The following is a 288,358-nucleotide window of genomic DNA, read 5'->3' on the forward strand; positions in this document are numbered from 1 at the left end:
CTAACGACGAATATGACATCGGAAGTGATCTACAGAGTACCTGGTGCCCAGGGTACCTACTGTTTACCTCGCCTTGTGGAGTTTCGGCAAAAAATCAATTAAAAAATTAGTCAAAAATCATTACTTGGGGGTTTTTGGGGTCCCTAACGACGAATATGAAATTGGAAGTGATCTCCGGAATATATGGTGCCCAGGGTAACTACTGTTTACCTCGTCTTCGGGAGTTTTCGGCAAATTCATTAAAAAATTAGTCAAAATTCATTACTCGGGGGGATTTTTGGGGTCTCGGACGCCGACTATGACATCGGAAGTGATCTCCGGAGTACCTGATGCCCAGGGTACCTACTTTTTATCCCGTCTTCAGGAGTTTTCGGCAAATTTATTAAAAAATTATTCAAAAATCATTAGTTACGAGATAAACAGTAGGTACCCTGGGCACCAGGTGCTCCGAAGATAACTTCCTATGTCATATTCGTCTTCAGCGACCTAAAAAACCCCCTAGTAATAATTATTGACTAATTGTTTAATAAATTTTTTGCCGAAAACTCCAAAAGACGAGGTAAACAGTAGGTACCCTGGGCACCAGTACTCCGTAGATCACTTCCGATGTCATATTCGTCGTTAGTGACCCTAAAAACCCCATAAGTAATCATTTTTGACCAATTTTTTAATGAATTTTAATGACGGGGAAAACAGTAGGTACCCTGGGCACCAGGTACTCTGGAGATCACTTACGACGTCATATTCGTTTTCCGCGACCCCAAAAACCCCAGGGTATCAAAATTGAACTTATTTCCGCCGGTAATTGACGAGTACTGAATTTTTTTTATTGTCTGTTTGAGATGCACTTTAAGAATGCATTTTTTGTATGCAGTTTTTCAATATTTTATCATGGCTCGGGGTCACAAAGTTTCCTGGTGCATTTACGAATCGAATGCACAAAGAATTATTAAGATCCGTCTTGTCGTTTTTTTTTTTGAAGTTCAGTGCTTATTGCTTCGACTATTATATGATATAATGTATATTTTAAAATGTATAAGGCATTGTTAAATTGTCAATATGAATGAGATAGAATTACTAAACTACTTTACGTACTTCACCTACTTAACCTATAAGAAAAAATTTTTTATCAAGCAACAACAACAAAATTTGTTTAATTTATTAATGTTTTTTATTTTGATAACGTTTCCAGAAGAGAACCAAAATAATCATATTTCTAATTTAAATTGTGGGTTATATCCCAGATAAAATATTAAAAACAGTCATATCAGTTTAAATACAAAAAAGTTATTTACGGCACAAAAAATCATAATTTCATCATTTCGGGGAGTAAAATCCCGATTTTACTAAACAAAATGTCTACATCCTTTACGTCGTAAAGATCTCATGCAGATAATATAATGGTATAAAAAAAGAACAATTTGCCTATTTTCCTTAGTGTATATACTCTATTTACTTTGAAGTTTACGAAGATTATTTCAAGATGAGGGGTTTGTCTGCAATAGTGGTGAGTTTGTTAGTGTAATTTTTGATAAATATAAAAATAATAACATTTATTCGATGCTATATCCTTTTTTTCTATTAAATGTATCTCTTTAGTCAAATGCCGTCTGCGTCTCCTAATCGGAGGTTCGATAATAATACCTTCACCAATATTATTCTTACTCTATCTACCGCTGCCGCTGCTCCGAAGACTTCTATTGCCAACCTTCGTCGCGGAGATGCCACTTAAAGAAAAAGAAGTAATTTTTGATTTTTAAATGCTTCGTTTGTATTAGTAGCATGCAAGCAGAGCCGCTGAGAGGGCGGCACAGCTGGTACATTTTACCGGGGCCCGTCGATGTAAGGGGCCCGGCGTCGACCAGACCAAAGACGTAATTGTTCCTGTTATTTTGCTCTCTTCACTCTATGTCCATAATACGTTTAATTAATCCTCGGCTATATTTTACATGGCCTTTAGTTGATTTGGAGATTTGGTGTAAAATTAATTTTAACAGCAATAAATCACAGAAGTCGAATGCTGCAGTGCAGTCAGATAACTATGGATATGGAGATTAAAAATATATCAGGGCTTCTAGAAGATTTACAAAAAATGAGAAATTGATTGAAGAACATAAAGGGTCAGAATCTAAAGGGATCAGGTCTTCCATTGTTGAAGAATCTAAATTAGTTACCAGTAATTATGGAATAACTCCAGAATTTACATTAAATAAAGAAAAACGACGCAAGCAGCCTGTGAGAGTTTTTGATGATTGCCTGGGGCTAGTTAGTAGTGATACGACTGATAATTATAATTTTGAGCCCGACGCAATATTTCGCTGTGAACTACATATTTAATATTGTCAAATAATAAGCAATTTAACCAGAATATTCAATGCGGCAAATGAAATTCATTCACTATTTAAAATTTTGTGGAACTTCCGAGATGACCATGACGAGAATATTAAGAAAAAAATTGATATATTGCGCGAGTTTTGTAAAGAAGACATCAGTGAAGAATTGGTAGATGAAATTGTTCATTTGAGAGCGATAACAAGGATAATATTGGTAAATCTCAACTTTCTCCAATCTTCTTCTTTACGTGCCATCTCTGCGACGAAGGTTGGCAATCATCATTGCTATTCCAACTTTTGACACTATAGCCCGAAAGAATTCAGTTGAGCTGGATCCAAACCATTCTCTGAGATTTCTCTGCCAGGACATTTTTTTCTACCTATGCTGCGCCTTCCTTGAATCTTTCCCTGCAATTTCTCCAATAGATTTACTTAATAAAATTAAACATCTCAAACTAGATTCATTATTTTCTAACGTCGTTATTGCGTTAAGAATATTTTGCACATTGCCGGTGATAGTCGCAGAAGCAAAAAGATACTTTAGTTTTCTTTCCCGCATAAATAATGCTGTGATATCTTCTATTGGTTAACTCGCCTATCAAATGTGCATTAAGAATGATTTAGTAAAATCATGCGATTTTTCGAAAGTTATAGACATCTTTTCCAATCACAAAACTCGAAAAGCACCTGTATTATAAATATTTTCACTATTATAAATATAATCAAAATTTAATAAAATTTATATTTGAAATGTTTCTTATTACATATTTTTACTATTGATAATTTTATTTCTCTAAAAGTTAAACAATTTTTTTCGCTCTTCACTTCTTGCCGGGGCCCGCTCATCCCTCTCGGCGACCCTGCATGCAAGCATGTATTTAGAAAAGCAAGCAAGCAATTTGATTTAACCCGACCTGTGGGAATGTCCACCCTCTCGAAAGAGTACATTCGGGTGTAACAATTTATTGGGGCGAGGTGTTTTGACCCGAGTGTAAACAGGGATCACCCCACCTCGCTCCAATGCCCCAGGCCATCCCTTTCCCCCCCATAGCACGCTGATGCGCGATGAGGGCATAACTATCGTAGCCAAATGCTCTTCACAATGGAATCCTGGGTAATAAGATTCCATGTGGTACCCTAATCGAATGCAAAAATCTTAGGCTCAGCGTGATGCGCTCTATGCCTTTATCGTCTTACTTACTTAACCGCGGTACTAAAAATTGCTTGCTTGGGCCCCAAGTCATCGTGCTGAGCCCTATTGGGCTCCGCCCAATGACTTGTTGCTCGAGTTTTTATGTGTTTTTTATGGTTTTTTATATTTTTTTTTGGGGGCTTACGCCTTTTTATTTTTTTTATATATATTTTTTTGGGGGCCTGCGCCCTTCTATAATTTTCTAAAATTGTCTTACCTTGAAGGTGATCGTGGTGTTGGATCTCCGTATCTTCGGCACTTGTTTTTGAGCTACGAACTGACTACTATCACTTTTCACTTTTGATCACTTTATTCCACTATTTGCTGTTTCGGTCTTCTGTGCTTCCATCGGTGGAACTCATCATACCTTAGCATCTCTCGCGGTATATGACTTGGGTGGTGCTCCAGTTCCGCGAATTTGACCCTTGCTTTGTCTGTCATGATTTCGGTGACTCTCACCTGTTGGAGTTCTCTGAACATGAATCTTTCTGCTACGTATCTTGGGACTCTGGCGGCTTCTCTCAAGCTGCTGTTGTGGACCGCTTGGATCTTCTTTTTGTGGGTGTTACATGCTTGTCCCCATGCGAGAGATGCGTATGTTAATACCGGTAGTATAATGCTGTTTATCAATCTTGACCTTGTTTTTAGTCTTAGTTTGCTTTTTCTGCCTGTAAGTCCTCTTAGTGTTGCTTTCGCTATGTTGGCCTTATGGACTGTGGCTTCTACATGTTTTTGGAAGGTTAATCCTTTGTCCATGATGACTCCTAGGTATTTAGCTTCGTTTTTCCACTCGATGGGGGTGTTCTGTACCGTCAGCTGTTCCTCTGGTTGTTGTCTTCCTTTCTTGTATAGAACCGCTTGTGTCTTTTCCGAGTTGATGGCTATCTTCCATTTTATACTCTATTCCTCTATTTCTTGTAGTGCTGTTTGCAGGTTGGCCACTGCTATATCTACATTTCTGTGTTTGGCCGCTATCGCTGTGTCGTCGGCGTATAGGCTCATAAGGGTACCTGGTGTTCTAGGTACGTCAGCGGTGTATATCGTGTACAGCAGGGGTGACAGGACCGCTCCCTGGGGTACTCCAGCCTCTGGGTTCCCGAGTTCGGACAGGACTTGTCCTATCCGAACCCTGAAACTCCGGCCGCCCAAGTACGACGAGATTAGCCTCGTCATAGCCCCGCTGTACCCGTAGCCCCTCATTTTGTATAGAAGCCCCTTATGCCATACTCTGTCGAACGCTTTGCTTACGTCCAGGAACGCTGCTCCAGTGTACTGCCTGTCGTTGAATCCAGCTGCTATGTACTCGGTTAGTCTGAGTACTTGTAGCTCGCTGGAGTGCTCTGCTCTGAATCCGAATTGAGCTTCTGGGATAATGTTTAATCTATTTGTTTCCGCTTGCAGTCTGCTAAGAATGATTTTTTCCACTATCTTGCTGATCGCTGGAAGTAAGCTGATTGGCCTGTAGTTCTGCGGGAATGTGTGGTTCTTACCAGGTTTTGGGATCATAATGACGTGGGCCATTTTCCACCTGTTCGGGAATATCTTAAATCTTAGTATCGCGTTCACTATGTTTGTGAAGTACACTATAGCTTTTCTGGGCAAATACTTTAGGGCTCTGTTTGTTATTTCGTCTGGACCAGGTGCTTTTCTCGGTGAACTGTTTCGGATGTGTTCGTTGATTTCTTCCGGTGATGTTGGGGGAATGACGTCCTCTGGGTATGTATTTAGAAATGCATGTCTGGTAAGATTTTATACTGCGAATTTACATAGAGTAGGTATATCATCTATTTGCTACTTCCGGTTATAGCGGAAGTTGCTTGTAACTCCTCGATGTTTGGATTCTCCTTGATGTCTTCTTTCTTAAAATATGAGGTTTTGTAATGTTATACAGGGTAGTTTAAAAGATAATTAATTTTTTTTAATTTCGTAGCAATATTCACACATTATAGAATTGTAGTAGTTTGACATCAAAAACTGTATTTATGTTCAAATGATTTTTAATATAGTCCACTATTGTTAGGAATTGTTAGTATAGCTAAATTTTTAATTTTAGTATACAGGGTTGGTCGAAACTCGGATTGAGTATTTTCAGAGTTTTCTTAAATGGAACATCCTGTATTTTAGTATTGTAATGAAATGATATGTTATACTACTTTTTTATTTCCTAAGCATTTCCCCCACACCTAACTGCTTCAATTTGTGAGTTATTGGTGATTCAAGCCAAACATTAATTGCAACAAAAAATATGTGAAATTTTAGAAGATTGGCCGTGAAAATATTCAATCACAAATAATTTTTCGGAAATAAATACATATTAGTCTAGACTGATTCTTAAAATTATAAATAATGGTTGAACTATCAAAACACCTAAATAGTTAAAATTATTGTTGCGATTAACAATTGAGCACAAGTTAAAACGGTCAGGTGTAAGGAATGCTTAAGAAATAAAAAAAAGTACCATAAAATATCATTGCATTACATACAATACTAAAATACAGTGTATTTTATTTAAGAAACCTCATTCCGAGTTTCGACCAACCCTGTATACTAAAATTCAAGATTTAGCTAGACTAATAATTTTTAACAATAGTAGACTATATTAAAAATCATTTGAACATAAATAGAGTTTTTGAGGAAATCTTGATTGTATAGGGCCAGCAGATCGAAAGAGTAAAAAAGTACACTTACCTAGGAACACATAATAGAAAATAATGACTACACTGCAGAAATCAAAGTCATAATCGAAAAAGCACGTTCTAATTTTATGAAAATGAAAAATATCCTATGTAGCAAAGACTTAACATTAGCTCTTAAAGTACGTCTAACAAAATGTTACCTATACAGTGTACTATACTATGGAGTGGAATCATGGACGTTAAATGTAGAGACAATGAGACGACTTATCGCCTTTGAAATGTGGACCTATAGAAGAATTATGAGGGTTTTCTGGGTAGATAGAGTTACGAACAACGAAGTACCTACTAAGAAGAATAGGTAAAGAGAAGGAAGTTGAACTTACAATTGAAGGGCTCGGGCAATAAGGGACCTAAGCCATATTTTTTGAAATTTAAAGATTTCAGTAAAACGGGCCCTGTAACAATGGTCTCAAGCCACCAGCGAAGTTTTACGGCTATTGGGGAATAAATGTGGCCACCAGGCTATAATGACCTTGTTAGCGACTTGGAAAGTCATGGAAAATTTTTAAGCAAAAACGTCATAAGCCACAGTAAATTCAACATGTCGACACATGATCGGAGAGTGTTGAAAGAAAAGCAATTATTTTAAAAGGAAAAATACAGTAGTTCTGGTTCGGATTTTGACTCTGGCGATTCTGTAAAGGATCGAGAATATTCTTCGCATACGAGTTCCAGCGAAAGTTAGGAATCTTCTCCGAAAAAGGTAAGTAAACATTTTAGTGGCTTGAGACCTTCTTGCTTTAGGATATGTGGCTTGTGTCCTAATAAGTTATAATAACCTTAAATTTACTTTTTTAGTAAAACGTAGCCCCCAATAACCAGTTTTAAATTTTTTTATTGATAAAGAGCCATTAACACTAATATTCTATTTAAATTTGTTTGTCAATAACACGTTTTAAGACCAAAAAAGTATATTATTTAGTAGGTGGCTTGGTCCCTTCTTGGTTCGATAGCGAACACCCAAATTCCATATTCATTAAACGCACCCTAAATGGAACGTTTGATGAAGTAAATATTGGTAAGAGGGTTGTAAAGTTTGGTGACAACAAAAAGCTTAAAAAATGTACATATGGAGGACCAATAATACTGAACATCAAAAAAATTCAGGATATAAAGAAACTTTTACAATATATTCCTCTCACAAACCAGCAGTTTTATCTCAGTATTATTGGAATCAGTACAAGTAACATTGAACAAGACTATAACCAAGTTGATGAAACAGAGGACGTAGACAGGGATGATGAAACCGATTTTTTTAATAAAAAATAATATTGTAGGTATATTCTTGATTTTAGAATGGTTCGTTTTGTTATTTGTTTGATAAATTTTTTCTTAAAAGATGCAGTGTCATTTTGTATCTGCCTTTAAAAAAATATATTTAAGAATTTATTATGCATGTAAGAATTAAGGTAAACATTATAAAATATAAAAATGTGATTTTAGGATTTTTTCAAAAGCTTTAAACGTGATTTACTCAAACCTTTTAAAATGAGGCTTATCCCTTATTGCTCCGACCCCTTCAATTAAAGAAAGAAAACTACAGTATCTCAGTACGGCATCCTGCGACTCATAATACAAGGAAAGATAAATGGCAGAAGGAGCATCGGAAGAAGACGAATTTCATGACTGAAGAACCTGCGAGAATGGTTTGGATGCAGCTCAAAACAACTATTTAGAGCTACTGTTTCAAAAATTAAAATATCAATGATGATTGCCAACCTCCATAGCGAAGATGGCACCTGAAGAAGAAGAAGAGTTTTTGATCTCAAACTGCTATAATTCTACAGGGTGTCGTGAAAGTTGCTACGAAATTAATAAAAGAAACGTAATTATCTTTTAAACTACTCTGTATAATATTACCAAACCTCATATTTTAGGAAAGAAGAAATCGAGGAGAATCCAAAAATGTAATTATATACAGGGTGTTTATAATATATGTTTATAATATATAATGTATTTAAAAAAGCGAATTAATAAGCAACTTCCACTATAGCCGGAAGTAGCAAATAGATGAAAATATTTTCATTAAATAGATCACTCTTCAAAACCTCTTCATTCCAATTTTCATAATTCAGTTGCCTTTAGTTCTAGAAATATTTCTAATAGGCCATTTATCTGCCTCACCCTATATAGTAATGTCTGCATAAAGGCAAGCGTCCACAGGCCCGCATCGTACGTATCGGACGCATTGTACGCAACGGATTTTAGTTTACCTTGTATAAAAACATATGTCGTAACTACGTCCACTGATCAGCATCGTACGGATCGCATCATCGGCAATGCCGAAGCGAGGCCTCCATAGGCAACTTTTGCGATGCGTGCCGATGAGTCATACGGAATGCCGATCAGTTCGTGGACGCACCCCGAGCGTTTAGTATTTTTAATATTACGTACAAAAAGTTATATATTATTTGTAATATATAACTTTTTGTACGTAATCAAGCAAGTAAACTCAGTTTTAACTTTTATTTTATATTATATTATAGATATATTCAGAAAAATATCACAGGCCATGATAAGTTGTTTATGGGGATTAAAATGTAAATAATATTACCAATTTTTCATGTTTATTAGTCTTTCTTAAGATATCTTGAGTATCTAACTATGAAAATTATTCTTATTAAAAAAACAACAAATATTTCTAACTAATTACACATTTGAATATAAAGGAGGACACAACGCTGTTACACATTTATGTAAATGGAAAATAGTAGGCTGAAACTTCAGTGCAAACATAGGAGGAGAACGAAGACTATATTTGAACAATGAATTTTTTAAAAAACATTAGGGTTGTTAATGATGTTATTGAGAGAGGTATAAAATTAATGTAAGACATTTCATTAACCCTCACAAATGATAAAAAAGCAAGCAAAGTGTGTTACAAGTAGTTGAAAACAACAGAAAGTATTTTACCGATTTCAGAACGGCAACTTTGATTAATCTTTAAACAAACTTTCACTGATCTAGTTACTATTTTTCATTTAAATCAAATTGTAATAGCTTTGTGTATTCCTTTATATTCTTCTTCTTCTTTTTGTATAGACTGTCTGTTTTTTCAATGTGCTTCTAGCAAGTTTTCTTTCCATCGTTTTCGTGGTCTTCCCACTGATCGTCGTCCTATTGGGGAACCGTCTATCGCTGTCCTGAGTACCCTATTTGTTGTCATTCTGCTTATGTGGTCATTCCATTCTATTTTTCTGTTTCATTCTTACCCAGTTATTAATGTTATCCACCTTGCATCTCCGTCGTATATCTGTACTTCTAGCTCTGTCCCATAGAGTCTTACCATCGATTTTTCGAAGGGTTTTCATCTCCGCTGTTTCGAGCAATATTTTTGTTCTCTCTGTGTCCTTTATATTTAAATGTATAATTATTAGTTAGAAAACTGGCTATGTGGTCTACTATCGCATTTCTACTACAGCTTGCAGGCTACCGAGAGAATCCGTGTATAAGCTGTAATATTACAATGCCAACTAAAAAATGTTTACAAATTGAGTAAAAGTGGGATAGTGTGTGATATTCTCCATGTTCCGATCTCTTCTTGAATTGTGTATCCAAAAATTATGCTTCCTTTTTCTAGATTTTTTTCTTCTTCTTCCTTTTCTGCTAACAAATAAGCAAATAAGCAATTAAGCTTTTGTTCTTCATCGCTTTCCTCAATTTTCACAAACACTTCTGCGTGTACCTACAATCACTACAAAAATCCGAATGAAGTGGCATCGGCAATCCGATTGCTGATACTGGCGTCGGCAAATCCGATTGCTGCCGATACAGTGGACGCAATATGAAAAACTATTAATCCTTTTGATTCGATCCGTCCGATGCGTACGATGCGGACCTGTGGACGCTTACCTTAAATTGGAAGTTATATAGATTTATATTTTGTTCCAGGCATCCCTTTGCGTCGTCCTTTTGATAATTCAAATTATATCCTCAGCACCTGCGCCGAACCATCAATGGGGAGGGGGAGGAGGACAAGTAATAACCGTAAATAAACCAGTAATCATCCGTGGATGTAATGGCGAACCTATCAGAGACAACGGAGACGGCCTAGGCGGTGTTTATGGTGGAGACGTTTTGGGTAACATTGGTAGTGATTACCATTGCTTGTGATAAAAAATGTTCTTAATAATATGTTCATACATAATTTAAATGTGGACTCTATAAAATTGTTGTTTATATTTTATCTATCTTTATTGTATAATTTAAAATGTTTTTTTAATTAGAGTATAATTCATTTATTATATTAATTTGTTTTATATTGTGGGTAATACACCAAGTATTACAGTATGTAATAAATTTAAAAAAATATTTTACTAAATAAAGAGTTTTGCGTTGTAGATTTCAAACACATGGCGAATCTCAATGCCCCTACTTTTCCCATTGCTACATACGCAGGTAAAATATGGGCTCTCAAAAAATCGGTAGAACTAATATCGAATCCTTGAAAATGTGGATTAATAGAGTAATTCTATGCATGTCCTGGACAGAACATAGAATCAGCCTGTCAATTCTGAAAGAGCTTAATACAAAAGACAGGCTTTTAAAGACGTCAACCTATCATACCTAAATTACTTCTTCTACATAGCCAGCAGCGCCGGATTAACCATTAGGCGGACTAGGCGGCCGCCTAGTCCGCATTAAATGTATTAATTGCATGAATTGATATTGAATTATTTAAGCAGTAATATAGGAAAAAATATAAAATGCTAAATAAATCAAATACGGCTAACGGAGACAAAGAAAAAAGAGAATGGTTAATTTATGATTCCCAATCAAACTAAGTTTTTTGTTTGTCTTCTGTCAAATATGTCAGGAAAATACAACCGACTTCAAGCCAAAATTAAGCACTTATCTCCAACGGCATTTTATAGTCCACGTTCTAATCATTCTCTCAATTTGGTAATCAGTTTTGCAAGAAAAGTTTTGGTTAGAAGCTGTTAATTATTTTGGTATGGTTCAAGAGCTATTCGATTTTTTTTATACTCCATCGATGGGCCTTATACTCCATTCATTCACGGTAAAATATTGCAAAACCCCCGGATTTTAAAGAACCTTTGGTGTTGAAAGAAGAGCTTGGATTAACATGTAATCTGGCATACACATAGCTAACATGTCAAAGAAAAAAAAGTGATATTATGCCGATGTGTGCTTTTTCTCATAGGTTGAGTCCACCTCTTCTCGGGCGTAAAAAATATACGGTCAAAATACGTACGGCAGTGTATAAACCGACTAATTCTAAGCAACTTTTGTTCTATAGAGTTTTTTCACTAAGTCAATACGTTTCGAGATATTTGCTAAATGTTCATTTTTCAACAAAAAAAAAACACGCTTTTAGACGTGTTTCCGCAAATAACTCAAAGAGTAAGTATTTTATCAAAAAAATATTCTTAGCAAAAATATAGCCTATAAAAAAGTGAAAAAATGGTATATGTGTGAAGTCTGCAGACCCAGTAGAAGCAGAGTTGTAGCTAATGAAAAGTAGGTTCTTATTCGTCAAATTCCAAATCGAATATTTCAAAGTAAATAATCAAAAAATGAAGCACTTTTCAGGGAAACCTCATCAGAAATTTTTTTTAATAAAGTGTTTAAAACAAGCTTTATTTTTGTTTTTTTTTAAGTTTCTAGAAAAAAGTAAGCAATATACGCTCAAAATAAAGTTGATCCCTTTTTTGGGTAACAAAGAACTCGTGGAAATCACCCAGTAATTAGCATCTGAAATGAAATTAATCGTTACCGCTTCACAAGTTACTTTACATTTGTATTGTTTATATGCTCTGTAAGTTTTATCTGTATAAAGTGCTCATTTATGAAAGGGCTGCAGTAGACAGGACTTGAACAAGTCACTAATCACGAGCGTATGTAAATTTTAAACAGCTATATTTTAACCAACTTTTATCTTGCAAAAAAACGCAAACCTAAAATATTCAGAAAAGGAAAACCTACATTTTTTACTCTAAGATTTTTGGTACCACTAATAATTTTTAAGTTATTTTGAAAAAAAAAAACACTTTTTTTTTCAAAATTAAAAAAAAATTGTTTTACTTTAAATCCCAATGTTATGGTAAATACGTAAAGTAACTTGTAAAGCGGTAATAATTAATTACATATGGGATGCACACTAGGGGGTGATTTTCAAGACTTTTTGTCAAAAAAAGAGACCAACATTCTTTTGAGCTTAACTTGCTTTAGTTTTAATAAAAACTAAAAAAAGCTTTTTTAAAAATTTAAAAAAGTTGTGATGAGTTTTCGTCGAAAATTATTTCATTTTTTGGTTATTTCGCGTTGAAATATTCGATTTGTAATTTGACGAATAAGAATCTACTTTTCATTGGCTCCAGCTCTGCTTATACTGGGTCTATATAGGGTGAGGCAGATAAAGGGCCTATTAGAAATATCTCGAGAACTAAAGGCAACAGAAACATGAAAATTGGAATGAAGGGGTTTTGAAGACTGATCTATTTAATGAAAATATTTTCATCTATTTGGTACTTCCGGTTATACCGGAAGTTGCTTATAACTTTGTTTTTTTAAATGGGACACCCTGTATATTTTTACATTTTTGGATTCTCCTTGATTTCTTCTTTCTTAAAATATGAGGTTTTCTAATATTATACAGGGTAGTTTAAAAGATAATTACGTTTTTTTATTCATTTCGTAGTAACTTTCACACCCTGTAGAATTGTAGTAGTTTGAGATCAAAATCTCTATTTATGTTCAAAGGATTTTTAATATAGTCTGCTATTGTTGAAAATTACTAGTATAGCTCAATTTTTAATTTTAGTATATAGGGTGGGTCGATACTCGGAATGAGCATTTTCTGAGTTTTCTTAAATGGAACACCCTATATTTTAGTATTGTAATGAAATGATATTTTATGGTACTTTCTTACTTCTTAAGTATTCTCTCTACCTAATTGCTTTAATTTGTGCTTAATTGTTAATCGCACCAACAATCTTAACTACGTAGGTATTTTGATAGCTCAACCATTATTGGCAATTTTAAGTATCAGTCTAGATTAATATGTATTTATTTCCAAAAATGTATTAGCGATTGAATATTTTCACGGCCAACCTAATTAAATTTCATGTATTTTGTGTTGCAATTAATGTTTGGCTTTAATCACCAATAACTCACAAACTAAAGCAGTTAGGTATAGGGAATGCTTAAGAAATTAAAAAGTACCATAAAATAACATTTCATTACAATACTAAAATACAGGGTGTTTCATTTAAGAAAACTCAGAAAATACTAATTCCGAGTTTCGACCAACCCTGTTTACTAAAATGAAAAATTTAACTATAATAATAATTTTTAACAATAGTAGACTATATTGAAAATCATTTGAACATAAATAAAGTTTATTACTTCAAACTATTACAATTCTACCGGGTGTGAATATTGCTACGAAATTAATAAGAAAACGTAATTATCTTTTAAACCACCCTCTAAAATATTATAAAACTTTATATTTTAAGAAAAAAGAAATCAAGAAGAATCCAAAAAAGTAAAAATATATGGGGTGTCCTATTTAAAAAAAAAACGAAGTTACAATCAACTTCCGGTATAACCGGAAGTAGCATAGAGTCCAAAATATTTTCATTAAATAGTTCACACCTCAAAACCTCTGTATTCCAATTTTCATGATTCTCTGACCTTTAGTTTTAGAGATATTTCTAATAGGCCCTTTATCTGCCTCACCCTGTATACTTCATACACGCACCATTTTTTTTACTTTTGTATATAATATATTTCTCCTACGAATATTTTTCCGATAAAATATTTCATTTTTGAGTTATTTGCTAAAAACCCTCCAAAAATATGTTTTTTTTTTGTTGAAAAATGAACATATTCACTCGCGAATAACTCGAAAAGTATAAGTTTAGTAAAGTTACTTAGAATTAATCAGGTTATCCATTTCCGGACTTATTTTAAATGCATATTTTTTACCCCGACATGGGGTGAAACTCACCCCTTCTCGTGCAGTATCACTTTTCGAAACACAAATAGGCACAATATCACTTTTCCTCTTTGACATGTTACCTATGTGTACTTATGCCAAATTTCATGTCAGGCCAAGCGGTTCTTCGATTTGGAGCAAAAACCGTGAGAAAATGGACTATTAAGAACAAGTTGTTGCGAAAGGTCGGTTAAAATACTAACGTTTATTTTTTAACCAGGAGGAGTAAACTAAAAGGACAGATTCACACCCATGAAAGTCATTAGAATAATAACATACCTATCTTCTTTTTTGGTTGATATAGTCGGCCTTAACGGTAATCCATAAATATTATATTAAATTAATACGTCGCTAAAGAGTTCCAAAAACAACTGCTTTTTATATAAAAGCAGACTAATAATCTAAAAATTAAAGGAATAACACAGAAACACACAAAAATAGCCGATATAACTTAATTAACCTATGAAATGTCACTAGTGTCAAAATTTGATAAATGTCATTAGTGTCAAAATTTTATAACAGTGGAGTAAACTTGCCTGCGGTTGGACCAATTACAAATAAGCAATACAGCGCGGTAAATTTGATTCACTCCTCTTGGTTAAAAAACAAACATTAGATGGTTAGCTATATTTGATGCTGCTAGGGCAGTACAAATTTTATATAGGAAAATGAATTCGTATCAAATAGCTCTTTTAACCATTAGGTATGTGGTCCAAAGTTTTAGAACGTATTAGTGCTGCTATTGTTTGTTTTTTAACCAAGAGGAGTGATTCAAATTTACCGCGCCGTAATGCTTGTTTCTAATTGGTCCAACCGCAGGCAAGTTTACTCCACTGTTACTAAATTTTGACACTAACGACATTTATCAAATTTTGACACTTCTGTCATTTTATAGGTTAATTAAGTATATCTGCGATTTTTTGTGTTTTCTGCATTATTCCTCTAATTTTTAGATTTTTAGTCTACTTTTATATAAAAACATTTGTTTTTAGAACTCTTTATCGATGTGTTAGTATAATATAATATGTATGGATTATCATCGAAAGCTGATATGATCAACAAAAAAAGAAGATGAATTTGGTGACATTTCTAGTAACTTTCTTGGGTATGAATCTGTCTTTTTAGTTTACTCCTCTTGAAACGTTAGAAGATACAACTATGAATTTATCAGATGCAGTTATTTTACAAAAGTAATAGAAGTAAAATAAGAAAAATATCTTTTTTACATTCTCGTAATTTATTTTTTGTAGTAACTACTTCCCAAAACAACATGAATATCTGTAAATTTGTTTTAAGTAAATGGTCTCTATAAAGGGGCCTACTTCTTACGGCCGCCTAGGGCCCCATGATGCCTTAAACCATCACTGATAGCCAGAAGAATGAAGACTATGGAACTATTGGTATAAGATGCAAAGTTAGAAGGCCGAAGACTATGAGGATCCAATACCATGAGCAGACCAAATGAAGACTCTGGTGGGAAAATCCGTACATGGAGCCTGACACAGGATCGCATGCAATGGCGACAGCAAGCTAATAATTAAAATTAACATTAAGTAAAACTCCCTAGTGTAGTTGGTATATTTAATAAAAATTCTAAAAATTTTTAAAAATCCAAACGGATTACGTTCAAAACGTTTTCGAAATTATCAGTCCATCATCAGTGAACCTAAAAGTAAGTAATCTCACTTAGTAAAATTGAAAAGGGTGAAATTTTGAATGTTAAAAATTGAAAAGTGTGGTTACGATTACTTACTCTCTGTCCTAGCTAAATAGCCACAATGCCAAACACTGGTCAAGATGTATGTTCTAACTACATGGTAAAATTTGTTAAACAATTTGGCTTACATTGGATGCCAACGGATTAGTACTAGGTACATGATGCTCTACTCCATTAATTAAGAGATTTTTTATTATGAATAGGTCTACATTGAACTACGTTTAGTCTGTCAATGATTTAGAAGGAAGTTGAAATACTTCAAATGTCAGTAAAATTGACATCCAGGAAAGGGAATTTTTAAGGTATTAACCAAGGTCAAGATCCAATGTGATTACGGAAATTTAATCACACATTTAACATCAACACAACTAATTCACCCTTTGCCATTTTCTCACCCTACTTTTCCCTTCAGAAATCATTGACCTTATCTATTTGTCTATTTGCCGCTTCGGTCTTTCCTTCGTTCGTTGGTCTTTTCCAAAATGTTTTACTTCGCTATTCATTTAATTCTACTTTTTCATACAGGTCCTCTTTCCTTTTTATTTTTCTTTTTCTTTTTATTTTCATTTTATTTTTTCTTACAAATTCAAAAGTTTAATCTGCTACATTTAACTTTCTAGCCACTCTAATATTTAACTTTACAACTTTATTCTCATTTTACTATGTTTAACTTTTAATTTTTTCCAAACACAGTTTGTGTCTTGTGCATCCTGCTGACACACTTCTTTTGAATCTTTTTTCATTTACATATTTATCAACTTCGGTTTAATTTAACAATTCAAATAATTCCATTTTCTTTTCTATGCATAATGTTATAATATTTCCTATATTTTTGACTATAACTAACACATTTTCACATTCCGTCAATTATTTATATTTTCACCTAACAATCTATATCAGTTACCTCAATTCTCACCAATTTTTTAAATAGTTAATTTCATACAGTATTAATACCATACTAGACTTATACAACCAACATTACAGTAACAAATTTACATTTCTATACACACTAAACAACTTCTGTATCTCTTCAACGTTTTAACTTTCACCCCCAAGGCTATATACAAAAAAATTTTTAACTCTCATTAACCAATAATTCAATCTTACATTTTGTTTTCATTGCCATATTTTATTATGACAATAATTTCGATAAAATTTAATTTTATAGTCAAGTTTATAGTAATGGTTGTAATATTTTTTAAAAAATAGTAAATTTAAATTCTAATATTAAAAATTAAAATTCCAACACAATCTTAAACTTAAATTTCCGTAACCACATTGGATCTTGACCTTGGTTAATACCTTAAAAATTCCCTTTCCTGGATGTCAATTTTACTGACATTTGAAGTATTTCAACTTCCTTCTAAATCATTGACAGACTAAACGTAGTTCAATGTAGACCTATTCATAATAAAAAATCTCTTAATTAATGGAGTAGAGCATCATGTACCTAGTACTAATCCATTGGCATCCAATGTAAGCCAAATTGTTTAACAAATTTTACCATGTAGTTAGAACATACATCTTGACCAGTGTTTGGCATTGTGGCTATTTAGCAAGGACAGAGAGTAAGTAATCGTAACCACACTTTTCAATTTTTAACATTCAAAATTTCACCCTTTTCAATTTTACTAAGTGAGATTACTTACTTTTAGGTTCACTGATGATGGACTGATAAGTCCGAAAACGTTTTGAACGTAATCCGTTTGGATTTTTAAAAATTTTTAGAATTTTTATTAAATATACCAACTACACTAGGGAGTTTTACTTCATGTTAATTTTATTTAACTAGATGGTATACAGCCAACCTTCGGGTATTATCCCGTTTTATTCAAGCTAATAATATTTAGAGTTTCATTAGTATAATAGATAAAAGTGTTTCTATTATATGCTCATTATGACCTAAGTACATCCAGGGCTGGCGATAACGAGCCTGCAAGGGATGCACAGCAGGCGGACGCCCCTGTTTGGGGGCGCCAAAATGAGCTTTTTTCCTTTTGGTGTTATACAAAATACTAATTTTAAAAAATCGAAGGGCGCCTATGCTAGTTTTGCAGGCGAGCACCTTTTACTCTAGCACCGTAACTGAGTACATCCTAGTCCACAGAAATTTAATATACTGAAAAGAAAAATAAAACTCAAAAAATTGGACTAGATTATGTATTATTTTTACAGTGGTCATGCATTTTGTAAAAGGTATTAACACTGTAAAAAACTACTTTGATTGGAATGGATTGTAGATTTGTTGGTTAAGAACTTTCCTTGAACTGAAATGAAAATTAAGGAGACTGATTGTCGAAATTTATTCTACAACTCTGCCTGAAAAAATTGAGGCAGACTATTATTAATGGTGACTAATTACAATTGCACATGGCAGCTTATGTGAAGAAAAGTGCTGAAAAATAAATGATATTATGAACAGACACTACTATTCAAAAAGTTTGGTCAAAAGTACAAACAAATTTAACCTTCCACAGTCATGGGAAAAAATCACAACAGTATCATTTGATGGGGATCGAATTCACTTGAGCTTTTGACAGTCTAATTATCCATATTCCCAGTCACAGGATTCTATTTCTTCCTGAATCTATAATGTCGATAATCGTTTTAAACAAAAAAAAGACAACAACTTTTAGATAAATAAAACTATAATGCAGAAAGCATTCCAGAAATATATCTTACAAAATCTTTACACGTTTCTAAGAAAAAACATAAACCTAAGTTACAAGCCTCTTGATCTACAATACACGAAGAAAAACAAGATAATTATTACTTGAAAAAACAGATATACAAAATTTTACAAGGACACACCTCAACCTTAAATTTTTAGAACGAACACGAAAACAAATAAGCAAAAATACTGAAGCTGAAACTGGTTCAATGGAAAATTCTCGCCCTGAGCCATTAACTCAAGATTTAGAAATCTTAGAATAACGGCCACTACGCTGGAGAGATAGGAAAATCAAAGGAAATCTCCCATTATCATACACACTTCCCTTAATTTCCTTAGACAAACTATCGAATAATAGTAATGAACCAAGCCGATCAATTCTAATCTCATTTTAAGAAAACATCTCTCCCACTTTTTTATTGCCTTATTTGCATAAGATAACTCTCAAACAAAAATGGACCCTTTAACTTCCTTAGCAACTATTAAAATAGTTGTTATTCTATTAAAAACACATATTATTGCAATAGAAAATAAACTGAAACAATATAGCCCAATAAATGACCGTTTTGGAGTGTAATTTCCAGGGGCAACTCCGAATTGTATGAAAATTTGGATTTAGGTTCTACTTACCCTCCACTTCAAAGTTGAATTTGTGCCGTTGGTTGCTTTTACTTGGGGGTGACATTTACCCCTTCTCGGGGGGTGAAAACCGCGTGTTTTAAATAAGGCCGAAAATGGATAAATTGACTTATTTTAAGCACTTTTTGTTCTATAAAGTTTTTTACGTAAGTGAATACTTTTCGAGTTATTCGCGATTTAAAATGTTGATTTTTCGACAAAAAAACTACGTTTTTAGACGGTTTTTCCCAAGTAACTCAAAAAGTAAATATTTTATCGAAGAAAATGTTTTTAGCAAAAGTGTAGCCTATAAACAAACGAAAAAATGGTGTACCAGTAAAGTCTACAAATTTAGTAGAAGCAAAGTTGTAGCTCATGAAAAATACGTTCTTATTCGTTTAATTAAAAATCGAATAATTCAACGCGACATCACCGAAGAAAGAAGCGTTTTTCGGGAAAACCTAATTAATATTTTTAAGGTATTGAAAAAAATCTTATTATTTGTTTTTTACAAAAGTTTACAGCATCAAAAATAAACGAGTTACACTGAAAAAAAAGTTGGCCCCTTTTTTTTGGTAAAGAAACTCGTGAAAACCTCCCTCTATTTAGCACCCTAAATGAAATTAATCGTTTGGCTTTACCATCTATTTTAACTGTATGTGTATTTTGTTTATATGATCTGTAAGTTTGATTGGTTTGAAGTGCTTATTTTTGAAAACATTTGGTTTTATAGTAAAAAGAATTTTTCTAAAAATTTTTGAAAAATTTCATTTTTTCAAAATAACCTAAAATGTGTTAGTGATAAGAAAAATTTTAAAGAGTAAAAAAATGTAGGTTTTGCTATTATAAATATGCTAGTTTCGTTTTGTTTCTCCGTAAGACAAAAATTGGTTAAGATATGGCTGTTCAAAATTTGCGTACACTCGTGATTAGTGACCCATTCAAGCTTTCTCAATTATAACCCTTTCAAAAATAAACACTTTAAACTGTTGAGACTGACAGATCATATTTTTTTTAACTCCTTTATTCTGAAATCTATCAGTAATGACAATAAGCGTCTTTGTTGATAAATGATTATGACATGTACAGGATGCTCCATTAAGCACCCTGTTTTATAATGTAGCTATTGCTAACTTTGTGGCATTACCTCTAATATTTACAATATGTTATTATTTACAAAGATATGTACATTACTAATTACTTAAACCTATTATTAAGTCTCTTGGTTTGAATTTTTTTAATCTTCTTTCTTCATGTTCATGTAAGTCTTCAAACAACCGCTTGGCTAACTCGTTAGGATGTTCAGACACTCTTTCGCGATATGTTGCACTATATTCACTTATCACCTCTTGCACTGTTGGAACTGCTAAGTCTCGTTGGATCACGTAGTTGGGTACGTTGTATGGAGCATCAAGAATCAGCCTTATCGTCTTGTTTTGGAACCTCTGTATTATATTTAGGTTGCTATTAGAAGCTGCTCCCCAGAGCTGCATACCGTAGGTCCAAATGGGCTTTATAATGGCTTTGTAGACCAGTAGTTTGTTTTCTAGAGACAACTTCGAGTTTCTGCCGATAATCCAATATAGACGGCTTAGTTTTAGTCCTAACTGTTTGCGTTTAGTGAAAATATGTTTTCGCCATGTTAGTCTTCTGTCTATGTGGATTCCCAAGTATTTTACATCTTCGGCTTGAGGTAAATTGTTGTTGTTAAGTTGTACTGGTGGGCAAGTTTCTTTACGGAGTGTAAATGTTACATGTGTAGATTTTAGTTCGTTAGCTTTCATGCGCCATTTCGACAGCCATTTTTGTATCTTGTTAAGGCAGATTTGAAGTTGTCTTGATGCCATCTTTGGGTCTTCGTGTGAAGAAAGAGCTGCTGTATCGTCCGCAAATGTGGCTATTGTAACCATCGGTGTAGTAGGAAGATCACTTGTGTACAACAAATACAGGATAGGTCCGAGTACACTGTCCTGTGTTACCCCTGATTTTATGGCGTTCAGAGAAGAGTATTTTTGGTTTTGTCTGACAAAGAAGTGTCTATTGGTTAGGTATGATTTTAGTAACAGGAAGTGGGGATATGGAAGTAGCTTCTTAATTTTGTAGAAGAGTCCAATATGCCAAACTTTATCGAATGCTTGTGTCATATTAATAAATGCAGCAGAACAATAACGTTTTTGTTGGAAGTCATCGTTAATCTTGTTAACTATTCTATGTACTTGTTCGATAGTGCCATGTTTGTTTCGGAAAAACAGATCATATAAAAAATAGATAGGTAAGTAAATTGTTTGTAAAGCGGTAGCGATTAATTTCATTTGGGGAGCTAAACACGGCGAGATTTTCATGATTTTTTACAAAAAAAAAGAGGGCCAACTTTATTTTGAGCGTAACTCGCTTATTTTTAATGCTAAAACTTTTGTTAACAATTAAAACAAAGCTTTTTATAAACACTTTAAAAAAGTTTAAATGGGTTTTTCCCGAAAAGTGCTTAATTTTTCGGTGATTTTACCTTGAAATATTCGATTTGGAATTAGACGAATAAGAACGTATTTTTCATGAGCTACAACTTTGTTTTTATTTAATTGATAGACTTTACTAATACACAATTTTTTGGGTTTTTATAAGCTACACTTTTGCTAAGGATATTTTTTTCGATAAAATATTTACTTTTTGAGTTATTTGCGAAAAACCGTCTGAAAACGTATTTTTTTTTGTCGAAAAATCAACATTTTCAATGGCAAATAACTCGAAAAGTATTGACTTACGTAAAAAAACTCTATAGAACAAAAGTTGCTTAAAATCAGTCAATTTATCGATTTCCGGTCTTATCTTGAACGTATGTTTTTTCACCCCCGAGAAGGGGTGACTGTCACCCCCCAAGTAAAAGCAACCAACGGCACAATTTCAACTTTGAAGTGGAGGGTAAGTAGAACCTATATCCAAATTATCATGCAATTTGGAGTTGCCCCTGAAAATTACACGGTATCGCCGAATTTCCCGTTCATTTACTGGGCTAATAAGAAAATTTAATAATCAAGTATCATAATAATATGGACAATCAAGTAACACAAGATTCGATAAATAAAAGACCTCGTAGCTGAAGTTATTAAGTTTTCTGTAGATTTTGACAGTTTGATTTGACATTTTGAAATTTGATTTTGCATAATGAAATAGTATAACTAGAGCCAGACCCATACATGCAAAGTGAAAGTTATCCTCCAACACCAAATTTTTCTATATGGTCTACATAATGTTCAGAAAAAAGTCACACCATTTTGAGCACCTGGTTTGGGGAGGAGAGGGGGGAGAAATCGGTAAATTCGTAGTTTTTTATGTTTTTCTTCCATATTTCTAAAACTATGCGGTTTAGCATGAACAACCTTCTATATAAAAATGTTCTACATTAAATTTGAAATAAAAAAGGTCCTATGCACAATCCTTTGAAAATAAACGGTTCCAAAGTTACGGAGGTAGTATGGTATAATTGGTCCAAAGAAAGGCCTAACCCAAATATCCAAAGTAAAAGTTTTCCTCCAACACCAAGTAGTTCGATATGGTCCAAATATTGTTCAGTAAAAAGTTACACCATTTTGAGCGTCCGGTTTGGCGGGGAGATGGGGGAGAAATCGGTAAATTAATAGTTTTTTTTTTTAATTGTTCGTCAATATTTCTCAAAATGTGCTTTAGCGTAAACAATGTTCTCTACAAAAATGTTGTACATAAAATTTAAAACAAAAAAGGTCTTATACATAATTGTTATAAAATCAATGGTTCTAGAGTATCGGAGGGTAAAATTGGAGGTTTTCGATATTTTTTATATTTTCTGGGCAATTTATAATATTATTATTGATAAAAGAAATTTTTTGTAACCGGATTGTGATTTGTAAATATTTCAGTGGCCGATGGTATGTTAATGATAAGTTATTGAAGAAACGTCAACCTCGCCATCCAAAATTATCATCAATTGTCAAAAAAATACAAAAGTATCGAAAGCCTCCACTTTTCACACTCCGTTACTCTGGAACTGTTGATTTTGTAACAATTATATATAGGACCTTTTTGTTTTAAATTTTATGTAGAACATTTTTGTAGAGAACATTGTATACTCTAAAGCATAGTTTGAGAAAAATTGACAAATATTTAAATAAAACTACTAATTTACCGACTTCTCCCCCATCTATGTATAACTTTTTACTGAACAATATGTGGACCATATAGAACAATTTGGTGTTGGAGGAAAACTTTTACTTTGGATGTCTGGGTTATGCCATTTTTTGGACCAATTATACTATACTACCTCCGTAACTTTGGAACTGTTCATTTTAGAAGGATTATGGAAAGACCTTTTTTATTCCAAATATAATGTAGTACATTTTTGTATAGAAGGTTGTTCGTGCTAAGCCGCATAGTTTTAGAAATATTGACGAAAAACGTAAAAAACTACGAATTTACCGATTTCTCCCACCTCCCCCCCCCCCCCCAAACCCGACGCTCAAAATGGTGTAACTTTTTTTTGAACATGATGTGGACCATATAGAACAATTTGGTGTTGGAGGGTAACTTTCACTCTGGATGTCTGGGTTATGGCATCTTTTGGATCAATTGTATTATACTAATAGTAAACATTCAATACATTCAAGTAATGAAATTAATTAGAACCATTACTTGAGTCCAGGGTTCTTTACCCGTGCGTCATTAATATCTGGCGAGATAAAACATACTTTTTATATAGCGTCATTGTCTTCCAGGCATGAAACTAAAGACTGCCGTCTGTTAAAACGCATGCTATTTTTTTGAACGCTCTAGTCTCAGTATACTGAAAAGAGATAGGTATGTGCGACAGACCGCATTTTTTAACCTTCCGCTACCGGAGGGGGGTACAGATTGTACCCCAAATTCGATTTTTCATGAATAATTTTTAAAAATGTTGGAATTTTGTTTAACTGTTCTAGTTACTTCTTCATTGGGATGTGTAAAAGCATATTCAACCATTTGTTTTCAATTTGACATATTTTTACCTATGAAAAGTGCAGCACTGTGCTTGGGGTACCAGTTGTACTCCCTCCGTCAACCGCGGTACAGTTCATTGCGGTCGACGCCACTGAATAAACCAGACGTTTTGCGCACGGCACCAAACCTGTTGTTTGCAGTAACACACAAATCTGTTCTGTGGATGACTTAGTGCTAACATACCGTTTTAGTTTATCCATTTGTGATTACACGATTTACCGATATGTCGAAAAAAATAAAGTTAGACCTTCGGAAAGAACAGGATCGTGAAACTGCAGTGCAGTGGTTAGAGGAAAGTGATGATGATTACCTTTCTGAAAGAGATAGTTTATCGGATGATTCAGAATTAGATGATAATTTAGAAGTAGCGGAATATGAGCCTGAAATTCTGCAGGTAATTTTTATTTTTGTTTTATGTACGATATTTCAATCTTGAGTTTATTATATCTTAGCCATCTGAGAGCGACAGTAATGATTTTGATAAACCAGTTTTGGGGGCAGTAGATTCCACATTTATTTCCAAGAATGGTACAGTTTGGAAAAATCGTCCTTTACGAAAAACTAGATGTCGCACAAAAAACTTGCTCGAAAAACCAGCGCTTACAGAAAAATCTAAAAATGTCGCTAAAATTAGTGATTGCTTCAAATTATTTGTAGATGAGAAAATTGTAGAGATCATCGTCAAATGTACAAACCAGAAAGCGGAGAAATACATTCAGGATTGGAATGGGAAAAATCATAATAAAACAAGAACCTGGTTGCCCACTGATTCAGTGGAAATTTATGCGGTCTTGGGACTCTTGATTACGGCGGGTGCGCTAAAAGCCAATAGGGAACCAGTGCACTTTTTGTGGTGTCGAAACCCTTTGTACAGTCGATCTATTTTTCCGGCTGCCATGTCACGCGACCGATTTCTAGATATAATTTTACTTATGCGATTCGATGATTTGAACACTAGAGAAGAACGTAGAAGTTCTGACAAACTAGTAGCTTTTAGGGAAGTGTTTACAAAGTTTGTAGAACACTGCAAAGAAAGTTTTAAGTGCCACTCTCATCTAACTGTTGATGAACAACTTGTAAGTTTTAGAGGTAAGTGTCCAATTAGAGTCTACATGAAATCAAAACCAGCCAAGTATGGCATCAAAATATGGGCTCTAGTTGATGCAACAATCACCTATGCTGCTAACCTTCAGATTTATACTGGAAAAGATGGTAATAAACCAGAAAAAGACCAGGGCAAAAGAGTAGTACTTGATTTGGTCTCATTTCTAAAAACTGGTTATGGCATCACTACTGATAATTTCTTTACCAGTGTTCCCTTGGCAAAACAACTCCTAGATCGACAAATAACATTATGTGGAACACTTCGAAAAAACAAGCAGGATATCCCTCCAGCCCTACTACCCAATATTTCTAGACAAGAAAAGTCCTCAGTTTTTGCCTTCACTGAGGAAATAACACTGGCGTCTGACGTTCCTAAAAAGAATAAGGCAGTAATTTTATTGAGTACAGAACATAACGACGATAAAATTAGCGGAGAAGAGACGGACTATAAGCCAGACATAATCTTGCATTACAATTCTACAAAAGGTGCCGTAGATACTATGGATAATATGGTAAATAAATATTCTTGTAAAAGAGCCTCTAAGAGATGGCCATTTGGTTTGTTTCAAAATCTTCTAGACATTGCAGGTCTGAATGCATACGTACTGTGGACGACAAAGTATTCAATTCGTGCGTATGAAGCTTCTCACAGACGCAGAGAATTTTTACTAAACCTGGGTCAAGAACTTATAAAGCCCCACGTCGATAGGCGACTACAAAGTCCACAAAAATTCCATAAGCGAATTATAAACGCGATGTACGAATTATGCCCACCGCCACCAAGGGAGAATCGCGAAAACGACGCCACCATCTTGAAATCCTCAGGGCGATGTTTACTTTGTCCACGCAAGAAGGACCGCAAAAGCAGAAAAACGTGCAATTCCTGTAAATTCCTTGTTTGTGCTGCACATCAAACAACCACAACAATTCAAACAATAATATGTACAAAATGTAAAGCTAATAAAAAAAACGATAATTAATTTTTTCAAGACACCATATATTTTTTTATTGTTACTTATATTCAATAAAAAATACTTGCATTTGTTTTAATTATGTTTTAACTAAAATTATTGCATGATGTTAATATTTAATCTATAAAAATGCATGGGGTACATCATGTACCCCCTCCGTCAACTACAAAACAACTTGACTCTTCGGTAGCGAAAGGTTAATATACTAAAAACTAAAACAATTGTAATTTTCCGTCATCTCAATTAAGTATCCATACATTGATTCGTGTTTTATTATAATTTATGAAAATATTTCAATTCAAAAATTTTGATAGATAATAAATCTTGACATGACTTTAAATTATGTTTAACGTCAAATCGAGAGGTGTGATTGGTTTCTCGTAAATTATAGGACAAAACTGCATTAAGTTGTGTAGAATAAATAAAACACACTGGAAAAATTAAAAATTTAATTTGAAATTAATACAAAATGAATAACTTTTACAGTGAACAAGTGTATTGTCCTTTTCATGAGCATTTTTCAGTGCGTAACAAATGATAGGAAAAAGGGTAAGTCCGTGATAATATACATTTATGACATTTATTCTAACATGACATTTTAGTTAAATCTGACAGTTGTCACATTTTATTTTCAATTTGGAATAAAAACAAATCAAATGTGTTTCTTGCATTTATAAAATGGTATTTTCTTTGATTTGTATAGTCTTATAAATTATACAGATTATATTTGTAATATTATTATCTAATTAAAAAAAAATATTTTTTTACTATGGCGTCATCTATCGACAACTAGAATAACTAACTTACTGTCTGTAATCTCGGACGTGCCTTTTTTCTGTCACATACAATTTAATGCGTTAGAAAGAAATCGAAAAGCTGTGACGCACTGAAAGATGATCATGAGAAAAAGAATAGAATTTAAATATAAATATATGTATTACAATTCGAAATATACATTTTAAACGATATTTTTTTGTATTTAGATTTAGTGCAATTCCATTATCTGTGATGGCAACAACGACGTGATTCACGAACAATAATTGTCAGTCTGAACACAGGTTTACATTGGGAAAAAAAGTGTACCAGTTTTATATGACGCGAAGTGTACAAAAAAGTACAGTCTGTTGAATTTTTTGCTGTTTTTTGTCGAATTTTTGCATTTTGAAGTTTTTTATATGCCACAAATATTTTCACAATTAATTTTATGTTGGAGTTTGAAATTTTATGGTAAGTGTATTTTATTTTGTTAAGGAAGTTTTGTTAAGTGAGAGTTAAGGAATAAGAATATAAGGTTGTGTTAGGTTTCCGCCAAAATGAATGAAATGATGAGAAAATATGTTGAATTTTTTTATAAATTATTTATTTATTTATTTATTACCAATGATATTAAAATAATTTAATCAAGCTACTTCAAATGTAGCTGTAAATCTGCACCAAAATTTTAAAGCAAAACTTACATTTCACATTTTATTTAGTTGATTATTTCATCCATAGGAGATTCTGACCAATAGAAAGCTACAGAAATCTAAATTAAATTGATAATTTTTGATAATTTCCCGTCGTCAAGTATATTACGTCAGATGCTACGAAAAAATACATTCAGTGACATTAATGACAATTAATGTTTTAAAAATTATAAAAGTGATGACTTTCAACTGTATAATATTTATAACCACTGTGTGTTTAATTGTACTAATTTGTACTTACATAAATGAATTACAATAAAATTTTGGTTTTGAACAGTTTTATTCGTGAAATAATCGCAACAAATTGCACTCGATCTCTAAAATTAATATAGAATTTTTGCCCTCGTGACACTTTTAACATAATTTCACTCACCTTCGGCTCGTGAAATTAAAACTGTTAAAGTGTCACTCGGGAAAAATTCAATAATTTTAGAGCTCTTTAGTCCAGGTCGCATCTGTTTTGAGATGGACGTTGAGAGGTGACTCAAATTTTTTTGCAGAAATTTCTTGAAAATAAATCAAATAATAATATTTGAGTTATCCTCCCTCTCAAAAAGGTCCGGAACATTGTTTAAATAATCAAAATGTAAAAAAATTAAGGAAAAATTCGATGTTTTTCTTCGTTTTTTGATTATAACTTTAAAAGTATTCATTTCCGAGAAAAGTTGTACTGACATAAAAGTTGCGTAATTACATTTCCTACAATATAGAATTAGTTATAAATTTAAAAAATTGTCATCCTAGTTGCAAAATAGCAATAATTGAGAAAAAAACATACAAAAACAAGTATTCGCATTTTACGTTTTTCAACCATTTATGCTATACTTAGGAACTTCATATTTCACCCAGAAAAACTTTATGATACAGTAAAATAATACTGTAAGCTTCATTAAGATCGGTTCAATAGATTTTGCAAAATAAATTTTGCAATCCAGCTTTCGCAAAAAAAATCATTTTTTCAAAATGTTACAGGACTGAAAATAAAGCAGATAGCAAGTTGAATTTTTTTTTACTTATAGAAGTGTACTGTACCTATCATTAGCAATTTGCAAAATTAAAATCGATTAATTACCACGGCGTCAGGAAATTTTTTAAATAAACATTAATTTTTGGTGCTACGCGCAGGACAGCGGTGTTTGATTCACACAAGTTGATTTCCACCAAAATTTCTTCCAATCTTTATCTAATATATTATTTTCTTACTCTATATTTTGTTGTATTTTAATATATTAATTCCACAAAAATCAAACTAATTTTATTATTGTTTGTGAAATATTGTTTAAACAATTGCATATATTTAAAAATAATAAACTTTTATTCTCTCAGTTAAAATATATGAACAAGAAAGTTTTTGCTAATAAATGTGTTATTTCAAATGACAAAGTATATGTTTTTATTTTGCAATAAACAAATTTATTTATTTATATCGAAATGTAATAAAAATTAAAATGTATCAATCATTATCAAAGGTCATTGGAATGCCCAATCAGAGCAAACTATCCGCTGTCCTGCGAGTAGCACCAATAATTAATGTTTATTTAAAAAAATTCCTGACGCCTTGGTGTTAATTGACTTTAATTTTGAAAAATTGCAGATGAAAGGTACAGTACACTTCTATACGCAAAAAAAATTTCAACTTGCTATGTGCTTTATTTTCAGTCCTGTAACATTTTTAAAAAATGAATTTTTTTAGCTGGATTGCAAAATTATTTTGCAAAATCTATTGAACCGACCTTAATGAAATTTACGGTGTTGTTTTACTGTATCATATAGTTTTTCTAGATGAAACATGAAGGTCCTAAGTGTAGCATAAATGGTTGAAAAACGTAAAATGCGAATACTTGTTTTTGTATGATTTTTTCGCAATTATTGGTATTTTGCAACAATGGTGACTATTTTTTAAATTTTTAACCAATTCAATATTGTAGGAAATTTAATTACGCAACTTTTATGTCAGTACAACTTTTCTCGGAAATGAATACTTTTAAAGTTATAATGAAAAAACGAAGAAAGAAATCGAATTTTTCCTTAATTTTTTGACATTTTGATTATTTAAACAATGTTCCGGACCTTTTTGAGAGGGAGGATAACTCAAATATTATTATCTGATTTATTTCCAAGCAATTTCTGCAAAAAAATTTTAGTCACCTCTCAACGTCCAAATGTACTAATATTTTTACAGATGCGCCCTGGTCTACTTGTGCAATTACTACTGATAACGTCAAATTTTAACCCGTGATCGGAGCAGTAGCTAGTTAGTGTCACTTGCTGTTATGTTTAGTAAATTTCCGACTTATTTCGTATGCTTTAAATCAGCGTTTCCCAATTGGTGGGTCGCGACCCACTAGTGGGTCGCGGGCAGATTTCAGGTGGGTTGCGGCGTGGCTCTTACAGTAGCTGAGTAGCGTACATTATATATCATCATGGGCGAAGGATGGGTCGCGAATTTGCAAAAACCTCACAAGGTGGGTCGCCAGACATAAAAGGTTGGGAACCACTGCTTTAAATGATGACGCATCGGTAAAAAACCCTTGACGCAAGACACTATAATTAAATAAATATACCAAATATCGAATAAAGAATTAGATAATTTAAAAGAAAACCTTCTCAAACTTTGTGTTAGACATTCATTCAGTTTCCTTGTGGCACAAATTTATTTACGAACTAAGCCACAATTCAAGTTTAAAATTATAATTATTAAAATATCAAGAGTATTATAAGGATAGTTAGGCTTGAGGTCAATGATGTGTATCTCGAGGGCCCCTGGACCGAGGGATATACGTTGACCGAAAGAGTTATTATCTGTATGATCCGTGATGCTTTTAAAGTTTAGTGTCCTACTAAACACCGATCTCCTGTCAGTTTCAAAATCTATTCAAATTTTTCAGCACGATTTATTTTAAATAGTTATTTTCTAACTAGTGCGGAAAGTGATACTTTCCCGCACGCGACTGCAGTTCAGTCTCTCCGCGATTCAAAAGTATATTAAGGTGTGCATCACTTTACCGTTTGACAGTCAAAAAATAAATTGAAAATAAAACTTGACAATAATTAAAACCCGTTTTCCTTAAAACTGCTTTTTTCAAAGGAAGTATAGAGTGTAACTCAAAAACTGTAGATAGATCCACCTGCAATTTTATATACATATATTTTCTTTTTGATGTAACGCTGTGGAGATGTTTGTTTTATGTTTATTTTTGTTTAACAATAATAAAATGTCGATTTTCACCATTTTTGCCAAAGAAATCGTTGTTTTGATTTCTGAGTGATACCAAAAAGTAAAAATTCGATAATACTAAAAAACTTAATAGCGTTACCACGGGAATCTCATAAGCTAATATTTTTTTTTACTTTTTTTGTTTAACATGATCCAATGATGAGTTCTAATGTCCACCGCAAAATCCATCGTTTTTTGAAGTGTCTGTAAAAATTTAACACCGTTTTCTTATTTTTCAATATATTCCTTGTTTTTTTTAATATTCTATAATTTCTACCTAATATATTTATTTATTTAATTTTAAAATAAAATAATTCTACCAAACTTTAAAAGATATCACAAAATTGTGCTTGAAATGATTTCAAACCCTACGCCCTCCCCCCTTAAGGATAGCTATGACAAGGTTTTTATAGGCGACCCATGCAAATAATATTTGTCTTATATGAAATTTAATAAAAAAATGTTTTTTTCTGGAAACCCGATAGCGAAGGTTGACCTAGATTAGGATCTTAGACTATGAATGAGTCAGACAAAATTAATTTATTAGAAGAATTTTTTCACCTAGCAACAAAAACAAAATTTGTTTAAATTATTAATGTTTTTTTATTTTGATCTCTTTCCAAAGAGGGTCAAAATAACAATATTCCAAATTTAAATTGTGGGTTATTTCCCAAATACAATATTAAAACAATCATATCAGTTTAAATACAAAAAAGATATTTACAGCACAAAAAAATCATAATTTCATCATTTCGGGGCGTAAAATCCCGGATTTACTAAAAAAAGTGTCAACATCCTCTACGTCATAAAAATCTCATGTAGATAATATTATAATGCTATATAAAGAGAATAATTTGCCTATTTGCTCAGTGTACATTGTACATATTTTGTTAATTTTGAAGATTATTTCAAGATGAGGGGTGTGTCTGCAATAGTGGTGAGTTTGCTCGTTTAATTTTTGATAGATATACAAATAATTACTAAATGCTATATTCTTTCTTTCAAATAAATTTATCTGTTTAGCCTTATAGTCTAGGCGCCAGAGGGGTCACCGTGTCCCTTTCAATTCTGTTGGACAAACTCAACGGTTTCTTATGGATTTTTGGCTGCTGATTACGAATTTCGAGGGTGGATTTAGATCCGAGTGGTCAAAAAATTGTTATAAACAATTTAATTGTTTATAAGGCTCTAGCTCATAAACTAAAAGAGATAAAAAATGTTTCAAATAAAAGGACCCCGCAGAAACCTTATGGGGAATGGCTCTCTGTCAAATGCTCTGAAACGTTGGGTTCTGGTAGTCCTTGATGTGTAGAACAAAAGAGTCAATGGGCGCGTAGCTACAAAAAATCATGGTTTTAAGATATAAGCCTCTGAAATTATAGGTACAGTGAGGACGTTTGAGTTGGAATAAATTCATTTTCTCGAGAAATGGCGACTCTGGAGATGAATTACAAATCAAGTCGATTTTTATTTTTAAATTATAATTTTTTTGATTATATGTCATACTAGTGACGTCATCCATCTGGGCCTGATGACACAATCGATGATTTTTTTAAATAAGAATAGGGGTCGTGTGATAACTCATTTGAAAAGTTATTCAATTCTCTATACAACAGTATAAACATTAACAATATTATTTATATAGGGTGCCCAAAAATTTTTTTAACTAAATTAATTGAGACAAAAAGAAGAATGTATATAATTTATTTAATTCGAAATACATTTTACTGTTGTCCGAAAACAGGAAAAAATATTTATTTGATAAATAAATATTGATTTTCGCTTAAATTCAATATTAAAAATGCCACCCACCTGCCTCTTAGCAATTTGAACATTTAATTTAAGCGAAAGGTGTCTTGTGATAGCTTATTTGAAAGGTTATTCAATCAACTACTCACTAACATAAACATTAACATAATTATTTATAGAGGCTGCCCAATTTTTTTTGAATTAAAATAATTGAGACAAAAAGAAGAATGTATATAATTTATTTAATTCGAAATACATTTTACTGCTGTCAGAAAACAGGAAAAATATTAATTTGAGAAATAAACATTGCTTTTAGCTTAAATTAAATGTTCAAACTGCTATTTTTCCGCAAATCGTTTAAAATTCGACAGATATTGATTGATTTAAAAAAAACGCGATAATTTTATTCCCAAATAAATGGTGCTTTTAAATTCCTAATAAAATTACTTGGGTTACTATGGAAACGTATTGAGGTTGAATTGTCAAACTTGACGCTTATAAATTTAATTGCTGGTGTTCTCGAAAGTAAAATGATAAGTGATGATGAAATTTCCATTCCTGGGACTCCTCCAGAGCTGGTTGAGGCAGTGAATACTGCTTCATTAGAATTATTGCCAAAGAAATCAAGAGAAAAGTACGAAAATGCATACAGACGTTGTATGGATTATCGCATGAGTAAAAATACGAGTTCTTTCTCAGAAAATGTTGTAATGGCATACTTCCTAGACCTTTGTTTAAAGATGAAATCTTCAACATTATGGGCCAATTATTTAATGCTGAAGTCAACCCTTGCACTTAAACACAATGTAGATATATCTACATACTCAAAACTTATATATATATATATATATATATATATATATATATATATATATATATATATATATATATATATATATATATATATAGATGTAGAACACTAACAACTGTACGGAAATATCAGTTCCTTACAGTAAGGAAATGACATTTCCTTACAGTAAGGAAGTCCTGACTTTTTCTTCAAGAAATTTTGACAGGAATGTCAAAATTTCCTGGCGATTTGCGGAAAACGTTTTTTTCTTCGGTTTTTATTAAAGAATAAATTTTATTTGAAACATTTTTTTATGTCTTTTAGTTTATGAGCCAGAGCCTTATAAGCAATTAAATTGTTTATATCAATTTTTTGACCACTCGGATCGAAATCCTCCCTCGAAATTCGTAATCAGCAGCCAAAAATCAATAAGAAACCGTTGAGTTTGTCCATCAGAATTGAAAAGGACACGGTGACCTCTATTTGGCGCCTAGACCATGGGTTCCCAACCTTCTAGCAACTGCGTACCACCTGAAATATTTTGAATATTTTGGCGTACCACCAAACATCCCCACTCCGATCTTATTTTTTTAGAAATATATCTACTAATTATTTCTAATTCTAATTCTTCTCGATGTATAACAAAATGTCTACTTAGGCATTCAGGAGCAATATTCTTTATTTTTGCTGCTAACCCTGTCAATTTACCTGACATATGAGTTCCGACGTAGTGTTTGATTCAAGTGGTTTGCAGAACAAAAACACTTCTATAAACTCCTTCTTAAAAATTAAATCGTACAAATACGAGTAGCTGTGCTGTTTGTTACATCGGTGCTTTCACCTACTTAAAGTGCAAAATATGTGCATTCTTAAAGTTTTAAACAAAGTTGTTCTTTAATATTGGAAGACATATTACTAGTTAGCCTTTTCACTGTGTTGTTTGACAATGTTTTTTTTTTTAATTTCTTTGATTGCCTTTTCTCCTAACACGGTTTGGGCCACTTCCACAGTGGCCGGTAGTAAAAGGGTCTCACCTATTGTGTGAGGGTTTCCATCCTTTGCAATTATACATCTAGCAAGGTAGAATTCCTTTATTAAGTTAGTATCATATTTACAAAGCTAGTCATGCATTTATTTTCTTTCGTAAAAAAAGTAGATTCTCTTCTAAGAAAATTCGATCAGGTTACCAACCACATCAGAGTGCTTTGTGTGTTTGTGACGTATCAGCATATAGAAGGCTTCATGCTTTGTTTCGAAAGCGTTTCGAAACAAACAACACGTTAAAGAATAGGATTGTTACTAGTTTCTATGCCAGAATTCACTATAAAACCACACTGTAAGTAGCTTTCGTGGTATTTCCGATTGGCTGGTGGTTTAGGTTTTTAACACTATCCTTTGAAGTCCCAGAGGTCATCAAAACTGCTTTACAGTTCAATATGGAAGCACAACAAGTGCACTGGCACTTTCGCAGACAGGGGCCCATCCTAATCGCTTGTTTCACTCACATGACGCGTACCACTTGAAATCTTCCCACGTTCCACCAGTGGTACGCGTACCACCGCGTACCCCTGGCCTAGACTATTATGCCGTCTCCCAATCGGAGGTTCGATATTAATATCATCACCATTATTTATTTTACTCTGTCTACCGCTGCTCTGAAGAGCTCAATTGAACTGCATTTATACCAGTTGCTTAAAATTTTCAACCTGACATTCTCCTTTTTTCACTCCTTCCTCCTCTTATCTTTCACTGTATTATCAATTTCAGCATTTCATAATATGACTGTGCCCTCATTGCATTTTCAAGATATTTGGTACTTTCTTATTTTTATTGTGATTATCATTTCTTATCCTTTGCCCATTTCTCGCAATACTTTTTTACGTTCTCTGCAGTAAATCTCTGCATTATCGATAAAAATATCTACTTACGTTTGAACTTAAAAAAGTTACAAATAGTGCAGTCTCTGAAGGTGGATTTGAACTATTACCTCCGATTTCGTTGAACCTCCATCGATTCGCATGTTTATTGGTGAGTGGGTATAGGATATCTCAAGTAACAAAGGTGACATGGTGCCAACTTGCGCTTTTACCCTGGGGGTGGAGGCCACTCCTTCTAGGGGGTGAAAATTATTTTATTAAAAATAACCCATAATTCGATAGAGGGATAAATTCTAAGCAAAATTTGTTATATAAAGTTATTAAAATAAATTAAAATTTTTGAGTTATTGAAGATCAAAAATTTTAATTTTTCGTGATAAAAATGCATGTTTTTGCAAAAGCTATAAAGCCAGGTTAAACTTAATCTTTTAAACTCCTTACTTTTTTAAAAATAAAAGGTTAAATGGCCCCGGTTACGTGGTTCCCGTAGCAAAATTTAAGTTTTAAACGGTTCTATCTCGGTTATTTAGGATTCTATCTCGTTTATTTTTTACCCTACAGAAATAGTAAAAAAGGTAAAATATTTGACACAGAAAAAACTAAAATTTGGTTTTATATAATTTTTTACGTACATTGAGTATTTTTGGAGTTATTATCAAAAGAAAATTAAAATTACGATAATTTTAAAAATTCTGATTTTTTTAAACTATATCTTTTTTCAAAAATATGCATTCTAAACAGGTCAAAATTGTTGAAATCATTACTTAGGCTAATATAAAGAAATTATTGTAAGGATTATTATAAATGTTAATTTTTGTGGAAATGGCGTACCTATGCTTAATTTTTCACTTTTTCCTAAAAAACTCGAAAGGGCTATATTATTTTCATTATAAATTGGTTAATTTTGATGCTATTGACTTCTCCTGGAGCTCATTTGATAGATATTTCGCAGTACTTTGATAAGTGTTAAGCAGGTATATTTTATAAAATGCATCGTTTTCCCGTTATTTAAGCTTGAATACCTAGATTTGACTGCTCGTCGAAAAAAATATTCATTAAATTACCCATAACTCACTTTGAATTAACATAAGTTTAGTTCTTTAAGTGAGCAGTGTATTCAATCAGTTATTGTCTTTACTTTTGATAATAATAACTTTTTGGCAAAAGCTTATCATTTTTGAGGTATGCGTGAAAGACAGCTTTAAAACATGCATTTTTTACGAAAGAAATCAATTCTTTGATCTTTAATAACTAACTTTATAGTAATGATTTATATTAATAACTTTATATAACAAATTTTGCTTAGAATTTAACCCTCTATCGATTTATGGTATTATTTTTAATAAAATAATTTTCACCCACGAGAAGGGGTGGCATCCACCCCCAGGGTAAAAGCGCAAGTTGGCATCATATCACCTTTATTCCTTGAGGTATCCTCTAACTACTGACCAATTTTCATATAAATTGATTGAGGTGCAACGGAATCGGAGGGGAAAATCTTCAGTGACTGCACTAAAATGTATTCATTAATTTTTACCTATAAACTGAATCTTGTTTTAGTCTAAAGAATATGATGCTACAACAATAGAGTAAAAAGTTTACAACGAGAATGTGCTTATTTATAAAAAAAATTCCAACAAATAAAAAATTTTTTTATTTGAAACCAATTTATTTCTTCGTTAATATTGATTAATAAGATAAAATCCAAAAATTGTTTATTTTGAAAATATTTTAAGTTTTCATCTCATATTTTTGTTTTAATTCGAGTTCCAACCTTTTGAAAAATGACCACGAAACGCTAAAATTGGCCATTACAAAATTTTTAGTGAAATTATTTATATTAGTTATTTATTAAGTTATTTATAAAATAGTACCTACACACTTTTTTTAAGATGTTTTTTGTGATGTCCGTTCACGCAGCGTACTTATACCTATTTGGATTTTATCCTTTACAGATATGATTCAATAAAATTGTGTTTTGACTAGGAAAGTTTTGGGGTAGTTTAGATTTCTTTCATTATATATAGATTTTGGGCTGCTGAATCCGAACATGAGGTTTGCGGACAAAATTTCTTGCCGGAACATTGAAAAAATCGCGAAAAAACGAAAAATTTCAGCTTTTTTTCCGTTTTTTAACGCAGAAAATCGAAAAATTTCAGCTTTTTTCCGCTTTTTTGCTCAAATCTCGAAAACTATTAACTTTTAGTAAATGTTCTGTTAAGAGAAATTAAAGTACTTAAAATTATCTACGAATACACTATTTACCTTTTTTTCAGACGAACCGTTCGGTCTAAAGTATAAGTTGAAAATTGCAAATTTTTAACGGTCTCGGCAAAACCCACTTTTTACATTCCAAAACTTTATTTTTTATTAGAATGCTGTCATTTGATACATTTCTCCTAGTTTTCTGTACAAATAATAAATGTTAGTTCATAGGTATGGTATGTCTCTTGTGACAGCTTCCATGAGTCCATTCCGTCCTAAGAGGCCGGGAATGTCTCTGCTTTTCTCTTAGAAGATCAGGCACAGATGGAGTCACAGTTTCAGTTGGTGTGAACATTTTCTTCGGATCTGTTATCTTGATTTCTGATAAACATTGAGGTTTTGTCCTTTTAAAATGAATTAGTTGAACAGCTCCCTGACTTCCATAAACCTCAGGCGCGGGTTTCTTTTTTATCCGAGGAATGGATTGCTTAGGAGCTACTGCATTTTTTGGTGCAATACAAGAAATGCCACATATGACGTGAAAAGTGTGGTATTCGTCGATTTTATGTACGTTAACATCAGCGTTATCGTACACCTGCTGTGTAAAGCACGGCAGGTCAATTTTCTGCGTATCGCCTGCGAATGCTGACACCTCCAGGCGAACAGCTTCTGTATAGGATGAACAAAACCCCAAATGGGAAACTACATCAACCTATTTTCTTGAGCCGTACTTTTTGTAGAGAAAACGACCAACCCTGCAAGGAATGGTGAGACCAACTATCTAGGCCTTACTGCCGCTACAAGACTTGGAGCAAGTGCGTTGCTTATCTGAACAGCCGTGCTTTATATAACAGGTGTACGAAAACGTTGATTTTAACCCTTTCTATGCCAGGTCTTAATTTGCCTGTTGGTCCCTCAATCCCAAAAGTTTTTTGCCTTTGCCATTGCCTTATATATACGTCGCATATAAATAAACAAATAAATGACCAAAACATGTTTTTTATTGAGTTTTTTTAACCAACTTAAACGTTTTCTTTTTAAAAGTACTCATCAGAGAGCAAGACCAACTTAAAAAAATGTAACTAACTTAAAAAAAATAATGTAATGTAAATTGACATTAAAAGTTTTCTTTTGTGTGGTACTCCTCAAAACATGACACTACGCAAAGGCCGACTCCGCATCGTGCACACATGTATCTCGATTGGCTTCTGTTTTTTTCTGGTCTTTTCTGTGGCTACAAACGCTTCATCTTCTAATAGCTACCTATAAGTGTTGCCACTAGTGCTACAATATAGCATATATCTAAAATATGTGAACAAATATATACGGCAATGGGTCCGCATGACCTGTCTTAGGTGCCAACATTTTGAGACTTTGGGAACAATAATCTAACATTTTCGGACATTTTTCTATGGCATTGGGACACCAATGAGTCTAAAATTTTATAAGCCACGCATATTTTCGGCTTTGGTAAATTGAGACCATAGCAGCTTGAACGTATATATACGGCGGCTGGGAATACAGACCCACTATTTCAAAAACGTATATATGCAGCGTTGGGACAGAAAGGGTTAACGTACATAAAATCGACGGATACCACACTTTTTACGTCATGGGTGGCATTTCTTATACTGCACCAAAACATGCAATAGCTCCTAACCAATCCATTTCTCGGCTAAAAACTAAACCCGCACCTGAGGTTTATGAAAGTCCGAGAGCTGTTCAACTAATACATTTTGAAAGAACAAAACCTCAAGGTTTATCAAAAATCAAGATCCGAAGGGAATGTTCACAACAACTGAAACTGTGACTCCATCTGTGCCTGATCTTCTGTGGCAATAAGGGAAAAGCAGAGACATTCTCCGTATTTTAGGATGGAATGGATTCATGGAAGCTGTAAGAAGAGACATACCATATTCATATTATGAACTAACATTTATTAAAATGAATAACCATTTTCAATTTCGTTGCAAAACGAAAATACAGCCGAACCATATTCTAGTCCAATCAGAGAGTGCAACAAGCACCTCTACCGATTTCGAAACTTATTAGTCTCTCATCAGGAGGCACATATGCTGCTCTCCCTGATCCAACCAAAACAAACCCCACCGTGCAGTCCCCGATTGCAACGAACGAAATTGCATAGATGCCCTAGCGGCAACTGCTACAAGACGAAGTTTTCACTCTAATGGCATATAAAATAACATAATGCTATTCTACACCCCACCAGAATGAAAACAATGGGAACCTTCTCTGGTTTAACAGGGTCTAACCTTTATTATTTGTACAGAAAACTAGGAGAAATTTATCAAATGACAGCATTCTAATAAAAACTAAAGTTTTGGAATGTAAAAAGTGGGTTTGCCGAGACCGTTAAAAATTGGCAATTTTCAACTTGCACTTTAGACCGAACGGTTCGTCTGAAAAAAAAGTAAATAGTAATATTTATAGATAATTTTAAGTACTTTAATTTCAGTTTAGAGACCATTTACTAAAAGTTAATAGTTTTCGAGATTAGAGCAAAAAAGCGGAAAAAAGCTGAAATTTTTCGATTTTTTCGCGATTTTTTCAATGTTTCGGCAAGAAATTTTGTCCGCAAACCTCATATTCGGATTCAGCAGCCCAAAATCCTTATATTATGAAAAAAATCAGAACTCCCCCAAAACTTTCCCCACTAGGGATCTCGTAGAGTACAAATTGACTGAATTAATATAATTGTTTAAAAACTACTCGACCAATTGAGCCCACCTTCTCTACGTATCTCTAGTAACTACATAAAACCTCTTATCGTGATATGTGTTTTAAAATTTACTGTTTATTTAAATAATTATAAACAATTGAAAATTTTTCATAGACGTTTTGTTTATAATTTGGTATAATTTGCAATAACTTTTTTGTTTATAAACATTTTATTTCTCTACAACCGTGTTAAAAATGCAATTTTTAGCACTCCATACGAGCGTTAAAAATGCTACTTTAAGGCACTAGCGCTTTAAAAAATTTATGGCACTGCAATTTGTATTGCCCGTGTAGGCAATTTTGATGTAATATCAAAAAAATATAAAAATGGAATGTCAGTCCAGTTCAAGTAAAACTTTTTGTAGATATTGTCCTGTAATTACGTTTGTAGAAAAAATATTGTATGATATGCGTGTTAAAAAGTACATTTTTAAGGCACTCATGTGAATTGCAGAACTCGCTATCGCTCATTCTGCAACCTTTCACATGCGTGCCTTAAACGTGTACTTTTAACACTTATATATCATAAATAACTATTAATTTAGAAAATCTCACAATAAAGTAATTTCACGAAAGTCGTCTGTTGAACAATGCGTGGTTTTTTCACAATATTGAAATGAAGAAAGAAAAAGTCCTCTTTTTTACTTAAATGTTAATAAAAAACAATGACGCTGTAAAAATTTCGATACCCACGAGATGTTATTTCTTTTCTATTGACTTCTCCCACATGTTTCAGTTAAAAAATAATAAACATAATAGTTTCCCGTTTTATGCCGCTAACGCGGCACTGGTATTATAGCATGCGGCCCACTAGCGTTTTTCATACGGCCCGAAGGCTCACTAAAAGGGCCTGTAAATGATCAAATTATTTGTCAAATTTCACGTGTTTGTCAAATTATTTGATTGTGTGCCGCTGTGTTTGTGTGTGAGGCAGACAATTTAATGACTTTAATTGTGAAATTATATTGAAATATTTAAGAACTCTGGGATTAAAAAGCAGTTATTATTAACTTTTAATAATAAATTATTAAAGTTATTGAACAAATACCCATTTTAAAAATAATCAACACTTATTTGCTACATTGGAACAACCCATTTAGTAATCACAGGAAAAATCCAAGTCCGGATTAACAAAAAAATATAGAGTTATTGTTACCTTGAAACAACAATCTGTACATTTAAATTTTCGAGGTCCATTTGCACATTTGAAAAGAGCACAAAAAACAACTGAGATTACAAGTTTCTCTTTAATTTAGGGCACAGAAAATTTAATGACTTTAATTTTGACATTAAATATACCGAAATTTTTAAGAACTCTAAGATTAAAAAGCAGGGTTTTAAATCACTTTGAATAATAAATTATTAAAATTAATGAATAAATGCTCATCTTAAAAATAATCTATAATTATATACTACATTGGAATGACACTTACCTACTTATCACAAGAAAAACCCAGGTTTGAATTAACAAAAAAAAATATAAAATAATTGTGACCTCCAAACAACACCCTGTATGTTAAAATTGTCAAAATCCGTTTGCACATTTGAAAAGAGTACAAAAACCAAGTTCAATTGACTGCTTCAATTTTTTATGCCGACAATTTAATGACATTAATTTCTAAATTAAATCGAAATTTTTGTTATGATTTCTCAGAGTTCTTAAAAATTTCGACATAATTTCAAAATTAATTGAACACTAATAAACTTAGTTCTTTGTAGTCTTTTCAAATGTTCAAAAGGGTTTTGAAATTTTCAATATACAGGGTGTTGTTTCAAGGTCACAATCACTTTATATTTTTTTGTTAATCTGGACCTGTATTTTTGTTGCAGTAGTAAGTGGGTTGTTCCAATGTAGTAACTAAGTATTGATTAGTGTTAAAATGAGAATTTATTCATTAAATTCAATTTATTTATTTATTTAGCGTATGGCTTAAGTATATCACAGAATATATTTAGATTTATGCATTATACAATGCATCACAAACAGATGTCCATTTTTTTTTATATATTCGATTGACCCTTCGGTTGCCATTACAAAGTCTATAGGGTCGCCTGTGTATGCTCTGCGTGGGCAGTCCTGAACAATTTGACTGATCGTCTGTCTTGCAGCGCCGCAGTCACAAGAAGGCGAGGGGAGTTTACCCCATCTGTGGAGGGAGTCGGCGCATCTTCCACAGTTTGTTCGAATTCGATTAAGGGCTGCCCAAATCTTACGGGGACGTTCAAATTCGCCAGGTTTCCCTATGATGTCCGGTAGACTATGGTAATGCGGATCTGTCCTACTTTCCCAATCTTCTCTCCATCGGGTATTTAAGTCAAAGTTGGATTGCTGCAGCGCTTGAGCAGATTGTAGAGGGGGTAACCTGGATCGGAGACGGTTTCCAAGAATATCGGGGATGTCGCTGTGGACTAGAAGCTGGCGACTGTCCATTATTTTGTTATATTCTTTAACCAATGCATGTTCGCGGCGTAGGTTGGGTGGTGCTCTATTACTAAGGGTAGGTAGCCACATTGTAGGGGTGGGCTTAATTGTGCCTGTTATCATACGCATAGTACGGTTTAGTTGGGTGTCGACCAGGTGGGTATGCCTGCTATTTAGCCACACTGGAGCACAGTATTCTGCCACCGGATATATCAGGCCAAGAGCAGAGGATCTTAATGTTGATGCTGTGGACCCCCATGTAGTGCCGCAGAGTTTCTGTATTATATTGTTGCGTGTTTTCAATTTTGCTGCTGTTTTCGTCAGGTGTTCTCTGAATGTGAGCGTTCTGTCTAGAGTAACCCCAAGGTATTTCGGGTATTTATTGTGTTTTAACAGCTTGTTATTAAAATACACTCGCAATTCTCTGTTTGCCAACTTGTTGTTTAGATGAAAAGCTGATACTTCAGTTTTTGCAGTACTTTGCTGTAGTCTCCATTTCTTAAGGTATTCGCTGAGGACGGATAAGTCATTCGTGAGAGTGATTTCTGTAGTTTCTAAAGATTGGTGGCTTGTTGCAAGGGTCCAGTCGTCAGCATATCCAAACTTCCGAGATTCGGTTTCAGGCATGTCAGCAATATAGAGGCTGAAAAGTAAAGGGGCAAGGACAGAACCCTGTGGAAGACCATTGTTAAGTTTCATCTGTCTACTCGTCTCCTTTCCCATTATAACCTGGAAGGCTCTGTTGGTCAGCATGTTGTCAATGAGGTTAATTATCTTTCTGCAGGGGATAATGCGGGCCAGTTTATATATTAATCCCTGTCTCCAAACAGTATCATATGCTGCTGTTAGATCTATAAATACTGTTGCTGTCTTTTGTTTCTTTTGAAAACTAGCTTCTATAAAAGTTGTTAATGACAGCACTTGGTCCGTACAGCTTCGATGAGGGCGGAAGCCAGCTTGTTCAATGGGGACATTTTCTAGTATCCTGTGACTAATTCTGTTGAGTAGAAGCTTTTCTAATAGTTTATATACCATGCTGAGTAGAGCTATGGGGCGGTAGTTTTCTGGCTTATCGTTTGATTTGCCCGGTTTCGGAATTGCAATTATCTTTGTTCGCTTAAGTGAGAAAGGAATGTTACCTGACTGAAGTATATCATTAAAGAACATTGCAAGCCACTGTTTCGTGTATGCACCACTGTGTATCAAGAACTCTGGATGGATACCATCAAAGCCAGGTGCTTTACCTGATTTCATTTCTTTCAGCGTATGTGTGATTTCAGAAATAAGTATTTTTGCTGAATATTCGGAGTTCGTTCTGTTCATTTGTTTTAATGCCCTTAAGTCTCTTTTCACGTTGGTAGTATGTGTTCGATCTCGTGGAGCTCTGGATAGAGATACTATATGGGAGGCAACCTTGTTAGGAGACATTTTAGACTCTCTGGATTCCAGCCGGTTAGCTCCTCCAATTTTCCGCAACAAGGACCATGCCTGCCGGCTTGATTTTTTGAAGTCAAGGGTTTCGACAGTCTTTATCCATTTTTGGCGTCTAGCTGTATCGATGTTTTGTAAAAGCTCATCGGCTATTTATCGGTCACCACTTTCGAGAAACTTCGTGTATAAGTCTTCACATGTTTCAGTCCATCCAGGCACATATTCTTTGCGATACCCCCTAGGGATGGTTTTCTTGGCAGTGCTTATTACTGCGCCCACAAACCTCTCATAATGTTTGCTGGTTGGAGGGACCCAGCTCAAGGGCCGGTCTAGTTGTTCAGAGAACTTCTTCCAGTTTGCTTTTCTAAGATTCCACCTGGGTCGAGGATATGATCTAATTATTGGAATTGATATTCCGATGGTGATAAGCACCGGACGATGTTGAGTATGTGGGAAGTCTGCAAGGACACTTCTCGCAGTTGTTAGTGGTCTGTCATTGGTATCTTTTGAGACAAAAGATAGGTCTGGGTTATATTCTTTTCTCCATGCAGCTGATTTAAATGTTCCTCTGTCTTTGGCATCAAAAACTAGATATGTGTTTTGCTCTTCGGACCATTCTACTAGTGCCTCCCCATTTTCATCATTCGTGGTGTACTTCTACATTTCGTGGTGGCTGTTGAAGTCGCCAAATTCAGTAATTTATTATTAAAAGTGTTTTAAAAACCTGCTTTGTAATCTCGGAGTTCTTAAGAATTTCAATATACATATTTAATTTCAAAATTAAAGTTATTAAAATTTCTGCGGAAAACATTAAAGCGAACCTATAAACTCAGTTTTTGTGCTCTTTTCAAATGTGCAAACGGGGTTTTGAAAATTTCAATATACCTACAGGATATTTTTTCAAGGTCACAATGAATTTAAGTATAATTTTTTAATCCGGACCTGAATTTTTCTTCTGATTAGTACTACTATGGTTTGGGTTCTAAATAAGACATACTTGTATCAAATGTTAAAAAATATACAAGGTGGTTATAAAGTTATGGATCCAGACAAAAATGAGCAAAATCGATAAAACCACCCTGTAACTCGGTTATAAAAATCGGTAGGTCAATAAATGTAGAATATCTAGAACCGCCTCAGTAACCTTATTTACTATTTAAGTATTTCAGTTTCTTAATGAAACACCCTGTATACTACTCCACCTATGCGGCCCGCAAGCTGTGGCAATAGCTAGTATGTGACCCACGAAAAAAAAAAGGTTGAGTATCGCTGCTCTAGGGCCTTAGGACGTTATACAAGGAAGGTAGCAGGACCAATGCTACTGTTCACCAGCCAATTATTACCCCTGGTTTTACCCAAGGTACTCATTTCATTCTGGCTGAGTCGACCTATAGCCTACAAACATTTTTAAAAATGTCAAGATGTTTTCACCGGCGTTGGGATTCGATCCCCGCCCTACTTGCATGAAATTCTAACATCCTACCGACTGAGCTGTCCGGCCCGCCAGTTAAAAATAGCGGCCAGTAATTTTTAGAGTTTTAAATGCTTCGTTTGTAGTAGCATTCAAGAATGCATTTAGAAATGCATGTCTAGCAAGATTTTATACTGCGAATTCAAAGTACATAATATAGAGTATAATATAAAATAATACAAAATAGTAAAATATAGGTTATACCTATATTATACAGAGTGGGCCAAACAAAAGAGTCCACCTCGATATTTGGCAGTATTTATTAGATTTTAAAGAAATGAAAAAACATGTCAATTTTTTATCTAAAGGGGACATATTTTTACGGTACAAACATCTGTCATTTTGTCAACCCCTTCCCTTCCACTTCCCCGACCCCTTATTTTTAAATAGGGAATAGGGGTTGTGTGCTAGCTCATTTGAAAAGTTATTCAATTCTCTATTCAGTAATATCAACATTAACATAATTATTTATATAGGCTGTCCAAGAAAATATATTTTAATTAAATTGATTGACACAAAAAGAAGAATGTATAAAGTTTATTTAATTTAAAAACAAAAACTGCGGTCACAGAACTGTTTATACTGCTGTCACAAAACAGAAAAAAATGTTTTTTGATAAATAGACATTGCTTTTTGCTTAATTTCAATGTTCAAGCTGCCACCCATCTGCCTCTTGGTAGGTTGAATATTGAATTTAAGCAACAAACAATGTTTATTTATGGAATAAACATTTTTTTCTGCTTTCTGTCCGCTGTAGAATGTACTCTGAATTAAATAAATTACATACATTCTTCTTTTTTTGTCAATTAATTTAATTCAAAATAATTTTTCTTGGACGCTCTGTGTAAATGATTATGTCAATATTAATATTAGTGAATAGAGAATTGAATAACCTTCCAAATGAGCTAGCACACGACCCCTATTCCCTATCTAAAAATAAGGGATGGGGGAATCCCTTAGATAAAAAATTGACCTGTTTTTTATTTCCTTAAAATCTGATAAATACTGCCAAATATCGAGGTGGACACTTTTCTTTGGATTGGATCTTTTCTTTGGCCCATTCTGTTTAGTAACGTCTTCCTTAGGGGATCGGTACAAATTTTCAGCTTCAATGCTATTTAAATGGGATTCATTTTTTTTTCTAATACTGAGAAAACTAATTATTAGTTTCAAATACTAAGTATTCTTGAAAAATTTAAACACAGAATGAAAGATTACGTTATTACCGAGGACCGAAAGTCCCTGAAAACTTCTATATTGTTTATTTTTTAATGTTGTTCTGAAGCTATTTCCTTGTGGCATTTGTATGATTAACTATTTTTATGGGAAATAAGCCGCAATTAAATTGAAAAAATAATTTTATTAACGTTTCGACGCCCAAATCGGGTGTCGTTGTCAAAATACAAAATACTACTAAAATAAACAAAAATGTTGTTGCTAAGTAAAATATTCTTCTAATAATTTATTTAATCTGACTGATTTATATTGGCAATTCAGACATACATATTGTTATGATCTGCTTCTTATTAATTATATATTAATTATTATTTATTTGATTAATTATTTAATTGTCGCAAATCACACATAAAAATTGAATAAAAAATCTCAGGGTGCCTTTTTATACTATTAAAAAAAATCTAAATTATCTCACGTTATACTTATCTTCTCTCGTGGGTTCAGTATCTCTTAGTTGATCCTAATCGGGATAAAATAGGGAAAAGAAATAAAGCAAAATATTAAAATAAAAATACAGAATTGTCTTTTATTTATCAAAATTAATACTCTAAAATCTATCGAATCTAAAAACCTATGGACACAGATGTCCGAATGAAATTTTTACCAATTAAATTTATTATAGTTAAAAAAAAACAATTTATCGGTTTGTTCCCGATGACTTTGGTAAAACAAACTAAACAAAACAAATTTATGTATTCGCAAGATTAGCTATACTTCCTATTTACTTTTAGAAATATTGGACTTTTAATTCATATGCTTTTTACTCAAAATTTTAGTTTCCGAACATAAAAATATCTTTCACATAAGTTGGCTGACCTTTTGCTTCAATCACTCTGATGTCTTCTCGTGACCCAAAAACAGCTCTCCCTCGTTGACTATGTCAAAGGCTACTCATCAAAGCCCTCTCCGTTCTCCAGCTTCAAGACTATCAGCATACCAGCACTAATTCTCCAACAAGCCGGGCCTCTTTTGACACGTACTCGATTCAAACAAAACTCCAAAAATTCTCTGCTCTCCTTCTCAAAATAATACAGAATCAAAGAGGTATTTCGTCTCAATTTGATCTGTCTCTCGTTCCACTTTCCAACACTATTCTCCACTATCAAACAGCCACTGGTACTTGCTAACTATCTATCCACGAAAACGTCGAACTGCTCTTCAGCGATGCCAAAAACATAATGACCTCTTTTTCAAACTCTCTCAATCATTCAAACTACCTTTCCCCTTCCAACTTGCCAAGAATCAGAAACAATTTTTTCCATTCGACAAACAACATTCATTTTCAAAATTATTCCGACCATCCTAATTACTTTCGGGGAAACTCTACAACATTTACTCGTGTTGAACAAAGATATTAAAATTTCAAACTTTCTTTTTAAACCACTTTCCCAGAAAGTGATAATTACATCTACCTGTGGATTCTATAGTTCTCGTAATAAACAATCTATTTTCATTTTAAATCTAAATACATCGTCCTTTTCACTTTAATTATTCACAAAAGTCTTTAATGGTTCATCGGAAAGCTCATTAAAAGGAGAAACCCACTTACATCCAAACTAAATTCTAATAAATATTTACAGCTCAATATACAGGGTGTATCAAATTTATGTGCCCGCGTTATTTAAAAAAAAAATTAATTTAATTTTTATTTTGCCTTTGATTGATAAAAGTGAAAACACAATAATATATTATACATTTTAAAGTAGAAGACTTTAAAATGGTATTGCCAATATTTATGAGTTGCGTTCCTGGGACGACGTCACTGAAAGATAGTTCATTCGATTACATGAAATCAACCCCAACTTAAGAATATCCGTCACACAAAATCATAGCATGCGATCTGTCTTTAAAAATACAACCAAATGCAACGATGACAGTAAAATTCTCGCGTTAGAGATTCCATAGTAAATCACGAGGGAAAACCAGGAAAAAAACCTCGTGATACTATCCCGTCATCGTAAGTATTTGGTCTTACATTTAATTTACTCTCAAGAAACTAATACCAAATTCTAACTTTAATATGTTTTTCTACAACCGTGTTAAAAATGCCATTTTTAGCACTCCATACGAATAAAGTAAATGAACGGGAAATTCGGCGATACCGTGTAATTTTCAGGGGCAACTCCGAATTGCATGAAAATTTGGATTTAGGTTCTACTTACCCTCCACTTCAAAGTTGAAATTGTGCCGTTGGTTGCTTTTACTTTGGGGGTGACAGTCACCCCTTCTTGGGGGTGCAAAAATATACGTTCAAAATAAGAACCGGAAATGGATAAATTGACTGATTTTAAGCAACTTATGTTCTATAGAGTTTTTTACGTAAGTCAATACTTTTCGAGTTATTTGCCATTGAAAATGTTGATTTTTCGACAAAAAAACTACGTTTTCAGACGGTTTCTCGCAAATAACTCAAAAAGTAAATATTTTATCGAAAAAAATATCCTAAGCAAAAGTGTAGCCTATAAAAAACCTAAAAAGATGATGTATCAGTTAAGTTTACCAATCAAATAAAAACAAAGTTGTAGCTCATGAAAAATACGTTCTTTTTCGTCTAATTCCAAATCGAATATTTCAAGGTGAAATCACCGAAAAATTAAGCACCTTTCGGGAAAAACCCATTTAAACTTTTTTAAAATGTTTATAAAAAGCTTTGTTTTAATTGTTAACAAAGCTTTTAGCATTAAAAATAAGCGAGTTACGCTCAAAATAAAGTTGGCCCTCTTTTTTTTGTAAAAAATTATGAATATCTCGCCGTGTTTAACTCCCCAAATGAAATTAATCGCTACCGCTTTACAAACAATTTACTTACTTATCTGTTTTTTATATGATCTGTCAGTCTCACCGGTTTAAAGTGTTTATTTTTGAAAGGATAATAATTGAGAAAGCTTGAATGGGTCACTAATCACGAGCGTATGCAAATTTTGAACAGCCATATCTTAACCAATTTTTGTCTTACGGAGAAACAAAATAAACTAGCATATTTATAATAGAAAAATCTACATTTTTTTTACACTTTAATATTTTTCTTATCACTAATACTTTTTAAGTTACTTTGAAAAAATGAAATTTTTCAAAAATTTTTAGAATTTTTTTTTTTTAAAATAAAACCAAATGTTTTCAAAAATAAGCACTTCAAACCAATCAAACTTACAGATCATATAAACAATACACATACAGTTAAAATATATGGTAAAGCCAAACAATTAATTTCATTTAGGGTGCTAAATAGAGGGAGGCTTTCACGATTTTTTTTTACCAAAAAAGGGGTTAACATTTTTTTCAGTGTAACTCGTTTATTTTTGATGCTGTAAACTTTTGTGAAAAACAAATAATAAGCTTTTTCCGATACTTTAAAAATGTTAATAAAGTTTTCCCAAAAAACGCTTTTTTCTTCGGTGATTTCGCGTTGAATTATTCGATTTGGAATTAGATGAATAAGAACGTATTTTTCATGAGCTACAACTTTGCTTCTACTCAATTTGTAGACTTTACTCGTACACCATTTTTTTAATTTTTTTATAGGCTACACTTTTGCTAAAAATATTTTTTTCGATAAAATATTTACTTTTTGAGTTATTTGGGAAAAACGGTCTGAAAACGTAGTTTTTTTGTCGAAAAATCAACATTTTAAATCGCGAATAACTCAAAAAGTATTGACTTACGTGAAAAACTTTATAGAACAAAAGGTGCTTAAAATAAGTCAATTTATCCATTTCCGGCCTTATTTTAAACACGCGTTTTTCACCCCCCCCCCCCCAAAGGGGTAAATGTCACCCCCCAAGTAAAAGCAACCAACGGCACAAATTCAACATTGAAGTGGAGGGTAAGTAGAACCTAAATCCAAATTTTCATGCAATTCGAAGTTGCCCCTGGAAATGACACTTCAAAACGGTCATTTATTGGGCTATACTGCATTCTACCGAGGAATTTGCGACACAATTCGTTTCATTTAGCATAATTAGAGCCGCTTCTTTATTTTTCTCTTTTTACTATCTGATTCTTTCAGGACTATACTTGAATCTATCCACTGAACTCTATGTTGATTATCCCATGTGTGTTGACATATTTGAGATCTATCAAATTCTCTATTTTTAATATAAGTTCACTTATTCTAACGTTTAATGGTCTTTTAATTATTAAAATAACCAAATACTTACGATGACGGGATAGTATCACGAGGTTTTTTCCTGGTTTTCCCCTCGTGATTTACTATGGAATCTCTAACGCAAGAATTTTACTGTCATCGTTGCATTTGGTTGTCTTTTTAAAGACAGATCATTTGCTATGATTTTTTGTGACGGATATTCTTAATTTGGGGTTGATTTCATGTAATCGAATGAACTATTCAATAAAGTCGTCCCAGGAACGCAACTCATAAATATTGGTAATATCATTTTAAAGTCTTCTACTTTAAAATGTATAATATATGTATGTCTGAATTGCCAATATAAATGAGTCAGATTAAATAAATTATTAGAAGAATATTTTACTTAGCAACAACATTTTTGTTTACTTTAGTAGTATTTTGTATTTTGACAACGACACACGATTTGGGCGTCGAAACGTTAATAAAATTATTTTTTCAATTTAGTTGTGGCTTATTTCCCATAAAAATAGTTAATGTTTATTTTAATAAGTTACAGGGGTGAAAAACTAAGAGAAAATTTAGTGTGATATTTAATTTCAAATAAATCATTCAAAAGAAACTTTTTATCTATTCTAAGGGACTTTCGGCTCTTGGTAATAAAGGAATCTTTCATTCTGGGTTTAAATTTTTCAAAAATATTTTATTTATTTGCTTAGGATTCGAAAAAGATGAATACATTTAAAATTGGGACAGGCGTCAAAATTTGGCATTTTGCTTCTTTCCCCTTAAAGTGGAAGTTAAGCATTTATGTTTTGTTCTAGGCATCCCTCTGTGTCGTCCTTTTGATAGTTCAAATTATTTCCGCAGCACCTGCGCCGGGTATTGATTTGGTGAACAAGCCAGTAATCCGTGGATGTAATTTCCGTCCTCTCGGAGACAACGGAGACCGTCTAGCCGGTGCATATGGTGGTGACGTTGGGGGTGACATTGGGCACGGTGTAGGTGTGGGCCACGGATACCAAACAAGTTATTACCATTGCTTGTGATAAAAACTGTTCTTATACCTAAAAAATACCTAATTTTACATGTGGGCTCTATAAAATTGTTGTCTGTATTTTATCTGTCTTTATTGTATATTGTAGAATATTTTTGTAATTAGATTATTATTTGTTCTATTTGTTTGTTATTATGGGTAATACTCTAAGTATAACAGTATGTAATAAATTAAAAAACGTAGTGTACTAATAAAGAATTTTGAGTTTTAGATGTTTCTAACTGTAGTTTTCTTACAAACATGGTAATATGCGTAAAATATTTGGAAAAGGACCCAGTCAACTACATAGGTAGGTTGCAAAATTCATACAAAATTGCAATAAATAGCACATGCTAGAGGAATACCAAAGAAATGAGTTCCCACGTTCATAAAATCAAAACATTTATCATTGCTAGTTGCAGAGAAATACATCCGATAACTTTAAAATAATACAGCCCATGGAGGAACTGTAATTATAATACGTAATTCTATGAGACATTATAAACTCTAAGGTTACAAGGAAGGACATTATGAACTGGAAGGAAACATATACAAGCTATCTTAGCAGCATTAGAAAGTAATACACATACACCGATAATATCCGTAGTAGATATTCTTTTTCGTCTTCTTTTGGAATCATAACTCTAATGAGTTTTCGCCTGTCCCCTAACAACACACAACATTCCAGGAATGTACTACCAAAGTTCTATCAATATTTGAATGTCCTGGACATTTAGGGAACATTCGGTGAACATCTGTTTAAATTATTCCTGGAATGTTACCATAAGACATTCTGTGAACATACTACCAATGTTCCTATATTTTAAGTTGCCAAATAATAAATACGTGTAACAGATATAACATTACTTATAACATACCAAACAAACTAAGTGACATTTTTGGCCTACAGTGCAATATGTCAAATTTAAAGAGTTTCCCAAGTTCAATTAACATTTTATACAATATATAAACATACAAAAGTAATAAAAATAATTGTTAGCTAATAGCCAATTTGGCTGATGCGATTTTGTTAATAAAAAATTACTTATAACAGAAACTTGTGCAAAACGGAGAGATTTTTATTTCTTTTGCGTTCATTTTCAAATTCGCCGTGCATGGCGCTTAGAGAGGGCATCACGTGACTAAAAACGATCAACCACGAACCACCTCACTTCGGCCATCTTGGCATCTTGGCCACCTTCTTCGGTCTTGTTTTCGTTTTGGTAATGTTTGGTAAACGAAACGTGTATGTTTTTTGTTGTTTGTTTTGTTTTGTATTTGTGCTGTGCTTGTATAGTGCATAATGGTGTCCTTTTCTCAACGAAGCAATGTATTCTACAGGAATAATGTTTGATCCTAGGTTAGTATGCAAATATGTAAACAAAGGAATAACCCCTATTTCAGAAAATACTAATACCCTAATACTATTAATAAAAATCTTTTAAGTATAGTGTTTCCATCGGGAATTTGCCAACTGTCTTCTCTTTAGTCTCTTTGATGACAGTGCCGACCATTGGCGTGGAAATGAAGAAAAAGGGTCGGTCAGTTCATCAAACGCATATTTCGAGAAAACTCATATTTAATTTCTGTTTTAACTTTAAAAAGAAACACACACGGTTTTTGTATCTGTATATTTTTTTATATCAATTTTTAAATAATTTTTTAAACAAATTCAAAAGATTATCTTTTGTGTTCCAGAAAATATGTTTTAGGTTTTTTGGGTCATTCTAAATAAGAAAGTTATTTTGTCATTTTTCTCAAAAGTTGATAGTTTTTGAGTTAAAGGCTATTTAAAATCGGAAAAATGCGAAAATCGCTGTTTTAGAAGGTTAGAAACTCATATTTAAATTATTATATTTAAGGTTGCCAAGTGCTTAAATTAAAGTTTTAACATTCATTTTCAAGACTCTGAAGAGTAGTCTGGTCTAACTTCAATTTAGACCTTTGTTTTTTAATTTCTAATAATGCACGTCCATCCGATTTTTACGCCGGTGCGGTGGCACTCTATTTCAACAATCTCCTATGTTGCCCCTGAAAACATTTTTTTAGTTTTTTTGGGTGATTCTAGACAAAAAAGGTATCTTGTCATTTTTCAGCTATATATTATCCACCAAAACATTCAATTAAACAACCAGAATTTAAAACCTTTTTTGATACACTTGGACTTAGGTTTATTTGTGGCGGAGACTACAATTCAAAACATCTAATGTGGGGATCTAGACTTATTAATACCAAAGGCCGTGAACTACAAAAAGAAATACTAATAGATAATCTGAACATAGTAACCACAAGGGGGCCAACATACTGGCCTACAGACCCTGCGAAAATTCCAGATCTCCTCGATTTTGTTATAGTGAGAGGAATAAATGAAAAATACTTTAAACCAAAGTCTTGTTACGATTTATCCTCTGACCATTCACCTGTTATCATAACTGTAAGCAAAAACATAACAAAAATAGAAAGGAGCTGTATATTACACAACAACAAAACAAATTGGAGTTATTTTAGATATCAAGTAAATAATCAAATCAATTTAGACATCCCACTAAAGACCGATAAACAAATCGAACAAGCAGTAGAACATTTTAACACAGTTTTACAGGAAGCAGCATGGAACTCAACACCATTACCTACAAATCGACATATGAACAAACACTGTTCCAATACAATACATGAAAAAATAATTGAGAAAAGAAGACTCAGAAAACAATGGCAATTATCAAGATCACCTCAAAGTAAAACAAACCTCAATAAAGCACAAAAAGACCTAAAAAAATTGATAATAGCAGAAAAAAATGCAAGCTTTCAGGAATACCTACAAAAACTAGATGCAACTCAAGCTACTGACTACTCGTTATGGAAGGCTACAAGGACTCTACGAAGGCAGAACTATACAGTCCCACCACTAAGAACACAAACAGGACAATGGGCGAGAAGTCCTCTAGAAAAGGCCGAAACATTTGCGACACACCTTAAAAAAGTCTTTACATCAAATGAGGGAAGTTACTCACTACAAACTGAAGAAGAAATTATTTCGATACTCACAAAACCTTATCAACTAGAACTTCCTGAAAAAAGATTCACAAAAAATGAGGTAAAAAATATTATACAACACAACATCGATCCAAAAAAGGCTCCAGGATATGACCTGATTACAGGAAAAACTCTTCAGCAACTCCCAGAGAAAGGCTTCCAATTTCTGACACAGTTATTTAACTCTATAATGAGACTAGGTCATTTCCCATCACAGTGGAAACTAGCACAAATAACAATGATACCAAAGCCAGGAAAAGAACCAGAAAATGTACAGTCCTACCGTCCTATTAGTCTTCTTCCCGTGGTATCCAAAGTTTTTGAAAAGCTGACACTTACTAAGCTAATGCCTATACTAGAAAACAAAAAACTAATACCACCACACCAATTTGGGTTTATAAAACAACATTCAACAATACAACAGGTACATAGAATTGTAGAGAGAATCAACGAGGACTTTGAAAATAATAGGTACTGCTCGGCGGTATTTCTGGACGTAAGTCAGGCATTTGATAAAGTCTGGCATAAAGGCCTATTATGTAAACTAAAACAGAATTTACCTACAAATTACTATATACTCTTAAAGTCATATATCACCAACAGAAACTTCCAGGTAAAGTATGAGAATGAATACACAAACATACAACAAATTCTCGCTGGGGTGCCCCAAGGAAGTGTACTAGGACCTATATTATACCTTATATTCACTGCTGACTTACCGACAGATACACATATCACTACAGCCACATTTGCGGATGATACGGCAATACTATCATCGAACAAAAATCCCAAAATAGCCTCAGAAATCTTACAAAATAATCTAAATAAAATTCAACAATGGATGACAAAATGGAGAGTCAAAATTAATGAAAACAAATCGCTACACCTAACATTTACCACGCGTAGGGAAACATGTCCGGCTGTATACTTAAACGATAAAGGAATCCCACAAGGGGATGAAGTCAAATATCTAGGTATGTACTTGGACAGAAGATTAAACTGGAGGAAGCATATATTTACTAAGCGAAAACAACTGGGTCATAAGTTAAGAACCATATATTGGCTGTTGGGCAAAAATCAAAACTATCAACTGAAAATAAAATATTAATCTACAAATCCATCCTAAAACCAGTGTGGACTTATGGGATAGAATTATGGGGAACCGCCGCACATTCCAACATTGAAATCATACAAAGATTTCAGTCCAAAATATTGAGATCAATACTAGGAGTTCCATGGTTCATAACCAATGAAGCCATCCATCGGGACGCCGGACTACCATACGTCAAAGATGACATCAAAAAGTGCGCGAAAAAACATACAGAAAAACTTAAAGTGCATCCAAACGTGTTAGCAAAAAATTTAGTGAATAAACCGCGTACTGTTCGTAGGTTAAAACGAAAAGTTCCGTTAGAGTTAAGTGAACAATAGGTACTAAATTAATGTGTATAAGTTTATGTCAGAAATAGTCAGTGTTGTAGGCTAAGTTTTAAAAAAGGGGTGCATCACTGGATGCCTCCCTACATGTCATTCCTAATTATTGTCAGTCCTATTACTTATTGTCTGTTATCTACCTAAACATTTAGGTTTAGATTGTATAGATAGATTGTAATAAATGTGGGGTTAAAATAAAAAAAAAAATTTTCTGAAAAAATAACAGTTTTTGAGTTATAAGCGATTTAAAATATGAAAAATGCAAAAATTACGCATTTTTGGGACTTAAAAACTTATATTTAAATTATTATTTTTGAGCTTTCCATGAGCTTAAATTGAAGCTTAAGCATTCATTTTTAGGATTCTGAAGAGTAATCGGGTCTAACTTCCATTTAGTCTGTAATTCTTTAATAGGGCTTTTCATTCACAGTCATTTGTTTCGAGCTTCTGTCATGTGTCACATAATATTAATATATCTACGTCATACGTTATTGGTATATACCAATGATATAAACCAAAGACGTATGACGTAGATATATTAATATTATGTGACACATGACAGAAGCTCGGAAACAAATGACAATCGATGAAAAGCCTTATTGTTAATTACATGAGTCCATCCGATTTTTATGCCGTATGTATCCAATTTAAAAAAAATCTTCTTTTGCTCCGAAAAACATTTTTTTAGATTTTCTTGCTCATTCTAAACAAAAACGGTTTCTTGTCATTTTTCTGAGAGGGTAATAGTTTTCGAATTAAATATGAAAAATGTGAAAATACGTTATTTTCGCATTTTTCAGATTTTAAATCGTTATAACTCGAAAACTATTATCTTCTTAGAAAAATGATTAAAAAACATTTTAGTTTATAATTGCCCAAAAAACCTAAAAAAATGTTTTTCGGGGCAAAATCGGAGATTTTGAAATAGCCTACGGCATAAAAATCAGATGGACGCGCATAATTAACAATTAAAAAAAAAGAATGTGTGTGTACTCTGTACGCACGTAAGAAGATATTCTTCTATTATGTAGGTAATTTAAACGAAGTAAATATACTTAACAGGTTATTTGTATTTTATTTAAAAATTAAACTAACTTTCTTATCTACCACTTTCAAAAAATTTTTATTAAATTAACGAAAAATAAAAAAAAAGTATGAATCGTCCAGGATTAGAAACCGCGACCTTCCGTGTGCTTCCGTTCTCTGCCCCACCGCTCTGCCAACTACGCCATCGAGCCACTTGAATTGACACGTAAGTTTCGGATATAATTACACAACACGGCGACAAACTGTAAAAATGTTATGCCTACATATTTTATTATTTTACTACAGGGAAACACAAATCCAAAAACACAAGAATTATAACAAATAATACATTTCCTAAAACCACTAATATATTCTTTTAATGACTTATTTGCACGGTTACAGATACATACATACCTATCTTGAAAGATTATCAATGAACTACATACTGTCAGAACTACATACTGTCAGTGTGCGCAGGCGCGTGGTTCATGTACAATTTTACCCTCAATCGATTCGCCGCTAAAGAAGAATATCTTCAACAAGGGTATAAATTGAAGTTAGACCCGATTACTCTTCAGAATCCTAAAGATGAATGGTTAGTAGGCTTCAATTTAAGCTCTTGGAAACCTCAAAAATAGCAATTTAAATATGAGTTTTTAAGCCTCGAAAATGCGTATTTTCACATTTTTCAGATATTTTTGAATAGGAATCTGCAAAGAAAGTGAATCATAAATTTTTTCAGACTGGAGCGTCCTCACAATATGGACTATCTATTTTCTTTGTAATAAACTAATAAGATATAAACTGTTTATTGATAAACGTCCTTTGTAACAGTGTCAATCCTCCTACCCAATTTTTTATTTCTTCGCTTCCGTTTTAAGGAATGATTATGTAACAACAGTACCTAATTAAACAATAATTGTACCTATATTATATCGTCTTATACCCGATTTTTGTTAATTCATGAATTCTCGAAACAATTGCATTATCAGTCATTCAAGTATATTCATTTTTGAAACAACGCGTTCACATTGAACATGCAAATTTTTGCTATTTAATTCGATTAATTATTAGGTAGCAAAAATATATATAACTCTCCAGTAACTCCGCCACTGTTCAAATAAACGAATCAGAAAGAATTTTGTTTGGTGACAGGCAGGTGTACAATTATGAACGCGGTGTTGCCGCGTTCATGAAATACGATGCCAATTTAACGTTAGGCAGAGAGGGAAGAACTAACTTATAGTGTTCTTTTGTGGTTGAATTGAAACGGACTAGAAGTACTGGATGTGACCATCACAATTTGGTTTTTTATTACTTAAAGTTTGACTCTTTAAATGTTTAAACTTGTTTGAACATTAAAACAAAATTCTTAATATCGTGTTAAAATCATCAATATGGCAACGTCAATTTAAAACCAGCTACTTAATTCTGCCCAGACTACAGTGTTGCCGATACTCCAAAATTTCCTTTAAGTATAATATATACAAAGTTGCTTCAATTTATTAGTGAAGGCCCATTGAAATTTTAAGTACGTAGTTAATTAATTTATATATTTTTTTAAGAATATTTTCATATTATCTTTCTAACCATCAACGCTTCAACCATCTAAGGTACGCCGATGACATCCTATTGATAACCGATAAAAAAGAAGAATTGTTTGAAATGATGAAAGAACTGGACATAGAAGCCGGAAAGATAGGCCTTAATATGAATTACAGCAAGACCAAAATCATAACAAATACAGATGAGGACATCACAATGAGGATCGGACAAGATGAAATAGAACAAGTTCACGATTATATATATCTGGGTCAAATTATAAAACTTAACAAGGAAAACCAAACAGCAGAGATCAAAAGACGAGTTAGACTGGCATGGGCGGCATTTGGAAAACTAAGCTACATCCTTAAAAACAAAAGATATCCACAACATCTTAAGACCAAGGTATACAATCAATGCGTACTCCCTGTTCTCACTTACGGTTCCCAAACTTGGACGTTTACAAAAGCAAACATGGACAAGATCATAAAGACGCAAAGAGCAATGGAAAGGCAAATGTTGCACATAAAACTATTGGATAAAAAGAGAAACGAGTGGATAAGAGAGAAAACCAAAGTTAGGGATGTTAGACAAGAAGTTGCAAAGTTGAAATGGAGATTTGCCGGACACACTATAAGACAAAAGGAAGACCGATGGAACAAAATTCTCATAAATTGGAGACCGTGGCAATATAAACGAAGCAGAGGAAGACCACAAATGAGATGGGCAGATGATGTCAAGAAGCACGTGGGCTCTAGGTGGATAACTGTAGCGACAGACAGAGAAGAATGGAAAAGGATTGGGGAGGCCTATGTCCAAAGATGGACCGAAGAAGGCTAATTAGATAGATAGATCTTTCTAACAGTGTCATTGACTAAAAATTGAATACTAAAATAGAGAAAACATTTTCAGAATATATAAACTTGGGAATTTTAGGAAATATATCTGACAACCTTGATTCGAAAGCCGGTCTCTTTGATATCAATATGAGTGCCGATTATGTTGGAAAATTATTGGTGGATAAACTATAACGTAGATATAACAAAGTGAATAAAACGTATAAATCAGAAAAATTATTATTTTGTAAGTTAATAATTGGTCATATCCATTTATTATTTTAATTGCGAATAAGCCACAAACTTCGCTTATTCCTAACTAAAATAGTAAATAGAGATAATATAATAACAAAATAGTAAATAGAGATAATAACAAAAGGATTATTTTTGTTAAATTAAAATAATAATTCTTCTTTTTGCGTTTTTGCTAATGTATGTGTTTATAAACGAAGGTAGACCACACACTATAATAGTACCAACTACATATTATAATGAATACACAGAATATAAAGATATTGTCGGTCTGCTAAACTCATAGTCCCAGTACAACTGAGTCTCAGACACAACTGGCTAGTGATTTTAGTAAACAATTTTGCAAATTTTACCAAATAAAGAAAATAATTACTAAATAGTTAATAATTAATTACTAATTAGTTAGTAATAGGGCTTTTCATTCAGTCATTGGTTTCGAGCATCTATCATATGTCGCATAATCCGTGTATATTAATATTATACACAGATTATACAACATATGACAGAAGCTGGAAACAAATGACAATCGATGAAAAGCCCTATTTTGCCAATTTTGGCAAAATTGGCCAAAAACAAAAAAATTACCTACTAAAATCACTAGCCAGTTGTGTTTGAGTTTAGCGAACCGACTATATTATTCTGTTTCTAACAATTTCTAAGCTGTTTTATAATATTTTTGAGTTCATTAATCATATTTTTTATTTAAAACATAAATTCGTTAATAATGCTTAGTAATGCATATATTTGTATTTTTAGCTTTCCAGAAGATCCTGAGAAGAAGGCGTAAGGTATAGAATAGATTTGTTAGTAGAGGAGTATGTTCAAAACATTTTTTAGAAAAAGATATTGACAGAACTTCACTTTCATCTGTTCATTGAGAGGCTGTGCTGTTCCAATAGCTTATGTCACACAGGTAATATGCTTAAACTAATTAATAATACAGTCCGTACAATATACATAGATACCGTTGCACTTCATTATCTACATCAGAGACTAAGTTGACATTGTTTAATTATTTGATTAATATTCAATGTAAATAAATAAAAACATCAGAAATAGAAAACAATAATTAAGTTGTAATCTTACGTTAAAATATATAATAAAAACAATAAATATAATAAAATAAATACTTATTTGTTTGTGAAAAAGCTATTTCTTTGTGGCATTTTTGTAATAAACTAGTCTAACTGGGAAATAAGCCACAATTTACTTGAAAAAATAATTTTATTAAGGTTCTACTTTCACATCGGACGTCATTGTCAAAATGCAAAATATTATTTATTATTTATTTAAATATTATCTAATATTTATTTTATTATTATCCAGATTTAGCCATACGGCTCACACTCCCTCTAGGGGGAAAATTGACACATCCCAGATACCTACGGTATCAAAAGGATTGAGCTCTGGTGGGACTCTTTCTGTGTTATCGAGCCCCAGGTGACTTGATATGCTGGAGTATCTCCCAGAAATTTTCGTACACATCTAGCCGTCGCAAGTAGTACAGCATTCTGCATGGTATTATAAAGGTGTTCATTTAGACCCAGCTTTTTTATGTTTTCGAGGTTCTTCGGAATGATTCCAGTAGTAGACATAATAATAGGTATCGTCTGGGTACTTTGCATTTTCCATTGTCTTCGTATTTGAATTTCCAGATCTCTGTACTTGGCTATCTTTTCAGTAAATTTACTGCGCAGATTATTGTTGTTAGGTATCGCCACATCAATTAGTGTTGTTTGTCTTGTTAATTTATTAACTAGTATGAGATCTGGTCTATTATGTGCCACTGTTTGGTCTGTGAGCACAGTGCGGTCCCATTATAGCTTGTAGTTGCCATCCTCAAGCATACTCTCAGGAACGTATTGATAATATGAGAGATGGTTCGTTTGGAGAAGTCCCAGCTTGATAGCTCTCTCTTGATGAAGGAAATATTATTATTATTTTTTATCTATATTATTACGTGTAAATAATATTTCTTCTGATTGTTAATTAAAAAGGATAGAAAAATTACCATTTATTTTAATTTTTTTTAGAATCAGCTGAGAGAAGTGGTCTACAAAAAACCAGGAAGGAAACGGAATATGTGGCCACGAAAAGCAAAAGAAAGGTTTACAAAGCAAATGTGACACATTTTTTATAGGAATATCAGTAAATTACATTAAAAAAATATATGAAAAGATTTTGTGCAATAAAAATGTTTATATTTATCAAGGATGCATTATTTGGTATGGCCACATATCGTCAGTGATGTGACAATACCTCCTATCTGTTTTTTCATGAGATTTGTAAGAGAGACTAAACACTTGTTTGGGCCACCTCCTGTTTTCATATATTTTTTGACTTGTTTTGTAGTAAATTCAACTATCTATTATTACTACAAAACAAGTAAAAACTTACGTATGAAAACAGGAGGTGGTCTTAAAAAATGTTTTTCGTCTCCTGCAAAACTCATGAAAAAACATATAGGAGGTATTGTCACATCACTGACGATATATTTCAGAGAATGTCTAAAAAATATACTGTGAATGTCCTAGGAACATTCGTGGACAGTCATGGAATGCTCTTGGACATTCGTGGAATGTTCCAACAAGACATTCAGTCTAAAAAAATGTACTGTGAATGTCCAAAGAACATTCGTAGACATTCATGGAATGTTCCAACAAGACATTCAAGGAATGTTTAAAATGCTGACACAGCACTTTCCTGGGACTTTCCAGGGACATTCGTGTGCTTTTGGGGACATTCCAGGAATGTTTTCAATGTCCTGTGTGTACTTTCTAGGAACATTCCTGGAATGTTTTGTGTTATTAGGGTCTGGATATGTCCTTTCATTCAGATCGCTCTTGTGTCCTTCTTCATTGTCATATTTCTATAGTGCGTGCGGTGACTTTTTCGAAAGAGGAAGCGATTCAATAAGGATATAAAAATATTTTCTTAAGGGTCGAGGGTCGAGCAACTTTCCACCTGATAACACTCTGATGCGCAGGGGCTCTCTATCAGCAAAGTACTTAATTATGTGAGACGTCCTGGGTACAAGGACTCACACACTAAATCCGTGACGCGTGAATGCGTGAGGCACTCTATTCCCGCTATTTCTAGTGACTAGTGACCTATCATTAATCTGTATTGCTAGCTCGGGCCTTGAGTCCTCGCGCCGGGCTTGGTTTTCTAAAGAAGAATCATATTTAAAAAAAAATATATACTCCGAGGCATTTTTCACAACACACAACTTTCACTAAAATTACACTTATTTGTACTCGAGGTCTATTCTCCTATCAACTTCTGATAATTGTTGAATGCAGTGTTTTTAATGGATAACAGACTTTCAAAGTCTGTCTTCGCTTTTTGACTTTCTTTTAAACTCTTAATTTGAAACTTTTAATGCATCTTAATACTGCAAAACTTCGTTCAACTGATGCACTTGTGGCTGGGATAGTTAGTAGTACTAATTCACACGACTTGACCACTTCACACAGCGACTTGTTTAAACCAGTAGTTATAAAGAAATCCCAGATTTCTGGGTATTTCTTTATCATTCATGTCAGTTGTTTCCTAAATGATACTTAACTGAGAATGCAAAGCTGGGATATCAAAAAAATTTCATTATTTAATCGTAATGACATAAATTCCTCTGTGGGAAATTTTGATGAATTATAATTAGAAATATTAAGATTATATATAATTCTGCAAATTTTAAATCGTTACAATTTTGAAAGCTAGAATTCATTTGTTGTCATGCTTTCATGTTCAAACCCCATATGTTCAGTTTTATCCCAAATATTTTTAAACTGCTCTCGTTTTTTTAATTATCGTATTAAGAAAGTCATCAATTTGTCTTATACAAAATGCAGTACCATTTGATTTCTGTAAAATGTCAAATAAAAGATCAGTAAAAGGAAATATCTCTGCAAAAAATTTAAATCGAAATATTCTTTAAGCGAATGTATGTATTTAATACCTAAGCACCCCTTAGCAACAGTAACAGTCGGAGCATCTCACTTTCGGGAAGGCGATACGACGAGCGCTTCCATGCCATACCAAAATTCGCGCGACTAGTGGCTGCGGTCATTGAACCCTGACCAATTTTAAAAGGGACACCTGCATGACAAGCGGCGATTTTGAGATGCGCTTCTGCCAGGAGTGGACCAAATAGTTGAAATGTGTGCATGTTGAGTTCGTTCGTACGCGATTAATTTTTAATATTTTTCAATGCCTATTGGCTAGGTAATATGTAGATTATTTGGATTAGGGAAAAAATTTTATTATTAAATATTAATTAATAATATATTTTCTTATATCGACGAATAAATAAGGAAGCGGCGCTTCCCCCGCTTCCATGGACCGCACGCCTCTGGTTTTCAAGTCGTCTTCCACGTCATCTAACCATCTCGTTCTGGGTCTTCCCTTTTTTTCGCCTTTCTATCGGCTTCCATAGTAATATTTCCTTTGTTGTTTTTGCATCGTCTGGTCTCTGGATATTTTCCAGTCACGATAGTCTTTGGCATTTCACAACTCTTAAAATATCATAAAATTCATTGAATTCATTAACATTGTCGTTTGTCCCAATTCTCCTTGTACCGCCTTCCTCTTGCAGCGGGCTTGATACTTTTCTCAGTATCCGTAAATTAGCCTACGTAAATTCAACATGAAAAAAATGAATAGCAAAGCTATATCGAAACGCTCAGAAAAAAATTCATAACCAGCGGAGACTTTTGAACCAAGAATTCACTGTGAAGTTCCCGATTGACAATCATACAAGCCAGATAACTGATAACAAAAACGGACGCTAACAAAAAGAGAAGTAAATAAATTGCTGGTGTGGTGTACAATCTTTCGAATAATATATGGCCCTTGCAGAGACAGCGTGACAAATAAATGGAGGCGCAGATACAATGTGTCGGGCCTGATTCATGGCCCGACGACATTCGTGATACATGGCCTGATTCCGTCAGGCCATGATGTCGGGAATGTGTGGGCTCCAAAATTATATGGGAGTGCATGCATTTGGTTGCATCATGCTATGGTACGCTGGACAAGCCATACAGTCTGTAGTCAACACCCCGATGTATGAAATTATAAACAATTTTTTGGCTTATAAACAAATAAAATATCTCGGGAAATATTAAACTAAATTAAATTATGAAAATGGTATTCAAAAAAAGCGGCAGGGCCCTTCTTCTAAAAGAAAAAACGTTTAATTATGACGAGTGGTTCCTGAGACACAATCGGTCAAAGTTGACCGGAATTTACGGCAAAGAAATAAAAAAAAGGATCATAATTTTTAAACCATCACCTTTTTATTTTTGTCCTCTTTCTCCACACCAATTTTCATATCTTTAAAATACTCATAACATATATTATTATAATAAAAACTATCGATAATACGTGTGAAAATTGCCAAAAATAGCAAAATTCCAATCAAAAATTAGATTGGAGAAAATGTAACCCTCAAAATTCAAAATCGGTATACGTTAAAAAAATGCATTTTCTCGGCTTCCCATGGAGCAATTTCCTTCATTCTTTTTTTGTTCCCGAGTAACTCGAGTAGAGCCATCGAACTAACTCATTATTAAATGTCAAACTTGCTTTTGTTTTGCTATAATAAATTAATTTATTTATTATAACACAAAATTTTAATTTGTTTAAATAAAAATTGGTTAAATAACTATACAGCTCCCCTCTGTGGCGCAGTGGTAAGAGCGCCTACCTTTGAAACGAAAGGTCGGGAGTTCGAATCCTACCAAGGGCAGAAATTTTTCGTTTATTATAAATTAATAAATGAAAAATAATTTCTGTCCTTGTGGGATCGGTACTCTCCGGAGGGACCGCAGACGTTCGAAAACAATTAGCGTCTCTTTGCAAAGACAATGACGTCGACTTTGTAAAGTAACAAGACACTTACTCAACACACACACACTACACATTACTCCCCTGACTTAGTGATAAGTTATACAATTACGTGGCTAAAGGTTCTAATTCTAAACCAAAGCCAGAATCAGAGAAAAAAAAACTATACAGCTTTCAAATGAGAATATTTATGTTTTTAACTTTAAAGGGTACACTTGTAGTAAGTTTATCTCAAAAAAGCCTACAACTGGAGAAAATATGTAGTTTTCTGTTCTTGTAAATAAATTAATCTATTATAACCAAACAAAAGCAAGTTTGACATTTAATAATACGTTAGTTTGATGGCTCTACTCGAGTTATTAGGGAACAAAAAAAGAATGAAGGAAATTGCTCCATTGGAAGCCGAGAAAATACATTTTTTTAACGTATACCGATTTTGAACTTTGAGGGTTACATTGTCTCCAACCTAATTTTTGATTGGAATTTGGCTATTTTTGGCAATTTTCACACGTATTATCGATAGTTCTTATTATAATAATATATGTTATGAGTATTTTGAAGATATGAAAATTGGTGTGGAGAAAGAAGACAAAAATAAAAAGGTGATGGTTTAAAAATTATGATCCTATTGTTCATATATTTGCCGTAAATTCCGGTCAACTTTAACCGCTTGTATCTCAAGAACCACTCGTCATAATGAAACGTTTTTTTCTTTTAAAAGAAGCGTCCTTCTGCTGCTTTTCGAATACCGTTTTCATAATTTAATTTAGTTTAATATTTCCCGAGATATTTTATTTGTTTATAAGCCAAAAAATTGTTTATAATTTTAAAATATTCCTGAGGCCGCTTAAATGGTCCCATTTCAATTGTGTAAAGTACATTAGATAGGTATAGTATCTTTTTATGAAAAAATTATAGTTATTCTTATGAATCATAATTATTGTCGTTATTATAGTGACCGTAACTTTTAAATTAACAATTCAATTGTTGCTAAACTGTTCATTCAATTTCCATTGGCTTCTGTAATTATAATCTTTACGAAAAGGGCTTTTACATTACCAAGTTATTTAATTATTGACTAAAAATTACTTATCTAAAATTTTAGTTGAAAATTAAAGATTTTGTTGAAAAAACCCGCTTTTTTCGGGGAAAGTTTTCATCGAAGTGAATCGAGAAAAACACGTCTCTATGTAGAATTTAATTGCGGTGAATTTTTATTTGAGTATTTTTGGTGTAAAGTTAAAATCTTTGGAGCTATAGAGCAAAAATTGAAAAAAAACACGATTTTCTGGCGCCATTTTGTTTATAAAAAAAGTAGCACACTATCTGCGGACTTTGCATACCTATATTATTAATACATACAATAATAAGATTCGATTCCAGCAATAAAATTGCTGGTAAATAACTTTTCCTTGTATTTTGCTAATTAGCCCAGAGTAAATCTATTTATTTTACATTCTCTTAATTCTAAAATTTTTTCATTTAGAAAATTTATTTTTGCTGACTTTCCGCAACAATTTTTTTTTGGTGTCGAAACAGAATTCATTTTAATGTAGGTATGTATCCGAAATTGTAAAATTATGTATATCAATAAAATTATTAATGTTAGGATGAGGGCAGTACAAAGAAGAATTATACTTGGAATGAAAACTTTCGCATGGGTTTCTGGTTCTTTGGAAGGATGAAGAGTGTTCAGCCCAAAGATGTGGAGGAAATGTCAAATTTTCAGATATGTAATTATCTTTTTTTAACTATTTATAATGGGAAATAAGCCACAATATTATTAAAAAATGATTTTTATCAACGTTTCGACGCAGGGCCGGCGGGTCTAGGACGTTTCATAGCCGCCGTTTCGATGCCGCCAGTTCGATGCCGATGCCGGCCGATTCATCGCCAGTCAATTAATCGATATCTGATATATTTCCGAATTTTCGACAGTTACAATTATTAGTTATTTTTAGTATTAATTAGGAATTCTAGGAAATGCGAGATATGACGGCGATGAAATGGACTGGCGATGAACCGGCGGCATCGAAACGTCCCATCCCGGGGCCGGCGATAACGGGCCTGCAAGGGATGCATTGCAGGCGGGCGCCCCTGTTTGGGGGGCGCCAGAATGAGCTTTTTTTCTGGTGGTATTATGTAAAATACTAAAATAGAAAAATTATGTTTTTAAATAATTCGTCATAATAAATAATACCCTAATCGTTTTTAATAACAAATCGGTTTTCGTTTTAAATAATAACCTAATCTGTGTTTGTTTGTTAGTTTTGAATATCATATAATATACAAAAATATGCAATGCCGCGTAGAATTCTTACCATGTAGTAATATAATTTATTGGTCAAAGATATCATATTTCAACTAAACAACTTTGCTCTTAAATGAGAATGCTTTGTTTATGTTCTTCAAATTCCTTGCAAGTTGTTAGTTTTGTATCAGCAGTTATGAGAGGAAATGAATGATTTGTAGTAGAATAAACAAGATTGTGATACTGTTTTCTTGCCGCCTGCGCCTGTCTAATTTAAGTATTATGTTACCTATTAATAGGTATCAAGTTATGTATTAATCCCATAAAATCCCACATACCGGGTGTCCACTTATATTTTCTCCCATTTTAACTGCCTATAACTTCTAAACGACTCAAGATAGAAATTTTATTTTAGCAAAAGTTTTGTTTGAATGGATTGATTTTTTATATCACTTTTAAATAAAGAATGGCGGATTTTTGAAAAAAAAACGTTGTTGACTTTTTTTATTGAAACACCCAGTATATTCTTTTGTAAATTGAAAGAACAGTCGTTTACCTATCCAGCGATATAACGTTTTTTAAAATCGGTTGTGAATGACTGAGCATTTAATTTTTAAAATGAGAGATGCAATGTGGAACTCACATAACATATTATAATATCAATTTGTTTAGTTATGTTATTTAGTTAGGTGATATCCACGTTGCACCTCTCATTTTAAAAATTAATTACAGTGTCATTTGACAACCGATTTTAACAAACTTTATACCGCTGGATAAGCGAATGACCGTTCTTTAAATTTACAAAAAAAGATACTGGGTGTTCCAATAAAAAAGGTAAACAAATTTTTTTGCAAAAATCCGCCATATTTTTTCGTAATTGAAAGCGACATAAAATACTGAATCCATTCTGACAAAACTTTTACTAAAATAAAACATTTCAACGAAAACCGCATATTTCTATCTTGAGCCGTTTAGAAGTTATGAGCAGTTAAAATGGGGGAAAATATAAGAGGACACCCGGTATTTAAAATAAACATTTTACATAAAATTTAGTTTAGAGCTCTTTTATTATGTATTTCATGTGATTATAATACAGAATAGTTTGTCAGTTTTACACTGCAGTTGACGAAATTAACGTTGAATTAATATAAAATTATATATATTAAGTACTCAACATTATTATTAATTTAAAAGCCGAAAAAGAAGAAATGACATAAAAAACAATCTTAGTTCTCTTAGCCAATTTCTTAAAAAAGTTAAAGTGAAGTTCTTTTGTCAGATGATGGGTCCAATAAAACTGTAACCGAACTTTATTTAGCAGGGACATTTGCGGATAGCGGGACACCGAATTAGTTGGTGCCTCGCTGCCCGGAACATATATTTTTAGGACACAAGGCCATAATCAAGTCATTAATAGGGAGAAAAGCTCTTCTAGCTGCCCCTAAACTCAGGTGGTTTAACCACAAAAAGTAATACAGAGGATCTTCCATTACCCAGGGCATCCAAGGTAACGTTCAGTACAAAGCCTCCTTATTCGTTATGTACTTCGATGGGGAGGGGTGGTGGTATAGCTTGGGGGTCAGATAGATACGGGGTCAGGTTACGAAGTGTGACCGGTTTGATCTTCGGACATGTGGGTCTCATTGTTCCATTTGAACACACATAATGTTCCCGAGACTGGATTTGTATCTGTATGTGTATCTGTGTGTGTATGTGTGTGGGGTGGGGGGGCGCCTGTGCTAGTTTTGCAGGCGGGCACCTTATACCCTAGCGCCGGCACTGTTTCGACGCCCAAATCGGGTGCCGTTGTCAAAATAAAAAATATTACTTTTATTTTGACAACGGCACCCGATTTGGGCGTCGAAACGTTAATTAAAATCATTTTTTAATAATATTGTGGCTTATTTCCCATTATAAATAGTTAAAATTGTAAAAATGCCACAAGAAAATAGCTTCAGAACAACATGTAATTATCAACAAGATAATCACAAAACTGGGTGACTCTTTCATCGACTGGTTTAATTTCTGCCAAATCTATAGCAAAAAAATCGCTAACATCTTTTGGATGTAATAATGAAAGACCAAAAATATAAATAAGAAAATGCGTAATTTCGGTTGAGCCAACACCTTTTTTCTGGTATTCTGGAGCCAATCTCAGTGCTTGAGCCTTTCTATACCATGCCTGACCCAAATGAAAACGACATCCATGAAGATCTGCTTCAGGAAATGCCATACGAATACCATTATGAATGGAAATTTCAAAGTCTGAAGTTATTACTTTAGGGGATACATGACAATTAATTTTAAAACATTCTTGTATGATATATATTTAAAAGCGAGATAATATGAAGATGACTTTTTATCTTGAAGTAAACAAAAGATAAGAGGAATATAATGTCCATTTTTCAAGCCATGTATACCAAAACAATTTAGTGAAAACACGAGGACAGTATTCAAAAGTTCCGTCAACAACATACCAATTGGAAACAGTCGAAAGAAAACGAAGATTTGAAAAACATGTTAATATAACAATATGATTATCTTTGTCATTTTTTAATTATAAAATTTTCATTTCTATTTGTAATAATAGAAGATGAATCACGAGCTTTATGAAATTCAGATATATTTTTGGGAAGTTTAATTAAAGAATTTGTGGTTCTAGCATGATATATATTTTGTCTCACCCTATTGATATCATTGATAGTAAATGTCTCTATATTTGTCTTCTTAAGTTCTTTACAGATGAGCTTCACTGGTTTTTCGCTGAGATCTTCCACGGCTGCGCTTTTTATTGAATTGCTTACGGCATTTCTATTGTAAAATTCGGCAGACAACTTCTCGTAGATTTTTTTTTCTCTTTTTTCTTTTATCGTCTTTGGGAACTGCGCCCATTTAGCCGGCAACACTTCTTGAAATCGACGCCTCACCATACACCAAGACCATTACGAATCCATCTCCGAATCCATTACAAAAACAATCCAGGGTAGATAAGGGAAAAAAAACTTTTTGCACCCAGATCGTTCAGGGTGACTAACCACATACTAAGTAGGGATACGGGATATTATTAATTTACACTACAAATTTTATAATCTAAATTTCAATTTACATGACTTAACATAATTTAGAAGAATCCTAAAGATTGACGGTTTGTTCAAAGCTAGTAAGTTTATCAGATTATATGGGGGATAAACGTTTTCTTGCAAAAGCTGCATATTCAACAAATGTCTTTTTGTCACATATTTGTCACATGCAAAAAATATATGATCCAAGTCACTTATTGTATTGCAATTTTCGCACAAATCCGACTGAATTATATTGATTTAATATAGATGTGCGGGATAACAGGCATGTCCAAATTTTAGTCGAGAGATAGTAACAATATCGTGTCTTGAAAAATCTAAATTTTTATGCCAATAATCTGTCGGGATTTTCGGATGTAAAAGAGTATACCTTGCCGGACAATTTATACAGTATTGATTCCATTGAAGTTTCCAGTTATCATGTAATCTGGTTTTACTTATGGTTATACATTCTTGAAGTCCAATATCATTCAATGTTTCCTCGCCACTGAAAATGCTGTCTTTTGCCAACTGATCTACTTTTTCATTATTTTCGAGTCCAATATGAGCTTTAATCCACGTAAATACTATATTACACTGCATAGTTGTTAGATTAGATAATAGTATCTTTAATTCTTTGATGTAGGGATTTACGTTATCAGAATTTTCGTCTAGTTGACTAGAGAAACTTTTTAAAACTGATAATGAGTCGGATAATATGTTTATTTGTTGTAGATTTTTATTTTAGGCGTATTGGCATGCTTTTATGATAGCTATGGTTTCTGCTGAAAATATTGATGTATTGGAATTGAGTTTAAATTTTTCTTTGACATCTAGTGATGGTATATAAAAATCACAGCCCACACCATCACTTTGTTTTGAAGCATTCTCGTGGTTATGATCTAATATTGATTCAATTATCGTATTTTCACACCCTTGTGTTTTCACAAATGATTTGCATGTTTTTAGTACATGTCCACCGTTTTACTGTATCTTTGGCCCACATTTTTTGAAAACCGAATATAAAACCATCAATTCTTGATAGTAAAGGTTTGTCCTTTTGACTGACATTTATCGTTGATTCCATTCAGAGGCGTAGCTACCGCCGTATCAGCCGTATCAATTATACGGGGCCCTCGACATTCAGGGGCCCTAACGCGGCAGGTCGAAACAAAATTTCATTTAAATAACTGAACAAAATATTCTGCAATAATTTTAGTATTAAAACGCTTTGAAACAGTGTACATATGTTGTTGGGATATCGACATTTTTGTGTAATGGATTCTTTATTATAAACTATGTATATTTATCTACTGTACAGGTAACCTATCTATTTTCTGCCTCTAGCCGTTCTATAACAACAGAGTTTTTTTGTTTTCAAGCTACTTCTTATTGTCTATTCACCGTTGGCTGTGTGAGACATTGTATAATGTATAATGCGAAATTGAAATATTTGTAATCGCTTTACCTTTGATAATTTAAAACATTAGGTTTGTTCTAGCATCAGTTTCAAACGGTTTGAAACCATCAGCGAATAGTGGACCAGCGCAAGTAGAGGGGATAGAGTGGCACTGGTGACTGTATTATGTTCTCTCACTGACCAACTGTTTGCTGACGGTTTCTGACTAGTTTGACTGTTTGCTAGAACAAACCTATTGAAACACTGTGTATTGTTTGTGTTTATTTTCGTGTAATCTGTTCTTTATCTAGAAATTTTATTTAGGTATATCTATTTGCCGGTCGCTCGCCGTTAAAGAACAAAGCTTCTTTGTTTACTTTTCAATGTCTATTCATCCTTGGCTTGAAAAAACTGAATCTGTTTTAAAACTATCTCAATCTCAATTCAAATATGTTTTTGGACTTTGGATTATTAGAGTTTATTAGATTTATTATTATTATCTATATTTGAGTGTTATACGCTGAACTTATTAGTTCCTAAGGTTGTATTATGCAATTGGTAATTTTTAAATTTTGCAATATACAGGGTGTTTCATTATTAATTGGAAATAATTTATCTGTAGATTCTTGGGCTTAAAATATGTATTAAGATTTAACCCAAATCATCTAGTCTGAAAATGCTTCTTACAGAAGCTAGATCTCTTTGAAAAAGGCGTCTTGTAATTAGTTTTTTTAAATACCTCCAGAACGCTTCTATTTAAAGAAACCAAAACTGGTACGCCTATTTATCTTCCTTTTTTATCTTTAACTTTTAAGCCTTTTTCACACTGGATTATTAAATTGTAAGGCATTCTAGTAATAAAAGGTACTCTTGCTTTGAGTCGGTAGGATACACCGTTTTCTAGAAATGTCAATTTGAAAATTTTGTGTTTTTTAATGTGAGAAAAATTAAAAAAAAACTATGGAAACAAAAAAATAAAGCTGGTACGTTTATTCCAGAGATGAATCGATTTCATCAATATTGCGAATTTCTAGTACTGGTCATATGCATTCGTTTTGAGTAGGTCCACGGTTATTTTATCGCATTATTTTTTGTGTGTGTACTTTTGAAACATTTTTGACACTAGATTATTAAATTATGAGGTATATTAAATTTTTTTAAATTTTGATCAAATTCAAAAAACGAAAAAATTTCAAATCGATTTTTCTAGAAAACGGTGTATCCTACCGACTTAAAGTAAAAGTAACTTTTAGTACTAGTATACCATACAATTTAATAATCCAGTGACAAAAATGCTTAAAAGTTAAAGACAAAAAAGTTACGCGATAAAATAACCGTTGCCCTACCCAAAGAGGACGCATATGACCGGTACTAGAAATTCACAATTAAGAAAAAGATTTATCTCTGGAAGATAATAGCCGTACCAGTTTTAGTTTTTCTAAATAGATGTGTTCTAGAGGTATTTAAAAAAAAAACTAATTAAAAGGCACCATCTTCAAAGAGCTCCAGCTCCCTTAGGAAGCCTTCCCAGGAACCTACAGTTACAATATTTCCAATTATTTATGAAACACCCTGTATTGTTTTGCTTTATTTCATTATCTTTTATTTTGTAATAATATTGACGATTTGTGTAATTTCAGTAAACTGTATTTGCTGTTGTTTTTTCCTACTCTTTGTACATACCTACGCTTTGTCTATAAAATTGTAAAATTTTCAGTGACAATAAAGTATATTTCTATTCTATTCTATACACACGTTTTTGCTGCGTTTGTTGAATATTTTTTTAGCACTATCCCATATCAGTCGTGGAAAAGGGCCCCGCGACAAACTTTGATAGGGGGCCCCTGTGGGGCTAGCTACGCCACTGATTCCATTATTTCGGATGTTATGACTTAAACACAATTTAAACACACTGACAAGCTTGAAATAGACAAACTGACTGATGCAGAAACTAATAAACTTTCAAGTATTTATACAACATTTAGCCCATTAGCTTAATTTACAAAAGAGAAAATAAACAAACAAAAAGATTAAGGTAAAAGTACCTATTCATGGAATTATAAAATGGAACTATAAATATGGGAGAGATACAGGGGCGGCCCGTCGGGGTAGGCAAGGTAGGCGCTGCCTAACCTCTTCAAATGTACAATACAATAATAAATTATTTATTAATATAAATTACTTATTTCAAAACTGTAATTTATAAATTTTGAAACAATGCGTAAGTATCTAAAATAAAAAAGCTACTTTTTAATTTCTCTTCAAAGTTGTAATTATTGTACGCTCCTCGTAGTAGTACTACTGACTTATAAATTATGGCACTACCCTATGGTCAGGCACTTTAAAATCCGCCTAACTTAAAGAACAGAACAGAATGATATGCGTCTCTCATTCTTACGCTAAGCACAGCGCTGTTGTAACTGTGGCTGTGGCTTGTCTAGCCCTAATGAACGACAATTTCCGGGAACTTTTTTGGGGTAGGTTAGGCTACATTTTTTGTTTGCGCCTTCGGCAATGGTTGTCTCGAGCTGCATCTCGGGATAGCCAATTGTATGTTTTAGGATCCTGACTACAAATACTAAAAAAACTAAAAGAGCGAATTTTGTCATGAAATTTGGTACGTGGAGTTACAATAATATTTGGAACAACTTTTCCAAATAGCTTTTTCCGATATATCTAATGCGAAGCAAAATATCGAAAATTCGCCCGGTTTGTAAATTCGCAGTAGATAGCAAAATTTTAAATCTGTATTTATTTTGTTAGCCGCAATATAGGGGTGTCTTCATCTTAAATGCGACACGATGTGTATATAGGTATACGAGTATATAATATGTAGAGTATAGTAGAGTATAGAGTATATATAAAGGTATGTGTCGCCTACCCGCATATTGAGGTCACGAGCCGCCACTGGAGAGATTAAAATCGGAATTGGAATTACTCAGAAAAGCTGGATATTAGATTTTCGGGTAACAACTTTCTTTTCTAAAAAGAACTACGTCGTACTGTGAAATATGTATGTAAAACAAATTTTATGTACACTGCATTAAGAATTAGAAAAATCAAAATAGATAGATACTACCTATTTAAATTATGATTTGGCAACATTGTCTCATTATACAGAGATTAAATAGAAAAAATATCAGCCTAAATGATTAACGAAACGGAGGCATTTCGATTGTACCTGGGAGGCATTTCATGTATGAAAATATTTACCTGAAAAAGTGGGAGGCATTTCGATAACGCCGATAAATCAAGCTTTCGATAAAGTGTGGCACAACTTACCTACATCTATATATGAACTAAAGAAAAATCTTCCGCACCATTAATATTTTAATATTGAAATCTTACTTGCCCGACCGCTATTTTATAGTTTAAGCGCACGAAATCTGGTCCGAGCTATTCGAAATTAAGTCAGGTGTGATCAAGGAGATCAAATTTAAAGATTATTAAAAATAAAATTATCTTTTTCAATTTAATTGTGGCTTATTTTCCATTTAAATAGTTAATCAAAAAAATGCCACAAGTAAATAGCTTCAGAAGAACATTAAGATTTTTTATACATCTACTACTATATAGACTTACTATCTACCAGATTAACCGCAGCTGTCACATATACTGATGAGATGACATGACTATTCAGTCGGCTCAGATACGAGGCTCTGAGGCCAGATCCCAATACAAAGACAGACTGTTAAAGACGTCAACATATTATACATAAATTCGACACCCCCATCGAACAAGGTTGTAACTCAGTTTTAGCGATTTTACGGGAGAGGCAAAAAACGAAAACATGACTTTTTAAAAATTTGTAGCGAAATGATTAGACTCTTTTACACTAATGTGATATGATTTTATATCATAAAAAGGGATTACTGTGAGATGTATGTTTTCCAATTTTAATAATTATTGAAAATCTTGAGTTTGATGGAGATACAACCTTGAGATTAAAGATGAGTATTCGTAGAAAAAGGTTGTAAGTCGCCTAACAACCATTTTACGCTCTCTGTGTTAATTATTTTTCCCGGTTCACTATTAAAAGGTTGTATGTTTTGAGTTATTTGCAATATAGCTAGGAGAAAATGAATTTTTATGGGATATTTAAACAAAATATCAACTAATAGTTTTCACAATTTTAATTGGAAATTATAAATTTTACAATAACAATAATATTCTATCACTATGAAAAAATCATGGTATAAAATATCTCAAATTTTTCGCATTTTTATTGCATATCCTTAAATATTTAATTCTAGACCATTTTACTTGATTACTTTAGTCTTTTACTATTAATATCTACTTCAAAATTAACATGTGTGTCCTTAAATAGGTTAAAATTAAGAATTTGGTTCTGATTTAATTCAGTTACGGATTTAGGCTTGCCTGATGCTTTGGCATATCGTATCATGGTTATCCATTGGTCTGGAGCATATACGACTTAATGTTTTTCCGTTTTTCTATAAGGGCATGCATTGAATCACCCTCGTTTTGTGAATGTGCTATTTCGAAAAATACATCTGTAATGTTAATATTACCACCGTATAAAGAGGGACAGTAGAACCACTCTCCGAAAAATTGGAAGTAAAATCTGTAGTCGCGCATGGCGACCGCGCAATGTTCTTAGTCGCTTTTGCCCCACTCTCGCATTGCTAGTCGCATAGAAACGTACACCGAGAGAAAAAAATTCTTGACATAAAGAAACTTTATTAATATTTAAGAAAGATCGACTTGGCATATTGCCTAAGAAATATATCTTTGTATGTAAGATATAATTTTCTAAAATATTTCAAATAAATTTTACTATAGCCAAAGAAATATATCTTACACATGATTGAACTATCACTTTCTGGCAAACTTCAAACCCATTTATCAGAAAGAAATTACACTTGATGTTAATTAATTTTATTAGTCATAAAAATATATTTTCTACACATTACAAAACTATTCTTTCTGAGCAATAATATTTCTTAGTAAGGAATATTATTATTTTACTATTAATAATTAATGTATTTAATATTAAGAAATATATTTCTCAGAGATAAACGTATATTTAGAGTTAAGTTAATATTTCTCGAACATAAAGTGATATTACATACGGCGAAATAAATCATTGTGTTAAAGTAAAATCATTATTTATTAATAAAACAATATATAAAACTTTATTATTACATACAAATATTTTCTCCTCTTAAACCACTGGCTTCTACACAACAATAAAAGCATGGAGAGGCAAATCCAACTTCCTCAAATTTTCCTTCTTTTGTTAATAGCACTTTGTATATCAGCAATTCACTAAAACAAAATCGTTATGTAGAAAGAGTAAACTTACTTTAATAAAAATTTTTTATAAAGATATAGATATTTATTTTGACAAATTTAGGATATACAAAAAAACAAATACACGGCCCCACATAAGCACTATTAATACTAATAATAATAATCAATCATATTTAGTTCAAATATGGCATTATTTAACCTACACATCTTTATTTATTTTTTTCTTTTTGTTAATGAAATATTAATTATTTATCTGTATAATATTAAGTCACACAATAAACATTGTTTAGCTAAAACAAGAGGGAAAATACAACCAATGAAAACATTGAAGCAGATATAATAATATGTAGTTTTCTTAATTTTTATAATCTAAAAGAGACAGCATACCTAATCATTAAGAAATTTTATTACGGGAAAGTATTATTAGTTTACATCTAAGTCATTTAATATATATTAACTAATTCACGGTTCTCGACAATAACATTTCTTAACCATAAACATATATTTCTTTTAAACTAACTGATTTTTTTATCTCAAATAAATTAACAGAAAACATCCTCAGCGTTGCACCCGCCATGATTGATATAGCGTTGTATTGTATATTTTTATAGAAGACGATACATTCAAGAAACCTATTATAGTTGATACATAAGTATACACATTTTTAAAAAGGTACTTACATGTATAAAGTTCTACCATTTCTGGAAGGCCCCTCAGTTGGTTAATAACTCCTTTCTTAATATTGTTCTGAAGCTATATATTAATATCATTCCGTCCCAGCTTTAAATTGTGGCATATTTCCCAGTTAGAATAATAAGCTCCTTTATTTCAGAGTCGTCCATCATTATACCTAAAAAGCATATAAAGATACTATTATGTTTCTTTTTAACCATTCGGATACGCAACAATATTATTATTATATCTTAAATTACTCAATTTACAAATTATTTAATACCTATATATGTACGTACCTTCAAAATATCCGTTAATTTTTAAGGAACACCAATAAATCCAACATCCATCTATATGAACATGAACATATCACGCCATCTTGACAAACACTGACGACTAAATCATAAATAGTTAATCTGCGCAATTCTTTTGTGGAAGAAAATCTCTTTGCAAGTAACATTTCGGCATTAATGACAAAGTTTTTGTTTTATAACCACAGTTACTACAGAGGGTATTTCTGAAGAATTATTTCTTGTGGTTTAAAATATTTATTTGATTGCAAGAAAGTTTCTTGTTCACAAATATAAATATGGATTAACTTAACATTATATTTCTTATATTGCAAAATATTTGTAGTTTTCAATTTAAGAAATAAAAACTTTAGGATAAGAAAATTAAATGTAACCATTAATGCATTTCTTAGTATTGAAAAAATTATCTGTAAGAAATTATTGAGTTGTGTTTAAAAAACTCGTTTCTTTATATGTGAACCGGTATGTTTAAGTTAATAGGATATGTTAACTTTTAAGAAATATTGCTCAAAGAAATCCGTGTTTTAGGAGAAAAGAAATTGTTCTCTCGGTGTACGGATTTTAACAGGGAAAACCCGCATCCACCACTGGTGAATTAGCACTTGCGTACTGCCGGTATTACTTCTTGAGATCAAAGCGCCGACAGAGGAGTGGTTTTACTGTGGAACCTCTATATATTGTGATATTACACTGTTTCACTATATAGAAGTATTTAGCAAAAACTATTATATATTTATTTTGTCCACCGCAACTATCAAAATGGAACAAAGTCCTTAAATCCTTTTTTATTTTCATTTCGATAAATTGACTTATAAGATACACCATATGTTAAAATACTTTATAAATTAAACATACGTGCAACAAAGTTTTAACTCATTTAACAACCTTGTTAATCGTCAAGTATAAAGAAACTAAATATTTAACATAGAGAGTATCCAGTGTTACTGCCTTTGGGACCGTTCAAGTATTACAGGTTGTGGGGGGGGGGGGGTCAAAAATCTTCAAAAATTGCGTTACGCAATAGTTAAACTCCCATAAGAGTGCGTTACGTGGGGGGGGCCGGGCTAAAAATCTTCAAAAATCGCGTTACGTAATACTTGAACGCTCCCTTTTTCACGCTAAAATAACACACGTAAGTTAAAATAAAACTTTTTTCAATGGAGTATTAGCCAAACTATTGAGAATTAAACTATGTCATTTATATTGACGTGTGCTGAATTCGCCTGTGTTGAAATCTGAAAATAGATGTAACTTGAGTTTCAGCCTTTTTCGATGGGGGTGTCGAATTACTTTTTCTACATAGCCAGAAGAATGAATACTGTGGAACTATTTGCAGTAGAATGACAAATAGAAGACCGGAGACCAAGAAGACGATCTCCAACACCATGGGCAGACCAAATGAAGACTCTGGTGGTAAAATCTTTACATGAAACCGTCCATCTGACAGGATCGCAGGCAATGATCCCAATAAAATTTTATCATATAATTCTTACAATAAAATCATCATACAGTACTTCATCTCACCTTTCATTCTATTTGCTTTTTGTTCGGTTTTTTGTACTAAATGAGAAAAAACATGAAAAACTAAGATTTAAGAAATATATTCTAAAAGTTGCAAACTCTCCTTCGTGCATCTGCATTGGGGTATACAGGAAATCTTAGCATTTTTACATCTACACTAAGCAAGTTAGACAAGATGAAAACTGCGGGTTCGTTGGAAAATATATTCCCATGAGATTTTTTTGCATAAATACATTCATGAGACACCCCAGAATAAGGTTCAAGAAGTCGCCCACGCGAAAAGTGGTCCAAATTTTTTTTAACAATTTTTTTATCAAATTGAAAAAATAAGCTGTTTAGATCCAAAATATTTTTTTAAGTTTATTGGATCATTCTGGACAAAAAAGGTATCTTCTAATTTTTCTCTAAAGTTAATAGTTTTCGAGTTATAAGCAATTTAAAATTTGAAAAATGCGAAAATGGCCATTTTTAAGACTTAATAACTAAGGCGCGGATCCAAGGATGGGGCAATGGAGTCAATTGCCCCCCTCCCCCTTGAGACCTCGCCTGGTCTCTACTCACATGACACTTTTTTTAAGAAAGAGATTATTACGATTGAAAATAACTGAATAACTGAAACATAAATACGTCAGAATTCCTTGGAATCGCAAATTATTAGAATGTAAATATTTTGGAACATTATATGAAAAATTCCCACAATAAATGTCTTTCTTACTATACCATCTAATGCCAGAGACCAGATAATAATAGTAATTGCCGCTGCTATGTTATCGTAATTTGTTTTCTACAAAGGTTTGTATTGTTCATTGTTCTATTGTAATTCTATGCAATAAAGTAACCGATTTAAAAATTGGTCGGTCGACAGAATCCTAATAGACCGGACAGTATCGTCGCCCCCGCTAGCGAAATTATTCCGATTAGATTTTTTTGCACAAACTTACTCAAAAAGAGGTCCTTATAACATATCCACAGGGTGCCGGGCGGTGCCGTGGTCGAAAAATTATTTAAACCATTTTTTTTAAAACAAATTCACGAAAATAATTTTTTCATTTCGAACAGTTTTTTTAGATAATTTGGGTCAGTCTGAGCAAAAAAGGGCTCTTGTTACTTTTCTCTAAAAGTGATTGTTGTCGAGTTATATGCGACTAAAAATTTGAAAAATGTAGAGATGTATCAAGTCAAACTAGTTTGATTTTATTCAACAAACTTGACTTGACTTGAAAACCAAACTTTTTTTGTAAAAAAGTTTGACTTGACTTGATTTCGATATCTTTAGGTTTGACTTGAAATCAAACTTTTTCAAACAGTTTGATGTTTGAATATCATATTGCGCAACGTGTTTATTTCCAATTACCGACTTTTGTTTTGACTTATTTGGATAGGTCTGAATCTGTACTCTGCTAATCTGTACTCTGTAAGATAGGGTGACCAAACGTCTCGTAAAAACGGGATTGTTCCGTCTATAACGATTTGTCCCGGAGTCCCGAAAAAGTATCTCGGGACGCCTAAATGTCCCGTATTTGGGTTGGGTTGAGTTTCTGCATTTGTTTTCATTCTTATTTTTCCCTCTTTTGTTACATTGTGACTCAGTATTGTTCTCATTATTTTTCTTTCAAATTTCAGAAGGCTATCTTCCTCTTTCTTGTTAATCGTCGTTATTTCCATCCCATATGTAACACCAAGTCTTATTAAGGTCTTATATAGATTCATATTATACTTAGAGTCTTGCTTCTCAGCAGATTTCTACCGTGTAGATGTTTTTCTGTCCTTCAAAATTCTTTCCCCTGTTCTCTTTTTTTCCGGTTTTCCCTATTTTTACTCCTAAGTAGCTAAAGATGGATACAGTTTCAAATTTATGGTTGTATGTTATTAGATATTTCTGAGTTGGCTCATCTTTCCCTATCGCTATGTATTTTGCTGTGAGCTGGTTTATCTCTAGTCCTATTATTCTCTTCGCTATGTAATTTTCCAACTGCAAGTGTTATCTTCGTCTTCGCTGTGATGACTGAATCATCTGCATATGTTACTATTTGAAGTTGATCTGTAATAATGTTTTTGTTTGCAAGTTTGTCATCCTCATGATTATATATTATGTCAATATCTGATATTGTCAATATCAGATTAAATACTGTCGGAGAGATAGAGTCATCTTGTTTCACGCCTTTGTGTACATTAATCTTCTTAGGAAGTTGTTCCGTTGTAACTGATCCTTGCTCTGGTGTTCTTTAGGCTCACTGTTAGCATATGTCTTAATTTTTCTAGGATTCCAACATACTCTAGCTGCTCCATCATTTTTGTCCTATTGGTTGTATCAAACGCGCTTTTGAAATCCATGAATGTTAGGTGCATTTCTCTGTTGTATTCTCTCGATTTTTGAATTATTTGCTCCACTGTATGTATGGAATTAATCGTCGACCTCCGCCGGTCTGAACCTGTTCTGGCATTTTCCCAATATTCGTTCAGTGCATGATTTAAGTCTTATGTTTAGTATATTTTCTAGAATGTTATAATATGTGTTGTTTAATAAAGTTATTGCTCTGTAATTCTCGCACTCCTCTAGATCTCCTTTTTTATATATAGGTAGGTACCTACTATAATACCTGCGTTAAAATCGGCTGGTAGTCTGTTTTGTTTGTTCGTATTTGTTGTATTAGCTGGTTTATTCCTTTACGTAATTCTCTTCCTCCGTATTTTATTCCACAGTTATTTCATCTTCTGTGAAAATTTTTCCTTCGTAGTTATCTTGTACGGCCTTACTTCTTCATCGCAGTGTATTTCCTTCACAGTGAATACCATTTTTTCGTAATATTCTTCCCATATTTTGCTGATCTGTCTGTCCTCAAACAAGGTTTTTCTTTTTTTGCTTTTTTAGTCCTCTTGTTTTAATGCTGGGCTTATTTTTTTGCTGTTTTGACTTTTTTGTAAAATTATTGTTGTATTTGATCATTTTCTGTGTTTTTCAATATCCTCCAGCGAAACCAGTCATTTTCCTTCTTTTTATTTGTTGAGTTGGCTTTGTTTCTCGATATTTTGTATTCTTCCCTGTTTTGTTCTGACGGGTTGTTGATCCACGCCATTCTGGCAGAGCTTTATAGTTTTCTGTTTCGCAGTCTTGATCGTACGTTAATTACACATTCAAAAGTAAATTGAAAAGGATTTATATTTCCCAAATTAGCTAAAAGACCATGTTTTAATTTCCCCTACCTGTTAGGTTATCGCTCCAAACCCTCCTTGGCAGTGGCGCACCCAGGGGGGTTTTGGGGGTTAAACCCCCAGGGCATATGAAAAATATACAAAAAATCGTAGGAAAATATAACATGTCTTTCACAAACAATACAAAAAAATTCGACGCCCAACCAACCCTCTCCCCCCAGAGAAAAATTCTAGGTGCGCCACTGCTCCTTGGATGTGTCCCGTTTTTTCAAGTGTATGATTTGGTCACCCTGTGTTACTGTAAGAGAAAAAAGTCTGTAGTCGAAGCAGAATTAATTAATAAATATACTGATTTCTAATGTGAACTAATTCTTTAAAACGACATTGCAAAGTCGCAAAAAATTTATTAAACCTTATTTTAAGGTTTAAACCTTATTATTAAAATTTATTAAATATAATATATTGTTGTTCCTTCATAAATTTTCGTTAAAGTAGATTAAATTTTGTATGATAAAAAAACCATCCAACGAATTCTTTGTTAATCTAGTAACCTCCAACAATTTTTAGTTGGAATATTATTTTGTTTGTGTCGTTTAGCAGAAATTCTCGTGTACAAAAAATAGAACTCTTTACCTACCTACATACTTTTCTTTTATTTCGTAAAAAGAGGATATCTTTGAGTGCGATGACATCCGGACAACATCTGTTTATTTTTTGACCTGGGCTATCCCTTCCGAGACTTGCGTCTGTTACTGAAATACATGCACTGACACCAAATTTAATATTTTTGAAATAGCCCTTGCTTGGCAGAGTTTTTTATGCATTATGTAGAGGTAATGTATACAAGGAAATGAATCACTTTCGTCATAATTTATTATCAATAATATTAATCAAGTCAATAATTAAGTCAAATCAAGACTATTATATACCTAATAGCTAATATGCAACAATTACAAAGCAATAACAATTACCTGTTATTATTCTTAGGAAATCTAAATAAACTTATTCCTCTTCCTGTCGCAGATGAACATCTGCGAAATACACACGAGTAACCAGGCATTTTAACCATAACCATAATGATGTATGTATGTATCGGTTTTAGAACGTCTTTCGACGTTGTCCGATGCCTAACTTCCACGTCCTTCTATCATCCCATTGGCCATCTCTAAGATCCCTTGTACTCATTGCTTTGGTTACCCCTTCTTTCTATGTCTTTTTGGGTCTTCCTCGTTTTTTGCGGTTTGGTGGTACCCACTCCAAGATCTTTTTGGGCAATCTTGTGTCTTCGATTCTTTGAACATGACCATACCAAATCAACTGTTTCCTCTCAATGTCTGTTGTTAAGTAACCATCTATTCCAATTCGTCGTCTTACGTCCTCATTTCGAATTCTTTCCCTACGGGATATACCTAACGATCTTCTAAACACATCCATTTCTACAGCTTCTAATTTTTTCCTGTTGTTCTCGGTTATTCTCCAAGTTTCTGCTCCGTAAAGTAGGCTGCTTTTAATAAGTGTTTCATATATGTTGTATTTTCGCTGTATTCCTATTTCGGAGCTCCAAAGTATTCCATTTAGGCATCCAATTGTTCTTCTAGCTTGTGTTACCCTTTTCTTTATTTCCTCATCGTCTTTTCCCGTTCTATCGAAGATTACTCCCAGGTACGTGTATTCACTACAGGATGTGATTTGTTCATTATCCTCTAGTTCGATATTGGATAACTCAGCTCCTATGGGTAGGTATTTAGTTTTTTCCACATTAATTTCCAAGCCCCACTGTTAATATTCCTCCTTCAGTTTTCTTGCGATATACTGTAAGTCGTCTTTATCATTAGCTATGATGACTTGGTCATCAGAAAATTGTAAGGTATACAAACAAACCTCTCCGAGGTCTATACCATAATGATACTATATAATTATATAAATGCTCAAATAAACTTGTTAAGTCGAGTATACAGGGTGTCCCAGACTAATTTAGCCACGCTATATCTCTTAAACGAATATAGATTTTCGAATGGGACAAAAAGTGATATATTCTACTTGTAATACACTTTAATATGGCGTAGAAAACAATCCTCCCCTAAATATTCATCCCTTAGTTACAACCCCTAACTTTAATTTTTTTAATAACACCCTGTATATTTTTTTATAGTTTTGGATGTGGTCTTCTATCGTCTATTCAACTCATTTTTTTAAAATAAAATAGGTTAGTAAATAACCAAGAAAATATCAGCTTAGTTTTGTTAATTATGTGTCCCAGACTAATTTATCCTGGCTATATTTCTTAAACGAATAGAGATTTTCGAATGAGACAAAAATTGATCTATTCCATTTGTAATACACTTTCATATGGCGTAGAAAAAAGTCATCCCCTAAATATTCATCCCTAACTTACAGGGTGCTATTTACAAAAATAAAGTTAGGGGTTGTAACTAATTGATGAATATTTAGGGGATAATTTTTTTTTCTACGCCATATTAAAGTGTATTACAAATGTATTAGAACAGTTTTTATCCCATTCGAAAATCTCTATTCGTTTAAAAAATATAGCCTGGATAAATTAGTCTGGGACACATAATTAACAAAACTAAGCTGATATTTTCTTGGTTATTTACGAACTGATTTTATTTTCAAAAAATGTGTTGAATAGACGATAGAAGACCACATCCAAAACTATAAAAAAATATACAGGGTGCTATTAAAAAAAATAAAGTTAGGGGTTGTAACTAAGGGATGAATATTTAGGGGATGATTTTTTTCTACGCCGTATTAAAGTGTATTACAAGTAGAATAGACTACTTTTTGTCCCATTCGAAAATCTCTATTCGTTTAAGAGATATAGCGTGGCTAAATTAGTCTGGGACACCCTGTATACCATATCCCTATGTATACCATATATTACAAAAAACGACTAAAATCCTTTACAAAAGGTATATTTGTTAAACTCCCTATGATAAAGGGCTACATTACAGAACTAGTTTTCGATAATTCGATAAACTATAATCACTTCTTGTATCAAGTTACTTTTATATGGCACTCATTGTATTATTAATTTTCTTATCTTAATTGGCAACTAACATAATATGTATCTCGACAAAAAAGTATATCTACTAAATAAATTATTTTTCAAACCCTCTCAAACTAGTTTGACAAACAGTTTGAATTTTCAAACCTGTACGATTGACCAGTTTGACTTGACTTGAATTATTTGTTAGAAGGATTGACTTGAGTTTGACTTGAAATTAAGTCAAACTCAAGTCAAGTTCAAACATTCAAGTCAAACTTGTGCAACTCTAGAAAAATGCGAAAATGGCCATTTTCATGGCTTAAAAACTCGATTAAAAATTATTATTATAAAATTCAAAAAGTAACCAAATCAAGTTTCAAACCCCTTCTTTATGGTGCTGAAGAGATTTTTGTCATTACTTTATTACAAAGCTGTTATTTTTAATTATTAACAATTAGCGCTATAGTCCAGGATTTATCGCCGCCCCCGTTATATTAGTGAAATTATTCCGATTCGATTTTTTTGTACAAACTTACTCAAAAAGAGGTTCTTATAACATATCCACAGAGTGCCGGGCGGTGCCGTGGTCGAAAAATTGTTTAAACAATTTTTTTAAACCAATTCACAAAAATATTTTTTTCACTTTTAACAAATTTTTTTTCAGATTATTTGGCACATTCTGAGCAAAAAAGGTTTCTTGCGATTTTTCTCTAAAATTGATTGTTGTCGAATTACAAACCTTAAAATCTGTGCCTACATGTCCTGCATGCCATAACGTATAAACATCTTTTTTATTTTTCTTGTTCATTTCATCTAATATCTTAAATTCATTCCATCTAATATCTTGAATTCCTGCAATTTTTGCATCTTTCTTATCTAGTACCTTAGCTAGTTTTAAAATTTTTGCTGTTTCCAGTATACCTAATTTAGTCAACGAGGGTCTTTGGCTCCGAATTCCATCCTACTGCATCAATTTACTTGATATTTTCACAGTAAGTAGGTAATGGCTCAACAAACAAAGTCTAACCTATATCCTATGCCGCTTTTATCTTGGGGGAAGTTTCCACCCCCTCTCGGGAGAGGAAAATTGTTGGTCAAAATAACCACGGAAGTGGAAGCTAGAGAATCTAATTCTAAGCAACAATTGTTTTTTTGATAACTCAATCATTTTTGAGTTATTCGTGGTTGAAAATTAGCCAGTTTTATTGAAAAATGGCACACTTTCGGATAGTTTCTTGCGAATACCTTAAAAGTTATTCACCTAACATAAAATGATCTGCAGGGTGGACCAAAGAAAAGAGTCCACTTGAATACTCTTTCAGATGACCACACGACCCCTATTTCCTTTTTAAAAATAAAGTGTTGGAGACGTGAAAGGGAGGGGTTTGACATATGACAGATCTATGTATCGTAAAAATGTGTACCCCTTAGAACAAAAATCGACCTGCTTCGGCATTTCCTTAAAATGTTATTTCCTATATTATTGATGTCTGTTTACTATTAATAATATTGGCCATGAACAGATATGTTTGGTTGTGTAGTAATTTCCAGTCGCGTCTAGCAACCTAACTTCCCAAAAAATAAATTATTTATTTATGTGTCGCTGTTAGCGACAGTTTGTCTAATATGTAGTCATTAAATAACGAATATAGTTGGTTTTTATGGTACTACTGATAAACTTTACCAAACTATAAGTTTGTTATCTTTTAGAAAATTATTATTAAATGTTAAGGTAATTTACATTTTATAGACTTTGAATATATGTCCATTTTAATTAAATATATTTAACAAAGCAGTTATTTAAATCTGATATTTTAATAAAACTTCCCGAATAACAGCCTATCCCGAAAAAGAATCCTGCGTAGTGACGAGAAAATGGTTGCTAGATCAGCCATTGTAATAACTCGGTTAAAAATTATTATTATGAAATTCAGAAAGTGACTAAATCAAAGTTTAAAGCCCCCTACATGATCCTGAACAAATTTGTGTCATTAATTTATTACTAAGTTGTTATTTTTAATTATTAACAATGAGCGGTAGGATCGTATTGACGTGGCTGTAAATGTGAGTGCGAGTAAGAAGCACCATTGACTGCCGGAATGGTATCTCTCTCCCACTCACCATTGACGGCAGCCAAATACGTACATGGCGTTCGTTATTTTTACTTATAAATAACACCATAGAAATAAAATAATGACAAAAATTTCTTCAGGATCTAGTAGGGGTGATTTTAATCTTTGATTTAGTCACTTTCTGACTTTCATAATCATAACTTTTTACCGAGTTATTAAGCCTTTAAAATCGCCATTTTTCGTTTTTTTTTTTTTTCAATGTTAAATTGCTTATAACTCGAAAACGATCAAATTTAGAGAAAAATTATAAGAAAGCTTCTTTGTTCAGAATGGTCCAAAAACCTAAAACAAGTTTGTCCGGGCCGATGGCCGAAAATATTGATTTTTGCAATTTGATTAAAAAAACTTGGTAAAGAAATTCGACCACTTTTCAAGTGGGCGACTTCTTGAACCTTATTTTGGGATGTCTCACGAATGTGATTATGCAAAAAAATCTCATGGGAATATCTTTTCCAACGAACCCGCCGTTTCCGCCTTGTCTAAGTTGTTCGAAATAGCCATTTGTATAACAAGGGAGGAAAGTGCTACTTTTCCTCCAGAGAATCGAAGAAAAAGTAAACAGAATTAAAGGTGATACGAGCCACTTTATGATGATTTAATTATAAGAATTGTATGGCAATGAAAACGGAAAAAGAAATGGAACTGAAAGTTATAGATAAGAAAGGAAAGGTATGGAGAACAGCGACATGGAATGTTAGAGGAATAAGTGAAAAAGAATTAGAATTAGTAGAAACCCTTAGCAACACAAACTATGCTGCTATAGCCATCACTGAGACAAAAAAAAGGGAGCTGGGACACAAATAATAGGAGATGGAAATCTATTAATATACAGTGGTGCAAAGGAAACTGAATGGGCCAGAGCAGGAGTAGCCTGTTTGATACCCAAAGATAAAGTAAAAGGTATAAGAAATTGGGAGTTCATCAATGAGAGACTATTGAAAGTATCAATGAATTGTAGTAAAAGCGATATTATAACTTTGATTGTAATATACGCACCTGGAGAGAGTGACAAAGCAAACGACAAAAATCAATTTTGAGAACAACTACAGCAGACAGTAGAAGATTATGAGGGAACACTCATAATGTTGGGAGACTTCAATGCTAGAGTGGGAAACGAAATCATGAAATGGCAAGGAGCTATAGGTAGGCACGGAGAACACACAATTAATAAAAACGGGAAAAGATTGCTAGAGTTTTGTATAGATAATGATTTAGTTATAGCCAACACTTTCTTTGAACTCAAAGAAATACACAAGATAACAAGAGCAATGCCCCAGCGAAATGAAAAATCAATAATAGACTTCATAATTGTTCCTCGAGAAAAAAGGAGTAAAGTTAAAGATGTCAGAGTGAAAAGAAGCTATGATATAGGTAGTGACCATTATCTAATAGAAGGAGTATTCAAGAATAACAACAAAGTCGAGGACCGAAAACAGATACAAAACAAAAACTATAGCGGAAGAATAAGAACCTATAAGCTGAGAAACTTGCAAACAAGAAATGAGTATATAGAGAAAACAGAAAAACAGTTTGCAAGGATTGAAAAGAGAAGACAAAGTAGAAATGTGGAAGAAAAGTGGATCAGATTTAAGGCAATACTATTAGAAACAGCAGGGCAAGTTTGCGGGTATACCAGAAGAAATAATCATAAAAAGCAGACAAGCTGGTGGAACAACGATATTAAAAAAGAAGTCAGAGAAAAGAAAAGGCTATGGAAAATGTACATACAAAAAAGAAATTAAGAGGCATACGATAAATACAAGGAACAGCGCAACAAAGTTAAAGTAAGGATAAAAACGCTGGACGGAAGGGCCGCCCGAGAACTTTATCGTACCGATCTATTATCGTTATCGTACTAGATACTGGCATTCTATAAAAATAACAAAGTTACTCGTTATTTTGATATTTTAGAAACACCTTCTGTACTTGAAAGTATTTTACGGTTCTACGCATCATTAATTCCTGCATTTGAGAAAATGTTCGATGCCATATTTCGGGGACACACTAAAGATGTATAAATTATTGCATAATTCAATAGAACATTAGTCATACTTTCATTTTAAATTAGTTCATTTTTCTGAGAAATTAATAGTTTACAATATTTGCATTTCATTCTATTTCGATTACGCCAGTCAATGCACGAGATTAAGAACAAAATATTATCTCCGAATTCTATCCTACTGCATGGATTTTAATGAAATTTTGGGAGTAGCCCAATCTCCTAATTCAAAGTCTATCCTATATACTATGGCGCTTTTATCATGGGGGCGGTTCCCAATTATAGAATGAATTTGATCACATTTTTTACAAAAACCATTCATTTTAAACCCGTTCAACTTTTTGAAAGTAGAAATAACACTATATTAAAAGGTATCGCATTTAAATTATGGTGGACGGGGAGTTAAATGTATATACTTTTAATTTTTCCTTAAAGTACATTAGTCATATATTTTTTGCACCATATCTCGCTTAATTTGTATGTAACCGACATTTAACGGTGCTCGTTTTAAAGGCCTTTTCAAACACTACAAAAGGTGTTGGTAGCATTATACACCTAAAACCTACCGTTCCTCTGTTATTTTAAGTTGAATACACCAATTTGAGCATGCACCAAAAAACAAACTATTTTCACCTACCATATCTCTTTTTGTATTATAAATAGAACATTGACGAAGGAACGAATATCTTTATTATTTATAATTTAAATAATGTTTTATATAGTGTTTTTAGTTCGATGCATAGTTTTTAAGGTATTCACAAAAAATCCGTCCGAAAAGGTGTCATTTTCCAATGAAAATAGCTAATTTTCAACTACGCATAACTCAAAAAGTATTGAGTTGTCAAAAAAAAAGTATAGACCAGTTTTTGCTTAGACATAAATTCTTTAGCCACTTCCGTGCTTATTTTGACCAACAAATTTTCCACCCCCTTGAAGAAGTGGGAACCGCCCCAAGATAAAAGCGCCATAGTATATAGGGTAGATTTTGTTTCTTGAGCTATTCCCTACTTACTGTGAAAATATCAAGTACATCAATGTAGTAGGATGGAATTCGGAGCCAAATACCCTCATTGACTGCCCTACAATAATGCTCTGCTATGATCGCGTGAGAGAGGACACACAAAAGATTATAGCAAAATTTCTATTTACCGTAACTATTCGAGTTTTTGAGATACAGCAATTAATTTTATGTCATTGAAAAGGTAATTTTGCATTCTTTCAAAATGTGTAAAAATATACAGAGCATACCTAAAAAAATTAAGATTTTTTATTTATTTCCGGTTCAACCGGAAGCCATATTTTTGGTAAAATTTATTGTGATAATAGATAATAAAGTACCATATATGTCTGCAAAATTTCAAATTTAAGTTTCTATTATGAAGGAAGTTACGGGCACTCGAATATTTTTTTATAAAAAATTCATAACTCCCCTCCTATGGGGAGTTAAAAAATCTTACTAATGTCACTCAATTTACCGATAGGATATCAAAAACATATCAAAAAATAAAAAAATTCCTTGGAGCCGTTTTTGAGAAAGTCGAGTTCAAATTTATGTCAAATTTTGACCCCTTAAATATAGGTAACCCCTAACTTTTTCTGAAAAACGATAACATCCTTCTTATAGTCCCATCTTTAGGCTATATAACGACGTTTTCAAATTAAACTTATCTTAAACAAGTTTTTAGATAGGTAGGGAAATGTGTCGGGGGGGCGGTCGGCCATGTTTGCCGCCATTTTGAATTTGGAAATGTCAAATTCCGTACTTTTATTTACCTATTGATGAGCTTACTTTGAGTTGAATTTCATCCATTTCGGTAAAAGTTTGCAAAAATGGGCCCTAAATAACCCCCCTATTTCGGCCCCCCTTTGAGAGGTTTTTTTTTAAGTTTAGTTTCTCGACAAAATTCTCTTAAACTTACTCATACCGAATTTCATCAAAATCGGTCCGGTAGTTTTTGCTGGGCGGTGGCGACATACGTACGTACGTACATAATTCCGACATGTTTTTTTTATTTGCTTTTTAGACTCAGGGGGACTCAAAACGTCGAAAAAAATTGAAATCTGAAAAAATTTTTTTTGCACGATCCTATAACTTTATCTATTATACTATACTACGTATATATTACGATAAATTAACAAGAAAAGCAGAACGCCTGGGAAGAATTTGGAAGAACTATGGAAGAAAATAGTACCCAAAATACAAAATTATTTTATAGAGTATTAAAGAATACGAGAAGTAAAACGGAAATTAAACTACAGTAGATAAAAGATAGAAACGGAAATATAATAACTGAGGATGAGCCCATTATAGATAGTTGGAGAGAATATTTCAAGGAACTTTTAAACAATGAAAATACAACAGCAGAGAATCGCACACAGATAACAGATGAAACACCTGGAAGAGGGCAAGAAGACGTTTATGAAACTAAAATAAAGATGGAAGAAGTTGAAGATGCACTAGAAAAACTAAAAGTTGGTAAAGCAGCAGGGATCGACGGAATAGATGCTGAATTATTGAAATATCTCGGACAACAGGGTTAACAAGAATTACATGACCTACTAAATTTAGCGTGGACAAACAAAAAAATCCCAGAGGATTGGAACATTTCAATAATACTGCCTATACACAAAAAGGGAGACACGAAAGAGTGCAGTAATTATAGGGGTATATCACTTCTCTGCTCAGCGTTGAAAATCTACGAAATTATCCTAGAAAAGAAACTACGAGAAATAGTTGAGCCTCGACTGGCGGATATACAAAGTGGATTTAGACCATCACACAGCGTACAAGATCATATATTCACACTACAACAAATTACTGAAAAAACACTATTAAAAAACGATACACTGTACCTGGCGTTTTTAGATATGAAAAAGGCGTTTGACATGGTCAATAGAGAAGGAATATAGTAAAGCCTGATAAACAAGGAAGTAGATGAAGAACTTGTAAGTGTAATAAAGAGTTTGTATGCCAACACAAAAACCAGGTCAGGACAAGTAACTTAATCTCCTGCAAATTTTCTAATAACGACGGGGTTAGACAAGGTGGAGTGTTGAGCCCACTGTTATTTATTTCCGTTATGGATGAAGTTATTAAAAAGTGTTGGAAAAAAACTAAAAAATGCGCTATAGGGTATAGAAATTTGCAACAAATAAAAATTGAAGCCTGTGCATTTGCTGATGACATTGTATTAGTTGCAAGAACTGAAAAGGCTCTCGCAGATAACATTAGAATCTGGGCTGAAGAACTAAAAAACTACAACTTAATAATAAATATAGAGAAAACTAAAGTAATGACAATAGCCAACAAAGAAGCAACTGTAAATATTGAAATCGAAGGGCAAAAAATCGAGCAAGTAGACCTCTTTAAGTATTTGGGAATAATGTTAAACAACAAAGGAACACAAGAATATGAAATTGGAAGCAGAATAAAATTGGCAACGAGAACTTATTATTCACTGTATAAAAATTTCCTAAACAAAAAAGAAATATCGAGGAAAACCAAAATGACAGTATATAAAACTGTATATATGCCAATTACAATATATGGGGCAGAAAACTGGGTACTTAATGACAGACAAAGAAAAAGAGTACAAGCTACAGAAATGAGATAGATACTTAAGAAAAGTGGTGGGAGCAAGAAGATTAGACAAAAGAAGAAACGAAGATATAAGACATGAATTACAGGTAAAATCGCTCAACGAAAAAGTTGAAGAAAAGAAGTTAAAATGGGCTGGACACATGATAAGAATGAGTGGTGAGAGACAAGTGAAAATGACATGCGAGGCCAAAGCAGTGGGTAAAAGCACGAGGGGCAGACCAAGGAAAAGCTGGAACACTAGTGTAAACGAAATACTCAAGAAAAGAGAAACATCGTGGCAAGAAGCAAAAGTTTTAGCAGCAGATAGGAAGAAGTGGCGTAAATTTGCAGAGAGTATTATATAAAGGAGGAATCCTCGACACCTAATGGTAAAAGAGGCAACCGATTATGTAATCCCTATTCCACGAACATACGCCTGTTTTGGATTACTTCGACAACGAATATTTTACTGTGCAAAATAAGAAGAACGACAGTAAATTGCAAATTACATTGGTGTTTATTGGAATAATTATTAGCGCCATTTACTTTCGTACTTCTTATGTTGTACAGTAAAATATTCGTTGTCGAAGTAATCCAAAACAGGCGTTTGTTCGTGGAATGGCCCATATATATGTATGTATGTTATGTGTCGCTGTTAGCGACAGTTTGTCTAATATGTAGTCATTAAATAACGAATACAGTTGGTTTTTATGGTACTACTGATAAACTTTACCAAACTATAAGTTTGTTATCTTTTAGAAAATTATTATTAAATGTTAAAGTAATTTACATTTTATAGACTTTGAATGTATGTCCATTTTAATTAAATATATTTAACAAAGCAGTTATTTAAATCTGATCTTTTAATAAAACTTCCCGAATAACAGTCTATCCCGAATAAGAATCCTGCGTAGTGACGAGAAAAAGGTTGCTAGATCCGCCATTGTAATAACTCGGTTAAAAATTATTATTATGAAATTCAGAAAGTGACTAAATCAAAGTTTAAAGCCCCCCTACATGATCCTGAACAAATTTGTGTCATTAATTTATTACTAAGTTGTTATTTTTAATTATTAACAATGAGCGGTAAGATCGTATTGACGTGGCTGTAAATGTGAGTGCGAGTAAGAAGCACCATTGACTGCCGGAATGGTATCTCTCTCGCACTCACCATTGACGGCAGCCAAATACGTACATGGCGTTCATTATTATTACTTATAAATGACACCATAGAAATAAAATAATGACAAAAATTTCTTCAGGATCTAGTAGGGGTGATTTTAATCTTTGATTTAGTCACTTTCTGACTTTCATAATCATAACTTTTTACCGAGTTATTAAGCCTTGAAAATCGCCATTTTTCGTTTTTTTGTTTCAATGTTAAATTGCTTATAACTCGAAAACGATCAAATTTAGAGAAAAATTATAAGAAAGCTTCTTTGTTCAGAATGGCCCAAAAACCTAAAACAAATTTGTCCGGGCCGATGGCCGAAAATATTGATTTTTGCAATTTGATTAAAAAAACTTGGTAAAAAAATTAGACCACTTTTCAAGTGGGCGACTTCTTGAACCTTATTTTGGGATGTCTCACGAATGTGATTATGCAAAAAAATCTCATGGGAATATCTTTTCCAACGAACCCGCCGTTTCCGCCTTGTCTAAGTTGTTCGAAATAGCCATTTGTATAACAAGGGAGGAAAGTGCTACTTTTCCTCCAGAGAATCGAAGAAAAAGTAAACAGAATTAAAGGTGATACGAGCCACTTTATGATGATTTAATTATAAGAATTGTATGATAAAATTTTACTAGGTTCTTCAAAAATGAAAAATGAAGATAACGTATACATACAGAGAGGGGCTAAATTATGGAATAAATTATTTTCTCTAAAATGGACGACTTTGGTGAAAAATTCCGAAACAGGTAGATTTTGATTTTTAAATTATAATTTTTTTGCATATATTTCATACTAGTGACGTCATCAATCTGAGCGTGATGACGTAATCGATAATTTTTTTAAATAGGAATAGAGGTCGTGTGGTAGCTCATTTGAAAGGGTATTCAATTCTATATTCAGTAATATAAACAATAATATCATCATTTATACAGGGTGAGCAAAAAATAATTTTTAAATTAAATTTATTGAATCAAAAAGAAGAATGTATGTAATTTTTTTAACTAAAAATACATTGTACTGCTGTCAGTAAATAGAAAAAAATGTTTATTTCATAAATAAACATTTCTTTTCGCTTAAATTAAATCACAATCAGCCCCCCACCTACCTCTTGGCAGTTTGAGCATTTAATTTAAGCAAAAAGCAATGTTTACGTGCCAAGTAAACATTTTTCTCCTATTCTGCGACAACAATAGAATGTATTTTGAGTTAAATAAATTGCATACATTCTTCTTTTTGCGTCAATTAATTTAATTCAAAAATTATTTTTTTTGGCCACCCTGTATAAATAATGATATTAATGTTTATATTACTGAATAACGAATTGAACACACTTTCAAATGAGCTACCACACGACCGCTATTCTTATTTAAAAAAATCATCGATTACGTCATCACGCGCAGGTGGATGACGTCACTAGTACGAAATATATGCCAAAAAATTGTAATTTTTACAAATTTACAATTTACGTCAATAAAGTCATACATTTTAGAGAAAATGAATTTATTCCATAATTTAACCCCTCTCTGTATTGTATGTAGGTACATACAGTATCGTGCAAATAAAAGGAATAAATTCGTTATTTCGTAAACCAGCGACTTTACGAAAAAATCCCGAAACAGGTCGATTTTTATTTTTATATGATATTTTGGCATATATATCACACGAGTGACGTCATCCATCTCGGCGTGATGACGTAATCAATGATTTCTTTAAATGAGAATAGGGGTCGGGTGCTAGCTCATTTGATAGGTACCTGTATATACAGTGATTAGCGTGCTAATAACCGGCAAAATAGCACAGAAGATGGAAAACATATTATATTGTGGGATAAAAAGAAATAAAACTAGTAGAGTTGTTAAATTTAGCGATAGTAACACATGAATTTACATTATATTGATTGTTTCCCACCTTTACTCGTATCAGAGGAGTATGTCAACTAAAACTGTCACTGTGACAGTTGCCTTTCTCAAATTCGTCCAATACGTCTTAAGGTGGGAAACAATCAATATAATGTCAATCTATAAGTTACTATCGCTAAATTTAACACCTCCACTAGGTTCATCTCTTTTTATCTCACAACTTAATATGTTTTCCATCTTTTGCGTTATTTTGCCGGTTATTAGTGCGCTCATCACTGTATACTGGCATCAAGGTAAAACGAACTGAGAATGTTAAAATGTTGACTGATAACCGTTTTCGTTGTTGTTCGATTGATAGCAGCACTAGTTGGGTCCCTAGGCTAGGTATCCCGTTTTATCCGACTATCCCGTTTTATCCAACTCTCCCCTAATATAAGCATTAACATCATTATTTACACAAGGTGATCAAAAAAATAATTTTGAAATTAAATTAATTGACACAAAAAGAAGGGTGTATGTAATTTATTTAACTCAAAGTAAAGAAAAACACTTCTTTTCGCTTAAATTAAATCTCAAACAGCCTCCCACCTGCTTCTTGGCAGTTTTACAAAATTGACTTTTCTATGATCTTTAAGGCACTAATGTTTGGTTTTAGTTGACTTTATTTATTTTTAATAACTTACGTCTAAACAAATGAAAACACTGAATTTATATCCTTTATTTTACAAACTACGATATCTAATTTATTTATTACATTAAATCTAATAATTTATCTAATTACAAATTCAAAAATATACCGCGCCCGTTACATATCAAAGTACACCGACGTTTTCAAATTCACAACTGCCCCACTAATTCCAAAAACCCCTATTTATACATGATTACAATATTCTAGAAATAAACAACAACATTAAAAGGTTAAATAATATTTACGAATTTAAAAGAATTTACGTCAGAAGTCTAGAGCAATCGAACATTATAAATCATAATAAAAGAAGGGTCTTGTTTACATTAAAATTATAATAAATAGGCCAGGTCGTGAGCAGCCTGCAGCGTCACCTTGCCTCCTCCTTAAAAGATGCCTTGCCTAAAACCTTGCCGGCACTCGAACTGGATGCTGGTATCTGCAACTGGACCCTCTTTTACAACTCCCAGTTGTATAAAAGTGGCAAGAGACGGTCTTCGCTCCGCACCAGTAACTATGCGGATTGCAACAGACTAACACCTGGACCTCGGTGTCTTTAAAGATTTCTTTCACCATATAGCGGACAACTCTCCAGTCTAGTTTGCGGCATTCTAACTTTGGCATGACTAACTTTTGCACGTCGGTTAAAAGTACTTTTTAATGCTAGAATATGTCTGAATTTAATAATCCAGCATCAAAAATGCTTAAAAGGTAAAGTGAAAAAGTTATGCGATAAAATGACCGTTGCGCTACCCAAAACGAACGCCTATGCCCGTTACTAGAAATTCGCAATCGATGGAATCGATTTATCTCTGGAAGATAATTACTCGCACTATTTTTTAAAAGCTGGAGCTATTTTAAAAAAACTAATTTAAATTAGAAAGAATGCGTGATTGGATGCCTAAACCTGTTGATATGGTCAAAAGAATTATGAAAAATGACCAAATCAGAAATATAATGGGAGTCAAGTCAACCATCATAGACAAAATTCAAAGGAGATATGGTCTGGTATGGTCATTTAGAAATAATGGACGACGACAGGCTGCCAAAACAATTTTGAATATTGACGTCAAGGGAAAGAATGAAGAGAGGAAGGCCGAAACAATCCTGGCTAGGCGGCATTCAGAAGGCAATGTCGGAAAGGAATCTTCACCCTGGCCAATGGAACGACCGACGAAGCTGGAAACTGGGAACCGGAAGGCGAAGAACGCTATAAATAACCGGGATAATAATAGAAATATTTCAAGTGCTCTAGCTCCCTTAGAAGCACTTTTTGACTAGGTAATTGGTGAATTGCACTAGGTGAATTGGGTTCAATTATGTATAAGATTATCTGAGGAATCTCCAGTCTTCTTTTGTCAGTAGAATTTCTGGACAACCTGTATAGTATAGTAATGCATCCGTGAAATGGTAGTTAACATTTATTTTTTGTAATAGGCATTCCTCTGCGTCGTCCTTTTGATAATCCAAACTTGACATGCAGCACCTGTACCAGATCTTTATTGGGAATGGGGAGGAGCGGGTGGCGGTGGCGGTGATGGTGGCGGCGGATGGGCAGGTGGAATTTAATTCAGTAATGGTAGAGGTTCAGTGTTGGTAGGCGGTGGATTTGGAGGCGATGGCATAGGCGGTGGATGGGGAGCAGGCGGTGGATATGGAGACTGTTATAGCAAAGGCGGCGGATAGGGAGCAGGCGGTGGATATGGAGATGGATATGGTGGTGGTAGTGGCGGTGTTGGTGGCGATAGCGGTGGCGGTGGCAGTGGCTTTTGATTCGGTGCAGGTGGGAGCCACGGAGTTAAGTTTAGCTATAGAGTTAAATAGTAAAATAAGACCAAACCAGTGATTTCAACTGAGTGATGAAAACTGTTTTTTAATAGCTAATTTTATAATGCTAGAATAGCATTATAGCAAGTTACGCTCAAAATAAAGTTAGTTTTTTTTTGTACAAAAAAACTCGGGAAAGTCACCCCCTAATTACCATCTTAAATCAAATTAATCGTTACCGGTTCACAAGTCACTTTAGTTATTGTAGCTACTATTTATATGATCTGTAAGTACCCCCGGTTCAAAGGGCATATTTAAAAAAATGGTCTAAAAGTAAATTTTTAATTTTTTATTTAAAAAAATGCTTTTTTCAAAATAACTTACAATTTATTAGTGATAACAAAAATCACAAAGAGTAAAAAATGTAGGTTTTGCTTATCTGAATATTCTGAATTTCGTGTTTTTTTGTAAGGCAAAAATTGGTTAAGAAGTGCCCCTTCAAAACTAAGCAATTTAAACCCATGAAACTTAGAGATCATATAAGTAATAGATCCACGAGTAAAACAACTTGTGAAATGGTAACGATTAATTTGATTTGGGATGCTAATTATAGGGTGATTTTCATGATTTTTTACCAAAAAAAAAATGGACCAACTTTATTTTGTGCGTAACTTCCTTACTTTTAACGCTAGAAACTTAAAAAACAACAATAAAGCTCTCTTAGTAACTTTAAAAAAGTTGTAATGAGGTTTCCCCAAAGAGTGCTTCAATTTTTGGTTATTTCACGTTGAATTATTCGATTTGGAATTTGGCGAGTATGAACCTATATTTTATTGCTTATAACTCTTCTTTAACTACGTCTAGGGATCTCATACATACAACATTTTTTTTTCAATTTTTATGTGTTATAGTTTTTCTTCTTCTTCTTCTACGGCACTACAGCTTAAATTGAGCCTTGGCCTCCTTTATTTTTTGCCTCCACCCTTGCCTGTCTGTGGCTGCTCTTCTCCATACACGGATTCCTAAAAGGGCTTGTGCGTCGCTGTTTACTGTGTCTTCCCAGCGCTTTCGTGGCTTCCCAACCGGTCTCTTTCCTTGCATTCTAGCATTCAGTGCTCGTTTTGGTAGCCTATCCTCTCCCATTCTTATCACATGTCCGGCCCATTGCAATCTTTGTAATCTAATGAAGTTTGAGGGGCGTTTCCTCATAAAGTTGATAAAGCTCGTTGTTGTATCGACTTCTGAAGATTCCGTTTTCCCTCACAGGTCCTAGTATTCTCCTAAGTACTTTCCTTTCGAATGTGTCGAGTTTGTTTTTGGATGTTTCTTTCAGCACCCAGGCTTCACTGCCATAGCATGTTATTGGTCGAATTAAGGTTTTATAGATTCTCATCTTTGTATTTCGGTGGACACTTTTAGACCGAAATATATGGGAGAGGGCAAAATAAGCTCTGTTTGCCTGCGTTATTCTCTTCCGTATTTCTCCATCTTCTGATCCGTCGGCATATATTTCTACTCCCAGGTATGTAAACTTTTCAACCGTTTCAATGTCATCTTTTCATGTATAATGTTTTCTGGGACTATATTTCTTCTCGTCTGAGTCATTATTTTTGTTTTTTCTGTGTTAATTTCAAGACCTAGTATTTTTGTTTGTGTTTTTAACTCTGCATATGTTTCCTGTGCTCCTGTTGATGTTCTACTCATAATATTAATATTATCAGCATAAGCGGCCAGTTGAACCGTTCGGTTGGTCAGTAGATTTCCTCGTCCAGTTTGCATTTGCCTAACCGCATACTCCAGTGCCAGGTTAAACAATGTTGGGGCCAGCCCATCTCCCTGTTTTAGTCCCTGCGAAATGTTAAAAAAGTCTGTCCGGTGGTTTTGTATTCGTACACATGCCTGAGTTTCATCCATTGTGGCTTTAATGAGTCTTATTAACTTGTGTGGTATTGCCAATTCAGCCAATATATAGTATAGTTTGTTCCTTTTGACTGAGTCGTATGCCTGTTTGAAGTCTACAAACACGTTGTGAACATCAACATCGTGTTCCCATGCTTTGCTCAAGATCTGTTTCACTGTGAATATTTGATCCAGTGTCGATCTTCCCCGTCGGAAGCCCGTCTGATACTCTCCAATAATATTTTCTGCTAGTGGTTGGAGCCGCTGGTTTATAATATACGTGAGGACTTTATATGCTGTACATAGTAGAGAGATTCCACGGTAGTTTTTGCACTGGAGTTTGTCTCCTTTTTTATAGATCGGGCATACTATACTTTTCTTCCAGTCGTCGGGTATTTTCTCTTCTTGTCATACGTCTTTGATGAGCGCGTGGATGTGACTTGCTAGGTGGTCGCCACCTACCTTATATAGTTCTGCTGGTATTTCATCAACTCCCGGAGCTTTATTGTTTTTCTGGGCCTTAATGGCTTCGAAAACTTCCTCTATGGTTGGAGCTTGTACTCCATTCTCTTCTACGTAGATCATACCCATTTCATCTTCCATGTCTACTTGAGTTCCAAGTAGTGTCTGAAAATAATGCTTCCAGGTTTCTGTGACTTTCTGTTGGTCACTGATTATTTTCCCACTTTCATCTTTACATAGACTTGTTTGAGGTTTATACCCACTTTTTATCTTTTTTACTTTCTGTACTTTCTTTTACTTAAAACTTTCTGTTTCGTCAAAGTAACTAGGTTTACTTTTTGGTTGGAGGCTGTCTGGAATGGTCTATGGTTAGACGTCTCCGAAAATCAAATGGTTTATTTCTATCGGACGTGAATTTATGGGTCACGTTTCATTGAACTTCGTTTCTCCCACGGTGTGCTGATCGCTGATGTGATTATCAGCCAACTAAAGTCTTCAGGGAGACGTTATCCAGAATTCTCTACCGCTACTGGTGAAAAAGCGGTAAAATATACATATACATATCTCAAAAATTCTGGTTTTTTATTTTTTGGGTTTATTTAAATTTCAATGAACAGTACAACCTTAAAAAAAACTAATTGGTTATTCTATTTTTAAACCATAAAATCTCGCTACTTAGAGCTTTTTATTTTCAACTTTTTTACGAACTATAATGTATGACATTGTAACATTGTATATTTTCTTTTGTAAATTGTGCTTTAATTTTTTTAAATTGTAATAAATAATTTGGTAGAATTCGTTTTTTGCTTAATACGTTATCTCTTTCCCGTTTCACTTCCAGTCACACTGTCTCTTTTTATTTATTTAATTTCTGTTTTATTCTTCCAGCTCTCCGTATTTCACGTTCAAATTATTTCAGAAAGAAATCTGTTTTAATTTTATTCCTTTTTCTGGCCCTCAAATCCCATCTTCTTTTAGTCTCTTGTGTCTCGAGCTACTTAGCCGGTGCTCTATCCTATTCTTCTTCCTTCCTACTTCTATATTCTATACTTTCTTTCCTATATTTCAAATTGCGTGCTAATTTCGACTATCTTTCTTTTCCAAAGCCGAGTTTAGCGTAGCATTTTCAATTTTTTTATGTTTGGAATTGAAAGATCTTCATTTTAAATCCTTAAAAAATATTTTTACAATAAATACTGCAATTTCAAAACCCGGCCATTTTGGACCTTTCGTAGGCTGGTTTGCAACAACAAATTAACGAAATTAAACTTGCTATATAATTGTAGGTTATTTAATTTACTACAAGTTTATATTAATAGTTTTTTTCTAAAATAATGAATACAGTTGCAAAATTAAAAATCTTTAAAAATTGCAAATTTAACAAATGAAAAACGTGATAAATAAAAAAGATCCTGAAATTTTTGGTTACATTTTAGTAGAAGTGATTCCTGGCATCGTCCTTTATAACACCTGAAAGGTTTCAAAAATTCCTGAGTTATATTCTGAGATCAACCTTTTTTTCACCCAAAGTGTGTATTATATTGTATATTGTAAAATGTTTTTGTAATTAGAGTATTCATTTATATTTGTTAGTAATACTTGCCATACCTACTTGCTATAAGTATTACAGTCTGTGATAAATTTAAAAAAATATTGTACTAATAAAGATTTTTGAGTTGTAGATCTGATGTGTCTAACTGTAGTTTTCTTTATTGTTTATTAAACGTTGAAGGCACCACGGGTATTACGGATAACACCCTAGGTACCTTAATAAATATATTGTTCATATTTTATTTTGAAATATATTAAATATAAAAAAACATAGAAGTATATTTCTATTCCTTATAATTTTGGTTAGTCATTTTACCACCGAAATTAGTAAGTATGTATTAATGTACGCAGTGAGTTGTATTTTCAACCACATTTCATCTGAACTATACAAGACGGAAAATTTTATTTATTTTTATCGTTCTAGTAGTATTATTAATGTTTACTTTGATCACTGCAATGTATGTGGGTATATGATGAAGCGTATGTACATATATCTATTATGTTTTTGTCAGGACAGGACTCACAGTCAAGTGTTATCATTTGAGGAAACATTTCATCATGTTTGAATGATGAAATCATTCCTTGAGTTGGGCAGTCATTAAAAGTTATTGTAATACAATAAATTTTTATTGCAAAATAGACAGTGCGTCCATAAAGTAACGCATAAATTCATTATTAGCTAAATAAACAGCATTATTAGAAATTCCCGAAACCGGTCGATTTTTATTTATAAATTAAGGTTTTTTGGTATATATATCATACCAGTGACGTCCTCCATCTGGCCATGATGACGTAACCTATGATTTTTTTAAATGTGACTAGAGGTCATGTGATAGCTCATTTGAAAGGGTATTCAATGCTATATTCAGTAATATAAACATTAATATAATTATTAATACCGGGTGCCAAAAATTTTTTTTGATAAATTAATTGAAACAATTACTGTTGTCAGAAAGCAGAACTTTTTTTTTTAATAAACGTTGAATTTCGCTTTAATGAAACGTTCAAATTGCAAAGAGGCAGGTGGGTGGCAGTTTTAACATTGAATTTTAGCGAAAAACAATATTTATTTGTCAAATAAACATTTTTTCCTGTTTTCTGATAACAGTAAAACGTATTTTGAATTAAATAAATTCCATACATTCTTCTTTTTGTTTCAATTAATTTAATTAAAAAACATTTTTTGGACACACTGTATAAATAATTATGTTAATGTTTATATTCAGGCGCGGATACAGAGGAAGGTCAACGTGTCCATGGACCCCCCTATTGTATTTAGTCTATAAGTATTTTTTTATTATTTATTTTTTTTTCTGTGAACCAGAGCTCAATTCTTTTGATACCATATCTGGGTATGAATGATACAGGTATCTGAGATGAATGAATTTTATCCTTAGAGTAAGCGTGAGTCGTATGGCTAAATCTGGACAATAAAATATTTGCGGTACGTCTGACCCCCCTATTATAAATTTCTAGATCCGCGCCTGGATATATTGGTTTAGTCTATTTGAGTAAAATTATTCTTTGCTTGTTTTTGGAAAGTGGAACTTCATAATAAATTTAGAATTTGCTTGTTGTTTAAGTTGTCTATTAATAAAGCAAAGCAATCAAATCTTGTATTTAACAAATACAGTGATCACCACAATAACTAGATAAACAAATGACCTAATTTCGGTAAAATTTTCAAATAAATATGAACAAACTCTTTACATTATATTGGAATTCTGATGTAGGTACAATAATTTACAACTAAAAAGTAGGTATACGCTCTGAGCTTCGCTGGTGTCGCTCCTGGCGGATTACTAATTCAACTTTCACCGGTAATTTTTAAATTTATTTTTTAATTGTTATCGCTTCATATTTACAACGCTAAAAAGTAATTAAATTATAACAGATTTTTTTAAGATTTTGCTAATCATTTTGACGTTCTATTGATGAAATATTAATTTCTTACTTCGGATGCTTTCACAATTATCGTGTAGATGGCGCTAAGATTAATGGCTTAATTTATAATTACATATTATGTAACATTAAAAAAACTTAAATTCAGTATTTAAAACGTAAGTATATTTAAGGTAAAAATATATACCACAGCTTTGACCAACTAATATTTTTTATAATTAATGTTTTTATTTCTAATTTTAAATTATTCACTTTGACATTTATGTCAAATTTCCAGTAAACGTTTACAGATTTGTCACTACTGGCGCTTGCGATTTCTTAAATATCCCCTCTACGTACGAGCTCACAGCGTATAAACAAAAATAAAAAATTTAAAACCAAGAAAAAATAAAAATTTTATATTTAAATAGAAGCAATTAAAACCATACAATTTCATCATCCACATTTGTCTTTTTTTACATTTGTATATAAATTGTATATTGTGTGAACATTGTTTTATTTTTTTTCTACAATCAGTTGATAAAGAAGACTTTTTCGCTTGTCAATGGCAACGAAAATTTGACGTTTACTGAGTACTGACACTTTATCGCTCTAGCGCGTAAAGTTTAATTTTACGCTCGTAGTCCGTAGCAACCGTACAACCATACGATACAAACACATTGAACATTCAAACTGAAAGATATAAAAGTTAATGTTATGATACTATAATGACAGATATAAAATAGTTACAATAAAGTTAAGGATTTAAAAATAGTTTAATTTTATTAAGTGATTGTAGAATCCGGTAGAACCGGAAGTAGTAACAGCTTGTGGTGAACAATTAGAGAGAACTAACAGTATCTAGAACCTACCTTGGTTGTAATCTAAATGAGAACTGGGACATGAGCAAAGAAATTAGAATACGTATAGAGAAGGCCAGAGCTGCATTCTTTAAGATAAAGAAACTTTTATGTGGAAACAACATTACTTTGGATCTTAAAATTAGATTAGTGAGATGTTATGTGTTCTCTACTCTTTTGTACGGTGTCGAAGTTTGGACTTTAACAGATACTCTTCTCAAGAAATTCGAAGCCTTTGAAATTTGGGTATACCGAACAATCCTACGAATAAGTTGGGTGGATAGAGTTCGTAACGAAGTTGTTTTGCACCGGATGGGAAAAGTCACAGAAGTCGTCAGAACAGTTAAAAATCGAAAACTTGAATATTTTGGCCATGTTATGCGACACCCAGAGAGATATAATATACTCCATTTAATAATACAAGGCAAGGTAGACGGAAGAAGAGGGCCAGGTCGAAGAAGAACGTCAGGTCGAAGAAGAACGTCATGGCTTAAAAACCTGAGAGAATGGTATAACAGATCCTCTGCATCCCTTTTCCGAGCTGCCGTTAACAAAATTGCTATAGCCAATTTGATAGCCAACGTTCGATAATCGAGCACGGCACATGAAGAAGAAGATTGTAGAAAAAATGTTGTACCTATTACAAGCGCAAAGGTAACTCTTACTCTCAAGCAATAATGTATCACCTTTCGCTCTTAATACATAAATAACTATTAATGTCAACAGAATATAAAAATGACTTTACGTTACGTTATGCAGTTACAAAAACTCCCTATTAACGTTCATCATTCTTACGATACGTAAGTGCTTTACGGTTTACGTAAGTGGTTTACGGGAGATACGTTACGTTAGGCAGTTACAAAAACTCACTATATCTCGGGCTTTACGTAACGTAATGACTTCTTTTTCTGATTAGGGGTAGCTCGTTTAAATAATAAGTTCCATATTTTCACTCCTATAAAACCACTACCAACTCCTAAAAATGAAGTGATTTATACTTATGTTTAAACTTTTTTGCATGTTTTTGATCTGTTAATTTTTTACTATTTTTATTATTCGATTAAATTTTGTTTATATATTTTGAAAGAATAAAAATCATTATTTTTTTCTTTGAGCTCCAATTCTTTTCAGAATCACTATTTACTTGATCTAAAGAAAGGTGTTTTTATTTAAATCGAAACATAGTTATTTTCTTAGGTTATTTCATCCTTCACGATTTTAATATGCTTCAGAACTTTTGAAAATAATTAAAATGGACCACACGAAGTCACAATGAGCTTTAATTTTGAATGACTCATTTTTAAAGAATCAAAATTATTTACCCGTAAATATTTTAGTAGCATGTACGGCATGGAAGCTTGGACACTAAAAATGATAAACATCAAAAACATTGAGTCATTCGAGATGTGGTGCTACAGGAGAATGTGGAAAATACCATGGACAGAGAGAGTAACAAATCAAGATGTTTTGCTGAAGATGGGGAACGAATGGGGAAAAACCATACAAACGAAAAAGCTCGAATATCTAGACTACATAATGAGAGGAGAAAAGTACTCTCTGCTAAGACTCATAATCCAAGGAAAAATCTAGGGAAAGAGAAATGTGGGACGTAGGAGGATTTCCTGTTTGTGAATTTGCGAAATTTAAGGGAGTGTTATGGGTGCAGTTAAATACAGTTGCTCAGAGCTGCAGCCACCAAAGTTAAGATTGCTGTGATGGTAGCCAACCTCCGATAGGAGACGGTACTGCAAGAAGAGAAGATTTTAGATTATCTTATATTCTTAATTTAAATTGGTATTCTCAAGAAAGTAGAAAAGTGTTGAAGTGACTATTCTTCCAACCGACTAATCCCTATTGAACAATTTGCCATAATTACGATTTTTCCGGTGACTCGATAATTAACGCAATCTAAATGTACATAAAAAGACTTCTATATACAGTGCGTCCATAAAGTAACGCATAAATTCATTATTAGCTAAATAAACAACATTATTAGAAATTCCCGAGACACGTCGATTTTTATTTTTAAATTACGATTTTTTGGCATATATAAATCATACTAGTGACGTCATCCATCTGGACGTGATGATGCAATCTATGACTTTTTTAAATGACAATATGTGATGGGGTAATGTGATGCTCGTTTGTAAGGGTATTCAATTATCTATTTAGTAATATAATATCCATATAAATGTTTATACACGCCATACACGAGTGATCCGCTGATGACATGTCGATTTGGTAATCGGGCAGGATCCTCTTGTGCATTCAGTAACTTTCGTCTCGATAGGGATGCGTTTGAACGTACGTATCACACAGTTTTAACAAGCCACGAAGTTGAAACTTGGCAACATCTAATGGTAGACCGGTTAAGCCAGTCAGTTCTCATTTGTTTACAAACAATATTCATCTTCACCTTCACCTTCACCATAACCATATTCACAGAGAAACTGAAACATTCTACAATATTTCGTGCTCCAAATTATAAAGGGTATTAAAAGGTATGTTACTAAAATGATTCTAGTTCAATGTAATATATAATAATATTAAATTCATGAAAAACTATTTCTAGACAACTGAAATATCTATTAAAAACAACTATTAGATTTTTTCTACCAATTAAATATATTCCAAATATTAGTCAGATCGTGAAGAGATTTGACCTCTAAAAATCTTACAAATAAAGTTAATTTCGCTGGGAATATCAATTTTGGGGCCCCAAAAATTTTTTTTACGGATTATTTTTTTTTACATTTTTTTCTACGGAAAGCAGATTATTGCTAAATTCAGATTATTTGTAGGTTTTTCGTTTTAAGTTACATTTTTTTCGCTTCCCTTCCTTGGAGAACGGTTTTAGTAGACGAGCGGCACATCCCCAAAAAAACGCTTATTTCTCGAGATACTGACCACGGAGAGGTGAATGGCCAATTTTAGTCATATACTGAAAAAATGAAATCACGTTTTTTTGCGTTTCTAACTCTGTTCCATTTTAATATTTTCTGATATTTTTACAGTATATAGTACTAGCATTTCTGAAGACATCGGTACGTGTTTCAAACTCTCAATCTTATTGTGATAAAGGTTATGAATTTTTTAAAGTAAAAGATGCAGATTTGGACATTGCAAATTTTAATCGCAAACTTTGAGTAACGAAATTTAAAATTTAGCTTTTTAATCACGTTTACGTTAAAATATTGAGTCCAAAGAAGTTTTCTGGAAAGTTTTAGATCAAAATGCTTTATAGAAAAAAATAGTGCATCTTTTAATATCGCCATAAGCAATCCCCAAAATAACGCTTATTTTTCAAGATACTGACCATGGGTGCTGAATGGCTAATTTTGGTCTTACATTATGTTTTTGACGGTGTTTAAAACGAAAATAAAATTTATTTTAAATTTTATGTGGGAAAATATTGTCAAAATCGAAATTTTACCCTAAGTATAAAAATATGAAAACACGTTTTTTGCGTTTAGCTCTCTACAGCGCTGTTCCATTTTAATATTTTTTCTAAACATTATACAGTATATGTTGCTTACCTTTCTAAAGACAATCGTATCTATTTCAAGCTTTTGGTCTTATTATAATAAAAGTTAAGAATTTTTTAAAGTAAAACGTGCATATTCGTGAATTGCAAAGTTTAATCGCAAAAGTTGACCGACAAAATTTCAAAATTTGGTTTTTAGTTACATTTTTGTTAAAATGTAGCGTACAAAGAAGTTTTCTGGAAATATATAGATCAAACTGTTTTATACAACACAAATGGCGCAACTTTTCAACATCGACGTTGTAAGTCCCCAAAATAACGCTAATTTTTCGAGATACTGACCATGGGTGGTGAATGGCAACTTTAGTCAAACTTTATGTTCTTGATAGTGCTAAAAACGAAAATGAAGTTTATTTTTAATTTTAGGTGGGGGAACATTGTCAAAATCACAATTTTACCATAAAAAAATTAAATCACTTTTTTCTTTAAAATTAAAAGTTGCGCCATTTTTTTTTCTATAACTCATATTAGTCCTGTCGCCAGGGGGGTACAACGGCCTCCTTTATTCAGATGGACTTACCCAAGTTTTTTTCATGTATTTTGACCCGTAGAATACGAATTTTTTGGGTAACAGTTGATCCGGATGTCGATAAGATTGTTATTGACCAAGAACTTGAGGAATTACATAACAGAGATTTCTCGCAAAACAAAACATTTTTTTTTGTATTTTTTGGGTCATTCTAAGTAAAAAAGGTTCTAACAAGTTTTCCCGTAGGATGCTCAGTTTTCGAGATAAACGCGGTTGAACTTTCAAAAAATCGAAAAACTGCAATTTTTAAACCCGAATAACTTTTGATTAAAAATAAAATAGCAATTCTACTTAGCGCCTTTGAAAGTTCAAGTCAAATTATATCGGTTTTGATTATTTGCATTGCTAAAAATTTATTGTGTTATTGTTAAACAAAGCTACAAACACCTAGTGCGTGAGTGATGTTTTCTATGATTTCTCATTTAAAATCGAACGAGTAGGTAGAATAGGTACTAGTGCAATCGAGGCTATTTCTACGTAGCATGCGTTAAAACGCATGTAAAGGCACGGGAAACACTATGTGTTTATAGCTTTGTTAAACAATAAAAAAATAAATTTTTAGCAATGCAAATAATTAAAACCGATATAATTTGACTTAAACTTTCAAATGCGGTAAGCAGACTGGCTATTTTATTTTTTAATCAAAAGTTATTCGGGTTCAAAAATTGCAATTTTTCGATTTTTTGAAAGTTCAACCGCGGTTATCTCGAAAACTAGCCATCCTACGAAAAAAATTGTAGAAACATGTTTTGCTTAGAATGACCCAAAAAATACCAAAAAATGTTTTGTTTTGCGAGAAATCTCTGTTATGTAATTCCTCAAGTTCTTGGTCAATAACAATCTTATCGACATCCGGATCAACTGTTACCCAAAAAATTCGTATTCTACGGGTCAAAATACATGAAAAAAACTTGGGTAAGTCCATCTGAATAAAGGAGGCCGTTGTACCCCCCCTGGCGACAGGACTATATAGATCTAAAGCTCCCCATAAAACTTCTTCGGGCTCTATAGTTTAACATAAAAGTGATCAAATAGATAAATTTTAAAATCTGTCACTTAATTTTTGTGATTTAACTTTGGAATTCACAAATCTGCACATTTAATTTTAAAAAATTCATAACTTTTATGAGAAAAAGACTGAAAGTCAACAATAGTTTTCATAGTCTTCACAAATGTGAGAAATATATGCTGCAAGAATTTCAGAAAAAAAAAACGAGTTGTAGCGAGTTAAACGCAAAAAACGTGATTTCATTTTTTTTATTTTTAGGGTAAAATTGCGATTTTGACACTGTTCCCCCACTTAAAATTTAAAATAAACCTCATTTTTATTTTCAGCATCATCAAAAACATACAGTATGACTAAAATTTGACATTCACCTCTCCGTGGTCAGTACCTGGTGATTTTGGGGGGTGCCTGCCGCTCGCATCTAGGGGGAAGCCCGGGGTTGGTGTGCCAAACTTTTTTACACCTTTTTTAGGATCCCAAAATTAACATTTTTAGCAAAGTTCAGCTTGTTTGTGTGATTTTTGGAGGTCAAATGTCAAACGATTGGACCAAATGGCTCTTGCAAATGTATTATATTTTTGCAAAAAAGACTTTTGATGTCAAATAATTAGGGAAACATGAATTTATTAGTTTTGTCAGGATTCGAAAAAAAATGGCATCATATCAGGCGTGATATTTTAAAAATCGAACATTCGATCAGTGGCGGCTGGTCCTATGAGCCAGGTGAGGCAGTGCCTCACCGGTATATCAATCGACTCTTTACATTATTTCATCATCAATTCTTTAAATACAATTTTAACTTTTTGAAATTTGCTAAATAAATTAATTTTTATTATAAAACTTAATAACTTTATTTTTATGATAAAAAATAAAAATAAGTACGGCCCTGACCCCTTATCTTTGTAGTAAAGTGTTTTTCATACACTGGTACCTACTCTACGGGGGAGTATATATGCGTCTCATTCTCACTTTCTCAAATTATATAGCAGAGACACCGTAGAAGCGTGCCTCAGATGGGTCCTTGTCTAGCATATTACAAAGCCGACGGAGATCGACCGGCATCAATAAAATTTAAACTGAGAATAATTTTTGGATCCGGGATTAAGTATCCTTTCAGAGGCAGGCAAAAATGTGCCTCTAGCGTGGTTTTGCAGTTTTAGGTAGTTTGTTCTAGTAACGTGTACTTGGCCTTCTTACACTCTGGTTGCTTACTATTAGTATAATTAGATGTTTAGAATATGTTATCATGCTGTGACTAGCTGTATGATTAAGAATTAGTAGTAAAAAGAAGTAAAAATTAGAAATTATGATCTCTTTCATAATAATTCATTTACTTTTAAGCACGCTCTTTATAAGAAAAGTAAAAACCCAAAAAATAAAATTTAACCCTTAGTTTATTTCAACATAAAACATAACATAACATAAAAAATCAATCTTATAATAAATATAACAGTAATTTGCTTACTTGCTTGTTTGTATTTCCCTATATTCAATACATTTACAATATAAGATTGGTTATAAAATAAAATTATCACGTGTTTGAAGGTATACCTATTGGGTCCATTGAATAAAAATAAGTATTTGCTTTTACTTACAAATATTTAAGTATTTACTTAAAAGTAATTAAATACTTAAATACTTGTAAGTAAAAGCAAATACTTTTTTTTATTCAATAGACTCATTGGGTCTATTGAATAAAAAAAGTATTTGCTTTTACGTCCTCGTAAATAAATAAAGCATTAAAGAAATGGGTATATTGAATAAAAAGAAGTATTTGCTTTTACACAAGTATTTACTTAATAGTAATTGAATAAAGTCATTTCTTTAATGCTTTATTTAATTACTATTAAGTAAATACTTAAATACGAGGAAGTAAAAGCAAATACTTCTTTTTATTCAATAGACCCAATGACTTTATTCAATTACTTTTAAGTAAATACTTAAATATTTGTAAGTAAAAGCAAATACTTCTTTTTATTCAATAGACCCATTGTTTGCGTACAATAATTTGATTTTGGCAAGTGATTAATAATTAGAAAATCAGTCAACGGCGTAACCAGGATGATCCTAAGGGGGGGGGGGCTACAACTGGTGGGTCTCTGGGGGTATAAAATTAAGGAGGATGTTAAGCGTATGGGGCGCTTATAACCCCCAAAAATCCCTGGTTACGCCACTGGTATCAGTTGTCCGTTGTTGTCATGTAGTATATAATGTAAATTTTGCTTAATAGGTATGACTGTACAAGGAAGAACAGAACATCTGATTCATACTGTTTTGATATGTGGTATCATATTAATTATTTTTAGCTAAAACACCAGCTATAATACTAAGAGTATGAACCATGTTAGAGACTTAGAACTTTCGTGGCTATTCTTTTGCGAATAAAATTATTGTTATTTAATATCGTTTGCAAGCCTTAAAGTAAATACGGTGCCGTTTTGTGACGTTATGACGTCACAAAATCGATCTTCCGGCTATTAAAGAAAATCTAACCATAATAATGCAGTAAACTCCCTCTATAAGGAGAACTGAAATGGCGTACTAATTACCTCCTTATAAGCAGATATTGTTATATAAGACAACAATATTGTGCATACCACCAATACTGAAATATTTTGATGCCTCCTACATAGTTTATTAGGTGCCGATGATCGACTTCAACAATGAAACTAAGTTTTGGCCATCACAAATTGTAAATTTCCTACGATATTCAATATCGGTCGACAGATAAATAGGAAGGAAGTTACAGGCGGTGGAATGTATTACAGCACTGGCCTCGGTAAGCACACATATGTTGGGCATACCTCGTTATAAGCGAAACCTCGTAATACCCGTGTTCGTTATAGAGAGAGTCTACTGTAATATTCCTCAAGTGTAGTGTGCCTCACCATCTTGTACTATCACGTGACGCCCCTGCATTCGATATCTTTTTCATACAATGCACTCAGTCCTATGAGTATATAAGTACTCCATATTATTCATATGGAGGATAAGCTTATACTTTATATTATTCTTACTCATGAGAATATACTCCAGAGTTTATACTCCGATTTTATTCATACCACTAGGTATATATCCATGGCTTAGTGTGAAAACCTCGTATCTCAATTTTTTTCGAAAATGACTATTTTGTGGTTTTAGTTTGAAAACTTTATCTCTCACGGTTTACAGTTGTTAGAAAAAATCCAAATCCGACATGCTATTTTCTAGAGCCATAAAAATAAAACACGTATATCAGGTGATTTCTTGATTTAGTGTGAATACCACGTATATAATCAAGATTGTGGTACTTAATTTGGAGTGTTTTTTTGAGAGTTTTGACTTGGAGAAGTATTTTTTGTGAACAATGATAAGTTTTCATGCAAGTAGAAACATTTTATTAATCTTAATTCAAAAAATTTGTACTGTATTATTGTAACTAAATATTAACCGACCAGAAAGAATTCAAACACAACCAGAAACTCAATATAATACAGTGATATAAAAACCATAACCAATTCGATATAATTCAATACCAAGAATTAAAGGAGGAACAGCAATAATTGATCGATACAAGAAAAAGTGCAGCAAATAAGGCTAAAAAAGATTTATTAAAATCCTTTTTTGTAACTTTGCCTAAGCTTGAGTCTCATTACTGCAGAAAAGATACCAAAAAGATGTATTTAGAACCAAAGTGCCAATCAAAGGCACGTTTGTATCGGTTGTACCAAGAATACTGTGAGTCTCAAAATAAAGCTAACTTTTTATCGTCGATATGTTTATTTTATGAAATATTTGATGAGTGCAATCTGAGCCAATTTCAACCAAAAAAAGATCAATGCGACATTTGTTGCACATTCACAGCGGGAAATTTAAGCGAAGATAAGTATAACGCTCACATTGAACAGAAGAAAAAAGCTAGGCAAGAAAAAGACAAAGACAAAGATTATGCGAACTCTACCAACAGCAAAACGGCTGTGTTTACAATGGACCTACAATCAGTTTTGCTAAGTCCATACTTAAACGCTTCTGCGTTGTACTGTCGCACAAAGCTTAAGGTCCACAATTTTACGATCTTCAATCTCACCAATCAGGATGGACACTGCTATTTGTGGGATGAGTGTGAAGGCGGTCTAAACGCAGATGATTTTGCAACCATTATCTACAATTTCATAACAACTGAAATCCATAGAAATACCTTCGAACATGTAATCTTATACAGTGATGGCTGTACATACCAAAACCGAAACTGTATACTAGCTAATGCCCTCCTGCTCGCTTCTCATAAAACCGGTATAACTATTACACAAAAATTCTTGGTCAAGGGACACACTCAAATGGAGTGTGATTCCATGCACGCAACTATCGAACGGAAGCTTAAAAATAGGGAAATTTACTCTCCTTCAAGCTACGAAGCAGCTATAAGATCAGCCAGACTACATCCTAAGCCATAAAAAGTACGATATATCTACCATGACTTTTTTAAAAAGTACAGCAGCCTCAAATTCATTGAATCGATCAGACCAGGAACAAAAAAAGGAGACCCCGGTGTTACAGATCTCCGTTGCATCGAATATAAATCAGACTGGTCGTTGCAGGTAAATTAGAATTTGAAGATAACTTTACTGATCTTCCGAGAAGAGTACGGAAACCCGATGATGAAGTAGTTGTTCCCTCTCTCTACAAAGCCCGAATTCCTTTGGAAGCAAATAAGTTCAAGCATCTTCAAGAAATGAAGTCGGTAATACCCAGAGATGTTCATCTTTTCAATGACACACTACCTCATAAGTCCGGAGGAAAACTATGTAGGGCTAAAAAAAGTAATGAGTGCTCCTGTATTCTTCAGGTAAGAGTGGACTCTAAACAAAGTACAGACTGACATAATTAAGAGATAATTAAAAGACTGAGATAATTAAGACATTTTATTACAGCATTGAGTTTGTTATTTAGATTAAAAGTCAATGATTCTATTGTTTCAAAAATCAATATAATATAATAATTTCGTCATTTAATGTTAATTTTGTAAAATATGTCAATAAACTAAATAAATAACTTATTTTTATTTTTTTTATATAACCCTTTTAGTATTCAAAATTATGTTAGACAGATATACATGAATCAATAATTAATATGAAAATATCGTATATTTTAAATATCTAATATGAAAACTACGTATATATAGAACTTAAGAATGAATACTTCGCAGGTCAGGTAAAAAATTAAATATTAATAATATATGTGCAAGATTTATGTGTAACTATCGAAATGTGTCCAAATTAAAAATACGTAAAGATAGTTTTTGTTTTTATGTTATAATATGCAGTAAATCAGTTTTTTGTCTCTCCCGTAAAATTGTATTTTATTGAGATACGAGGTTTTCACACTAAGCCATCGATATGACAGATTCAATTTCCCAACCAACGAATTTCATTAAAACTCAGCAACGATAAAACAAAACTTATATTTAATTTAACACGAGTCCGGTACTGTCCAGTGATTAAGTGTTTACATTAATGATTGTGAAATTTACTTCAAATCTTATGCACTTTGCAGGTTAGTGTATTGGAAAGCCGCCTGAATGAATAACTAAAATGTAAGTTTTTTTTTACTTTTACTATTTTCAAACAATACTTTAAATGCGTGATTTGTGTAAATTTGAGACTTACAGAACAAGATAGCAACATTACGTAAGTGTTTAATTCACTTTTAATAATATCCAGAAAACATTTTTAGTTTATTTTAAACCAAAAGCAGGTGTGACAGTGGCGGATCAAGGGGGGCGATGGGGGCGATCGGCCCCCCCTCTCAACCCAAATGATTTATTTTTTTTTAATTATAATATCAAGGTTACAAAAACATTCATTTATTTTTTCAAATGGATAATTATACATGTTTTAAAATTACAATATTATATGAATTATGAATTACATATAAATACAGGGTATATTAAGTACCCATACTAATAAAATATAAAGGTGTTAGTAAATAAGTATGAAAAATTTTAAGGGCTAATTCTACATGAAAAATTAATGCCAGTTTGCTCTATAAACATATGTCCGCAAATGCTTAGTTTCGAAGATACGGGGTTTTGAAATTTTTATTTCAAACTGCCAATTTATTTATTACTCTAAGACCAGTTGAGCTATGAAAATAAAATTTGGTGAGTTTTAGGAGGTAGTTATTACGTATTTTATGACATACAATTAAGAATTTTGTATTCATCATTGGCGCGCCTACGGGCAATGGTTTGAATTATTTTAAAGAAAAAAATAGTACGCCACGGAGATATTTCGAATTAGAAATTATTTTTAAATTCCACGTCTAATTTATAATAAAAAACCTTTCTTGCCTTTTTTTCATATGATGCACCGTTTTTATGCAGAAAAATAAAACATCTTGGCGCATATTTTTCATTTCTTAATACATCATCAAGAACTATCCAATATAATAATACTAAACTAGAACAATAACAGAAAATATTACTAATACCATTTCAACTAGGTGCAAAGCTGCAAGAAATGTTTAAAATGATCTCCTTTACAGGTAACAGAAGAATTTTATATTCATCATTGGCGCGCGTACGGGTAATGGTCTGAAATTTTTGAAAAAAAAAATAGTACGCCACTGAGATATGTCAAACTAAAAATCATTTTTGAATTCCTCGTTCAATTGACGACAAAAAATCTTTCTTGCCTTTTTTCATATGCGGCGCCGTTTTTATGCAAAAAAATTAAACATTTTAACGTTTACAAAGTATTTGAACTAAGTTTCTATGCATATGGAAACTACCTCAAATACTTGCTAAGCGTTAAGATGTTTTATTTTTTTGTATAAAAACGGCGCCTCGTATGAAAAAAAGGAAAGAAAGATTTTTTGTCGTAAATTGAACGAGGAATTCAAAAATGATTTTTAGTTTGACATATCTCAGTGGCGTACTATTTTTTTCTTCAAAAAATTCAAACCATTACCCGTACGCGCGCCAATGATGAATATAAAATTCTTCTGTTATCTGTAAAAGAGATCATTTTAAACATTTCTTGCAGCTTTGCACCTAGTTGAAATGGTATTAGTAATATTTTCTGTTATTGTTCTAGTTTAGTATTATTATATTGGATAGTTCTTGATGATGTATTAAGAAATGAAAAATACGCGCCAAGATGTTTTATTTTTCTGTATAAAAAGGTGCATCATATGAAAAAAAGGCAAGAAAGGTTTATCATAAATTAGACGTGGAATTTAAAAATAATTTTTAATTCGAAATATCTCAGTGGCGTACTATTTTTTTCTTTAAAATAATTCAGACCATTGCCCGTAGGCCCGCCAATGATGAATACAAAATTCTTAATTGTATGTCATAAAATACGTAATAACTACCTCCTAAAACACACCAAATTTCATTTTCATAGCTCAACTGGTCTTAGAGCAATAAATAAATTGGCAGTTTGAAATAAAAATTTCAACACCCCGTATCTCCGAAACTAAGCATTTGCGGACATATGTTTATAGAGCAAACTGGCATTAATTTTTCATGTAGAATTAGCCCTTCAAATTTTTCATACTTATTTACTAACACCTTTATATTTTATTAGTATGGGACTAAAACGGGCCAGTGACGCCAGTGTATTTGGAAATGAGTAATTTATAATCTTTATAAATTAAGAATTAAAAATGATCACAATAAGCATATCTAAAAAATATTAATCCTATAAACTGTCAACGCATACTTAAGCATCTCCACGTATAATTATTATAAAATCGTTTGCAGATAACAGATTCGCCGAAAATCTCTCGAGAATTGCGCGCCAAGCAAAAACTATAAAATTGCGCACCGAATATATATATATATATATATATGTATGTTCACACGCCGATAGCTGACCACGAAAAAAGAACACCCTTATTAATAATTAATAATTATTAGTAATTAGTGTATTTTGGGTATCGATGCAAGTAACATCTCTACTGATTCGTACAGATCTTAGTTTGTAAATTGTTAGCGTGATTAATAGTATTTTAAGTTTATTCTTCTTTTTTTTGTATTAATACAGTTTGTGATTTACGAAGAGTTATAAGATGTCAAATAAACGAAAGGAACCAGAAGCTTCTACCGAGAACTTAAAAAGTAAAAAATTCAAATGTCGCAATATAACTGATTATTTTTAAAAAAATCAACGTAATTTGGATGATAGGTAATATTAATAGTAATGATGATAATAAATATGCACAAGGTGCACGGTACACAGAGAACCGGTATGTTCGCACGCATGGAAGGCGAACGCGTGACGTCATATGGGAACCTTAATTTTCATCCGGCAATGCTAAATGAAGCGCTAATTTTGTTCGAATTTTAAAATTATGTACCTATCATTGCTTTTTAAATAAGAAATTGTATTTTATATTTTTTTTACTGTCATTTTCCAATATGCATTTATAGCCTAATAAAATAAAAAAAAGTCAAAATGTAAATTCGTACAGGTTAAAACAAATTTTATATCAAAGTTTAGGTGGATACAAAAGATATTTTCAAGAAAGTATCCAAATCATACAAGGGGATCATTGTTTAAATAATTAAAAAGGGGTCATTTTTGCAAAAAAATTACTTTTTTAACTGCTGAGGTAATTCACTTATTAATGAAGGTCTATGGGATTTTTTTCTGCAAAGTTGGAGGGTAAATCTTTCACATAAGATTTACTGATTTAAATTTGACTCCCTATTTATTTAAATAATTGTATATAAAACTTTAAAAACAAATTTGCAAAAAATTATTTTTAGCGTTTTAAATAAGCACTATAAAATATTTTATTTTACAGACTAAGTTGCGCTATATTACCAGTATTAAGAAAAAAAAATTGGTCAAAAAATATTTAATATTTTTTGAAATATTGAATTTGTTTATTAAATGTTACTATATTTTCAATTGAACAAACGCGGTTGTTGCCAAAGAAATATTCACCTGCTTAAGATCTCATTATTTTTATTTTTATGTATATTTTCGATAAATGTATTGATAAATTCAAATTTCAATTAAACTCCCCCCTAAAATGGCATTTGAAAATTATTCCAATTTGTTTATAATTTGTTTTTTTAATAACGTCGCGGGGACTAAGTATTTTGAAATGCCGTTTCGATAATTGGGTTCCTGGGAATTTTTTACTAATTAACAAAATTTTTTTTTGTCGTTTTTCGTTCTTCTTTTTTTCTTGGAGTTATATAACCTCGGGCCCTTTTAGGGTTAATTTTATTAAGAATGTCGAATCTCTGAGTTGTAGATTCTAGACCTGAAAATATTAAGATTTAACTAAAATCTCATGAATAAAATGTGGCTACTTACTGAGTTACAGGGTGTTTTATTTAAAAATTTAAAAATTATTGTTGCCAAGTACTTTAAAACTATTTGACGTATCCTTATCGTACTTGGCAGAAAGTGTGGCTATTATACACACTACTAAATTGTGATTAATAAACGTTTCTTGCTAGTGCCAGCGGCGTACGACAGGGGATAGTGAATGATTGACACTTCCCAAATTATACGCCACTGAGTGAATTACTATTTTAGCGAAATTTTTCGATTCTCCAATACTTTATATGTAAATAACTTTATTGGTATCGATAAAGTCATCAGTTTGAGAGATATTGGAAGTTTAAAATGAATGAAGAATAAATCAAAATAAATATGCCATTTCATTTTTAACGTCCAATATCTCGAAAACTAATGACTTAATCGTTACCAGTAAAGCGTATATTATTTACATAGAAAGTAAATGGAGAATCGAAAAATTTCGCTAAAATAGTAATTCCCTCAGTGGCGTAGAATTTGGGAAGGGCCAACCATTAACTATCCCTGTCGTACGCCTCTGGTAGTAGCTAGAAACTTTTGTTTATCGCAGTTTAGTAGACTGTATAGTACCCATACTTTCTGCCAAGTATGATAAGGATACGTCAAATAGTTTGAAAGTACTTGGTAAAAATAATTTTTAAATTTTTAAATAAAACACCCTATAACTCAGTAAGTAGCCACATTTTATTTAAGTGATTTTAGTTAAATCTTAATATTTTTAGGTCTAGAATCTACAACTTAGAGATTCGACATTCTTAATGAAACTTAACTCTAAAAGGGCCAGTAGTAATATAACTCCAAGAAAAAAAAGAAGAGGAAAAAAGACAAAAAAAATTGTTAATTAGTCAAAAATTCCCAGGAACGCAATTATTGAAACGGCATTTCAAAATATTTAATCTCCGCGACGTTATTAAAGAAACAAATTATAAACAAATTTGAATAATATTCAAATGCCATTTTAGGGGGAAGTTTAATTGAAATTTGAATTTATCAATACATTTATCGAAAACATACATAAAAATAAAAATAATAAGATTTAATACAGGTGAATATTTCTTTAGCAACAACCGCGTTTTTGCAATTGAAAATAGAGTAACATTTAATAAACAAATTCAATATCTCAAAAAATATTCAATATTTTTGGACCAATTTTTTTTAATTAATACCGATAACATAGCGCAACTTGTCCTGTGAAACAAGATATTTTATAGTGCTTATTTAAAACGCTAAAAATAATTTTTTGCAAATTTATTTTTAAAGTTTTATGTATAATTATTTAAATAAATAGGGGGTCAAATTTAATTTGGTAAGTCTTATGTGAAAGATTTATCCTTCAACTTTGCAGGAAACAATCCTATAGACCTTCATTAGTAATTGAATGACCTCAGCCATTAAAAAAGTAATTTTTTTGTAAAATAACCACTTTTTAATTATTTAAACAATGATCCCCTTGTATGATTTGGATACTTTCTTGAAAATACCTTTTGTACTCACCTGAACTTTGATATAAAATTTGTTTCAACCTGTACGAATTTACATTTTGATTTACATGTAGTGTAATTTTATTTTACTAGACTATTAATTTAAACATGAATTTCCATTGAAAAATAAAGATTTTAGGTATCTGTTGTCCAATATACATTTACCATAGTATATTAAAAAAATAAAACAGAAATAATATAAACATTCACTTTACTGTAAAAATGTTTCAAAATTGTGTCTACTTACTCTTATTCTAAATTGTTGAAAAATATTTGACTAAAAATAAAAACTTAACTACAAATCAATTAAGAAATTTTAAGTTTTAGATGAAGTACTTAGAACCAATTACTTGATGACTTTCAAATTTTATTTACAAAATAGAAAAAGGTTGATTTTAAGTTAAACCAGGTTCTCTCTCTCTCTCTCTCTCTCTCTCGTTCCATCCCTCCTTGTGGAGTATTGGGCGCTTATGCGTTTCTTGGCCAAAAGTGTAAGATTGCTGTCTGGCCGGGACAGCGCAAAACCAGGTTAGGAATCTAAAAATTTCAAGTACGAACATTTTATTAGACACATACATATTATACAGAGTGGGTCAAAGAAAACAGTCCAGCTCGATATTTGGCAGTATTTATTAGATTTTAAGGAAATGACGAAACAAGTCAATTTTTCATCTAAGTGGGACACATTTTTACGGTACATACATTTGTCATTTGTCAACCCCCTCCCTTAAACTTCCCCCACCCCTTATTCTTAAATAGGGAATAGAGGTCGTGTGCTAGCTCATTTAAAAGGTTACCCGATTCTCTATTCAGTAATATAAACATTTTTATAATAATTTTTATACAGGGCGTTCAAGAAAAATATTTTAATTAAATTAATTGACACAAAAAGAAGAATGTATGTAATTTATTTAATTCAAAATACATTCTACTGCTGTCACAAAACAGAAAAAATATTTTTTGATAAATAAACATTGCTCTTCGCTTAATTTCAATATTCAAGCTGCCACCCATCTGCCTCTTGGTAGGTTGAATATTGAATTTACGCGGAAAACAATATTTATTTGTCAAACAAACATTTTTCTCTGTTTTCTGTCAGTATTAGAATGTATTTTGATTTAAATAAATTGCATGCATTATTCTTTTTGTGTCAATTAATTTAATTCAAAATAAATTTTCTTGGACACCCTGTATAAATAATTGTGTCAATGTTAATATTACTGAATAAAGAATTGAATAACCTTTCAAATAAGGTAGCACACGATTAAAAATAAAGGGTGGGGGAAATGGAAGGGAAGGGGTTGACAAATGACCGATGTACGTACCGTAAAAATGTGTCCCCCTTAGATCAAAAATCGACCTGTTTCTTCATTTCCTTAAAATCTAATAAATACTGCCAAATATCGAGGTGGGCTGTTTTCTTTGGCCCACTCTGTATATTTATGTATAAAATGTTCGCACTTTAAAATTTTTATATTCATAACCTGGTTTAACTTTAAATCAATTATGCATATACATATTTTGTATAATATTATGTATACTATACATAATACATATTATATGTATATTAATAAAAAAACCAATTTGGGGGAAAAGTTTTATTAATAATATTAGAATTAGTGTCTATAATTAAAATCATTTTTTAAATTAGAAAATTTAGATATCTTTTTGTCAAGTGCTCTCTGGCAGTTTTTAAAACTTATTTTTCTGTTAATATCCCTCATTCTAATATATGTTCGTGTTCCGCACATGCATAATACCACCTCAAATGGCATTATAGTCTCGGTTTTAATAAATTACTATAAAACTAATAGTTATATTATAATAGTTTTAAAAATGCACAGTTATGGTAATAAACAACAATTTGTAACTAAAATAATATAGAATTACTTAAATCGTTAACAGCTTAATATTTTAAAACCGCCTCAATCTATTCACTTTTAACGCCACCACATACGAAATAATGCATCCAAACAATAAGCAAATATCTGTTGGGTTCCCACGTGACGTGCTGCGCGGCCGAACCAAATTTAGCGACGACAATCGGCATACCGGTTCTCTGTATACCGTGCACAAGGTACATCTTATCCGATAGATCATACTATACTATGAGACCTACTGATCTTGGATCAAATTTAAGTTCTGAGAGCATTCAAAAGTCATGCGATTTTTCAGTGTGTCCGATACAAATCAACGATGATGCAGTAAATACCAATTCTACTTTCGAGAGTTTTATGGAAAAGTTATGTCTTATATGCATGAAACGTATGTCTTATTATTAAACGCTTTTATTTAGTTCAATAGTTTACATCAAATATTTAGACGTTAATTTGAGTGCCTTTTCTCCAATGCAAATGAATGAAAATTTCCAGACATATGCATTCGCGGGAACAATACACGAATAATCAATAAATTTTTTTATGTTTATTAATTGTTTAAATAAAAAAAAAACGATTTTCATGGAAAATGCTTAAATTCTCTTGTTTTTTACAATGTAAAAACTTGAAACTTTTACGGATTGTAGCTAATGATATGAACTATACATAATTTCACTTTTTACGTTAATTATTTACGTTATGCCTCATAAATAAACAATAAAGTTTCAAATTTTTTGACGATTCCGACTACTTTTCATGTTAGTACATCATATGTTATATACATATTTTAAAAAACGTGACGATATATTTTAATGTTTGAAAAGTGTAAGACTAAAAAGTAAAAAATAAAAAAATATAAAAAAAAATTAAGAAACGCTTTTCTTTAGTTACGAGTGACTAAAATTAAAAAATCAACTAAAAAGCAAAAAATAAAATATTGAAAAAATCCAACACATTCGTTAAAGAAAAGCGTGGGGCGAAAACCGTTTATTGGATGAAGACGCTTTCTTTGACGAATGTATTAGATTTTTTCAATTTTTTTTATTTTGTGCTTTTTAGATGATTTTTTTTATAATATTTTTAATTTTAGTCACTCGTAACTAAAGAAAAGCGTTTCTTAATTTTTTTTTTTTTCATATTTTTTTATATATTATATAAGTTTATTTTATATCACATCTGACAGAAGTGAGTATTTCTCCACGGGTACGATAGATAGTAATTTATGTCGCGGGATGCAATCATCCACATAAAAAATTATGGTAATAAATTAAATTTTAATCTTCATATGGGAAAGTACATCATGTGAGACCTCATTTAAAAGCTTTTGAGATACTGATTACAAAAATGTATAGGCAATACTTTAGTCCAAGTAATGAAGCTTAAAATAGGACAAAACCTCGCAATTTATACAGAATGGATCGATTTGCTTGAAAAATTGAGAATAAGTAGTGGATATTCCAAGGATCAAAATCTACGGGGGTGGTTGCCACCCCATCTGAGGAGTGAAAATTTTTTATTATATTTCTATCACAAAAGTTGGTAAAAACGTTCATTCTTAGCAAAAAACGTTCTATACATTTTTTTAATAAAATGATAGTTTTCGATTTATTCGCTATCGAAAGTGTTGGTTTTTGTATCGAAAAAATCAATGTTTTTAATAAGTTTCCTGCTAATAACTCCAAAAGTTTTCGTTTAATCAAAACAATGTTCCTTGACAAAAATGTACCTTTTGAAAAAATAAACAAAAACGTGGTTTTAGATTTTCTTTAAGACCAATAGTAATCGAGTTATACTTTATTATAGGTATGTTGGCTCTTCTTCGTCAAATGCTAAATATTGTAGTTTCAAAGTCAAAAGACGAAAAAACTATGCATTTTTCGAGGACAACTTGTTCAAACCAATTTAAAGTATTAAAAATATCTATCTCCAGAAATAAAAAAAGTATCTAGCTCAAAAATTAAGTAACTTATAATGAAAAGAATGTCAGTCCCTATTTTTCTCAGCGAAAAAGTGATTGGAAGCAACCCCCTAATCACCACCCTAATTAAAATTATTAATTGACCTTATTTGGTCTTTTTTATTTATGTATTATTAATAGGTTCTAGAAGTTTGACCGGCTTAGAATGAATAGTTTTTAAAAAAATGAAGCTAAAAAGCAAATAACGAATTTTTGTAGTTTAGAAAAAATTGCCTTTTCTTTCAGACTATTAGCAAGATTAGCATCAGAGATACAAAAAAATGCTTAAATATCAACTTGTAGCCGATTTAATTTCCAAAAACTTTGTTTGCAAAAACTTTTTCTACGGCAAAACTTGAGTGAGCTATCGACAATTAATACTTGTAATAACATGCAAAAACCACCTTTACCAACCCTTTCAAAGTCACCTCTTTTTACGACTGAGGATTTTACCAAGAATTAATATTAATAGCCTTATAGACCTTATAAAAACCTACAAAATTATTTTTTAGCAAACTTCTAGGATCAAAATTAAAAATGTTAGGGTTAAAAAATCAATATATTTTTTTGAAAAAAAAAAGGAGAAATCCAATTGTAAGCATAATAATGTAAGTTAACGGTGTTTTTAGTCATTGGCCCTATTCATTCTTATTTATTTATGTATTATTAATAGATTCTAGATGTTTGACTGGCTTAGAATGATTAGTTTTTAAAAATAGGAGTTAAAAGCGATAACTAATTTTTGTAGCTTGGTAAAAAATGCCATTTTCTTCAGAATATAAAGATTAGCATCAGAGATACGAAAGAATGTTTCAATATACAATTGTAGGTTATTCAATTCTCAAGAACTTGGTTTAATAAAATTTTTTCTACAGTAAAAATTGAGTGAATCGTAAATGAGTATACCTATGAAAACATTGATTTTTTCGATATAAAACTAACATTTTCGATGGCAAATAAATCGAAAACTGTTAATTTTATCACAAAAATGTATAGAACATTTTCTGCTTAGAATGAATGTTTTTATCAACTTTTGCTGTCAAAATGTAATAAAAAATTTCCACCCCCGAGATGGGGTGACAACCACCCCCATGGTAAAAGCGCCTTTCCGCATCATATAGATTTTGATCCTTGGTCTATCTACTAGTTATTTTCAAAATTTCAAGCAAATTTATCCATTCTGTAAAAATTGCGAGGTGAAAAGCTCCGGTTCCTGGCCTACTTGTGTAAAATGTCGGTGCAATGCTGTTTAAATGCATTCATTTCTTTTATAATCCTGAGAAAACTAATAACTATTTTTGAAAAATTTAAACGCAAAATGCAAGATTACATTATTACCGAGGGTCGAAAGTCCCTGAAAACTTCTATAATGTTTATTTTAATAAGTTACAGGGGTGGAAAAAAGAGAAAATTGAGTATGATTTTTAACACGTTGACGGACAGTGCGTCAAATGTATAAGCAAGTCTTGTGACGCTATAATATGTATTTTTCAAATAAAAATATGGGGAAATGCAACGTCTATAGACGTTGCGTCACATTATATCAATGGAAATTAGACGTCTATAGACGTTCTGTCTGTCAGCGTGTTAATTTCAAATATATCATTCAAAAGAAACTTTTTGTTTATTCTAATGGACTTTTGGCCCTCGGTAATAATGCAATATTTTATTCTGCGTTTTAATTTTTCAAAGAGTCTCGTATTAGTTTTCTCAGGATTCGAAAAAAAATGAATGCGTTTAAAAAGCATTTGACCAAAATTTTGCGCATGAACCTATTATACATTTTTGTAATAAGTATTTCTAACGATTTTAAATGAGGTGTCACATGATGTATTTTCCCATTACTAAATAAAATTAAAACTATTTCGACATGAATTTTTTGCCTTGAAAAAAGTAAAGTATTTTGATTTTTTGAAAATTACATTCGGTTAGTTCATTATTACATTTCCGAAACTATTGTAAGTTGTTAACTTATAAAGTCTCATTTTGTAGGTTTTTTTTTTTATTAATGGCTTTGACGGAGCCAATTAGCCAGACTATTTGTGTTTTTTTGTATGGTATTACAATAACAATTTTAAGTTAATATCTAAGCCTACTTATTATCTAAATTTACAGAGTGTTATACTATATTAATGGATACATTTTTCAATTTTGTGTGATATTTTTACAATTTTATAATTTTATTATCTAAGCCTATTTAAAATTTAAATTTACAGGACGTTACATATTCGTAAAGACATTGTAACGTCTGCTTATTTTTTGGAAAAAGAATTTCGTTTAAATTGACAGGTAAAGGACAATTTAGATCAATTAACTTTTCATACATTACTTTAATATTTTGTCTGTACAGTCCACACTCCAATATGAGGTGCTGTAGATCTCCCATTCCACCACAGGCGCAATATGGGTTATCACTGATACCTATGCTGTGTTTGTATGCTGGGGTTAGTGCGTGATTTGACCTCATTCTGTTTATTGTTTTTATAAATAGCCTATTTGATTCTTGTTTAAACCATCTCTCATTGGGAATTAGTGGCTGGCAATTTCTAAAATTTATTCCCGTTGTACTTTGGTTATATACACGTTGCCAATTTTGTTTGCAATGGTTTTTACTGATATTATCTATATCGGTTACTGGTAGAAGTATGTTGCTTATGTTTTGTTTGGTTAAAGCTCCAGATTTAGCTAATTTGTCGACTTCTTCATTTCCTAATATTCCAGAATGTCCTTTCACCCAACAAATAATAATTGAACTGCCCGAGGAAGTAAAATCATAATATAGACTCTTAATTTCTATCTCAATGTGGTTTAGATTTTTTGTCGATTGGATAGAAGTGAGTTTGTCCACAATACTTCTACAGTCGGTGAAAATGATATAATTGTCCATACCAACAGAGGCTATATATTTTAACGCAAGTAGTAAAGCTGATAATTCGGCAGTATATATTGAAGCTTCATTAGGCAATCGGCATGATTCTTTGTATTCAGAATTCCAGTGATATATTGCACATCCGGTTTTATTTTGAATTTTGGAGCCGTCAGTAAAAATATATTGAAACATAGGCCACCTGTCTTTAATTATTTTGTTGATAATATTACCTGGAAGGTTTGAATCCATGTAGTTTGTTTGTATTACCTTCGAAAAGAAAGTTTCAGGAGGTTTAGTGTAAATTAAAGGTATTTTATTTTTGTACATTTGGTTTTCATTCATTGTCAACTTCCTGTAGCTTTCAACGTATATGGGGGTTTTTTTAGTACACCAATATTTATGGCTTAAATCTAATATATTCAAGTTACGAATAGTCCTTAAGTAGCTGACGTTTTTTGAGATAGCTCTAGCTACAAACTTATCTGTACAAAACTGTCTACGTAGAGTAAGTGGTGGTTCCTTAGCTTCAATCTCAATAATAGTAATAGGAGTAGATTTTAAGTAACCGAGACAGAGTCTCAAACATTTATTCCTTTGGATTTCAACTTTATTAAGATATCCTGTTGACGCAGACCCATATAAATGACAACTATAGTCGAAAATTGGTCGAATCATTGAGCGATAGAATAGCAATGCAATATTCGGGTCAGCTCCCCAACCGGTTCTACAAAAAGCTCTAAGGATATTCATAGAATTTTCTGATTTCTTTATAATAGAATGAATTTGATCCTTCCATAACAGTTTACGATCCAAATACGTCCCAAGATATTTAACACAATTTTTTATCGGAAATTCTATTCTACCTAATTTGAAGGTGCCTTGAGGAATTTGGCGTTTTTTAGAGAAAAAACAAATTTCAGTCTTTGTGGTTGATATGGATAAGCCTAGAGAATGGTAATCATTTTTTACACAATCTAATGTAAATTCAAGTTGACGTCTACAAATGTCTAGGGAAGATGGGAGGTGTACAACACAACATCATCTGCAAATTGTAAAATATTAGAGTGTGGAGGTACTATATGTTCTAAATCTATATTGTACAATGAAAAGAGAAGTGGACTTAAAATACTACCCTGTGGTATACCTATACACGTTAACCTTGGTGGTAAAAGGTTCTCGTTTATTTTTAAGTAAGTCCATCTATTCTTGTACAAGGATACAATGAAATTTGAAATTTTAAGTGGCATTCCAAGATCAACTAATTTTTTATAAAGAATATCTAAATTTATGTTATCAAACGCTGAAGTTACATCTATAAATGCTGCAGCTGTCGACGCCTGATTTGTAAAATTGACCTGTAAAGAAGAGACTAGGGAAGTGAGAGCATCTTGTGTAGACCTGGATTTTCGGAAGCCGTACTGAGATTTGGGAAGGATATCTTCGGACTCAAGCCAGTATTCAAGCCGATTTTTGATTAATCTCTCTAGAGTTTTTAGTATACAGGAACTTAGAGATATAGGTCTGTAAGATTCAACTTTGTTATCTGGCTTTCCTGGCTTTTTTATAGGTAATACAATATAGTCCTTCCATGCTTTGGGAATTAAATTTTTGTTTTGCCATATAGTGTTAAAAATGTGTAGTAATAATAGTTTATATTCTGTAGGTAGAAAATATAGCATAGAATATGATATACAGTCCATCCCTGGAGATGAACTATTATTTTGCTTGAGTCCATGATTTAATTCCCATAATTCAAATGGTTTCTCTAGATTGAAGTTTTCTCTGGGTACGGTAACTGTAGCTTCATTTATCTGACTTGGAACCCAAGGAGGTGAAATCTTGAAATGGAACTCTTCTATCCATGCAGCTTCGGTGTTTATCGGAAGTTGATTGGACTGCTTTCGGTTTTTGTAGCGATTTACTTTCTTCCAGACGTCGCTGATTGGAGTGTTAGAGTTTAAGCTTTCGCAGTATTTTATCCAAGTTTGTTTTTTTCTAATTTTAAAAGTTTTCTTTGCTAAGGCATCTAATTTTTTGTATTCAATTAGATTGTGAAGATTAGGATTTGTTTTATAATGTCTATATGCTGTTTTGCGGTTATTTGCAGCTGATTCGCAGTTACTATCCCACCATGGTTTTGGTATCTTGTTTGTAGGATATTTGTTATTGTTGTATGATTTTGGAATTGAAATGGTTGCGCATCGGTTTATTTCGGTAACTAATTCTTCATAAGTTTGTGGTTGTTTTCCCGAATAAAAGTTCGATGAATACAAATTCCAATCTGCTTTATGTAAATTCCATCTTTTGTGTGTATTGTCACCAGGTTGTATTGCTTGTTCCGAGTTTTCCAAGGCTATGATCAATGGAAGATGATCAGAACCATGTGGATCTTGAATAACAGACCAAGTTAATTTAGATACAATGTCCTGGGTACATATTGTTATATCGATTGCTGATGGGCTGGAAGTTAGTGCAAGAGTTGGAGAACCATCATTTAAGTATAATAGATTACATTGTTCTATCGCCTCTAATAAAACTTTACCGTGAGTATCATTATTTTCGCAACCCCATGCCATGTTGTGAGCGTTGAAGTCCCCTCCAATGATGAATGGAGAAGGAATGTTTTGAAAAAAATTGACCCATTCTTCAACCGTTACTCTAATACCTGGTTCTTTATATACGGATATTATATGTATTGGTTTCTTGATACACGAAATTTTAACAGCCATGCAAGTATAAGTAAAATTATAATTATCCAATAAATTTATCTCTTCTGTAATTATTTTATTTTTAATTAAAATTGCTGTGCCTCCGTACCCATCAGGGCGATCAGATCTAAAGCAATTATATCCTGAGAAGTTATAAAAATTTTCTGGTTTAAACCATGTTTCTGATAACATGGCCACATATACATTTTTTTGAATAAGTAAGGCTTCTAAATTTGGTTTATTAGAAACAGCTGAGCGACAGTTCCATTGTAAAAAGTTTAAAGGGTTAGTTGTGTCTGACATGATGTTTGAGATAGTAAATCTTCTTGTGAGATCGCTGCCGTACTTAAGTATCTATTAATTTGTTGTATAATCTCTGTTTTTGATTTGTCTAAATTTTCAGTGAGTTTTAATGAACTAATTATATTAAGAACCAATTCTAAAATTACATTATTTAATTGGGATGGTACTCCTTGTGTTTTCAAGTTTGTTGTATGTGTATGCTCTGTATATTTAGACGTATTATAAATACCACCTTTTTGTCTAGGAATATTTTCTTGAGAAAGTATTTCTTTTCTAGCTGATTCCAAAGTATTGGGAGAACTTGGGCGGTGTCGCTTAAAATTTATTTTTTCTGGGTTATTACTGCTGAAGAACATTTGTGAGGAGAATTTCTTTGCGGATGAAGCTGATTGATTTGGAATTACTTGATAAGATTGCTCATTCTGATTAGAATTGGTTGGCAAGGAAGAACTACTATTTCTGGCAGCAATATTGGCATATGAAACTTTCGGAATTTGTTTACATGCATCAAAGAAATTTAGATTTAATGATGACATCGTATTCTTAATTTGTTTCTGTCTAGAAAATTCAGGACATGAACTTAGGTGTGTAGTCAAATGATTACCTTGACAGCTGAAACAAGTTGGAGTATATTCATTTACTGTACAATCTTTTGTATTATGGAAATCATGACATTTGTTGCACCTGGGACGTGCTTTACAATTAAATCCAAGGTGTCCAAAACGTAGACAAGAGAAACATAATAGAACTTTTTGAACATAGGGTTCAACGTCTTTGATCACTTTATTAATTGTGATATATTTAGGAAGAGTCTGTGCTTTAAAATTAACAATACATGATTTTGTTGGAACTTTGTCTATTATTGTTTTATCTTCGATATGTTTCTCTACCTTTCTATTTATTCTTCTAACCGAAACTACTTCGAACTTACAGTGCATATCGTATTGTTTAATTTTATTTTTGATGTATTCTTCTGAAAATTCTATATCTATGTCCCTAATTATACCCTGTCTATGGAGTATAAATTTCGGAACGTAAACGTCTAAATTGTTGTTTGTAAACAATGAGCAAGTTTTTTTATTGATTAAAAAATTGGCTGATTGATAATCTTTAAATTTAATTCTAATTCTATTCTTGCCTATTGAATCAATACTAGTAATTTTGTTATCTAAATTCGAAAAATTAGAGAGTATAATGTCGCCAATTTTGATAGCATTAAGCTGACCTTTAAAGTTCGGAGTATTGTTTTCTATATATAAATGGAAAGCACCTACGTCACTGCTTTGATATAGGAAATGTTCTCTTATATTGTCTGTAGAAATATCAGATTTATTACTTACAGTTTCTCCTTTATTTTTTGATTTACCGTCCCATGTGTTATTTATATTGATGTTACTTTTCTCTATATTATCATCTTGATCCATCCTGTTAATATCTGGAGGTTTATCTGGAGGTCTCCCTGCATAGTCCATATTAAATTTTAAAGTTTTTAATAACTGAACACTTTGTCACTTCCAATTATTGACGTCTCCAAACGGAAACCCCAAATGGGGTAAAATAAATTCAAATACAATTAACTTCTAGGTTTTTCTTGGTCACGGGGAATAAAAAACTATTAAGGATGTAATAGATCGAGTTTTACAAGCCCAAAATATATTATTTCACTATTTAAATAGTAATTTTCAGGAGCTGTTTTTTATATGACTGTAATTGACGTCTATAAAAGTCAAAGTGAATTATTTTGTAGGTTGTTTAAATTTTAATGATAACTCACTACATATTTATATTTATTTTTATTTAATCAACTTTATATAAACCCAACCCAAAAGTAGCGGAACCGTTGAATATCTCGCGAAATGAACTTCGGATCGAAAAAATGAAAAATATGTGTTCAATAATTTTTAAAAATCTATCAAATAATACCAAACACGACCTCCTGGAAGAGGGATGGGGGTAACTTTAAAATATTTAATGGAGACCCCCAGTTTTATTTGCAGAGTTGGATTCCTTACGTAAAAGTAAGTAACTTTTATTCAAGACATTTTTTGAATTCTGGATAGATGGCGCTATAATCGGAAAAACGATTTATCGTGATACCATAGGTAATTTATAGAAATTGTTTAATATCTATAGAAACACACTCTCAAATGAAAAATCAATAATCATCAAGTTGAATATTTTTCAAAATCCTATCGATCGAATGCCACCAAACACGACACGGTGTCATTCGATAGGTTTTTGAAACATATTAAACACGTGTTTTTTAGTTTTTTATTTGCAAGTGGATTTCTCGAGACAGACTATTTCTATATTATTCTATTTCTATAAAATAGAAAAAATGTCTCGAATAAAATTTGCTTACTTTTACGTAATGAATTCAAATCTGCAATAAAACTGGGGGTTTCTATTTACAATTTTAAATTGAGCCCCACCCCACCTCCAGGGGTTGGAGTAGGGGGCCGTATTTGGTGTCATTCGATAGATTTTTAAAAATTACTGAACAGCTATTTTTCAGTTCTTCAGTTCAATCGGCTCCCCCTCTTAACGATGCTGGATCCGCCGCTGAAGTGTAAAATATTCGTATAAACAATGTGCCATGACATTCACAACGTTGCATCGCCTTATGAACGTTGCAACGTTCAAAAGTTATGCATCGCCTAAAATTATGCTTAGTTTCATAGTTGATTTTTTCGTGAACGTATTCGGATTCCGCTAATTTTTATTACTTTTTTAGATTTTTCTCTGGTATTTACACAATTGGGTAAAAGGTTTCCTCAAACTTATATTTTGAACTTATACCGGGTGGAAGAAAAAAATGTTTTTCTTATGTTTGTTTGAGACACCTGTAAAGAGGGCAAGGTATAAGTATGGGTATACATCGGAATCTTATTGTAGTCTTATGTTTTGCGAACATTTTGTTTTTTGGATGTCCCTCATATCTAGTGTGACCAACTCCAATTCAGTCGAATTCGGGACAAGGCTGAAAAAAATACCTGAAATTCGGGACTTTTCAGTGAAAAACGGGCCATTTTCCAAAACCCGAAAAAAAAACATTTATAAGCCATCATTACATCGTTGCATGCGGCATGCCTCGAACACCTGATTCACATGTACACCTATATTATGAATTGATACTGTTTTTGAATCGTCTTTTCAGGACGATATTTAAAATACAGAAAAGAAATAAAGTCCGCAGTTTGAGTTTTCGTAGAACTATAATACCACAATATAAAAAATACATGCGTTTTGAATGTGGTATTAGTATCACGTTCTAAAAATTGTCAACTTTTTTTCGTCCCACCAATTTCTCAGAAAAATAACGTATTCAAAATTTCAAAATAGAATTTTACCAAAAGCTCGAAAATTCGGATGGCCCGGAAGCCTGGTCCGGGACACGACTTCGTAATTCGGGCCATGTCCCGGATTTTTTGGGCTAGTTGGTCACACTACTCATATCTTTAAAAACAAAGAAAATAGACGGTTTTGTTCTTTAACATAACGTATTTTAACTGAAACAAAACTAAATGAACAATAAAAAAACAGTTAAAAAAACTTTAAAAACAGAAAGGCACATAACGTTAACAATTCTGGTCGACACCTTTAAAGTTATTTGGCGACCAAGTGAGCTGTATGCACGGCGCAACAAAAGAAAAACGAGATTGTTTAACCTTCAGATGACCAAGCGGGGGAAATTTGGACCCCAGCGTATGTTTTTCTTTAATAAATTCAAAACTATTTTCAATTTTTAACTCAATTTTTTTTTATTTGACTTTAATACCATTCTAGATATCCTCATATTTTGAAATAAAAAAAATCCCTATATTTTACCAATAAAAAATATATTCTGAAGTTGATGCTTAGTAAAATACCGTCTATTATATGTAATTCCAAGTAGTTTTACGCTAATGACGTCGACTTTGCAAAGTAACAAGACACTTACTCAACATACACACTACACATGACACTAATACTCATGTTGTGACTGGCTGAATGACATAAAGTCCATGCCATAAAAAAACTTAATTTTTTTGTTAATTGTCATTTTTGACATTTTTGACCTGGGGTCATTTCCCTCCCCCCTTGGTCATCCGTGTAACAAAAAAAAAGGTTGGTCATCGGAAGGTTAATGTAGGCTCTATGATGGTTTGGGGTGGAATTTCCTTGAGAGTAAGTACGGATATGTGGTGTCTACGTAGATGCTCGTTAAATAGCGAGAGGCACATTGCACAGATTTTCTTTCTTTGAACACTATACGAGTATATAAGAAATTATTTCAGTTTAGCGTATGATAAGACATGACCTCTTCACGTATCGCATTTCGACTAACGTCCTCACGCCTTTGCAAAGAGCAAAACCGTCTAGTTTCTTTGTTAAAGATATCGGAGAAACTAAAAAAATAAAACGTTCACAAAATATGAGACTACAACATAATTTCGATTTGTACCATCACCCTTTGTAGTATGGTATAACTAGATCCAAACCCAGACATCCAAAGTGAAAGTTATCTTCCAACACCAAATTGTTCTATATCGTCCACATAATGTTTAGAAAAAAGTCACACCATTTTGAGCGTCGGGTTTGTGGGGGAGAGGGGGGAGAAATCGGTAAATTCGTAGTTTTTTAAGTTTTTCGTCAATATTTCTAAAACTATACGGTTTAGCATGAACAACCTTCTACACAAAAATGTTCTACATTAAATTTGACACAATAAAGGTCCTATGCATAAGCCTTCTAAAATAAACGGTTCCAAAGTTACGGAGGTAGTATAGTATAATTGGTTCAAAAAAGGCCTAACCCAGACATTAAAAGTAAAAGTTTTCCTTCTACACCAAATTGTTCTATATGATCCAGATATTGTTCAGTAAAAAGTTACACCATTTTGAGCGTCGGGTTTGGGGGGAAGAGGGGGGATAAATTCGTAGTTTTTTTATGTTTTTCGTCAATATTTTTAAAAATATGCTTTAGCGTAAACAATGTTCTATACAAGAATGTTCTACATCAAATTTAAAACAAAAGAGTCCCTATACATAATTGTTATAAAATCAATGATTCCAGAGTTACAGAGGGTGAAAAGTGGAGGTTTTCGGTACTTTTTATATTTTTTGGGCAATTTATAATATTTTTACTGATTGAAAAAAATTTTCTTTAACAGGATTTACTATTTCAGTGGCCGATGGTATGTTAGTGATAAGCCCTTGAAGAAACGTCAACCTCACCACCCAAAATCATCATCAATTGCCCAAAAAATATAAAAAGTATCGAAAACCTCCACATTTCACCCTCCGTAACTCTGGAACCGTTAAAAAATTACTTTTCTTTGTAAATGAAAAAAATTCGGGCGGGTCAGATATTTTAGATTTTATAGATCATTCGAAATAAAAAAGATCTTTTGTAATTTTTTTCCTAAGTTGGTCGTTTTCGAATTATAAATAATTTAAAACTAAAAAAAGAAAGAAAGATGAGGTTTTTCACGGCTCGAAATATAGTAAAAAATATCATTTTTGAAATTACGAAGTTCTCACCTAAATTGAAGTTCAACCATTATTCTATCAGATTTGATAAGTAGTTTGGACTTATTTCAGTCATTTTATTTTAAAACATTGTTTTTTAGTTGTTAATGCAGCCCGATCTTCCCTTTTGCCATGAGGAACCTTCCTCCTTAAAAATGAAAAAACTATCCTACATTTTAGAATAAAATATGGCAACAATTATTATCATCAAAACCTGATAGAAGAGGGTTTGAACTTGAATTTAGGTACTTGATGATTACAAAAATAATATTTTTTACTTGTGTTTTGAGCCTTCATAATCGTGATCTTTCGTTCTTTTTTCAGTTTTAAATGGTATATAATTCGAAAACGATCAAATGTATTTTTAAAATTTATAAAAAAAGTCCGTTTTTAATTGTTAATTAATTATAGTCAACAGTCTCGTACGATCATTCATATCGAGTACACGTATAATTACAGGTGCTTAAATAGTGATTAAGACAATTTTTTTGTGACAATTAATAATAAACTAATTTTATACCGGGCTAAATTAATAAAAAACCCAGTGTTGTGAAGTGTTTATTGTTTTTGTTTTGTGTATTTATGTTAGTTTGTTAGTTTTTTAGTTGTATTTTCGTCCTGTTTCCATGTTTCTGCTCCATAGAGCAGTATACTTTTAATGCAACTGTTAAAGATTTTAATTTTTGTTGTGTCCGATATTTCGTTTGTTTGCCAAATTCTATTTAAAGCGTTAAATGCGTGTTGCGCCTTTGTTATTCTCGTCTATATATCCTTTTTACACCCCCCGCTCCTTTCCATGACAGATCCCAGATATGTGAACTTGTCTACCTCTTCTACTTCTTTACCGTTTATCATTATTTTATTATTTGGATGGTTATTATTTTTTAGAAGTTTAGTTTTTTCTGTGTTTATTCGAAGTCCGATCGTGTCGGAGTACTGTGCCAATTTGTCAATTTTTGCTTGCATATGATTTCGGTGTTCAGTTATCATTTCAGGCAGATGTCATCTGCAAATTCGAGATCTTCTAACTCTTTGAAAAGGTTCCACCTGATGCCTGTTCGATCTTCGATTACTTTCCTCATTACCCAATCTATCATAATAAGAAATAGGGTAGGGAATAGTACACAACCCTGTTTGACTCCACTTTCTATGGATATTTCTTCTGTTACTTCACCAGAATGTTCTAGTTTGGCTTTGTATCCTTCGTAGAAGAGTTTAATAAAGTTTATGATTTTTTGTGGTATCCCATATAATCTAAGGATTTTCCACATCTGTGCCCTATTTACACGATCAAAGGCCTTTTCGAAGTCGATAAAACTCACATCTATATCTTTATTCCATTCATTTGTTTGTTCCAAGATAATTCTAAGGGTGCAAATGTGATCAATAGTGGAATGGTTGGAACGGAAGACTGCTTGGTTGTTTCTCAGTTTTTTATTTAGTTCCGGCTTCAATCTTTCCAAAATGATTTTAGTCAGCATTTGAATGTGGCATTTAGTAGTGTTATTGCACGCCAATTGTTGCATTTGCTCAGGTCTCCATTTTGGGTATTTTTATAATCAATCCCTCTTTCCACTCCTTTGGCAATTCTTCGTCCGTCCATATTTTATTCAAAAGTGTATGTAGCATCTCTACTGGCTGCTCGGTGTCTGCTTGTATTATGTCAATGGGTATATTGTCGATTCTTGCGGCTTTGCCATTTTTTAGTAGTTTTAGGGTGTTTCCAATTTCTTCCATTGTAATTTCTCCAATATTCACTTCTAGCTCTGGTGATTCTACTTCATCTTCTATGATTTGAGTTATTTCATGCTTAGCATAAATCTCTTCAAAGTATTCCTTCCATCTTTGTATTATTTCTTTCTCATTTTTTATTCTATTTTCTTGTTTATCCTTTACTTCTCGTATATTTCGTTGTGCTTTTCCTGTTAAGTCTCGTATGATTGTATATTGTGTTCGTAAGTCGTTTTCTTTCGCTGCTTCTTCTGATATATTTAGCATCTCATTTATATAGTTTCTTTTATCTTTTCTGGCTTGTTTTTTTACTTCTGCGTTTTTTGCCTTGTATTTCCTTTCAAGTGCCCTCTCTTCTTCCGATCCTTCCTTTTGTAGAATTTCTTCTTTGATTTTTTTCTTTCTTCTATCAGTAGTAGAGTGTCTTTGGTAATCCATTTTTTATTTTGTCTTCTTTTTAATCCGATTGTTTCTTTTGCTGTATTCATCATTACTTCTTTAAAATATTTCCATGTTTCTTCGACTGACTCTCCAGTTTGTTGTGATACTGTTCGGCTAATTGCCAGTTTCTCACTGAATTTATTTCTTATACATTCTTGTTTTAGGGCATCAACGTTGTACTTGTTCCTTCTGCTGATTTTTTGGTTTTTATCTCTGGCTAATTTCATTTTTAGTCTCGCTTTGATTAGCATGTGGTCTGATCCCACATCAGCACCTCTTAAGCTCCTGACATCTTGCAGCCAGCTTCTCCATTTATATTCAATTATTATGTGGTCTATTTGATTCTTGTATCTCCCTCCCGGTGATTTCCATGTTTCCTTATGTATCCGCTTATGTTTAAAGGTGCTTCCGCCTATTAAAAGTTTATTTTGCTCACAAAATTCGATTAATCGATATCCATTGTCGTTTCTCTCTCCGATTCCCTGCTTTCCCATCCCATGTTCATGTCCTTTATTATCATTTCCTATTTTTGCATTAAAGTCTCCGATTACTATTTTTATATCTCTTCTATATTTATTATTAATCCTATTAAACGTTGTTTGTAGTTGCTCGTAAAATTAGATTCTAACCTCAAATGATTAGTAAATAATGAAACCATAAATTATTTTACATTAAAAGGTGATAAAAAGTGAATAATAATTTCCTGGTTAAAACCAATAATTGAAATTGAAATTTGAAATTATTGAAGGTTTATTTTCACAAATTTATTGTAAGCAAGGATATTTATATTTCTTATATTGAAATGAGGATAAAGAAAGACTGCAGCCGGGATAGGAATCTTAAAATTGATCATGTTTAAATATGAAATACTTACGGCAAGTAGGTTTTTAACATTATTTATTAATCTGTACTAAATGAAGCAGGCTTGCAACAAATGGTTTGCTGGGTAGATTTTTAAACGTAACAAAATCCATATCCAAACAGTGTCCAAAATTTAAAGAACAAAACGAAATTAAAAGACACATGGCAGAAAACAATTTAACTTTTTTGGAAGCAAAGGACAGTCTTAAAAGATCTTATACATCAGCTGTTACTACAACGAATAGGTTTGATGCATTAGATACGATAAATAATGAAATTTTTCCACCGCTTCCAAGGCAAAACAATGTCAGACATAATATTTCCAAACCATCCACATCCAGTATCCAACAACAAACACAAAAAGTAATACCAAGTTAACCTGAAACTTCTTTTCATTATAAAAAGAGGAAAGCCTAAATTTCCTTTAGCTGAAGAAAGGTTCCCTTTTCAGTTTGGTTCAAAAAACCCTCTGCCACCAAATGTTTTACACAGTTTCGATCCTGATCCTAAAACAGATGAATTGATTAATATGTTTTTCAATTTTTTAAAAAGTGTACTCAAAGAGTTTGATTCTTTTAACGATTTACAAAGATTAGATAGAGCATACATATATGATAAAATTATTAAATAGAATAAATTTAAATAATGGCTAATAAAATAAAAAATACGATAAAGATTTTACAATGGAATGCGCAATCGGCTGTAGCTAATAAATTGAGTTTAGTTAAATGTTTAAATGATTATTTCATTCATAGGAGATTCTGACCAATACAGAAATAAAAATTAAACTGATAATTTTTGATAATTTCCCGTCGTCAAGTATATTACGTCAGATGCCCTTCGTTGCTAGGAAACAATACATTCAGTGACATTAATGACAATTAATATTTTAAAAATTATAAAAGTGATGACTTTCAACCGTCAAGTATTTATAACAACTGTGAGTTTAATTGTACTAATTTGCACTTACATAAATAAATTACAATAAAATTTTGGTTTTGAACAGTTTTATTAATGAAATAATCGCAACAAATTACACTCGATCTCTAAAATTAATATAGAATTTTTGCCCTCGTGACACTTTGACATAATTTCACTCGCCTTCGGCTCGTGAAATTAAAACTGTCAAAGTCTCACTCGGGAAATATTTAATAATTTTAGAGCTCTTGTGCAATTACTACTGAAAATATCATTGATATTGCCTTAATTTCAGAGACATGGTTTAAGCCAAATAAACAATATAATTTCAAAGGCTATAAAATTATACGTAAAGATCGCCATGATGTTTATGCTGGTGTGGCAATTCTTGTCAGAAATGTATTTCGTTTTGAAGAAATTTCAATTACAAAAAATTTCAATAACAATATTTTGATGTGTGGAATACAGATATTGGACAAAAGTGAAATAACACTAACATGTTTCTCGATATATTGCCCACCAGATATACGAACAACAGTTGCAGACTGGGAGGCAATTCTTAACTGTACCAAGTCTAATAGCATTTTTGGAGGAGATTTCAATGCGCATCATCAAACATGAGGATCTTACAAAAATAACAGCAAAGGCACGCAAATAATAACCGCTTCAGACAACACAGAATTAGTACTTTTAAATACCGAAGCCCCTGAAACTTTTCCTGATGTACTGGGCTCAGATCATTTTCCAATTATTATAGAAATTAATAAAGGAATGGAAAGTAAAGACATCATAATACAACCTAAAACAAAATGGAACCTAAATAAAGCAGATTGGAGCTTTTATCAAGAAATTGCAGATACATACTTCTCACAACACATTAAAAATAACAACAACGTAGAACATAAGTACAACTTATTAGTTGAAGGGATAAATAAGGCAGTCAATGCCTCCATACCCATCTACCAACCTTTTAAAATTAGCAATAAAACCTCTCTTCCACCATGGTGGGATCAAAGCTGCGAAGATGCTATTAAAAAAAGAAAACAAATGCTCAAAACATATAAGCAACAAAGCACCATAAAACTATATGAAATGTAAAAACGAAAATTCAAAAACCAAGAAGTTTTTAAAATATAAAGCCAAATTATATTGGCAGCACTGGTGTGAAAACTTAAATAAAAATACACCATTGACAAATATATGGACACAGGCCAGAAAAATGAATAGAAGATCTGGAGAAGTTAATACATCGGGGAATTATGAATGGCAAGAAAAATTTCTAGATAAAATTTCGCCAGCTAATGCCTTGAATGATACATCACACATTTTTACAAAACAAGAACAAAATCATATTAATCATAAAATCTTCCGTAAACCTATCAGTTTGCCAGAATTAAACTACAACATAAAAAATAGAAAGAATACATCACCTGGTTATGATGATATTAATCCTATGATATTGCAACTACCAAACAATGCCAAGATGTTCCTAATCAAAATCCTAAATGACATCTGGATTAATGGGGAATGTATAGAAGAATGGAAAAAGACTATTGTAATACTCATACACAAACCAAACAAAAACCCCCATTTATGCGATTTTTGAAAGAATAATTAAAAACCGACTGGAATGGTGGTTAAATACAACTGGCTCTCTGCCAACCACACAATACGGTTTTAAAAAAGGGTTTGGCACCATTGATGCGGTGACACACTTAGTTACAGACATACAAATATGTTTAACTGAAAATGATTACAATGGCACGATGTTTGTAGATGTTAAAGGTGCGTATGACAATGTCAACTGGTTCATTCTACGGGAAAAATGATACAATTATAAATACCTCAAGAAGTTGCTAACATCATATGCAAATTGTATATAAACAGGCAAGTAGGACTCAGAGGATGTGATGGCTGTCCAGTGAAATACCAAACTGCAAATTTAGGGTTGCCACAAGGATCTGTTCTTGCACCACTACTCTTCAATACATATATATATATATATATATATATATATATATATATATATATATATATATATATATATATATATATATATACCACTAATTTACACTCCTCCATATCTACAGCAACTATGATACAATATGCCGATGATTTTGTTGTTTATACACGTAGCAAACACCTCGATGAATGCATCAATCGTTTAAACTTCAGCACAGAACACTTTTTAAGATCCATAAATGATTTAGGACTACAAATCTCCGCTGAAAAATCCAAAGTTGTTATCTTCACCAGGCATAATGTGAAACCAATGCAGAAAATTAAAATAAATAAAATAGAATTTCCAGTGGATACCAATGCCAAATACTTAGGAGTTATATTAAACAGAAAACTGACCTGGAAACCACATATTCCTGTGGTTTCCTGGAAACTTCCTAAAATTCATCATGCGAACTTGGTGGGGAGCAGAACCTCAAACAGAACTAATTTTCTATAGAGCTTACATAAGATCAATAATTGATTATGGTTGTACACTTTATGGAACGGCCAATAAAACCAATTTACGTAAGCTGGACATTATACAAAACAAAGCACTTAGAATATGTCTGGGAGCAATGAAATCTACACCAGTTGAACCATTAAGAGCTGAAGCAATCGAACCTCCATTAGAACTGGGAAGATCATTTTTAGCTGAAAAAATGATTATTAAATCACTAAAGAAAAATTCACCATTCATTAGTAGCATATGCAAGTTAAACGAATACGACATAACTAAGACTTTTTGGATACATAAGGACTCTCCTCCTATTTGTAAAGCATTAAGAAACGTGACCCTACAACCACAAACAAAGGTAGAGATCGATTACTTTGTTCACTTTGTTGTAGGTGATGTGAATATACCCCATTACTCTGAATTAGCATCATGTTATTAACCAAATTTTACACCAACATCCAAACTATGTCACAATATACACTGATGGATCAAAAAATATTGACGGCACAGGTTGTGCCTTCGTAATACCTAAACGTATACAAAAACACTATAAGCTACATAAAAACACATCTATCTACACAGCCGAGGCAATAGCAATTCTAAAAGCACTAGCATATATTATACAACAGGAAGAGGAACAGAATGCCATTATCTTCTCCGATTCACTTTCAGTTCTTAAAATTTTAAAATCCAACTCAAACACAACAAATGATATTATCTTTAACATTCAAACAATTATTAAAAAATTACAAGATCAAAATAAATTTAGAAAATTCTTCTGGGTTAAAGCACACGTAGGAATAACAAACAATGAAATTGCAGATAAAATTGCCAAAGAAAAGATAGAAATGGGGGAAAAGATAAATTGCCAAATAACTACGGATGAACAAATAAACATATCAAAACATAAAATGATGAGAAAATGGTCCTACTTGTGGCAAGAATACACCTTTACAAATCCAACACGTTACACCAGAGTAGAAACCAAATTAAGGAAAAAACCTTGGTACGATAAGTACGATTACAATCGCAAAAGCATAACCACAACCACAATTAGTAGAATGAAGTTTGGTCATGCATGTTATCCAGCACACTTTCATTAAATCAAAATACTTGAGAGTGATCTTTGTGAAGTTTGTAATAAAATCGGTGACCTGGACCACAAACAACTACAACAACGACATAGAACAAGACAGGTAGAGGAGGAATATAGAATGCTAAGGAGGGAAGAGAAAAAAATACACCGCAGAAAGAAAAGAGAACACATAGAAAAAGAACTCCAAGAAATTGAAGAATTAAATAAATTAACAGAAACCAGAAAATTCTACCAAAAGTTGTTAACAAAAGCAGAAAAGAATTTAAACCAAGAACAATGATGTGCAGAGACAAAGAAGGAGATATAGTAACTCAACAAAGTGAAATACTGCAAAAATGGACTGAATTCTTCAAAGAAAAGTTTGAACAAAACAGAGATCCACTATACGATGAAATTATACTGGATCAAACGGATACCAGAGAAACAACCCCCTTCAGTAGCTGAAATGCCAGAAGCAGTTACCAGACTGAAAAACAACAAGTCACCTGGATTGGACAACATTAGCGCAGAATTAATAAAAGAAGGCGGAGACTCCCTATTGAAGGCGATACACGAACTTATAGTGAACATATGTAGTAATAAAAAACTACCACAAGACTGGAATACCGGAGTAATAATTCCACTACATAAAAAGGGAGATCAGCTTCAATGTAAAAACTACCGGGCAATAACGCTACTGACTGGCATATAAAATACTGTCAAATATTGTGTATGAGCGATTGAGACCATATGCGGAACAAATAGTTGGGGGATATCAATGTGGTTTCTGCAGGCAGAAGTCCACAATAGATCAGATCTTCGTTTTGAGAGAAATCTTGGAAAAGACTAGTGAATTTAATATAGAAACACATCATCTCTTCATTGACTTTGAGAGTGCCTATGATAGTATCCATCGAGAATTTCTGATCAACGCCCTAAAAGAGTTTAGTATTCCAACTCATCTCATTGATATAGTAAAAGAAACACTTAAAGTACAAAGCAGGGTTCTAATTCACAACGCACTAACAGATACACTCCATATTAGAACGGGCCTACGACAGGGAGATGCCCTATGCTGTATTCTATTTAACATCACATTAGAGAAAATAATTAGAGAGTCAAAAGTCAACACCAGAGGAACAATAATAACAAAAAGTGTACAAATATTGACATTTGCAGATGATGTTGATATCACAGCTAGAACCAAAAGAGAAATGATAGAAGCATTTAATGCTATAGAAAGAGCGGCACAAAACAGTGGCCTAAATATTAATGAAAGAAAAACCAAATACATGAAGGCCAGCAAATCTACAGGCCAAAGAAACCTACAGAATATGACAATAGGAGACTATAACATCGAAAGCGTACAAAAATTTTACATATCTAGGTTCACTAGTTACCGCAGATAACAATGTCAGCGAAGAAGTTAAGAGAAGAATACATATTGCTAATAAAACGTATAATGGACTCATTAAACATCTAAGATCTAACAACATCACTAGAGAAACCAAATGCAAAATATACAAAACCCTGATAAAACCGGTCCTTGTATATGGATCAGAGACATGGACACTGTCGAAAAGCGATGATAACTTATTAGGCACGTTTGAACGAAAAATCCTTAGACATATATATAAGGGGGTGAAAGAAAATGGCGTATGGCGCAGAAGATATAATTTTGAACTATACGCAGCATACAACGAACCCGACGTCATAACATCCATAAAGATCGGACGTCTGCGCTGGATGGGCCATGTTGAACGAATGTTGGAGACCGAAACACCAAAACATATAGTGAAGCAAACACCAGTAGGGAGAAGGTCAAAGGGAAGACCCAAACTTAGATACATGGAACAAGTGGAACAAGATCTGAAAACACTTGAGATTACCCACTGGAAGAACAAAGCAAGGATCAGAACAGAATGGCCCAAAATCCTAGAATAAGCCAGGACCCAGAAAGGGTTGTCGAGCTACTGATGATGATGATGATGACCTGGACCACATTTTTTTTTATTGCCAAAAATATAGGGCTCAATCTAATGAGCTGTTCAAAGAACTTCTACAATTGAACATTGAAAGCCCATATAATATAATGTATCTTCTTGCTTTAAACAGAAAAGAAATTTACGATTGTTTGTTATATTTCGTCAGAATAACAAAAATACTAATTTAATAATACCTTTTTCTGCTACCTTATGTCTTTCTTTAATGTATATATACCTTATCTATCCAAGGCCTACCTTTGATCGTTTATAAAATGCCCTGATCGGCCCCTGGGCGAGAAGAGTGTAATCCTTGTGTCAAATCCTTGCACTCTCTTTTACAAAATTTGTATCTGGCTGTGTGGGTTTTACCTTAAAGCCAAAAAAAAATTATAGTCAGAAAAAAATTGGATCGAGCACCCCTTCTTATTTCTAATGTTATTTCAAATTGTTCCTCCTCCTCTTAAGTGTCTTCTCTATTGAGTTTGGCGGTCAATGTGACAAATTTCTGTCTGTTCTGGGCTTGATGAATTAAGTCATTTGCTGTTGTGTGGATCCAATATCTGATGTTTCGTAGCCAAGATTTTTTTCTTTCTTCTTATACGCCTTTAACCTTCGATCTTGGTTTCTAATATTACCTGGAGCTGCTGAAATTCCCTATGGCGCATTATGTGTCCTACATAATGACGTCTTTCTAATTTTGATAGTATTGACCAGAGGAGGGCTTGTGTTCATTATTTTCAGTACTCCTTAATTCGTAGTTCTGCTGGCCCAGCTTATTCTTAACATTCGGCGGTACAAACACATTTCGAATGAATTCAATTTGTTGAAGTCATACTGTTTTAACGTCCAGGACTCATAGCCATATAGTAATAGAGACCACACATAACACTTTACTCTTCTCATATTGTATCATAATTATACATTCTCATATTGTATAATTGTTAACATACGAAATTACATATCCAAAAATTTTTATGTATCCATTAAACAAATCAGTGCAGCTCGACCTTACATCGGAACCTCTACTATAACGTTTTTTTTTTTGAGGATAGATAGAGACTTTTTCACGATAATGATTTAAAACTTAGTATGCCCGATGTTTTTAAATTATTATGCATTTGTGTTGTTTTGCGAGTGACAAGTGCTTCTGCAGAAATAAGTTTCTCCGCGCTAAAAAGGATTAAAATTATATCAGAAATACAACTGGACAGGCACGATTGAGTAATATGCACGGCTGCTTTATCCATTAGGCAATATAGGCAGTTGCCTAGGGCGGCAAATTATGAGAGGGCGCAAAAATACTGTACAAAAAATATTTGTATATAAAAATTGAAATCGAATAACATTTAAGTACATCGTACATCCATCAATGGAATATAAGTGGGCATTCATTTCTAGAAAACAAATTGCATTTTCTTAACACTATTCATTCAAAAAGGACAGAAGTTGTAAATTTAGAGATTATTGTTCTATAATTTTTTTAAACTCAATCCTTTTGGGTTATTCGTGGTTGAAAATTTGCCATTTTCATTGAAAAATGTCGCCTTTTCGGACAGTTTTTTGCGAATACCTTAAAAATTATGCATCTAACGAAAAAAACTATATAAACATTTTATAGCTTATGAAAAATCAAAGAGATTCGTTCCTTCATAAGTCTTCTAGTGATAACATAAAAAGAGATATGCTAGGTGAAAAGACTTTTTTTGTGCATGCTCAAATCGGTGCGTTCAACTTAATAACAGAGAAATGGTCGATTTTAAGGGTATAATGCTATCAATATCTTTTGTAAGTACTGCCTGAAAAGACCTTTAAAACGACCGCAATGTTAAATTTTGATTACAGTCAAACTAAGCGAGACATGGTGCAACAAAAAAGGATGACTAACTTATTTTAAGATAAAATGCGAATTATGTATATTTTAACCCCTCATCCACCAGATTTAAATGCATCGTTTTGCTTCTCATCATCATCATTGGCTCGACAGCCCTTTCTGGGTCTTGGCCTGTTCCAGGATTCTTCTCCACTCTGATCTGTTTCGTGCTTTTTTTCTCCAGTTTTTTATTCTTAAGGTTTTTATATCATTTTCTATTTGTTCTAAATATCTCAGCTTCGGTCTTCCTCTTGTTCTTTTTCCTACTGGCATCTGTTTGAATATTTTGTTTGGTATTTCGCCTTCTTCCATTCTTTCTACATGTCCCATCCAACGCAGCCGTCCTATTTTAATGAATGTTATGATATCTGGATCCTGGTATATTTCGTATAGTTCAAAGTTGTACCTTCTTCGCCAAATTCCATTTTCTTTTGTGCCCTTATATATGTGTCGCAAGATTTTTCTTTCAAAGGTGGCTAGCAATGTTTCCTCTCTTTTAGTGAGTGTCCAGGTTTCTGAGCCGTATGTGAGTACCGGTCTTATTAGGGTTTTGTATATTTGGCATTTTGTTTTCCTTGCGACGTTGTCTGATCTTAGTTGCCGAATTAAGCCATGATAACTTTTATTGGCAATAAATATTCGCCTCTTCACTTCCTCTGCTACGTTATTATCAGATATGACTAGGGATTCCAAGTATGTAAAGTTTTTTACCCCCTCAATGTGGTATTCTCCTATTGTTATATTTTGTGGCTGCCTTATTTCTGTGTTTTTACTTACCTGCATATATTTTGTTTTGTTCTGGTTGATTTTCAGGCCACTATTTTGTGCAGCTCGTTCTATTTGATTGAATGCCTCTATCATTTCTCTTCTTGATCTTGCGATTATGTCAACATCATCTGCAAATGCTAGTATTTGCACGCTTTTATTAATTATTGTTCCTCGAGTATTGACTGTTGTGTCCCTCATTATTTTCTCGAGTACAATGTTGAACAAGATGCATGATAGAGCGTCTCCCTGGCGTAGTCCCTTTTTCACATCTATTGTTTCCGTTAGTTCGGTGCGTTCAACTTAATAACAGAGAAATGGTCGATTTTAAGGGTATAATGCTATCAATATCTTTTGTAAGTACTGCCTGAAAAGACCTTTAAAACGACCGCAATGTTAAATTTTGATTACAGTCAAACTAAGCGAGACATGGTGCAACAAAAAGGATGACTAACTTATTTTAAGATAAAATGCGAATTATGTATATTTTAACCCCTCATCCACCAGATTTAAATGCATCGTTTTGCTTCTACAATACCTTTTACTATAGTGTTATTTCTATGTTCATCAAGTTGGACGGGTATAAAATGTATGGTTTTTGAAAAAAATAAGATCAAATTATAGAGAGTATTTTTAATTTTTTTTAAATCTTCCTTTTTCTCCATGTAAGTCGAAAATGATGAAATACAGTAATGAAAGAAATATAAAATTGTTATCTAAAAGAAAACCTACATTTTTGTAAGGTATTTTTTTACGTATCTCTTATCACTTTCGAATTACATGGAGAAAAAGGAAGATTTTTAAGGAAATTTAAAAATGTGCTCTTAAATCATTAGTCATCAATTTTTTGCACCATATCTCGCTTAGTTTGAATGTAACCGACATTTAACAGTTCTCATTTTAAAGGTCTTTTCAAGCGCTACAAAAGGTATTTGTAGCATTATACCCCCAAAAACGACCATTTCTCTGTTATTTCAAGTTGAATACACCGATTTGAGCATGCACCAAAAAAATCTTTTTTCACCTATCATCTCTTTTTTTTTATTAAAACTAGAAGATTTATGAAGAAACGAATCTCTTTTATTTTTCATAAACTACAAAAATGTTTTATATAGTTTTTTTCGTTAGATGCACAATTTTTAGGGCTTGTTTATATGCAGGCGGTTTGCCAACGTCGACGTCGCGGTTTACCTGAAAAACCCAACCGCCGCGGTTCAAGTTAACATAGAAACAAATGCAACCGCTCATCATCGTACATATGCACGCAAGTTTTACGCGGTTTACCAGCGTTTAAACAGGTTATTGGCGACGTTTACGTTCTCAAACCGCCCTATCTAAACAAGGCCTTAAGGTATTCCCAAAAAAACAGTCTCCGAAAAGTGTGATTTTTCAATGAAAATGGCAAATTTTTAACCACGAATAACTCAAAAAGTATTGAGTTTTCAAAATAATTTATAAAACAGTTTTTGCTTAGAATTACGTTCTCTGGTCGCTTGCGGTGTTAGTTTGATAAAAAAAATTTCCATCCCCGAGAACGGGTGGGAACCACCCCTAAGTTAAAAGCGCCAAAGGATATAGGGTGGACTTTGTTTCTTCAGCTATTCCCTACTTACAGTGAAAATATCAAGTAAATTGATGCAGTAGGACGGAATTCGGAGCCAAATACCATCAGTGACTGCACTAATAGATACCTACATACATCATTCATACATGGATGCAGTCACTTAAAGGGTCATTTGGATACCACAATAAAATCACCAATCACCAATAATTGCCATATCTATTATATATTTAAGGAAGATTGGATTGAAAGATAAATATTTTCCCTTTTTTTTTTCTTTTTTGGCTTGGACTATGGTCATTCAGTCAGTCTCAATCAAAAGTAAAATATTTTCCCTAATTTTGATATTGCTTTGCGCATTTATTTGTGCCTCCCAGTTGCCAACCAACGTGTTCGCTGAAAGGTCATTTTCGAAAATGTCAAGAATTGAAAACAGTCATGAAAATAATTTCCGATCAAGTTTGACGCAAGAACTTCTTAACAATTTGTCGATTTTGTCCATAGAAAGTGACTTAACAAAGGCGATAAATTATGACATTATAGATGATTTTTCCAAAGAAAAATCAAGAAAGAAATCTGATGTGATCGAACTGGAATGACAATTTTTATGTATGTATTCTTATTTAAATAAAAAAATCAGCTTGCAATTTTTTTTCGCAAAAATGGTACATGCTTGAAGGGCGGCTACTAGAGAATTGCCTAGGGCGTCAATTGACCTAAATGCGGCCCTGGTAATATGGCAAAAGCCTCAACAGAAAATTCATTTATAAAATCGCAGGATGGGAACGCTTTTATATACGAGGTAATGCATGATTTCGCAGAATGTACTGTAGGCGGCCTCACGTTATAACGTAACAAAATCTACCTTCTGGCCATTAAAGAGAATCTAACACCGTAATAATAATATTCCTCAAATGTAGGTGCCTCGCCATCTTGTACTATCACGAACCGCCCCTGTAAAATAAGTATTTTTTTGAAGCTTTTTCGATTGTAACTGAGCTTCTAAGCATACAAATGAGCTTTACAAAGTCTCATTTTAAATCTTAATTCATAGACTTCCCAACAAAGTTTGTTAAATTATTTTGTCTATATTTGGAGTTATACCCGTTAAGCTTTGTATATATGTATGTATATTATTGTCTTTTTGTTACAGATATAATGAAGATAACTATTTTAATTTTATCCACATTAATATATTCTGTACATAACTATAATGTCCTTATAGTTTGTCCTATGGTTTCACGTAGTCATTTTATTCTTGGAAATGCACTAGGAAGAGGTCTTGTAGAAGCTGGACACCAAGTAACAGTAGTTAGTCCTTATGAAGATAAAAACCCGCTAAAAGGTTATAAGGATGTAGTTTTAACAGGTTTAGTAGAAGCAAAAGGTGAGGCAGATTTTAGTTTATGCTATGTTAGATCAAGAAAGATCTGTTTTGAGGTGGATGTGAGAAGTGGAATTCTGATTTTTGCAGATAAAATTAGGTGATAACTTCGGTAATTATAATTGACTCAAATATGCCCGGAACATTAAAAAAAAAATTAAAATATGTAAAAATTCAGAAAAATACCGATTTTTTTTTTTTAATTTCATTGCTTATAACTTTAAAACAATTTATTTTGAAACAAAGTCGTAAAGAAATAAAATAAAGATAATTAAATTTTGTATAAGATACGACTGGTTTTAAACGTCTCAAATTATTATCCTTACTGCAAAATAGCAATAAATACAAAATAGGGGGGCAAAATAAGCCTGTTTTTATTCAATGTTTTTCAACCAATTTGGTTGCACTTAGAAACTTCATAATTCGCTTAGAAAATTCTTACAGCATACTTAATCCGTCCACCAAATTACATTTAAATCGACATTATAGATTTTACATAATAATTTTGCAATCTATTTTTTTTTTTAATTTTTCGAAAAAAAAGTTATTCTTTATAAAAAGTTCTGCATGCTCTAAAACCTAAGATTCAATCATCAGATATCAAATTTTTTAAATATTATACGAGGTATGTCAAAAAATATGAACTTTGTTCAAGAGTAAAGTACCTTTATTTCTCTCAATATTGAAAATTCTTATTATGAAAAGTTGTTTGGAAATATAAACTAAGATCAAATATGCAATTACATGCTTCTAATTGGAAAAAAATATTTTCCAAATTTTTCTCAAAGGACATCGCACACATCTTATGGAAAATATAATGTCACTCAAATTCAATAAAATTTATACGATTAGATTCGTTTTAAATTAACGATCAATTCTTATCATTGCGCCAACTCTTAATTATGATTAATTACGGCGCAAATTGCAATTAAAGTTTATCGAAATCACATTTTTGGAGTCCATAAAATGTTAGTTACAATCATTATTGCTCTGAGTGCTATTCATAACAGCTTAAATCCCGCTGGGCCTAAGCGGATTAGTGAAACTAATCCGCTGATTTATGGAGTACCGAAAATCTGGGTATTTTAAAATATTTTTTCTCTCTCTAACTTATGTACCTACCCATTTGATTTCAGATTTATTTATATCAATTTCTGCTCTTATTTTTGAAAATAGAGAGTTGGCGCAATGATAAGATTTGATAGTTAATTTAAAACGAATCTATTGGTATAAATTTTATTGAATTTGAGTGACATTATATTTTCCATAAGATGTGTGCGATGTCCTTTATTGATACTAACTTCGTTTTTATTTATTTCACATACGATAACTCTTTTATTATTACTTCTACGAAAAAAAGGTATTCTTTATAAAAAGCTCTGTATGTCCTAAGACCGAAGATGCAACCATCAGATATCACATTTTACTAATTTTATACGAGGTATGTCAAAAAATATAAATTTCACTCAAGAGTAAAGTACTTTTATTTTTCACAATATTGAAAACGGTTATTAAAAAAGTTGTTTATAATTAAAAACTATGTTTCAATATGCAATAACATCCTTTTAATTGAAATATTGTGAAATATAAAGGTACTATAGTCTTGAGCGAATTTCATATTTTTTGACACATCTCGTATAAAATTATTAAAAGTTGATATATCATGGTTGTGTCTTAGATTTTAGAGCATGCAAAGCTTTTTATTAAGAATAACTTTTTTTCGTAAAATGAATAATAAACGAGTTATCATATTTGTAATAATTAAAAACGATGTTGTGTATCCATAAAGAGAAAAAATTTTTTTTTCAAATAGAAGCATGTAGTTGCATATTTGATCTTAGTTTTTAATTTCAAACAACTTTTTATCATAAGAATTTTCGATATTGAGGGAAATAAAGGTACTTTACCCTTGACCGAAATTCATATTTTTTGACATACCTCGTATAATATTGAGAAAATTTTATATCTGATGATTGAATCTTAGGTTTTGGGGCATGCAGAACTTTTTATAAAGAATAACTTTTTTTCGTAAAATTAATAATAAAAAAGTTTCCCATATGTTTCCAACTTAAGTAGACACGCTGTATATATCATACTAGTGACGTCATTCATCTGGGTGTGATGACGTAATCGATGATTTTTTAAATGAGAATAGGGGTCGTGTGCTAGCTTATTCGGTAGGTTATTCAATTCTATATTCATTAATATAGACATTAACATAATTATTTATACATGGTGCCCAAAACATTTATTTTAAATTAATTGAGACAAAAAGAAGAAAGTATATAATTTATTTAATTCGAAATACATTTTATTGTTGTTCTAAAACAGAAAAAAATGTTTATTTGATAAATATCTGAAAAATGAATTTATTCCAACTCAAACGTCCTCACTGTATTTGTTTATAAGCCGAAAAATTGTTTATAATTTTAAAACAGTGCGTAGGCCGCTTAAATAATTCAATTTTAGCTGTGGAGTGTATTAGATAGTTAGAGCGCCTCTTTATATGTAAAAAAATTTGCAAAAATGCCAACTTCTAAATAACCTACTTTTTGTTCAGAAAGTTTTTAAAAATTTTAACTTTTTTTAAAAAATTTAGATTGCAAAATTATTATACAAAATCTATTAAGTCGATTTTAATGAAATTTGGTGGATAATTTAATTATGTTGTAAGAATTTTCTAAGCGAATTACGAAGGTTCTAAGTGCAACCAAAGTGGTTGAAAAACACTTAATAAAAACAGGCTTATTTTGCCCCCTTATTTTGTATTTATTGCTATTTTAGAGAAAGGTTAATAATTAAAGACATTTTTAACCGGACAAATATGATACAAAATTTAATTATCTTTATTTTATTTCCCTACGACTTTTTTCCAAAATGAATCGTTTTAAACTTATAAGCAAAGAAAATTGAAGAAAATCGATGTTTTTGGAAATTTTTACATATTTTAATTGTTTTATTAATTTTCCGCGCATATTTGAGAAGGAGCATAAGTCAGTTCACAGGCCTACAGAAAAAAAATTTGTTTTGGTGCCGTGAATCTTTAAGCTGATTTTTACTATATTAGAGGCGCTAAATCGAAATATGGATTTTGTTTTATTGTATCAGCTCTAGTTTCATGGATATGACAAATTCCGAAATTAGAGTCTTAATATTTGAGATAATGAAGAATATCTATTCAAAGGAATTGTACATTGTTATTTAAACTTATTCCTCAGTATATATTTGGTGTTCTCACTGTATTATGCCTTATTTATGCAAGAAATAATACTTTAATGTCGTTAAATTACTATTTTGTAAGGAAATAAAACAGCTTGGAGAGTATTTTTAAACTTTTAAAATGATACATTTACCACTTGTAAACCCATTCAGCCTCCACCTAACAATGGCTCATAGTCCATGGACCATGCTTCGCCTACATAGGAAGGAAGCTTCCCCAGATAAGTATGGAAAAACTTAAAGCTGGAATCTTTCATGGACCACAGATCAAACTTCTTACAGAGGATCCGACTTTTGTGGGGTCAATGAATGAGGTAGAGAAAAAAGCTCGATTTTCATTTGTGGATATTATGAAAAATTTTCTGGGAAATCACAAAAGTGAAAACTATGCTGAGCTGGTAAACCGTTTGCTGAATAACTTCCAATCACTTGGATGGAATATGAGCATCAAAGTCAACTATCTTCACAGCCACCTGGACCGTTTCGCTGAAAACTTAGACGACACAAGTGAGGAGCAAGGTGAGAGACTTCACCGAGAGATAAAAACCATTGAGGACCGCTACCAAGGAAGATGGGACACCCATATTATGGCAGATTTTTGCTGGGGTTTGAAGAGAGACTGTTTAAATGTTCATTCCAGGAAATCACGCAAGCGAAACTTTCGATACGTCAAGTTTTTTTCTATTTTGTTAGTTTTTTTTCTCAAAACTAATTGTATAGCTGTTTCACTGTACAAAGGGTTTTATTGTAGTTAAATGGCTTAATTCGCAGACGACATAGTTTTGTTCTCTGACAACCTCAAGGAGATATGTGCAATGCTACATGAACTTCAGTTAGCGTGTGCCAGTGTAGGTCGTAAAATAAACATCTCTAAAACAACTAGTGGAAAAATACATATACCTTGGACACGAAATAAAGAGCACAAGAGACAACCCAACATGCGAACTACGAACAAGAATAAACCTAGCATGGGCAGCCTATGGAAAACTCAAAGACATCTTTAAAAGCGATATACCAATTTCTTTAAAACGTAAAACATGTAACCAACATGTGTTGCCTGTGGTGACTTATGGTGCCGAAACTTTGACATTGATAGCTACAATTTCTAAAATGCTGCAAATAGCTCAGAGGAAAATGGAAAGGTCAATGCTGGGTATATCGCTTCGTGACCGAGTTGGAAATTAAGACTTAGACTAAGAACATGAGTTACCGATGTAATTTCCCGAATTGCCACCCTGAAATGGAACTGGGCCGGGCACGTCGCCCGAATCAGTGATTGGAGGTGGACGAAGATATTACTTGAGTGGAGGCCGAAATTAGACAAAAGAAGTAGAAGAAGACCCCCTACTCGTTGGACTAACGATCTCAAGGAAATGTCAAGAAATTTGATGCAAAATGCTTAAAATGGAGCACAATGGACAAAAATGAGGGAGGCCTATGTCCAGCACTGGACGCAAAGGACTGGATGATGATGAAATGGCTTAAAATATACGTATTTTTTAATTGTGTGGTTTTTATTTTAATTTAGTATATCCATATCAGCATATTCGTATTTTGATGCATAAAAGCTGGCATGACCTACGTTATCTTGAAAACTAGAGCTGATAGCGCAAAACTAAGGCCATATTCGGAATCAGCACCCCAAATATACCTAAAATCAGCTCTAAACACTTCGGCACCAAAAACACTGTAGGCCTGTGTTATTATTGAAGCTGTCACCTAACTTTATCTGCAAAAATCCGAATGCCACCTAGCACATCCAAAAATAGACGTTTTTCACAGATCCGTCCTGGTCTAATGTATCTATAATATCAATTTGTATCTATAATAAAAAATATTTTTATTTCTTCCACATTTAGAGGGGCGGGGGTTTGAAAATTACCTATGGTTTGAAAATTTTGAAATTTTGGATTATTTTTTATTATCTTAAATAAAAGTACATATCGATTAGTGATGTAACGAATATTCGTATTCGCATTCGCGAATATTCGCATGTTTTTGCATATTCGCATTCGCATTCGCGAAATTTGTGCGAATGTTTTGCGAATATGAAAAACAGAAAAAAAAAATTGAAGATAATAATTAGGTTAATAAAATCAAAATCTATTCACTTCTCATCTTTTTTATGAAAAAATGGTAACTTAACCTCAAACATGCAGCTACTCTCAAATGGAAATATGCAGGAGACAATAGCAAACAAAGAGACGGAAGATGGAATGAAGCGATAACTCACTAGAAGCCTTGGGACTACAAAAGAGGAAGGGGCAGACCACAGACGAGATGGTCGGATGACCTAAAAATATACGCAGGGACCAGATGGACAGGAATAGCACTGAACCGAGAAGAGTGGAAAAATAAGGGGAATGCCTACGTTCAACTTTGGACAAATGAAGGGCAATAGATAATTAATTAACTTAACTTTGTATATTCACATTATCAGCCTTCACTTTTTTTATTATTTGGTATTATGTAATAAAGCTTAAGATTCAGATTGATTTACACTAAATATTAATTAACTTTTCATTATAAATTTAGGAAACATTACAAAAATAGAAACAAATTAAAAAAAAACTGAATATTCGCATTCGCATCCGCATTCGCGAATGTCGGTAGCAGATATTCGCATTCGCATTCGTATTCGCGAATGTTCAAAAAATGACATTCGTTACATCACTAATATCGATGGTGAAAGTTCCCAACCTCCTATGTCAATTTTTGGCTATTTTGTTTTGTTACCCTAATTAGAGAAATATGTATTTTAACTGTTAACAAGCTTCTATATCGTTATTTCATTAATTGGCATATAGATGGCCATACATGAAATAACGACATAGGAGCTTGTAAACAATTAAAATACATAGTTTTCTCTTTAATTTAGGGTAACAAAACAAAATAGTCCAAAATTGCCATAGGAGGTTGGGAGCTTTCATCATCGATATGTAACTTCAAGAATATTCTCCGAAAATTTCAGATTGATCGGATCAAAATTACAGGAAATTTAACAGATTGGATATAAAGCAGCATTGCAGCAGCTTCGCCCCAGCGCGCTTAAGCGTAGTGAGAAACGTTTAACAGCTGTTCCCCTTCTCGTTTGTAAGTTACCCCGCGATTATAAAATATTCCGGTGTGCATCACTTTACGGTTTGGCAGACGAAAAAGTAATTAAAAATAAAGTTGTCAAAATTTAAAAGGCGTTTTTCTCAAAACTGTTTTTTTCAAAGGCAGTGCACTGTAACTCAAAAACTACTTGACTGATCCACCTGGACGGTGGACGGATTTTTATAGACGTTTCTTGAGGTAACGCTGTCGAGATTTTTTTATACTTATTTTTTGTTTCTTCTTCAAGTGCCGTCTCCTCAATGGAGGTTGGCTACTACAATTGCAAACTCTTCTCTGTCTTCAGCTGTTCTTATTAGCTGTTCAAAATTTAGTGCTGCCCATTGTCGGATGTTTGTGAGCCACGATGTCTTTTCCTCCCTAGTCCTCTCCTTCCTTCGATTTTTCCTTTCACTATAAGTTGAGCATATTGATACTCAGTATGTGGCCTAGGTATGATGTTTTTCTAACTTTCACTGTGTTGAAAAGTTCTCTTGCCTTGCCTATTCTATGCAGCACTTCTTCGTTTGAGGTATGCGATGTCCATGAAATTTTGAGTATTCTCCGGTAGATCCACATCACAAAGGCCTCCAACTTATTTACGGTTGACGTTTTAAGTGTCCATGTCTCAACTGCATAGAGAAGAGTCGAGCAGACGTAGCATTTGGATAAACGTAGTCGAATTTCAAGTTTTATTCGAGAATCACAAAGCATTTTTTTATTTTTTCGAAAGATTTTCTGGCCTGTTCTATTCTCGATCTTATTTCTATATCAGGATTTAGGCTGCTATCGATCCAACAACCCAAGTACTTAAATCTATTGACTTGTTCTAAAATGTGCCCATTTCTTATGCAAGATTGAGGTACGTTTTGGTTTTTTCAGATTGACCTCACTTTGGTTTTTTTAATATTTATTTTCATACCAAATTGCTCACAGGTCTAGTTGGTCTTGTCGATGAGTCGTTGTAGGCCCAAGTCGAAATCCGCAATCAACACCGTATCATCGGCGTATCTGATGCTGTTGATATTTACGCCATTCACCTTGACTCCATCCTTGGAGTCCTCCAGTGCCTCTTTAAATAGAAACTCGGAGTAAAGATTAAACATCAGAGGTGACAGAACACATCCCTGTCTAACTCTCCTCCCAATTTCTATCTGCGGATGTGGAACCTTCGATCCTAACTCTGGCATTTTGGTTCCAGGACAAGTTTTTTAGTAAGTTGATGTCTTTTCCATCTAAACCTACTTCTTGCAAACGTTCTAATAGTAGATCGTGTCTTGCTCTGTCAAATGCTTTTTCGAAGTCTATAAAGCATATAAATATATCTTTCTGTTGGTCGTAGCATTTTTGGGCGAGAATTAGTAAATTGAAGAGGGCTTCTCTCGTTCCCATGCCGGCTCTGAATCCAAACTGATCGTCTCCGATGATTGTTTCGCACTTTCTATATATACGATTATGTACGACTTTTAATAGGACTTTTACTGCATGACTCATAAGGCTTATCAGACGGAACTCATTGCAGTGTTGTGGGTTTGGCTTTTTCGTTTAACAATAATAAATATGTTGATTCTACACTTTTTTACAAGTAATATCGATATTTTGATTTCTGAGTGATGCCAAAAACTGAAAAATCATTAAAACTAAAAGCCTCGACAGCGTTACCTTACAAAACTTATGGGCTAATAAAAACTTTTTGAATTTTTTGTTTCACATGATTTAATCACGAGTTCTGATGTCCACCGCAAAATCCGTTTTTTTTTCGAGGTTTCTGTAAAAATTTGCCACCGTTGGCTTATTTTTCAATATTTTGAATATTTTTTAATATTGTTTAAATTGTACTGAATATAACTCTTGTACGTAAAGTATAATATAATAATATATAATAATATAATAATTCTACAAGTGTCAAAATTCACAAAAATATGCTTGAAATGTTAATTTCAAATTATAACGCCCCACATTCCCCCCAAAACAAACAAACATTTAAATAAAAAATTATTATTTTATTAGCTTAAAGAAGGCTCTTACTTATCACATTAAACAGTTATCACATTATCACACTGAACAGTTATCTATGATTGTAAAAATAGTTTAATACATAGCGTATCAATATCGCAGGTACTTAAATCTACTTAAATAAATACAAATTAGTGTGGAAAAATGAGTGAAATATAATTCTGTAGAAATATGATATAAACAGATATTTTGTATTTATACTAAATTTACAATAAAGATGCAGTTAAAATAAACAAAACAAAACACGTTAAATTCTACTAGGAGCACTCCAGAATCATGATTTCCAATGTATAAACTTTGGAAATCATGATTTGGGATTTACAATGTATCTATATACATTGTAAATTATGATTTGGAAGTGCTCCTAGTAGCATTTAACGTGTCTTGGATTGTTTATTTCTACTGCATCTTGATTGTAAATTTAGTATAAAAGCAATACAAATTTCCACTTGTGTCAATAATTATGCAGATTATTAACTTTACCTATTATATCTCGGTTTTGCAAGCACTCATTAGATCTCTAATTAAACACTTCACACTCAAGAAATGTTCACTGTTCAATTGTTATTGTTATTTTTGATGCTAAATCCTGAGTCGATGGACTTGTATGGGATAGTAAAGACAGAGAGTTCACGTTAGAGAGAACCATAATGGACTGGCACTGAATCATAGACCTGCTTGTAGTCATTTAGTGTTAGTTAATATAATGGGCAATACAGATTGTAACAACAGATTTGTACAAAATTGGAAGACAAGTAATTGGAATTCCTACGGATTATAAATAAAATAATTGATTAATATTGATAAAAACTCATGAACACTCTGAAACTTATTTAGCCAAAAGCTTTAAAGTCCGTTTCTTTTAAGAGATTTTCAGTTATGAAGAATTCTAGTTTTTAATATAAACCAGGGCGCATCTGTAAAAATATTAGTACATTTAGATGTTGAAAGGTGACTCATATTTTTTTGAAAAAATTGCTTGAAAATAATTCATATAATAATATTTGAGTTATCCTCCCACTCAAAAAGGTCCGGAACATTGTTTAAATAATCAAAATGTCGAAAAATAAAGGAAGAATTCGATTATTTTCTTTGTTTTTCGATTAAAACTTTAAAACTATTCATTGTCGAGAAAAGTTGCATAATTAAATTTCCTACAATATAGGATTAACTGAAAATTTTAAAAATGGTCACCCTTGTTGCAAAATAGCAATAATTTCGAAAAAACCATAAGAAACAAGTATTCGCATTTTACGTTTTTCAACCATTTATGCTACACTTAGGACCTTTATATTTTACCCAGAAAAATGTTATGGCATGGTAAAACAATACTGTAAATTTCATTAAGATCGGTTTTGTTATCATCATTAAAATGTTGCAGCACTGAAAATAAAGCAGACAGAAAGTTGATTTTTTTTGGTTATAAAAGAATACTATACCTTTCATTTGCAATTTGCAAAATTAAAATCGGTTAACTCCCACTGCGTCAGGAATTTTTTTAAAAAAACATTAATTTTGGTGCTACGGGCAGGACAGCGGATACGTTCGCTCTGATTGGACATTCCAATGACCTTTGATAATGATTGATAAATTTTAATTTTTAGTACATTTTGAAATAAATAAATAAATTTGTTTATTGCAAAATAAAAACACATACTCTGTCCTTTGAAATAACACTTTTTTAGCAAAAACTTTCTTTGTTCATATATTTTAACTTAAAAAATAAAAGTGTATTATTTTTAAACATATGCAATTGTTTATAAAAATTTTCACAAATAATAATCAAATTAGTTTGATTTTTGTGTAATTAAAATATGAACATACAACAAAATATAGAGTAAGAAAATAATATATTAGCTAAAGATTGGAAGAAATTTTGGTGTAAATCAACTTGTGTGAATCGAACACCGCTGTCTTGCGCGTAGCACCAAAAATTAATGTTTATTTAAAAAAATTCCTGACGCCATGGCAGTTAACCTATTTTAATTTTGCAAATTGCAAATGAAAGGTACAGTATTCTTCTATTTGCAAAAAAATGCTTTATCTTGCTATATGCTTTATTTTCAGTCCTGCAATATTTTGAAAAAACGAGTTTTTTTGCGAAAGCTGGATTGCAAAATTTATTTTGCAAAATCTATTGAACCGGTCTTAAATAAATTTACAGTATCAAATCAGTATTTTGTTTGATCGTATCAAAAAGTATTTCTGGGGGAAATATGAAGGTCCTAAGTGTAGCAGAAATGGTTGAAAAACGTAAAATGCAAATACTTGTTTTTGTTATTTTCGCAATTATTGCTATTTTGCAACAAGGGTAACAATTATAATAGTTATTTATGATATAAGTGTTAAAAGTACACGTTTAAGGCACGCATGTGAAAGTTTGCAGAATGAGCGAAGCGAATTCTGCTAAACTAAAAATTTTGCGAACTAAAAAATTTGTAACTAATCATATATTGTAGGAAATTTAATTACGCAACTTTTATGTCAATGCAACTTTTCTCGGAAATGAATACTTTTAAAGTTATAATCAAAAAAACCAAGAAAGAAATCGAATTTTTCCTTCATTTTTTGACATTTTGATTATTTAAACAACGTTCCGGACATTTTTGAGTGGGAGGATAACTCAATTATTATTATATGGGTTAATTCCAAACAATTTCTGCAAAAAACTTAGAGTCACCTCTCAACGACCATCTCAAAACAGATCCGCCCTGAACTAATAATATTCGAGACTATTACATTGGGGAAAAGGTTCTGACGAATGTTACTGTAGGGTTGACAGATGTGTATCGTATCTTTAATCTATCCAGCATTGGTGTTAAGAGTAGCTTGCGCTGAAAGATGATTTCCCCAAATCTAATGAATTTCGGATCTAGGACAATTGCCCGAAAACAGTTTCCCGAAAGACAGATCCCCCAAAGCAATTCCCCGAATGGACAATTCCCCGAATGTACAATTCCTCGAAACACGAATGGACCCAATGGACAATTGTCCGAATAGACAATTGGCAGAAAAACAATTGCCCGAAAAAAGAATTGACCGAAAAATATATTTAAATAGATGTTGTTTTACATGTATTTCCTATATACTAATACGGTAACTTACGTGCTATTTAAATAGTTACTACTGCTTAGATTGTGTTCGACCTATCTCGTTATTTAATTTATTATTATAATATATATTTCATTTTCATATGTATTTCCTTTATACTAATACGATAAATTATGTGCTATTCCCCACAAGAATTGAGGGTAATAATATATTAAAATAAATTCTATTTTACCTGATTACCTGAAGTTGGGAAATCCCACTCTTAAATTCTTTATAAGTACACCTCATTAACAGAGATTACAATCTGTGCCATCTTAATACTAACTAAAACAACTAAATTTCATATAAATACTTGAACGAAAATTTTCTATTGCGTTCTTGTCAAAACTCTGAGCCAGAGTCACGTCAAAATGGCTTTGGAGTTTTTACTTAGTGAAAAGGGTAAGAGTAAATTATTGATCGACGGTTGTCATTACCAGAAAGATAAAGAAAAACAAAACATTTATTAGAAGTGTGATTATTACAAGACATTTAAGTGTAAAGCTCGTGTTACAACCTTAGAAGATGCAGTAGTAAAAAGAAGTAGGACACACAGCCATATAGCGTATGCAAAATAAGTGGAAAAAACAAATTTTTTCAACGCTGTACTTAAACTGCAGTCAAACGGTCGTGCACTATAATGCCGTTAACAGCTATGACATGATGCGTTTGATGGCATTTTCTTGGGCTGCCGTTCGCTTGGAGGCTGACCATCTTAGTATCAATTTTTTATAAAGAATTTATTAACATTAGAAGATTTTCTTATAAACGAAAAAGAAAACAAAGTAAAGTATTAAAACGTATTTTAATCATGGGTAATGATATAATAAATACATAATTAAATTATTCTTTATTTATTGAAAAACCTGTTGTAAACTAAGAAAAAAAAATAATTATAGAAATTTAATCCTTTCTTTGGAATGGAACCCTGGATTTATTTGGAAATGTTTGGGGGTTCCTTTTCTTTTTCTTTGGTAGCCCTATTGCTGTCAGGCCTTGTCCTTTTGGGCGTCCTCGTTTCTTTACTGCCACTGGCATTTTAATTGTCGACAAAGCAACATTGTTCACTTGAAGAGTTTGGTGAGTAATAGGAAGTTTATTTTCTGGACTTGACTCTTGTATATTCCCCTCCACGTTATCTACCCTACTTATCTCTTGACGAACCACCTCACCACACAGCTTATTTTCACTTTCAAATACATTTTCATCATGATGTTCAATAATAACTTGCGTGTCATTTTCAAATACAACTTCATCATTACTTTCAATAATAACTTGCGTGTCATTGTCAAATACAACTTCATCATTACTGTCAATAATAACTTGCGTGTCATTTTCGTCTGTAACATCTATAGGTGTAAGTAGAACAGCAGTATCATTGGCCCAGAGTGTTTTGAGATTTTTTAATAGATTAAACCTTTGCTGAAATAACATGCCCATAAGTTATACAGCTAAATCTGCTTGTTCATTGCATAACAAAAGACATTTATTTCTTCTTTGTGCATAGGAACTTGGTGGTCGATACCCTTGTGTGGTCAATGATATAGACATATTATCATTAGATCTACTTAGTAAATCATATTCTATAGAATAGAATAGAAATATGCTTTATTGTCACTGAAAATACAAATTTTATGGACAAAGCTTAATTAAAGTCAGAAAAAAATAAATAAATAATATCTAACAATAACAATAACAAATACAATTTTCTGAAATTTGATAAATCGTCAATATAAAAAAAATATACATAAATACAAAATATAAGTTAATAAAGTAAAGAAAAAAAAAACAAAATCGACATATTGCAACAATTTATAGAAATTGCAAAGTGAATATACAATAAAGTAAACTATTTATAGACATAGGAACTAATAAGTTTAAGCTGCTGCATGTGACACCCAAGTATAGATAAGTTTGGTTACTTGTACATTACTGTAATTTCTTAGTTAGTCATTAAGAAACTCTTCTACTGAATAATATGGTCTTGTAGATAGATGAGCTTTTGTCATTTTACGGAACTTGGGGAAAGATGTTGCAGATTTGAGTTGTAAAGGAAGATGGTTGTATAGTTTTTTTGCGGAATATAATATAGATTTCTTTACTAACTCAGAGGACGGGATCGGTAAATAGACATCAAAATTTGAATTTCTGGTGGAGTAGTCATGACGAGGCCTTGCTGGAAAGACATGCATGTGTTTACGAATTAAGCAAACAGTTTCTAAAATATATAAAGATGTAAGGGTTAAAATGCCGTGATCTTTGAAGTAACTTCTGCAATGTGTTGTTCTTCTGAGGCCAAACAGATACCTTATTGCTCTTTTTTGTAATTTAAAAATAACATCTAACTGGGCAGCTGTACTAGAACCCCAAAAAGGAAGACCATATCGAAGATGAGACTCGAACAAAGAAAAATATGTTAGTTTAGAAGATGCTAAATTGAGTTCTTTCGAAACAGATCTTATAGCATAGCAGGCTGAGGCGAGTTTCTTACTTAACACATCGATATGAAGGGACCATTTGAGGTTGCTGTCTAAAAAAATACCAAGAAATTTTACAGAATCAACGGTAGAGATCTGGCTGTTATTAACAAGCAGGGGTTGAAGAGCACTTTTATAGGATAATGCTACTGTCTTATCCACGTTAAAAGAGAGTAAATTAGAGTCAGACCAGGTTTTTATCGTAAGCAAATCAGAAGTTATAGTTGCATGAAGAGATGCAATAGTTGAGTTGCTCCAAGTGATACTGGTATCATCAGCAAAAAGAAAAATTTTTCCATCGATTTTTAAGTTAGTGATGTCATTTATAAAGATAAGGAACAGTAGAGGACCCAATACTGAACCTTGTGGTACTCCACATACAATGTTTTTGAGACTAGAGTCAGTATCATTTGCTCTAACTAGTTGTTTCCTATTATTCAAGTAAGACTGGAACCAATTCAAAGAAATACCTCGAATCCCATAGAAATTTAGTTTTTTAATCAAAATGTCGTGATTTACACAATCAAAAGCTTTGGCATAGTCACAGAAAACAGTGGCAGTATAAAGATTATTGTTTAGTGCTTGGTAAACCTCATGAAACACAGAAAACAAGGCATCAGTGGTACATTTATTAGTTAAAAAGCCGAACTGATTTTGGGATAAGATGTTGTTATCAATGAGAAAGGACATAAGACGGGTTTTTATGAGTCTCTCAATAATTTTTGAAAGTACCGGTAGTAAGGCAATAGGTCTATAGTTGCAAGCATTAGATTTTTCACCACCCTTATGAAGGGGAATAATAATGGCTATCTTTAGGCACTCTGGGAATTTGCCTCTTTCAAAGGAATCATTAATTAGTGAGACGAGGTTTTCCAACACATTTTCTGTGAGATTTGAGAAGATTTTTATGGATAGTCCATCAGTACTACAGGATGATTTGCTTTTGATACTATTGATAGTTTGGATCAGTTCAGATATATCGATTGGTCTTAAAAAGAATGAATTCGAGAACACTCCTGAATTGGGGAGATAGGAAATGGGATTTTTTTGTGGCAAAATAGTAGAAGTTATATTTTTACTCACATTAACGAAATATTCGTTTAGATTTTCCGGGTCTGGAAGGGCAAATGTTTGAACTGCGTGAGTTCTATTTCGAAGATCGTTTATTATGGACCAAGTTTCTTTTGCAACACTTTTAGAGCTTTCCATACGATTTTGATAGTAGGCTTTTTTAGCTGATTTGATGAGTTTTAGATAGGTTACCCTGTACTTGGTGATATATTGAGTGACAGAGACGTTGGTAGCAAATTTCTTGATATACAATAGTGAGCGCATATTTTTGGCTGATATTCGAATACCTTTTGTAGCCCAGGGTTTGCGATGTTTTGGCTTAATTGAAATTAAAGGAAATGCCTTATTGAAGATAGAGACAATCTTTTCTATAAAATCGTTGAAATTATAGTCCACGTCCGCAGAAGGAAAATGCCACTCAGACGTTAAGCATAAATTTTGAAATTTATGAAAATTCCGAGCGGAAAAAATCCTACCTAAACGTCGGGTTTTCGAGGAGGGTTTGCTGAAGATGTTAAACTTCGTAAATACTGCTTCATGATCTGATAATCCCGCATTAATAATTGTAGAGCAGACATCAAGGGGTGAGAAATCTGAGACAATATAGTCAATTATGGTAGATGAAGTTTTTGTAATCCTTGTAGGAGAATTAACGTGCATAGAGAGACCATATGATTCAAATATGTTGACCAAGGACATTTGGGTAGCACAAGCAGCATCATAATTAATGTTGAAGTCCCCGCATAGAATTTTTCTGCTTCTATGAGGCAAGTCATCTAACAAATTTAGCAGGTTCTGAAAAAATAGTTCCACAGGGGAGTCAGGTGATCTATAGATGCAAATAATGTAAAGATTAAGATTTTTATTATAAACTAGGGTAAACTCAAAGAAGGCTTCATTTAACAGAAAGTCATATTTTGTAATCAGAGAAAAATCATTATTTCTAGAAAGAATTAGGGTGCCTCCATGAGCTGAACTTGGACGATCATACCTAGCAATTGTGGTATATTTTTCTACAAAAAAAGGCTCGTTGACTTCAAGCCAGTGCTCTGTAACCGCAACTATCGGGGGAAATCCTAATTCTTCCAGAAACAAAAATAATTCGTCAGTTTTATTTCTTATAGAACGAATATTAATCAGAACCATACTAAAGTTGTCATCACTAAAATTATTCGAGGTTTCTAGTTCCTCAGAACACGTCGTGTTATTTAAAAATTTCGTCTTGGAGAGCTAGTAGAATAATAATTTCGGTGACATTCCCTTGATTTTTGTAGATGTATGATTCTTTCTGAACTTAGAAAGGACCTATAAGCAACAAGATCAGCTTCCACCTCAGCTGGACCAATTCCATAGGCATCATTAAATTCTAGAAGAATTTTTCTTAGTTCCTCAGTCTTGGTAGGTAGTCCTTCGGAAGCCAAAAATAGTTTCTATGGATTCGTTTTCTTCAATCAAAGACGTTAATGTTCGTTGGTTATTTTTATAATAGTCCATTGACCATCTATGATTTACGTTCATTTTATCAAAAAGCTCTAATTGCAAATGCCGTCTCAATGCAACAATACGCTTGCAAGGTACAATCATTGAATCATAGATTATACAGTTGCACGAAGAAACAGAAGTATTTGTGGAATCCTGACTATCGGTAATGATGTAATCACCGTCTACAAAAATTGTAATATCTCTGATTTGTTTAGAATTACGAATTTTTCTTAAAACATGCTTCAAGGCTTCACGCAATGTAAAATATTTTTTTTCATCAGAATCTTCCGGAAACATATCGACGGGTTTCTTTACAATACCATAAACTGCCTTATGATCCCTATCTGTCTCGGCCTCTTAATTTTACTGCTTGCAATAGTAATACGTTTCCAAAACGTGGTAAATGTACTTTGTCCAAGTTCCGAGATGGCATTTTTTGCATCGGCAAATGAGGAAAATGTATTGTCAAATTTTAACATCATTGACATACCAATACTTAACCTAACTAAAAGCATAGATAAATAATATATAGTATTACCTGATAGATAGGCAACTCACTGTAAAAATTTGGTTCCTTACGCCACTTGCGAGCGATGTGTTAACTAATCACCATTTGGCGGGAAATTCAAATGGACAAGCATTAATTTTATCCGTTTAGCGCCTCTTGCGGGCAATTTCGTAACTAATTAAAATATCTTACAAGATATATTATTAAAATAAAATACCAAAACTTACTAAGCTTGTTAAAGTATTTTATTTAAATAATATCTAAGTAATACTCATAAATTATTCGGAATTCTCAAGTTGCAAAATATGTTATTTTTGCTGTCAAATTTAGTAAGGAAAAGGGATATAAAAAAGTTAGACAATTTTTTTCTAAATATAGGTACGTGTATTTATTCGTTGTTTCAGATAAAACAGTTATAAACTAATTACTATTTACCTATGCATTTTCTAACTTTTCTATGATTTGTACACAACAATAATAAACCATGTTTATTTTTTTTACACAACACCAAAGTTCTTTCGCAACTAAAACAAAACTACACACTACACTTTATAAACGAAGGATAAGGAACCAACTGAAATTACTAAGAATAAATCGTTACAGATAATACAATAAAAACTGTAAACTAATAGAAAATTATTTGTATTTGCACTAACTGTCATTACTTTTGAAGAATTGACATCAGTGTTGCCAGATGAAAATTTCTCGTAACAGTAGAATAGAGTAGAATAGGACATAAAAAACAGTAGAAAACAGGAGATTTTTAATAATTTCAAATAAAACAATAAAATGTAGTTAAATTGAACAAAATAACTATGTTACGGCTATTTTTCAAGGCCATTAATTAAGTAATTAATTATTTAATTAATTAAGCAGTAATTAATAGAACTGAAGCAAGACAGTCCATGACTAGTTTCTGACTGATTCGCATGCGCAGTTCTGTTTTCAAGCGCTTGAAAACGGAACTGCGCATGCGAATCACTCAGAAACCAGTGATGGACTGTCTCCACGAACCTTAAATTCAGGTTCCACAAAAATGTTTAAACTTGTCTGATAACGCTAAATAATCTCTCAAATGTAATACCAACATACGATATTCTAGTGGAAAATATAACAGAAGATTTGAGATTGAAAACAGGAGAACAGGAGAAGAAGTATGAAAACAGTAGATCTCCTGCTAAAACAGGAGATCTGGTAACACTGATTGACATCGTCGAGTTAAGCCTCGTTTGATTATTTTATTTGTGACATTCAGGTATGGTGTTTTAACATAAATGATTGGTTAGAGTCTTCGTGAGCGAGAAAGGCTGTCGTTTCTCTTTATTTAGCTGAGCGGTGTGGAAGTGGTGGGGGAAATTCCCCAATTTTTCCATATAAGATTCCGGGGCATGACTAAAAGTACCAATATTTAGAAAACTAACGGACGCCCAATAATGACACTTACTGACACTTACCTAAGTCATTCAGGTTTTCCAAATTCAAACTTATTATTCCCACAATAATTAACAATAGGGTACAAATATAACGCTTGTAACTATATACTGAGACGGGCCCTATAATAAAATAAGATAAGAGAATCGTCAACTCGTGCATTAACTCACCACGTGTATATATGCTGAACTGCAAGTGAAAGCGAACGGCAGCCGAAGAAAATGCCGTCAAACGCATTATACGAATGACGTCATAGCTGTTAACGGCATTATAGTGCAAGACCGTTTGACGACAGTTTAAGTACAGCGTTTTTTTAATGGAATAGGTGAGAACGCTACACAAACCCAAGATGGGCCACATCGTATAATATCCACTGCATCTGTTCAGCTTAGTCAAGCTACAGCTGCCACGCTTCCAAAAGTGCAGCATTAAAAGGACAATAAGGCGTGTACGAAGTAATCAGCAAGCGAGCAAAGGCTTTACCTCTTTACAGAAGATACATTGTTTTTCCAGAAGATTATAAACTAACACAAAATGGAGAACAATGTTTACTATTTGATTCAGGCCCACGTGATAATCGGTTGTTAATTTTTTCAACAAGACAATCTGTTTCTTCTATCAAGATCACAACACCGGTTTGCCGACACAACTTTCAAAACTGTACCTCACCTTTTTTATCAATTATATACAATCCACGGATTAGAGAAGACTACTGCGATTCCTTTAGTATACGCACTATTATCTAACAAGACAGAAGAAACGTATGTTCGTCTACTTTCAAAATTTAAAAATTTTGCCTGCAGCTTCGCCTGCAACCATATTAACAGATTTTGAAAGCGGTATGATAAGAGCAATAAGACAAGAATATCTCGACTCAAGACATCGTGGGTGCTTTTTCTGTTTCACTCAATGTCTCTTTAGAAGAATCCAGTCAGACCGTTTAAAAAGAAGATATGAAACTGATTCAGATTTTGCTTTAAAGCTCCGATTATTGGCGGCCTTAGCATTCGTTCCTACTGCAGACGTAGTGGGGGCATTTAAAACGATTTGCGAGCAAGATGTATTGCCAGCAGAAGCCCAGACAGTAATTGATTATTTTGAAGATACCTGGATCGGGCCTCCACAAAGAGGTAGACAACGTCGTTTGCCCTTATTTTCACATGATCTGTGGAATTGTTATGATGGGGCAAAAGAAAGTTTACCAAAAACAAACAATTCCATAGAACGATGGCATCGAGGGTTTGAACAATAGCAGAGCTTACATGAACTTCAAATTGAACAGTATATAGGAGGCTTGTAAGGCCCACCTACACGTAAGCAATACAGACATTGTCAGAGCGGATTACAAATCTGGTAAACAATTACGACCCTGCGAGCACTTACAAATTCTTGCGGGGAATAGCACATAATTTATCGTATATTAGGAAATACATAAATATAAAGATCACATGCATAAATAAATTTAAAAAAAAATAATAAAAATTAAAATAAAATGTTAAAAAATATTCAAAAAAATAAAAAATAAAATAAACTGTAAAAAAATCCAAAAAAATAAAAAATCTCAAAAAAAATACAAATTGGATGTTTATTCCAAGTTCTAAACACGCCAACGGTACGCTGCCAGTCCTAGCCTGAAAAAAGTGTGAGGGGAACATGGAATAAAACATATATATTATAATATTAAATTAATTAATGAGATAGCTAAGTCGAATATAATCTAAGCAGTAATAACTATTTAAATAGCACGTAAGTTGTCGTATTAGTATATAGGAAATACATATAAAGCATTTAGTTATTTAAGCTATTAAAGCTATTTAAATATATTTTTTTGGGCAATTGGTTATCTGCCAATTTTTTTTTATTATAGTTTATTCACTACATGCAATCAATAAACAAAAAAAATATAAGCATGTTAGTTGTTTGTTCAAAGGAGTGTGTAAGTATAAATTTGAAATTGTTATCCAATGATAACAAAGACTCCACTAGCCTCTTAAATTATTGAACTGTGCCCTGAAAGGGTAAGTAGTTCACTGCACTGCACTGCACGTCACTTCACTGCTGCTTAGAACCTATGTGGTAGCTCCAGTGGTTTGTGCCTCCTCAGTCTCCGAGTCTGCTCACTATTATCCAGCAGGTTTAGTGCAAGATTATTAGGGTGGTTTTCTAATTTTACCAAATAGCGGCTGCTGTATTCACTCACTGTCTCCTTTACTGTGGCTACTTGAAGATCGTCTCTGATTTCTCTGTTAGGTATAAACCAAGGTACATTTGTTATGGTCCGTAGTACCTTCGACTGGAAGCGTTCCAATATCTCTATGTTTGAGTTTGCAGCCGTATCCCATAGTTGTACACCATATGTCCATATTGGTTTTAAGGCTACTTTATACACCAATAATTTGTTTTTTAAACTAAGCTTTGACTGTCTTCCCAATAGCCAGTAGTATTTGCTGAGTTTTAAGCCAAGTTGTTTTCGTTTGTTAAAAATGTGTTTTCTCCAGGTCAGTCCTTTATCCAAGTGCATCCCTAAATACTTAACGCTGTCAGATTGAGGCAAATCTTGTCCAACCTGCACTGATCTTACTTCATTGACTTTGATTTTCCAGTTTCTTGTCCAGTCCGGAATTTTCACTAGATGTTGTTGGAGAATTCTTGCAGCTATGACTGGGTCTTTGTGTTTGACCATTATCACTTTATCATCTGCAAAGGAAGCTGTGATTGTTTGGTTGCTTATTGGAAGATCAGCTGTGTACATAAGATAGAGAAGTGGACCAAGAACACTGCCCTGCGGTACCCCTGCCTTTATCAATGTGATTTCTGATGTTGTCTGTCCGTACCTTACAATAAAATATCTTTCTTTTGGGTAGGATTCCATACTAATGTACAGTGTGTGGGGGAGTGATATTTTTAATTTAAATAGTAGTCCATCATGCCAAACCTTATCAAAAGCTTGACTCACATCTAAGAAAGCAGTCGTGCAGTAACCTTTTTGCTCAAATGCTTCATTTATTTCGTCCACTACTCTGTGAATCTGTTCAATTGTGCTATGATCATTTTTGAATCCGAATTGGTGTTCAGGAATCAGGTGGTTTTCTTCTATTATGGGAGTCAGTCGGGTTATGAGTAGCTTTTCTAGGAGTTTACCAAGGACTGGCAGCAGGCTGATTGGTCTGTATGATGTTACTTCATTTATTGGTTTTCCAGGTTTTGGAATAAGTATAAGCTCGGCAACTTTCCATTGGGCAGGGAAGTGTCCTAATCGTAGCACCGCGTTGAATATTGTTGTTACTAGCACAATCCCTTTTCTTGGGAGTTCTTTAATAAGACGGCCTTTGATCAGATCAAACCCTGGAGCCTCTTCTGGATTTAAGTTTCTTCTGATTGTCTCATATACCTCTTTGACTTTGAAGAGTTTTGGAATTTGGGACATTTGATATGGAGCTTCAAGAGTTTCTTTGATTTTAGCATCTATTTCAGGCGTATTTTGCGATGGAAGAGGTTGAAAGACTTGCTCCAGATATTATCTGCCAATTGTCTATTCGGGCAATTGTCCATTTGGTGAATTGTCCATTCGGGGAATTGTCTTTCGGGAAACTGTTTTCGGGAAACTGTTATTAAGAAAACTATTAAGCAGACCAAAGATATTACATTAAAATAACAGATACTTACATTAGAATTAGCTTCGCTATTCTAATATATTGTAACTAAAATATATTTTTAATACTATCTCTTCAAAAACTATCTCTAAAGTAAACAAAATTGTATGTAATTTTAAATGAGACATTAGAAATGCCATACAAACTATGATAATATCACGTCACAAGAGTTCGCGCGCTTCTAGATCGTTTGAAATTATTTGAATACATAGGAGATTTTAAATTTGTACTTCTAAATTATTATGAGGTTTTAAGGCGTGAAATTTTGCAAATCTTATTGACCAAAACTGAACATAATTATGTAATAAAACAAAAACCTGCAAGTTCCCTATTGGGTAGAACCTAAATGTTCACCATTTGCACTTAAAAGAATACCTGGTCTCATACAAAAGTTAATTTTTGGTATCATTGGTCAGCTTAGTCGGATTGTTCCATTGAACTCTTGTGGACAACGTGCCATTTCGTTTACAAGGCGATCATGCAATCATTGTTGCCCTGCTGTGTATTATGAGGTTGAGTTGTATGGCTCAGGAATCTGGTCATGTATTTTAGGGCAGTCAATGAGGGAATTTTGGTTCCGAATTCCATCCTACTACATCGATTGACTTGATATTTTCACAGTAAGTAGGAAATAGCTCAAGAAACAAAGTCTACCCTATGCCGATGTGCGTTTTTATCTTGGGGGTGGTTCCCACCCCTTCTCGGGGGTGAAAAATGTTTTGGTTAAAATAGCCACGGAAGAGGCTAGAGAACCTAATTTTAAGCAAAAACTGTTCTATAATGATTTTTTTAAAACTCAATGCTTTTTGAGTTATTCGTGGTTGAAAATTGGCCATTGTCATTGAAAAATGACACCTATTTGGACAGATTTTTGCGAATAGCTTAAAAGCTATGCATCTAACAAAAAGACTATATAAAATATTTCTGTAGGTTATAAAAAAACAAAGAGATTCGGTTCTTCCTAAATCTTCTAGTTAAAATACAAAGGGGAATATAGTAAGTAAGAAGAGTTTGTTTTTTTCATGCATGCTCAAATCGGTGCATTCAACTTGAAATAACGGAGACACAGTCGATTTTAGGTGTATAATGATACCAATAACTTTTGTAGAGCTTGAAAAGACCTTTAAAATGAGTAATACTATAATATGTCGATTACATTCAAACTAAGCGAGATATTCTGCAAAAAATTGATAACTAATGTATTTTTTAACCCGTCATCCATCAGAATTTAAATACATCGTTTTCCTTCTACAATACTTTTTATTATAGTGTTATTTCTATGTTCAAAAAGTTAAACTGGATTAAAATGAATGTTTTTGAAAAAATAAGATCAAATTATAGAGCGCATTTTTAAATTTTCTTAAAAATCTTCCTTTTCCTCCATGTAACTCGAAAAAGATAAGAAATACGAAAAAAAGATACCACACAAAAATGTAGGGCTTTTTCAGATAAAAATTTTCTTTTTATTTTTCATTATTGTATCTCTTATCATTTTCAATTTACATGGAGAAAAAGGAAGATTTTTAAGAAAATTTAAAAATGCGCACTATAATTTGATCTTTTTTTTTTTCAAAAACCATTCATTTTAAACCCATCCAACTTTTTAAACATAGAAATAACACTATAATAAAAGGTATTGTGGAAGGAAAACGATGCATTTACATTTTGGTGGATAGGGGTTAAAATTACTTTTCATTTTTTCTTAAAATACATTAGTTATCAATTTTGTTTGCAGCATATCTCGCTTAGTTTTAATGTACTTAGTGGACATTTAGTATAGCTTATTTTAAAGGTCCTTTCAAGCACTACAAAATGTATTAGTGGCATTATACACCTAAAATCGAATGTTTCTCTGTTATTTCAAGTTGAATACACCAATTTGAGAATGTACCAAAAAACAAACTATTTTCACCTACCATATCTCTTTTTGTATTTTAACTAGAAGATTTATGAAGGCAAGTGTCTCTTTGTTTTTTTATAACCTACAAAAATGTTTAATATAGTGTTTTTAATTAGATGCATAGATTTTAAGGTATTCGCAAGAAACCGTTCGAAAAGGTATTATGTTTCAATGAAAATGGCCAATTTTCAACCACGAATATCTCAAAAAGTATTAGGTTTTAAAAAAAATTATAGAACAGTTTTTGATTAGAATTAGGTTTTCTAGCGAATTCCGTGGTAATTTTAACCAAAAAATATTCCACCTCTAAGAAGGGCTGGGAACCACCCCCAAGATAAAAGCACGCATCGGCATAGGGTAGACTTTGAATTAGGAGATAAGTAGAGGCTTTATTTATTTATAGAGGCCAAAATTTCATTAAAATCCATGCAGTAGGATAGAATTCGGAGGTAATATCCTTCTTGCTCCCATTGACTGGCGTATTTCATTGGGAACTTGATTTGTAACTACATCTTGGTTGTAAATCTCACATCCGATTTCACTTCTGATGGAATCGCGTCTAGTCTCTGGGATAAGATTATTTTACTTTAATTACCATGTATTCATCTGCTACTCGTTATTTAGATACTTGAAACTCTGCAAAAATTGACTTCTTGGTATTTGGTATCTTCATATTTGTTAGACATATTTTTGTTAACCGACCGTTTTTGACCGACGTTTGTCATCTTATAATAGAATTGCCAAATATCAAAAGCGCAAAAGTTGTTATTATTAATAAATGTAAAGTCTGAAATAGTTTTGTACACACTTGTGACTACAGGTAAATAGGGAGAAGTGTATTTTTGAAGTGTGTAAAATAAATAATTCCTAGCTGAGCGCTTTCGGCTTACAAAGCCATCTTCAGAGCTATGGTCAAAAGGTTCAAAATACCACTAAGAAGAGAGACGGATCCCATGTATGATATAAAAGTACTTCTATTTCTTATGCAGTTCGGAAAATTAAAACATCTATTACAAGCACAAAGGACTTTCACACAAAAAATTACATTACATATAACGAATATTTGATCATGGTAAGGTCAAGAAACCTTACCATCTGAAGTCTACGGTGTCTACGGGATTCTGCATGCTGACACCGTAGACTTCAGATGGTAAGGTTTCTTGACCTTACCCAGGATCAAATATTCGTTATATGTAATGTAATTTTTCATGTGAAAGTCCTTTGTGCTTGTAATAGATGTTTTAACTTTTCCGACCTCAAAAACAACAGCAAAGTTGAGCATTTTTCAACAGTCAGACAAGGTTTTTTCCATCAAATTAAAAAAACTGCATAAGAAATAGAAGTATTTTTATGTCATACATGGGATCCATCTCTCTTCATAGTGGTATTTTGAACCTTTTGGCCATAGCTCTGAAGATGGCTTTGTAAGCCGAAAGCGCTCAGCTAGTAATTATTTATTTTACACACTTCAAAAATACACTTCTCCCTATTTACCTGTTATTATTAATAGTTTTATTTATTTTAGATGGTCCAACTATTGAAATGGGCAACATAAGTCCTTTCATAATGATTGGATTTATCAATTTTATGGGCAGCCAAATTACTAATGCCGCTCTTAGCCATGAGAATTTTAAGAAGTTGATTAACTCAAATGAAAAATTTGATGTAGTAATTGTACAAAATTTCAAATCAGACGCTCTCAATATTCTTCAATGTCATTACAATGCTCCATTAATTGTCTTTGGTGTAACTGGACCAAGTTTCTGGGTAAACCCTATAGTAGGCAGTCCACTTGAACCATCGTACTTTCCAGATTTCTTCTTAGATTACGACAGTAACATGAATTTGTGGCAAAGAACAGTAAATTCAGTTTTACTTCTATGGAACTATCTCATTAAACACTTATATTTTATGCCTCAGCAAAAGAAGTTAATGAGTGAACATTTTCCAAAATGCACAGACCAGGATGCTGCTTTTTATAATGCTTCACTAGTGTTTCTGGTAAATCATGAAAGCGCCAATCAACCTATGCCTCTAGTACCCAATATGATCAACATTGGTGGTCACCACGTGAAGCCTGCAAAAGAGTTACCTAAAGATCTAAAAGTATTTATGGACAAAGCCAAAGAAGGAGTTGTCTACTTTAGTCTTGGTACGAACGTTGATCCTACTAAGATGGCGCCTGAGATACTAAGAGCTATAGTTAATGCTTTAGGAAAACTAAAACAAAAAGTTCTTTGGAAATACGATGGAGACGTACCAAATTTACCCAAGAACATACAACTTGGAAAATGGTTTCCACAAAGAGATTTATTAGGTAAGTAATAAAAATACTTTTTATTAAAAGTATTATCACTTTCTTTTGCAGACTTCCTAGTTGCCGAATCAGTTTTTGTTCTAGAGTCAATTTTCCATTATACAGGAGGACCAAAAACTCTCCTGACAAACGAAGACCGGCGATTCCTCAGATAATTTTAAGACAATTTAACTCAATTCACCTGGTCCTAAAATGCTTCCTAAAGGAACTAGAACTCTTTGAAATGAAGTCTTGCAATTAGTTTTTTTTAATACCTTCAGATCGCTTCTAGTTAGAAAAACGAAAGCTTGTACGCCTATTTATCTTCCAGAAATTATCGTAATATCGTCTTTTGAAAAAAAAATTAAAAAAAAAATATTTAAAAAAACGAAAATTGGTACGTTTATTTCTCTTCCAGATATGAATCGATTTAATGAATTGCGAATTTCTAGTACCGGTAATATGCATCCATTGCGTCCATTGGGTAGGTCAACGGTTATTTTATCGTAAAACTTTTTTTCTTTGATTTTTAGGCCCCTTTGACCATAGATTATTAAATTATGAGGTATTCTAGTACTAAAGGTTGTTCTTGCTTTAAATCAGTAAAATAAATCGTTTTTTTTTTTAATTCTTTTCAAATTCAAAAAACGAAAAATTGATTTTTCTAGAAAATATCGAAAATCCTACCGTTAAGCAAGACTATTGTTTAGTACTAAAATACCTCACAATTTAATAATCCAGTCCTTAACCAAATCGAACGCCTATGACTAGCACTACAAATTTGCAATTAATGGAATCGATTTATCTATGGAAAATCAATGGGTGTACCAATTTTCTTTTTTATCAATAGAAGCATCTGATGGTATTTAAAAAAAAACTAATAACAAGACCCCACCTTCAAAGAGCTCTAGCTCCCTTAGGAGCCATTTTCGGAATAGGTGAATTAGGTTAACTTATCTTAAAATTATCTGAGCAATCTCCGTTATTACCTTATGCCTATTTCTGTGTCATTTTTTTGCTTTCTTAGGTGCATTATATTTTGTTTCAAATATAGAAGAAATATACCCTACTATACTCCATCTAATTTACTTACCGTTGCACATCATCCGCGTCATAGCCCGTGACGTCACATGATACCAATACGAAATATTTAGGCGGTAGGTGTGTTCTTTTTTAGAATCACTTTGGCGAGTACACTGGCATTACAGCCACTAGACGTACTTTATTGTATACGCGTAGAAATAATATTTAAAGATTTCTATTAATGTTAACTTAAGAAATACACAATAATATGTTTCATTTAATTTGTATCAATAGAATATAAAGCGTTTTTATGAAGCACATTTTTTCGGAATACACTGTAACTATAATCGAACGAAGATGATATTTTGGCGTAAATTGGTAACATTTATTTGACAGTTGCGGTGATGACACTTGATATTTATTTAAATTATTTTCTATAAGTATTTGTTTCATTATATTTATGGTAGGGGAGCAAAGTATGCTAAATGTGCAGTCACTCGAGCGCTTTGGGGACCTATTGGGTTGTGATTATTAGGTCCTAAAACCAAAAAAAGTTAAGTAACATTTTCCATTTTAGCGGGCGCTTGCCATTTTTTAATTTAATTTTCCATTTCCATTAATCGTTTTTTCCGAATATAGCGCCATCTATCCATAATTCGAAAAAATGCTTCGAATAAAAGTTGCTTATTTTTATGCAGAGAATTCAAATCTGCAATAAAAAATGAGGGCTCCCATTTAAGATTTTAAAGTAACCCCCCACCCCACCTCCGTGGGGGGTCGCGTTTGGTACCATTCGATATATTTTTCAAAAATATTAAATAAATGTATTTTGCAGTTTTTCGATCTGATGTTTATTTTGCTAAATATCGCGGGATTTGTATTTAAAATTTAAAATTTTCCCCCCACCCCTCTCTGCGAGGGGTCGTGTTTGGTATCTATCGATAGATTCTTGAAAAATATTGAATGTGTAGTTTTTAGTTTTTCGATCTGACGTTCATTTCGCGAAATATTCGCCTTTTTCTTGTGAAATTTTGTGACTCACCAATTCCCTTACGCCCTGCTCAAATCGTCAGATTTTTTAAATATATACTGTTTTGCATGTAGTTAACTTACCTTATCTTAATCTGACAATTTCGAGTATTTTTAAGGATTGATTTTTTTTTTCGGGCCCCCCTAAACGAACTCCCCTGTGTTAAGAGCCAATATATGGCAGAGGTACATCTGCAGGGTACCACGTTTCTCCCCATATGATAATCTGACGCGCTCGAGTAACTGCAAAAATCCCCGCTTGGGCTCCCCTACCATTACTGTTATTATTAATTACTTTAACGTAAGATTATAATTTAATTCTTATTTTATATTCTAAAGTTTTTATTTATTTACATTGAATATTAATTTGTTTTGCTGTATAATCCACTTCCGCAAAAAATTCTGTGATGTATTTAATTTAAAATGAATTCAAGATTTTTTTGTAATTGGGCAACAATGTCAACTTAGATCTCTAACGTAGATAATGACGTGCAACGGTAAGTAAATTAGACGGACTGTAGTTCAATATCTTACTAGAGATATAGAGGTACTCATCTTATTTTTTTACAGGTACACTCGACTTATTATTTTTCTAAAGGATTTAGTTATATGTATTGAAAAGTATTTAACTCATTTATTATATATCTTAAAATAATGGGTCGGTCGTAGAATTGAAGCACAAAAAGGAAAAAGGGAGGCGGCTGCAAGCGGGATGACCCTTATTACTTATTTTTTAGCATGTTTGTGTCGTAGAGGGCAGCAAGTGGGGGAGGACCTTTTACATCCAACCTACGCTGACTGCCTTTTTGTGTTATTTTACCGTTGATTGAGGTATTGGAGGGTACCCTCCAATACCTCAATCAACGGGTTTACTTTATTTTATTTATTTGTGTATTAATTGTATTTATACAAAAATATGTTATCGATTTTAACTTTTATGAAGTACGAATGTGGACGTATGAATAAGTACGAGAGTGAATGTGATGAAAATATATTTTTTATTTAACCTCTCAATTTATTTACGATCTGTAAAACAAGTTACAATGAGTAAATGTTGTGACCACTAGTGTAGGTGACTTGGAGCAAATGATTCATTAATCATTTTCTTTACAAATATTTTACATAGATATAAAATTGTTTGTCTCTGGGAATTACGACGCATTTAACTAAAATCGCGATGGTAAATCACTAGGTGTATTTCGTCTAAGTCTTCGTTTGACTTGTTGTCTCATCAGGTTTCTGGCTAGTACATTTGGATGTTGTGTCAGTCTGTCTTCGTATTTCTGTGCGAAGTTAGTAATTTCTTCTTTTACTGTTGTAATTTCTAGATCGCGTCTAATAATATTATTTGCAACATACCATGGCACATTTGTGATTATTCGAATAACCTTCGACTGGAACCTCTCCAAGATTTCGATATTGGAGTTTGATGCAGTACCCCAAAGTTAGATCCCGTAACTCCATATTGGCTTCAAAATTGCTTTGTAGACAAGTACTTTATTTTTCATCGAAAGTGATGATTTGTGACCAATCAGCCAGTAAAGATTGTGTAATTTGAGACCAAGTTGTTTACGCTTCATAAAAATGTGTGTTCTCCAGTTTAGTCGTTGGTTTAGGTGCATTCCAAGGTATTTGACAGTTGTTTGCTGTTTTAGTTGGTGGTTGTTGATATATACAGGTGGGCAGTGACCTTTACGGTTTGTGAAGGTAATATGAACCGACTTTGTTTCATTTATTTGAAAACGCCACCGTTTTAGCCAAGTTTGCATTTTGTTGAGGCTGGTTTGCAGAAGTTGAGAAGCTATCCGTGGGTCCTGATGTACTGACATCACTGCTGTGTCATCTGCATATGTAGCTGTCGTGGTTTGAAAGTTTGTTGGTAAGGCCGCTGTGTACAATAGGTATAACACTGGCCCCAGAACACTGCCCTGTGGGACTCCGGATCCAACTGGAAATAGACACGGGCGCTTATCTCTATGTTGTACAAAAAAGTAACGGTTATAGAGGTAGGATTTTAAAATTAGGAAGTGAGTGAGAGGAAGCATTTTTTTAATTTGTATAGAAGGCCTGTGTGTCAGACTTTATCGAATGCTTGCGAGATGTCTAAAAAGGCGGCAGTGCAGTACATTCTGTCTTCCAATGCTCGGTTAACAGTTCTGCATATCCGATGAACCTGTTCTATGGTTGCGTGTTGGGATCTGAATCCAAACTGGTGTGCAGGGATTAGTTCTCGATCTGAGAGGAGTGGTTGAATTCTTGAGAGTATCAGTTTTTCTAGATTCTTTAACACTATCGGCAGTAAGCTTATGGGTCGATATGATTTGACATCTTCCAGAGGCTTACCTGGTTTGGGAATTAGTATAATTTTTGCGACTTTCCAGAGGAGAGAGAAATATGCGGTTCTTAATACTGCATTGAATAATTGAGTGGGGTACACAATTCCTTCCCTGGGTAGTTGTTTAATAATTTTACTGGTTATAAGATCGCAGCCTGGGGACTTTTTCGATTTAAGATTTTGTATTATTTTTATCACTTCATTTACCTTAAACTTTTCCGGTGGAAGTTCTAACTGGTATGGAAATTCTAAAAATTGTTGGATGGATGCTTCAAAGTTTTGATTATTCTCAGCAGAGAAAGGTTGAAAGACGTCTGTGAGATGTTTTTCAAACACTTCTGATTTTTCTTTATTGCTTTTGGCCCATTCGCCGTTTTCTGCGCGAATAGGAGGGTTGCTTGATTGAGGTCGTTTAAACTTTTTCGTAGCCTTCCATAGAGAATAGTCTGTACTTTCTGTTGCTGATAGATTGCTAAGACATTCTTTAATCCCATTGTTTTTGTAGTTATTTAGGACAGTTTTGAGTTAAAGTGTAGCCTGGTTGAGTCTGGTTTTGTCCTGAGGCGCGTGCGTTCTTTGCCATGTTTTTCTTAAATTTCGTTTTTCTATGATTTTTGTCTGATTATGCTTGGTAGCTTTTGTTTCATGAGCGTCGTGTTTTTTAGGGTTGTTGTTTGCCAGATTGCTTCCTGTATAATTACGTTAAAGTTTTGTATGGCTTCATCTATTTCATAGTTTATTTTTAAAGGTATGTTTAGGTTTAGGCTGTCCTCAATCGCTTGCCGAAACCTTTCCCAATCCGTATATTTGTTGTCTAGTTTCGGTGGTAGCTGTATCTCAACAAGTTCAGTACTTATCGTGATCAATACAGGCGAGTGATCCGAGGAAAAGTCAAAGCAAGATTCAATTGTTTGCGATATTTTGGAATTCCTTTTGTTACGCAGAAGTCAAGTAGATCTGGTATTTTGTTCATGTCGGTTGGCCAATAAGCAGGTTCACCACTGGAAATATATGAGTAGTTGTTACTATTCATAGCCGCTAGAAGCTGTCGTCCTTTTGGAGTGATTAATCTTGATCCCCAATGTGTATGTTTAGAGTTGTAATCTCCTCCAGCCAGGAATCTGTTACCCAATGCTTTAAAAAATTCTTCAAATTGTTCTTTTTTTATCTTCTGTATTGGTGGGCAATAGACTGCAGAGATTGTTAGTGAACCATGCCAATCTTCAATAACTATGTTAGTAGCCTGCAAGTAGTCTTTTTTAAAAGCACTGGTCTCGTAGTGTTTAATATTGTTTTTGATTATAATAGCAGTTCCACCATGGGCTGTACCATATGGGTGTCTAGTATTGTAAGTTGTGTAGTTAGGTATTTTAAAGTAGTTTCTACTTGTGAAGTGAGTTTCTGATATTAACATTATATCAATTTCGTGACTAATGATGAAAGTTTTTACCTCCAGACAATGTTTGGCAAATGTTGACATTTGCCTCAAGACAATGTTGGCGTTCAAAAGTGCAATGTTTAATAACTTATTCATTTTGTTAAATTATTGACGACTATCGTTAGGAGGTTTAGCAGTGTGGACAGTTGTTCCGCAAATCCTTTAAACATTGATTTTAGTTCAGACAGGTCGTTAGCAGGAGTAGGGTGTGTTAAATTTGGTGCTTGTAAAGTATTCTGAGATGTGCTTGCTTGAGGTAGTTGGTTTGTTACTGCTTGTGAGTAGCTAATGCCTGGATTGATGGTTCTTCCAATATTACTCGTTAGTGGGGTTGTAGGTTGTTTTTGTCGTAGGGTTGGATATGTTTTTTTCTGCAGTTCCTTATATATAGTACATCCTTTATAATTTGCCGGGTGGTTTCCTTAGCAAAGAATGCACTGAACATCGTCAGATCTTTCTTTTCTTGTACAGTGTTCAGTAGTATTTCTACCTAGTACCGGTTATATGCATCCATTGCGTCCGTTGGGTAGGTCAACGATTATTTTATCGTAAAACATTTTTTCTTTGATTTTTAGGCCATTTTGACCCTAGATTATTAAATTATGAGGTATTCTAGTACTAAAAGTTGTTCTTGCTTTAAGTCGGTAAAATAAACAGTTTTTTTTTAAATTTTTTCAAATTCAAAAAACGAAAAATTGATTTTTCTAGAAAATATCGAAAATCCTGCCGTTAAGCAAGAGTATTGTTTAGTACTAGAATACTTCACAATTTAATAATCCTGTGTCAAAAATGTTTAAAAAAGAGAAAAGGGTATGCAACAAAATATCCATTGCCCTACTCAAAACGAACACCTATGACTAGCACTACAAATTTGCAATTGATGGAATCGATTTATCTGTGGAAAATAAATAGGTGTACCAATTTTCGTTTTTATAAATAGAAGCATTCTGATGGTATTTAAAAAAAAAACTAATTACAAGACCCCACCTTCAAAGAGCTCTAGCTCCCTTAGGAGCCATTTTCGGAATAGGTGAATTAGGTTAACTTATCTTAAAATTATCTGAGCAATCTCCGTTATTACCTTATGCATATTTCTGTGTCATTTTTTGCTTTTTTAGGTGCATTATCGTTTGTTTCAAATATAGAAGAAATATACCCTACTATACCCCATCTAATTTACTTACCGTTGCACGTCATCCGCGTCATAGCCCGTGACGTCACATGATACCAACACGAAATATTTAGGCGGTAGGTGTGTTTTTTTTAGAATCACTTTGACGAGTACACTAGGATTACAGCCACTAGACATATTTTATTATATACGCGTAGAAATAATATTTAAAGACTTCTATTAATGTTAACTTAAGAAATACATAATAATATGTTTCATTTAATTTGTATCAATAGATTATAAAGCGTTTTTATGAAGCACATTTGTTCGGAATACACTGTAACTATAATCGAACGAAGGTGATATTTTGGCATAAATTGGTAACATTTATTTGACAGTTGCGGTGATGACACTTGATATTTATTTAAATTCTTTTCTATAAATATTTGTTTCATTATATTTACTGATTTTATTAGGTACTTTAACGTAAGATTATAATTTAATTCTTGTTTTATATTCTAAAGTTTTTATTTACATTGAATATTAATTTGTTTTGCTGTATAATCCACTTCCGCAAAAAATTGTGTGATGTATTTGATTTAAAATGAATTCAAGATTTTTTTGTAATTGGGCAACAATGTCAACTTAGATCTCTAACGTAGATAATGACGTGCAACGGTAAGTAAATTAGACGAACTGTAGTTCAATATCTTACTAGAGATATAGAGGTACTCATCTTATTACAGGTACACTCGACTTATTATTTTTCTAAAGGTTTTAGTTATATTGGAAAGTATTTAACTCATTTATTATATATCTTCAAATTGGTCGGTCGTAGAATTGAAACACAAAGAGGAAAAGGGGAGGCGACTGCAGGCGGGATGACCCTTATTATTTATTTTTTAGCGGTTTTGTGCCAGTGGGGAGGACCTTTTACATCCAACCTACGCTGACTGCCTTTTTATGTTATTTTACCGTTGATTAAGGTATTGGAGGGTACCCTCCAATACCTCAATCAACGATTTTACTTTATTTTATTTATTTGTTTATTAATTGTATTTATACAAAAATATGTTATCGATTTTAACTTTTATGAAGTACGAATGTGGACGTATGAATGAGTACGAGAGTGAGTGTGATGAAAATATGAATGCTTGCAGTTTGCAGTTACTCGTAACTGCCGACTGGTATCTCCTTGCTAGTTTCATGCTGGATGGAGGGCACCCCGGTTGCCTCACCCACACATGGGTTGCACGGTTTTGCGAGGTGTTTGTGGGAGGGGGCAGCTAGGTGGTCACTTGATCTGCGGAACGCACGTGAAAAGTGCCAGAGGGGAGTTGGGAGTAAGGTAGACGGGTCAGTGTATATACTCGCTAAGAGTGGTCCCAGACCCATCGGCTGGAGAAAGAGGGGTGAGTTCAGTTGGTAGGCGATCCGGCACGGTGAAGCTTGGCGGATTGAATCCAACACACCTGGGACACCTTCCCAGACGGTCTTTAGAAGATTCTAACCTACAAAAAAAAGAAATTGTCGGACAGCCATGTGTGTTAGGCGGCCGACTTCACTTCACTTCGCTGCGAGGTGTCCTAGTGGATGTGAGTTCAATTCCTGGCTCGGTGAACAGAAAAATAAAAAAGGCTAACTAATCAGTTTAAAATTTAATATGAATCTGAGGCTTAGACTGAAATATGCTGGAGTATAATCGGCCTATGGGGGAGCAGTACGGCAAGGGATATAGCTTGCGGCTAAGTTATACTCCCCCATGGATCCCTAACGGAAGAGCGTTGACGCTTAATGCACCGATGTGTGGAAGATAAATAGGCGTACTTATAATACGAATATCTTAGAATTAATAGTACATGTAAGTATATCCTTTAACTCAGGTGCCATCTTGTACTTCTTCAAGTGCTTCCTCGAAGAATTTTTTTTTCTGTTTCTTTTCTCTTTTTTTTTTTCAAAGTTGCCCCGTATACTGTTATAAACTGATTTTCCTCTTGTTCTTATACGCTATATATCTCAGATAAATTTAAATTCCTTACATCTGATATTAATGCTGATCTACCTGATTGAATTAAAAGTGTTGTAGGTTTTCAATTTCTTTAGATTTAGTCTGTATTTATTTATAATTTCCTGGCTTCTTTGATTTTCTAAAGTAGATTCTCCTTATATTTGACCGTGTATATATTATACACGGTCCTCCGGTCCTCCTTATATTTTTATCGTTCTTTAGTCTCGTATCTCATCCATTGCTTTTGTTTCTTCCTTTAATTTTCGTGGACGTACCATATTTTGCTAACTGTTGTCTTTGTCGTAGCTCATCCCAATTTAAAACTCTTCATTACACATGGAGGCTTGCTAAGTACTTTGGAGACAGTTTACCATGGAGTTCCTATATTGGCCTTGTCGGTATTCGCAGATCAGAAGATGAATGCAGCTAAAGCACAAGAAGCAGGCTATGGATTACACCTTCCTTTTCTAGCAATAACTGAAGATAAATTAACTAATGCTCTACACGAGGTACTAACAAATCCAAAGTAAGTACATACTTAAAATAGAATATATTTTTATATAAAAATCATACAGAAGTAAAAAACTTCAATTTTTATACTGGTATAATATAGTTTATTAAAAACTTCTTAAAATGTCATCGAAATGGATTGCAAAACATTTTCGATCTAAATTAGATCATCTTCAGTGCCTAGAACGAAGTATTTCCACTTTAGATTAAAGCAAGGTTAAAATTGTGACTGTTAATAAGAAAAAACATGTGGAAAATAATTACATTCTGCTGAGTAGATGAAACTAGCACACTATTAAAAGTGGTAACGTCAAAATATATGGTTTACATAGTACATAATATTATTTAACAAAATATAGTGACTTCAAGTCGATGTTAATGGATTAAATTATCATATAAATGCTCAAAGCGCAACATGGTTCCCTGCTAGAAAAATTATATTCTTTGTTTTTAAACCAAGAGGAGTGATTCAAATATACCGCGCTCTAATGCTTGTTTGTAATTTGTCCAACCGCAGGCAAGTTTACTCCACTGTTATAAAATTTTGACGCTGATGACATTTATCTAAATTGGCAACTCTCTATTACAGAAAATATTTATGGATTGTTAGATTTAAGGTGGGTATATTTCATGGCTAAATATGTGACGTCATCGATTGTAAAATGGTAAGATGAAAGTTTAATTTAGTTTAATAAGGTGAAATATACTTCATAGTAAACAATTAATGAACTGAAGTAATATAATTGGAAGCTGAATAAAGTAAAAATTTTAATTTTGAAAGTTTTTTAAAAATGTACTGTTGATTGCCTATTATGATGGTGAAAGTTCAATTTATGTGAAGAAAACTGTATATATAAATGTAACTATTGTTGTATGATTAATTATTTAGCAACATACTATTATACTGGTCGATTACCACTAAATTGGAGGTTACCACTTTTAATAGTGAGTGCTAGTTTCATCTACTTAGCAGAATGTAAGTATTTTCCACATGTTTTTTCTTATTGACAGTCACAATTTTAACCTTTTGCTTTAATCTAACGTGGAAATACCTAATTCTAGGCACAGAAGATGATCCAATTTAGATCGGAAACGTTTTGCAGTTCATTTGGATGACATTGTAAAAAGTTTTTTAATAAACTATTTTATACCAGTATACAAATTGAAGTTTTTTACTTCTGTATGAGTTTTTAAACTATGATATACAGCCAGCTAGTGGGATTTTCCTATTGATTTTATATTTTTACCTCTCCATGTATTAGTATAAATATTGTAAAACCATTTGCTAAAGAAAATGTATGGAACTGCCCTTACCAGGAAGTATGAACTATATATCTTTAATCTTGAATACTGAAAACAACCATAATACTAAAAGCAGTAAGCGCTCGACGCAAACTAAGAACGTAACTGAGAAACCACTAAAACTAGTTCTAAATTTCATCAAATGCAAGAAGGTTCCTGAGATCATATAAATAAAATAATTATTTCAATGATATACAGGGTGTTTGGTAAAGAATGGGCCATAGCTTAACCTTAGATTCCTGAGGTTAAAATAGATCCATTTAAGCTAACATACCTTAGTACGAAAGTTGATAATAACAGAAAAATACAGGGTGTCAAAGTTAAACTTTTATTTTATTTATTTTTGAATATTTCCTGACAGACATGGGATGACAACACGAAATTTGTTAAGTGGGGGTTTTTTGTAACAAATAACCTAAATACCCCACCAAAAATTATATATTACCCAGAGGGCGCTACATACGTCTTTCGGCGCTCATTTAATACGTTCAATTTTTTTATCCCTCACTCTACATAATTTTGAGATCAAAACTTTTATTTTCCTATTATTTTGGCTTAAAAAATGTACTACATTCATCTCACTAAACTCAACTGTTTTCGAGATAAACGCATTTTAAATCTACGATGCAAAATTAAATTTTTTGCATTTTACTGTAGCTACTAAAAACCATTTGACGTATCATTGTCATATTTGGCAGCAAGTGTAGGTACTGTACACCCTACTAAATTATGTTACACAAACGTTTCTGGCTACTACAAGTGGCGTACGACTGGGGAAAGTGAATGGTTGACCTTTCCAAATTCTATGCCACTAGCGGAATTGCTATATTGGTACAATTTTTCGATTCTCTAATATTTTCTATGTAGCAATATACTCTTCATTCGTAACGATAAAGTCATTAGTTTTCAAGATATTTGAAGTTAAAAACGAAGGAGCATAATACATTAATTAAAATAACTGCGCCGTTTCATTTTTAACTTCAGATAATATCTGAGATATTATCTCGAAAACTAATGGCTTTATCGTTACGAATGAAGAGTACATTATTTACATAAAAAGTAATGGAAAATCTAAAAATTATGCTAAAATAGCAGTTCCATCAGTGGCATAGAATTTGAGAAGGGTCAACCATTCACTTTTCCCTGTCGTACGCGTCTAAGTAGCCAGAAACGATTACTTAACATAATTTAGTAGTGTCTACAGCACCTACACCTTCTGCCAAATTATGACACGGATATGTCAAATAGTTTTAAAGTATTATATTTTTTTAAATAATTTATTCTTTATTTAAAATTTTAAGAACTATTATTTGTACCCGGTAGTTTAAAGATGTTTGACATATTATCGTTATTATACCTGGAAGAAATTATAGGAACTGTATACCCTACTAAATTATGTTAAATAAACGTTTCTGGATACTACCAGAGGCCTACAACAGTAGAAACTGAATGGTTGACATTTCCCAAATTCTACGCCACTGGCGGAACTGCTGTTTTAGCATAATTTTTAGATTCTCCAATACTTTGTATGTAAATTATGTATGCTTCTTTTCATGAGCATTTTTCAGTGCGTCACAAATGATAGAAAAAAAAGTTAGTCCGTGATAATACACATTTATGACATTTATTCTAACATGACATTTTACTTAAATCTGACAGTTGTCACATTTTATTTGCAATTTGGCATAAAAACAAATCAATTCTGTTTATTGCTTTTATAAAATGGTATTTTCTTTGATTTGTATAGTCTTATAGATTGTACAGATTATATTCGTAGATATAAAATATTATATAATTAGTAAATAATTTTTTTCCGACTATAGCGCTATCTATTGACAACTAGAATAAATGTTATAAATGTCACCGACGAAATGTAATCACCGACGTGCGTTTTTTTCTGTCACATACAATTTAATGACTGAAAGATCCTCATGAGAAAAAGCATACCTACTTTTCATTCGTAACGATAAAGTCATTAGTTTTTGAGATATCTGAAGTTAAAAACAAAACGGCACAGTTATTTTGATTAATGTATTATGCCCCTGCGTTTTTAACTTCAAATCTCGAAAACTAATGACTTTATCGTTACGAATGAAGAGTATATTGTTTACGTAGAAGGTATTGGAGAATCAAAAAATTGTATTAAAATAGAAATTCCGCCAGTGGCGTAGAATTTGAGAAGGGTCAACTATCAATTTCCCTAGTCGTACGCCACCGTATAATTTAATAGGGTGTAGGTGTACAGTACCTACACTTGCTGCCAAATATGACAGGGTTATGTCAAATGGTTCTTAGTAACTTTAATAAAATGCAAATATTTGAATTTTGTATCGTAGGTTTAAAATACGTTTATCTCGAAAAAGGTTGAGTTTACTGAGATGAATGTAGTATATATCATTTTTAAGCTAAAATAATAGGGAAATAAAAGTTTCGATCTAAAAATTATATAGAGTGGGGGATAAAAAAATTGAACGTATTAAATACGAGCTGAAAGACGTATGTGGCGGCCTCTGGGTAATATATAATTTTTGGTGGGGAATTTAGGTTTGTCGTCCCGAAAAACCCCCGTTTAATAAATTTCCTGTTGTTATTTTATGTCTATCAGGAAATATTCAAAAATAAATAAAATAAAAGTTTAATTTTGACACTCTGTATTTCGGTTATTATCAACTTTAGTACTAAGGTACGTTAGCTTAAATCGACCTATTTTAACCTCAGGAATCTAAGGTTAAGCTATGGCCCATTCTTTACCACACACCAGAGGCGTGCCGTCCATGGAAGCGGGGGAAGCGCCGCTTCCCTATACCTACTTCGATATAAGAAAATATATCTATTATTAATTAATACCTATTTAATAACAAATTTTTTTCCCTAATCCAAGTAATCTACATATTATTACCTACGCATACGCATTGAAAAATATTAAAAATTAATCGCGTACGAACGAAATCAATATGCACACAATTCAACTACCTATTCGGTCCACTCCTGACAGAAGCGCATCTCAAAATCGCCGCTTGTCATGCAGTTGGCCGGTTTAAAAATTGGTCAGGGTTCAATGACCGCAACCCACTAGTCGCGCGAATTTTGGTACTCTGGAAGCGATCGTCCTAGCGCATCCTAGCGCCTTCCGACTGTTACTACTGCAGCGGTGGTTAGGTACGTACATGTACATTCGCTTAAAAAATATGTTTTTCGATTTAAATTTTTTGCAGATATTTTTCCTTTTACTGATCTTTTATTTGACATTTTACAGATGAAGTCAAATGACATTGCATTTTGTATAAGACAAATTGATGACTTTATTAATACGATAATTAAAAAACGAGAGCAGTTTAAAAATATTTGGGATAAAACTGAAAATATGGGGTTTGAACATGAAAGAAAAATAATGAAGATTGATAATGTCGGCAACAGAGAGACCTTTTGATAATATTCTATAACAAATGAATTCTAACGATCAAAATTTTAACGATTTAAAATTTGTAGAATTATATATAGGTAATCTTAATATTTCTAATTATAATTCATCAAAATTTCCCACAGAGGAATTTATTTCACTACGATTAAATAATGAAAATCTTTTGATATCTCAGCTTTGCATTCTCAGTTAAGTGTCGATTATGAAACAACTGACATTAGTGATAAAGGAATACCCAGAAATCTGGGTATTTCTTTATAACTACTGGTTTAAACAAGTCACTGTGTGAAGTGGTCAAGTTGTGCGAAGTAGTAGGTACTAACTATCCCAGCCACAACTGCATCAGTTGAACGAAGTTTTTCATAATTAAAATGCATTAAAAGTTTCAAATTAAGAGTTTAAAAGAAATTCAACAAGCGAAATTTAGCCCTATTATCCATTGAAAAAGACTGCATTCAACAATTATCAGAAGTTGATAGGAGAATAGACCTCAAGTATAAATAAATGTCATATTGTTGAAAGTTGTGTGTTGTGGAAAATGCCTCGGAATATAATTTTTTTAATAGAACTCTTCTTTAGGAAACAAAGCCCGGCGCGAGGACTTAAGGCCCGAGCTAGCAATATAGATCAATGATAGGTCACTAGTCACTAGAAATAGCGGGAATAGAGTGCTTCACGCATTGATCGGAGTAGGATTTAGTGTGTAAGTCCTTGTACCTAGGACGTCGTCTCACATAAGCACTTTGCTGATAGAGAGCCCCTATAGCGCATCAGAGTGTTATCAGGTGGGAAGTGGCTCGACCCTCGACCCTTAAGAAAATATTTTTAAATCCTTATTGAATCGCTTCCCCTTCCGAAAAAGTCACCGCACGCCACTGCCAGACACCCGGTATACACATGTCAAAGTTCATTTGAGATTTGGCTATGTCGGAGAATTCTTAAAATCGTGTAAAGTGACCGAGTCACAAATTACGAGGTCATCAGAAGAATGAAAAAGAACCGAGAGGCACTGACCAGCATCAAATCTCGAAAGTTAGAATACCTCGGACACATAATGCGAATTAAATCCATATATGCCCTCCTACAAGCCATCCTGCAAGGAAAATTATTTGGAAAGCGAGGTCCAGGAAGAAGAACATACTGGTTAAAGAATCTCAGAACCTGTTTCAACACAACATAATAATATATTAAAAATGAATAACCATTTTCAATGTCGCTGCAACACGAAACTACAGCCGCGCGATATTCTAGTCCAATCAGAGAGTGCCGCAAGCACCTCTACCGGTTTCGAAACTTATTAGTCTCTCATCAGGAGGCACATATGCTGCTCTCCCCGATCCAACCAAAACAATCCCCGGCGTGCAGTCACGGATCGCAACGAACGAAATGGCATAGATGCCCTAGCGGCAACTGCTATCAAAAGTCTAAGTTTTCACTCTAATGGCATATAAAGCAACATAATGCTACTCTACACCCCACCAGAATGAAAACAATGGGAACCTTCTCTGGTTACACCTCCGAGGCTTCTACAATTTGCAAGCCATACGGATGCCGAGACTAAGGAAGATGAGGGAATTTTACAATATATAATTCACGTCCCATCTGCTCAGCGCGGTAAAGTTCCAACGAGAATTTTGGTTGAATCGGGGAGAGCAGCATATGTGCCTCCTGATGAGAGACTAATAAGTTTCGAAACCGGTAGAGGTGCTTGCGGCACTCTCTGATTGGACTAGAATATAGCGCGGCTGTAGTTTCACATCATATATTATTTGCAGAACTGAGCAATACCCGAGTACAAGTACCCGAATTTTGTACTCTAATTATATTTTGGGTACTCGGTACCCAGTACCCGAGTATATTTTCAATAAAGTGCTCGGTACTCGTACCCGTAGCCTATGGGCTAAAATACCCCGTACCCGCGTTTATTGTATGAGTACATTTTCCGAGTACTTTTTGCAGGCCTAAACTTGTCGCTGCATGTGGGAGAGCAAATTAATAGCAACACGCAAAAACGCCGTTTTCAGTATCAGTCTATTCGTTAAAAGTTATCCAGCTGTAATAAGATGGAGCTCTTATCATGACTCAGTTTCGCGAATTTCAAGTCAAAAAGAAAAGCTACTGTCTCTTTTTCAAAGGCTTGATATAAAAAACTTTTATTAAAGAAAAGGAGTTGCTGTACTTAGAGGAGTACTGTATGGTCTTTAAACCTCTGGCTACAACACTCGATGTTCTGCAAGGAGAAGAATGTGTCTATTATGGCTATTTACTTCCAAGTCTGCTATCTTTGAGGAACAAATGGAAGAAGTTAAAGCTTCAAACACTGAGTTTTGGCGGTGAATTTTTTCTAAAAATATGTGTGCAGAACTTGGAGAAAAGATTCTCTCAAATTGAGGAAAGTCGCCAATGATGGAATACCATTTTATTTTGGGATATAAAATAATACCGTTTTAGAAATGAATACAATTTAATGTTATGACACATCAGTCATACATTTTTATATAGTAATTAAAAGCCTTCTAATATTAAACATCTTAATTAACAAAAAAAATCGAACAAAAAAAACAAAATCCCAAATACGTAACCAAATATGGAATAGGTACCCATATATGGAATATAGGCATAAACCAACATATCAATAGTAAAAATAAACATAAACATCTGAAATCAAATAAATTTAAATAAGAAAATTGTGAAAAATGAAAGAAGTAGCTTAATTCACTTGCAGACATCACAGATCCATGTATGAAACTCTGGACCAGCACAATCATAATGAGCACACTTACACTTAATCCGCTATTCCATACTTAGGCACCAACGACTATCAATAGTAAAAATAAACATAAACATCTGAAATCAAATAAATTTAAATAAGAAAATTGTGAAAAATGAAAGAAGTAGCTTAATTCACTTGCAGACATCACAGATCCATGTATGAAACTCTGGACCAGCACAATCATAATGAGCACACTTACACTTAATCCGCTATTCCATACTTAGGCACCAACGACTGTCCATATTTTAATTTGTACATTAGTTCAAACTAGTATCAACATTTTTTCAAGTCGTAATGTTTTAATTACATAAGGTCATAAAATATCAAAATAAAGGTACTATTGATATACGCAATAGCATAACAAGTCTGTATTCATGCATAATAACCAATAATACTCGTTGAATATCCTTTGAAATTTTTTTGCGAGAGGATAAAAGAAAACGCGCCTGTCAGACACTTATCGTTCGCGCATCTGACACAGAGGTGTGAATTCGATAATAAAGAGAGCGACGGAAATAGAGAATGGTCTTGTAGTGCGCTTCCAACTTATATTTTCGGAGAAATCAAGAAATTCCATATTAGGGCACTATTCCATATTTGGTTACTTTCCTCCTCCTAATTTGTCATCGGAAGAGGCCATTATATCCTCAATTGTTTATCCTAAGTTTAAAGTGCGTTGGTATAATATCTTAAAAATGCAGAATTTTCTATGGGTGCCTTGAAAAATATAGTGATTAACGCTGCTGAAAAACTAACTTCTTTTGATTATTGCGAAGAACTAGATACAGAAGATTCAAGTAATACCACCCCAGATGGCTTTTAAAATTTCAATGAACCAGAGTATCTACCTAAACAAGACACAAGAAACCAATCTCATCAGTCTCAATCGTCTGAAAATGAAACGATCAAAACATCCAAAATAGAACTAGAACTTGTTAAATTCCTAGACGACAAAAAAGTTGTTTGAGTTCATTAAATGAGTTTCCTATATAATTAAAAAAGTTTTTCTAAGATATAATACATGCTTGCCTTCTTCTGCGCCTGTAGAACGCCTATTCTTTTATGCTACAATAAATAATAACCCTCGAAGGAATGCTCTAACTGATGAAAAATTAGTTATCTAAAAGCCAATAAAATTAATCAGTTAGTGTGAGTGGTGTTGTTATACTGATTATTAATGGATGATTAATTTTTAAAATTCTTATTTTTGAAGTGAAAACTTCTTTAGGGACGTTGTGCACTTTTTGGATAGGGGAAAAAGCATTGAATTGGCGACCGTCATCGCGACCGTCATTGCGACCGTCATCGCTTATGCTATATATTATGTGTATGCATATATAAATTGTGTAGAGGTATTTAAATTTAAAATAAATGTAAAACATATTTTAAGATGGGGAAAAAGGATTTATTTCGCGACCGTCATCTCTTCGGCTAAATAAATTTTGTATGTATATACATTATGTGTATGTATATATAAATTCTATAGAAGTATTTAAATTTAAAATAAATGTAAAACGTATTTTTGGATGGGGAAAAAGGATTTATTTTAAATTCTATAGAAGTATTTAAATTTAAAATAAATGTAAAACGTATTTTTGGATGGGGAAAAAGGATTTATTTGACGACCGTCATCGCGACCGTCATCTCTTCGGCGAAATAAATTTTGTACGTATTTTTATTATGTATATGTATATATAAATTGTGTAGAAGTGTTTAAATTTAAATTAAATGTAAAATCTATTTTAGGATAGAGAGAAGGGATTGATTTCGCGACTGTCATCGCGACCGTCATCACTTGGACGAAATAAATTTTGTACGTATATTATTATAATGTACGTATAATAATAGTGAATACTCCTTTAAGGGCGTTGTGCAGTTTTTAGTTGGGAAAAAGCATTGAATTCGCGACCGTCATTGCGACCGTCATCGCTTCGGCGAAATAAATTTTGTACGTATACATATACTATTATGTGTATGTCTATAATATAAATAGTGTAGAAGGCACGCAACGCGTATATAATATTGGTATAACACCTATTTTTGGATGGGAATAAAGAATTGATTTCGCGACCGTCATCGTTTAGTCGAAATAAATTTTGTATGTATATATATTATCTTCTTCTTAAGCCTGTTTGCATCCACTCCGGGACAAAGGCCTCCCCATGAGTTCTCCATTCTTCTCTGTTTTGTGCTATTTGGTGCCAGTTTCTCCCCATTTTTGCTTTGATGTCGTCTAGCCATCGTTTTTTCGATCTTCTTCTACTACGACTGTGCTCGCGTGGTCTCCAATGTACAATGTTTCTCGTTCACGTTTCGGTGTTTTGTCGTGCCACATGTCCTACCCAGGTCCGTTTCATTTGTATTTCAATTCTTCCAATTACATATTCCACTTTCGTCCTGCTTCGCACGTCCTCATTTTGTATAAATATGTTCCCTCAGAGATCTGTGTCTTTCTCAATCTATTGGCTGATACCTCTGTAAGCTCTGTAAGTTGACACTTTCGATAGCACTTCCATCTAAGTCGATTGTGGTATATTGATTTGTCATCACTTTTGTTTTATTTGTTTTTGTCTTATGTTCAACTTCTCTCTCCGTTCTTATTTTGCTTGTTGTTAGACCTTCTGATAAATTTATTTGCATAGTTGCATTGTCGTATATGTATTTGAGGAGTATTCTATATCTAGAATCAATCCTTGCGTTTATTCATTTCTTCTAATACGGCTCAGAATTTTTGTGGAATCGAATGCCTTATTGTAATCCACAAATACCAAACGAAGAGGTTCATTGTATTCGTTGAACTTTTCGATATAAGTGTCGTTATTGTCTGTAGGTGTTCTATGATACTATGTCAACAGGCTGGTAACTATCGAATTTATTTGATAGCCTGTTAGTAATTATTTTGGTAAGCATTCTGTACGGATGTGGCAACTGGCTTATTGGTTTGAAATTTTCGCTTTTGTGGTACCTACATATTAGGTGTATGTATATATAAATAGTATAGGACGCACAAAGCAAAGTTCAAAGTTCAAAGTTCATAGGACATGCAAAGTTCATTCAAGTATACGCACCTACTACAGGCCATTCAGATGAAGAAGTCCAAATATTCTACGACCAAATATCCTGTGCAATCAAGGAAAATCCTGGCCACTTCTTAATAATAGGCGGTGATTTCAACGCCAAAATAGGTACCAAGGAAGACCCCTCTGAAATAATATTGGGAAATTTTGGAAGCGAAGGCAGAAATGATAGAGGCAAACAACTGTTAACTTTTCTTTTGGAAAACAATCTCTATCAAATGAACAGCTTCTTTAAAAAGAAAAAACACAGAAGATGGACCTGGGAAAGTCCAGATGGAAAAACAAGGAACGAAATCGACTATTACTTAACAAATAAAAAAGAATTATTTAAAGACGTAAATGTGTTAAACCAGTTCAGCACAAGCAGTGATCACAGGTTAGTAAGAGCTAAAATAACGATATCGATCGAAAAGGAAAGACTCAAAATGATAAATAAGAAACACACAAAGAAATGGGTAAAACCAACTAATATTCAGGAGTTCGAAAAATATATTAATGATACATTGAAAGATACAACAACAACAGACATTAATATACTGAACAAGCAAATAATCACCACAATACAACAGGCTCAAACTAAATACTGTCCAACAAACCAAAAAGATGAAAAACTAAGTCAACCTACTAAAACCCTTATAGAACTAAGACGACAGATGAAAGGAGATACAAGTTTCAGCAAAGAAGCGCTAAATCAAATAAATAAGACTATCACAAAGTCAATAAGAAAAGACATAAGAAACTACAATGTAGAAAAAACAAAACAAGCAATAGAGCAAAATAAGAACATGAAAGTTTTGAAGAACGTAAGCGTACAAAAAGGAAAAATAGAAATCAACAAACTAAGAAACAGAACTGGAAAAGAAACTACAAACAGAGATGAAATATTAACAATAGTCGAAGAGTTCTACACAGAGTTATACAAATCAAGAAAAAAAGATGACAATGCGCAACCTCCAATTACAGTAAAAACTGGGGTATTAAATCAAGGATCGGATTTAATGCCCGATATAACAAAATCAGAAATCAAAGAGGCTCTGAAGAAAATGAAAAATAATCGAACCCCAGGTGAAGATGGAATAGTATCAGAAGCACTAAAAATTGGAGGAAATATACTACTTGAAAAAATTAAACAACTTTTCAATATCTGCCTTCACAACGCCAATATTCCAACAGACTGGAACAACGCTACTATGATTCTATTACACAAAGCAGGAGACAAAGCCAATTTAGAGAATTACAGACCGATTAGCCTCCTCAGCCATTTATATAAGTTATTTACGCGAATAATAGTTAAGAGAATGGATAGAAAGTTAGAGACTTATCAACCAAGAGAACACGCAGGATTCCGAAAAAATTACGGAACAAATGACCATCTACAAAGTATAAAAACCCTGATAGAGAAAGTAGTGGAATACAATAAACCCCTAGTTCTACTTTTTATCGATTTTCATAAAGCTTTTGACACAGTTGAACTTAGCAAAATATTACAGGCGCTTAAAGAATGCAGGCTAGATTATAGGTATACAAAATTATTACACAAAATATACTTACAGGCAACAACCACTGTCAAATTACATACTAACAGTAATCGCATAAAAATAGAACGGGGGGTTAGACAAGGAGACCCAATGTCACCTAAACTTTTTAATACGGTCTTAGAACATGCTTTCAAGAGTTTGGATTGGATGACAAAGGGAATAAAAATAGATGGAGAATACCTAAACAACTTACGTTTCGCCGATGATATAGTCATAGTAGCTGAGGATCTAGGTATGGCAAGAGAGATGGTACAAGAACTCGTTGTAGCTACAGAAAATGTAGGTTTAAATATAAACATCTCGAAAACAAAAATAATGACAAATTTGGTACCCAACCAGAACATCAGTATTGGCGGGAAGGAAATAGAACTCGTAGATAGATATAAATACCTGGGACATGAAATTACGATTGGCAGGGATAACCAGACTCATGAGCTGAAGAGAAGAATCGGTCTTGGGTGGGCAGCATTTGGAAAACTGAGAGAAACTTTTAAAAGTGAGTTACCCACATGTCTAAAGAGAAAGGTATTCGATCAGTGCGTCCTCCCAGTCTTGACGTACGGATCAGAAACACTTACCTTAACTAAAGCCTCGGCTACCAAACTAAGAGTCACGCAGAGAAGAATGGAGCGGTCAATGTTAGGAATAACTCTGCGAGACAAAATCAGAAACGAAGAAATCAGGAGAAGAACAAAGGTGACTGACGTCATCGAGAGGATAGCCAGGTTGAAGTGGAGATGGGCAGGACACGTAGCCAGAATGACAGATGGGCGATGGACGAAGAGGTTATTGGAATGGAGGCCAAGAGAAGACAAGAGAAGCGTCGGTCGACCGCCTACAAGATGGACTGACGACTTAAGAAAGGTAAATAAAAACTGGATGAGGGCGGCGCAGGATAGATGGGGTTGGAAACGAGGGGAGGAGGCCTATGTTCAGCAGTGGACTTTTGAGGCTGGATGATGATGATAGGACGCACGCAACGCGTTTATAATATAGGTATGAAACTTTTTTTGGATTGAGAAAAAGCATTGAATTCGCAACCGTCATTGCTACGGCGAGATATTTTATTAGTACCTAATTTGTATACTATAGGTTGAATTGCGTATGTATAAGTTCAAACGAAGTTATAATGGTTGGAGGAGGGATAGAGTGTGTACCCGAATGAGCTTGCGAAGCAAGCGCATAAGGGGCCACACGGTCCCTACTCCAATCATTGTAAGTGATTAGAGTTTAAAGTATTATTGAAGTGAAAACTTCTGTAGCGATTTTGTACACTTTCTGGATGGGGAAAAAGCATTGAATTCGTGACCGTTATCGCTTCGCCGAAATAAATTCTGTACGTTTATGTATTATGTATATGTATATATAAATAGTATAGGATTCACCCAATGAGTATATAATGGAGGTATATCACTTCTCTTTGGATGGGGAAAAAGCATTGAACTCGCGATCGTTATCGACACGGCAGATATTAGTAATTTATATACTATAGGTTGAATTTCGTATAAGTTCGACCGAAGTTATAATGGTTGGAGAAGGGATAGAGTGTGTACCCGAAGGGGCTTGCTTCATAAGAAGTTTTCACTTCTGTCGGCACTCCCACGAGTGCTCTAATTTTTTTTTTATTTCAGTAGGAATTGTACATTATTTTATGTTTTCATGACACATAAATTTATTTAAAGATGCAGAGATAATTATTACCTTCTTTCTTTTTTGCGGGTTCTATATTCGAATGTACTCGAAATAAGTACCTAAGAAATTCGGGTAATTGTACTTTGAGTATTGTACTCTGAGTACTTTTCTGGAGCAATGTTCTCGGTACTCTGTACTCGTTCCTCAAATATAAAAAGTACCCGGTACTCTGTACCTGAGTACAATTTATCAGTACCCGGCCCAGCTCTGAATGTGCAGCTTTTCCGCGCTACTGCAGATAAGATTAAGATTGGCATTATGATTCCCAACATTCGTCGCGGAAATGCACATCAAGAAGAAGAAGAATTATTTCAATAGCAACCTTCAAAAATAAGGGTACATGTCCACAGCAACAAGTAAATCAACAGGAACAAATAAATCCTACTTTCGCGTCCACACTATGATCTCAGAACAATGCGTAGAGTACATTGCCTCTTCTTCATGCAGCTTACGAAAGAGGGTGCGAGGTGAGCTTCCATCGACTTAAAACTGGAACAAATCGAACAAATACTGGTCCTCCACGATAAGGGTTGGACAATTGAGTAACACCCCCTCTGTAGAAAAACCTTATGTTGCGTAAACTTCAACAACTTTTTAGCAACTTGGTAAACAAAATAAGGTTAATAATATTGATTTATTTACTTGGAACGTTCCTCCGACTCTATACAGAGTGAGTCATGAGGAACTGTACATACTCCTACCTCATATAGAGGCTCCTATGGGGAATAACAAATGACCATTAAAAAGTGTCTGCTCCCATTGTTTAATAATATACAGGGCGAGTTTCGCATTTTGACAGAAATTTGTATTCGTCATAATTTTTGAACGGTCAGATCGATGTGTCTCTTATGTTGGCCAATCGTTACAGTATTACCACCTAATCAACTAATTTATTCAAACTAGAAAAAAATCAGGTCCGGCTTTAAAAAAAATTAGTTCGTTTGGATCTTAGAAAAAATTTCACCCTGTATACGCTTTTTGAAAACTCTAATATGAATTTTACAAATAAGACAAATAGGCAATTAAAATGGCATATTTATTTTTTCCCCACACGATTAGTTAATTTTTTATTAAAAAATCAAATTTGTCAAAATCGGAATTTTAACCTAAAAATGAAAAAAAATGAACTCACGGGTTAACTCACTACAACTCGGTTCCATTTTAATATTTTTTTTCTGAAATTTTTACAGCACATACCTCTTACCATTGTGAAGACTATGAAAGTTGTTGTAGACTTTCAATCTTCTTCTTGTAAAAGTTGCAAACTTGTAAATCGCAAAAATTAGGTGGAAAAATTTAAAATTTATCAATTTGATCACGTCTATGTTAAACTATAGAGTCCAAAAGAAGTGTTATGGGAAGTTTTAGATCTAGACGTGTTATAGAAAAAAAAAATGGTAAAACTTTTAATTTTAAGAAAAACGTTGTTTTTGTAAATTAATTTTTGTAAAAAAAGTTAATTTTTTTAAATCTATGCAAAAGCTTTGCCAAACTTTTTATGCATAGTCAAATTTGATTTTTTAATAAAAAAATAAGTAATCGTGTGGGGAAAAATAAATATGCCATTTTAATTGCCTATTTGTCTTATTTGTAAAATTCATATTAGAGTTTTCAAAAAACGTATACAAGGTGAAATTTTTTCTAAGACCCAAACAAACTAATTATTTAAATCCGGGTCTGATTTTTTTCTAGTTTGAATAAATCAGTTGATTGGGTGATAACATAAATTAAATATTTGTTAAAAAAAATCATTTTTGTAATAAAAGTTATTTTTTTTAAATCTATGGTTCTCTTTACCAAACTTTTAATTATTCATAGTCAAATTTGATTTTTTTATATAAAAAATTAAGTAATCGTGTGGGGAAAAAAATAAATATGCCATTTTACTTGCCTATTTGTCTAATTTGTAAAAATCATATTAGCTTTCAAAAAGCGAATACAGGGTGAAATTTTTTCTAAGACCAAAACGAACTTATTTTTTAAATCCGGGCCTGATTTTTTCTTGTTTGAATAAATCAGTTGATTGGTGGTAACATAAATTAAATATTTGTTCAAAAAAAAATAATTTTGGTAATAAAAGTTAATTTTGTTAAATCTATGGTTCACTTTACCAAACTTTTAATTCATAATCAAATTTGATTTTTTTATAAAAAATTAAGCAATCGTGTGCGGAAAAAAATAAATATGTTATTTTAATTGTCTATTTGTCTAATTTGTAAAATTCATATTAGAGTTTTCAAAAAGCTTATACAGGGCGAAATTTTTTCTAAGACCCAAACGAAATAATTTTTTTAAAGCCGGGCCTGATTTTTTTCTAGTTTGAATAAATCAGTTGATTAGGTGGCAATAGTGTAACGATTGACCAAAATAAGAGACACATCGATCTGACCGTTCAAAAAATTATGACGAATACAAATTTCTGTCAAAATGCGAAACTCGCCCTGTATATTATTAAACAATGGGAGCAGACACTTTTTAATGGTCATTTGTTATTCCCCATAGGGGCCTCTATACGAGGTAGGAGTATGTACAGTTCCTCATGACTCACCCTGTATAGTACAGGATATACAGTGTGTCAATTTTAAAACTTACAATGGCTATATCTCACGAACAAAAGCTGAAAACGAAAAATTCTTGAAACTGTTTCTAGGATAGTAAGGGGGAACTAAAATGACATGAAAGAGAACTCACCCCCATCAACCCCCTAGGCCCCACCCACCACAAGCAAAAAAAAAAAAAAAAAAAAAATCAATGGGAAAATCCCAATAGTTGGCTGTATACCATAGTTTAAAAAACCAATACAGAAGTAAAAACTTCGAGATGTATTCTGGTATAAAATCGTTTATTTAAAAACTATAAAATGTCATCGATTGCAGAACGTTTTCGTTCTAAACAGAACATCTTCAGTGCCTAGAATGAAGTATTTCCACGTTAGATTAAAGCAAAAGGTTAAAAAAGTGACTGTTAAAATGAAAAATGTGGGAATACTTACATCCTGCCGAGTATTTTGAAACTAGCACACCGTAAATAGTGTTAACATCATCATATATGGTTTACATAATGTAATATGTTAAAATGTTATGACTACAAGTCGATGTTAATGGATAAAGTGGAACACATGCTAAAAGGGTGCCATGGTTCCCTGCTCGAAGATACTAGGTACTTGCCAATTCAATGGGCACAGACCAACTGAGAAATTATGAAGTGGATATACAATTTGACAAGGGTGACATGACATGACAAGATAAAGCCAATTTTTGGTTAAAGTTGCATTTGATTTTGGATTTTTTAATAAAATGCGAAGGTTTGTCTGCAAAAATAATTTAAATTATTTGAATAATAAAATCTACTGTAAAGTTTAAATTAGCAACTCTCTATTCCAGAATAACTTATAAATTCATTAAATTTAATGCAGATATATTACGTGGTTTAAGTTGTGACGTCATCGGATGTGAAATGACGAGATGAAAGTTGAGTTTGTTGAAACAAGGAAATACACTACATAATAAGATAATTAGACTTGCGTGGAAAAACAAAGCTAAACAAGCCGAGAAAACCAGAATTTAAGAGTGTTTTTATGTGGTGAAATGTTGGTTGCCTAACAAGGCAAGCAGACAACAGGTTGAAGGTAAATGGTAGAATATTGCGAGAAAACAGTATATATACAAAAGGTGGCTATTTATTGTGTTAAATTTATTATTATACTATTGTAATGAATAATTATGTCTGTTAAAAGTTGGAAAATAGTTGTTAACAAAATTAAATAACTAAAGATTACTGTTAGTGAGGTAGATATATGTGTGAAGGATATGATTGTATATAGTATTGTGAAATGAATGAGAGTATGTAATAATATAATAAAATTAAACTATGTGACATAAAGTCTAATTCTTCTTTATGTAGTTTTGAAAGGACTGAATGAATTGGAAGTAATGTATCTTGATAGTCTACCAACGTGGAATAGTGAATAAAATAATTAGAATGAGAGCTACCAATATAGGTCAAATTGTGGGTTGGTGTCAGTATGTAAAGGAGAATCTAAATTGAATGAGTATATGAAATAGAAAAGTATGAGATTGATTTCTATTGGTGATAGTGGAGTGAACAGACTGAAATAAATGAAATATATTTAAGTGCACAAACTTTATGAACGTATGTGGTTGTAACTGAAATCAAACAAAAGAAAAATGTGAAAAAATTTTTATTTTAAATTGGGATAAATGGATATTGGAAGTTGCCTGATATGAATGGAAATGAAAAGATAGATGAAAAAAGAAGAATAGTGAATGAAATAAAACTTAAATGTTATAATCTGAAAGAAGTTTGACTGAATGGGTCGTAATGGATATAGGTGTGCAGTATCATATTGTTAAGTAAAGTCTAAGAATCTAAAAAGAAAGAATGTTACTAAGTAAGGAAAGTGATATATATGACAGACCAGAGTGATTGGATGTATGGTGTTTTTTATTATTGTAAGCGGAGATGAGAGAAAATGAGTAAGTAACATAGCAGGCAACAGGATAAGTGAGAGTGAACAACATTCCAAAGAGACAATAAACCAGACCGATTTAAGGATTAATAATAAGAAGAGGCATTTAAATAAATTATGAAAGAAATGGTGAGATGAGATATAGAGGACCTGAAAAAGAGACAGAGACACAAGGTCAAACCAGAAATGACTAGGAGTGGAGAAAATATGAAGGATAGGAAAATAGAAGAATCAAAACTGTGTTAGGGATGGGATAGTGGGGGAGGCAGCAATGAAGTTGAAAAGAAATGCAAGTTGAGATATGTGTTAATGGGTGATTAGTATGGAAAGAGAAGACTGTTATAAACTAGTGGGGTAGTGGAAAAAGAAGGGGGAGGAGGAAATGGAGAATAGGAGTATAGGGGAAGGGGGGTGAGAGGAATAATGAGAGAAAACTAGGGTTGGATTAAGGGAATAGTTGTCGATGGATAGGAGTGAAAGGACGATTTAAAGTTGTTTGACGATTAACGCAATTGGGGCTGGTCCTCATGTCTCTGGAAATCTCGAGGTCCTCATACAAATCCAGGCGTAGATTGTTTCTGTCTTGGATGTTATGAATTAATTTAACACCATCAGGGATGTCAAGATGATGATTATTAACTTTCAAATGATGGGAAAAGGCTGATGTAGTGTCTCTTTTAGAATGTTCAGCAGATCTGGTTGAGAGTGATCTGTAAGTCCTGCCGATGTAAGAGGCATCACAATCAGAACAAGTCAGTCTATAAACACCACTACGATTCATATAGTGTATTGTATCCTTGGTATTTGTCAAGAAGTGGCCAAGGGTATTTCCAACTTTGAAAGAAATATGTATATTCTCAGAAGAGTTAGATACAATACGTTTAATCTTTTCAGATAGATGTGGGTTATGATATGGTAGTGACCTGTAAATAGCAGAAGAGGAAGATGACTGATGGAAAGCAGAATTTTGAAGCAATTTACACTCTCTTTTACGGATGAGTTTATCTATTATAGAGGGATCGTAACCATTGTTGACAGCTATTTGTTTTATAATGTTGAGTTCTTTGTTGAAAGAATCTGTTGACATAGGTATAGAGAAAAGTCTCTGTATGAAGCTTCTGAAAGCTGCTAGTTTGTGTGATAGAGGATGATTAGAAGAAAAATGAATTACATGGTCAGTTTGGGTGGGTTTACGAAAGATACCAAAGTTGAATTGGTTGTTAAGTCTGGTAATAGATAAATCAAGGAAATTAATGGCCTGAGAAGATTCTAGTTCCATGGTAAATTTGATATTAGGGTGAATTAAGTAAATTTTAAGAAGTAGTTGTTGAGCTGAGTCATGATGTCCAGCGATGAAGACCAAACAGTCATCTACGTAACGAAACCAATGTAAAATTTCTGGATTTTTCATAATGTGATTGGACTCTAAATGATCCATAAAGACATCAGCTAGGAATGGGGATAAGCAACTGCCCATTGCTAAACCATCTGGTTGTTTATAGAATTTGTTGTTGAATTGAAAGAAATCTTGAGATAGACATAATTCAAGGATATCTAGTATCGGTGAAATGACATTGGGCTGAAAAGACTTGTTGACTAAGAGTGATTTTACCAGACTTAAAGTTTCGATTTTGGGCACTGAAGTAAATAGGTTGCTTACATCAAAAGAAAGCATAGTTATGTCTGGATTGAGATTGATGAGTTGAAGTTTATCAACTAATTGGTATGAATTTGATACAGTAAAACGGGGTGTGAAGTTGATTAAATTTTTTAAGGTGTTAAGTATGAATTTTGATAAAATAGAAACTGGAGTGTTAATGAAACTGACGACAGGACGTATAGGAATTCCAACTTTATGTATCTTGGGTAAACCGTACAACCTCTGAATAAGAGGGTTGCCAGGCAGTTTGTTGTAAGGGGCCTCATAATTGGATAAAAATTCAGAGTGTTTTTTGATGTTATCTTTCAATTTACTTATGAATCTCTTGAAAGGATCAGTTGGTAAAATAATGAAGTGGTTGTCATCTAGAAAAGATGAAACTTTATTGTTGTAAGTGTTACGGTCTAGAATAACCAAACAATTACCTTTATCAGCTTTAGAAATAATTAGGTTGTGATTAGCAATTTTATGTTTAATTGATTTAAGAGTTTTGAGATGAGATTGAGCTTGTTTAAATGATAGATTATCAATAAAAGAAGAGTTCTGAGAAGAAGAAGAATTTGAAGATGAAGAAATCTTATTTTTATATTTATTTATGTAACGGTAACAGGAATTTCTAGTTGACGTTCTTTGTGAAAGAGATAATGAAAGGTTTTGGATTACTACATCTGTCTCAATAAATAGACTCTCAAGATCGTGTAAAGATAAATCTTTCGGGACGGAGTATTTGAGACCATAGTTTAATAATTTAATTTCATCTGTTGAAAAGCTGATATCGGTAAGGTTCTTTATTCTAGGGTGGAATTGAAAATCTGAAAACTTTTTATTGTTATTTCTATCCTGAGAGGCTTGATCATATACAGTTTTGTCTCTAATGAGATTAATAAGCTTGTTATGTACTCTATTGAATTTAATTTTGTTAGAAGCATCTACCTTGTCATGCACATCTGTCAAAAAATTATTGAAGTTAATGAATCCTATAATATCGAGCAAAGAATCATACATTACCTTAAGCTTACAATTGATGTAATTAAGTTTACTATAATGACAATGTGAACATATCTCTTTTTTCATAAGTTTTATCTGTAGTGAAGTCCTGATGTTGGGTGGTACATTTTTTGATGTCCTGACTATACTAAAAGTTGGAAAAACTTTGAATTTGAGACACTGTTGAATAAACCATATATCGAGTTTCAAGTTGTTTCGTCGTGTTGCTAGTCGCAAATACTGAAGAGCCAAATTGACCATACTGTCATTAATAAAAAATCAATGGGGAAATCCCAATAGTTGGCTGTATACCATAGTTTAAAAAACCAATACAGAAGTAAAAACTTCGAGATGTATTCTGGTATAAAATCGTTTATTTAAAAACTATAAAATGTCATCGATTGCAGAACGTTTTCGTTCTAAACAGAACATCTTCAGTGCCTAGAATGAAGTATTTCCACGTTAGATTAAAGCAAAAGGTTAAAAAAGTGACTGTTAAAATGAAAAATGTGGGAATACTTACATCCTGCCGAGTATTTTGAAACTAGCACACCGTAAATAGTGTTAACATCATCATATATGGTTTACATAATGTAATATGTTAAAATGTTATGACTACAAGTCGATGTTAATGGATAAAGTGGAACACATGCTAAAAGGGTGCCATGGTTCCCTGCTCGAAGATACTAGGTACTTGCCAATTCAATGGGCACAGACCAACTGAGAAATTATGAAGTGGATATACAATTTGACAAGGGTGACATGACATGACAAGATAAAGCCAATTTTTGGTTAAAGTTGCATTTGATTTTGGATTTTTTAATAAAATGCGAAGGTTTGTCTGCAAAAATAATTTAAATTATTTGAATAATAAAATCTACTGTAAAGTTTAAATTAGCAACTCTCTATTCCAGAATAACTTATAAATTCATTAAATTTAATGCAGATATATTACGTGGTTTAAGTTGTGACGTCATCGGATGTGAAATGACGAGATGAAAGTTGAGTTTGTTGAAACAAGGAAATACACTACATAATAAGATAATTAGACTTGCGTGGAAAAACAAAGCTAAACAAGCCGAGAAAACCAGAATTTAAGAGTGTTTTTATGTGGTGAAATGTTGGTTGCCTAACAAGGCAAGCAGACAACAGGTTGAAGGTAAATGGTAGAATATTGCGAGAAAACAGTATATATACAAAAGGTGGCTATTTATTGTGTTAAATTTATTATTATACTATTGTAATGAATAATTATGTCTGTTAAAAGTTGGAAAATAGTTGTTAACAAAATTAAATAACTAAAGATTACTGTTAGTGAGGTAGATATATGTGTGAAGGATATGATTGTATATAGTATTGTGAAATGAATGAGAGTATGTAATAATATAATAAAATTAAACTATGTGACATAAAGTCTAATTCATCTTTATGTAGTTTTGAAAGGACTGAATGAATTGGAAGTAATGTATCTTGATAGTCTACCAACGTGGAATAGTGAATAAAATAATTAGAATGAGAGCTACCAATATAGGTCAAATTGTGGGTTGGTGTCAGTATGTAAAGGAGAATCTAAATTGAATGAGTATATGAAATAGAAAAGTATGAGATTGATTTCTATTGGTGATAGTGGAGTGAACAGACTGAAATAAATGAAATATATTTAAGTGCACAAACTTTATGAACGTATGTGGTTGTAACTGAAATCAAACAAAAGAAAAATGTGAAAAAATTTTTATTTTAAATTGGGATAAATGGATATTGGAAGTTGCCTGATATGAATGGAAATGAAAAGATAGATGAAAAAAGAAGAATAGTGAATGAAATAAAACTTAAATGTTATAATCTGAAAGAAGTTTGACTGAATGGGTCGTAATGGATATAGGTGTGCAGTATCATATTGTTAAGTAAAGTCTAAGAATCTAAAAAGAAAGAATGTTACTAAGTAAGGAAAGTGATATATATGACAGACCAGAGTGATTGGATGTATGGTGTTTTTTATTATTGTAAGCGGAGATGAGAGAAAATGAGTAAGTAACATAGCAGGCAACAGGATAAGTGAGAGTGAAGAACATTCCAAAGAGACAATAAACCAGACCGATTTAAGGATTAATAATAAGAAGAGGCATTTAAATAAATTATGAAAGAAATGGTGAGATGAGATATAGAGGACCTGAAAAAGAGACAGAGACACAAGGTCAAACCAGAAATGACTAGGAGTGGAGAAAATATGAAGGATAGGAAAATAGAAGAATCAAAACTGTGTTAGGGATGGGATAGTGGGGGAGGCAGCAATGAAGTTGAAAAGAAATGCAAGTTGAGATATGTGTTAATGGGTGATTAGTATGGAAAGAGAAGACTGTTATAAACTAGTGGGTTAGTGGAAAAAGAAGGGGGAGGAGGAAATGGAGAATAGGAGTATAGGGGAAGGGGGGTGAGAGGAATAATGAGAGAAAACTAGGGTTGGATTAAGGGAATAGTTGTCGATGGATAGGAGTGAAAGGACGATTTAAAGTTGTTTGATGATTAACGCAATTGGGGCTGGTCCTCATGTCTCTGGAAATCTCGAGGTCCTCATACAAATCCAGGCGTAGATTGTTTCTGTCTTGGATGTTATGAATTAATTTAACACCATCAGGGATGTCAAGATGATGATTATTAACTTTCAAATGATGGGAAAAGGCTGATGTAGTGTCTCTTTTAGAATGTTCAGCAGATCTGGTTGAGAGTGATCTGTAAGTCCTGCCGATGTAAGAGGCATCACAATCAGAACAAGTCAGTCTATAAACACCACTACGATTCATATAGTGTATTGTATCCTTGGTATTTGTCAAGAAGTGGCCAAGGGTATTTCCAACTTTGAAAGAAATATGTATATTCTCAGAAGAGTTAGATACAATACGTTTAATCTTTTCAGATAGATGTGGGTTATGATATGGTAGTGACCTGTAAATAGCAGAAGAGGAAGATGACTGATGGAAAGCAGAATTTTGCAAAAAGCACAATACGTTTAATCTAACTCTACGTATCTAACTCTTCTGAGAATATACATATTTCTTTCAAAGTTGGAAATACCCTTGGCCACTTCTTGACAAATACCAAGGATACAATACACTATATGAATCGTAGTGGTGTTTATAGACTGACTTGTTCTGATTGTGATGCCTCTTACATCGGCAGGACTTACAGATCACTCTCAACCAGATCTGCTGAACATTCTAAAAGAGACACTACATCAGCCTTTTCCCATCATTTGAAAGTTAATAATCATCATCTTGACATCCCTGATGGTGTTAAATTAATTCATAACATCCAAGACAGAACAATCTACGCCTGGATTTGTATGAGGACCTCGAGATTTCCAGAGACATGAGGACCAGCCCCAATTGCGTTAATCGTCAAACAACTTTAAATCGTCCTTTCACTCCTATCCATCGACAACTATTCCCTTAATCCAACCCTAGTTTTCTCTCATTATTCCTCTCACCCCCCCTTCCCCTATACTCCTATTCTCCATTTCCTCCTCCCCCTTCTTTTTCCACTACCCCACTAGTTTATAACAGTCTTCTCTTTCCATACTAATCACCCATTAACACATATCTCAACTTGCATTTCTTTTCAACTTCATTGCTGCCTCCCCCACTATCCCATCCCTAACACAGTTTTGATTCTTCTATTTTCCTATCCTTCATATTTTCTCCACTCCTAGTCATTTCTGGTTTGACCTTGTGTCTCTGTCTCTTTTTCAGGTCCTCTATATCTCATCTCACCATTTCTTTCATAATTTATTTAAATGCCTCTTCTTATTATTAATCCTTAAATCGGTCTGGTTTATTGTCTCTTTGGAATGTTGTTCACTCTCACTTATCCTGTTGCCTGCTATGTTACTTACTCATTTTCTCTCATCTCCGCTTACAATAATAAAAAACACCATACATCCAATCACTCTGGTCTGTCATATATATCACTTTCCTTACTTAGTAACATTCTTTCTTTTTAGATTCTTAGACTTTACTTAACAATATGATACTGCACACCTATATCCATTACGACCCATTCAGTCAAACTTCTTTCAGATTATAACATTTAAGTTTTATTTCATTCACTATTCTTCTTTTTTCATCTATCTTTTCATTTCCATTCATATCAGGCAACTTCCAATATCCATTTATCCCAATTTAAAATAAAAATTTTTTCACATTTTTCTTTTGTTTGATTTCAGTTACAACCACATACGTTCATAAAGTTTGTGCACTTAAATATATTTCATTTATTTCAGTCTGTTCACTCCACTATCACCAATAGAAATCAATCTCATACTTTTCTATTTCATATACTCATTCAATTTAGATTCTCCTTTACATACTGACACCAACCCACAATTTGACCTATATTGGTAGCTCTCATTCTAATTATTTTATTCACTATTCCACGTTGGTAGACTATCAAGATACATTACTTCCAATTCATTCAGTCCTTTCAAAACTACATAAAGATGAATTAGACTTTATGTCACATAGTTTAATTTTATTATATTATTACATACTCTCATTCATTTCACAATACTATATACAATCATATCCTTCACACATATATCTACCTCACTAACAGTAATCTTTAGTTATTTAATTTTGTTAACAACTATTTTCCAACTTTTAACAGACATAATTATTCATTACAATAGTATAATAATAAATTTAACACAATAAATAGCCACCTTTTGTATATATACTGTTTTCTCGCAATATTCTACCATTTACCTTCAACCTGTTGTCTGCTTGCCTTGTTAGGCAACCAACATTTCACCACATAAAAACACTCTTAAATTCTGGTTTTCTCGGCTTGTTTAGCTTTGTTTTTCCACGCAAGTCTAATTATCTTATTATGTAGTGTATTTCCTTGTTTCAACAAACTCAACTTTCATCTCGTCATTTCACATCCGATGACGTCACAACTTAAACCACGTAATATATCTGCATTAAATTTAATGAATTTATAAGTTATTCTGGAATAGAGAGTTGCTAATTTAAACTTTACAGTAGATTTTATTATTCAAATAATTTAAATTATTTTTGCAGACAAACCTCCGCATTTTATTAAAAAATCCAAAATCAAATGCAACTTTAACCAAAAATTGGCTTTATCTTGTCATGTCATGTCACCCTTGTCAAATTGTATATCCACTTCATAATTTCTCAGTTGGTCTGTGCCCATTGAATTGGCAAGTACCTAGTATCTTCGAGCAGGGAACCATGGCACCCTTTTAGCATGTGTTCCACTTTATCCATTGACATCGACTTGTAGTCATAACATTTTAACATAATTACATTATGTAAACCATATATGATGATGTTAACACTATTTACGGTGTGCGAGTTTCAAAATACTCGGCAGGATGTAAGTATTCCCACATTTTTCATTTTAACAGTCACTTTTTTAACCTTTTGCTTTAATCTAACGTGGAAATACTTCATTCTAGGCACTGAAGATGTTCTGTTTAGAACGAAAACGTTCTGCAATCGATGACATTTTATAGTTTTTAAATAAACGATGTTATACCAGAATACATCTCGAAGTTTTTACTTCTGTATTGGTTTTTTAAACTATGGTATACAGCCAACTATTGGGATTTTCCCATTGATTTTTTATTAATGACAGTATGGTCAATTTGGCTCTTCAGTATTTGCGACTAGCAACACGACGAAACAACTTGAAACTCGATATATGGTTTATTCAACAGTGTCTCAAATTCAAAGTTTTTCCAACTTTTAGTATAGTCAGGACATCAAAAAATGTACCACCCAACATCAGGACTTCACTACAGATAAAACTTATGAAAAAAGAGATATGTTCACATACAACCACATACGTTCATAAAGTTTGTGCACTTAAATATATTTCATTTATTTCAGTCTGTTCACTCCACTATCACCAATAGAAATCAATCTCATACTTTTCTATTTCATATACTCATTCAATTTAGATTCTCCTTTACATACTGACACCAACCCACAATTTGACCTATATTGGTAGCTCTCCTTCTAATTATTTTATTCACTATTCCACGTTGGTAGACTATCAAGATACATTACTTCCAATTCATTCAGTCCTTTCAAAACTACATAAAGATGTATTAGACTTTATGTCACATAGTTTAATTTTATTATATTATTACATACTCTCATTCATTTCACAATACTATATACAATCATATCCTTCACACATATATCTACCTCACTAACAGTAATCTTTAGTTATTTAATTTTGTTAACAACTATTTTCCAACTTTTAACAGACATAATTATTCATTACAATAGTATAATAATAAATTTAACACAATAAATAGCCACCTTTTGTATATATGTTACAGTTCAAGTTGATTATCCAGTTGGAGTTGACTCCAACTAGTTGGAGTCAACTCTAACGGCTGGTTTCAGTAAAAGTTGATTATAAATATAAAATGAAGATTTATATTCAACATTTACTAGTAAAAGTAGACTCCAACTAGGAAAAGTATACTCTTCCCAATGCCATTTAGTAAAAGTTGATTCTGATTCACACAAACAGCCGATTCTAGAGATTAAATGTTACTGAATATGTTCAAATTAGTCTAGGCTGTATCGTCGCCCCCGTTAGGTAAATTACTCCGATTCGAATTTTTTGCACAAACTTACTCAAAAAGAGGTCCTTATAACAAATCTACTGGGTGCCAGGCAGTACCTTGATCGATAAATTGTTTAAACAATTTTTTTAGACAAATTCACAAAAATAATTTTTGCACTTCGAACAATTTTTTTTTAGATCATTTGGGTTATTCTGAGCAAAAAAAGGTATTTTGTGATTTTTCTCTAAAATTGATTGTTGTCGAGTTAAACGCGATTTAAAATTTGAAAAATGCGAAAATAGCCATTCTTAATAACTCGGTTAAAATTCGTTATTATGAAAGTCAGAAAGTGACCAAATCAAAGTTTATAGCCCCCTCTACAAGATGCAGTAGAAATTTTTGTCACTATTTTATTACTAAGCTTTATCTTTAATTATTAACAATGAGCGCTAAGTGCGTATTAGGCGGCCGTAAATGGTGAGTGCTAAAGAGATGCACCATTCCAGCCGTCCAATGGTGAACCTCACTCGCACTCACATTGACGGCCGCCTCAATACACGGGTAATGCTCATTGTTGATAATTAAAAATAATATCTTATTAATGAAATAATGACAAAAATTTCTTCAGGATCTTATAGAGGTAGTTTTAATCTTTGATTTTTTTTAGTCTCTGACTTTCATAATATATAATATCGTATGGCATTTTTGCCTTTCGGACAGTTCCGGCGCCAATTACATCTTTAACCCTGTTTCAAGTAACTAGTGTCGATGTACACTAGCCCATGGGGACCGACGGCTTAACGTGCTCTCCGAGGCACGGTGAGACAGCTCGTGTCATTATTGGAAATGAAAATGGTTTGTCTTTGGCAGGGCTCGAACCCACGTGCACTGGCGTATGAGGCCAGCGATTATGCCCTTACTCCACGGCCGCTCGCTCGACTTTCACAATAATTATCTTTAACCGAGTTATTAAACCTTGAAAATGGTTATTTTGGCGTTTTTCAAATTTCAAGTCGCTAATAACTCGACAAGAGTCAATTTTAGAGAAAAAAAAGGCCCAACGGATTTTAAAAAAAAATTGTACGAAGTGAAAAAATTATGTATTTTTGCGAATTTGTTTAAAATCATTGTTTATCACCAAACTTCACTAAAATCATTCATTATTGTACTCATTTGCCCTCATTTTCGGCAGTAAAGTAACACTTTGTTGTATTGAAAGAAGAATGTTACTTTACCTGCCGCGATAATTAATCAAATTAACCGAGATTGAGTGTAAGTGGTCAATGGCAGCAATCGATTATTTATTTGAGTGAAATTAAAATTTATTTACTTTAATTATTAAAAATATTGCACAAAATGTATCTTATTATTAATAAAATTTATGTCAAAAAGTAAAATTCTGTAGTGTTTTACAATTATATTCATACAAAATAAATCAAAACTTTACAGATTTAGTAATTAGGTAGGTATACAATATTGATAACAATCGATTAAACATCAAAACCGGCCCTCATGCAAAAGTCATCTGTCATTAATGCCATACGAATTTTTTATTTCGTCTAAAATTTAAAAAATGTCCTCAAAGTTGTAAGTAAGTGTTAATGTTTTTTATGATTGACGATACAATTTTGTACGCACCGCCTCAATACTCTTTATCGAACGCGTCTGTTCCTCGGCTAGTAATATCAGACTCGTTCGATAAAGAGTCACTTTACTGACTGACTTTACTGAAATTGGTTAAACAATTTTTCGACCGCGGTACCGCGTGACACCCTGTGTATTTGTTATAAGGATTGTTATACGGATGTATTTCTTTGAGTAAGTTTGTGCAAAAAATCGAATCAGAATAATTTACCTGACGGGGGCGACGTTACAGACTATACTAATAAGTAGTTGAAACGGCCAAAACAAAGAAACACACACTCATCAAAAATGCACTTGAGATTCTCGTATAATCAACATTTACTGAATCGATCCAGGAAGAGTCAACTCCAACTAGTAAAAGTTGATTTAAATTTTTAAAATCAACTTTTACTGCTCGGTTCAGTTGGAGTTGACTCCAACTAGTTGGAGTCAACTCTAACTGAGAATCAACTTGAACTGTAACTTATATACTGTTTTCTCGCAATATTCTACCATTTACCTTCAACCTGTTGTCTGCTTGCCTTGTTAGGCAACCAACATTTCACCACATAAAAACACTCTTAAATTCTGGTTTTCTCGGCTTGTTTAGCTTTGTTTTTCCACGCAAGTCTAATTATCTTATTATGTAGTGTATTTCCTTGTTTCAACAAACTCAACTTTCATCTCGTCATTTCACATCCGATGACGTCACAACTTAAACCACGTAATATATCTGCATTAAATTTAATGAATTTATAAGTTATTCTGGAATAGAGAGTTGCTAATTTAAACTTTACAGTAGATTTTATTATTCAAATAATTTAAATTATTTTTGCAGACAAACCTTCGCATTTTATTAAAAAATCCAAAATCAAATGCAACTTTAACCAAAAATTGGCTTTATCTTGTCATGTCATGTCACCCTTGTCAAATTGTATATCCACTTCATAATTTCTCAGTTGGTCTGTGCCCATTGAATTGGCAAGTACCTAGTATCTTCGAGCAGGGAACCATGGCACCCTTTTAGCATGTGTTCCATTTTATCCATTAACATCGACTTGTAGTCATAACATTTTAACATATTACATTATGTAAACCATATATGATGATGTTAACACTATTTACGGTGTGCTAGTTTCAAAATACTCGGCAGGATGTAAGTATTCCCACATTTTTCATTTTAACAGTCACTTTTTTAACCTTTTGCTTTAATCTAACGTGGAAATACTTCATTCTAGGCACTGAAGATGTTCTGTTTAGAACGAAAACGTTCTGCAATCGATGACATTTTATAGTTTTTAAATAAACGATTTTATACCAGAATACATCTCGAAGTTTTTACTTCTGTATTGGTTTTTTAAACTATGGTATACAGCCAACTATTGGGATTTTCCCATTGATTTTTTATTAATGACAGTATGGTCAATTTGGCCCTTCAGTATTTGCGACTAGCAACACGACGAAACAACTTGAAACTCGATATATGGTTTATTCAACAGTGTCTCAAATTCAAAGTTTTTCCAACTTTTAGTATAGTCAGGACATCAAAAAATGTACCACCCAACATCAGGACTTCACTACAGATAAAACTTATGAAAAAAGAGATATGTTCACATTATAGTAAACTTAATTACATCAATTGTAAGCTTAAGGTAATGTATGATTCTTTGCTCGATATTATAGGATTCATTAACTTCAATAATTTTTTGACAGATGTGCATGACAAGGTAGATGCTTCTAACAAAATTAAATTCAATAGAGTACATAACAAGCTTATTAATCTCATTAGAGACAAAACTGTATATGATCAAGCCTCTCAGGATAGAAATAACAATAAAAAGTTTTCAGATTTTCAATTCCACCCTAGAATAAAGAACCTTACCGATATCAGCTTTTCAACAGATGAAATTAAATTATTAAACTATGGTCTCAAATACTCCGTCCCGAAAGATTTATCTTTACACGATCTTGAGAGTCTATCTATTGAGACAGATGTAGTAATCCAAAACCTTTCATTATCTCTTTCACAAAGAACGTCAACTGGAAATTCCTGTTACCGTTACATAAATAAATATAAAAATAAGATTTCTTCATCTTCAAATTCTTCTTCTTCTCAGAACTCTTCTTTTATTGATAATCTATCATTTAAACAAGCTCAATCTCATCTCAAAACTCTTAAATCAATTAAACATAAAATTGCTAATCACAACCTAATTTTTTCTAAAGCTGATAAAGGTAATTGTTTGGTTATTCTAGACCGTAACACTTACAACAATAAAGTTTCATCTTTTCTAGATGACAACCACTTCATTATTTTACCAACTGATCCTTCCAAGAGATTCATAAGTAAATTGAAAGATAACATCAAAAAACACTCTGAATTTTTATCCAATTATGAGGCCCCTTACAACAAACTGCCTGGCAACCCTCTTATTCCGAGGTTGTACGGTTTACCCAAGATACATAAAGTTGGAATTCCTATACGTCCTGTCGTCAGTTTCATTAACACTCCAGTTTCTATTTTATCAAAATTCATACTTAACACCTTAAAAAATTTAATCAACTTCACACCCCGTTTTACTGTATCAAATTCATACCAATTAGTTGATAAACTTCAACTCATCAATCTCAATCCAGACATAACTATGCTTTCTTTTGATGTAAGCAACCTATTTACTTCAGTGCCCAAAATCGAAACTTTAAGTCTGGTAAAATCACTCTTAGTCAACAAGTCTTTTCAGCCCAATGTCATTTCACCGATACTAGATATCCTTGAATTATGTCTATCTCAAGATTTCTTTCAATTCAACAACAAATTCTATAAACAACCAGATGGTTTAGCAATGGGCAGTTGCTTATCCCCATTCCTAGCTGATGTCTTTATGGATCATTTAGAGTCCAATCACATTATGAAAAATCCAGAAATTTTACATTGGTTTCGTTACGTAGATGACTGTTTGGTCTTCATCGCTGGACATCATGACTCAGCTCAACAACTACTTCTTAAAATTTACTTAATTCACCCTAATATCAAATTTACCATGGAACTAGAATCTTCTCAGGCCATTAATTTCCTTGATTTATCTATTACCAGACTTAACAACCAATTCAACTTTGGTATCTTTCGTAAACCCACCCAAACTGACCATGTAATTCATTTTTCTTCTAATCATCCTCTATCACACAAACTAGCAGCTTTCAGAAGCTTCATACAGAGACTTTTCTCTATACCTATGTCAACAGATTCTTTCAACAAAGAACTCAACATTATAAAACAAATAGCTGTCAACAATGGTTACGATCCCTCTATAATAGATAAACTCATCCGTAAAAGAGAGTGTAAATTGCTTCAAAATTCTGCTTTCCATCAGTCATCTTCCTCTTCTGCTATTTACAGGTCACTACCATATCATAACCCACATCTATCTGAAAAGATTAAACGTATTGTATCTAACTCTTCTGAGAATATACATATTTCTTTCAAAGTTGGAAATACCCTTGGCCACTTCTTGACAAATACCAAGGATACAATACACTATATGAATCGTAGTGGTGTTTATAGACTGACTTGTTCTGATTGTGATGCCTCTTACATCGGCAGGACTTACAGATCACTCTCAACCAGATCTGCTGAACATTCTAAAAGAGACACTACATCAGCCTTTTCCCATCATTTGAAAGTTAATAATCATCATCTTGACATCCCTGATGGTGTTAAATTAATTCATAACATCCAAGACAGAAACAATCTACGCCTGGATTTGTATGAGGACCTCGAGATTTCCAGAGACATGAGGACCAGCCCCAATTGCGTTAATCGTCAAACAACTTTAAATCGTCCTTTCACTCCTATCCATCGACAACTATTCCCTTAATCCAACCCTAGTTTTCTCTCATTATTCCTCTCACCCCCCTTCCCCTATACTCCTATTCTCCATTTCCTCCTCCCCCTTCTTTTTCCACTACCCCACTAGTTTATAACAGTCTTCTCTTTCCATACTAATCACCCATTAACACATATCTCAACTTGCATTTCTTTTCAACTTCATTGCTGCCTCCCCCACTATCCCATCCCTAACACAGTTTTGATTCTTCTATTTTCCTATCCTTCATATTTTCTCCACTCCTAGTCATTTCTGGTTTGACCTTGTGTCTCTGTCTCTTTTTCAGGTCCTCTATATCTCATCTCACCATTTCTTTCATAATTTATTTAAATGCCTCTTCTTATTATTAATCCTTAAATCGGTCTGGTTTATTGTCTCTTTGGAATGTTCTTCACTCTCACTTATCCTGTTGCCTGCTATGTTACTTACTCATTTTCTCTCATCTCCGCTTACAATAATAAAAAACACCATACATCCAATCACTCTGGTCTGTCATATATATCACTTTCCTTACTTAGTAACATTCTTTCTTTTTAGATTCTTAGACTTTACTTAACAATATGATACTGCACACCTATATCCATTACGACCCATTCAGTCAAACTTCTTTCAGATTATAACATTTAAGTTTTATTTCATTCACTATTCTTCTTTTTTCATCTATCTTTTCATTTCCATTCATATCAGGCAACTTCCAATATCCATTTATCCCAATTTAAAATAAAAATTTTTTCACATTTTTCTTTTGTTTGATTTCAGTTACAACCACATACGTTCATAAAGTTTGTGCACTTAAATATATTTCATTTATTTCAGTCTGTTCACTCCACTATCACCAATAGAAATCAATCTCATACTTTTCTATTTCATATACTCATTCAATTTAGATTCTCCTTTACATACTGACACCAACCCACAATTTGACCTATATTGGTAGCTCTCATTCTAATTATTTTATTCACTATTCCACGTTGGTAGACTATCAAGATACATTACTTCCAATTCATTCAGTCCTTTCAAAACTACATAAAGATGAATTAGACTTTATGTCACATAGTTTAATTTTATTATATTATTACATACTCTCATTCATTTCACAATACTATATACAATCATCTCCTTCACACATATATCTACCTCACTAACAGTAATCTTTAGTTATTTAATTTTGTTAACAACTATTTTCCAACTTTTAACAGACATAATTATTCATTACAATAGTATAATAATAAATTTAACACAATAAATAGCCACCTTTTGTATATATACTGTTTTCTCGCAATATTCTACCATTTACCTTCAACCTGTTGTCTGCTTGCCTTGTTAGGCAACAAACATTTCACCACATAAAAACACTCTTAAATTCTGGTTTTCTCGGCTTGTTTAGCTTTGTTTTTCCACGCAAGTCTAATTATCTTATTATGTAGTGTATTTCCTTGTTTCAACAAACTCAACTTTCATCTCGTCATTTCACATCCGATGACGTCACAACTTAAACCACGTAATATATCTGCATTAAATTTAATGAATTTATAAGTTATTCTGGAATAGAGAGTTGCTAATTTAAAATTTACAGTAGATTTTATTATTCAAATAATTTAAATTATTTTTGCAGACAAACCTTCGCATTTTATTAAAAAATCCAAAATCAAATGCAACTTTAACCAAAAATTGGCTTTATCTTGTCATGTCATGTCACCCTTGTCAAATTGTATATCCACTTCATAATTTCTCAGTTGGTCTGTGCCCATTGAATTGGCAAGTACCTAGTATCTTCGAGCAGGGAACCATGGCACCCTTTTAGCATGTGTTCCACTTTATCCATTAACATCGACTTGTAGTCATAACATTTTAACATATTACATTATGTAAACCATATATGATGATGTTAACACTATTTACGGTGTGCTAGTTTCAAAATACTCGGCAGGATGTAAGTATTCCCACATTTTTCATTTTAACAGTCACTTTTTTAACCTTTTGCTTTAATCTAACGTGGAAATACTTCATTCTAGGCACTGAAGATGTTCTGTTTAGAACGAAAACGTTCTGCAATCGATGACATTTTATAGTTTTTAAATAAACGATTTTATACCAGAATACATCTCGAAGTTTTTACTTCTGTATTGGTTTTTTACAAGCAAAAAAGTTTAAATTGCAAACCCCTACTTGTGATACATCATTGAAAAGGCTATAAAAAATGCTATCCAATGGTATAAATAATACTTATACAGGGTGAAGCAATAATTGTGAAACTTTAGCTTAAATGAAAAATTTAATGAGGTTTTGTTGAACTACAAATTTGATAAAAATGTCATTTAAGTAAATGTTTAAGGTGGGTTCCGTTATTTTGTAAACAATAATACAGTCTATTTTCAAATTCTGCACGAAATTTGACAAATGTTTTTCTAGTAATAGGGCGACATGCTTGAGTAATTATTTCTCGCAATTTCCCAAGTGACGCAAGTTAAGTTTTATAAACAACTGATTTAAGGCAAAAATGGCAAATTAAATTTGAATTAACAAAAAAAAGTACGAGCGGACAGTTACCATTTAAAATAATAGAGCATTACAAATACAAAAGTCATAGTAAGCCAGCTGATATTAACATGATTAATTATTTATATGGGAAATAAGCCACAATTAAAATGAAAAAAATAATTTTATTTAATTGTGGCTTATTTCCCATATAAATAATTAATCATAAAAATGCCACAAGGAAATAGCTTCAGAACAACATTAAAAACTGATATTAACATCCTGTATAATTATTATTTATACCATTGGATAGTACTTTTTATACTAGGATAGTATATTACTTTTTTTTATGGGGTTACCCTAAATCAGTTGTTTATAAAACTCAACTTGCTTCACTTGGGGAATTGCGAGAAAGAATTACTCAAGCATGTCGCGCTATTACTAGAACATTTGCTAGATTTCGTGCAGAATTTGAAAATAGGCTGTATTATTGTTTACCAAACAACGGAATTCACATTAAGTATTTACTTAATTGACATTTTTAATAAATTTGTAATTCAACAAAACCTTATTAAATTTTTCATTTAAGCCAAAGTTTCACAATTATTGCTTCACCCTGTATAATTATTATTTATACCATTGAATAGCATTTTTATAGCCTTTTCAATGATGTATCACAAGTAGGGGTTTGCAATTTAAACTTTTTTGGTTGTGATGGGTGGGGCCTAGGGGTTGATGGGGGTGAGTTTTTTTTTTCATGTCATTTTAGTTCCCCCTTACTATCCTAGAAACAGTTTCAAGAATTTTTCGTTTTCAGCTTTTGTTCGTGAGATATAGCCATTGTAAGTTTTAAAATTGACACACTGTATAAGAAGTCTATTAAAAACACTAAGCAGATGAATATTCAGCAGACAAGCACTCCAAGAAATCAAGTGAATAGGTAGTGGCAGCCTAGAGAAAAATTGCTACACTTTATACTAGCTGCGGGGATAAAAGCAATCATATTTTTGGTGTGGGATTCAACAGAGACAAACGTGTGAATCCTAAAGGTCATAGCTTTTGACCCAATAAGTCAAAGGATATGTAGAATTCTAATAAGAGCTAGGTTCTTTAACTACAGCATAATCATCATCTATGCTCCCACTGAAGATAAAAAAAGACGGGAAAAAGGATGTATTTTATGATAATTACCAAACAAATTGTTTCTTTCATAGGTATTTCATATGTTTATTAAAAACTTACTAAGTAATAAATATAGCCTAATTTATTTTTTAGATACAGAGCAACCGCCAAAATCAGATCAAGTTTATTCCATGATCGTCCCATGAAACCGCTAGATCTGGCAATTTATTGGACAGAATTCGTAATCAGGCATAAGGGGGCGCATCACCTGAGAGTGGCAGCTTTGGATTTGCTATGGTACCAATACCTTCTATTAGACGTTATTGCAGTTGTGACAATTATTATTTTTAGTGTATTTACAGTATTATACCTATTATGTGTTAAGCTGTGTTGTTCAAAACGAAACAAAAAGACCAAAAAAGAGTGATCCTTTTTAACATAATGTGTTTTTAAATAAACAAAAAATACTCATTACTTGTTATTCTTTTTTGGCTGGTAACAAATCTGAACATTCAACCCCCTCTGTGGCTCAGTGGTAAGAGCGCCAGGGTCAGAAATTTTTCGTTTATTATAAATTAATAAATTAAAATAGTTTCGATCCTTGTGGGATCGGTACTCACCGGAGGGACCGCAGACATTCGGATACAATTAGCGTCTCTTTGCAAAGACAATGACGTCTACTTTGCAAAGTAACAAGACTCAACACACACACTACACATGTCACTAGGTACCTAACTGCAAAAATTAACATGGTACCTACCATGGCAATAGTTTTTAGTTGTCAAGGCATTAGCTAAATAAAAAAAATCTAAACATTCCTTAAATAAAAATATTAATAGTTTGTGTATATTTACTTACTTGCTCCGTGGCGTTACAACCCTTCGTGGGTTTTAGCTGACTCGACAACATGCCTCCACTGTTTTCTGTCTTGAACAACCTCCATCCAATTCTCCACGCCCATAGTGCTTAGGTCTCCTGCTATATTATCTCGCCACCGGAGCCGAGGGCGTCCGCGTGGTCTCTTTCTAGTTGGGACTTCCTCCCACACCAGTCTTATTGTTCTTTGGTCAGAATGTCTTCTGAGTTGTCCCGCCCATTGGAGTCTTCTGGACTTTATTTCTTTTTTGATGTTGGCGTCTGGGTAAAGTTCTTCGAGCTCTTTGTTAGTTCTTATCCTATATTGTCCTGATGCTTCATCCAGCACAGGACCAAAGATCTTCCTTAGGATTTTTCTTTCCCAAACACATAATCTCTCTTCGTTTGCCTTTGTTATCGTCCACGTTTCGCTTCCATACATCACAACGGGTCGTATGATTGTTTTATAGACTTGTATCTTCGTATGGTAGGGGAGCCCAAGCGGGGATTTTTGCAGTTACTCGAGCGCGTCAGATTATCATATGGGGAGAAAGCTGATACCCTGTATATGTACCTCAACCATATATTGGCTCTTAACACAGGGGAGTTCGTTAAGGGGGGCCCGAAAAAAAAAATCTATCCTTAAAAAAACTCGAAATTGTCAGATTAAGATAAGGTAAGTTAAGTACATGCAAAAGAGTGTATATTTCAAAAATCTGTCTTTCAAAAGTCTAAGTCTAGACGTAAGAAGCGTAAGGGTTTGCTCACTACGGAGAGCAATGGATTGTATCCTCGCTCCGACCCTTGTTCCCTGGTATTTGTATTCGTGAATTCTCGCATTTAAAATAATGTATTTATTTTACATAGCGATCGATAATATAGTTTCCATCGCTATGTAAAATAAATACATTATTTTAAATGCGAGAATTCACGAATATAAATACCAGGGAACAAGGGTCGGAGCGAGGATACAATCCATTGCTCTCCGTAGTGAGCAAACCCTTACGCTTCTTACGTCTAGACTAGACAGTTACTACCCCTCCTGGCATCTACTATAACATGATCGATCTGATTTCTTGTGACGCCGTCGTTGGACACCCATTTTTGTTTGTGTATTTTCTTGCGTTCGAACATTGTCGATTTTATTAGTAGGTTGTGGGACGCTGCAAAGTCTATTAACCTTGTTCCATTATCGTTGCTGACATAGTGAAGACTATGGTTACCTATTGTTGGTTTGTACGCTGCTTCCTTCCCAATCTTTGCATTAAAATCTCCTAAGATAATATGCATGTCGTGTTTCGGGAGATTATTTATCAGTTCCTCTAGTTTCTCATAGAAGTTATCTTTTACATGCTCTTCCTTTTCCTCTGTCGGTGCATAGGCAGCAACTTAGGGAATAGTTATGTAGTTGTCAGATAATAATAAGTAATAGTTTTTTATGAAATTCACTAAAAATAACTGTTAAGTTCAAGTAAGTAATTAACTATTTCGATTGGGAAATAAGCCACAATTAAATTGAAAAAATAATTTTATTAACGTTTCGACGCCCAAATCGGATGTCTTTGTCAAAATAAAAAATATTATTAAATTAAACAAAAATGTTGTTGCTTATTAAAAAATCTTCTAGTAATTTATTTAATCTGACTCATTTATATCGGCAATTCAGACATATATTATACATTTAAAGTAGAAGACTTTAAAATGATATTGCCAATATTTATGAGTTGCGATCTTAGGACGACTTTACTGAAAGATAGTTCATTCGATTACATGAAATCAACACCAACTCAAGAATATCCGCCACAAAAAAATCATAGCAAGTGATCGGTCTTAAAAAAGACAACCAAATGCAACGGTGACAGTAAAATTCTCGGGTTAGAGATTCCATAGTAAATCACGAGGGAAACCAGGAAAAAAATAAATAAACATTTTGTCACCTTGTCGCAGGTCTCTATTGGTGATAAAGCTATCCGAAACCCGTCCCTCTATCATAACTTTACTTCACTAGTGTGAACTGTCACACTGTTCACTAGTGTCACTGAGTATGCATTTAGTCAATCTTACTATTTTTGGCGGAAATTCAAAATATGCTGGCGTTTCGTATACTTTACTTCTTTTTATGGTATCGTATGCCTGTCTAAAATCAATAAATAACATAGTTAATGCTAGGTTGAATTCATATGAGCTAGATAAAATTTGTTTCATTGCAAAAAATTTGGTCTATTACCGATCTGTGTGCTCTAAAAGCCACTTGAGATTCACCTAGACAATTTTCAACTTTTGTTTTAATTTTATTTCTAATTGATATTACCAGAATCATATACTGTACCTTGTAGAGCTATTTCCCTGTAATTTCTACATTCTATAACGTCTCCTTTTTTATGTACAGGACATAGGATAGCTTATTTCTACTGATTGGGTTCTTCCTTTGATCCACTCTTCACATTTAATATTTAACTCAGTGATTTCTTCTTGAACCCCTCCGCCATCGTTTTTAATGATACCGTTTTCTCCCGGTGCTTTGTTGTTTTTTAAGTTTTTTATATCTATTATTTCTTCCTTGAAAGGTACTTCTTCCTTCACATTTGGGTCTCTTTCTTCTTCATGTGGTCTATTCGACCTATCAGATTTCCCTCTTAGTCTTTATAATATCTTGATGTGGTTTTGTACTGGGTTCGGTCTCGTTTTATTTCTTGGTAGAAATTCCGCACTTGTTTATTTAAAAAATGGTAGAAATTCCTGACAAACCAGGAGGTGGCTCAAGCGCTTCAAAAAATAAAGAAAGGAAAAGCGGTAGGATCAGATGATATTCCTGGGGAAGTATGGAAAGCATTGGGAGAGACAGGAATAAGGTGGCTAGCAGGTTTATTTAATAGAATTATGGAAGTTGAACAAATGCCAGATGAATGGAGAAGCAGTATACTAGTACCTGTCTACAAAAACAAGGGAGATATACAGCAGTGTACAAACTACAGGGCTATAAAACTGCTTAGCGACACCATGAAAATATGGAACAGAGTAATTGATAGACGGATACGTGAAGAGACCGACATATTCGAGAATCAATTTGGCTTTATGCAGGGCAGATCAACAACAGACGCAATTTTCATTATAAGGCAGTTGATTGAAAAATACAGGAGTAAAGAAACAAACGCTCATATGGTATTCATTGATCTTGAGAAAGCATATGATAAAGTTCCTCGAGAGATTCTGTGGTGGGCACTGAATAAGAAAGGAGTCCCTGGTGCATATGTAAAGATTGTGAGGGATATATATGAGGGAGTAACGACTAGTGTTAGAGCAGGTGTGGGAGAGACTGATAAATTTCATGTGAAAGTAGGATTGCACCAAGGCTCGGTGCTTAATCCGTATTTATTCTCATTAGTTTTGGACCAGATAACAGCGAAACTACAGGGTAACATTCCATGTTGCTTAATGTATGCTGATGATGTCGTGTTAGTAGGAAATAGTGAAAGAGACTTAGAACAAAAACTGGAACAGTGGACACGAGCTCTGGAGGTAAAAGGTTTAAAACTTAGTAGGACAAAGACAGAGTATTTGGAATGTTCATTTAAAGATGGAGTTACTACAAATAAAATGGTATCTTTGGATTGTGAACTGATTGTAAAAAGCAATAGTTTTAAGTACCTGGGATCGGTATTACAGAGTAATGGAGAAATAGATGGAGATGAATGCAGTAGAATTAGGGCTCGATGGATGAAGTGGAAGGAAGCGAGTGGTGTGTTGTGTGACAGAAAAGTTCCAATGAAGCTGAAAGGAAAATTCTATAAAACAGGCATAAGACCGGCTATGATGTACGGAACTGAATGTTGGGCAGTAAAAAAGGAAGAGGAACAACGAATGCATGTAGCGGAGATGAGAATGCTTAGATGGATGAGTGGAGTGACAAGAAAGGATAAAATTAAAAATGAGTATAGGGGAAAGGCGGGCAAAACAGGGTAGCTACCTAAAACAGGGTACTCTCTTTTTTTTTTCAATATCACTCGCTCCATCTACACGACATTAATGAAATTATATTATAGACGCCTGTTTACGCCTTCTGTCATAAATCAGATATAATTAATTATTAGTCGATTGTTGTGAAGAGTACATGTGCGTTTTTAGTTAACCAAGTTATAATATCGGCCGAAAAATAATCCATCGTTAGTATTATTAAAACAATTTATTATTTAATATCACTACTTCCAGCTAACAGTGAATGTGTTCCAGAGGATTCGTTTGTCATTATGTTAAAAAATAAAAACTTTTAATAATTTAAACAGGTCATAATCTCAAAATCTGCTCTTTGGGCAAAATGGGGTACCAATAGGTAGGGTAAAATGGGGTACCCTTTTTTCAATACATATTTTTAGTCTTTACCCTTTTACCATACCAAGTAAGATAGCCGATGATCAAACCAAATCACAGACGAGTAAGAAATCGCAATTGAATAAAACTAAAAAAGTAGAGTCAGAATCAGAAGGCGAAGATAGTGGCACTGACTGGTTCTGCGGAAACTTTTATTCAAGTTCCACAGAAGGATGGATAAGCTGATCCAGTTGCCTTAAATGAGCTAAAAATTCACGTGCAGGTGTAGAAGATCAGGATGATGAAGTAGTACTTGTATGCGAATTTTGTCAATAGGCTTTTCTTGGTTTCAATTTGGTGCCCCATTTTACCCTATACGACGGGCATAATGGGGCAATTTACAATAGTTTCTGTTTTTTCATATAATAAAAAAAACTTTGATTTTTTTAAATTTAAATTATATTAATAAATAGTTACTACTATAACAATGATATTTGTCTTATTTTAAGACCTTAAAAGTTACAGATTTTTTTGAAATCCCAATTTAAACCTTAAGTACCCCATTTTGCCCGCCTTTCCTCTATTAGGGGAAGTCTAGGTGTGGCACTAATTGATGCCAAAATGAGAGAGCATAGGTTGAGATGGTTTGGTCATGTTCAACGTCGAGACGTTAATCATCCAATACGAAGAGTAGCTGAAGTGCAGATTCCTGGAAGAAGTAGGAGAGGAAGACCAAAGAAGACGTGGGGGAAACGATTAGGCAGGACATGTTGGTAAAGGGGATTAATATTGATATGACCCAGGATAGAATTGTGTGGAGAAATGCAATTAGGGAAGCCGACCCCGCATAGGGATAAGGCAAAGAGAATGATGATGGTAGAAATTCCTGACTGGCTTATTTAAAAAATATTCTTCAATGCGGTCTAATTTCTGCTCTAAATTTAACCATTTCTTTCTTCTACACATCTTCTTTGCTTCCCGTCTTTTTTCAGCATAAGCTTGTTTACTTTCTTTATTATTTCTCAATGTGCTCTATATTCTGGCTTTATTTCGGTCCCTTATTGCTTTCTTACAATCCTCATCACGTCTGTCAGTATGTTTGTTTACTTTGTCTTTTTATTAATAATACTGTCAGCTGCCTCTTGAATGTTTCCCCTTAGCTGTACCCATCTGATTTCTATATCATCTAGTGTTGTCTGGCTTTTCAGTTTCTCTTCAATTTGCTGCTTGAATTTTTTCTTAACCTCCTCATCCTGCAGTAGTGCACCGTTATATCTTTTCATTTTTTTACAAATAGTCTTATGAATTGTGGGAGTTATTTGCTCCATTTTGACTTTGACCAAAAAGTGATCAGAATTTGCATCTGAACCTCTATAACTTCGGCTATCTTTCAGATTTGGCTTCTATTAGAAAATAATCTATTTGATTTACTGATTTGGTGATACCCCGGTACCTTTATGAATTTCTTTGTGGTCGAAATATGTGCTCATAATTCGCATATTGTGTTCAAAAGCAAATTATATTACCCTTATTCCATTCAGGTTACTGTCCCTATGTTCACTTTTCCCCCTGTTATTTGTTTTTATATGTCCTCTGTACCAATCTTGGCATTGAAATCTCCTACAATTATTTTTGTGTCATATGATGGTATTTTGACGCTGAACCAGTAGCGTCTGTCTCAGAGTGAGCGGCTACAAACAGCGTCTGACCCAGAATGGGCGGCTGAATAAGAACTCACCAACCCGCATGGTAAGCGTGGTGTTTTAACTGCCATTACCCCCCTCTTTTTATCATGGCGGATAATAAAACAAACGGAAATGGTCCCTAGGTGGGTAAGGAAATTTCTGAATCCCACACCTCAAAGGTCTGCCTCACGGAATCTGGGGGAGGCAATAATTCGCTCTTGATAGATAAAAACAAAAACCCACTAAGACGAACACAACAGAAACCAAGAAAATCTATCAATCTGTCAATAGGGAAATACAATATTAAATCAATATCCACGGATGAAAAAGTACATGAACTGGAGGAAGAACTAAAAAATATAAAATGGGATATCATAGGCATATCGGAAACTCGACGGAAAGAAGAAAACCGAATACAGCTAAACTCCGGGAATGTACTGTATTATAAATGAAATGAAAAGAATAGTAATTTTGGAGTAGGATTCATAATAAATAAAACCGTAAATAAGCATGTTCAAATTATCAATAGTAATACCACTAGTGATTCAATTTTCGCGATAAGTCTGTCGATTTACTTCTAAACGAAACTGAGTTGCTTGAAAACACCACGAGTCCGTAGGATGAGTGGTGTTTTCTTTAAGCAACTCAGTTGAGTTTAGAAATAAAAGACAGACTTCTAAGATAAATTAAATCACGAGTGGTATTTTATTAGACTATTTCACGAACAAAGTGATAGGTCAAAAATTCAGTAGAATGAGAGGAAGGAATTTAATAATAATACATTTGATCTAGGTAACCCAAATCTACCCATTTTTTGAATAATTCACAATTAGTCATAATCATGAAATATTTATTATAACTATAAATAATTTGTTATAATTATTTTTTACCTATAACAATAAATAATTTGTACACAAAAAAATACATTATTCTCGACTATAATTATTATAAACGGTGCAATTGTAAAAATTTTGAATAGTATGACCGTTATTAGGTGGATACAATGTATTGTTGCTATTATTACTTGATGTACTTGGAGTATTCCTAAAAGTATTCACTATGTTCTGATGATGTTCCTTTTGACGTATACAGCTACAATAATTTTTTTGGTAAACGTCAAACTTTGCTTTGCGATCGGTATCCATGGTTACGTCGTTGAAAACACGAAGCTGATAGACCAATCAGAATTGAAAGACAGTTGGTGTTTTCGCGATAACACAAGCTGTCTTTGGTTTGTGATTGGTCAGATTATGTGAAAATTTTAAGATGAGTGAAATAGTCAAAGGTATATCAGATCGTGTCGCCTTCGTCATACTCAAAATAAGAAGAACATCAATTAAAATTATCCAGGTATATGCCCCCACGACAGCTTATGATTACGAAGACATCGAACTATTTTATGAAGATATTTCAAAGGCTATGGAAGAACATAAAAATCATCTCACACTAGTAATAGGAGATTTCAATGCTAAACTGGGTAAGAAACTAAACAAAGAAGAAACTAAAATAGGAGATTTCGGATACGGCCAGAGAAATGATAGAGGTGCTACTTTGATGAAATACCTAGAAGAAAAGCGTCTATACGCAATGAACTCCTTTTACAAAAAAAAAACCCCAAAGAAAATGGGCATGGAAAAAAGCTAATGGGTCCACAAAAAATGAGATCGATTACATACTGTCCACGGAACGATATATCATTAAATATGTAACAGTTCTTAACAAATTCACAACAAAATACTTAAAAAATCACAGGATGGTCAGAGCAAAAATTAGTATCGACGGCAACTATAAGATGAAAAGAAAAATAATAAGAAACTCGGACCTAGTAGATAGAAACAAACTAGGGCAATATAAAAAGAAAAACAAAGACCTGTTAAAAGAACAACTCACTGGAAAATTAGACAGTGATGATAAAGATATAGACGAAATAAACAACATACTTATAGCAACGATGGTTACATCAGGAAAAGAAATAGCAAAAAAGGATGTTAAAAAGACAATTATGTATCAGAAGAAACAAAGAAGCTTATGGATAAAAGAAGAAAGCTGATCGAAGAAGGCAAAAGGAAATCTATAGAATATGTAGAAATCAATAAAACAATAAGCAAAATGATAAAAGAAACTAAGAGAAAAGAACAAGAAATAAAAATAGAAGAAGTAATACAAAACAACAAGAATATGAAATGCTTAAGACCGAAACTCGGCAGATTTGAAATAAACAAAATAAAAGACGTAAACGGAGTAGAAACAAACATTAAAGACGACATCATAAATATAATCCGACATTTCTACTCAGAGTTATATAAAACAAAAAAGGAACCATCAGAAGAAATAAAAACCCAATTTAAGTCGAAAATAAAAAATGTCAATTCAGAATTACAGCCAGAAATAAGCAAATCAGAAATAAAGAAGGCATTGAAAGAAATGAAAACAACAAATCGCCTGGAAAAGAGGGAATAACTAATAAGAGGGAAAAGTGGTAATTAAAACTCTCTATTCCCTTTTTAACAAAATATTAAAAAAAAAATCCCAAACAACTGGAAGGAATCCGTAACCATTATCTTACACAAGAAAGGGGACAAAGCAGATATAAAAAACTACCGTCCTATAACACTCCTCAATGTAATGTATAAACTCCTAACAAAAATTTTAACCAATAGATTGACGACAAAATTCGACGGATACCAATCGAAAGAACAAGCTGGTTTTAGAAAGGGATTTAGCATAAGTGATCATTTATTAAGTATGAAAATCCTTATAGAACGAGCAAATGAATACAACATCCCTCTATATGTAGCGTTCATAGATTTCGAAAAGGCTTTTGACAGTGTCGACCATTGGGCAGTGAAAAGTTCTTTGATTAACAGCAGAATTGACCACAGATATACAGACCTAATAGCCAATATATATAAAGATGCCACAACAACAATTAAAGTATATGAAGGAACACAATCAATTCAAATAAATAGAGGCGTAAGACAGGGTGACACAATATCACCGAAACTTTTCAATCAGGTTCTGGAAGATATCTTTAAAAGATTAGAATGGGAAGAAAAATGTATAAAAATTTGTGGACAACGCTTGAACCGCCTAAGGTACGCCGATGACATCATATTGATAACCGATAAAAAAGAAGAATTGTTTGAAATGATGAAAGAACTGGACATAGAAGCCGGAAAGATAGGCCTTAATATGAATTACAGCAAGACCAAAATCATAACAAATACAGATGAGGACATCACAATGAGGATCGGAAAAGATGAAATAGAACAAGTTCACGATTATATATATCTGGGTCAAATTATAAAACTTAACAAGGAAAACCAAACAGCAGAGATCAAAAGACGAGTTAGACTGGCATGGACGGCATTTGGAAAACTAAGCTACATCTTTAAAAACAAAAGATATCTACAACATCTTAAGACCAAGGTATACAATCAATGCGTACTCCCTGTTCTCACTTACGGTTCCCAAACGTGGACGTTTACAAAAGCAAACATGGACAAGATTATAAAGACGCAAAGAGCAATGGAAAGGCAAATGTTGCACATAAGACTATTGGAAAAAAAGGAGAAACGAGTGGATAAGAGAGAAAAAGTTGCAAAGTTGAAATGGAGATTTGCCGGACACACTATAAGACAAAAGGAAGACCGATGGAACAAAATTCTCATAAATTGGAGACCGTGGGAATATAAACGAAGCAGAGGAAGACCACAAATGAGATGGGCAGATGATGTCAAGAAGCACGTGGGCTCTAGGTGGATAACTGTAGCGACAGACAGAGAAGAATGGAAAATGATTGGGGAGGCCTATGTCCAAAGATGGACCGAAGAAGGCTAATTAGATTAGATAGATAGATGATAGTATTTGGTAGAAGAAATGCTTCTATAAACCAAAAATTATCTGAGAAGCCATAGAGATCGGAAAACGGCCAAATTGTCTAAATATTAGAAATGACGGCAACCAATTTCGAGCTAACCCCCACTCAAGCGCCAATCCAAATCCCACCGTTAAAAATCTTCGCTCCAACCTCTACCCAAGCCCTATCCAGCGAACCATTGTATAAGCAAACGGGCTGCCATGGATTCAATTTAATCCAATCTGCCCCAACCGACCCTGCCGTCTAAAAAATTAAGTCGTCAGTTGATAATGCATTCTATACTTTTGTACTTAAATATGGCATTTAACCTAATAACCGTCTTAGATTATAACATTCTGAAATACCGGAAATATTGGATTGCATTAAGACGGTAAATTCGAATTGTACCATGATGCCCCACGTACCAATATACCCCACCCTACCCTACATTAAAATTTATATTTAAAAAGCGCATATTTATAGATGTAAATCGACGGATCTTTTAAAACAAGGATAGAAATAATTTTATTCAATAAGTGCCTTCCACCCTATATAATATAATTATTACATTCTTAACCAGGCGCTTCATATAACATTCGATTGTTTACTTTTCTATTTTTATGGTACTTATTATTAACTCGTACAAACGAGTAAACATCCTTTATCTTTAAACACGGTAGTGCTTCGATAAGATATAGTAAATAGTTATTGTTATTTTAAACTTTACACTTTAACAAGTGGACAATTTAACGTATGTATTACAATATTTATTTACATTTTATATATACATATATATATTCGCTTGCCGTAACGCTCCCCTATAGGCCGATCAGACGCCAGTGTATTCCAGACCAAGTCGTAGATTCTATTGAATTTTATACTACGACGTTGGCCTTTTATTAATTTCAAATGACCGGGCTGGGGCTCAAACCACGATCGCAAATCCACTAAACTTGTCGATCGCCTGAGCCTCAGCCAACTTGCCCATCCGATCGATACATTTTTTGATAAACAATAATAATAAATATATTATTGATTAGATTATAATTAGTCCATTGAAATGTTACATTTTTAGGCCATAGCTTGCATTTGTTAGAGGACTCAATTTTATTGTTTAATGTGTAGGGGGGCGGGGTCAGTAGAAGCTTAAGTTCAAGTTTGTAGGCTCGCCACCCTTGTCCCCCGGCGCCATCTTAGAAAAGGGGTGCCAAGGGGCTTCGCGCTGTATCTCGTTAACTACCAACCCTACAAAAAATTTAATAAAACATAAAATGTAGCAAATTAAATTTTCTACAATTTTGTTTGTATTACTTTTTTTCGTCAAGTAACCAACAAAATAGATATTGCCACTACAAAACTTAGAACCCTAAGCATATAGACAAGGCCCAAGTAGTTGTTTGGGGACAAATTCGCCGGTTCAGAAGAAGAATGACGCAACCGAAAAATGCAAAATTCTTCAGAAGTGCAAAGAACGATTTTTAAATGTTTAAAATAGGGACTAAATGAAGAGTAATCGTCCAGGAGCATCGATATGGCGTTTTTTTGACAACGATGGCTTTTATTTTCATCGATATTGGTTCTAATTTCATTATCTTAATTTAATCCCCCTATTTTCAACCCTATTTACAGTTGCGTCATTATGCATCTGAAACAAGGTCTAACATAGCGCGTATTTCAATAACGACGCTACTACCCTATAGTGGCTCAGCACATGGGCGCCCGCAGAGAGGGGCCAGGGGGGGCCGTGGCCCCCCCTGAGATTTTACTATTTTGTATATTTTTCTGTACTCAAACCTAAAAAGTTAATACCTTTACGTTGACATAAAAGGTATATTATACAAGTATATAAACCAAAAACAAAATTATGGAGATAATATTATATTAAACTTAGACCATGGTCTAAGATATTAAATATAATACGTCGAATACCTACGAACCTACGCGCCTTTTGAATGCAACCGGCAACGTCGTAGCACAAGCACAATCACATGGTGGTGGTGGTGATGGTGATAGATAATCCGGCCACGCACCACCAGGACCACCATTCTACCTGTTTTCGTCAAGCCGCTCAGAGTTCACAGCCGTTGTTTATTTTCTTTGCGTTGAGATTCGCAGTGTATTTTATTTTATTATTATCGTGTTAGCCTTACGGGCGGTTTCCGGTTTCTATCATTTAATACAAACACAATCCTTATCAGGTAATTTGATTTATTAACATTTTCCTTAAACTGCCCAGATAGCACAAGTACGTTTTATGGACATCCAATGGACGTACATCTGTGTACATTGGAACGTCCAATGGACGTCCCGCTAAGGTACAATGGACATCCGATGGACGTCCAACGAATGTCCAGAGTTCACAAAATTGGACGTCCATAGAACGTCCGCTACAAACGTACATTGTACGTTGTATTGAAGCTTTCAGTGTACACCTTATGTACATTCAATGTACGTCTTATGAACATTTGTAGGGCACTTTTCAGAAAGAAATCTAGTATCTATAATTTTGTGAATACATAGCAAAAAGCCTTTATAGGAAATAGTTCCTTATAATACTAAACTTATACTTAAAAATATTACACAAAAGACCTTTTTATTTCTCTTTACTATAACTTCATTATAATATATACTTTATTATAGGAACTAGGAACTTCATTAATGCACGACTGTACTTGCACGATAAACAGAAAACACAAATATATCACAGGATGTATTTTCATAAAAACGAGATTCAGATAATGACGCCCTAGGAAGCATGCACATTAAAAGAGGTTTAATCTCTGTTATGTTTCTGTTCCAAACTATTTTTAGAGTCAGTACCGTTGTTGTATATTACAAGCGCGTTTGCCATTCTGTGAATTATCATAAATAAACCATCCTTCAGTATTCCACAACAATTAACAGCGATAATCCCCTAAAAGTACTTGCCTAATACTACCTTTCACGACCGATAGCGCGAAGAGCGACAACGTTGTCAAGAAGATTCTCATTTAGTTTGTATTGGGACTTAATAATCGTCGCCTTAATACTATAACTTGATAACTCGAAATTAGTAGTTTTGAGATAAACGAGTTTAAAGATTTTAAAGATATTTGTGCTGCTACCATGATGTTGGTAAATACGGAATTCACTCTGCGGCTCTAAAATACTGTTCCTTAACTTTTTGGCAACTGATCTATTTAGGAATATGGTGTAAATTTGTTTTCCAATATGGAAAAAAACATGAAAAATTAAAGTTATCAACTTTTAGCACTACCATAATGTTAACATTTGGTAATGTCGCATGTTGTGCTAAGTCGCATATAAGTGAACTTTTTAACACAACTAATATTTTAAACATTATTTTGTTGAAAATTAGCCCTCTGCCATGGGGGTTGCCAGATCTGCTAACAATTCTCGAATTCTTGCATTAAAATGAACCGAATAAACAGATAGCAATTATGTGGTAAGTTCAATGGTTTCAGAGAAATACGTGCTAAAACTAGATAACTCGAGTTATCTAGTTATAGCATTCAGTGTATGTCGTATTCACGATTATTTCGATTAAATAATAGCTTGATAACTTATCTTGTCAAGTTTTAGCACTGAATATTAGTGGCATTTGAGTTTTATCAACTTTCGTCAATCATAAATAAATACTTAACCCGTTTGAAGTGAGCTATCAAGTTTTTACACAATATGGAGGCAAATGAAATACATCTTGTGAACTAGTTATCTCAAAAACGTCAATTTTGGAGTTATCAAGTTATAGTACTAAGGCGACGATATAATAGTCGCGTTTTGTGTAAAATATCCATGGACCACAAATGGATGTCCAATGTACGTTGAAATCCAACGTCCAATGGACGTCCCATAATGTACGTACATAGTACGTCCAGTTTTGGTCCATGGACGTTTGGACTTTAAATGTACGTTATATGGACGTACATCGGACGTTGTGTGCTATATGGGTGCATGACTATAGTTTTGCTGGTTTATTCTTTAGAAAAAAATTGACATTCGAACATTCTTTAAAAGAAAAACAACCGCCCTCGAGGAAGTTACCGATTCCAAAAAGAATAAGGCTTCAACTCGTAGCCCTATCCCTAGCACAAGTAGTGACATAGCACGCGAAGAAGAAGGGGAACATGAACATGCAGTAAAGGAAGCAGAGCCTAGCACTTCTTCGAATAGAAATACTTTAGCGGAGACAGCAGATCAGCCTGATGTACAAGAAACCATTGCCCGAATATTTCCAGACGGTCAATCAGAAGACATTGGAAATTTTGTAAATTCCTCGTCGATTCAAGATAAACAAAAATACCAATACGATATATTAAGAAGTCCGTATACGCCGTCCCCTACCTATGATTTTAAGCAAGATGTTGATCCAAATAAACGGCCGTTTGTACACAAATGGCTTCAACAATATGACTGGTTGGTTTATTCCAAAGTTCTTAAAGGTGCCCTTTGTAAGTATTGTGTGGTTTTCCCACCTGTTGTGACACACGGTAGTACCTTAGGCGCATTTATAACAAGGCCATTTATAAAATACAGGGATTTCCACACGCAGGCCAAGAACCATTCTAATTCTGCCTGGCATAAAGATTCAATTATCCGTTCCAAAAATTTTATTGATGTGATGTCCAATAAAAAACTAGATATATTGTCTCTGATTGATGAGGGAAAGCAAATAAATGTAGCGGAAAATAGAAAAAAAATTCTTCCAATTATAAAAACAATAGTTTTTTGTGGAACTCATGATATGCTTTTAAGAGAAAGTAGCAAAAATTCTGGAAATTTTTTGGATCTCTTAAAATTCAGGATAGACGCTGGTGATACAACTTTAGAGAATCACTTGTTGAACGCAGGTGGTAACTCTAAATACACTTCTCACAGGATCCAAAATGAAATAATTTTATTGGCAGGACATGTAATATTAAAAAATATTGTCGAAGAAGCCAATTCTTCCAAATATTTTAGTGTTATGGCTGATGAGACTGTGGACATTTCGGGACATGAACAGTTATCTGTTGGTATACGGTATGTATACAAAGAAAATGAAAATTTTACGGTGAAAGAAGAGTTTCTTGGTTTTGTGAAATTAGATAAACTAAACGCTGATAGCATAGCTTATTCTATTTTGGAGTTTTTGGAAACATCAGGTTTAAACATGGACAAACTTGTAGGGCAGGGCTATGATGGATGCTCAACAATGGCTGGTGAAATTCACGGGGTTCAGAAGATAGTACAAGATAAGTATAAAAAAGCATTCTATTTTCATTGTGCCTCCCATAGGTTAAATTTAGTCATAAACGACATTAGTAAAATAGTTGAAATTCGAAATACCATAGGTACTGTTAAAGACGTAATAGAATTTTTTAGAGAGAGTACTCTAAGAAGAAACCTAATTCCCAATATACCTTTGTTTTGTGAAACTCGTTGGTCAGCTAAATATATATCTTTGCGGATTTTTGCTGAAAATTTTAAAATAATATTTAAAACACTTTTTGATATAAAAACTGGGCAAATTTTAATGAACTCTTCTACTACAAAAAGAGCAGCTCAGTTATTAGAGCCTTAAATTCCTTTACGTTTGTTATTTGTCTAGTTGTGGCAAGTAAATATTCAAATATTTTAGAGCCCATTGCAAATACGCTACAAGGTATTTCAATTAATTTTGTAGATGTTCATCACCACATAAATTTAATTACCAGGACTTGTGAAAAACAGCGCTCAGAGGTTGATTCAAATTTTGCAGACATTTTTTCCTATGCATTATCTATCTTTGAGACCCTCAACATAGAAGTGGGAAAACCACGAATTTGCGGTCGACAAATTCATAGATCTAACTATGAATCTGATTCAGCAGAAGATTCTTTTAGAAAATCTATATTTATACCATATTTAGATCATCTGATTCTTGCCTTAAAAACAAGATTTTCTAAAGAACATGAAGTCGCCTTCTCTTTGTTTAATATTTTACCAAAAAATATAAAATCTTTAGATGTTAAATCTTTCGCAATTAAGGTAGGAAATCTATACAACATTGAGAATTTGGAAAGCGAATTAAATATTTGGAGAGAGTATTTATCTCAATCTCAAATAGCTGAGAACATAACCATTGAAGATCTTATTCAGCACTGTAAATTTTTTCCTGCTATCAAAGATAGCTGCATTCTTCTACTTACTTTGCCGTGTACTACCTGCACAATTGAACGGAGTTTTAGCACCTTACGCAGGATTAAAACGTGGATAAGAGCTACAATGGCACAAGATAGACTTGTTGGGCTAGCATTGTTGAGTATCCATCGAAATCGTCTATTAAATATTTCCAATTTTTCCACTAAAATACTAGACGAATTTTGTCAAAATAACAGAAGACTGGTTTTTAGTTAAGAATAAAATTGCATGCTATTTTGTATTACTTTTAGGTATTACTTTTATTACCTTTTAGCATTAATAACATTTATTATAATATTTTGTTTTGTATTTTTTAAGAGTGGCTTTCGTGGTTTTGTTATTTGTTCCTAAAAGAAGTTGCAATATTTTGTTTTCTTAACGTTTTAAAAATATAAGTATTACATACAACAGTTTTTTATTTTGCCCCCCCTGAAAAAAAATCCTGCGGGCGCCCATGGCTCAGCACATTGTTACAGTTCTGTCGTTTATCATCTGCACATAGTATTTGAGAAGTTAATTACGCAATAAACAGGAATTGACAAAATTTGCAGTTACGTCATTCGTCTTCCGTCCAAACTGAATATCTGCCTGCTATTACTGTTATTCTTATAATTTATCCTATGTGGCACAACAGCAGTGGCGGCCCGTCAGGTACGGCAGGGTATTGATATTATAGATTTTTTAATATTCAATTTAATCAGAGTTTATATCATTCTTTGCATCTGTGAGATAAAAAAAATCTGTCAGATAATACAGACTAAATTTTATTCATGTTTTTTAAAAGGCTTCGACCAATCAAAGCGTTAAGTGATCCTTGCGCATAACATAAAAGACTTTTCAAAAAATGAATGATCAGAGCCATTCATCAGATCCGAGCCATTCTGTTCGGCTAGCCGACCCCAGTTCATCCCTAGCGTGACGATTTTCACGTAAAACTCAACGAAATACAAGTCGATAAGCAAGCAAACATACATTTCTGTCCGTAGGCAGATATGGCAGGCAACGGCAGGTGCGGCACATTTAGATCTTCCGAGGTTTCATTTGGAGGCATCGGCAGAAATTGTAAAAAATAATCACGTCGTTTAATTGATATTGTAATTTTTTTAAATTGTCAGGAATTATCATTAGACAAGGTGAAAACGGCGGGTTCGAAGGAAAAAATACCCATGAGATTTTTTTGCATAATCACATTAGTGAGATATCCCAGAATAAGTTTCAAGAAGTCGCCCACGTGAAAAGTGGGCCAATTTTTTTTAACAATTTTTTTTTAATCAAATTGCAAGAATCAATATTTTTGGCCCGAACAATTTTTTCTTTAATTTTTTGGACCATTCTGGACAAAAAAGGTCTCTTATAATTTTTCTCTAAAGTTGATCGTTGTCGAGTTATAAGCAATTTAAAATTGAAAAAAAAAACGAAAAATGGCGATTTTCAAGGCTTAATAACTCTGTTAAAAGTTATTATTATGAAAGTCAATATATGACTAAATCAAAGTTTAAAGCCCCTCCTACAAGATCCTGAAGAAATTTTTGTCATTATTTTTTACTAAGCTGTTATTTTTAAGTAATAATAATAAGAGCCATGCACGTGTGCGGCCGCTGTAAATTCTGAGTGCGAGAGAGAAGCCATTCCAGCAGTCCAGTTGTGCATCTTACTCGCACTCACATTTACAGCGGCGTCAATACGATGTAACCGCTTATTGTTATTAATTAAAAATAACAGCTTACTAGTAAATCAATGACACATATTTCTTCAGGATCATGTAGCGGCGACTTTAAACTTTGATTTAGTCACTTTCTGACTTTCATAATAATAATTTTTAACCGAGTTATTAAGTCTTAAAAATGGCCATTTTCGGGTTTTTCAAATTTTAAATTGCTTATAACTCGAAAAAGATCAACTTTAGAGAAAAATTATATGAGACCTTTTTGTCCAGAATGGTCCCAAAAACCTAAAAAAAAATTAATCCGGGTCAAAAATATTGATTTTTGCAATTTGATTAAAAAAAATTGTTAAAAAAAATTGGCCCACTTTTCACGTAGGCGACTTCTTGAACCTTATTCTGGGATGTCTCACGAATGTGATTATGCAAAAATATCTCATGGGAATATTTTTCCCAACGAACCCGCCGTTTCCGCCTTGTCTACATTTATTTATAGATATATAATATCGTATAATCGTTATATCATAATCTAATGATAGATATATATCATAGAATTATAGATAACATAAAATTGTTTAAGAAATACGATTTGGAATTCTCTAATTTAGTTTCTGATGCTAAGATATTTGAGGTATGTCTAAAACAGTACAGAATGAACTCATATAATCAATTAGTTACATTTTGAATAACGTTATTGGATCTGAGCTTCAGAAAACCATTTGCTTTTCGCTTTAAGTAGATGAAACTTCTGATTATCATGATCATGTCATTCACAATAATTATTAATTGTTGTCCGATACACGTTACGTGATAATGAGAGGTTTTTAGGTTTTACAGACGTGAGTAAAAGCAATAAGGCAGAATATGTTTTTGGTGTTTTAACGAAAAGATTAAAATTTTTTGATATCAAAAATAAATTGGTGGGGCAAACTGGGGCAAACTTATGACGGCGCTGCCGTGATGTCTGGTGAATTGAACGGTCTCCAGGCAAAAGTTAAAACTATTGCACCACAAGCTTTAGTTACTCACTGTCATAGGAATAGAATGAATTTAGTTTTGCAGGATGCGTGTAAAAAAATTAAAGAATATCGTCTTTCCTTGCCAGTTTAGCTCGCCCAAACGGACTACTGTTTTAGGACAATTTGTTTCGAAAAAAATGCAAACAGTTTGTCAGACGCGATGAAATTTTAAACCTCGGTTAGTTTTCACTGTAGCACATTTTCTTGAACAGCTTTTGGAAATTCTTTTAATTTATTATTGAGGGCGACGATTCTGAAAGTTGTGATGTAATATCTTTTTTTTTTGTGATTTGTGAAGCAATCAGTTTGGGAACTTTAAATGATTACTCTTTTAATATTCTTTTAAATATTTTTAAGAAAGTGTTTATCCAAATCGATTTGATATTCATTGTTGTTCAAAATCATTCAACTGACATTATTTATTCCAAAGATAGAATTAGAAAACTGGTGCAAAATCTCAGAGATTTTCGTAATAATAGTAGTTTCCAATATATACGCAGTGACGTTTTGGGTTCGCTTGATATTTCCGAACAACCCAAAAAAAGACACAGACATGATACATATCTCGAAAAAGGAGTATGATTTGAAATTTTGGATACCTACTATGTATTATGCAAATAGATACTTGTTTTTCGAATTTTGAAGATTTGCAAATTTTTTACCTCTTTGACGATTCGAAATTTAAAAGTTAAATTCGCCAAAGAATTTTTAAGATATTTATTATTACAAATTACTTAAAAATCACGGTGATCCAAATATTTTCAGAAAGTTGGATAAGTTCTACACAAAATATGTGTAATTCTATATAGTAAGTACTGCAATTAATTACAACAAACTGATCATCTTATTACCACCAACTTCTGCTTTAAATGAACGGGATTTCTCTTGTCTCAAAAGAATCAAAACATATTGTAGAAACACCATGAATCAAGAGAATGTCAAGTAAACCAAACAAAAAAAATCTCCTATGATGATGTAAACCTTTAAATTAGATGGTATACCTATATGAGGAGACAAATAGACCTTGCCGACCCTGTCTCTAAGGCCACGAGCCGCCACTGAAATTTTGCCAAGTGCAGTCGTATTAAAAATTGTGAAAGGTATTTTGAGTTTTATAGATAATACTATTGAGAGTCTTGTGAGTAAAATTTATATTTTTGTGATTAAATAAGCATTTTGACTTTTTTATAAGCGTGCATAATGAGTGGTGACTATTTTATTTTTAAGTAACCACTGGGGAAAATTATTTGTCAGTGGGAAAGTCTGTACTCAGTGTTGGTGGGGAACGTTTTTCATTTCTTTATATGGCGTAAATAAAGACGATTCTCTGGAAACCCTGAGATACTCACTTCCTCTAACACAAGATGCAGCCCGTTTCCACAGACTCCGAGTGTATCACCAAATTCAGCCATTGCTCGGTAAACATTGTGATCCAGAAGATTGGGGCTGAAAAAATCATGAAAAATTTTGGACACCAATCCAAGATTACAAGCCACCAGTACCCCCGCGCTTATTAAATTCATCTTTTGCAGATGCAATGGAAACTGGACGTGCGTGTGGTTGCCGAAAAGCAGACCTCAAATGTTTAACAGTGTGCCTCCATTGTGGTGGTGAAAGCTGCAGTAACATTGTGGACATATCAACATTAATTATTGAAGAAAATGAATTGGAATTGGAAGATAAATTATCGACAATGACGCCAACGCCATTTCTCATTTTAACACAAAAATTCACCTCGGATACTAATTCAGATCTTGACTCGCAGCTTGGACCATCGAAAAAAAATGAAAAGATTATAACTATGATAGATATTTTTCAACATACACTAAAAAATAATATTATTGTGTCTAGATTAGTCCGTGGATTAGGCCTATTAGTGATACCACACAAAAAAACGCTCCTCCAGGCTCTACCTCAGAGGGGACGGGGAAAAGGGTCAGAAATAGCATAATAATAGTATAGGAATGTTAAAATCATAATAAATAAATGTATAAATAGAAAGGTAAGCCTAACGTTTTGTTTTTATTTTATTCCTATCAGCAATCGAGCATCTGGTTAAGTTTGGAGCGCTGTAAAACCTAGATAAATATAGTTCGTCCGCTATAACTTTTCCCATGCGGTACGATTCATTTTCAATCAAATTAAGTCAAAACAGAAAGTGAAACATACGCCGATGTGTGTAGTATATTATACAGTATACAAAATGTATATACACATCGACGTTCGTTTCAATTTATGTTTTTACTTAATTTGATTGAAAATGAATCGTACCGCTTGGAAAAAGTTATAGCGGACGGACTATAAATAAAAATAAACAACTTTACAGTGGAAATTGTTTGCTAAAAAATCCTCTACAAAATTGTTATGATGTTATTTTATTGTGAAATGAACGGAAAAAAAAGTTATAACCTCCAACAGGAAACTTGTTACAAAATTTTCTCTTATTTTTGTTTATAACATTTTTTTTGGTCACTTAACGATAAAAAGTAATAGACAAAAAATTGTAGAAAATTTAATTTTATACATTTTATGTGTAATTGAATTTTCTATAAGGTTGCTAGTTTATGAGATGCAGCGCGAAAGCCCTTTACACCCCTTTTTCCAACATGGCGGCCAGGGAACAAGGATGGCGACCCCACAGATATGAACTTGAGCTTAATGACCCCTCCTACATATTAAAAAAATAAAATTTATCCTCTAAAAAATGCAACCCTAAATGTAACATTTCAATAGACTAAATATATTACAAGCCATTAATAAATACAAAAATGTTTGATAATTTACATTTTGTAAACAATAATTAGTAGGTACTTCGAATAAGTCCGAGAGAGACTCGCCCTGCCCACCAGTGGCGTGAGTACATGTATAATGAATTTGTTGTAAAAAACAAATTTCAAATTTTTCAAACCAAATAATATGTAAAAATAAAATAAAAATTCCATTTTTATTCAGTTGCAATTGCGAAGGCAAAACAATCTTAGTTTTCACTTATAATACGGAGCGCAGTCCAGCACTCTGAATCGACGATTTTCGACTCATGTTGGAGTCTCATCGGAGAGAACGTAGGCCTGCTACTCCATAGGCGTAACCAGGGGGGGGGTTTGGGGGTTGTAACCCCCCCCCCATTGGGATGTACTTTGAGCTCTATACGCTTAACACCATATCCCTCAGAGACCCTCCAGTAGTTGTAACCCCCCCCTTTCAGGTAGTTGTAACCCCCCCTTAGGATCATCCTGGTTACGCCTATGTGCTACTCCATAGTCTAGTGACCAACACCGAGAGTTTATCCCCCACACCGCAACTGACGTGAATGGACTAAGTGACTAGCGTCATCTGGCAATTGAAAGATGAAGTAGTTTTCAATCCAAATAGCAATATTAATAATATTTAAAATATTAAAATATTACTAAAAGATTTTTAAATTGAAAACTTATTGGTCCATTTCCTTGGTAGCACCTCCATGGCTTGCAAATTTTAGAAGCCATGGAGGTGTTACCAAGGAAATGGACCAATAAGTTTTCAATTTAAAAATCTTTTAGTAATATTTAAATTTTTTTAAATATTGCTATTAGCATTGAAAACTACTTCATCTTTCAATTGCCAGATGACGCTAGTCACCTAGTCCATTCACGTCAGTTGCGGTGTGGGGGATAAACTCTCGGTGTTGGTCACTAGAGTATGGAGTAGCAGGCCTACGTTCTCTCCAATGAGACTCCAACAAGAGTCGTAATAAATATGTAAATTATTAAGTGGGGTAACACTTATTCCAGCGCACTGTATATGAAGTCTGTAGACCCAGTAGAAGCAGAGTTGTAGCTTATGAAAAGAAGGTTCTTTTTTGTCAATTTCCAAATCGAATATTTCAACGTGAAATAACTAAAAGAATCAAGCACTTTTTGGGGAAAACTCATTACAACTTTTTAAAGCGTTTAAAAAAGCTTTTTTTTTAAGTTACAACATTAAGAGTAAGTAAATTACCCTCAAAATAATGTTGGTCCCTTTAAAGGACCTCAAAATAACCCCCCAATTAGTATCCAAGATGAAACTAATCATTACCGCTTCACAATTTGCATTCCCTATGTATTGTTTCTATGATCTGTAAGTTTCATCGGTTGAAAGTGCTTATTTTTAAAAAGGCTGTACCTAATTAAAATCGCTTGAATAAGTCACTAATCACGAGTGTAGATATGCAAATTTTAAACAGATATATAAACCAATTTTTGTGTTACAGCAAAACAAAAAATCCAAGGTATTCAGAAAAGCAAAACACACATTTTTTTATTCTTCGAGATGTTGAGATTTTTGGTACTTAAAATTAATAATTTTTAAGGTGCTTTGAAGAAAGAATTTTTTTAAATAAAAAACAGATTTGTTACTTTAAAACCTCTTTTTTTAATGAACACTTTGAACCAACCAAATCATAGTAAACAATACATAAGTAAAGTAACTTGTGAAGCGGTAACGAATAAGTTCATTCGGGATACTAATTAGGGGGTGATCTACACGATTTTTTTTACCAAAAAAAAGACCATATTTTGAGAGTACCTTACTTACTTTTAATTCTAGAATTAAAAAAAATAAAGTTATCACTTTAAAAACATTGTAATGAGTTATCCCCGAAAAGTGCTTCATTCTTTGGTTATTTCATGTTGAAGGTTCAAGTCTAATTTTCGTTCAGCATCACATAACAAATCAATCAGTTTTTCTTGTTCATTTGCACTTAAATCCTAAGTGGACGACTTAACAAGAAAGGAATTGCGTATCCATTAAAACTCAGAATAATTTTCCCTGAAGTTGGTACTCGTTAAAAAAACAGTGTCAATAAAGGAAGAGAATACCGAATGGGAAACAAAGAAGTGAAAATACTCTTTTACGCAGACGACACAAAGATAGCCCAATATGAATAAGTACAGTCAGCAAAGATTAGTCCACAGATTTCACATGAGTTAAAGGATTCAATATGATAACGTCATCTCAGAAAACTAAAACAATAGGAATCAGTAAAGAACCAATTAGATGTAAAATAGAAGTTTATGGCATCAGTATTGAACAAGTAATGGAAATAAAGTACCTTGGAATTACACTGCCTAGCTACGGAGACTTCAACAAAGAAGTGAGACACCAAGTATTAAAAGCAAGTAGACCGGCAGTAGCAAGTACTTAAGACTTCCATTCAGTCTTTTCATTGATCATTGATGTCGCACTCAAGGTCCAAGCTTTCGTTCCATAAAACAGAGTCTAGAAAACTTAGTACCTAGGCAACCTTACTCTTAGCTCTAACTTTATATCTCTCGTGCAGAGCACTTTTCTCATTTTGTTAAAATTCGCTCTCTAGTCTTTTCTATTCTAATTTTAATCTCCTGGAGGTAACTATTTAAGGAGTTGATCATTGTTCCAAGGTATGCATAGGTATTGGTGTACTCGCTCGACATTGGTTCTGTTTTTGAGGAGATTCTCGTTATGTCTTTCAGGTTTAGATATTCTCATAAATTTTGTCTTGATGTTCATTGTTAGACCGTATTCTTGGCTATATATTCCTATTCTGTTCACCAGTCTCTGAAGATATTCAATATTTTAGGCTAAGACGACAGTGTCATCCTCATATCTAATGTTGGTAATGGGAAATCTGTTCACCTTTATTCCAGCTGTTTCACCCTCAAGAGCTTAGGATCTCTTCCGAGTAGGCATTAAAGACAACTGGCGCCAATACGCCTCCCTTTCTCACTCCAAGTATATATAACAGGGGTGGCCAAACTGTGGCTCGCGAGCCACATGTGGCTCTTTGAAGGATTATTTGTGGCTTTCAATCTGATTTACTTTTAATTTTTGTTTTTCAAAATGTCTTAAATTACTGACAACAAATATAAAAGACTAAGTGTAACATCGGGACTTGGACAAGGAGACCCCTTATAACTGTTGCTATTCAATTTGGCCTTGTAATATATGTATTAAATAAAATATCATCTGAGCTGACAGGAAGATTTGCGAATCAAGGATCAAAACTATTGTTGTCATTTGCTGATGATATAGGTGCAGTCACTCAATCTAAACAAGAGACGTGAGAGAGTTGTTTTCACAACTCGAGGAGAAAACAGGTAGTCTGAGCCTTCAAATAAATGAAGAGAAGACAAAATACATGCTAATAACCAAAAATCCAAGACCAAAGAGTTAGGCAGAACATAACTATTAATGGCCACAATTTGGAATTGGTGAAAAAAAGAGTTTAAATAATATATGGCGGTAATCACACATAACAACTATATCTGAGGCCTATAGAATCAAAACCTGCTAGATCCATGTGTTGAAATTTTGTCAAGAGGCTAAAAAACATTAGAAATGTAAATTTTCCAAAAAATATCCGATATTTTTCAATCAAAGGGGCATCAATAAATATCATAAAATGGCACACTAATTTGTAATTTTTCTGCACGCCCCTTACATTTTCAGAAATTTGTACTTGAGTTTGGATTTAGCAGAACGAAAATTTTAGGATTTAGCAGATTTTGATACTGATGGGCTCATCTAAAAAGAGGTCTCAGCAAGGATAGTTGCGTGGAATAGAACATTATACTCTCTACCATCATTATTAAAATCTAAGCAGCTAAAAAGACAATCTAAATTAAGACTGTATAACTAATTATTCGCTAAGATCAGATGGGCAGTTCATGTGGTAAATCAGAGGAATACAGAGTGTTAAAGACGGTGTTTTTTGAAAGGCGATAGAAGATAAGTAGGCAGTCCCAGAAAAAGATGGAAGGATGATGAAGAATCGAAGTATCCTGAATTATCAAAGGCTGCATGTAGAATTATTTGAATATTTATAACAACGATATTATCCATTTTATTTCACTTTAAAATTCGTGAAATCCAAACAGTGAGAGGAACATTAAATACCTTCTGTACTCTTTTTAGATAATTTTTTAAAAGGAAACAGTAGCGATCAACAGGTAGCGAAAACGCGTTCCAAGATTGCGGCTGTAATTTTGAATATTTTTTCGAGATATTTGGCACACGTATTCGTAATATAATAAAGAATGGCCTTACAGAGCCCAATTTGAAAAATATATTAATATGTGGAAATTACTCTGTAATTAAATACAATATTAAAAAAACGAGCCTGTACCGCCATTAAGAAGAACAAAAAATACACTTTCTTCAAATAAACTTTTTTATCCGATGCCTAGATTTTGTGTCATTTTGGAACTACTAAAATTTTTTATTTCATTAGTAGTTCCAAAATGACACAAAATCTAGGCATCGGATAAAAAAGTTTATTTGAAGAAAGTGTATTTTTTTTGTTCTTCTTAATGGCGGTACAGGCTCGTTTTTTTAATATTGTATTTAATTATAGAGTAATTTCCACATATTAATATATTTTTCAAATTCGGCTCTGTACCGCCATTCTTTATTATATTACGACTACGTGTGCCAAATAACTTGAAAAAATATTCAAAATTACAGCCGCATTCTTGGAACGCGTTTTGGCTACCTGTTGATCGCTACTGTTAATTGCGGCTCTCGAAACATTTCAAAGGGCCTAGCCGGGTAAGATGATGAAAAGTGCCTCCAACTCAATTTAAATCCCATATAGGTCACTTTTTAGCACATATAGAGGAACTCACTTTCTGAAATTTTTAGCCCCCTAGGTGGTCACGTGACCCCCCTAGAGCCTAATTAGGCTTTTTAGGTTTTTATTTTTTATCTCAGCCGCGTCAAGAGCTAGCCAAAAACTTTATTTAAAGAAGTTGTAAGTTTCAAAAAGACCTATATGAAAAAAAAAAATTATTTTTTGGCGGGAAATTCGAATTTTTAGAACAATTTTAAACTTTTAAATAACTCTGAAAAAAAAACTAAGACACTCGTTTTTACGAAAATCAATTATAATGTGTATTTTTGCACAATCTTTCACCCTGAATTTTTTCAGATTTTTAAAATTGGTGAAACGTACCTTTAAAAATAAAAAACCGCATTTTTTCGGTTTTTTTTTTTTCGTTTTTTGATATAATTTTATACATATTTTTCAAAAAAGCTAACACCGTCACTAGAATAGGTAAAAAAAATGAAAAATAATTGGGGTTTGCTTAATAAAATTTTTTGTAACGCCATCCATTTTCAAGATACAGGGCGTTGAAGAAAACAAAATTTTACACATTTTTTACGATTTTGCCGAAACTACTGGCAACATTGCATAAAATTTGGCAGGTTTTAAGAGGTAGTTATTGTGCATTTTTTAACATACAATTCTGTAATTCGGTAATGGTCTGAACTTTTTAAAGAAAAAGATGGTACGCCACTGACATATTTCAAATTAACAATCATTTTTGAATTCCTCGTTCTATTTGTGACAAAAATTCTATCTTCCCATTTTTTCATACGACGCGCCGTTTTGTTGGAAAAAATAAAATATCTTAACGCTTCCAAAGTATTCGAATTAATTTTTATAATGGATGTACGAGTTTATGTATGTAGATGTAGAAACTACTAGAAGTTTGAATGCTTTGTAAGGATTAAGATCTTTTATTTTTTGAATAAAAATGGTGCGTCGTATGAAAAAATAAGAAGATAGATTTTTTGTCACATATTGAACGAGGAATTCAAAAACGATTGTTAATTTAAAATATGTCAGTGACGTACTATCTTTATTCTTTAAAAAGTTCAGACAATTACCCCCATGCGCGCCAATGATGAATATCAAATCCTTAGTTGTATGTCAAAACATGCACAATAACTACCTCTCAAAACCCGCTAAGTTTTATTACAATGTTGCCCGTAGTTTCATCAAAATCGTAAAAAATGCGTAAAATTTTGTTTCCTTCAACGCCCTGTATCTTGAAAATGGATGGCGTTACAAAAAAATTTTATAAAGCAAACCCCAATTATTTTTCAGTTTTTTACCTATTCTAGTGACGGTGTTACCTTTTTTGAAAAATATGTATAAAATTGTAACAAAAAACGAAAAAAAAACGAGAAAATGCGGTTTTTTATTTTTAAAGGTACGTTTCACCAATTTAAAAATCTGAAAAAATTCAGGGTGAAAGATTGTGCAAAAATACACGTTATAATTGATTTTCGTAAAAACGAGTGTCTTAGTTTTTTTTTTCAGAGTTATTTAAAAGTTTAAAATTGTTCTAAAAATTCGAATTTCCGCCAAAAAATATAAAAAAAAAATTTTTCATATAGATCTTTTTAAAACTTACAACTTTTTTAAATAAAGTTTTTGGCTAGCTCTTGATGCGGTTGAGATAAAAAATAAAAACATAAAAAGCCTAATTAGGCTCTAGGGGGGTCAAGTGACCACCTAAGGGGCTAAAAATTTCAGAAAGTGAGTTCCTCTATATGTGCTAAAAAATGGCCTATATGGAATTTAAATCGAGTTGGGGGCACTTTTCACCATCTTACCCGGCTAGGCCCTTTTGAAAAATGGCTCGGACTATCAAGGAGCTTGGCCACTGCTGCTATATAACAAGAGATAAATCACCAATCTTTAGAAGAAGTATCGACCTACTGCGCAAAAGATGGAGTGACAACCTTCCATAGAGGTATCAATCTGACAATGAACAAGCAGAATTGCTTGTAACGAGGAAGAAGGAAAATAAGGATATTACAGCGTAACTATACCTTAGAAATAATATTAATTTTATTATCCGTAACGAAGCTTTCAAGTGTGGGAAAATGGTGCATTAAGTTGTTTTCAAGACTTTCGAGACAGTCATTATCTTCTTTATGTTCTTTATGAACAATCATTATCAATAATAACAAAGCAAGTTATTGGTTTATTTTGAAAAACCCCAAATGCAAACCATTTAGTCTGGTAAAGATATCACTATCTGGGTATACCAGTATACCATCTGGGTATACCAGTAAGGAACGAATATCTATATACCCTAAGTTTTGTTGACGACCAAATAGTGATCGCACAAGGCGAAGATGACCTCAGTTTTATGATGAGGAAACTGGAACAGGAATATACAAAGACTTACTTACTTAATCAGTTGACCGATTGATAGATTTCGGTGTTGGGCCATATACAAAGAATGGGATGTAAATAAACCTAAAGAAAACTGATTACCTAACAACGGAGAATACAGAAATAAAACAACTAGAAATAGACGAAAGTAAACAAATCAGAGGAACAGATAAATAGAATTACTTGGAGATAAAGGCAGTTCTTGTTTTCATTTGATTCAGAGTTGGACCACCATCTCCATATAGCTATTTCAGCATCTATGCATCCTCAGTGGAGCTATGCAGTCACAACTCTAAAGCAAAATCAACAAACCCTGCCTATTTAAGGGAAAACATCGCGATGCAATTTTTCCACCTTTTGAGACGCAAAACAGCGACATCTCTCGTAATACGAGGAAGACGAAAAGCCCCAGATACAAAGGTTACTATTTTATACAATTAGAATAATTGAAATAAAAATAATAATTAATAATTTAAATCCAAGACTTTTCGTAAAGAAACTGCTTTCTGGCTGCATCCCGTATCTCCGGCTTTTACAATACATAAGCACAAGAGACGACGAATATAGAAGAAAGCAAATAAAGGACACTTAGGCCACTTATTTACCTTCTTTTCGTCTAGGAAAAGGACCGAAAGACGGTTTCAGGTACTCAAATCTGAGTAAGGATGAAAAATATAAAGGCAGTTTTTGTTTTCATTTGATTCAGAGTTAGACCACCATCTCCATATAGCTATTTCAGCATCTATGCATCCTCAGTGGAGCTATGCAGTCACAACTCTAAAGCGAAATCAACAAACCCTGCCTATTTAAGGGAAAACATCGCGATGCAATAGCTTCACTGAGGATGCATAGATGCTGAAATAGCCATATGGAGATGGTGGTCCAACTTTGAATCAAATGAAAACAAAAATTGCCTTTATATTTTTCATCTTTACTCAGATTTAAGTACCTAAAACCGTCTTTCGGTCCTTTTCCTAGACGAAAAGAAGGTTTATTATTCCTCTTCATAAGGGTGGTGAAATATCTAATACCTGCAATTATAGACCTATTGTACTACTACCGGTACTCTCCAAAATTATTGAGAGACTCATAAAAGCCCGACTTATGTCCTTTCTAGTTGAAAACAACATTTTATCACAAAATCAGTTCGGCTTTTTAAATAATAAATGCACCACTGGTGCCATCTTTTCTGTACTACATGAGGTTTATCAAGCACTGAACAATAATCTTCACACTGCCACCGTTTTTTGTGACTACGCCAAAGCTTTTGATTGTGTAAATCATAACATTTTGATAAGAAAACTAAATTTCTACGGAATTCGAGGTATTTCTTTAGATTGGTTCCAATCTTACTTAGATGATAGGAAACAACTGGTTAGAGCAAATGATACAGACTCTAGTCTCAAAAACATTGTATGTGGGGTACCTCAAGGTTCAGTATTGGGTCCTCTACTTTTCCTTATCTTTATTAATGACATCACTAGCTAAAAATCGATGGAAAAATCTTTCTTTTTGCTGATGATACCAGTATCACTTGGAGCAACTCAAATATTGCAATTCTTCATGCTACTATAACTTCTGAACTACTTACAATAAAAACCTGGTCTGACTCTAATTTACTCTCGTTTAACGTAGATAAAACAATAGCATTGTCTTATAAAGGAGTCCTTCAACCCTTACCTCTTAATAACAGCCAGATCAGTACCGTTGATTCTGTGAAATTTCTTGGTATTTTTTTAAACAGCAACCTTAAATGGTCCCACCATATCGATTTGTTAAGGAAGAAACTATCCTCAGCTTGCTATGCTATAAGATCTGTTTCGAATGAACTCAATGTAGCATCTTCCAAAATAACATATTTTTCTTTGTTCGAGTCACATCTTCGTTATGGTCTTCCTTTTTGGGGTTCTGGTACAGCTGCCCAATTCGATGTTATTTTCAAATTACAAAAAAGAGCAATTAGATATCTGTTTGGCCTCAGAAGAACAAAACATTGCAGAAGTTACTTCAAAGATCACAGAACTTTAACCCTTCCATCTTTGTATATTTTAGAAACTGTTTGCTTAATTCGTAAACATCTACATGTCTTTCCACCAAGACCTAATCATGACTACTTCACGAGAAATTCTACGTTTGACGTCTATATGCCGACCCCGTCCTCTGAGTTAGTAAAGAAATCTATATTATATTCCGCAAAAAAACTTTACAACCATCTCCCTCTACAACTTAAATCTGCAGCATCTTTCCCCAAATTCCGTAAACTGACAAAAGCCTACCTATCTGAAAGACCATATTATTCAGTAGAAGATTTTCTTAATCAATAACTAAGAAATTACAGTACCCTTTACACAAGTAGTATTTTTATTATCATTTTTTTCGTCTATATTTGGGTGTCATATGCAGCAGCTTAACTTTTAAACTTATTAATTACTAGGTAGACTATGCATTTGCAATTTACTTAAATTTTGCAATTGCTTACTTCTGTTTAACTTCATTATTATTTTTATTATTGTAAACATATTGACGATTTATGTAATTTTAGTAAATTGGATTGTTATTGTTTTGTTTTCTTGACTTTTTATAAGCTTTGTCGATAAAATTGTACAATTTTTCATGACAATAAAGCATATTTCTATTCTATTCTATTCTATTTTATTCTATTCTAAATAAGTGGCCTAAGTGTCCTTTATTTGCTTTCTTCTATATTCGTCGTCTCTTGTGCTTATATATTGTAAAAGCCGAAGATAAGGGATGCAGCCAGAAAACAGTTTCTTAACGAAAAGTCTTGGATTTAAATTATTAGTTATTATTTTTATTTCAATTCTTCTAATTGTATAAAAGTAGTAACCTGTGCATCTGGGCTTTTCGTCTTCCTGGTATTACGAGAGATGTCGCTGTTTTCGTCTCAAAACGTGGATTCATTGCATCGCGATGTTTTCCCTTAAATAGGCAGGGTTTGTTGATTTTGCTTTAGAGTTGTGACTGCATAGCTCCACTGAGGATGCATAGATGCTAAAATAGCTATATGGAGATGGTGGTCCAACTCTGAATCAAATGAAAACAAAAAGTGCCTTTATCTTTTTCATCTTTACTCAGATTTGAGTACCTGAAACTGTCTTTCGGTCCTTTTCCTACACGAGAAGAAGGTAAATACGTGGCCTAAGTGTCCTTTATTTGCTTTCTTCTATACTCGTCGTCTCTTGTGCTTATATATTGTAAAAGCCGGAGATACGGGATGCAGCCACAAAGCAGTTTCGTAACAATTACTTAGGTTTTATAATCAAAAAAGGAACAACTGAGGAAGCTATAAAAAATAGACTAGGACAAACAAGACACTGAATACGAAAATTGAACCCGATACTGTGGGATAAGAACATCAGCATAAAAACAAAAAGAAGAATATATAATACCGTGACAAGAAGTATGCTCACTTATGGGTGTAAAGATTGGACAATAAATAAGAAAACCAAAAATAAAATAAGAGCAACAGAGATGGAATTTCTAAGAAGCTGCAGAGTAACAAAGAGAGTTAGAATAAATAACATTAATATAAAAGGCAAAGGCAAAGTTTTCAACTTCATAGAAACATTAATAATATTGAAAATTATTCAAAACATTACTAAAAGATTTTTAATTAAAAACTTATTGGTCCATTTTCCTGGTAACACCTCCATAGCTTCTAAAAATTGCAAGCCAGATGGATGCTGAAGCAAAGAAGACAAGAGGGAATTCAAAAAGTTAAAATTTACGACCCCGTCTGTTCAGCTGGTAAATTCCAACGGAAATGGACCTAGTTACTCAAAGCAGTAAAGACCAATATAAAAATAAAATAAAAATATCACGCCGATTTAGAGTGCTGGTTTGCGCTCCCTGTTCTAAGTGAAAAATAAGACGGTTTTGCCTTCGCATTGCAACTGAATAAAAATGGAATTTTTATTTTATTTTTAACATTAATATACATAGAGATTAAGAGAAGAATGGGAGTGAACTCCGACATAATTGACTACATCGAAAAGAAGATATTAACCTGGTACGGACATGTCAGAACAGCAGACAAAAATCGTTGGATAAACCGAATAACAGAGTGGAGCCCGATAGAAAAAGGAAAAGAGGCAGACCCCGAAGATTCTACAGAGATAAAGTGGACGAAGCAATAGAGAGAAGAAATCTACAGGAAGGGGACTGGCAATACAGAAAGAACTGTAGAGGACGGTTGAGTGAAGGAATACAGTGAAAACTGTGGAAATCCTTAATATTTATAAAGATATTAATCAAATATACTAATAATTGGCACAACCAATGTTCGTCAGTGGATGGGTCTTTCAGTTCATGATTTTGTTTAGCTACTAATATTTAAACTTCGGAATGAAGTTCAAATAATCTACAAATCGGTTCAAATAACTATCAAACAAACCAGTGTTTTGGTGTTTTGCGTACCACCTCAAATAATGATATTGTGTACCACCAGTGATAGATAGGTTGGAAACCGCCGTATGTACATACATAGACCATCAAAAGTCCTTTAATATTGAGAGCTTTGAAGGTAAAATGCATAAAGACTTGACTGAAATAATTGGAAAAACCCCTTATTTTTCCAGAAATTTATAAATAATGTTAATAACATGATAAATTTGTTTTTTGCATAATGGTATATAATATGAAAATACCTACACAACATTGTAGCAGTTAATGAGTTGTTATTAAATCCATTAGCTATATTTAGATGTCTATTTATCAGTTAGTGCAATGAGTCATAAAAACACGTTTTAAAGCGTTTTTTCTACAACCGTGTTAAAATTGCAATTTTTAGCACTCCATACGAGCGTTAAAAATGCTACTTTAAGGCACTAGTGCTTTAAAAATTTTATGGCACTGCAGTTCGTATTGACCGTGTAGGCAATTTTGATGTAATGTCAAAAAAATATATAAATGGAATGTCAGTCAAGTTCGCGTCCGTTTTTTAATTAATAACAATTTAGTGCAAAAATTGCGATTTTTTCGATTTTTTGCACCCCATTCAAAAGCTAAATAGTTGACATAAAACTACAAAATTTAATTTTTTAGAACATTGAAAAACCTTCAAAATGCCGATTTTTGAAATTTAAAAAGTTAATTTGTTGCTACGCAAACTGCAAAATAAGTTAAAATCGTTATTTCTTAATAACTTTTGTTAAAACTACTTTAGAACTTCAGTGTTTCACCCAAAGTTGTGTATTGGAGTACTTAACAAACCCTCAAAATTTGAAACCGATCCATTAATTAGTTTAAAATTGTTCTATTTATTTATCCCAGAGACCTTTATTTTGCAATAACATAAAACAGAAAATAATGAAGATAATGCAATTCTGCGTATGTCAAATGAAAGTAGAAAATACTATCAAAATGTACTAAAAAAAGATAAAAAAAATTATCTAATATAGTCAAAAATACTAATGCCAAATTTTTGAAATTTTGTAGTTTATAAACATTTAGAACAACTTTAAAAATATTGTCCGTAGAAAAAATCATTTTACATATTCGAAAAGTTGGTATTTTACACGATTTTTTAAAAACGTTGTTCAGTTGGTGACTAGTCGTGGTATTATAAATGAAGGGGGAGCTGGGAGCCGACAAATGCACGAGTTCAAAAACTAAAAAAGGCAACTTAAAACTACTATCATTTTGTATATCTCGGGATCTACTGAATATATTTTGATCTTTCTTTTTTAATTTGTATTTAAATTTTCTGTGCACTACAAATATGTAATTTGTCTATTTACAATTTGACATTTATTAATTAATAAACAATCTAATTTGTTTAGACAATTTTTGAAAAAATAATTTTTCCCAAAATCGATGTTTTTAATCAGACTGTCATTATTAATCGTAAAAAAAGTTAAAGTATACTTTAATAAATAAGTTATCTTCAATAAATAATTATCTAATAAAAATAATTTATTTATTAAAGTGAACTTTAAATTTTTGTATGATCATTGATTATCATGATTAACAAATATCATACTATGAATAAAAAAATAGATTTTTGTAAAAATATATTTTTTCAAGAATTGTTTAAACAAATTAAACTGATTATTAATTAATAAATTTATTAATAAATTGCATATTTGTAATGTACGTAGAAATTACATACAAAAAAAGAAAGATGAAAATCCATTGAGTTGATCCGGAGATACAGAAAATTGTATTGGTTTGAAATTGCTTTTTCGGTATTTTAACTGGGTGGATTCGTAGGTTACCCCTAGTAACCGTTTGAACTACAATTTTGAAAAACCGTAGAGGGTGCTGTGAAGATACAATGTTTATGCAAATTTTTTAACAAAAAATACAAATCCCGTTATTTAAAATGGCATCAATGAAATTCCTTAATTATTATAAACAAATTAGCTGTAAATTAAAAAAAAACAAATGGCTAACTTTGTCCCTAATGTTTTTTATTTGAAAATGTGTGTTAAAATACTAGCTTTCCAGATATATAAGAAGATTGTTCGTACGGACAATATTTGTCTAGTTATTCTAAATGTTTATAAACTACACAATTTCAAAAATTTGGCATTAGGATTTTTGATTATATTGATCAATTTTTTTATCTTTTTTTAATACATTTTGATACTATTAGTTTTTACTTTCGTTTGGCATACTCAGAATTACCCAATGTTCATTATTTTCTGTCTTATGTTATTGCAAAATAAATGTCTCTGGGATAAACAAATAGAATAACTTTTAAACTAATTAATGGGTCGGTCTCAAATTTTGAGAGTTTGATAAGTACCAAAATAGCCAACTTTGGGTGAAACCCTAAAATTCTAAGTTAAATTTAGTAAAAGTTATTAACAAATATCGATTTTCATTTATTTTGCAATTTGTGTAGCAACAAATAATTTTTTTAACTTTCTAAAATCGGTATTTTGAAGGTTTTTCAATGTTCTAAAAAATTAAATTTTGTAGTTTTATGTCAATTGTTTAGCTTTTGACTAGGGTGCAAAAAATCGAAAAAATCGCAATTTTTGCAATAAATTGTTAATAATTAAAAAAGGTAGGTTTTCTTCCTATAGGTCTACAATAACTAAAAAAGTAGTCAGCTACCTGGATCTTTGAGTGTCCTGAGAAAATCCTTATTACCCTGGACTAGATGTCGCTACAGCATCTGTAAGCGAATTATTTGTATAATTCGGCATTGGGAGACAGCTTATTTTCTTTTCGGTTCAGGGTAGACCAGGGAGCCTCTCTAATGATCCCTAAAAAGGTGCAAAACTTACGTAAGAGGATGGTGGTCATCTGTGAACGAATTGAAATATAAGCTGTCTTTCATTTTTAATTAGTTTTACTCCTCTGGGTACAGGGAACTAAGATGCATTGGAATTATTATCGAGGTGAATAGTCAGGTAGTGAAATGCAATCTTAGATTCCCCCTCGTCTTTTCTAATTCATCGTCAGTTAGCTTTGTAATTTTAGAAAACACGAATTCAGGTTGTTTACCAGTACTTGGTCCCAGTAGAAGCCTTTAGTTTTTCGGATCCAAAGCTTCGAACTGTTTTATATTCAGGGTGGGGCATTAGTGTGGCAAAGTCCAATTACTCGTTTGTCGTAAGAGATACGAAAAAAAGTTAGATAAAAGTTGGGGCACACATAGTACCATAATACAAAAATATTTTTAACTATACAGGGACGTCCGTATTGACAGGGTGACACAAACTTATGTTTTTTTTAAATGGAACATCCTGTATGTTTTTACATTTTGGGATTTTCCTTAATTTTTCCTTTCTTAAAATATAGGGTTTTGTTATATTATACGAGGTGGTTTAAAAGATAATTACGTTTTTTTGTTAATTTCGTAGCAATATTTACACCCTGTAGAATTGTAGTGATTCGACATCAAATTTTTATTTTATGTTCAAACGATTTTAATATAGTCTGTTATTATTAAAAATTATTAATATAGCGAAATGTTTAATTTTAGTATACAGGGTGGGTCGAAACTCGGATTGAGTGTTTTCTTAAATGGAACACCCTGTATTTAAGTATTGTAGTAAAATGATATTTTATGGTGCTTTTTTATTTCTTAAGCATTCCCTATACCTAAGTGCTTTAATTTGTAAGTTATTCGTAATTCTTTAAGACAAACATTAATTGCAACAAAAATTACGTGAAATTTTATAAGGTGGCCGCGAAAATATCCAATCAATAATAATTTTTTGAAAAAAAATACATAATAATCTAGCCTGATCCTTAATTTAATAATATTGGCTGAGATATCCGAATACATTCGTAGTTAAGGTTGTTGGTGCTTAAAATATTAATCAAACATACAAAATTCTCCCTAGTTGGCTATGAAACAAAATTTTCTTAAACATTTAACATTATACGATTTATTATAGTTTCAATTGATTTATTACCATTACCAATATTAATTTTTCTAATGAGGAACTGATTCAAATGGCTTTGTGTTAGGAGAGTATAACAAAAATGAGATACTTTGTCTAAAAATTTATCGTCAGCAAATCCCTGATAGACGATAACCAAGAAGAGAAACTTTGAAAGTATACTAAAATGGTCTCAACAGACTAGATAGATACTTAGATTTTAAGAACGGTTGTACTAATATGCAGGTCCTCAGAGGCACTAAGGATTACATTTAATTCCTGTTTTCTTTATTTACAATAGTTTTTGTTTTATCAGATTTATCATAATCTAAGTGTCCAGTCCGTTAAAACCATTCTAGTATATTTTCAAACGTGTCTCTTCTTGGTTGTCGTCTATCAGGGAATTTCTGATGAAAAATTCTTATTGCTAGTAGCAAATTTTTGTTATACTCTACTAGCTCAAAAATCTTAAATCTTAATCAGTTCCTTATTAGAAAAATGCATATTAGTAACGGTAACAAAGCAACTGGAACTATAAAAATGGTATAATATCAAATGTTTAAGCAAATTTAGTGTCATAGCCGACTAGGTAGAATATTGTATGTTTTTATTAATATTTTGCGCACCAACAATCTTAACTACGAATTTATTTGGATATCTCATCGAATATTAATAAATGAAGGATCAGGCTAGATTGTGGTTTTTTTTTTTCGAAAAATTGTTTTTTTATTGAATATTTTCTCGGCCACCTGATAAAATTTCACGTAATTTTTGTTGCAATTAATGTTTGGCTTAAAGAATCACGAATAACTTACAAATTAAAGCACTTAGGTATAGGGAATGCTTAAGAAATAAAAAAAGTACCATATAATACCATTTTATTGTATGTATATACACCGTTCTTAGGCGTCAACGCCCTTCGGTAGGGATCTACGGGGGAGTATCACCGAGCCGCAAGCCCTTATCCCTTGCCGTACTGCTCCCTCATAGGTCGATCAGATGCCCGCATATTCCAGTCTAAGCGCCAGATTCATATTTAGAATTTTATACTGACGCGTTAGCCTTTTTGTTTTTCCGATGGCCTGGCTTGGGCTTGAACTCTCGTGCCTCACGGCGAAGTGAAGTGCGGGTCAGCCGCTAGTCGCACTGAGCTATCCGATCGACTAATATCATTTTATTATAATACTAAAATAAAGGGTGTTCCATTTAAAAAAAAATCTCAGAAAATACTCATTCCGAGTTTCGACCAACCCTGTATACTAAAATTAAACATTTCGCTACACTGTTAATGTTTAACAATAGTAGGCTATATTAGAAATCGTTTAAACATAAAATAAAAATTTGATGTCAAATCACTACAATTCTACAGGGTGTAAATATTGCGAAAATAACAAAATTTTATGTATACGAAATTAAAAAAAACGTAATTATCTTTTAAACTACCTCGTATAATATTACAAAACCTTATATTTTATGAAAGGAAACATTGAGGAGGAAAAATGTAAAAATATACAGGGTATTCTAGTTAAAAAAACATACTCAAGTTTGTGCCACCCTATCAATACGCACGCCCCTGTATATTTGAAAATATTTTTCAATTATGGTCCTATCTGTGCCCCAACTTTTACCTAAATAACTTTTTTTCGTATCTCTTACGACAAACAAGTAATTGGACTTTGTCACACTAATGCCGCACCCTGTATTATTGTCTTTTTGTTACAGATATAATGAAGCTAACTATTTTAATTTTATCCACATTAGTATATTCTGTACATAACTATAATATCCTTATAGTTTGCCCTATGACTTCACGTAGCCATTTTATTCTTGGAAATGCACTAGGACGGGGTCTTGTAGAAGCTGGACACCAAGTAACATTAGTTAGTCCTTACGAAGATAAAAACCCGCTAAAGGGTTATAAGGATGTCGTTTTAACAGGTTTAGCAGAAGCAAAAAAAGGTGAGCCAGATTTTCATTTGTACTATGTAATACAGTTTGTTTCTTGTTTAATTTGTATTCCTTCCATATTAAAAAAATAAGTAATAATACCGTAATGAAAAATAAAAAGAGAAGTTTTATCTGAAAAAGCCCTACATTTTTGTGTTGTTTTTTTCGTATCTCTTATGTTTTTCGAGTTACATGGAGGAAAGGGAAGATTTTTAAGAAAATTTAAAAATGCGCTCTATAATTTGATATTATTTTTCTCAATAACCATTGATTTTAATCCACTCTAACTTTTTGAACATAGAAATAACACTACAATAAAAAGTATTGTAGAAGAAAAACGATGTATTTAAATTCTGATGGATGAGGGGTTAAATATACTTCTCATTTCTTCTTAAAATACATTATTCGTCAACTTTTTTGCAGAATATTCCGCTTAGTTTGAATGTAATCGACATTTAGTATTGCTCAATTTAAAGGTCTTCTCAAGTACTACAAAAGTTATTAGTATCATTATACACTTAAAACCGACAGTTTCTCTGTTATTTCAAGTTGAATACACCGATTTGAGCATGCAGCAAAAAACAAACTCTTCTTACCTACCATATCCCTCTTTGTATTTTAACTAGAAGATTGATGAAGGAACAAATCTCTGTGTTTTTTATAACCTACAGAAATTTTTATATAGTTTTTTTGTTAGATGCATAGTTTTTAAGGTATTCGCAAAAATCCGTCCGAAAAGGTGTAATTTTTCAATGAAAATGGCCAATTTTCAACAACTCAAAAAGTATTGAGTTTTCAAAAAATAATTATAGAACAGTTTTTGCTTAAAATTAGATTTTCTAGCCTCTTCCGTAGCTATTTTAACCAAAACAGTTTTCACCCCCGAGAAGGGGTGGGAACCACCCCCAAGATAAAAGCGCACATCGGCATAGGGTAGACTTTGTTTCTTGAGCTATTCCCTACTTCCTGTGAAAATATCAGGTAAATAGATGTAGTAGGATGGAATTCGGAGCCGAATACCCTCATTGACTGCCCTAGTATCAATCTCGCAGGTACATGCAAGTAAAGTCACGGAAGGTTTTCAGTGACTGTACCTAATTTTGTTGAACCTCCATCGACTTTCACGAAAAAGTTATGATAAATTAAATCATCTGCGCGATCTGTCGAATGCTGCAATAGAGGTAACACGAGTCTATCTCGGCGTTATAAATAAAAATTATAGAAGCTGCAGATTTAATTTTAGAAAAATCTATAATATGATTGTCTAAAATATTCTGAATTTGTCAATGGTCAGATCAGTTTTTTTTCTAAAATGTATATTTTCGTAAAAAAACAATCAATTTTGCAGTTCATTTGTGTAATGAAAAAATTAAGCACCCACTTTTGGAATGAAACTTTTTGATATTTTATTCATTATACATTTCTTAATGAAATTACTCCCTTGACTTCACTAAAAAGCTTTTTATTCAGATTTAGCCCTACGGCTCACACTCCCTTTACGGGAAAAATTCACTCATCCCAGATACCTAGGGTATCAAAAGGATTGGGCTCCAGCATTTAGACCCAGCTTTTTGATGTTTTCTATGAGGTTCTTCGGAATGACTCCAGTAGTAAAAAGAATAATAGGTATTGTCTGGATACTTTCCATTCTCCATTGTCTCCTTATTTGTATTTCGAGGTCTTTATGTATACTTGGCGATCTTTTCGTTGTGCTTAACACGCAGATTATTGCTGCTAGGTATCGCCACCTCTAAGAATGGTATTTGCCTATTATAGTAAGTTTATTAACTAGTATGAGACCCGGTCTATTGCGTGCAACTTGTACGTGTAGGTGCCACTTGTGCGTATATCTTGTAGTGGTCGTTTGCAAGCATTCTTACGTATTGATAATAAGGGAGATGGTCGGTTTGGAGAAGTCCAAGTTTGCTAGCTAGTTCTTGGTAAATAATTTTTCCTACTGAGTCGTAGCGTTCTTTATAATCAGTTCCGACAAACGCCTGGCAGCGCCTGGTAAGATGTTGGATGGATTCTTGGGCTTGACATCCATATCGGCATTTATCGTTTTGGACCTGAAGATCTTTGACAATGTACTTCAGGTAATTTCTAGTTGGTATAACCTGATTCTGAATAGCAAGTAGGAAACCCTCTGTCTCGGGAAACATCTTTCTTGATACCAACCAATAGTTCTACGCTTTATTGTCGACATAGTCTTGGTTAACCTCATTGACATGCCGCCCGTGCAGAGGTTTACCCATCCAGATACGCATTTTTTCTTGCTTAGACAGGCGGTTTATGCGCATTTTTTGATCCCTCAGTTTAAGTGGCGTTGAGTCATCTACTGCACGGATTGCACGATGTAAAATGCATCTTTCAGCATGTGCCTGAAAATAGGTTCTTAAGTTAGCAATTTTTTTATCCAATAGGGAACTTGCATAAAATTTTAAGTTCGAAAAAAATGATATAAATCACAACAGAACATAATTTAAAACATGTATCAAAGATAAAAAAGTTTTGTTTGTCTTTCGTTTGGCCCCTAAAGACGATTAAAAATTCATACCTAAATATAACCATAAACGGAACCATATAGTTAAACTATGAGACGTCACGAATCGTTTGAACTATTTTAAAATACAGAAGAATTTAAATTTGTACTTCTAAGTTATTATGAGTTTTGAAACGTGAAATTTTGGAAATCTCATTTTTATACAAAACTGCACATTATTGTGTAATAAAAAAAGTGTGCAAGTTCCCTATTCCCCTTAGATACCGCGGTAATGTTCTCTCTACTGCACTGCGGGGATGATGTTTTTTGTTTGCCTTTGTAAGAAGTGTTCTTGCTTTCCGCTGAAGACTTTCTATATCCGTTTTTGACCAACTGTTAATAGCAAATAAGCAGCTAAGTGCGGAAAGGCATACGTATTTATTATATTAAAAAAATTTCTACTATTGAGATATGACCAATTAAGCTGTTTTGCGCTTCGTAAAAACTCATAAGTTAGTTGGGTTTTCACTCACGGCCTCGATTTGGCCTCACCCATGGCCTCTGGCCATTTTACAAATCGAAACCACCGGGCTGAACCTGTCCTCTAACTATATTTAAGATACGGCACTTGTCTAGATCGAAGTGGATACTAATATCATTAGAGAAGGTTTCTACAGTTTTTAGCAGCTGATCTAGGTGTTTTCGAGTGGAAGCCATTAATTTTAAATCATCCATAATATACAACTAATGATTAAGCTTCGCAACAACAGTATAATTATTTTTGAAGCTAAAGCTTGAGTCATAATATCCCAAAATAATAATTTAAAGACATAATATCCCAAAAATAGAGAATTTAAAATTTAATGGCTATGACTACGCATTTTCTTCTTCCATTAAACATTTGGGAATGATTTTGGATCGTAAATTGACTTGGAAATTACATATTGACTTTGCATATAAATCGATAATAATTGATAATAATAATGATAAATCAATGTAATAAGGGTCTTAATTTTCTTAAAGCAATTTCAAGGACTTGGTGGGGAGCTGATGTTGAAACTTTCTTGCTTTTCTATCGATCATATATTAGATCTATAATTGATTATGGATGTATTCTATATGGCTCAGCTTCTAAACATATTTTAAACAAGTAGACGTACAGAACTTAGAACTCCGTATCTGTTTGGGAGCTATAAAATCAACTCCAAATAAAGCTTTACATGTAGAAGCTTTAGAAATTCCACTCAATTATAGAAGGAAATATCTCAGCCGGAAATTTTTAATAAAAATTCGTTACCAAAATATCGGTCTTTACCAAAATGTTAACAAGCTGAATGTAGCGGATTTAACTAATAAATACTGGAAACTAAAGAACTCGCCTCCACTTTGCGAGGCTTTTCGAGATCTGTCAAATTTTGACTGTGATTATAACGTGATTGATAGCTTTGGACTTGAAGATTTTCATTCTTTTTTACATACAGTTAAATTAGTAAAACCAAGTTACCATGAAAACAGTGATATTAGCTCTAACATCGTAAGAATATTCTTAAAGAATTGGCCAGACTCTGTAAATATTTAATACAGATGCATCTAAGACGTTAGTTGGCACTGGATGTGCCTTTTACATACCTGCTACTAAAACTGAAAAAATGTTTAAGTTAGGCCATGATTTTTCTATCTTCAGTGCTGAAACCATAGCAATTTATGAGGCCCTGCAATATTTTAAAGAATCAGAAGATATATCTGCAAAAATTATTTCCGATTCACTCTCTGACCTTCTTGCTATTCAAACTATAGATTTCCCCAATAACAATTTAAATATTTATATCCTACTAATTAATAAAATCCTTTTTGAATTTCATAAAAATAAAAGAAGATTGAACTTTTTATGGGTTAAGTCTCATATAGGACTAACGCATCATGAATAGGTTGATAGTTTGGCTAAACGAGCTATTGAGTATGGTACTTCAAATAATCGTAAGTTTTGCATATCTGATTTAGTTAACACTATTAAGCATCGAGTTAAATATCAGTGGAGTCAATCATGGCGAGGTCTCTGTAAACAATCCAAATCTCAGTATTCACTGATTCAACCTTCTGTTCCAAATATATATTGGTTTAAAAATTATGTAGTACCTCGAAGACATATAACAACATTAATCAGAATGAAGTTTGGAGATGCATGTTTCCCTCTACATCTAGCAAGAATTAAAGTTTTTGATTCAAATCTTTCTACTGAATGTCAGAAAGTGGGTTATTTGAATCACACTTTCTTTGAGTGCAAAAAATACATTCCATACACCTATAATTTAATAGAAGATTTAATAAAATATAATGTTTTTTTCACCTTTCAATATATCCTATCTATTGACTCTGAACAGCAAAAATATAATGATTGTTTAATGAAATTTATCTGTGAAACTAAAATTAACCTCTAAATTTATTAATCCTGATAATTTGATATATTATGTACACACCTTACACCGTTAGGTAGAAAGGTTTAGATTATATATATATATATATATATATATATATATATATATATATATATGTACATATGAAAAAAGAAGAAGAAGAAAATGTATAATGGAAAAATGTGGTGAGCAACTTGGATAGTCCATATCGGCCAGCTGCAGCTTTTGAACTGAGTAGAGAGCTGTGGAAGAGTTTGCTATGGAATTTTAAGGACCTCATTGCCTTCTTTATGTATGAATAGAAAACAAAAAAGTTGTGACTGGCTAATTGACACCCAAGTCTATGCCATAAAACAAAAAAACAAAAAACAAAGCTTGAGTCACTGGAATTCAGTAGCTGAGATAGTGGGTTCATTGCTAGGCAGAACCAAAGTAGACTCAAGGAGTCCCCCTGGAGAACTCCTCGGTTTGACAAGACAAAATGAATTTTTGCCTTCCACTCTTTTTGTCATTATATGCTTTAAAAAGGTCACTCTATTATCATCGACTTTATATAGTTTCAATATAGATATACAGCGTGTCTACTTAAGCTGGAAACATATGGGAAAATTTTTTGTTATTCATTTTACGAAAAAAGTTATTCTTTATAAACAGTTATGCATGCTCTAAAACCTAAGATTCAATCATCAGATATCAAATTTTGTCAATATTATACGAGGTATGTCAAAAAATATGAACTTCCTTCAAGAGTAAAGTACCTTTAGACTCTTAAAAAAAAAAAAAAAAAAACAAAACGACTCTTAGAAAAAATTACCAAATCTTAATCAATTAATTTAATTAATATGAAAATACATACACAAATTAATTCTTTGACAAGGTTGTCAAAACCAAACTTTCAATATAATTAGTTAGCATGACGACGATCTTAGTTTCCATGACGATGATTCAAAACGACTGTTATTGTCTACCGATTTGACTTTCGAATAGTATGTCAAAATAATTTTATTTCATCGAATTGTCGCGTTAATTTCATTAAAACAGGAACACAATAAGATATATTTGAAATAAATTAGTAAATATGTAATATCTAAATATTAGTTTATTGCATGTATCATAATTACTTTAAGGCCATATTAACATATCTAAATTAACACGCGTGCGGAAAAGTAAAAACCGCGTGCGGAAAAGTAACACGCGTGCGGAAAAGTAACACGGGTGCGGAAAAGTGAAACTTTCTAAACTAAAATGCGTGCGCGAAAGTAGACATTTTTGCACGCTCGTAGAAAAAAATATTTTCCAAATTTTTCTCTTTATTGATACTTAACTTCTTTTTTATTTATTACACATACGATAACTCTTTATTATTACTTTTACGAAAAAAAGGTATTCTTTATAAAAAGCTCTGTATATCCTAAGACCGAAGATGCAACCATCAGATATCACATTTTATTAATTTTATACGAGGGATGTCAAAAAATATGAATTTCACTCAAGCGTAAAGTACCTCTATTTTTCACAATATTGAAAATGGTTATTAAAAAAAGTTGTTTAGAATTAAAAGCTATGTTTCAATGTGCAATTACATCCTTCTAATTGAAATATTGTGAAATATGAAGGTACTATATTCTTGAGCGAATTTCATATTTTTTGACACACCTCGTATAAAATTAATAAAAGTTGATATATCATGGTTGTGCCTTAGATTTTATACCATGCAGAACTTTTTATGAAGAATAACTTTTTTTCGTAAAATTAATAATAAAAGAGTTATCATATTTTTGTAATATTTAAAAACGATGTTGGGTAGGTATCCATAAATTTGAGAAAAAATTTTTATTTTTTTTTTCAATTAGAAGCATGTAATTGCATATTTGATCTTAGTTTTTAATTCCAAACAACTTTTTGTGATAAGAGTTTTCGTTATTGAGAGAAATAAAGGTACTTTACCCTTGACCGAAATTCATATTTTTTGACATACTTCTTATAATATTGAGAAAGTTGGATATCTGATGATTGAATCTTAGATTTTGGGGCATGCAGAACTTTTTATAAGGAATAACTTTTTTTCGTAAAATTAATAATAAAAAAGTTTCCCATATGTTTCCAACTTAAGTAGACACGCTGTATATAAGCCATTCATGCGGCACTAAATCAAACGCTTTCTTGTAGTCAATGAAAGCAGTAAAGAGATTTCGTTTTTTTATGCATGCCTGGTTAGAGATGACCGAGTCGATAATAAGTTGTTCTTTACAGCCTATTGAACCCTTAGCGCATCCTTTCTGTTGAGGCTCTATGATATTGTTCAGAGCACAGTGTTGATAGATAAATACGCCGGGCTACACAGTATGTGACCAATTTATATAAAGATTGAAGACAAGTGATTGAGCGGTACTTGGCAGGATAGTGGGTGTTATTTTTATTCTTCGGTATTAGATAAGTGGTACCCTTACTGAGAAATGATGCTATTTCCTTCGGATTAGAAATATCATAATTAATTAAAATTGACAATCGCTCATGAACACTCCCAAACTTCTTTAGCCAGAAGTTTTGAACTCCGTCCGGTCCAGGAGCTTTCCAGTTGTGAAGCACTTTGATAGTATTCGAGACTTCTTCAGTGGTGAAGGGTTCGTAAGGAATATTATTATAATGTTGACAGTTGTTTGTCGTGTCTTCAATCCATCCAGAATTGTTGTTATGAGTAGTTGGCGTTTTAAAGTTGGCTTCCTAAAACTCATGAATTTCTTTTTGATTTTGCTACCTATCCTTTATTCCTTCAGCTCTTGTAATTAGTTTTCTACTCGTTGTTCCTCGAATGTATTCCATTATTTGACCAATATCCATACGCAAGTTTTTATTATTACTAATATTTTTGTTTATTTTTAGATGTTTCACCTGTTGACTTGGGCAACATAAATCCCTTTATAATAATTTGGATTCTCAACTTTATAGGCAACCAAATTACTAATGCCACACTTAATCATGAAAATTTTAAGAAACTGATTAACTCAAGTGAAAAATTTGATGTAGTAATTGTACAATATTTCAAATCAGATGCTCTAAATATTCTTCAATGTCATTACAATGCTCCATTAATTGTCTTTGGTTTAACTGGACCAAGTTTCTGGATAAACCCTATAGTAGGCAGTCCACTTGAACCATCTTACTTTCCAGATTTATTGTTAGATTACGATAGTAACATGAATTTGTGGCAAAGAACAGTAAATTCAGTTTTACTTCTGTGTAACTATATTATTAAACACTTATATTTTATGCCCCAACAAAAGAAGCTCATGAGTGAACATTTTCCAAAATGCACAGATCAGGATGCTGCTTTTTATAATGCTTCATTAGTATTTCTGGTAAATCATGAAAGCACCAATCTACCTCTGCCTCTAGTACCCAACATGATCAACATTGGTGGTCACCACGTGAAGCCTGCAAAAGAGTTACCGAAAGATCTAAAAGTATTTATGGACAAAGCCAAAGAAGGAGTTGTGTACTTTAGTCTTGGTACGAACTTTGATCCTACTAATATGGCGCCTGAGAAACTAAAAACTATAGTTAATGCCTTAGGAAAACTAAAACAAAAAGTTCTTTGGAAATACGATGGAAACGTAACAAATTTACCCAAGAACGTGCAACTTAGAAAATGGTTTCCACAAGCAGATTTAGTTGGTAAGTAATAATATTCTGGATAAATTAGAAAAAAAAACAAGACAAAGTTATTTACCTGCTCTTTTATTGCTGGAATCGAATCTTAAGATTGCATATATCGCACTAATAATACAATAGTGTCGTAACTCAAAATGTTTCGAAATTGACATAACACTATATTCAGACGTAAAATTCAATTCCCTACAAGTCAATAAATCCGTCGTTTTAGTAGTGCAAAAAATGAATGAGAGATGGCGCCATAAGACCTTATTCATGACTGACCGACTGTCCTTATCGCCCTCACAATATTGCGCCATTTTTAGTTGCGGCCAACAGTGATCGGAAACGTACGTGTTGCTTTGCTCATCATTTTGAGTCTCCACGTTATTGCTAAATCAGGTATGTAATTTGTATATCTATATTTTGAGTTATTGCATTGTTGTTGATTTGAACCTAACCATAACGTTGTTGTTTTTCTACCTAATACATTATTACTGATTGACAAGAAGTATGTTTTAAAATAATATTTTTACTAACGACACTATTATTGGTTCAGTTCATTATTTTTGACATGCTACACTATTGTAAAATCATAACTTTAAACCACTTTTTTGTTGTTTGTAAAACATTTATTAATCATTATCTATTTTTCAATCAACGTATGGGAATAACTCATTTAAAATGTGTAGCAGTGTTATTAAAAAAGCTTACTAAATACTAACTATTTTATACCTAAATTTAGAGTTACCACACTTTTCGTGACATTCTTGTTCATTTCGTCAATTACCTATGTTAATAATTACTTAATTCATTTTAAAGGGGGCGATTCATAGCAACAAGTGATCGTGGGCGATTACTTGTTGCTATGGCAACAAATGTTGAGGATGGCGAGCAGAAAAACTCTTCACCGTCGTTATTCCGACCGAGATCCGCATTTCGTTCCTGTTATGCAAAGGAAAACCTATAGTTTGTTTCGATGTCGAACAGTAAAACCATCAAGAAGCTCTTCATCGAGTAGCTCTTGGAAAACTTAGAAGACATGGCAAATTAAGCAGGAAACATGGCAAGCAACATACTGTGGAACCGGAGATCTATGAAAGTGTCAAACATTTTATAAACGCTATACCACGCGTCGAATTACATTACCTTAGAGCTCAGACGTCACGGGAATATATCCAGTGTGAAAAGTAACAAGTCTTTAGCTGAATTATATCGAGACTACAAAGATAAATGTACAGAAGAAAACTTACAAACCATTTACGTCTGCAACTACTTTTAACCGCATTTTTACTAAAGAATTTAACATCTTCCATACACCAAAAAAGATCAATGTGATTTTTGTGAAAATTTCAAAAATGCTGATGAAGATGGAAAAAACAGTAGTGTTTTGACATACAAAAACCACTTGAAAGAAAAAGAACTGTCCAGAAAGGAGAAAGAAAAAGACAAAAATGCTAACATATATTCAACAATTTTCGCCGTATATGACTTGCAAGCTGTGCTGCCAGTAGTAAGAGGCCAAGTTTCATTATCTTAACGTATTATAAAAACTGACGTAAACGGCAGAAAAAAATTGGTAAATCAAATTGTAGTAAAACAAAATATTTCATAAATAATGTCATAACTAAAAATAAAGTAAAGAGTAACACTTTGCCGAAACAGCTGTAGTAATAACATAGTTGTAATAAATTTTGTGGAAGTATAGAAAAACAAACGTTTTTCAGTGTTTTATTGTGAGATAAAATGAACTTCCATCAAGTAACGGTCGAATCCATCAATTAACTAAAAATAATATTTCATTTCGAACATTTTGCTTATAACAATACAGTTTCAACTCAAAATTCTTAAATAACTTCACTGACATTTTTATTTAACTAAGAGTACAAAAAAAACTTCCTTTAATATTACTTACAGTCGGAAAAATGAAAGAATACCCATGAATGAACATATAAAACACGCTGTATTTTCCTGTCACAGTGTCACAAAGAAAATTGTCCAGTGCAAGTACATGTAACAATATTTATTACATGTACTTGCGCTGGCCAATTTTTTGTCTGACACGGTAACAGGAAAATGCAGCGTGTTTTATATGTTCGTTTATTGGTATTCTTTCATTTTTCCTACTGTAGAAACACGTTATGCATTAATTTTTTGTTTACCTGCAATAGGAAATGAGTAATGAGTTTTTCGTTGATTCTGAAAAATCATATTTTTTGAGTTATGACACTATTGTATTATTAGTGCGATATTAGTAATATAATAGGTATGCAAAGTCGGCAGAAAGTGTGTGTGTTTTGTTTATAAACAAATTAGCATTCCGAAATCTTCTTTTTTTAATTAGTGCTTTGGAATTTAATTCTGCACAGATATTCTACATACCTTTTCCTATTTCCTCTGACGAAAATTCTCCTCGGGAAATCCGGGTTTTCCCAAAAAAACTTTAATTTTCAAGTCAAATTTTAGGGAAGTAATTATTTATCAATAATTAAATAGCTTAGTAACGTTAAAGCTTTTTTGTAGTAGATTATATCTCCGGAAGCCCGCGACAATCTAACAAATATCCACAAGGAGGAATTTCCTGTAGCTGGCTGTATATCATTAATTACAAATAAATTTAATGAAAAAATCGTCTTGGTAAAAGGTATATTAATTTAAAAATTCCCTAGAATGGCTAAAAATATAAAAACAAAACATTTTCACTCTGTAACAAGAGCATCATCAGTGTTACAAGAACATAGTGAGCCACCCAAAAATACAAAGGTTAAAACCTTTTAAAAATAGACTAAAAGTCTTATATAAGTGTAAATATAGTAAAATCCGAAGGATGGATATAAATGCTATGGATATGGCCTTAGAACAACATATGACTCCCATACGTGGTAAGTGGGTTACTAGGTAACAATTAATTAGGTCATTATGTTAAAAGAGGTGAAAGACGACCATCTAATAAACATTCTAGCAACAATTAAATTGTTAATTAAAATTTTACAGTTTCAATAATAACCAAAATAAGTATGATACAGCAGAATAGCTATGATACAGCTTCTGTAATCAAGGCAGCAGATCGTTTTCTGGACTTCTTTTCTTTGTCACTAGGCTTGTAAGCTGAAGTAATCGATTTTTAAATATCGCACTTCTGGATTTCTAATATTCGAAATTCTGTTACAAGATGAATCTTCCTAGTATTTGCTTGTATCAATACTTCTATTAACGGGTCACATGCCTTGGAAGAGGAGTCAGTTGCCTTTGTTGCTCATAATCGGGTGCATTAAAAATATGGTCCCTACCTTTAAAAAAAATTTGCTGTTTCGAAAGCCATTTTTAGCTACAGTGAACTCTCCCTTAAACGGACAGTAGTCGTTCCGCATAAAGTGTCCGTTTAAAGGGGTGTCCGTTGAACAGAAAAAAAAGCTTAACTTAATTTTTTTTAAATAAATGCATGTATGTATGTATATATGTATAAAAAGAGATACTAGTTTAATATTACATAACACAAGTTATGGATGACCACGTAGCATTGTCTATGAACATTGATTGTTGAACTTTTCGAGTTTCTCTCTGCATTATTCTATCAAAATATCATATTGGTACAAAGTAGAATTGTGATTCTATATTTAAAAGCCTTGCCTCCAATGCACCTTTCTACTTTCAGGGTATAAGTTTTCTAAACTCTAAACAATAATCCCGTTTCATCTGCGTTAATAATGTCTCGCGGAGAGTAAAATGAGCAGTTTTTTCTTCCAGTTAAAAGCTACTAATAAATCTATAGCAGCTGCTTCGCAACATACAGATTTGAAGGACATATTGTGTCGCTTATAAAATTTCTCGAGCCATCCACCAGAAGCGTTCATATCAATGCTTAGTTCCCTTGCAACTTCTAATGCCTTTTCTTGAATAATTTTACCAGAAACAGGAATATTTTTAGACCGCACTTCACAAAACCAATCGAAAACAATTATTTATAGGTCTAATGCAGTAGCATCGGTTTTCAAAAATTTTCTTTTCGCTTCCAGGTTTCCGTTCTCAGAAAACTGATTGATTAAATCACTTTTATGCTTCAAAATTTCACTGGCTTGAGGTTTTCCTATTCCAAATTTTTCATCTAACTGTCTAACACTTAACTTATGCCTCTCTCCATAATGAACCACATCGACTTTTTCTTTCAAACTTAAAAAAATCTTAAACTAGACATACAATTTATTATGAAATTTCATCCGGAAATAAATTGTTTTAAAAACATTCATAAAAATACAACGACGTCTATTGGATATGCTTAATCAGACATTCCGGTTAAAATTATTAAATCCTTGATCCAGTCAAAACACAATTAACAATTTCCTGATGTCGCATTTCTTTCACCAACCAACAAAAACATTAAATATTTATTATTTATGTAGTGTTGATAACGTGAACAGTATCAAATATCAAGTCGTGGACATCTATATTGATTTGAAATAATAAATGTATTATATATACATATTATATATACATATAGTTTTATTATAAAATATTTGGAAAAAAATCTTAATTTTTTTCATTTACTGCCCGCGTCCGTTGTTAAGAGTGTCCGTCGAAGGGAGTTAAAGGGTGCAGGTTCATATATGGCTGAATAATTTTTGTTTTAAAAATAGTCCGTATAGAGGAGGTGTCCGGCAAAGAGAGAGTTTACTGTATTTCAGCTATAGCTACGGTGACCATATTATGTACTTATTTAAGTAGGACAGTACTTATTTTTAAATATTGTCCTAATGTACTGTTATGATCTGCTTCTTATTAGTTTTATATTAATTATTATTTTATTTGATTAATTATTTAATTGTCGCAAATCATACATAAAATGAATAAAAAAATCTCAGGGTGCCTTTTTATACTATTAAAAAAATCTCAATTATCTCACGTTATACTTATCTTCTCTCGTGGGTTCAGTATCTCTTAGTTGATCCTAATCGGGATAAAATAGGGAAAAGAAATAAAGCAAAATATTAAAATAAACATACAGAATTGTCCTTTATTTTTCAAAATCAATACTCGAAAATCTCTCAAATCTAGAACCTGTGGACACAGATGTCCGAATGAAATTTTTACCACTTAAATTTATTATAGTTAAAAAAAACAATTTATCGGTTTGTTCCCGATGAGTTTGGTAAAACAAACTAAACAAAACAAATTTATGTATTCGCAAGATTACCTATGTTTACTATTTACTTTTTGAAATATTGGAATTTTAATTCATATGATTTTTACTCAAAAATTTAGTTTCCGAACATAAAAATCTCTTTCACATAAATTGACTGACCTTTTGCTTCACTCACTCTGATGTCTTCTCGTGACCCAAAACAGTTCTCCCTTGTTGAATATGTTAAAGGCTACTCATCAAAGCCCTCTCCGTTCTCCAGCTTCAAAACTATCAGCATACCAGCACCAATTCTCCAACAAGCCGGGCCTGTTTTGACACGTACTCGATTCAAACAAAACTCCAAAAATTCTCTGCTCTCCTTCTCACAATAATACAGAATCAATGAGGTATTTCGTCTCAATTTGATCTGTCTCTCGTTCCACTTTTCAACACTATTCTCCACTATCAAACAGCCACTGGTATCTGCTAACTATCTATCCACTAAAACGTCGAACTGCTCCTCGGCGATGCCAAAAACATAATGACCTCTTTTTCAAACTCTCTCAATCATTCAAACTACCTTTCCCCTTCCAACTTGCCAAGAATCAGAAACAATCTTTTCCATTCGACAAACAACATTCATTTTCAAAATTATTTCGACCATCCTAATTACTTTCGGGGAAACTCTACAACATTTACTCGTGTTGAACAAAGATATTAAAATTCCAAACTTTCTTTTTAAACCACTTTCCCAGAAAGTGATAATTACATCTACCTGTGGATTCTATAGTTCTCGTAATAAATAATCTATTTTTATTTTAAATCTAAATACATCGTCCTTTTCACGTTAATTATTCACAAAAGTCTTTATTGGATCATCGGAAAGCTCATTAAAAAGAGAAATCCACTTACATCCAAACTAAATTCTAATAAGTATTTACAGCTCAATATACAGGGAGTATCAAATTTATGTGCCCGCGTTATTTAAATTTAATTTAATTTTTATTTTGCCTTTGATTGATAAAATTGAAAACACAATAACATCCCCGCCTTGTTTTGAGATAAAATCAGTATTAATAAGTGCAACAAAAAAAAATGATTTTCTCTCGACAACAACACTTTTCTATTGTGTCAAAATATTTGGTCCCACCTGAAAAACGATTGCTTTCTTTTTCCCAATGTCTGTACTTAGATGGGATAGGATAAGTTTTCGATCGAAAATTTCCTAAGTCTTTAGTCTCAAATGAATTTTCATACTTTTTGGCTACTCTGTTTTCTTCATTTATTAAATTTTCACATTCCCTCCATATTACACGCAGTTCCTTCTCCTTTTCTTCTCCACATATCAATTCTCTTTCTTTTTCCTCCGATTCTCTACACATGTTTATTGTGTATTCTGTCTTCTCCATTTTGCATATTTCCTCTTTAAATACCGCAGTCTCAATTGTATCTTTTCCGCCTTCTTTTTCTATTCTGATCTCTTCTTCTTCTTGGCTCATCTCATCTTTTGAGGAATCCCAAGCTTCATTTTCCTATGTCAATCTTCTTTCTTCCTTTTCTTCTTCTGGGCTCATCTCTTTTTTCGGGGAATCCCAATCTTCATTTTCTTTTATCCATCTTCTTTCTTCTTTTTCTTCTTCTGGGCTCATCTCTTTTTTCGAGGAATCCCAATCTTCATTTTTTTGTCAATCTTCTTTCTTCTTTTTCTTCTTCTGGGCTCATCTCTTTTTTCGAGGAATCCCAATCTTCATTTTCTTTTATCCATCTTCTTTCTTCTTTTTCTTCTTCTGGGCTCATCTCTTTTTTCGAGGAATCCCAATCTTCATTTTCTTTTATCAATCTTCTTTCTTCTTTTTCTTCTTCTGGGCTCATCTCCTTTTTCGAGGAATCCCAGGCTTCATTGTTTTTATTTATCTTCTGTTGCTTTCTCCTCTTTCTTCTCTGTCCTTGCTTCATTGCCAAATTCATTTCCACCGTTTGTTTTTTGTCTGCTTTATCCTTTTTTCGTTTCTCATGTTCCTTGTCCATTTCCAGAATGTTCGATTCTTCTTCTCTTCCATCTGTGATTTTCATCGTGTTATTTTTGAAATCTATCACCACATGTTTTTCTGACAATTCATCCACTCCTACGATCATATCATGAATCATGTTTGGCATTATAACACATTGTAGCGCATAAAATTTCTTCCCCAATCGAACCTTTATTCGTATTCCTTCATTTATTGTTGCCAAAGTCCGTTTATTTGCGCCCACTAATTTTACCCTGGGAATTTTGTAAATTAAATTCGTCAAATCAACCTCTTCTATTAATTTCCTGTTAATCAAAGTAATTTCTGACCCAGTATCAATCATAATTTTAATCGGTTTCTCACTGATAAAACCATCTACAAATTTTAAATTAGATCCACTTCCTTTATCAATTTTTCCTGCTAATTTAATAAATTCCTTCGGGTGACAAAAAATTCCTGTTTGTTCTTTTGTTTTTAGTGATCGCTTTCGTGAACAAAACGCTTGCTGTTCTTCTTCGCTTCTTCTTCCGTCGCTTTGTCTCTCATCCTCATATTCATATATTTGCGTGTTGTTTACCGCTCTTCTGTTTTCTCTTTGTCTGTCGGACCCGTATCGGTTTCCCCGACTTTCCTGTTCATTCCTTCTATTATCATTTCTGTCCTCTTGATTTGTGCGGGTGTTATTTCTATTCTGGTTTTCTCGATATCTGTCTTCGTTCCATTGCCGATTTCTTTGTATATAGTTTCCTCTTCCATTGTCTCTATTTTCGTTTTCTCTTCTTGTATAATCTCTCCTAAAGTTCTGTCTTCTATCTCTATAGTCTCGATTTTCGCGTTGTCTATAATTATCTTGCGATCTTCTTATTTCTCTTTCTCTCAATTTTGCTTCTCGTATTTGTAAGAATTGGCACAAACTGTCGATATCTTTGTAGTTTTGTAGAGTTATGTGATCTTCTAAGGTATCTTCAAAATGTCTGGCTATCAGTTCTACTAGCTGTTCGGATAAATAATTGTACTGTAGATGTTTTGCATTATTATATAATTGTAGTGCATATGTTTTCTCTGAAATACCCATTCTATCATGGTAGTTTTCTATTTCAATTCCTTGTTTATTTCTAGCTGTTGTATTTTTCCCCAGAAATAACTCAGGAACTTTTGTTCAAATTTATGCCAATTGTCCAATTCTTCTTCTTTGCTATCGAACCATAAACTTGCCTCATCTTTAAGATGGTTCCTTATCGTTTCTTTGGCTGTCTCGAAGTTACCGATGTATCGTATTTTCTTTTTTAAATTGTTTATGAAAATTACTGGGTGTAATTTTTTTACATCCCCGCCAAATCTTATTTTTACATCCTCTGTACTATGGATAATCGTTTCCCTTCTTTCTCCGGAATGTTGTTGATTTCTGATATCATCAATTTGTTTTTCATTATTTCGGAATCTTTCTTCTATTTCTTTCTTATCTTCTTGCAAAGCATTTTCAAATTTGGTTTCTAAATTTTCTAGTTCCTTTTTCTGGCAATTGTTTATCTCCTTCATTCTATTTTGAATTTTCATTTCTTGTTCTTTCATGTGATCCTTCATTCTCATTTCTTGTTCTTCTATCTCGTTTTTCATTGTTGTCAAACATATTTTTATTTCCTTTTCATACTTTTCTATGCGTTCCTCTATTTTCTTATTGTTCTCTTCTATTGCTTGTTTTGTTTCCTCCTGATTTTCTTTCATTACTTGTTGTGTTTCATCCATTTTTTGATCCATTTTTTGTTGTGATTCATCCATTTTTTTTTGATATTTCTTCCTGATTTTTATCCAGTTTTTGTTGTGTTTCATCCATTTTCTGTTCCATTTTTTGTGACTGGAGTTGCATCAGTTGTAATAATTTATCTATTCCTGATAATTTCTGTTGTTCTGATGCCATGATTGTTGTTTCGAAAATGTCTTCTTGTTCTATATGTTCTTCTTGTTCGAAATGTTCTTCTTGTTTTTTGTTTTCTTTGCTTTTGCTTCTGGTTGTTATCGACATGTAGTTAAAATTTATCCCCGCCTAATATGAAATTCGAAAATACCTTGTATGCTGTCGAGACGAAAATTTTTTCTCCCGAAAAATATAATCAAATTATCCCACAAATTTTTAAATATTTCAAAATTCAAATCAATCAAAAATAAAATAAATATGTAATACCTAGATAAAAAATTAAGTCAAACAAATATTTCAAAAATTTTAAATATATCAACTTTTTCCGACGGGCAAATAAATTTTCCTTCACCTGTTTTTCCGTTCCTTACTCCCTTCAAATTCACAACCAGAGATACTTTTATGTCCTACGTTGGTTCGCCATGTTGTTATGATCTGCTTCTTATTAGTTTTATATTAATTATTATTTATTTGATTAATTATTTAATTGTCGCAAATCATACATAAAATGAATAAAAAAATCTCAGGGTGCCTTTTTATACTATTAAAAAAATCTCAATTATCTCACGTTATACTTATCTTCTCTCGTGGGTTCAGTATCTGTTAGTTGATCCTAATCGGGATAAAATAGGGAAAAGAAATAAAGCAAACTATTAGAATAAACATACAGAATTGTCCTTTATTTTTCAAAATCAATACTCTAAAATCTCTCAAATCTAGAACCTGTGGACACAGATGTCCGAATGAAATTTTTACCACTTAAATTTATTATAGTTAAAAAAACAATTTATCGGTTTGTTCCCGATGACTTTGGTAAAACAAACTAAACAAAACAAATTTATGTATTCGCAAGATTACCTATATTTACTATTTACTTTTTGAAATATTGGAATTTTAATTCATATGCTTTTTACTCAAAAATTTAGTTTCCGAACATAAAAATCTCTTTCACATAAATTGACTGACCTTTTGCTTCACTCACTCTGATGTCTTCTCGTGACCCAAAACAGTTCTCCCTCGTTGACTATGTTAAAGGCTACTCATCAACGCCCTCTCCGTTCTCCAGCTTCAAAACTATCAGCATACCAGCAACAATTCTCCAACAAGCCGGGCCTCTTTTGACACGTACTCGATTCAAACAAAACTCCAAAAATTCTTTGCTCTCCTTCTCACAATAATACAGAATCAAAGAGGTATTTCGTCTCAATTTGATCTGTCTCTCGTTCCACTTTTCAACACTATTCTCCACTATCAAACAGCCACTGGTATCTGCTAACTATCTATCCACGAAAACGTCGAACTGCTCCTCAGCGATGCCAAAAACATAATGACCTCTTTTTCAAACTCTCTCAATCATTCAAACTACCTTTCCCCTTCCAACTTGCCAAGAATCAGAAACAATCTTTTCCATTCGACAAACAACATTCATTTTCAAAATTATTTCGACCATCCTAATTACTTTCGGGGAAACTCTACAACATTTACTCGTGTTGAACAAAGATATTAAAATTCCAAACTTACTTTTTAAACCACTTTCCCAGAAAGTGATAATTAGATCTACCTGTGGATTCTACAGTTCTCGTAATAAACAATCTATTTTCATTTTAAATCTAAATACATCGTCCTTTTCACTTTAATTATTCACAAAAGTCTTTAATGGTTCATCGGAAAGCTCATTAAAAAGAGAAATCCACTTACATCCAAACTAAATTCTAATAAATATTTACAGCTCAATATACAGGGTGTATCAAATTTCTGTGCCCGCGTTATTTAAAAAAAAATTTAATTTAATTTTTATTTTGCCTTTGATTGATAAAATTGAAAACACAATAGTACTTTAAAGCCTTTCCAAGGACACGCAAATGTACTTATTTTTTCTAAAAAATGAATATTTTTATATTTTATTATGTACTTTTAAACAAATTTCTTTGTATACTGTTTCAGGTATTGCAGCTTTTGTGTCTTGATGGTTTCCAATATTTCCATTCTTTTGTTGACTCTTCTCATGACTTCGTTGTTTGTGACAGGCTCGGTTCATGCTATCTTCAGGTACCTTCACCCACAGTTCAAATGCTTCCAACTTTTTAGTAGTCGACACGTTAATTGACCATGCTTCTATCACGTAAAGCAGAGTTGAGAAAACATAACACCTTGCCAGCCTAACTCTCAAGTCTTAATTATTTCAGTTCTCTTACACAAACTACCTTTCTCATTTTATTGAAGTTTGTTCTTGTCCTCTCTATTCGAACTTTGATTTCTTTGGAGTAATCGTTTGTGTGATTAATTATTGTGCCAAGATAGTTGTAGTTTTCAACTTGTTCTAAAGTTTTACCTTTAATTGTCAGGCTTTTATCATTATTTTGGGTTTTTGATATCCTCATAAAGTGTTTAGTTTTCTTGATGTTTACTGATAATTCATATTCTTCTCCATACTCAACTATCTTGTGTTTTGGAGGTCTTGGAGGTTTTCCGCTATTATGATAGTATCGTCTGCATACCTATCTAATGTTGTTAATTGGCGTTCCATTTACCTTTATTCCTGCTGTTCCTCCCTCAAGAGCTTTTTTCATAATTTCTTCAGAGTATGCACTGAATAGTAGTAGTGACAATACACGCCCCTATCGCACTCCTCTTTTAATTTCGAACTCTTCTGATGTGTGTTCGTTAATGCGTATGTGTGCCTGCTATTTATAATATAGATTTGTTATAATTCAAAGGTCATTGTATTGTAATTGTTTTGCTTTGAGGACGTCCATTAGCTCTTTGTGGCGGACTTTATCGAAAGCCTTGTTGTAATCTATGAAACAGACGTACATAGTTCACATCCAAGCATCTCTGGATTAGTACGTTGAATGCAAACAGAGCTTCACGGGTACCTACGCCTCTACGGAATCCAAAGTGGGTTTCTTCAATATCCATATCAAGTGTTTGGTAAATGCGTTTATGAATGATCTTTAAAAACATTTTAAGTGTATGAGACATCAGGCTTATGGTGCGGTGGTCGTGCACAAAACTTCACTGCACAAGTGAAATATTTTTACACAAAATGTGTAACCTACCTAGACAACTGAGTACAAATTTTCATGAATTTAAACTATTCAAAAGGATAGATCTAAGAAGTGAAATAACATGGAATGATGTTTGTTATTCTCTCGAAACTTTTAAATTGTATATCAAGGCAACCATGTTAAATGAAGATCAACTCTTTGACGAACTGGGAATTTTGAAAAATGTGGGCTACAAGTGAAAAAATTGCTGAGTGGAACAGAGAAGAAAAAAATAGTAAGGATCGATAACTTGAAGTTTTTAAATGTGTAGATCAATTGAAACTGAAAAACTTACAAATATGCGAATTTATGTTTTGTCTTCCGGGTACTGGTCCGGCTATCGAGCGTTTATTTTCTCTAATAAATAATTATTATTGGACGTCGGAAAAGTCTCAAATGTCCATATCCACTCTCAAGGCAGCTGGTATACGCAAATTTTGATGAGACTTGTATGAAATGTTTCATTTACTTTAGTCGAAGCCGGACCTTCTTAAATTAATTTTAAGTTCAGAAAAATATGCATGATGCAAAAAACCGGAAGAAGATGAGGCTATTCCAGGTCCCTCATCTAAAAACTCTTAATTACAGGCTTGCAACTTTTTCAAAGTTAATATAATGTGTTATGTTTAGTTTAATTGATATAATTTTTTATGTTTAGCTACATAGTTGATTTATTTTTATTGCCAAAAAGTTATATTTGTCCAATAACAAGATACATTTTGCGTTTTTAATACATTTTTGTTTTTTGCACTTTTTTTTCTTTAAAAAGATATGGTCACCGTAGCTATAGCACACCTTACACCATGAGAAAAGCAACTCGCAGATTTGATAGCTACTCTTCCAAAATGATTTTTGAGCCAATTTTTACGTCCTGTGATTTTTCTATTTTAAATTTAGTATTGAACATTTGTGGTTTGTTTAGATGTTTCTTTACAATATTCGGCTGTATTTTTGTCACAAATTGTTATAGGATAACTGCATATCTCATCGGAATTTAAATTCCTTACATCTAGTAGTTATAAGGTACTAGTTATAAGGTATGCTGATCTACCCGATTGAATTATTTGTGTATAAATTAAATGTATATGTTACAGTTCAAGTTGATTCTCAGTTATAGTTGACTTTTCCTAGTTCGAGTCAACTCCAACTGAAACGAGTAGTAAAAGTTGATTTGAGAAATTTAAATCAACTTTTACTAGTTGAAGTTGACTCTTCCTAACCCTTGTTAGTAAAAGTAGATTATACAATGTATAAGAGTATAATCTAACGTGCATTTTTGATGAGTGTGCGTCTCTTGGTTTTGACCGTTTCAACTACTTATTAGTCCAGACTCTAACGTCGCCCCCGTTAGGTAAATTATTCTGATTCGATTTTTTTGCACAAACTTACTCAAACAAATACATCCTTATAACAAATACACAGTGTCAGGCGGTACCGCGGTCGAAAAATTGCTTAACCAATTTTTGTTAACCAAATTCACAAAAATAATTCTTATCTACTCTACCTCATGTATAATTTTTTATTGTGTGAAAATTGTAAATATACTGTACATGTATGGGGCATACTGTATGGGCATACTGTACTGTACATGAAGGGTTTAAAGTGTGCCTGAAGTAATGGGATTTACTTTTCGCACTGTTTTTAGCACACTCTACAAAATTACAAAAAAAGTTTTGACAGTTTTGTGGTTTGACAGAAGTTTGAATTTTTAAATGTCATAGTTCTAAAAAATTGTAAAATAGGAATGTATTCCAGTGACGAAGAGTTGCAGTTTTTTTATTTGTTTTTTGGTAGATAAAATATTGTATGAAACTGTGCGTGAAGCACTTTTTGCCTGTTTTATAAATAACTAAGTATTTCACTCTGGACAAATTTTTTTAGATTATTTTGGTCATTCGGGGCAAAAAAGGTCTCTTGTGATTTTTCTCTAAAATTGATAGCTTTCGAGTTATACGCGATTTAAAATTTGAAAAATCCGAAATGACCATTTTTAAGGCTTAATAACTCGATTAAAAACTATTATTATGAAAGTCAGAGAGTCACCTAATCAAAGTTTAAACCCCCCCCCCCCCTACAAGATCCTGAAGAAATTTTTGTCATTTTATTACTAAGCTGTTATTTTTAGTTATCAACAATGAGCGCTAAAAGCGTATTGAGGCGGCCGTCAATGTGAGTGCGAGTAAGATCCTCCATTCCGACCGTCCAATGGTCCATCTTAGTCGCACTCACATTGACAGCCGCCTCAATACGCTCCTAAATACGTTACCCGGGCCGGTTGTTCGAACGCTAATCAACAATGATCACTATCAAATTTTTAGTTACTGCCACCAACTGTCAATGTCAACTTTTATTGGGTTGCTGAAAACTAAATGATTATAATTATGAGATTAGTTAATCAATTAACATAACAATTATTAACATAATTGATTAAGTAATTTCATAATTGTAATCAATAATTATCATTTCAGCAACCAAATCAAAGTTGACATTGACAGTTGGTGACAGTAATTAAATATTTGATAATGATCATTGTTGATTAGCGTTCGAACAACCGGCCCTTAATATAATACGTTAATTTTTAATACGTTAATTAAAAATAACAGCTTAGTAATACAATAATGACAAATATTTCTTCAGTAACTTGTAGGGGGGGGGGGGGGTCGTTAAAATTTGACTGGTGACTTTCTGACTTTCATAAAAATAATTTTTAACTGAGCTATTAAGCCTTGAAAATGGTCATTTTCGCATTTTTCAAATTTTAAATCGCGTATAACTTGAGAACAATAAATTTTACAGAAAAATCACAAAAGACCTCTTTTGCTCCGAATGACCAAATGATGTAAAAAAATGTCTTAAGTGAATTTTTTTGTGAATTTGTCTAAAAATAAATTGTTTAAACAATTTTTCGATTACCGTACCACCTGACACCCTGTGGATTCGTTATAAGGACC

The 288,358-nt window shown here is 32.8% G+C and overlaps 3 protein-coding genes across 7 annotated transcripts in view; all 3 read left to right on the forward strand.

Annotated features, from left to right (window-relative positions):
• The first annotated feature begins 24,321 nt into the window (after nucleotides 1-24,321).
• LOC126881517 (uncharacterized) lies at nucleotides 24,322-52,223 on the forward strand. Of its 2 annotated transcripts, XR_007696886.1 has the most exons (3): nucleotides 24,322-24,588; nucleotides 27,253-27,496; nucleotides 51,781-52,223. XR_007696886.1 is itself a non-coding variant. In XM_050645818.1 (2 exons), the coding sequence occupies exons 1-2, from the start codon at nucleotides 24,418-24,420 to the stop codon at nucleotides 52,003-52,005; spliced, it is 396 nt and encodes a 131-aa protein (XP_050501775.1). In that variant the 5' UTR covers nucleotides 24,323-24,417; the 3' UTR covers nucleotides 52,006-52,223. The 2 variants fall into 2 exon arrangements, 1 of the variants encoding a protein (XP_050501775.1); XM_050645818.1 differs by lacking the exon at nucleotides 27,253-27,496 and having other exon boundaries at nucleotides 24,323-24,588.
• Nucleotides 52,224-108,832: 56,609 nt separating this feature from the next.
• LOC126881516 (UDP-glycosyltransferase UGT5-like) lies at nucleotides 108,833-225,419 on the forward strand. Of its 3 annotated transcripts, none has more exons than XM_050645816.1 (6): nucleotides 108,833-108,959; nucleotides 117,070-117,203; nucleotides 152,375-152,608; nucleotides 178,074-178,865; nucleotides 188,095-188,314; nucleotides 225,099-225,419. In XM_050645816.1, exons 3-6 carry the CDS (start codon nucleotides 152,380-152,382, stop codon nucleotides 225,370-225,372), a joined length of 1,515 nt encoding a protein of 504 aa, XP_050501773.1. In that variant the 5' UTR covers nucleotides 108,833-108,959; nucleotides 117,070-117,203; nucleotides 152,375-152,379; the 3' UTR covers nucleotides 225,373-225,419. The 3 variants fall into 3 exon arrangements, with proteins under 3 accessions (XP_050501773.1, XP_050501771.1, XP_050501774.1); XM_050645814.1 differs by having other exon boundaries at nucleotides 108,834-108,959; nucleotides 117,070-117,109; XM_050645817.1 differs by lacking the exon at nucleotides 117,070-117,203 and having other exon boundaries at nucleotides 108,840-108,959.
• A 10,855-nt stretch (nucleotides 225,420-236,274) lies between these two features.
• LOC126881515 (UDP-glycosyltransferase UGT5-like) overlaps nucleotides 236,275-288,358 on the forward strand; it is an 81,163-nt gene continuing 29,079 nt past the window's right edge. The window contains exons 1-3 of one of the 2 annotated variants that reach the window (XM_050645812.1): nucleotides 236,275-236,403; nucleotides 264,546-264,782; nucleotides 272,550-273,341. In XM_050645812.1, the coding sequence (XP_050501769.1) occupies nucleotides 264,551-264,782; nucleotides 272,550-273,341 (1,024 nt within the window). In that variant the 5' untranslated portion in view covers nucleotides 236,275-236,403; nucleotides 264,546-264,550. Of the gene's footprint in view, nucleotides 236,404-237,685; nucleotides 237,851-264,545; nucleotides 264,783-272,549; nucleotides 273,342-288,358 lie in introns of those variants that run through there. The other variant, XM_050645813.1, reaches the window with a different exon arrangement.

This window comes from Diabrotica virgifera, chromosome 3 (genome assembly GCF_917563875.1).
Source record: "Diabrotica virgifera virgifera chromosome 3, PGI_DIABVI_V3a".
NCBI lineage: Eukaryota > Metazoa > Arthropoda > Insecta > Coleoptera > Chrysomelidae > Diabrotica > Diabrotica virgifera.

Excerpts from the sequence above, each read along its gene's own strand:
- LOC126881516 (XM_050645816.1), top strand. The coding sequence starts at position 152,380 with ATGAAGATAACTATTTTAATTTTATCCACATTAATATATTCTGTACAT. Across the intron at positions 152,609-178,073 it reads AGGTTTAGTAGAAGCAAAAG|ATGGTCCAACTATTGAAATG; the intron begins GTGAGGCAGATT and ends TATTTATTTTAG. Across the intron at positions 188,315-225,098 it reads GAGGTACTAACAAATCCAAA|ATACAGAGCAACCGCCAAAA; the intron begins GTAAGTACATAC and ends TTTATTTTTTAG.
- LOC126881517 (XM_050645818.1), top strand. The coding sequence starts at position 24,418 with ATGTCGAAAAAAATAAAGTTAGACCTTCGGAAAGAACAGGATCGTGAA. Across the intron at positions 24,589-51,780 it reads ATGAGCCTGAAATTCTGCAG|GCATCCCTCTGTGTCGTCCT; the intron begins GTAATTTTTATT and ends GTTTTGTTCTAG.